The sequence below is a fragment of the Pleurodeles waltl genome, chromosome 3_1 (genome assembly GCF_031143425.1).
Source record: "Pleurodeles waltl isolate 20211129_DDA chromosome 3_1, aPleWal1.hap1.20221129, whole genome shotgun sequence".
In the NCBI taxonomy this organism is placed as follows: domain Eukaryota; kingdom Metazoa; phylum Chordata; class Amphibia; order Caudata; family Salamandridae; genus Pleurodeles; species Pleurodeles waltl.
In genome coordinates, this window is record NC_090440.1 from 1,267,040,340 (window position 1) to 1,267,328,697 (window position 288,358).

Here is a 288,358-nt window from a genome sequence, read left to right on the forward strand (position 1 = left end):
TGTGGCTTTGGTCCCCCCAACAGGAGTGAACAGGTATACAGAAACCGGAAGAGTTATCATTCTATGAATGTACAGATGGTATGTTTGGCAGACCGTTACATCTCCCATGTGAATGCCAAGTTCCCAGGCTCAGTGCATGACGCCTACATCCTGCGGAATAGCAGTATCCCTTATGTGATGGGTCAACTCCAGAGGCACTGTGTGTGGCTATTAGGTGAGCACCTGGAGGCAAGTCAGTGGGAATGGTTGTCTGGGTCTGGGGTTACCCTACATGTTAGTGTGTGTCTAACACTTGTCCCTCGCCATTTGCAGGTGACTCTGGTTACCCCAACTTGTCATGGCTACTGACCCCAGTGAGGAATCCCAGGACAAGGGCAGAGGCCCATGGGCGAACTAGGAGGGTGATCGAGCGGACCTTCCGCCTCCTGAAGGTCAGGTTCCGGTGCCTCCATATGACAGGTGGATCCCTATTCTACTCACAAAAGAAGGTGTGCCAGATCATCGTGGCCTGCTGTATGCTTCATAACTTGGCATTGCGACGACAGGTGGCTTTTCTGCAGGAGGATGGTCCAGATGGCGGTGTTTTTGGAGCTGTGGAGCCTGTGGATAGAGAAGACGAGGAAGCAGAGGAAGAAGACATGAACAACAGGGACTCAGTGATCCAGCAATATTTCCATTGAGACACAGGTAAGAGTACAGACCTGCCTACTACATGTACTTAAACACTACTACCTCTCTACTGTCTGTCGTTTTCACCCAGTGTATGGTCACTAAGTTGTCACTTTCCCTTACGATTTCACAGATGTGGGTCCCACTGTGTGACATCTGCTTTGATTCCTCATGGACTAGAGCTGTGTGACATAGGTATGTTGACATTACAATTGAAAGAGCATTTTGTCACTGTAATTGCTAATACACTATTTTGAAATCACAGACAGACTCCAGGTTGTTTTGTGCTTCAAGTGTGTTTATGTAAGTGCTCAATATTGGAGGGGGTAGTAAAATGGTGAGGGGTGATGGCGGAGGAATGTCCATGGCAGAGTCCAGTCTATTAGTCTCACAGGTGCATTGCTCAAATGGGCATAGGAACTGGAGCTCGGGCAGTTTAAGGATGGACAGGGTGACAAAGTTGGACAGTAGGATGACAATCAGGGTGGTCTCATTTCTTGGCGGGGGTCCTGGCATCGTGCTCTGTCTTTGTCCTGGATCTCAGGGACCGTTTGCGGGGTGGTTCTCCCTCTGCAGGGGGTGGGGTGCTGCTGTGGTGGTCCTGTGGCGGGGCGTCCTGTCCACTAGCGCCGACGGAGGTGGTGGGCAGTTCATTGTCCATGCTAGTGTCAGTGGCCCCTTGTAGTGCCACAGTGTCCCTCCTGATGTTGAGTAGTTCCTTCAGCACCCCTACGATGGTGCCCAGGGTGGAGCTGATGGTTCTGAGTTCCTCCCTGAAGCCCATACACTGTTCCTCCTGCAGGCGCTGGGTCTCCTGAATTTAGACAGTACTGTTGCCATCGTCTCCTGGGAGTGGTGGTAGGCTCCCATGATCGAGGAGAGGGCCTCGTGGAGAGTGGATTCCCTTGGCCTGTCCGCCCCCTGTTGCACAGCAGCTCTCCCAGTTCTCCTGTGTTCCTGGGCCTCCGTCCCCTGGACCGTGTGCCCACTACCACTGCCCCCAGGTCCCTGTTGTTGTTGGGGTGGTGGGTTATCCTGGGTTCCCTGTAGTGGTGGACACACTGCTGATTGATGTGTCCTGGGGACTGAGGTATGGGCCCTCTGGGTGGGTGCTGTGCTGGTGTTTCCAGAGGGGGGAAGGTCTGTGATGTCCTGTGCCAGTGTGAGGCGAACCGACTGTCCCGAGGTTCCCGATGGGCCGGGCTGGTCATCTAGATCCAGTTGGACAGAGGTGCTGTCATCACTGTGGGCCTCTTCTGTTGGTGGTGTGGACATGTGTGGAACCTCCTGTCCGGTGACGTTGGGTAGGGGTCCTGCAGGGGTATCAAAGGATGGTTATTACATCTGTATGTGTCATGGTGTGCAATGGGTGGGTGACCCTGTACCCCAGTGCTTGCATTCCTGTGTGGGACCTTGTGTGATGATGGTTTAGGGGGTTGTATGGGTATGTGCAGTGGGCATGCTTTAGTGATGGGTGTCCATGCTTTGTTGTTGCATGCAGGGCTTGGTGTTGGGATGGGTGGTTTGTGATGTTGGGACATATGTGAGGAGTTGGGGTGCTGGGGGTGAGGGTGGGGGTATGTGATAGCATGCAGGTAGGGTGAGGGATGTAATAATTAAGATTTGTCTTACTAGAGTCCATTCCTCCACCTACTCCTGCGCGGCCCTCAGGATGCAGAATCGCCAAGACCTGCTCCTCCCATGTTGTTAGTTGTGGGGGAGGAGGTGGGGGTCCGCCGCCAGTCTGCTGAACCGCTGGTGGTGTCTTGAGACCACGGAACGCACCTTCCCCCGTAGGTCGTTCCACCTCTTCCTGATGTCCTCCTGATTTCTTGGGTGCTGTCCCACTGCATTGACCCTGTCCACTATTCTTCGCCATGGCTCCATCTTCCTTGCAATTGAGGTGTGCTGCACCTGTGCTCCGAATAGCTGTGGCTCTACCCAGATGATTTCCTCCACCATGACCCTGAGCTCCTCCTCCGAGAACCTGGGGTGCCTTTGCTGTGCCATGGGGTGGTGTAGGTGATGTGTGGGGTGGATTGTGTGGTGATAAGTGTGCTGATATGTAGTGCTGTGTTGTGTGAGGTGCGTGGAAGTTGTGTGGGTGAAGGTGTTGTGTCCCTGTGGATGCTGTTGTTCTTGCTGATGCTGTCTCTCTCTGGCCTTCTTTTGGAATTGTTTGTCATGGGGGTTTGTGGGTGATGTGGGTGTGTGTTTTATATAGTATTGGGTGTGTGGGAGGGGTGTGTGTATGTGTATCAGGTGTGTGTATTTTGAATTGTCCAATGTGGTAGTGTTTTGTATGTGTGTGTGTATTTTGAGTGCAGCGGTGTGTACCGCCAATGGAATACCGCGGTTGAAAGACCGCCGCATGGATTCGTGTGTCGTGATAGTGTGGGCGTATTTCTGTTGGCGTGACGGTGGAGGTTTTGCTTTCGCCAGTTTATCATTAACCTTTGGTGTGGCGGACTTGTGTGGGTGTCTGAATTTTGGCGGATTCCGAAATGTGGGTCATAATAACTGTGGCGGAAATCCACGGCCGCAGCGGTGTGTTGGCGGTCTTCTGCACGGCGGTAAGCGTTTTTTACCGCCAATGTTGTAATGACCGCCAAAGTGTGGGTAATGGAGCCAGTAGAGCCTAGAGCTCTCCATGACCGCTGGTCTGGCCCATTTGAAGTGAAGGAGTGGAAAGGGGAGGCCACTTACCTAGTGGACCTCCAATCCCCTAGGAACCCCCTAAGGGTGCTCCATGTTCTCCGACTGAAGCCTCACTTTGAGAGAACCGTCGTCAACATGCTTCTGGTGACAGGGTATGGAGGAGGAGAGTGAACCTCTACCCGACTTCCTCTCTGCCAAGGAAGGTGATGTGTCAGTGGAGGGTGTCATTCTCTCTGACTCCCAGACCCTAGACCAGAGAGGGGGCTGCTACCAGTTCCTGGAACAGTACTCCTCCCTGTTTTTCCTCACCCCTGGACTCACACACTTGTGTGTCCATGATATTGACACGGGAGACAGTCCCCCTGTAAATAACAAAATTTGCAGATTGTCAGATAAAGTGAAGGCCAGCATCAGAGAAGAAGTCTCCAAGATGTTGGCTCTAGGGTTATTGACAAGTCTAGTAGTCCCTGGGCCAGCCATGTGGTGCTGGTACCCAAGGCTGCTGCACCTGGTGCCAAGCCAGAATTTCGGTTCTGCATGGACTACTGGGGTCTCAATTCAGTCACACGGACCGAGGCTTACGCCATCCCCTGAGCTGATGATCTCATAGACAGGCTACGCGCTGCCAAATTCCTCAGTACTTTTGATCTCACATCAGGGTACTGGCAGATCGCCATGACTGAGGGGGCTAAAGAGAGATCTGCATTTTACACACCTGAGGGCCATTACCAATTTCGGGTGATGCCCTTTGGGTTAAAAAATGCCCCTGCTACCTTCCAACGGTTGGTTAACAGGGCCCTAGCTGCCAAGGATGCCTTCCGCGCAGCCTACCTGGACGACATTGCCGTCTACAGTGACAGCTGGGAGGAACCTCCACCTCAAGGAGGTGCTTCAGGCATGCAGGGCTTGGTTGTTGGAGGGGTGGGTTGTGATGGTAGGGTGTGTGGGAGGTGGTGGAGTGATGGGAGTGAGGGTGAGGGTATGTGATGGCATGCAGGTAGGGGGGAGAAAGTAGTAAAGATTTGACTTACCAGAGTCCAGTCCTCCTGCTACTCCTGCCAGGCCCTCAGGATGCATGATTGCCAAGACTTGCTCCTCCCATGTTGTTAGTTGTGGGGGAGGAGGTGGGGGTCCACCGCAAGTCCTCTGTACTGCTATCTGGTGTCTTGCTACCACAGAACACACCTTCCCTGTCGGTCGTTCCACCTCTTCCTGATGTCATCCCTTGTTCTTGGGTGCTGTCCCACGGCGTTGACCCTGTCCACGATCCTCCGCCATTGCTCCATCTTCCTGGCAATGGATGTCTGCTGCACCTGTGATCCGAATAGCTGTGGCTCTACCCAGATGATTTCCTCCACCATGACCCATAGCTCCTCCTCTGAGAATCTCAGGTGTTGTTGTGGTCCCATGGGTGTAGTGTGAGTGGTGTGTGTGAGGGTGTGTGGGGTGATGTGTGTGCGTGGATGGTGTATGGGTGATGGTGTTATGTGGCTGTGGTTCTGTGGGTGCTCTTGGTGTCTCTCTCTCTCTCTCTCTCTCTGTTGGCAATTCTTTCTAGTTGTAAAGGGTTGTGTGTTTTATATTGGTGTGGGTGTGTGGGTGTGGTGTGTGTATGTGTGTCAGGTGTGTGTAGTTTGAATTGTCCAATGTAGTGTTGTTTTGTTAGGTTGTGTGTATTGTGAGCGCGGCGGTATGTACCGCCAATGGTTTACTGCGGTTGAATGTCTGCCACGGTGATTCGTGGGTCATAATATTGTAGGCGTAGTTCTGTTGGCATAACGGTGTGGGTTTTGCTACTGCCAGTTTATCATTGACCTTTGGGTTGGCGGACCTGTGTGTGTGTCTGTAAAGTGATGGATTGCTATGTGTGTGTCATAATATGGGTAGTGGTAAACCGCAGCGGGATGTTGGCAGCAGTCGGCACTGCGGTAAGCGGAACTTACCGCCAATGTCATAATGAGAGCCTAGGTCCTAACTATAACTAGTGCCAACTGCCACTAGTGTAAAAATATATAAAATACACACAGTGAAGCCATATTTCCCAAAGATCCTGACATTGACAATATAGCTCCTCGTTATGAGAACAATATTCATTATTTCCTGAGCCCTGGAAATACCATCACCATAGTTTTTGAGCCATAGCATTCAGGAATCAGTTTGCATTCAGATACTTGTACGCTTTACCCTGGGGTTTTACACAGAGATTTCATCTTCTTTCAGCAGCTGGAATCCCCATGCAAAACATGATACCTTACAAACCCAAGGGAGAAGATAGCTTTGGTTGTCTCGCCTATCAGGATTTGCAGGGAGTACTTGTAATTTTAGGGTCATATGTTTTGGTGGTTCGATATAAAGCGCTTAGGCCCTTCCTGTGTGTGGCCCGGTGTTTGGGATGATATTTCTCAGGCACAAAACAACATCTGACTTCATTGGGTCAGAATGTATTGAGTACGAGAAATGATTCCCAATTATGAGTTAGTCCCCGATAATTTCACATACAAATCTGAGTGAAGGGAGGTTGGGGAAATGGAAAATTTCACTTTGACAACAACAAAACTCCAGCCCTGACTTATAGGGATAGTTTGCTTAAATCATCTTAAATGGATAGGAAAATAAGTAAACACCTCTTGTTCTTTTACCTCTCTTTGATATTTCACCAGCAATGTAAACACATTGTTCACGACATTGTGAGGCAGTATGACACTTTTTACATTCTATACTCAAGTTCAAAAACTTTTCAGAACAAAGAAATTTGAGCAGCGCGATAATGTAATTGTTTTTTATCATGTTACTTCAGAATAAACTAATATCACCTTTATGTTTAGTTATAATAAAATCAGTTGATTCAGATGACTGAGCAGAAAATACTAAATGCAAAAGCAGCAACTTTCCGTCCCTGAGGAGACAGCGAGTGTATGAATTAGCTTTAAATATGAGAGAAAACGGGTTTTTGAATTACCAAGGGGCCTGCCTTGCAGAGACACACACTGACAAAAATAGACGTCATCCAAATTCTCATGTATCAAGAATGAATGGGGTTAAACAGACATTATTGCAGAGATTGCATCCTATTTTTGTACCGACCTATTTGCTTTGTTGTATGGGAAAACTCTCAGTTTCAGAAAGCGACATAATGAGGTCATTTCTAATCATGATGTTAAAAACTATGAAAGTAAATTAAAAAAAAAGGTAGCTAAAATTCTTTCTCGAGGACGCACTGGAGTGGAGGATTTCTGAAAGTTTTTGTGGTTGTCTTGAACCCTTTTCACACCAAACGTGACTTGTACCATAGTGTAAGGACACAGCTCTCTAAAAAGGTTTATTTAGAAAACAGAAATGCAGGGCTGTTGCAAGATGCTCGTTTCACCAACGAAAAAAAGCTAAAATGTGAGTGGTGTGCGATGCACGGGAAAAAGCAGCAGATCTCAGGGTGCATTTAACAGCTCGTCTTCACCTCATTTCCACAACTGTACTCTGGAATATCAAATATAAGAATATCACATTAAGGGCCGGCTTTAGGTGGTGCGACCGGAGTCAGGGGGCCACTGACCTCAGTGGGGGCGCTGGGTTTAGCAATGACTTACATTTAAAAAGCACCTACTGCAGGGTTGCTTGTGCTCAGCTTTTAGGCATCAATAACATTGTCAAGATAACTCTTGTGATTAATGTTATTGCTGGAGAGTGAGAGATCGGACTTTTGTCTAGTGGACGTTTTGACTCGCCATAAGGTGGTGCAGAGGGTTAATGTGCTTGCTGCAAAGAACAGATCTGTTTTTATGTGCATAAATGAGTGGATTAGTAAAGCCAACCTTTACCAGCCCTGTAAAGCAAATGAAATGTGTGTAAGAGAGGGGCTATGGAGAGATGAGGGGCACCGGGAGTGAAATAATCCGAGAAGGAGTTAAGGGGGAGGTGGGTGCTAAAAAAGATTGTTGCACTGGCCACTAGTGCTAAAGCCAGCCTTGTTCTCAACACACTAATAAGATAGACAAAATATTGAGGACCAGACAAAATATGGAGGACCAAAATATTGATGACCAAATTGAAAGGTAATTGCATACATAAAAATATAGAAATACTATTTTTAGCTCTGCATCTCCCTCTTCAAGATATATATTGTCAAGGTACATTTCTGTGGAGTTAGGCATTGAGAATCTACACATAGATATTGGCCCTCAATATTTTGTCGATGATATTAGTGTCTCACAATATTTTCTTTTTTTTCAATATTCAGAATCCACACCCATTTCCACATGCAGTACAGAGCTACCCTCCACCGTGGTAATTGTCCCTGATATAGGCCTGTCACAGTTTGGCCTGTTACAGTTCAGCACTACATTAATGACTGCACTAGTTTAGTGCCAAGTTGCTATAGATAATGTGGTACTAGACTCCTGAATATGTACAGCTCCTTCAAGGGTCCCATACTTATACTTTATGCAAGAGTGGGCACCTCAATGTGCTGATACTTATTTACAAAAAAAAAGATATGCCCACTTATAAAGATGCTACCCAGGCAGCCATAGTTAAAAAGTTATACTACAAGGAACAGTACATTAAAGCAGCCCTGCTCCATACCCACTGATCTTATTTGCACTGCTTGAGTGAGCAGTGGAAGACAAAAGATAAGTGAGCTCCAGCATTTACATTTTTATTCCACATATGCAGACAAGCTTTCACTCCCAGATGGGGTCTGAAATTACAGCATCAGAACTGCTATTTAAAATCTCCATTAGTGCAGAGGCAGGAAGGTCCGTTACTCAAAAGTAGAGTCTGATTCATAAAGGTAAATTTACACATAGCAATCTACTCATGTGTAGATAGATTGCTACACCTACAAGAAAATCTCAACTTTTTTGCTCTTCACAATTTCTGAGTGGGACTTTACATCTAAGTGCAGACTTATGTATCTCCACCCCTTTCAGCATGGGGGTGATGCATCCTACATATGTGTGTATGACCAGAACATTCCTACATTCATATTTTACATTAAATCTGAGGGGTGGACATGTTCCACCACTGGGGTGGAGACCTACTGCATGAAGAAGGAGACTACCAATGGAAGGGAATAGACAAATAATACACACATGACCGACTCACACCTACCAGACATCCATTTGCCTAAAAACACATACATCTGACATCCTAGGCTTTGTCCTCTTTCTCTTGACCCTGCAGCCAACAGTAACCACACCCAACGTGCAAACCACAACATTCAAGAGTAAGAGGAATTTTGCTGATTATGTGACAGTCCCTGTGGTTAAATCAAACACTAAAGCAGCTACATAGTCTCCCCCCCCATACTACACCAGTGTTTCACAGAGGTCAGCCTTGTGGCATGAGGTCAAAGAATATGTCAATGTAATAGGGGTAGAGGCACACACTGTGGGAGATATGAAAAATAAATGGTAGGATGAGAGGAGGTGGGTGAAGGAGGCGTTGTCCAGGAGTCAGGTGGGCAAATCTATTCCTGGAGTCGCACCTGGACCCTGTTTCTGCCTCATCCCCCTCAAGGATTCTGTTCTTGACACAGTGCATCCTCACATGCAATATGGCCTGCTTGTTGAAGATACACCTAACTTAAGGCCAGGTAAGGACAGAACCCCCTGCTGTCTTTAAAGGTTGCCTTTGCAGCTCTGTACTTCCACCACCCTACACTGTCATGCAGTCATATTCAGCTGTAAAACACACCCATACTCTTTAAATCTGATAATATGCATATTTAATTCCCTTCCTCTTCCATCCTCTCTCATATTGTCACCAGGACTTGTCATTTATTTGCTACCTGTAAGATAGAAGTACTTCCTAAAGTAGAAGGGTAACCCAAAGGGCCTGTCTCAAAACATTACCCTATAGAACACATCGGTATGGTACTATGCTATTATTGTCACAAACACATTGTGGGAATTTTTAAACCAGTGTTGCAGTGTAACAGTTTTAACTTAATGGTGTTTGATTTTGACAAATTACTTTCTTCAACTGTATCTTATATTATCATGTTTGTAATACTATTATACTCACACACGTTTTGTTTTATTCTGCTTCTAACCCCTTAATTGCTAAGACTTTTACATCTCCAGTACCGAGCCCCATTTGTGATATTTGGAGTATTTCACACTTACAACTTCATAGGTTTTTTGCATAGTTTCTCTGCACCAAATGTGTGTCCTTTTTCCAACATCCTGAAGATTCCAAAGGTAACCATGGTTTGAGGATTCTCCTGGAGGGCACTGAGAAAATGCACAACATGTATCTAAACATGTTTTGTTTTTTTAAATGGGAGAACATTCTTGTACAAGAAAGAATACCTTTTTCTTAAAAGAAAATAGCATCAACAAGAGATTCGCTGTGCTAGGATCACCATTTTCCCATTACCTGGAACAAGCAGTGTTGTATGAAAAAAATATTTGTACTACAGTTTTTCAATTTTTCTGATATGTTGTTGATTGTTCCTCATTTTGTTTGCTTTCAGTCTACTTGCTATTTGTGGCAGAAACAGACGTGAAACCCATGCGTGACCCCAGAAAGCCACACATTTCTGAATATAAGACACAAATCAGTATTAATCAATGATCATTTGTGTACATCCCTGAACTTTTTCTTAATTTAAATAATCATTGCAGTGAAGTGTTTCGTCAGTTTTCTGTGAGGAACAGTACTGAAATCTGCTGAGGTTCTCAAATTTCCTACCACACTGAAGTCCCACATGCTTCAAATAAAAAGGCTACCACTATTGTGGATGGGACAAGCACCCACAACAAAAAAAGGCCATAAAATGAAACATGGACAAATCCAGTTTTTCACTTACAACTGACCCTTTGCAATGTGAGTCGGTCTGGATTTTGGTCCTGGCCTCAGCTGCCTCCCAGCGAATCCTACCAAATCCAGACCTTTCTGAAAACTCAACACCCTGAGGATTGCTGGGTGATTTGACTCATGAGTATCTCAAGAGGTCTTTTTTTCACTGAGAAGTACTTGCAAACCTCAAACTTTATCTATGAATGAACACTTTCCTAAATTCTCTGTGAGGGAAAGTTCCAGTATCTGTGACGATTCACAAATATCCCTAACACCCAGCAGTCCCACAAATCTCCCAACACTACCTCACTTGTGAGGGTTGGCCCAGGGCCCCAACACAACAGGCCACAAAACACAATGTATAGCATCAACATGTGCTGTAAAAAATAATGTGATTTGGCAGTGGATAACTGCCATACTTGGTGCGGACTTGACCAACATCCATGGAAACCTATCAAACTGAGAAATCTTGAATACTAAACACTTGGGGAAGTCCAGGGTGGTGTGCAACATGTAGATCCCATGACGTTGTCTTATCCACAGTGCTATGAAAATTCTCAAACTTTGCTGACAATCACACATGTTCCTCATACTTCTGTAACAAAAACTTCTGCAAACCACAGGGATGCACAAAATTCTTACCATAAGTATTTCTACGCTTATCCAATTACAAACCCTACTTATTTTGTGAGAGTGTGTCTAGTGCTCATGGCAGGAATGGATCAAACCAGGTACTGTTATCCAAAGTGCATGGACTGAAATGCACAAGCAATACAGTCCACTGAATATCTGGCATGTTCAGACAGAATATGAAAGTGGCAAAAAAGTATGGCGTATGTGACTAGTAGTGGGGTCAGTGATCTTTATGTCACTTCTACCATGCCCATCTGCCTTCTACCTACACAGAATTACTACAAAAACAAAGCTTGGCTATGTTTTGACTACCTGTTCATAACTGTCTCACAAGAGTCCTAATAATGACATGCATCTTTAGTAATACCTACCTAAGGAAGCCTGCCTATGCTCAGTAACACTTTTCTTTCATGCATTTTCAGCACACCCACTGTGCCTAATCCAACCCCTTCCAGTGTGTGAAAATAAGCAGGTGGCATTTGAGGATGCACTTGTGGCAGATTTCTCTGAGCTTGTGAGCAAAGCTACCTTTGAGAACTGAGATAAACATGCTGGGCAGTGTCCCCAAAGCCCTCTAGAGAGCACTACTAGAAAGACTAGGGGCTTTTGGATTTGGTGGTCAGGTTACTCATATGGTGCATTTTCTGTCTGCCATTGTGTTCAGTCTATTGACTGAAATGCACTTGTAGTTCAGCAGGTACAGTATCTGTCATGTTTTGAAGGAGAAAGAGGATTGCAAACAGCCAAAGGCAAGACCAGCATGTGCCTCTTTACTGGAATCAGTAAACATATTGTAGCTCAAAACTAACTTAGACAGGAAAAGTCTTCAATTACAATGTTTCTTTCTAAATTAGATGGAAGAATGAAAAAGCTCCACAGCTACCTACTCAAGTATTAAGCCATGGAATGTATGTATCAATGAACAACCATATGGAGCAAATAGTAACTCAATCTGTGCACTCCTTCAATCAGTTTCCCTGAACTTCACTTCTGTGGTAAAAAGTGGAGCAAGTTGGAAAGCACAGACCAGTCTGAATTGGCACTATAGACAGTGATATCTGCTCCCCTGCTTCTTTCCTTGCTGACCACAAACACTGCATTGGCAATATCAGTAGCTTGTTTGCTCTGTTGTAAAAGTGCAGTCGGCAAAGTGCCAAGCCTGCAGCTTTGCAATTCCCCCACAACAGATAAAGTGGAAGCTACTGCTTCTACACCAGTAAGGCTTCCAATAACAACCAACTGCAAGCTTCATTTGATGGAGGACGAAGTCACTTGCTGGGGTCCACAACCTCACAGCCAGAATAAATTCAGTTACAAAATGAGTACTGATTCTAGATCAAATGCATCAATCCCCAAGGAAAACAAAAGGAGATGTAGACCAAGGTTTAAAATATGTGGCTTCTGGAAAGTAATTATAAATTCAGAGGCTACGAATGTTTCCTAAGGGATCTTGCTCAAGAAAGAAGAAAGTTAGACAACATAAGACTATTCAGTTAGGGACACCAGAGAACCAAATCATGTAGAATAGATTACCTTGATGAGCAGGCATCTCTTGTCTTTTAGCTGTCACATTTAGAGTAAACAGTTGCATCGCCATAAGCATTAGCATTAAGGCTAAAGCATGCTGGGAACTGTAGTTTCAGTTTCCACACAAGCAAATCTGGTCCACCTCATAGCATACTTCATGTGGCCTGAAGGAGACAGTCTTAGTGTCAGTGGTGCAACCCTGTCAATATATTTTCCATTTGTTCCTCACCTCCACCTTGTTCAGAAAAGACAGCAGCACTCCCTCTCAAAATGCCTGCACAAATACGGTAGCATGTTAGACACATATTAGGAGGACCTAATGAATAACCCTGCCATCCCTAAGTTTTTACTCAGATGTAACAGTGTTACAATCTGGATGCAGTAGATACGGGGTAGAAAAAATGGTAGGACACAAACACTGGACTGGAAAGCTCCCTCCAATGGAATAGTCGTAGGTATTAGTAAGTAACAAAACTTCAGGGACTATAGATTCCATTTAGGCTTGCATAAGTACAGACTTCAGGAACCACATGAGCAGCAATAAAACAGCAGTTACAGATAAACTGAATATTAATAATATAACATAATTGAAAATAAGAACAGTAGTCCGTGAGGTTGTACAAGGCTTATCAGTCTTAACAGCGGAATTTGGTATCAAGAGTATTCCACAAACCTGAACACCAGCTGGGGTTCCTCAGATGCCAAAAGATCAGTTGGACCAGAACTGAGAAGGCTAAAGGTAAGTGGGCACCAGAAGGTACGTTGATACAAAATCACAAAACATTGGAGGATATCCAAAATAATTCTTTTGAAACTGAACAATTCAGGTATTACTCATTATTATGTTTTCTTGCAATGCCTTTTCACTATGGCTTGTCATGATTTAAATATCACCAAAAGAAATTCAGTGTTCCACAATGGTCACATACATTGAACTGTAACACTGGTGTTTTGAGATCCAAAACATTTGCACCTGTCAATGCACTTGATTTCCAAGAGAAGGGTCCTAAATTACAGTCTGATCCAAATTGTTATAAGTGTTTGTGCATTTCACAGAAACATCAGATTCACAACATATCAGAAGGGAAGCTTGGAACTGGCTTGCAATCTACTGTCAGTGTCCTTCCAGCCTTCTAGGCTTCTCTTCTCTAGACCATGACTGTTGCACTCACTGAGCTAGAAGTTGCAGCTTCACAGGTTTTACTCCTCTAGATATGTGTAGATCTGCAATGGTTCGGGTTAATTAAGCACTATACTGAATGCAATAACTTCATCACAGTAAAATTCATGAATAAAGAGCTAGCAAGTGTTTTCTAACACTTAACATCTTATGAGTTAAGCAAACACACCTCTTTAAGCAGTGTTACTGAGTATGTCTGTTGAAAAGGAATTAAAAACACAATCACACCTTAAAATATTTTTAAAACGCTAGTGGTAGTTAATTTTTTATATTATGCCAAGAATCAACAACTGTTCTGCATTACCAGACCAAATGGCCAAACCTTTGATAGCCCTTACTCCAGCAAGCTGTCACAGGAGTATGTAAGCAACGGAGACAGAGTATACTCTGTCACTGACATAATTAAGATCCACCCGTCTATGACACAGACAGGAGAACCTTCTGTTTGGTTGAGAGGGTATACCATCACCTTTGCAACACAGTATCCTCTCCACCAATCTATAAATCAACCCCAGATACTCTATTGTGGCACACATTGGCAAAGCAAAGTTTTGTAAAACTTTATTAATAGGGGAACTAATGAGGCCATGTCTATATAAAAATGTTTAAAAGCTTACACATTTTTGGTCTCAAAAAGTACATATTACCTTAGTGGTCCCCAGCACTGAAGTGACATTTTTTGTGTGCAGGTGTGTTTACTGTGAAAGAGCAGAATGCCATCGCTCACAATGAAGTTAGCCAATCACTGAAAGCCCTATAAATAAATATATGTAGATTTATTAGTTGACAGGGAGTTATATAGAGATGAACTCCATAATCCGTGTCAACCCTATGTTAAAGCCACCAGTACAAAGGTACAGAAACCAAAGCGCAATTAGGAGAGCAACATAGAAACTTGGTAGGTGGCTTGTGTTATTGCATGTGTTATTTGTGTTGCTAACGATAATTGGCACATTTCAGTTTCTGGTAAATTTGAGCCAGAAACATAACTCACTTTTTAACTGTTTTTCCAGTGAGTATAATAAAAAAACCCTAGCTAATGTCAAACATGAAAATGCCAATTTTATTTTTGCTTGGGCTGCAAAGCAGCTGTACACCACTGTGATTACCTTGTTGCTGAATAATTCAGTACTGGCCCATTTCTTCAAAATCACCCAAGAAACTCTAGATATGTGACCATTGGCTAGTAGGTGTTGGGGGGTGGGGCAATTCATTTGCATGTGTCCCATGCTCTTGTGAAACTATAGTGAAGATGTGTATAATAGAAAATATGGATCATGCACAAGATGGATACCAGGACAGTGTTGTAATTAGTGTACACTGGAGAAAATAAAATATTGTGATGGAAAAGGCGCCTCATACAGGGTCACCCCCAAACATTTTGCCGCCCTCCTCCTCCTATTTTTGCTTGATATTTGCTCTTGTTGGCCTTGGGAATCTGTGCACTTTACTACTTCTAACCACTGCTGAAGTGTTTGTGCACTCTGCCTAAAAATGGTGTATTTGGTTTATACCTAATTGGCATATTTACTTTCCTTGTAAGTCCCTTGTAGAGTGGTTCACCATATACCCATGGACTGTAAGTTGAATGAGGTCAGTGGGCCTGGAGCACCTGTTGTGCCATCCTCTTAAGGAGCACTTTAAAACTTATCCCAGGCCCGCCATTGCAGCATGAATGCACTGACAAACTCCCATGTCAACTTGGCATTTAAAACCCCTTGCTAAGCCTTAAACTCCTCTTTTATTACATATAAGTCACCCTAAGGTAGACCTTATGGCAGGGTGCTGTGCAGTTAAAAGGTTGGGCATGTAATTTTAAGTTTTGCATGTCTTGGTAGTGAAAAACTCCAAAATGTGTTTTTCACTACTGTGAGCCTACCCCTCCCATTGGTTAACTTTGAAGATTCCTTATTACATTTAATAAGCTGTAATTCGTAAATGAGAGGAGGAAGATATGTCATGTTCGATACCTATGGAATTGCAATGAGGATCCATCTTTACAGGTAAAGTTGGATTATTATTACAATTTTGAAAATGCCACTTTTAGAAAGCTAGCATTTTACTGTCCTTAGATCTTTGTGCCGACAGCTTTTTTGGGTCACATTACGGAGTGTAACTGACAGTTTGACATCCTCACTTGCACCTGAATAGGCTGTGTGCTTTGTTCTCACAATATGCTGCATTGTTAGTACAACCAGCTTGAAGCCAGGGCATAGGAGGCAGGAAACCTCCAGAATTTCAAATAACTCTTTAGAACCTTCTCCTACTTTCTAGGAGCAGGGTACCAGGGTATAAAAACAGGACTTTCAGACTCACTCTTCAGTTCACTACTGGACCTGCTGAAGATTTCTCAGAGGTCTGCATGCTGCTGTGACCTGCTGTGCACTCTGCTAAACTGTTGTTGTACCTAGAAGTACAGCTTTGCTGCTTGGAGCCTGACTTGAACCCTCAGAGACCAGCCCTGCTCTTGAGCTCTGCATCTATACCTGCACCCTGGACTTTCAGAAGTATCTCCAGAGACCAGTTTGCTGGCTTCCTGTTAAGAGCCACAGTGACATAGCAGGCTCCCACCATTTGAACACACACCAGGACCCAGACTGAGTGAGTCTTAACCCCTGATGAGGTCTTCATACACACCTGGACCCTTGGTTGTTGTACTAAAGGTGACCAAATGACCTTGGCTTTTGCTTTTATCTTTTGAACCTTAAACTTAAAAAATGCATGACACAAAGGATTATTTGCTTAAGGTAAGCTGGGTATGTCTTAGGATAGTCATTTTCAATAGATTATGAGTTTGATTCACTTTCTGTACAATAAAGGCCTGATTATGCACCAGGCAGAGCTTCATCCTGCTGTTTTCAGACCACTTTGCCTGAGCACAAATGTCCCGTCTTTCATGTGCTGCGTTTTCTTGGGTGTTTTAATATGAACCATAAATTACAGCTGATAAAATATCATGAGTTTTGGAGTGCAACAGCAGCCAGTCTTGTTAACTAGACCTGGCCAAGGTTTCTCTTTTACAAGAGACCCAAACTATCCTTTTCCTCCCCTACCCTCCTATTCCCCTCCTTCATCCCAGAGGGAAGCTGCGGGAAATAGCTGCATGGAATCCCACTCAATTTGTAATGAAAGCCTGTAATGTACTTATTGAACATAGGTGATAATATACCTGTTGGGCACTGGACATAACAGCATACTTGATATTGCTGAAATAATGTGATCATTGGATACTGGAATGATGTGGATACTACATACTGGTGTAATGTGCATTCCCGGAGAATAGGCAATAATGTGCTTACTTAACAACTGGGATGAAGTGACAGTGAATGTAAAGTTATTACTCTATATTCATAATAATGTTCTTACTTAAGATTAGGGTAATTGTTATCTTCTTACGTATGAATGACTACTGGAGCTAAGACAGAGAACTTGACATCAAACGTAATGTTTTTAAAAGTCCAAAGGAAGGTGTAAACAGCCACAACAACTTTTAAATAACTCTGCCCCAGAATTGCAAGAGTTATGGAGGCATAACTCTGTATAGATGTAGAAGGCTGCATAGAAGACTGCCCACCTGTGGAAGAGGTTTGGGATGAAATAGAGAGAAGGGAAAGATGAAGAACGTAGGATGAAAGTAAAGAGGGTTGCTCTATTGTCTAGAGAGCTTTGCTCTGTACTCCATTGTATCTTGCCCTTGCCGCTTATGTTATTCTCTCATATACCATTTGAACTGTGGATGATCTCTACCTTTTCTTTGTTCCTTCTTCAAACATTGCCAGTCCATTAAGTACATTATCTAGGCGTTGCTTAATTTACATTCAAAATTAACTCCTTAGGAGAAGAACAGCAAAGGATGACTGCCACTGGTCATGGACTTCAAACTTGGTAAGCCATACAAAGTACACTACTAATGCTGGTGGTTCTACTGTTTACAATTGCATTATAGAAATATAAGATTAAAGCACGAGGATCATAAATGTTGTGTAGGTGATCTAAAATGTCCTGGGAGCTAACTGGCTGGGTTTTGCTGCCCATCAAATGCTAAGAGCTCCATTCCCTATTTGAAAGGGTTGTGAAAGATACATCAATCCAAGCATACAAAAACTATAAAGGATGGGAGTAGTTAAAGTAAGGAGCTTGAGGCTACATGTACATACGTTTTGTGACTCGCAAATTGGTTGCAGTGCTATTTGTGACCATGCAAAAATCAAAATGGTATGTTCCAATGCCATTTCGGAATCCCAAATAGTTATGCAACCAATTACCGAATCGCAAAAATGTGTGACTCGAGATTGCGACTCGCAATTAAGAAATCAAAATTTGCGAGTTGGAAACTGCATGTACAAGGCAGTCGCAAATTGCGAATAGTCGCAAAAAGCCCGTTGTGCACACCCAGATTAGCACTGATTCCAAACAGGTGGTAACCAGAACGAATGTATAAAAGCAGACCCCAAAGGCATCTCGGTTTCTCAAAATGGCTGCACTCTACGTGATTGCATGGAGGAGGAGAGTCCAGGCTGCCCTGCAGAGGAGGAGAAGGCAGAGAAAGGAGAGGATATACTGAACCAGGCAGACCATAGTTAAAAAAACTGAGGAGGAAATATATGACAAATACAGACTGAGCAGCACAGTTATCTTCAAGATAATTGAACTGCTGAAACCTCAGCTAGAACACCAGACTTTGTGCAGCTGCTCCCTCCCCACACATGTGCAAGTGCTCTGCTCACTGCACCTCTTGGCCTCGGGTAGCTACCAGGGGGTGATTTCAGTTCCGGTGGGGTGTCCCAAAGTGCCCTGTCACAATTAATTAGACGGTTCTTGGATGCCTTACTTACACAAATGTCCAGAAACATATACCTACCCAGGAATGAGGAGGAAATGCACAACACCAAATTGGACTTCTGCAGAATTGCAAACTTTCCCCATTAAATAGGGTGTGTGGACAGGACACATATACCCATTTGCCCACCTGCAAATCGGGAATATGTGTTCCGCAATAGGAAATGTAATTTCTCATTCAACATTCAGGTGGTATGTGATGCCCATAATGTCATAATTGATATAGTGGCAACATTTCAAGGAAGCACACATGATGTGTACATATTCAGGCACAGTGGGATATACCAACGCCTAGAACGTGGGGAGTTTGGTGAAGGATATTTATTAGGAACTGTGTAGTACACACCAATGTCATGAATACATGTCACTGCATAACCATGTGAAGCCATGCTCATATCTGCGGTTTTGTTCCACAGGTGACAGTGCATATGCTCTGAGGCCATGGATACTCACCCCATATCTAATACCTGCCAATCAGAATGAGAGGCCCTACAACATTGGACATCGGCAAACGAGAACGGTCATTGAGAGGACCTTTGAAATGTTAAAGTCACGTTTTCAGTGCCTGCACAAAAGTGGAGGGGCACTCCAGTATGCCCCAGAGACTGCATGCAAGATTGTGGAGTCATGTGCCGTCCTTCATAACATAGTAACCAGACGTGGGCTACATCTTACCCTGGATGACACAGATTCGTAGGATGAGGAGCAAGAGCCCTCACAACGACAGCCTGGAGATGGTAGCATTGCACTAGCGGGCAGACGGAGACGGGTCCACATTGCAACTGACTACTTTGGCAGGCACGTCGCAACTGTTACAGCACTCACAAAGGTAAGACACACATAGCCAGGTTGTGCAACAAAAAATATTCCTTTAATGTCAGGAGTGTAGTATTGAACTGTTGACGTTTAGCTACCAGAAAAAGAGTAAAATGTTACAACATCTGACACATTAACATCATGTGCCTCAGGCGAATCCCAGGTAAGCAACATCACACCATGGCCCTTTCCTGGTTGGTCCCCTGATGTCCCCGATGTCTGGCGGGCACTGCTACTCCACAGGATGCGTGCATCTCAGGCAGAAACGCTGCTCACGCTTGAGATGTCCTCACTGTCCTGAGGGGTCTCACTAATACCCCTTGCTGCCTGGGAGGTCTGTATGAGGTCCACTGCATGACTGATGCATCCTAGTCCCCTTGACACATCTCTGGCAAAATGGCAGAGTTCCACCTGTTGCGTAATAGTGCGCCTTGACAGGCAGGTAGTTGTAATTGCGAGGTGGGCAATGGACTGACTGAGCGGGTCTAATCGGGCAGCAGTGTTGCGCTCTCTGCACCTGCAATGGGCCCGATCTGCTACCATTTTCCTACACAGGTCATTGATGGCGGTGGTGAGATTTACCATATTGTTGTTCATGTTTGTAAATTGTGTGTCAACATTGGCAAATCCCTGTGTGAGGGTCTGTTGCAGTCTGTGCAGGTTCCGGTTCATCAACCGCATTTGTTTATTTTGCAGGCAGTGACTGCTCAGTAGGGATGCCTCTAGTCCAAGGAATTGTTCACCTGTGACATCCTCCTCACCTGCAGCCTGTGTTTGACGACGCCGTCTCCGCCCACACCCAGCTGTTCTAAGTTGCCGACTCACACCCATCGGTGGCCCCGGTGTCAGGTTTCCTGTCTCAGTGTCTACATCTGTCTCTTCGGTGGTCTCACGTGCATGGTGGACAATTGGTGTGGTCATGCACTCCCCTGCAGATATGCTGGCCGCCTCGTCTGCTGTGATGGTGGCATCTTCATCTTCCTGCACACTATGGTCATCGGTGGGTACTTGAGGGAGACCTGTGGGACACAGGAGATACACTGTCAGTGCCTCTCTGATGTGTGGTGTATCAAAATAAATATTCCTCAAATGTTGGACTACTGTATTACATTGCCTATAATGCGTTGTCCTTTAGGTTGCAATATAGGCAAGGAACAAATTTGAATGATGCATGCTTTTGTGTACTGTGGTTGTGTGCATGGTGCATTGAATGGTGAAAATAAGTGTGATTTGCTAATTACTTTTGGAGGTTCCCGGTGCTGAACTGTCCAGGTCCCCAATTCCAATGACAGCCTCTGACTCCAGTGTGGTCTCCACTATGCTCTCTATGGCTGTAGGAGGTGGTACTGTGATTGGTCCTCCACCTGTTCCGTGCTCCTACCTCATCCGGTCTGCCTCCCTTTCTTTGGTTCTGAACCTGAGGTCATACCACCTTTTGAGGACCTCATCGATGGTGCAATGGCTGATTCCAATCGCATTGATCTTGCTCTGAATATCCAGCCAGATCTTCTTTTTCTGTGTGTTAGGGACACTCATTGCTGCCTTGCCAAACAGGACCTCATGGTGCAGGCAGCACTCCTCAGTCAGGGCCTCAAGCTCCTTATCAGAGAATTTCAGTTTTCTCTTCCTACCTGCAGTGATTGTCTCATTGGTCTGAGTTGACATGGCTGCAGTTGCTCCTCTCAGCTGGGTGTGCCTCTGCTGTCTGTGCTGGGTAGACTCCTCCCAGTTCCATGGGGGTACTTCCTTGTTCTGATGTCATCAAACAGCACCAGGAAGTGTGTTTTCACAGGCCACACCCATGTGCAATTTAGGAAATCGCAATTTGCGAAATCAAAAATTGTGTTGCGACTCCACACCGAATCGCAAAATGGAATTGCGATTTATACTTACATCCCATTTTGCGACCCACAATTATTCTGCTTCATACATTTAGCCCTTGGTGCTTTATATGATGTAAGAGGGCCTGAATACTAAAAGGGTCACATGGACATAAATGCTTAAAATCTTTCTTGCTCATGTGGGTGCTGGTATTTGTGAATGGTTGATGACAATCATAGGGTAATTTTGGGGAGCAAACATATAGGGGGTCATTACAACATTGGCGGTAAAAGCCGCTTACCGCCGTGCAGAAGACCGCCAACACACCGCAGCGGGAGCGGAATTCCGCCAAGGTCATTATGACCCACAGCTCGGAATCTGACAAAATTGAGATACCCATACAAGTCCGCCACACCAAAGGTCAGTGATAAACTGGCGAAAACAAAACCTCCACCATCACGCCAACAGAAATACGCCCACACTATCACGACCCACGAATCCACGCGGCGGTCTTTCAACCGCCGTATTCCATTGGCGGTACACACCGCCGCGCTCAAAATACACACACTCTTACAAAACACTGCCACATTGGACAATTCAAAATACACACACCTGATACACATACACACACCACTCCCACACACCCAATACAATATAAAACACACACCCACATTACCCACAAACCCCTACGACCACAATTGCGACAGAAGGCCAGAGAGCGACACTACAATCTACAACCAAGCATCCACAGGCACACAACACCATCACCCACATAACATCCACGCACCTCCCACAACACACCACTAAATATCACCCCACATATCACAACACACACCACCCCACACATCACCCACACCACCCCATGACACGGCAAAGACACCCCAGGTTCTCTGAGGAGGAGCTCAGGGTCATGGTGGAGGAAATCATCCAGGTAGAGCCACAGCTATTCGGATCACAGGTTCAGCACACCTCCATAGCTAGGAAGATGGAGCTATGGCGAAGAATAGTGGACAGGGTCAACGCAGTGGGACTGCACCCAAGGAATAGGGATGACATCAGGAAGAGGTGGAACGACCTACAGGGGAAGGTGCGTTCTGTGGTCTCAAGACACCACCTTGCGGTTCAGAGGACTGGCGGCGGACCCCCACCTCCTCCCCCACAACTAACAACATGGGATGAGCAAGTCTTGGCTATTCTGCATCCTGAGGGCCTCGCAGGAGCAGCTGGAGGAATGGACTCTGGTAAGTCAAACCTTAACTACTATATCCCCCACCCTACCTGAATGCCAACACATACCCCCACCCTCACCCTCACCCCTATCACTCCTACTCCTCACAAATGTCACAATATCACAAACCACCCATCCCAACACCAAGCCCTGCATGCAACAACAAAGCATGGACACCCATCACCAATGCATGGCCACTGCACATACCCATACACCCCCTAAACCATCATCACACAAGGTCCCACACAGGAATGCAAGCACTGGGGTACACAGTCACCCACCCATTGCACACCATGGTACACCCAGATGCAATAATCATGCTTTTACACCCCTGCAGGACCCCTACCCAACGTCACCGCACAGGAGGGTCCACACATATCCACACCACCAACAGAAGAGGCCCACAGTGATGACAGCAGCTCTGTCCAACTGGATCTAGACGACCAGCCCGGCCCATCTGGGATCTTGGGACAGTCGGTTCCCCTCACACTGGCACAGACCACTACAGAGCTTGCCCCTCTGGAAACACCAGCACAGCACCCACCCAGCGGGCCCATACCTCTGTCCCCAGGACATGTCAATCAGCAGTGTGTCCACCACTACAGGGAACCCAGGCTAACCCACCACCCCAGCAACAATGGGGACCTGGGTACAGTGGCAGTGGGCACACGGTTCAGGGGACAGAGGCCCAGGAACACAGGGGAATTGGGAGGGCTGCTGTGCGACAGGGGGAGGACAGGCCCAGGGAACCCACTATCCACGAGGCCCTCTCCAACATCATGGGAGCATACCATCATCCCCAGGAGACGATGGCAACTGTACTGGCCAAGTTTCAGGAGACCCAGCGGCTGCAGGAGGAACAGTATTTGGCTTCAGGGAGGAACTCAGATCCATCAATTCCACCCTGGGCACCATCGGTGGGGTACTGAAGGAAGTCCTCAACACCGGGAGGGACACTGTGGCACAACAAGGGGCCCCTGAGACTAGCCTGGATGATGAACTGCCCACCACCTCTGCCGGCGCTAGTGGACAGGAGGCACCTCAACAGGACCACCACACCAGCACCCCACCCACTGCAGAGGGAGAACCACCCCGCAAATGGTCCCTGAGATCCAGGACAAAGACAGAGAACAATGCCAAGACCCCGCCAAGAAATGAGACCACCCTGATTGTCATCCTTTTGTCCCACCTTGTCACCATGTCCATCCTCAAACTGCCCCAGCTCCACTTCCTAGGCCCCTTTGGACAATGCACCTGTGAGACTAATAGACTGGACTCTGCCATGGACATTCCTCCACCATCACCCCTCTCCATTTTACAACCCCCTCCAATATTGAGCACTTAAATAAACACCCTTAAAGCACAAAACAATCTGGAGTCTGTCTGTGATTTTGAAATAGTGTATTAGCAATTACAGTGACAAAATGCTCTTTCAATTGTAATGTCAACATACCTATGTCACACAGCTCTAGTCCATGAGGAAACAAAGCAGATGTCACACAGTGGGACCCACATCTGTGAAATCGTAAGGGAAAGTGACAACTCAGTGACCATACACTGGGTGAAAAGGACAGACAGTAGAGAAGTAGTAGTGTTAAAGTACATGTAGTAGGAAGGTTTGTATTCTTACCTGTGTCTCACTGGAAATATTGCAGGATCACAGAGTTCCTGTTGTCGATGTCCTCTTCTTCTGCTTCCTCGTCTTCGCTGTCCACAGGCTCCACAGCTGCCACAAGACCTCCATCTGGACCATCCTCCTGCAGAAAATGCACCTGTCGTCGCAAAGCTAAGTTGTGAAGCATACAGCAGGCCACGATGATCTGACACACCTTCTTTGGTGAGTAGAATAGGGAACCACCTGTCATAAGCAGGCACTGGAACCTGGCCTTCAGGAGGCCGAAGGTCCGCCCTGTAATCCTCCTAGTTCACCCATGGGCCTCATTGTAGAGTTCCTCTGCCCTTGTACTGGGATTCCTCACTGGGGTCAGTAGCCATGACAGGTTGGGGTAGCCAGAGTCACCTGCAAATGGCGAGGGACAACTGTTAGACACACACTAACCTGTAGGGATATCCCAAGACCCAGACAACTATTCCCACTGATTTCGTTCCAGGTGCCCACCTAATAGCCACACACAGTGCGTCTGGAGTTTCCCCATCACATAAGGGATGCTGCTATTCCGCAGGATGTAAGCGTCATGCACTGAGCCAGGGAATTTGGCATTAACATGGGAGATGTACTGGTCGGCCAAACACTGCACATTCATTGAATGGTAACTTTTCTGGTTTCTGTACACCTGTTCACTCCTGTGGGGGGGGACAAGGCCACATGTGTCCCATCAATGGCACCTATGATTTGGGGATATGTCCTAGGGCATAGAAGTCACCTTTCACTGTAGGCAAATCCTCCACCTGAGGGAACACGATGAAGCTCCACATGTGTTTCAGCAGGGCAGACAACACTCTGGACAACACATTTGAAAACTTAGGCTGGAACATCCCTGATGCTATGGCCACTGTTGTTTGATAAGACCCACTAGCTAGGAAATGGAGTACTGACAGCACCTGCACTTGAGGGGGGATTCCTGTGGGATAGTGGATAGCTGACATCAGGTCTGGCTCCAACTGGGCACACAATTCCAGAATTGTGGCACGATCAAGCCTGTAGGTGATGATTACATGTCTTTCCTACATTGTCGACAGGTGCACCAGCGGTCTGTACACCGGAGGATGCAGCCATATCCTCACATGTCCCAGCGGACGGTGCCTATGAAGGACAACAGCGAGCACAGAGTCAACCAACTCAGAGGTACGTGAATACAGCTTACTCAGAAAACCATTCATAACCCGAATTTGGCCTGTATGAGTGTTGAGGCAAGGCCTAGGTATGTGTGACGCAGTTAAAAATAAAGCCATGTGGGCCCCTGAAATGGGGCCTGCCTGACATGTAAAGTGGGACAATGGGATGTGAAGTAACTGCGCTGGCGTTGTACACCGTCCTGGTAGGCGGTCGAAGATCGCGGCGCAATTCTGCATTGGTTAACATTGGACCCTATGGGTCCCAGGAGCCAATGACGATGTACGCCGGCGGTGACGGTACACACCGCCGCGGACGTGACCGCCATTTTCTATTTGTTCAATCACTCAATACCTGATCTTCGACAGGAAAGGACCTACACTGCAAGTGCTGCTGTGACCTCAGTCTGGAAGAGACAATGGCTCGTGCGTCTGGGGAAAGGGCCCCTGCCTTCACATCGGAGGAGTTGGAGAAACTCGTGGATGGAGTCCTCCCCCAGTACACACGCTACTCTACAGTCCTCCAGACAAACAGGTAAGTACACTGTGAGCATGCTGTATGGGCAATGCCTGTGTGAAGTGGTGTGGATGAAAGATAGGGGGGCGGAGAATGATGCATGCATGAAATGACGGTGAGTGCGTGTGCCACACGGCAAGGATAGGGATGCGGGCCAATGACTGTGATGGTGCAGTTTGTAATAACATCTCTTTTTCCCCTGTACAATTCATTTAGGTCAGTGCCCACCAGAAGAAGGATATTTGGAGTACCATCACCAAGGACGTCCGGACCCTGGGGGTCTATCACAGACGGAGCACCCACTGCCGGAAAAGATGGGAGGACATTCGCCGCTGGAGCAAGAAGACGGCGGAGGCCCAGCTGGGGATGGCCTCCCAACGTGGGAGGGGTGCCCGTCGCACCATGACCCTCTGATGTTCAGGATCCTGGCAGTGGCGTACCCGGAGTTGGATGGGCGCTTGAAGGCATCACAGCAGCAACAAGAGGGTGAGTACACTCTCATTCAGCTGTTTCAGCTCACAGTGGAGGTATCTGGCTGGGGGAGATGGGCTGTGGGTTTCCCTAGGCCAGGGCGAGTGTGCTAGTTAAGTTCCCTTTTTCAGGCAGACCCTGTGGCACCCCACCCCACCTGGGTACAGTGCCAACTACACCTAGTCAGGCTCCTGTGACATCCATGTGTGCAGATATCTGCCATAGCCTTGTAGTCCATGTCCCAGGGATTGAATAGTGGACTCCAAGTGTGCCGCGTAGTTCAGGGGGCTTCTGTGTCTGTCGTGTCTGCCAACTGTAGCGGTAATGCATGCACTCAACATGTCTTTCTTCTGTCTCCCCCCCCTTTTTGTGGTCTCCCTGTACATGTGTGCATTAGCAACATCAGGCAGAGGAGCAGTGGCACGGGAGCAGGAGGGAGCTGCATCCCACATGGCCCTGGAGGGCAACACAACAGAGTCTGAATTCACCAGTGGGGCGGAGGGCGAGGGGAGCTCCATGGGGGGGACAGGAGCTGACACCAGTGATACGGACTCGTCCTCTGATGGGAGCTCCCTTGTGGTGGCGGCCCCATCTGTGCCCCCCGCATCTACAGGTACAGCCGGCACCCCCCTCCAGCAATGCCCTCCCAGCAGCCCCTCAGCTTTTATCCTGTGCCCGCTCACCCAGGAGGGTGGGCATCTCCTTCGCCCCAGGCACCTCAGCCCCTGCCCCAGTCACCCCTGCTGCCCTCAGTGAGGAGGCCATTGACCTCCTCAGGTCCCTGGAAAAAATATTGAGATGGCCAATGTAAAAAATGATTCTTGGTTACCGCCAGGGCATAAAAGAAAGCATTGTGTAAGTATTCAAACCTGCCATCGCCAATATGCTCAGTTCTACCTGATCTATCCATTACCACTGTTGCGTCTTCCCCACCCAGAGTACCCACCAATAACTATGTTATGAACAGATCTGTGTATTACAATTTTTTTTTGTCTGCCTGTAACTGCAAACTCAGCATTCTAAACCTGCTTTCATTTCGCAACATTCTAACACTTACGTCACAGTTCTAAAGAGTCCTTTTAGGAGCTAAGAGGGTTCTGTCTTTCATAACTCAACAAAACATTAAGGCCCTCATTACGAGGCTGGCGGTCTCCTCGCCGTGGAGCTGGCAGAGCTGCATTATGAGACAGGTAGTTTGGCTGCAGCCAAACCACCACAACGCCGCCTGGCCCGCCGGTATTACGAGGCTGCAGACAGCCAAGCTTTTTGCGGCAGTCACCCCACCACGAAAAGTCTGTCAGTCACACACCTGGCGACTGGAATCAACATTCCTGTTTCTGGCATACACACACACACGTCCTCACACCCCCATGCACACTCATCCACACTCCCCCTTCATTCACACACATGCACACACACATGCCCTCCACGCACATAGACATGCACTCATGCACACCCGTTCAGGCACTCATGCACACACACACCACACAATGCACCCAACACCCCCCACCCTTTCGAATGATCAACCTACCTTTACCAGCAAGGTGGTCGTCCGGGAGGGGATGGGTCCTGGCATTTTCCACCACCAGCTCCGCCACGCCATGTTACGTATTGTGATATGGCAGGCCGAGTCTTCTTGGCGTGGCAGTGCAGGTGGTGGAACTGCTTCTTCAACGCCGTAGGCCAGGCCGACGGAGTGGAATTTCTACCCGTGGATGGGTGGAAGTCCTTTCAGGACTCCTAATATGTCAGTCATTGGACCGCCAGCAGTGGCAATCTGCTGGCTATAGCGGATTCTGCGGTCTTCAAAAAAGACTGCCGAAGTTGTAATGAATGCCCATATCCTCCCCCTCTGCTAAATAAAATGTTTTTATTTTTCACAAATTTATACAGAACCATAGCTTTTTGATGAGCCTTCATGGCACTTTGATTACTTGTCCTGATCGTGTTATCCGAAACTGGGAACCAGCAATATGAATGTCCATGATCTGTGTTGGCGATGCATGAGCAACATCAGTTTGGGGTTTTTCAATTGTCCTTTCTGGACCAGTTTCTATATTCACATTAGTATCTGACTAGTGGTGAGCCACATGTTTAAAATGCAAGGAATCTCATGAAATGGATTTCCCAGGATGTTGGACATTTAACATGTGTCCTTTGCTGGTTACAATATGAAACGGCTCAGCATCAAATGAAGCATCAGACTTACGTTTTCTTGGCTGACGGACAAGCACTAATTCTCCTGTTATGAAAACAATATATTTTGCATGCCACAGCTTGTCGGAATAGGACTTAATTTTCTTTTTACCCTACAAGTCTTTGGTACAGGTTTCTTCCTCAGGATTTAATGTTGTGTTGGTCCATTGAGTTAACTTGGTCATCATCACTCTCCCGCACATCAGCTTTGCGGGACTTTCACCTGTAGCTGAGTGAGGAGTTGAACAGCAATCGTGTAGGGTAGAATTCAAGAGAGTTTTAAAGTTAAGCTTTTCCAATATGGCAGGCTGAGCAGCTTTCTTTCATGTACTCATAAAACGTTCAACAAGGTCATTAACCTGTGGCCAAAGAAGTGTGATCTTTTGACGCTTCACGTTAAGATGACCGAGAAATCAGAATTTTTGACTGCTGAAAGATGAGTCATTGTCAGATTTTAAGATCGCGAGAACACCCCTTGTCACAAAGATGCAATCTAATCTCTTGATGACTCTCACTTGAGTCATAAATGAGAGATCTTCTACCAATGGAAAATGAGAGGATTCATCAACAATCACCATCATGTGATGTCCATTGTGAAGAGGAACAAAAAAATCAACAACAATTCTTTCCTTTGCATGTTTTGGCACACTGACATGCTTAAAGAGTGTTGAGTGGTTTACAATGACAGGCAGTTGCATAGACGACAAGCCTTCAACTTTCTTTCAACTCTTTCATCGAGATGAGGAAACCAAACTCAGACTCAGAGAGCTTGCTTTGTAACAGCTATTCAACAATGTCTCTCATGTGCACATTCAATTATCTGTGTCTCAGATTTTCTGGAATAACAGTTTTTGAACTTCTCAGGATAATGCCTTCTTGAGTCACAGGCATTTTGGGGGTCATTCTAACTCTGGCGGGCGGCGGAGGCCGCCCGCCAGAGTTCCCCCGACAGAACACCGCTCCGCGGTCTAAAGACCGCTGCGGTGATTCTGTGTTTCCCGCTGGGCTGGCGGGCGACCGCCAGAAGGCCGCCCGCCAGCCCAGCGGGAAACCCCTTCCCACGAGGAAGCCGGCTCCGAATGGAGCCGGCGGAGTGGGAAGGTGCGACGGGTGCAGTTGCACCCGTCGCGAATTTCAGTGTCTGCTAGGCAGACACTGAAATTCTTTGTGGGGCCCTCTTGCATCAAGCAGTAAACGGCACACTTGCTTGAGAGTTTTATCATGCTCCTTCTGTGTAACTCTGAAGACTAATATGCCATCACTATAGTTAAAACCATTCATGACAGGCTGTATGATATGTCAAATGAAATTTTGAAAAATCTCTGCAGCTGATGACACATCAAAACTTAGGGCCTGATTTAGATATTGACAGACGAGTTACTCCATCACAACTGTGACAGATATCTTGTCTGCCAAAATCTGAATCCAATTATATCCTGTGGGATATTGAAACAGAACTATATGTGTAGAAAAGGTTGTAATGTACCTGCAATTTTCCATGAGTTCCAACTGATAGCCTTTATTTAAAACAAGGTGAGAGAAGACTTTCGCACCATTCAATTGTGTTATCATGTCAGCAATGTGAGGATCTGGAGGTGCTTCTCTTTCATTTGCCTTGTTCGCTTGACACTTGTCCACATAGATGCGTACACCTCCTTCACTGTCCTTTTTGGGCAATACCACTATGGGAGAAACCCATGGCTTTGGACCAGCAGAAAGCTCAAAGGTTTAGGTAATGACATGAATTCCTTTTCAACCGCTTCTTGTAAATGAAATGCAATTCGTCTGTGTCTTTGTGCAACAGGATTGACATCCCCATTAATATGCAATCATACTTTCTTAGTCTTATGTTTTTATAACCCATGAAACAAAGAAGGGAACTGAGTTCATTTTTTGTGATATGCATTCATGTTTTAGTTCACTGAGATCAGTCCCAAACCAGCAGCTCAGCCGAAACTGAGTACACTTGACTGCGTACCTTAAAGCACACAAATGGGCTCTTGCACTTTGTCTTTTGTGTTTCATCATCACTATGAAGGAACCTTGATTTTTCAATGGTGTCAATGCAACCCATGTGTATACTTTAGTTTTTGATACCATCAGCCGTGGTAATGGAGATAGTTCATAATATTTCTCTTCATTCATAATGTTTATTGACACATCAGTGTTGATAATGAAAGGTATTACACAAATGTTTCAGACAATGTTTGAATGACTTTGGTGCTTTTACAAGTCAACCTTTTGTTTGACTGGTATTTATCTTCACATGCGGCCAGTTCCACATTCACATATTTTCTTTGAGGTAAGCATTGACATTGCACAATCATCTTCATGTTAATTTGATATTGATACTCAAGAACTTTTTCATGATGAGTAAGATTTGTCTCAAATTGTGTTGTTGCTTTGCCTTGTGGCCGTGCTTTGATTGCTGCTACTGGAATGTTCCTGTGGCCATTTTGTCTTCTTGCTGTGACACACTTACTTTTTCCTCCACATTGCAAACTGTTACAAAATGGTTCTCTTTCCCACAGCCTTTTCAAATCTGTCGAATTACTTCAACTTAATTTCAGTTCTTTCTCAAGTGGTGTCACTTGGCCTTGTAGGCGTGCATCGAACGTCGCTTCTGGAACTTTCGGGCTGCCATTTTGTCTTCTTGCTGTGACACGCTTACTTTTTCCTTCACTGTGCAAACCATTACAAAATGTTTTTCCTTCCCACAGCATTACAAATCGGTTCATTGGTGGGACATCTACCTTCATGTGGAAATAACAATCCACACTTGAAACACAACTCCTTTTTCAATGGAGACATCACCTTGTGTCCTTTAGCTTTGTGTTTCTGCTTGCTTTTCAGGTTCATGACTGACTCGCTTTCGTCACCTCTGGCCGTCACGTCAGCAGATTATCGAATGGCACACTCTTCAGCTCTGGCATCCATGGGATCTCACTCGAGACTAATAGTTTCCCTCAGCATTCTTCATCTGAATAAATCTGACAAGCATTCATCAATAACTCAGAGATGCATTGCTTCCTATCATGAAATTCATTAAACTTACAGTGTTTGATGAGTGCAGTCCATTCTCTCAACAACTTTGTCTATGGTTTCACCAACTCTCTTTCGTTCTTAACTGAAAATATACCATTTGTGATCTATTTTCAGTATTGGATTGAACCTGAGATTCTCAGCTTCTTTAATTCACAGTACGTAACTTCATCATCTTGCTGCATTTTCTTTATCATTTATTTTACACCTTCACTAGAAAGATGATTGAGGTATTTTATAATGACTGTATTATCTGTTTGTCCTAGTAAATCAATGACATCATCAAATGTCTCTCCCCAAGCAGTCCGCCTATCGCCAATATTCTGCTTTTGGTGGTATCAAATGGTGGTGGTGGTTTCAGGAAGGGATCAGCATTGTAATTATTTATTGGATTCACTGATATTGAAAAAGGAGCTATTTCAAGTACTGTTTGTGGTCCACAATTACCTGCTCTTTCTGTGCCATCCCTAATTCCCTGTTACATGCTGTTACATGCTGGCCACATCTTGGACAGCTTATGGAACAGTGAGCTCTTTCCTGGTCTGCATTGAAGTTCTTCACTTTTCTGGAGGCCTCTGAGCTGTTTTGAGCCACCACCCAGCAGCTTTGATGGTGTGTCACTTTGGGTATTAGACAGCTCAATAAGCACAACCCCTATTCTTCTTGAGACTCTGGTAAGTGTAGTGAGAGTTTGCTTTATTATCAATTGTTTTGTCAGCTAGTGCTTTTATGTATCTTACTCACATTTCACTATGGTAGTTTCAGCGTTTCTTTTCTGTATCTGTTTTTGGCCGCCTTTCACATTATCACTCAGTACTCTTTATAACTTTGTGTTGCGGAGTAGTGCGTTACCTCTCTTTACAGCCTTGTCAGCAAGTTTTTGCCACCGATGTGTAGGCTTCTCAGTGAAGCTTTCTTTATCTTCCAGTGCTTCAGACCAGCTGCGCTTTGACTCCACATATGCCAAATATGCCAAATGTCGACTCTGCACTTCGACGGAGACACACATGACATGCACAAGCAGTTTGCTTGGACCACAGAAAATTGGTTGATCTTTGGGTTACTTATCCCATATCTCATCACCAGTTGTAGCGTCTTCCCCATCCAGGGTACCTGCTGATAACTATGCCCCTCACAGAACTGTGTATTACACATCTTTATTCGTCTTTGTGTAAGGGTAAACTCAGCATTCTCAACCTGCATTCATTTCATCACAGTCTAACTCTTACATCACAGTTCTACGGAGTCCTTTAGGAGCCAAGGGGGTTCCACAATTCATAACTCACATAACACTACAATCATTACACCCATGCAAAATTTAAATTATGCCAGCTTAATTGTCATAGCTGACATACTGAAGTAGTGGTCCACCAAAAGTTTTTGCTTTTTTCTGGGAGGTTTTGATAATTCTCTTTGAGTGGCCTATGGGCCCTGGGTACTTTTCCACTGTAGGTACAGTGTGAAAGTGCACGTGTCCTTCCTACATTTACTAGGAAGTGACACTAGCCAATATGTTTGCTTTTTTCTGGGAGGTTTTGATAATTCTCTTTGAGTGGCCTATGGGCCCTGGGCACTTTCCCACTGTAAGTACAGGGTGAAAGAGCACGAGTCCTTCTTACATTTACTAGGAAGTGGCACTAACCAATATCTTCATACTTGCACAATGATGTTTTCATATATACCAAACCTGGCACAACTGGATAGGTAGGAGGGAGACGTTTAAAGATAAAGATGTGCATTCCATGGGAGAAAGGACTGAAATTTAGGGGAGACATCTGTGGTTCAAAGGGGAACCCTATGAACCAACCCCCACTTCAAAGGCACACTTCATTATAACTACGAGTACCACACTTCAGCAACTTAGGGATACACTAGAAGGGGCTTCTGACTGGTATCACTGGGCCATGTGGTGCAAACTGCCAGAGGAATCTGTTGTGCACAGGAGTATTTAGGCCCATATTTATACTTTTTGACGCTAAACTGCGCTAACGCAGTTTAGCGCCAAAATATTTAGCGCCGTCTAACGCCATTCTGAAGCGCCATGCGGGCGCCGTATTTATGGAATGGCGTTAGCCGGCGCTAGCAGACCGGCGCTGCCTGGTGTGTGTGGAAAAAACCCACGTACACCAGGCAGCGCCGGCGTAGGGGGAAAATGGCGTTAGGGCGTCTTAAAATGGGGCAAGTCAGTTTGAGGCAAAAAAATCGCCTCAACCCAATTTGCGCCATTATTTTCGACGCCCAGACGCAATTTAAATGACTCCTGTCTTAGTAAAGACAGGAGTCATGCCCCCTTGCCCAATGGCCATGCCCAGGGGACTTATGTCCCCTGGGCATGGTCATTGGGCATAGTGGCATGTAGGGGGGCACAAATAAGGCCCCCCTATGCCACCAAAAAAAATTAAAAAATATAAAAATTTATACTTACCTGAACTTACCTGAATGTCCCTGGGGTGGGTCCCTCCATCCTTGGGTGTCCTCCTGGGGTGGGCAGGGGTGGCAGGGGGGGTCCCTGGGGGCAGGGGAGGGCACCTGTGGGCTCATTTTAAGCCCACAGACCCCTTAACGCCTACCCTGACCCAGGCGTTAAAAAGTGGCGCAAATGCAGGGTTTTTTGACCCGCCAACTCCCGGGCGTGATTTTTGCCCGGGAGTATAAATACGACGCATTTGCGTCGCCGTCATTTTTTTAGACGGGAACGCCTTCCTTGCATCTCATTAACGCAAGGAAGGCGTTCACGCAAAAAAATTACGCTATTTGCCCATACTTTGGCGCTAGACGCGTCTAACGCCAAAGTATAAATATGGCGTTCGTTTTGCGCCGAATTTGCGTCGAAAAAAACGACGCTAATTCGGCGCAAACGGAGTATAAATACGGGCCTTACTGTCCTTGAAGGAGATCCACAAACCTTTCCTGCATAGTGGCTGACATGGGCAGACTGCCTGAAGCTGTATGGCACTCTGAAATGTGCTCTCCAAGGCCATGTTGGCTTGTCATCTGTTCTTTCGGGATGTCTCAGGGACATCAAAGATCTCCTGTGAGGGACCTACACCATCTACCTGTGTCATCTGGCGAGCGGTGCCCTCCTCCCCGTCTTCATTGGCTGTAGGACTCACCTAGTAGCAGTGGTGTGAGTGTGGAATAAGTATTGGACCTGGAGACCAGAAATTGCCAGGTGCAGAGCTTTCAAAGTGTTGTGTAGCCTTTTTAGCTATAGTTTTATACACGTTATTTTAGCCAAACTAGGCCTGCTACTGTGCACTTTAACCTAGATATGTTTATTCTAGCTTCATCATATTATTTTAACAATAGCTACATTTGCGGTCTTGTTTTATTTTCTCTATCTAGCTGTTCTTAGCCAAGGTCAGCACTGCATTCTTAAACAAGACATTTATTTAACTCTGTGCTTTTCTCAAGGCTGCAGCAAGATACAATGGTGGTACGCTTTGTCTACAATGTTCACAGAAACATAAACACTCTTACATGGGGATACTTTCTTGGAACATCAGCTGTTTTGTTATAAAAACACTACTTTGACCCATGCACGTTAGGAGATTCCAATCTGAGGACCACAACTGTATGCTGATTGCTGAGTGCTTCACTGCAGCTGCTTAGGTAGACCACAGGCCTCTTGCTCAGGTATGAGGGATGATGTCTTCCCAGAGGAACCTGAAGGGCAGAATTAGATCTTAACATGCTGTGCGCTAAAATAGTCTAGGTAGGAACTATTCTTAAAAAACATAGGGGCATATTTAAAATTATTGACGCACATTCAGCGCACATTCAGTGCAAACCATGACCCATAAATAAACTATGATGCCCGACCCCGCGGACGTAAAAAAACCTCTGTGTGCATCATTTTTTGGATGCGGGAAACCGCCTTGTGTTAATGACTTGCAAGGTAGGCGTTCCCGTCCAAAAAATTACTTTAAGGCCTGTGTGCCTTATTTATACTCCTGCGTCATTTTGACGCACAGGAGGGGGTGGGCCTTAAAAAATGGCGCACAGCCTGATGTGCGCCGTTTGTTAACGCCTGGGTGAGGGCAGGCGTTAAGGGACCTGTGGGCTCACTTACATGGTCTCAGACCATGGAAGCAGTCCAGAGGTGCCCTTCCCTGCCCCCAGGAACACCCCCTGCCACCCTCGCCCACCCCAGGAGGACACCCATGGATGGGGGGACCCATCCCAGGTAAGTAAAGGTAAGTTGAGGTAAGTTTTATTTTTTAATTTTTTTAAGTGGCATGGGGTGCCTAATTTGCCCCCCCCCCCCTACATGCCACTGTGCCCAATGGCCATGCCCAGGGGACAGAGGTCCCCTGGGCATGGCCATTGGGCAAGGGGGCATGACTCCTGTCTTTGCTAAGACAGGAGTCATTTCAATGGGGGTTGTGCGTCAATAAATGGCGCAAGTCCGGTTTGAGCCATGATTTATGACTCAATCCTGACTTAGCAAAAACAACAAGTGATGGACGGAATGTTGAACATTGTCGAACATTCACCCCCAGTACAGTGATCTGGGCCTAAATCCATCGTTTTTTTGCTGCCCATGCCATTCCAGTTTGGACCCAGCCATATGCAAATCAGTCTTGACCCTGTTCCCCATGGGAACAGTCCAGCCCGAACTGCTAGGCCAGGTCTTCCCTGGACTGGAAACAAGCATCCTGGGACTGGTTTCGGGGTTTCACCCCTCATCAGCCAGGCTAGCTTGAATCCAGTGGCATGGGAAGCACGGGACCCACGTCTGGGCATACCCTTCCCACTTAGGGCGACAAAGCAAAAACAACAAGTGATGGACGGAATGTTGAACATTGTCGAACATTCACCCCCAGTACAGTGATCTGGGCCTAAATCCATCATTTTTTTGCTGCCCATGCCATTCCAGTTTGGACCCAGCCATATGCAAATCAGTCTTGACCCTGTTCCCCATGGGAACAGTCCAGCCCGAACTGCTAGGCCGGGTCTTCCCTGGACTGGAAACAAGCATCCTGGGACCGGTTTCGGGGTTTCACCCCTCATCAGCCAGGCTAGCTTGAATCCAGTGGCATGGGAAGCACCATTTTTTGACGCCCAACACCCATTTTCCCCTACGCCGGCGCTGCCTGGTTTGAGTAATTTTTTTTATTCTGACCAGCCTGCAGCACGGGCTAACATCAATCCTTAATTAAGGCGCCCGCATGGCGCGTAGGAATGGCGTTAGCCGGCTGTACATTTTTTGACGCAAACCAGTTGCCCAATCATCCCTACTCTTGGGTGGAGATGAGGCACTGCTAGTTAGCTGGAGTGGAACCTGGATTAGGCTGACAGGTGTCACCTGGTGTGGGATCAGACTCAGTCCCCCGCAATACAAGTGATTCTGCCACCCGAATCCAGTAGTCTCATTAGGATAATGAGAACCTACACACAAAAAATACTGATCACACTTAAGGAAAGTGGCCCTTCGTCATGGTGTCACTGCACGCATAAGCCTCTTAATTGTTGTGAATGGATTCACAAGTCCTGGGATCCGGTATGGCCCATTTTTTGTCGAGCTCATCACATTTCTCCTGTGCAACACCAGGCATGCGGTGTCCAGTTCATAGGTTGCGACCCTCTAAGTTGGTCGGTGCATCTGGAACGGTGTCGCATTCTACCTTGTGTGGCACCGCTGAACTCGCCTTTTTAAATGTGACTAGATTGACTGGTGCGATTCAAGTCATTGCGCCCCAGATGTTGTGCCTATTTCCAGGGAGGTACTGGATTGGAGTTCTTCATGTGTGACGGGATTGTCTGGTGCGACAAGTCATTGTGCACTAGACATTGTGCCTCATTCCAGGGAGGTACAGGATTGGACTTCTTCGTGTGTGACAGGAATTTCTGGTGCAACCTCAAGTCATTGCGAACCAGACGTTGTGCCTCATTCCAGGGTGGTAGGGCAGTGGAGTTCTTTGTGCAATTGTCCAGTATTGTCTGGTGTGACTCAAGTCATCACACATCAGACTAGTGCCTCATTCTGGGAATGAACTGCATTGGAAACCTTTTTGTGTGTCATTGAATTGTCTGGGGCTATTCAAGCGATTGTGCCCCAGATGTTGTGCCTCATTCCAGAGAGGTACGGCATTGAGCACTTTGCATATGGGATTGGAATTGTCTGGTGCAAATCAAGTCATCACGAACCAGACTTTGTGCCTCCTTTACTGGAAGATATTGTAGTGGTAACTATTTGGTTATTGGAGTGCCTGGCTGGGCTTGGTACTGCTGTGACTAGCGTGTGGCCCCAGCCACCCCCTCCCACTGTTTTGCAGACCTCTGAGTGAACCTCCCAAGTGGTGCCCAAGCCTCCATGTCTTAACTGTTGCCTGATCAACTGTTATCTCTTTCTCTCCCCACATCTTGTCCCCAGGATCCTGAAAAATTTCCCTATGGCCGCAAGCGGCCCAGTATACGGTAAAAGGTTGCTTTTATCTCTAGCTTATGGAGGGCAGGGTAGCAGGAACTGGTTGGCAGGTGCAGGGCAGTTTGCAGCCCAAGGTGTCTGCAAACACAGTGCCGTTAAGCTACAGGTTATCAGTGCACCACATTAGTAGTGAGTGTGTGTGTATGAGCCGCCTAATACCCAAGGCACCATGTAGCAGAGCAAAGTGAATGTAAGGAAGTAAGTGTGGGTGATTGATGACCATTACATGGTGGTGTTGCCACACATATTATTTCTTGCCAGTGGCCTCTTACGGTTAACAATGAGTTTTAACTGTGTAGTCCAAGCCGCAAAGCCAATTAAAAGTGCTTCAAGTCTCTGTATATACATTTTGCTGCTAGTGTTGTGAACCAGGGTGCACTCTGCAATAGTGTGTTATTGAATTGGGGTAATCGCTAGGGTGGATCTTGTGCTGACAATGTTTGGCATCGCATAAGGGTGCTGGGAGGGATAGTATCATTTTTCTCACATGTACATACTGTTTATGGTGTTTAACACAGTTGGGCCTAGTACTGCAAGTATTATTTCTAAATGTGATTTATGCCCAGATTCACATGATGATCATGCTGTGTCAATAATGTGTGCATTAAATACAAATTTTAGTTACATACACCTCGTGTGAAATCTCTTTTCGTGATGCTCCGTGTAATTGTTGTGTGGAAATGCTCTGCTGTTGTGTAACCCATTGCCCCTGTGATAACTCTGACTGCTCTCTGCCAACCTACTCAAGGGTGAGCGCAGAATACAGAGTGAGTGTAATCACACACCCCTGATGGGAGTGGTAGATTCTGCCTGGCTAGGGCTTTACCTCAGCCAACCAGAAAGTGCCTCATTCAACAGTAATTCATATAGTTTTGCTTTTTACACCGTTTTGCAGCACTCTTTAATTGTGCTGCAGTTCTAGGCACAATTAGAGCACTGGAGATCAGGAACAACACAAACAACCAGTACACAAGCAGCTTTTGTTCAAAGCAGTTGTGTTTTTGTGCAACTGTTCAATGCAAAATGCATCCTTGCATCAAAAATTTACACCAGGATGCATTCATCACTAAAATATAGAGGTGAATGATGAATGTGCATTTCCCATCAGTATGTGTAATTTAGTGATATTTTCTTGACATTTCGTGTTATTACATGAAAGCAAATTGTATGAATTTTATACCTCCTTAATTATGACCTTTCTGAACGTACCCTGAAGCCCATCACAGCAAAAGATCACTTTACCCCTACCTTTCGTCTGGACCTAAATATAAATGTTGCACAGAGAACTAGCTGTTGTGCATTCTGAGCAAGTCACTCTGGATCAAATGTTTTTTCCGTGAATATCTCACATCAGCTCTATATAATAAAAGTGTTAATTGCCTAACAGGAGCGCTAATACCCCATCATGAGTTGTGTAGAAAGGTACCTGGTAAATCCTGGTCTGGAATTAATGTCTGCTACTAAAAAAATCCACTTTTAAAATATTTTTCTTTGTATTATGTGGTATTGTAAAATCCAGACACCACAGCGTAATTTGCAGAGTCCGGATTTTGAGAAGCTGGTAAACTATAGGGCCTGATTTAAGGAAAGTGGCTCTGCACCCAGTGCAGTGCCACTTTCTTTGTGCCCCTTAGCGTCCCCCCTAATGCCACGATGTGTGCGCCGTATCTAGGATACAGCTCACCATGGCAGTAGTTAGGGAACTAGCGACAACATTTTTGACACTGGTTTGGATCTTTGCAGGATTAGCGTCAACAATTTTCTCATAGATTTCTTTGCGTAATTTTTTCGCCCCCCCCCCTTAATGGGGGAATGCCCCCTTTGCATACATTGGGGCATATTTAGGAGCCACTAGTGCCACCAGAGTGTCACTTTTTGTGCCTCTTCCGTGGCACAATACCCTGCACTGTATTTACAAGTTGGCGTTAAGCCACTTTTTGTGGTTTAACGTCACCTTGTAAATAAGGCCCCTTAACACGCATTTTGCAGCACACATAGAAAGAGCAAATCATCATTTAAGATTGTTTTTGTGCACCACGGGGTTCTTTCCTGCACAAAACAATCTCCTCCTCAAAGCAGCCATCTTCGCACTATGGTGCAAGTGTTGCTGCATTGGCACACGGCAGCAAATTTAGCGACGGCGCAGTGGGAAACATAGGGGTGTGCTGTATTCTAGTAAATATGGCGCATCCCTGCATTTTGAAAATTACGGTGCATGACACTGCCAAATTTAGCACAGCACACCATCAAGAGTAGACTAGGGTGGGCAGGAAATTATAGTAACATGCAGAACAACTACTTTGTTACATGGTAGCACTTATACATGATTTGATAGATTTGTAGGTTAGGGAGTCATAATGGATAAATTTCAGCCTAAAATACTGAAAATAATGGTTTTTCAATTAGACTGTGTTTTCGTCATCCGTCTATAAAATCCATTGGATTACAAATCAATGGCCTCAGGATGGTAGGAAAATTTACATTTTCTGAGAGGGAACTTGAAGTTTCTTCTGTAAAAGTTATAACAGAGGAACCACGTTTATAAGGGCATTTGAGGACAAAACAAATTGAAAAGTACGTGTGACGCTCTGGAAAGCTTTGACACACAAAACAACCTATGTTTCCAGGTAATCAAGATCTATTGGTCAGTGTAAGGAATGATTAGTTACGTAGAAAGAGACGTTTGGAAAATATTTCCAAACGACAGAGAATGTCTAAGAACGGGTGGAAGCCCTTCTCCAAAGCTACACCTTGAACCATGGGAAGAGAAGGTTCAAAGCGTCATCAACCCGATTACCTCGGAGAGTTTGCCCGGAGGAGTTGAAGCAGAAGGAGAAACAAATCCTGGTCAGTTTCTTTGGTTTTCATTCATAAAACGTGCACTGTTCGCGTGTGTTTGTCATGCATGATCTGTGAATAAATATGTTCCGCTAGGATGCACAAGAATCTGGAGTGCAATACATTTTTTATTTTTGATATCGTTTTATGTTCATACACTGTGTTACATCAGTCTTACAAAGGCCTGAATATTATTACTAGTTAAAAGTGTGTGCTATATTTTACATAATTTCTAGAGTATGCATTATTTCAAATATATAGGCTAATCCGCCTACCTTTGTGTTTAGTTACAGTTAGTGCTCCAAAGCCATCCTTACCAATTTACTTCCCCAGTGGAGTATAATATCAGCTATCGTTCTGCTTCATCATTGTAATGCTGACGCAACTACATGCATTCAAAAATAAGCATTTACAACATCAAACATTTAAATTTTCTCATGATTTTCAGATTTGTATTTTTTTTATTTCAAAGTGATAAAATTGTCATATTATATTAGTATTTCCAGGTTTATTATGTGTGAAATATCATAACCCAAACGTTGTAGTATTGAGACCAACTATGATAATTATTGTAAACCTTATTATAGATGAAAAATCTTTATGAATGTGTGTATCTTTATGAAAAAAAAACATAATAGTACTGTATTTAGTGTTTTACAATTGTACGATCAAATGCAGATGCAGAAAAAGAAGAAGAGGCTTTCGCTAGTAGGACACTCCACCACATTCAAGGAGACATGATTGATGAGACGTGCAAAAATCACATGATCGGGATGTAAAACAATATTAGCTCACTCCTCAACTGAACTTTCAACTGAGCTTAAAACCATTACTGAAGGTATGGGTTATCAAATAAATGCCATAGCTAGCAAGATTATGGGCCTAATTATGAGTTTGGTGAACGGGAACACGCGTCTGCCAAACTCCAGACAGGGTGGCTGCCGCCATAGTGACGACCACCCCACCGGACCTATTGCAAGTTTCCGGCTACCACCCATCAGCCTAGCAGGGGGAAAACTGGTGGCAGCATTGTCTCTGGTTCGAAATCGAGCCGGCGGCAATGCTGTTCCTGCAGGGTGCATCAGCACCCTCACAATCTTTACTATCTGCCCAGCAGACAGTGAACATTGCGATGGTGCTGGGCAGAGGGACCACTGCACTGCCTATGCCAAGTGCCTGGGCATTGCAGGGGCCGCCCTGTGGCCTCCTTCACCTGTTCTCTGCCAGCCTTTTCATGGTGGTAAAACTGCCATGAAAAGGATGGCGGAGAATGAGGTTGTAATGAGCAGAGCGGTGCTGCATGCAGTGCTGCCCTGGATGATTGCGACCTCAACCCGCTGATAACCTTTCAGTATCACCAGTCCTGGTGGAGATGGCAGAACCCTGGTGGTCTGACCGCCAGGTCTTAATGCTGCAGCATGACCTCCACAGCAGCAGCGGTCCTGACCGCCACCACGAGGCTATTGGTCTCAAGACCACCAGCCTCGTAAAGAGGACCTAAGGGGCTACATATCGAAAAACACCTGTGTAAATACATGTTAATCTGGCTCAACATTGAAAACTAACATCTGGCCACCACTTATTGCCAATGACTTGTTTACTGTGCAGGCCCCACTTAAATGCCAAACATCTACATTAGAGAGTGTGATGGAGATGTCGCAAAAGGATAATGACAACTTTGAACACATTTCAGACTTAGGGTCTGATTGCGACCTTGGCGGAGAGGATTACTCAGTCACAAATGTGGCGGATATCCCACCTGCCGTTATACAAGTTCCAGTGGAACTTGTAATATGGGGGGCAGAATATCCAACAATGGCACTTGTAATACGGCAGGCAGGATACCCGTCACGTTTCTGATAGAGCAATCCCCGCCACTAAGGTCGTAATCAGGCTCATAGATCCCTCTGCAGAATCGGAAAGATGGAGTGCTGAAATAGTGGGTGAGTTTAAAAAAAAGAGAGGGTAGCCAAAAGAAACATTCTGCAAAACCAGCAGGTATTGTTGCTCATAAACTGTAAAGTGTTTGTTATGATTAAAATCTGTACAGGCAGGACGTCCTGTTTTCATGAGAAATTCAACAAGTAATGCTGCATAACTTTCAGCATTTAATTAAATAAGGTGCACAATACGGGACTTGATTGCAGTGCAATGAAGAACAAAGAGAGGCAACCTGGGTCCTTAGGCACCAGATTTAACAAAGGTGTGACACATGAACATCTAAGCTTGTGCTCAATTATCAAATGGTGACAGCAGAACTAATTGACATGCTTTAAGATGCATGATGTTGGCAATCGGAGAATCCAATATTAGTACAACCGTGTGTTGATGATGCTCGGGCTTATATTCTTGCTTCTGTTCTTCTGACAGACAATTTTAGGAGTCTCGGAGGGGTTCAAGGGGAGTTAAAATCAAAACTTCAAAAATGAGTTGAAACCTTATTGGTCACACAATAAATCTTGGAGGTGACGAATAAAGTGCAAAAATTTACTACAGATTAAGGGCCAAAATTATGTAAATGAATCTCCAAAAAATGCTACATAAGTACACGATCACCAAAGGTGAAGTAAAGCATTGTATGAGATTAAATCATACAAGCATACAAAAATCTCATTTGCAGCAATTCAAAAGATGAGGAACAAGATCTGGTGATCAGTATATGTAAGTTGCAGTCCTCTTGCCTAATAATTGGAGGAACTTAATTAATCTAAGTGTCCTAAAATAAGATACAAAAAATCCTAATTATCTCTCAGGAAATATAGGAAAGTGTCCGCATAGTAGAAACATCAGTAGAAGTTCTGATAGAGAGGTGTTGCATACCATTAAACCACACCAAGGAATAAAGCGTAGAGAGGTATGTACCCCTTTAAGTCTCAAGGAGAATCCGCTCTCATCAGAGGCTAAAGAGAATCTGCTCTTGTCTCACTAAGTGGCTACCAATTAAGCCTACAGAACCTTTGAGAAATCCACGTCATCAACACCAGTATTTTTCCATCTTTCTTGCACAGAAACTCCCATCAAGTTCTCATCAGGACGACCTTGAGTGTCTGTGGAGCATGGTACACAAAGGAGTCTTTCTTTTCAGTTTGTTAGCGTTCCTTTGTCCTTGCCAAAGTATCCTCCCATACTCCACTATCCCAGATACACAATATGGTTCTCATTAACTGTAGGTGCAGACAGATGCACCTGCAAATAAGGAAAATTGCAACAGTAACAAAACTCCATGTTGAAGGTGAGACACAAATTCAACATTTCAGGCCTTTGGCCACTCTCACTTAGGGTGTGGTTACGAGTTTATGAGTCTTGGTACCACCATCGGTGTGGCAATGGATACCTCGCTGCAGTGTTGGCAGTCTGACCGCCGTACTATGATGCATGCGGTTGCATTACCGATCAACCGCCGCGGTCCAGTCCTCACCACCAGCAAATCAAGATGGTAGTGACATAGGCAAATGCATCTGTTGGAGGGCGGACTGCCCGTGTTACTGCTGGACCTATTACGAAGTGGCTTCCCGCCCACGTGGCTGTGGTGGTCCAATCACCAAATCTGAGCTGGCGAAAAGGGAGGGAAATAATGCTGAAACTCACTTGTACTCAGTCTCACTCATCCTGTGCCTCCATGGAGCCAATCGTACACGTACTTCTGCTGCTTGTGCTGCTCTATGAGGCCCAAAACTGATACCATTGTGGACGCAACCAATGGCAAGTTAAACACTTACCCATTTCCATCAACTCCACAGCAAATAGATGTCCCGCCACGGACTGGCGAGGGGTTTGTGGCCCCTGGGTCAAACATATGTTTTGTGCCCCTGTTCGGAGTTGGTCTCAATGAATCACAGTTCTTTGATGCCCTCTTTGGCCAGGTCATTGACACTACACTGCAACACTCTAATCAGGGATGGTTATGTGTGTATTATATTGTGCCACACAAGAGCAACTCCATATCAATATCATACCCATTAATCTAAGTGACATCCTTACATTGCTTACATGCTATGGCCTGTTTTGATATGAAAGATACCTCTGTATGTATGTGTCATTGAACGGAAACACACCTATACTGCTAAATCTCTGTAATGGACATCCACATGTCACCCACATTTCAAGGTAACGGTAGGTAACAATGTAAAGAATCCCTGCAGGATAGGTATGCCTCTAAAAGGAGGACCCCGGTAGGCTGGTGGCCTGGGCCAAATTCCACTTTGCTCATGCCTCAAAACCACTATTTGCACAGGACCTGTGGCTTGAAGTATATGCGGGCCAACCAATAGTATAAACAAGTTCCATGCACATGTTGGAAATGTATAAGTGCAAGACATGAAAGAAAATACAGCAGTAACAGCATGGGTCTCACATTTAGAAAAAAGAGGGGTGTAAGGTACACATATGAAAATGGACATGCGTCCATTAAAATGTATACAAAGGTATCACAATTGGCACCTTTCATGTATGGATAAACAAATCTCCAGCTTGCACATATTAAACAAATGTCCAACCCACATCATAGGGAGAAATGTAACCCGCAGATGTTGATATTGGCCAATCCAAGATGAAATAGTTACCATATGAAGTACCACCCAATGTCAGTCCCAATTGGATTACCTCCCACACATCCATCCATTGAAGATTTCCCATTGCCCTGGGAGACTCCAGCACTGGTTCCAAGGTCAGATCATACCAACCACATGTAGTGCTTCTGTACTTATCTCGTTTTCAGCACTTACATAACATATCAAGAATGCACTTCTGAGTTCAAAGAAGACTTTTATTGTTGTTAATTCTTCCCCAACCGCAAGTTCGTGAGTGACGAATTAATAGATTTCAAGCACACGTTAATGAAAACAAAATATATCACAGTTTGCAATATACACAGCAGGTTATATTTATAAGATATTGAATGCAAAGCAAAACAAATACTTCACCGTGTGAGAAACTATTTACAGCTTCATCTTTCTAGGGTCTGCAAGTTGATGACTCCTGGTCAACTGCGAGAAAGAGATTTATCTACCCACACGGGATACTGGCAACTGGCGCCAAGTTCCAGTCTGAAGTCAGGCAGATTTGAATCTAATTCTCCGAAGCCCTGAGACATCTGTTACAAAGGTGTGCCCCCTCCTCTCAGACTCGGGAAAACTACGCAAGCCTTTGGAGACTGGCCAGATCTCCTAGACTGCTCCTCTTCCCAGGCCCGAGCAGAGAGAAAAACACCCAATGTACCCTCTCTTATCAGGTCTAGTCTACTGTGAGAAGAAAACAGCTTGGTTCATCTTGTGGCAAAAACACAGCTTGGAAAAATACAGCTTGGATTCTCAACTGCAATATCTAACTCCACGTTAAAGGCAATAGGCAGCTAACCTAAATATCAAATGCAATATCAAATGTCATGTCAAAGCCAATAGGCAACTGAACTGAATACAAAATGCAATGTCTAATATCATGTCAAAGCCAATAGGCAGCTGAGCTGAATACAGGATGTAATATCTAATAGCATGTCAAAGCCAATAGGCAGCTAAACTGAATTCATCATGTCAAAGCCAATAGGCAGAATACAGAATGTAATGGCTAATGCAATGTCAAAGCCAATAGGCGGCTAGACTGGATACAGCATGTCAAAGCCAATAGGCAGAATACAGATGCAATGTCAAAGCCAATAGGCGACTAAACTGAATACAGAAAATAATGGCTAATGCCATGTCAAAGCCAATAGGCGGCTAGGCTGAACAAAACATACAATGTGCTACTGGTGAACATTGAGCAACTAATATGCGCAGTGGTGAAACACAAAGTCATTGGTCAAACTTAATCAAATAGCAGGACACCACATCCAAGAGATCATCAATCAGGGTAAAACAAACATAACTGTAGTCATATAACCCAAAGTATCCATGAACAACATAATGATAGAAAAGTAATGGAAGGACTAATGTGTAAGAAAACTAGCAACTTCTTTTGAATTGCAAAAAGGAAACACATGTAGTAAAGGCCAATGGCTAGTAGAATAGTCCAATAAGTTGTCCAGCACACTGCTGTGTCACTAAACCTGCCTCTCAGAATACTGCCATGGGAACCTCCCCAGGAAGGGGCATCTAGTGGAGTAGAGGCACTACAATGATGTCATTTGGGAGGGGTGGGGTCGGTTTTGGTATGGGTGGGTTTGGTTTTTAGAGGGGTGGGCCTGAATTTGGGAGGGGTGTCCTTGTTTTTGTTTTCTTTGGGGTATGGCTGGGTTTAGTGGGGTGGGTCAGGTTTCACATGGGAAGACTTGGATGTGGAAGGGATGTGTTGGTGTGGACAGGGTCCCCTTGGCTTTGGGAGGGGTGGTTTTGACAAGGATAATGACAAGGGCAAATAATAAACTCTTCGTGAGAAAATGGGCAGGATGTCGATGATGGATTAGAGGTTGAGAATTTGAGGGAGTGGAAGTGTCAGGTATGAGTGTGGGTGTTTTTGGTGCTGTTTTCTGCGTGTCTGAGTATGATATTTGTGTTTTCTTGGTGTCTGTTGTGTGGGTGAGTGTGGGAGTTTGTGTTTTTGGTGGTGTTTGATGTGGATGTGCTGGGTATGCTGGGGTTGGTGGATGGGTATGTTGGTGTGGGTGTGGTGTCTGGGAATATGGTAGGGTGAAGGATGGGTCAGTGGGTGTAGTGTCTGGTGGTACGGTGGGGGTAGTAGATGGGTATGTGGGTGTGAGTGTGGTATCTGGGGGTATGGTGGGGTGGTGGATGGATCTGTGGGTGTAGGTGTGGTGTCTGGGGTTATGGTGGGGTGGTGGTGGTTTCATGCTTGTGTGTTTTGTGGTGTTTCTGTTTTCTTGTGCTGCTTGGGGCTGTTGAGGTGTGCGCATTCGTATCTGTGAGTGTGCTTGGGACAGGTATGGGAATACGAAAATTGGATGGGGAAGAGGTAGGAGGTGGGGTGAAGTTTGGGATGGGTAGAAGGCTGCTGTGAGGGAGATCTCTTTAGGGCAGACAAAGAACTGTGGATGCCTTCCAGGTAGGCTACAATCTGTTGCAGATGGCTGCCCTGCACCTGGGTGGCATTTAGTAGTGCTGTCTGACCCACAGAGATGTTTCTCAGGAGGTCAACAGCCTCCTCACTCAGGGCAGCAAGAAGAATAGGGGCAGGAGGTGAGGTGCCTGGAGTGAAGTGGATGGTTCCCATCATGGGTGAGATGTCCCGACCAGCTGAGTAGAGAGCAAATGGGAGGGTGGAGATGGTAGTGTGGGTGGCAGTCAAGGATAGTGCAGGAACTGGTCCTGTATGTCCTGCCACAACTATGGAGTGTCTACTGGAGCTTGACTTGGATGACAAAGATATTGAGTCTGTGTCCTCCATTGGGATTTCCCTTACCCTTTAGGCCACTGGGTCCCTCTTTGTCTGTAGTGTCATAACTGGAGATACCACGGCCAGCTGATTCCCCTGTCAGATGTCGGTCCTGTCTCCTCCACTTGCCTGGAATGATGCTAAAATGACAAATACAAAGAGGTTCATTGCATATGCCAGAATGCATGTGACCAACAGCTTTGATCACAGAACATTACTATCATGTACAGTATACGCCAGCTACAAGGTCCACTAAAGTGGCTCCAACATTAGCAGGGCCACATGCTTGCCTGCTACTTGACCTGTAAACAGTTGCCCACAGTAACATCAGAATCATAGACAGCTCCAGTTGCATGAATGAAGTTGTCCACTCACAATACCTATGTGTCAAGTAAGAGAAGTCGTCATCTTAAAATGTTTGGCTCTTGCAGCATATCTCAGTAATCCGATGTCATCAAATAGTGTGGATTGCCATATTTATTCCCACAGATTCCAGACAAGGACCTGCAATCAGCAAATGTTTATATTCTTAATATCACGTCATGATGAAATGATAGCCAACTAATATAGCCATGCTGCAGTGAGATGTACAGTAGCAGGAATAAGGTGACATGGAAAAATTCATGTCACACTGTTGAAATTCCCAATTGTAACTTCCTAATATGTCCATTGTCAGAATAGTCTCATGGAAGTTGTGCTAATGTAGCTTCGCTATGTAACATATGTCGCAAAGAAAAATAGACTAAAGACAATCCAAGCAAAATGTCTGGGAGAGTTGTCTACAAATATCTACAACATAATGAATCAGCCAGGCCTCAGGAAATCACCAGTCTCGATTGGTACTGGTGAGGACATCATTCTCACATGATATAAGTAAAATCCAGTAATCCATTGAAAATTGGTGAGGCTCAGGAAATCTCCACACGAAGAGGTGGTTAGATCTGTTTCCTAATGGAAAGGCACATTATTGTACCATGTTTCATGCAAACACAAATTCCATTGTGTTACTGAGTGTACACACTCACATATGATTCCCACATTTCTGCTTGTCACTCCCTGATGCATGTTGGCAGTCAGTTAATGAACCTTCACCAATAAACATGTGCAAATCACTCTGCTGAATAATTCCACATCAATGGCATGGAAATTCACATTATGAGAAATTACTGTAGGTCTACCTCTCATGTCCTTTATTGCTTTAGCTACTGGACATCACTAATGACATTGAGTAATGGCTTAGAGTATGTGTGACCCACCAATGAATGTTTACACACTCCTGTCTGTTGTAACACATGAACAGTATACCCATCAAATATAAGTATTTCAAATACAGATTGGCATTCACAGATATGTGATGGAATCAGATGTCATCCTATAAAGACAGTTTGATCATGTGTGAAACAGTAGTGTAAATGATACTAAAAAAGTGATGGGACATATGCCAACATATAGGCACGAGTACTGATGGCAACAGTGATGTTTGCTAACTCGTGTAACTCTATATTCCCCCCTACCAAAGGCAAGTATTACTCAGTGATTGCACCCAAAGTGCACTGTATGCTATGTCCACAAGTAAGAAGGCCACCACCACATGAGACACAGTAGTGCAGTAGCATCACTCTTGGAACACTGTAGACAAGTGGCCTTTTGGGTACAAATGTCATTCACAACATCAAACAACATGAGCTGATTGATCATTGTACTCAGCCATGTGTCTGCTCATGAGAGTATAGCAGTGGTGTACTTTACTCTGCAGTGTTACTGGCCATTAGGATAATAGGCAAAGCACATCAGCATGCACCTACTACCAGACCTACACAAACAATTCTTCTTCTTGTGCATCGCACATGGGTCATTCCCAGTATTGATGGGGAGATGCCAGCCTGTAACACAAAAAGTTGGCAGTGTAACATGTGATTCTGCCCCTTTAGCTGTTGTGATTCCCTCAACAGCCCATCAAGCTCCGGGTAGGCCACCACCAGTATGCAAGCCATGGGGGGGGTCAGGGTCCAGCGGGGGCCCCGTCCACTCTGAGAGAATAGCCCCAGCTAGACCTCCGTGATCTTCTGGGTCCAAGGTCCCAGGTCTTTCCACCTTTTCCATCAATGGATGCAGCGCCAGTGATAAACCCCCAGGGTCTACACCTTCCAGGTGATGACTCTACAAATGGTTTGCTTCTGATGGGCGTTGACCTGTATGGATGCAATAGATGAATAAAGAGATCATAATTGCATATTTTAGGATATCTGTTTGGTTAACACATATTTTGTATACATCTAGCACAAACATTTTTAAATTGGTAACACACTACATTTGTAAATCTCAAATGCTGATAAGTACAGGGACATAAATACACACTTTTGTAGTTATCTGCTGACTATACACAACCCTTGTCATGGCTTACACTGACTGAGCCAGCCCACTAACATCATGTAGCCCAGTGCCAACCTACATGTATTGTGATGTGTGCCGCTATTAAACACAACATATTTTTGTGACCTTCTTAGGGGTAAAATACTTGTACAAGACTGTGCAGACACCCTTACATCTAGACACATTGACTTGTTGCACACAGTCCATACAGGCTACTACCATAGTATAGACTATACCCTAATACTTAGGTGACAATGAAAGGGTTGGCATAGGTGTCACTGAGAGCTTCCTCTCTATAGATGTGTGGACATGTGGACTACCTAATGGAATCTCAGGCTACGGCTGATTGAATGTGTGTGGTATGTACTGGTATCACAGGACACACCTTTTAACATATGTGGCACTCTTACAGAGATGACATTCGACATATCAAGGCATGTTTTGTTTGATTGGTTTAATTTAACAAAGCTAGTGATTCACCCAAGGCACCTCAGGCCCTGCCCCAGTCAGCCCTGGTGCCCTCAGTGAGGAGGCTATTGACATCCTGAGATCCCTCACTGTTGGGCAATCTACCATTCTGAATTCCTCCCAGGGTGTCGAGAGGCATTTGCAACAAACAAATGCATACCTGGAGGGCATTCATTCTGGCCAGGCAGCCCAACAGAGCATTTCAGGCTCTGGCCTCAGCACTGATGGCAGCCATTGTCCCTGTGTCCAGCCTCCCCCCTCCAACTTCCTCCACCCAGACCCAATCCCCTGTACCTCAGCCTATCCCAAACACACCCTCAGACCAGCATGCACACACCTCAACACACAAGGGTGGCTCAGGCAAACACAAGCACCACACATCCCACAGGGACTCATACAAGCATCATACCCATGCAGATATACCAACATCCACTGCCTCCACTGTGTCCCCCTACTCCCCGTCCTCCTCCTCCCTCCCTGTCTCGTCTACACTCACACCTGCATGCACTACATCTTCAGCCACTGAAGGAGATGCCCACCCTGCTGGGTGAGCGGCCATGGGACACACGCTGAGGGGCTGCTGTGAGGGTGGTGCTGGTAGGGGGATGGCGGCTGTACCTGTTGATGCAGGGGGCACAGCGGGCCCGCCACTGCAAGGGAGCTCCCATCAGAGGAGGAGTCGGTGTCGCTGCTGTCACCTCCTATCCCCGCCGTGGAGCTCCCCTCGCCCTCTGTCTCACTGGTGGCTTCAGACTCTGTTGTCTCGCCCTCTAGGGCCAAGTGGGATACAGCTCCATCCTGCTCCAGTGCCACTGCTCCTCCGCCTGATGATGCTATGGCACTCAAGAACAGGGAGACCACAAAAAGTGGGGGGCAAGACAGAAGAAAGACATGTTCAGTCCATGCATTACCACTACCGTTGGCAGACACTACAGACACAGCAGCCCTCTGCACTACGCCATGGAAATATAGTTCCTAGATTATTCACAGGACCATGGGGTACAAGGCCTATGCCCGATTGCTGCACACATGGAAGTTACAGGAGCCTGACTAGGTGTGGATGGCTCTTACCACTGGTGGGGTTGGGATGCCACATAGCCTGCCTCACAAATGGACCTTGTCTACAAAGCTCACCCTGGTCTAGGGTAACCCACTGCCCACCTCCCCCACCCAGACACCTCGTAATGCGCGCAGAGTCAGATGGATGTGACTGTACTCACCCTCTTCTGGCTGCTGTGATGCCCTCAAGTGCCCATCCAACTCCGGATACGCCACCGTCTGGATCCGGAACATCAGGGGGGTCATGGTGCGATGGGCACCCCTCCCACATTGGGAGGCCATCCCCAGCTGGGCCTCTGCCGTCTTCTTGCTCCAGCGGCGAATGTCCTCCCATCTTTTCCGACAGTGGGTGCGCCGTCTGTGGTGGAACCCCAGGGTCCGGACGTCCTTGGCGATGGCATGCCAAATATCCTTCTTCCGATGGGCGCTGAGCTACGGGAATAGTACAGGGACAAGTAAAAACTTTACCCGTCCGGACCATCACATTCATTGGCCCACGTTCCCACCCTTGCCATGACGCACATACACTCACGGTCCGCTCATGCAGGGCTCAGTCCCCCCTCATGTATCTTCCATCCACACCACTCCAAACAGGCATTGCCGATGAAGCATGCTCACAGTGTACTCACCTGTTTGTCTGGAGGACCATGGAGTAGCGTTTACTGGGGGAGGACCCCATCCGCTAACTTCTCCAACCCCTCCGAAGTGAAGGCAGGGGCCCTTTCCCCAGAAACATGAGCCATTGTAGCTTCCAGACTGAGGTCACAGCATCACTTGCAGTGTAGGTCCTCTCCTGTTGAAGGTCAGGTATCAAGTGAGTGTACAGATAGAAAATGGCAGTGACGTACATCGTCATTTGCTCCTGGGACCCATAGGGTTCAATGTTAACCAATGCAGGATTGCGCAGCGGTCTTCGACCGCCTACTGCGATGGTGTAGAACGCCAGAGCAGTTACCTCATATCCCCTTGACCCAACTAACAGGTCAGGCAGCCGCCATTTCAGGGGGCCACATGGCATTAATTTTAACTGTGTCACACCAATGTAGGCCTTGCACACACACAGTAACAGGCACATTGGGGATTAATTAATGAGTGAAAATGACATTTTGTGATACCTCAGTGTTGGCTGACTCTCTGCTCGCTGTTCTCGTCCATAGGGCAAGTCCGCTGGGGCAAGTGATGAGATGGCGGCATCCTCCGGTGTACAGATCACTGGTGGACCTGTCGACAATGGAAGAGAGACACGTAATAGTCACCTACAGACTTGATCGTGCAACAATCCATGAACTGTGTGCCCAGTTGGAGCCAGACCTGATGTCACTTATCCGCCATCCCACAGGAATGCCCCCTATAGTGCAGGTCCTGTCAGTACTCCATTTCCTGGAAAGTGGGTCTTTTCAAACTACAGTGGCCATTGCATCAGGGATGTCCCAGCCAATGTTCTCTAACGTGTTGTCCAGAGTGTTGTCTGCCCTGCTGAAACACATGCGCAGCTACACCGTTTTCCCTCAGGTGGAGGATTTGCCTACAGTGAAAAGTGACTTCTATGCCCTGGGACATATACCCAACATCATAGGTGCCATTGATGGGACACATGTGGCCTTGGTACCCCCCGCAGGAGTGAACAGGTGTACAGAAACCTGAAGAGCTACCATTCGATGAATGTGCAGATGATGTGTTTGGCCGACCAGTACATCTCCCATATGAATGTCAAATTTCCTGGCTCAGTGCATGACACTTACATTCTGAGGAATAGAAGCATCCCTTATGTGATGGGGCAACTCCAGAGGCACCGTGTGTGGCTAATAGATGAGGACAAGGACTCTATACCCTGTGAATAGTTGTCTGGGTCTGGGGTTGTCCCTACGGGTTAGTGTGTGTCTAACACTTGTCCCTCGACATTTGCAGGTGATTCTGGGTACCCCAACCTGTCATGGCTATTGACCCCAGTGAGGAATCCCAGGACAAGGACAGAGGAATGCTACAATGAGGCACATGGGCGAACTACGAGGATTATAGAAAGAACCTTCGGCCCCCTGAGGGCCAGGTTCCAGCGCCTCCAAATGACAGGTGGTTCTCTCTACTACTCACCAAAGAAGATGTGCCAGATCATCGGGGCCTGCTGTATGCTGCACAACCTGGCTTTGCGACGACAGGTGCCTTTTCTGCAGGGGGAAGGTCCAGCTGGAGGTCTTGTGGCAGCTGTGGAGCCTGTGGACAGTGAAGAAGAGGAGGCAGAAGAAGATGATATCGACAACAGAAACAATGTTATCCAGCGATACTTCCAGTGAGACACAGGTAAGAAGATATCACTGCCTCACACATCTTATACAATTGTTTGACCTATCATAAGTCTGTCACTTTTACCCAGTGTATGGACCCTGACTTGTCACTTAGCCTTTCCATTTAACATCTGTGGGTCCCACTGTGTGACCTCTGCTTTATTGCCTCATGGACTAGAGCTGTGTTACATCGGTATGTTGACAAGAAAATTGACATTGCTATATTCCATAGTTATTGTAAACACATATTTGTGAAAGCACAGACTGACTCCAGATTGTTTTGTGATTCAAGGGTGTTTATTTCTGTGCAAATAAGTGGAGGGGGTTGTAAAATGGGCAGGGGTGATGGTGGAGGAATGTCCATGGCAGAGAACAGTCTATTTGTCTCACAGGTGCATTGTCCAAAGGGGCATAGGAAGTGGAGCTAGGGCAGTTGATGGATGGACAGGGTGACAAAGTGGGACAGAAGGATGACATTCAGGGGGGTCTAATTTCCGGGAGGGGCTCTTGGCATTGTTCTCTGTCTTGTTCCTGGATCTCAGGGACCGTTTGCGGGGTGGTTCTCCATCTGCAGTGGGTGGGGTGCTGGTCTCGTGGTCCTGTGGTGGTGCCTCCTTTCCACTAGCGACGGCGGAGGTGGTGGGCTGTTCATCATCCAGGCTAGTGTCAGGGGCCCCTTGTTGTGCCACAGTGTCCCTCCTGGTGTTGACAAGGTCCTTCAACACCCATACAATGGTGCCCAGGATGGTGTTGATGGACTTGAGTTCCTCCCTGATCCCCAGGTAGTGTTCCTCCTGCAGCCGCTGGGTCTTCGGAAAGTTGGCCAGTACCGTTGCCATCTCTCCTGGGAATGATGGTACGCTCCCATGATGTTGGAGAGGGCCTCGTGGAGAGTGGGTTCCCTGGGCCTGTCCTTCCCCTGTCGCACAGCTGTCCTCCCAGTTCCCCTGTTTTCCTGTGCCTCTGTCCCCTGAACCGTGTGGCCACTGCCACTGCCCCCAGGTCCCCAATTTTCTTGGGGTGGTGTGTTTGCCTGGGTTCCCTGTAGTGGTGGACACACTTCTGCTTGACGTGTTCTAGGGACAGAGGGATGGGCCCGCTGGGTGGGTGGGTGCTGTGCTGGTGTTTCCTGAGGGGGGAGGCTCTGTGGTGGCATGTGCCAGTGTCAGGGGAACCGACTGCCCCGAGGTCACAGATGGGCCGGGCTGGTCATCTTGATCCAGTTGGACAGAGCTGCTGTCATCACTGTGGGCCTCTTCTGTGGGGGGTGTGGACATGTCTGGAACCTCCTGTCCGGTGAAGTTGGGTAGGGGTCCTGCAGGGATGTAAAGGCATGATTATTGCATCCGTGTGTGCCATTGTGTGCAATGGGTGAGTGACCCTGTACTCCAGTGCTTGCATTCTTGTCTAGGACCTTGTGTGATAATTGGTTTGGGGTCTGTGTGGGTATCTGTTGTAGACATGCTTTGGTGATCGGTATCCATGCTTTGGTGTTGCATGCAGGGCTTGGTGTTGGGATGTGTGGGTTGTGATAGTGGGGCATTTGTGAGGTGTTGCAGTGATGGGGGTGAGGGTGAGGGTGGGGGTATGTGATAGCATGCAGGTAGGTTGGGGGATGTAATAGTTAAGAGTTGACTTACCAGAGTCCATTCCTCCTGCTACACCTGTGAGGCCCTCAGGATGCAGTATAGCCAAGACTTTCTCCTCCCATGTTGTTATTTGTGGGGGGAGATGTGGGGCTCCGCAGCCAGTCCTCTGTACTGCAATCTGGTGTCTTGAGACCACGGAACGCACCTTCCCCCGTAGGTCGTTCCACCTCTTCCTGATGTCATCCCGTGTTCTTGAATGCTGCCCCACTGCGTTGACCCTGTTGAGGATTCTGCGCCATAGCTCCATCTTCCTTGCAATGGAGGTGTGCTGCACCTGTGATCCGAATAGCTGTGGCTCTACCCGGACGATTTCCTCCACCATGACCCTCAGCTCCTCCTCAGAGAACCTGGGGTGTCCTTGAGGTGCCATGATGTGGTGTGGGTGATGTGTGAGGTGGTGTCGGTTGTGATGTGTGAGGTGGTGTCGGTTGTGATGTGTGAGGGGATGTGTTTGTGTGTGTTGTCTGAGGTGCGTGGAAGGTGTGTCAGTGATGGTGTTGTGTACCTGTGGATGCTAGTGTTGTTTCTGGTGGTGTCTCTCTATGACCTTCTTTCGGAATTTTTGGTAGTAAGGATTTGTGGGTGATGTGGGTGTGTGTTTATATTGGATTGGGTGTGTGGGAGTGGTGTGTGTATGTGTATCAGGTGTGTGTATTTCGATTTGTCCAATGTGGTTGTGTTTTGTAAATGTGTGTGTATTTTGAGAGCAGCAGTGTGTACTGCCATTGGAATACCGCGGTTGAAAGACCGCTGCGTCGATTCGTGGGTCGTAATAGTGTGGGCGTATTCCTGTTGGCGTGACGGTGGAGGTTTTGTTATCGCCAGTTTATCACTGACCTTTGGTGTGGCGGATTTGTGTGGGTGTCTGGATTTTAGCAGATTCCGAGCAGTGGGTCGTAATAGCTGTATCGGAATTCCACCGCACAGTGGTGTGTTGGCGGTCTTCTGCACGGTGGTAAGCGGGATTTACTGACAATGTTGTAATGAGGGCCTAAGTCTTTTTGGTCCTGAGACTTCAGGGAACAGGAGGCAAGGTCTATCCAAGCCCTTGGAGAGCACTTCTCACCACACCCAGAGAGCAGCAAGGCAGCAGGGCAACAGCAAGGCAGCAGTCCTTCACAGAAATCAGACAGGTGAGTTATTTGGGCAGCCAGGCAGGTCTTCTTGGCAGGATTCTGCTTCTGGTTCAGGTTCTCTTCTCCAGGAAGTGTCTGAGTTGGTAGGGGCAGAGGCCCTGTTTAAATACCCAAATGTGCCTTTGAAGTGGGGGAGACTTCAAAGAGTGGCTTAGAAGTGCACAAGGTCCCTTTTCAGTTCAATCCTGTCTCCCAGGGTCCCAGTAGGGGGTGTGGCAGTCCTTTGTGTGACAGAAGGCTACTGCCCTTTGACATGCAAGTATCAGTCCTCCACCCTCCCAGCCCAGGAAGACCCATTAAAAATGCAAGTGCAAGTGAGGCTGAGCATCCTGTGTTTGGGTGTGTCGGAGTGAATGCACAAGGGAGCTGTCAACTAAACCCAGCCAGACGTGGATTGTAAGGCACAGAAGGATTTAAGTGCAGAGAAATGCTCACTTTCTAAAAGTGGCATTTCTAAACTAGTAATATTAAATCCAACTTCACCAGTCAGCAGGATTTTGTATCACCATTCTGGCCATCCTAAATATGACCTTCCTACTCCTTTCAGATCAGCAGCTACCACTCAAACAATATATGAGGGCAGCCCCAATGTTAACCTATGAAGGGAGCAGGCCTCACAGCAGTGTAAAAATGAATTTAGGAGTTTTACACTACCAGGACATGTAAACTACACAGGTACATGTCCTTCCTTTTGCCTACACAGCACCCTGCCCTATGGGTTACCTAGGGCATACCTTAGGGGTGACTTATATGTAGAAAAAGGAAATTGTTAGGCTTGGCAAGTACCTTTGAATGCCAAGTCGAATTGGCAGTGAAACTGCACACTCAGGCCTTGCAATAGCAGGTCTGAGACAAGGTCAAGGAGCTACTTAACTGGGTGGCACAATCAGTGCTGCAGGCCCACTAGTAGCATTTCATCAACAGGCCCTGGGCACATATAGTGCACTTTACTAGGGAGTTATAAGTAAATTAAATAACCCAATTGGGTATGATCCAATGTTACCATGTTTAAAGGGAGAGAGCATATGCACTTTGGCACTAGTTAGCAGTGGTAAAGTATGCAGAGTCTCAAAACCAGAAACAACAGTATCTAAAAAGTGGAGGGAGGCAGGCAAAATGTTATGGGTGACCACCCTAAGGCTCTCAGGTCTAACACTAGGGTTTATCACACATCACACAACACAATGGTGATTTGAAATACACAAAGTACACGACTCCACAATCCATAATATTTTCATCATATATATGGACGACAAATGTAACTACAGTCATCATAAAACTCTCTGGGACTTAGAGGCATATTGTAGCCTGTGAGAAAGGTAAGGATAGTGTTGATAGAGTTAGATATGCATATGATACCTGTTCCTCTGGTGAGCCATAGAGCTGATCATACAGGGGAAGGACCTCTTCAACAGGTTTCTCCAGCTCATCTGGAGAGAAGGCAGGGGCTCTCTCACCTGTTTGACCTGTCATTGTTGCTTCCAGAGATGGCAGACAGCAGCTAAAGTGGAGAAGGTGTTGATGGCAGCAGTGTAAGGAGGCAAGTGAGTTATTTTGCAAACCACAGTGTACATGTACGCCGTGTACATGGTCATCAGTATATACAGGCACAGCCATTGGGCCGTGAACACCACAGTTAAAAACATTAGCCTATGGCTTTGTCCACTTTGAGTGAAACTGCCCACCGCACTGTCAAATTCCGCTTGTGGCGGCAGCTTCCAAATGTCCAATAGACGAGGTCAGGCATTTAGCGGTTGAAACTGCACTATTGGAAACTGGCAAATGCGTCACCATCACTACAGAAGTGTTTGCAGCATGTTTACATATGTACTATTCCATTGATCAGTTATTTTGTATACACAATCACCAGTGTAGTTCATTACGGGCCATTAACACCATATAACCGTGGTGCACTGTACACCGCTGGTAATGGTATTTTGGGAGAACAAAACATACTTTTCAATATCAAGGTGCACATGAGAAACATTTAGGTGTATAATTTGCACATTCATGTTGTAGATACATGCGCAGAACACAATGGAGATTGCAGCTGGATTTTGGGTAGTAGACAATTGTAATGTGAAATGTGTGTAATGGTGTTTCAACCAGTCATGTTTTGCCACATTACTTTTGCTTACTCATCATATATGTCACTCTGGACTCTGTGACTAATACTCCAATTTATTTGATACCACACATAGGTACCATGGAAAAGGAGGAGATGACAACCTCCAATGTACCATCCAGTTTCAGACTTCAGACAATGAAAGAAAGGGATAAAGAAGTTTTTTTTTCTGAATAGGCAAACAGTACAACATTTATGTCAACAGTTGGAGCCTGATCTCATGCCTCAAAAAACACTAATTCATCATGTATACCACCTACTGTGAGATTCATGGCAGTATATCACTTTCTGCCCACAGGATCCTTTCAGTATACTGTAGCTATATCTAGTGGTATGTCACAACCTATGTTCAGTGGTGTATTAAAAGACATGCTATCAGTAATGATGAAGCACATTGATAGCCATATCAGGTTCCCCAGACATGCATATTTAGCCAATGTGAAGGTTGGCTTCTAAGGATTTGTCACCTCCCACATGTGGGGGGAGCTTTTGATGGCACCCATATGGCATTAGTACCATCGCAAGCCAGTGAACAAAATTATTGAAAATGAAAGCACTTCCATTCTATCAACGTGCAAGTTGTCTGCTTGCCACATTTGTATATTTCATACATCTGTGCTTGGTTCCCAGGTTCAGCCCCTGATTTTTTGTAATGCAGAACAGCACCATACCCCTGATGTCACAACTACACAGGAGAGAGCCTGGCTTGTGGATGAGTAACATCTGTCCCAACTTTGTTTGTGCAATGCAGGTGCTATAATCAGGAAGTGGGTGACTCATTGTAGCACCTATGTCATATTATAAAACAGGAGACTCAGCATATCTCAACATGCCCAGGTTGTTAGCACTGCTGAGGAATCCAACTATGCCAGGAGAAGTACGCTTCAATGAGGCCCATGGAAAGACATGGCGGCCAGTGGAGCTGGCTTTTGGGCTCCTGAAGGCCAGATTTTTCAATCTGGGCAAGACTGGGGAAGCCCTCCTCTACTCACCCGGGAAGGTGTGTCAAATCATCGTGGCCTGATGCCTGCTCCATAACAATGCCCTGTGACGGAACATCCCTCACATCGCAGAGGAAGGAGAGCCCAAGGTGCCACTGGGTGAGACTCCTGAAATGTTAAATGATGAAGATAGTGGTGAAGAGGAAAGAACTAACTTGTGACAAGACCTCATCAACACCTTCTTCTCATGAGTGTAAGTATGTCATGAGATGTCATGACTTTGACTGTACAATTAAACCTTGTTCTGATGATATGAGGAACATGTTTGTTGAAAATATTAAGAAGCTAAAGCTCTGGAAAAATCTGGTAAAGGGTGTTTGGTGAGGAAGGTTTTGAGACATTCTCATGTTGTTATTGTTGCTTTGTTTAGGTCAGATTTTTGTCATGGACGGCATTCCCCAGAGGTTTGTTATGCGAATTGTGTCTTATGTATGGTTTCCTGCCTAAACACGATGGTGGTCATTACAACCCTGGCGGTCGGTGTTAAAGCGGCAGTGACAATACAATGGATATAGCAGTTTTCCACAGTTATTGCAAAGACACATTTTCAAAAGCACAGACTCCAGATAGTTTTGTGATTTAAGGGTGTTTATTTAAGTGCTAAATAGTGGAGGGGGTTGTAAAATGGTCAGGGGTGATGGTGGAGGAATGTCCATGGCAGAGTCCAGTCTATTAGTCTTACAGGTGCATTGTCCAAAGGGGCATAGGAAGTGGAGCTGGGGCAGTTTAAGGATGGACAGGGTGACAAAGTGGGACAGAAGGATGACAATCAGAGTGGTCTAAATTTTTGGCGGGGGTCTTGGCATCGTTCTCTGTCTTTGTCCTGGATCTCAGGGACCGTTTGCGGGGTGGTTCTCCATCTGCAGGGGTGGGGTGCTGGTGTTGTGGTCCTGTGGCGTGCCTCCTGTCCACTAACGCCAGCGGAGGTGGTGGGCAGTTCATCGTCCAGGCTAGTGTCAGGGGCCCCTTGTTGTGCCACAGTGTCCCTCCTGGTGTTGACGAGTTCCTTCAGCACCACTACAATGGTGCCCAGGGTGGTATTGATGGATTTGCGTTCCTCCCTGAACCCCAAATACTGTTCCTCCTGCAGCCTCTGGGTCTCCTGAAACTTGCCCAGTACCGTTACCATCATCTCCTGGGAATGGTGGTAGGCTCCCATGATGTTGGAGAGGGCCTTGTGGAGTGTGGGTGCTCTGGGCCTGTCCTCCCTCTCTCGCACAGAAGCCCTCCCAGTTCCCCTGTGTTCCTGTGCCTCTGTCCCCTGAGACGTGTGCCCACTGCCACTGCCCCCAGGTCCCTGCTGTTGTTGGGGTGGTGGGTTAGCCTGGGTTCCCTGTAGTGGTGGACACACTGCTGTTTGACGTGTCCTGGGGACAGAGGTATGGGCCCGCTGGGTGGGTGCTGTGCTGGTGTATCCAGAGGGGGGAGGCACTGGTGTGGCTTGTGCCAGTGTGAGGGGAACCGAATGTCCCGAGGTCCCATATGGTCCGGGCTGGTCATCTAGATCCAGTTGGACAGAGCTGCTGTCATCACTGTGGGCCTCTTCTGTGGGTGGAGTGGACATGTCTGGTATCTCCTGTCCGGTGACGTTGTGTAGGGGTCCTGCAGGGGTGTAAAGGCATGATTATTGCATCTGTGTGTGCCATGGTGTGCAATGGGTGGGTGACCCTGTACCCCAGTGCTTGCATTCTTGTGTAGGACCTTGTATGCTAAATGTTTAGGGGTGTGTGTGGGTATGAGAAGTGACCCTGCATTGGTGATGGGTGTCCATGTTCTGTTGTTGCATGCAGGCCTTGGTGTTGGGATGTGTTGTTTGTGATAGTGGGACATATGTGAGGAGTTGGAGTGATGGGGTGAGGGCGAGGGTGGGGGTATGTGATAGCATGCAGGTAGGGTGGGGGGTGAGGTAGTGAAAGCTTTGCCTTACCAGAGTCCATTCCTCCAGCTACTCCTGCGAGGCCCTCAGGATGCAGTATAGCCAAGACCTGCTCCTCCCATTTTGTTAGTTCTGGGGAGGAGGTGGGGGTTGCGCCGCCAGTCCTCTGAACTGCAATCTGGTGTCTTGAGACCACAGAACGTACCTTCCCCCGTAGGTCGTTCCACCTCTTCTTGATGTCATCCCATGTTCTTGGGTTCTGTCCCACTGCGTTGGCCCTGTCCACGATTCTGCACCATAGCTCCGTCTTCCTAGCTATGGTGGTGTGCTGCACCTGTGCTCCAAATAGCTGTGGCTCTACCCGGATGATTTCCTCCACCATGACTCTGAGCTCCTCCTCAGAAAACCTGGGGTGTCTTTGCTGTGCCATGGGGTGGTGTGGGTGATGTGTGGGGTGGTGTGTGTTGTGATGTGTAGGGTGATGTTTAGGGGTGTGTGGTGTTTTGTGCGTGGATGTTGTGTGAGTGATGGTGTTGAATGCCTGTGGATGCTAGTTTGTAGATGGTGGTGTCTCTCTCTGGCCTTCAGTCGCAATTGTGGTCGTAAGGGTGTGTGGGTAATGTGGGTGTGTGTTTCATATTGTATTAGGTGTGTGGGAGTGGTGTGTGTATGTGTATCAGGTGTGTGTATTTCGCTTTGTCCAATGTGGTAGTGTTTTGTAAATGTGTGTGTATCCTGAGCGCGGCGGTGTGTACCGCCAATGGAATACCGCGGTTGAAAGACCACTGCATGGATTCGTGGGTCGTGATAGTGTGGGCGTATTCCTGTTGGCGTGACAGTGGAGGTTTTGGTATCGCCAGTTTATCACTGTCCTTTGGTGTGGCGGACTTGTGTGGGTGTCTAGATTTTGGCGGATTCCGAGCTGTGGGTCGTAATAGCTGTGGCGGAATTCTGCAGCCGCGGTGGTGTATTGGCGGTCTTCTGCACGGCGGAAAGCGGCATTTACCGCCAATGTTGTAATGACCCTCTTTGTTTTTGTGTTTGTTTACGTACCTTCACCATGGCATCTTCATTTGGACATTTGAGAAGCGTGACATTAACAGGTAGATGATGCTGTTGGGACATATGAAGTCAACATGGATTATTCCTGTTAATGTATGCTACAGACTTTGGGAGAACAAAACCTGTGCCAAGACAGCTTGCACAGTGATAGGAAGGAAGTTACGGAGACTCCATTGGACTCATTTCTTTGTCATGTGATGGCCATAATGCATTATGTGTGCCATCATGTGCTCAGACAATAAGTAGTTGGATGCCAAGTAAATATTACTTTCCATTCACATTGGCTAAATACTAGTTTTGTACTGTGTGTAGCTATTGAAGTGTTCCATCTTTGTAGGCCAAAATGTCTGTGACACATCACTGATATTTGTTTGTGTCATACAACCAGATGCAGAATCACTAGATTGTAATGTCACTGTGATCAGAAACTGTTGTACTGAAATCTATCTAAGTCTTGCTTTATATGATATTGGATTCCTTTTGTGAGATAGGCGAAATGGCTCTAGCTTATGACATCAACCAATTTCATTTGTGCCTATTCTACATTACAATGTCTGAAATATCTGTTCCTTCCATGTTCTAGTGGTCTGTACCTGTAGATGTGATGACATACACAGTATAATTCAATCATGTATGATTTGCTATGTTTCTTGACATCTTGTCAGCCTTTGTTTGGAACAAGATGATAAATAAGTTATTAGACAAGACACTTGTATGTATGTGTTTGTATGTATGTGTTGGTGTGGCATGGTTGTGATCCTGAGCTAAACATTGTGTACATGCAACATATCCATGCTTACACATGTAGCTTATTTTGTCATTTTATAGTTTACATGTTATTACATATCTACACTTCTAAATGGAAATTTACTACAGCAGACAATAAGTTTGTGACTTGTGAACCAAAGTAAAGACATATTTGGTGAAAAAACAAACACAAAAGAAAAGTAAAGCAGTCAGTCATAGTGAATTAAACCATACATGTAGATGCCAAAGCATCTAAAAACCAAAGTACAGATTACTCCTTCATCAGAAATGGAGTGGGGTCCAGAATTAGTCCTCAGTGTGAATGCATCACACACAATGGAGTTAATTAAGGTTGAGGTTTCTTGGTAGCAGTGTTGGGTGTCTTGCCATCCTCACCTCCTGAATATTTACATGGTTATCCCCTCTTGTGAGAACTGGAGGTCAGCTGCTGTAGAGGCAGGGGTGTCTGAAGGTGTTTTTGTCTCTGGCAAGGCCTCCCTTTCCTATGGCTGTCGCATATGTAGGTGGGCTTGATGCAGTAGATGGTGGTGGAACAGCCCTGCTCATGGTTGTATGGATGTCCATCAGCACCCCTGTTAGAAAGCCTATTTTAGATTTAATGAGCCTCCATCTGTTGGTACATGTCCCTCTGCAGCTGCTTAATTTCCAGGAATTCGGCAACTGCCTGGCTCATCTTTCCTTGGGACTCCTGATAAACCTCCAAGACTTGGCTCATGGTGTCCTGGTCATGAGTAGCCCCAATGATCTCACTCTGCTGGCCACAATCTCCCTCCCTTGGACCCAACCCTCATGAGCCTATGACCTTGGCCCAGGGTGCCTTCTCCAACTGGGACCGGATGCCTGTCTGTCTGAGCTGGTGATTTGCACTTCAGGGTCCAGGACTGGGGGGCACAAGACGGTACTAACTGTGGTAGGAATATTGTTGGCTGAGATGTTGTTGCAACTGGGGTGGGCGATGTTGGTGTGAGCACAGTAAGACTCCCTGTTGCTGTCTGACCAGGCTGACCAGATATGTCAGGTCAATCATCCACATCCACATATCCAGGAGTGCTGTCATCCCTGAGGGCTTTATCCAGGGGTGGGATGGAAGTCTGTTCAGTGGCCCGAGTGCTGTGCCAGATCAATCTGTTGTGAAATAAAGTACATTGTTATAAGTGGAAATCTACATCCAAATGTTTTGTGTCACAGTAAGTAGAGACCTAGGAAAATGTTATTAGGTAGGGTTTCCTATTGTGATACATTTCCATGGTATTGAACTTGTTGACAAGACATTTGTAGAGGTTGCAAAAACTGTATTAGAATTGATCCGATCTTTAGATGTGCTGATAAGTTGCATTTTAGATGAAGGAATAACCATGACATCTAAAAAACAGTTTAGCCAACACAGTGGAATAGTAACAAGTATATTTGACCATTCCAAGGCATTGCTGTGTACGATACAAGTGAGCAAACAAATTGATTGTATATGTAGCAGTAGTCAATGGGTTACCAGCCACTTCCAATCGGCTGAAGTAGTAATTACTTATAAATAATTCTTGTACACACTTGGTGAGGTGTCATTCATGCCATCAATAATTTAATTTGAGGATTCCAATACAACATTAAGCTAGGTAGACAGACACATCTCTGAGTTAAGCGTGATATGTACATTGCTCAGTCCATGATGAGTGAACATCAGTTGTAACATGGCAAACATGTGAATATAGGTAACAGTACAATGGCCTCTTGTTTCGAGTTACAGAAACAGGGCTTCATGATCGTTGTAATCATGTTACTTTCTAACTCCCAACACTAGACAAATGGTAAACTCCATGATGAGTGAACATCATTTGTGACATGACAAACAAGTGAATAAAGGCAAGAACACAATGGTCACTTACTTTGAGTTACAGAAACAGGGCCTCATGGTAGTTATAGCCATGTCACTTTCTAACTCCCAACACTAGACAAATTGAAAACTTCATGATGAGTGAACATGAGTTGTGACATGGCAAACAAGTGAATATGGACAAGAGTACAATTACCTATTGTTTAGAGTCACTGAAGCAGAGCCTCTGGGTAGTTGTAGTCATGTCATTCTCTCTAGCTCCCAACATTTCACAACTGGTTAGTCTTACATACCTCTTGCCACACTGCAGTTAGGTTGGACCATATATTTACATATTGACACATACCATGGGTCCTGGGATGATATTTTGCTATTAAAACACTTACCAACCCAATTCAAATATATGGCATGTAATGGGGATTGATACAAGTGATGTTATGTACAACAATATCCACCATCAGCGAGCGGTCCCAGGGTGGCCAATATGGCAATCGTCTACTCGTAGGTAAGCCACCATACCAATCAGCACACAGACAACACACCAACCTTGTAGGACAAACAAGGCATACACCATACTGAACATACATGGGCAAGGGAACACAGATGTACGGGCAGGGGAACACAGATGTACAGACAACAACACATATGCTACATGCCACACTACACCGCAATCGTTGCACATCACATATACTCACATGTACATAAAACAGCCACAACCGGACTGGCACACCACGTGAGGACAGGTAGAGCAATGTCCTCTTTGCATACATAAGCTGAGCCTAAACCAGTACTAGTGTCCACTGGTTGACACCTAACTACAGATCCCACACACATTACACAAAACAATGAATAGCTCAGCTATGTGAATGGCATTGGCCATGTCAATGTAAAGAAGGTCACACATAGGCACAGCCCCACATTATTCATGGTGTACAGGCCTCTGGCAGCACCAATACCAAATGCCACCCAAGTGGTGCCATTACCAACTACATATCACCTACACATACCTGGCAAACCTGTAGTGTGCACATTCACCTGCCCGCTGCATTGCGTCACAGACATAGGAATACAACACTACCTGCCATGAAAGATCATGGGACAGAATATTGAGAAAAACTGCAGCACCTACTCCAATGCCACCACACATGCGGCCCTTAGCACCCTCTAACACCACCATGTATGTCCCGTATACAAAAAATGGTTCACCATGGAGCAGAGTTTGTGCAATACTGTAAAAATCATTGATGCAATAGTAGGACTCTGTAGGAGTATAGAGGACATACCTGATCTTTCATGCACCGTACATAGGGACCAATGTAAAAAAATGGAGTGCTCGCTCCCAATGTCAGCACTGTGTATGTGTTGAAAGTTTCTGTGAGAAATCATGTATAGGAACTGTGGAGATTCCACTGCACCAAATTTTTCCCATCCTCCAATTGTGGGATGCACACCCTAGTACACTTGATGGCTGGCACAGACATCATCTGCCACAAAGGGGCAATAAGTGTTGTTCTGCATTTGTATTGCCACATGGTAACATGGAAACCTGAGTCTAGCTTTGTAGAGCTACCATGCTGTATCTACATATGACACCACTGTGGTACAAAGAGGTGGTAGGTTCCATAAACAATAGGACAATGCCTCAAATACGGACAACACAACACATACTTGCAATGGTTGAACCATCAGTTTGAATTTAATTTGACAACCCCCAGGTCCCTGTGCCACAACCCAAGATTGTCAAGTCCATCAACACAGACATATTAAACCATTTCACAAAACATGAACATACACCATACCAGAAGCAAGTCAGAGTCATCATTCCACCTAAAACAACTGCCATGGTATATACCAAACCACTACCAAGCTTTGCCAACACATCTTCTCTAATTCCTTTGAAGCCGATCAAGGTTATGGCATACAGCCATGGGTCATGACCCCATTTGCTAATCACACAACAATGGAAGAGTGTGAATATAGTGAAGGGCACAGAAGAACATGCAATGTAGTGGAGAGGACATTTGTGCTTCTGAAGCAAAGGTTTACGTGCCTGGTCCTGACAGGAGGAAGCCTGTTGTATGCTTCACCACTGGAATGTAAGATCATACCGGTCTGTGCAATCCTGCATAATGTATGTATATGGACAAATGTTCCCTGGGATGAACAAGTAGATGTCCCCAGTGAGGAGGATGATGGCAATGGTGCAGCACATTTAGACGGGGAACTACATAGCACTGCCACAAGAGTTTCCAGAAGACTACAATTTGTACTGAACTTTTACACAGAGTGACTGTACAATCATCATCACTTTGTAAATAGCAGCAATAAAATACTTTGCACCTGAATTCCCTTGGTCTACTCATTCTCTACAACATATACCATTGGAATGTAACTCAACCCTTAGAGAGCAGGAAAGAAACACAACAGTTACAATTATGGTAGCAACATAGGGGTATATTTATACCCCATTTGCACTGAATTTGCGTCAATTTTTTATTTATGCAAATTCAGCACAAAACTAACTCCATATTTACATTTTGATGTAAAACCAGTCTAATGTCAAAATATTGGAGTTTACACCATTTTTCAGATGTGTAAAGCTACCTTGCGTCAATGAGATGCAAGGTAGCCGTTCCCATCTAAAAAACTGTGCTAACCCCATAGCCCCATATTTAGCCCCGTGCTAAAATGTCGCACGGGGGGAGAAGGGGCTAAATAATGGTGCAAAGCTTGCTTTGCACCATTATTTAACACATGGGTCAGAGCAGGCGTTAAAGGACCTGTGGGCCCATTTCCATGGTTAAATACCATGGAATGGGTCCACAGGTGCCCTCCTCAAGCCCCAGAAACACCCCCACCCACACCAGAGGGACACCGGAGGATGGGGGACCCCATCCCAAGTAAGCAGAGCAATTATAAGTAAGTGATTTTGTTTTAATTAAAGTGCCATTGGGGGCCCAACTTGGGGCCCCCTGCATGGCACAAGGTGCAATAGCCATGCCCAGGGGACACTGGTCCCCTGTGCTGGCCATTCGGGTGGTGGGCATGACTCCTATCTTTTCTAAAACAGGAGTCATGTGGTATAGATGGTTTTGCACCAAAAAATGACACTAAGCTGGTTAAAGTCACCTTTTTTTACTCTAATCAGCCTAACGTTATTTTTTGTGCAAAACCCCCTTCTCCCATTTCGCCAGTCCCACCCGGCTAATGTCTTTTTTTTTTACGCTAGCCCACCCTTTGCACCGGCCTGCGCCATTCCATAAATATGGATCCCGGTTGGTGCTCAGGAATGGCGCGAGCCGGTGCTAAACTTTTTTGTGCAAAACTGCGTTATTGCAATTTTGCAGGCAAAAAGTGTAAATGTGTCCTATAGTTTGTGATGTAAGAGGGTCCAGTGCCTCCATGTCACTTAGCAGTGACACATAACTCACGGGCATATGACTCCTGAAGGCCTACATCCATGCACCTCAACATATAACGTGCTGTCAAGTGGGTAATGTGCTAATACCTAGCTCTTTCCCCACATCATCTCCATGCATGCCAGAATGTATGCAAGGGGGGGGGGATACATACTGAACAGTGTCACATCTCAGGGGGTGTGCTGTTTTGCCTGCACTGTGCATGTGTGGGACATCATTGGTAGGTATGGACCTTCAGTAATTCTGCATGGTTTGTAACCAATGCTAGAGGCATACCCTGCACTATATATCCATGGGATTATCTCCTGGCACTGCCATTGGACAGAATCCATGACACATGGTGCGCTGTACCTCGCTTATGGCGCACATATGTTGGCTGTGGGGTCCGCTATGGGTTGACAGACAAATGAAACAGGAATGAGTGCTGAATCACTATCCAAACATAAGACCCATTGTCAGGATCTAAAAATAAAATGAGACAATGCACCACTAAATTATTGTCTGGTTGGAATGTAGGCGAGTGTGTTCCACTCCATATGTACATTGGACACACTTTTCACACAAATCTGCTGTCTTGGCACATGCCTACAGCAATTCCAGATATACATGTGAAGACTGATGTACAGATGAATGTCCTAGGTAGCACAGGGTTTGCAACTACCAACAATGGTTGACGTCTCAGCATGGTTACCTAGTATGCTCTGCATAACAACATCACACAGCACATAGCAATACACATCACTCTTTGTCACTCACATGCCAGATAAAGAGCAAGCGCCCAACAGCTACAAATGACCCCAAATAGGTTTTGATCTCCAACATGGCAATCAGGTGTGGGATGTGCAACTATGTCCGGCAATGTCCAAACATGTCAGAGACCCATTCAAAAAATGAATGGGAGTAGAAGTAGAAACATATGTTGCATCTGGCTAATGAAAAAGCAGCACTGAGATGATTTCACACATCAACATCATACGGTCATGGTAAGAGTTACATAGATAGTGGCATGCAGGAATAAATTCATACCCATGTTCAGTGGAGTTTGTGGATGGACAGTTGAGAAATACCCAGAGATACTTGGAAAAACGACATGGGAGGTCACTTGGAGACGACATAAGTGCTGTGGCAGATGAAATGTCATGTGGGTGTGACATTTATGAAATCTTGCAAATACCGGCAATGGGACAGTCACTATCATGTAGCCAGTAGTAGAAGATGTGTTCATCTACAATTTACACAAGTCACATGTTGCAGCCTGTCCATGTATGGTCAGACAATGTTGCTGCAGAAGATGTGTACAAAATGTAAGCAGCCTAAAAAAGCAGCAATGTAGGACACAAAATATTCCTTACAAGTAATGTGGTAAAAAGTGGAAAAGGAACACATAGAGCAATACTGACTGAGCAACACATCAATGTCTATATGTGATCACCCTACATTTGTGCCGAGAGGGTGGCTGGGTCAGTACATAACCCAGTCATGTTTGCCACTACTATAACCTGATAGTTGGCCAATGCATGCCAACATGACAGGAAGCAATGACAGATAACACCATCTGTCCCCTGACACATTCCCAAAATCAAAGTCACAACAGAGATACAACCCCTAACAAAGATGCTCATGGAAACTAGTAAGGACATTAATTGATGAAACATGTCCAACACATGCAAGTAGCCAGTCCTCAGTAAATGATAGCAGAAGGCTGACAACAAGTCCCCCAGAGGAAAATTGTATATCCCAGTCCATTTGATCACAATTGTACATGTGTCTGTCTGCAGGGGACTGTGCATTGATCTGTTGATTAGCAATCATGAAGAGGCTAGATCCCTGCTCAAAACATTCTAACACCACTGCTCTAACTATGTAAACGTTTAACATTGTCAAGGCGCTGATGCTTGTGCACAGCAGACTGAGTAATCTGGCGCTCAGTAAACCTGCCCCTTCACATAGAACCATGGGTTTGTGTCAGCATCAAAACTCCCAGAGTAGTGATGAAAAGTAGGCTGCCATATTTGCCAGACTGCAACACTGCTACACAGTGGTATGCCATTGTATGTGACAGTCATAACAAACATGTTGTGGACGAATGTGAGTGCCTAGTTGGTGGCATGCACACATCGACTAGATATCTCAGAACAGATGTACCAATTAAATGGCTCAGACATGGTAATGTATATTGGATTCCGAACAAAAGGCAATTTATCACAAATGTAATTGCATTTGTATCACAAAAACATTGACAGAAAAAAATTACCGTCACATGTGTTCCGTCATACGGAAACATAGATGGCACTGATATGACTACACATGCATGTGTCCATGCAGGAAGATAGATATGTGAGGTTTCATATCCCATGAACACACCACTATGGTAATATATTACTGAAATGACACTACACATATCTTTACAGACACACTGCATATAGCAGCCTTCACTGACACATGTGATTCTACCATCTCCTGCAACTAAGATGCATGGAGAAAAGTATGTCACACGTGTAGAAGAGCATCATGAAGGCTAAACCAACAACACACCACAGAGTGCACACACATGCACAGGTAAATTGTGAGGGGTAAAGTGATTTCAACCCAGCCATAGTCCACTGCATCCCTTGAGTACTAATTGTCATGGCTGTCACATGCCGTACTATGAATTGAACATAGGCCATCATATCTATTGTGTTGTTGGTATGTGTACATTTGTATATCAGACATAACAATGTGTTATACCCAAAAATAAGTGTTCTAACACATATGTACACTCATAGTACACATGTGATAACATGTATGTGGACACAGTGAAACTACACATGCACATCTGCACAAGGTATAAGTCATCACATGCATCGCACACATAAATAAACATATCAAGATATGAATGGATAGGCACACACATATAGCCATACCATTATGACAACATTATTGCATAGCCCATGTGACATGGTATGTGAATCTCGGTGCACTTTAGGCCCATATAGCAAAATTCAATGAATTTCCATCATGCGTCTAAAATTTATGATGCAAACAGCTCAATTCCATAATCTGCTGTGCTAGAAAAATTGACGTCTGGCCCGTGAGCGTGTAGTGCAAGCCCACAGGCCTTTTCACGCACAATTGGACAAAATCGAGGCATGACCGCCCTTGTCAAAACCTTAGATTCAAATGCCTAAACGTCATACTTTTTCATGCAGTAAAAAGACGCCTGGCCCTCGAGCATATATCGCATGTCCACAGGCCTTTTCACCCACAATGGGACTAATTCAACGCATGACTGTCATGCATCAAAAATGTAGAAGGAAACGCCTAAACCATACTTTTCTGTGCAGCAAAAAGACGCCTGACCCCTGAGCGTCTATCGCACGTCCACAGGCCTTTTCACGCGCAATGGTACAAAATAGACACATGACCATCATGCGTCAAAAAAATGACACATTACTGAAAACATGATGCAAACCCAGGAAATTATGAAACAGGATATTCTGCCTGCATACATGGTACAGTGAGTTCACTGTCACTTCACAGTCTTGCTGTCTGAGACTGTGTAAGGGTTTGTGGAGCTGGTGTTGGTGGATTGTTGTTTTTGGAGTGTTTTTGTGCTGTGTCCTGTAGCTGTTGCATCTGTTTTGTCTTTTAATCAGTCTTTTGGAGTGTTTTTGGGTAGTTGGGGTAGTTTCAAATGTTTCTTTTTTCCCTGCAACTGCATTTGCAATTGATATACACTGTATGATGTCAGGTAAAGGGAGGATGGGCAATGTGTTTGCAGATGATCTGGGGTCCTTCATTTGGCTTGTGATGCATGCATAACGCCACTCTATTTTGACCAGCACAACATGAGGCCTGCATCAGGCATCATGTATGGGAGGGGGGGCCCAACATCTGTTTGAGGGGCAAAATAACATGTCTCTGGGAAATAGGAGAAATTATGTAATGCCATATTTTCTGCACTTTCAACGGCAGCTGAGAGCTGGTGTTATAAAGGGGCATATAATTGTATATGATGGGCCCTCATGTACTTGTTGTGATGATCTGTTTTGTTGCTACTCCTGCTGAGTACATCATTTGCCTCCATATAAATCGATGTAGTTGGACCCTACCTGCACCATGCGTTGCCTTATTTTTCATTAGGCGCCCACCTGGCAGGGGGAAGGGGTGCACTAAGGACCACATGGACTGTGGTGAAGCACTGGCGGGGGAAAGGGCACACTAAGGACCACATGGACTGTAGTGATGCACTTGGTACATACTTTCCTTTAATTGGCCCCTTTGTGTCATTGGCCAAGGCCATCTAAGGGAGCATGACTATGCACTGGGTCCAGACTACAAGCACTTTCCTCTTCTTGTACATTGTGCATCACATACACCTCAAACTTTGTCTATTTCCCCACACACATGTGCTAATTTAGTACCACAGGCTTGCTACATGTTACTGACAGTATGGGGCTGCCCTGTATCTGCACCATCACTGGTACATTACTCAGAAACCTGCACCAACACATGCATTCTTGGACCACAGAGCAAGTGCGTCTGTGTTGAGGCATATGTCTATGCACATTTTCTTATCCCTTCCTGGGCAAAGTATGGTATACCGTGCCAACAATGGCTGGCCATACAGTATTGACAAGGCATCCATAATTTCAATCAGTTAATGTGCAGGTAGATACAACTGAATGAGCATAAGTAAACTCCAATGGCATTATTGCTCAAGTGTTTATGCCTGGTAATGGCACACATATATTAGTAACTACAAACAAGGATGTATCAAGGCATTCTTCAACACTTTGGAATACTCAGACAGCGCCTGGGCAGTTGTTTGTCAGTTAGCGGTGACAATGAGGTAGATGTCTTCAATATAGGTGTAACAATGGGATGGCCACTGCAAAAACCATTGCATGCCCCTATACAGTCCCATATGGTCATGAAGGTGTAAAGCTACAAAACATCTGCATTACAGTGCCATGTACACATGGTGCAGTGACAAGCACCACAGGAGTGTCCAGAAAAGTGATGGTTTATAGGTGAGAGGGTCACCATTATCTCAGACTATGTGTGATTGACTGATCATTGATGTTTGACAGTTGGTCTGATCTACCACCGGGTTGACATGCTCACTCAGCCTAACAAGTTGTTTTTAACTCTGCTGTCCATTTACAGAAATGTCCAAATTTCACAAATCTATGTTTTCCTTTCATGTATTGCAGGTGGACCTCCACCCTACACCGTTGGAGAGGTCACCAGATTTGAAGACCCCAATGCTGACAGTAAGTGTAATCTTGTATGTCATGTGTGGCAATCCAGGGTTTGTTATTAGTCAGTCTGATGTGTACAATGCAATGAATAACAATTTTGTGTGACTAATTCTATGATATCATTGGAGTTACGATGGTGACATCATGTCTGTTGCAATGTTGAGCATTGAGAATGGCTTGATTGTTGCACAAGTGGCAACGTGTGCTGGTATGGAATTGTGGGTGTTAGGAAATGGAATGCACGGCCACATATACATTGATGTCTATCCTGATAGGTGTCAGAGCAGCTGTTTATGTAATTAGCATGCCTGTTGACAACCACTTTGTCACAGCCCTTTTGACAGCACTGTGTGCCACACATAGCTTACACTTACTCAAAAAACAATACTGAAAAAAGAAAGGTATAGAGGTCTCTAGGGGGCCTATGTAGGAGACACTTGCACCACTGATGCCTCCGTACCCTTCATATATAAATTGAGGCTACAGCAGTGCAAGGAGCCATCTTGACAACAGTCAATAGAGTACACAATTAGTAGACAACTCAGCTCCAGATGGTTGTAGGAAATGTCTATGGAATGTCCCAAGTTAGATCTCCGCAGAACTACCAACATGATTCTGCCATCCTGATATTTGTGAGTGATCTTGGTCACATCACATGTGCATATGTTGTGAATGTTGAGTGTGTACCTGGTACTTTGATGATGTCTGACATGCATGTGCACAATATGTTAAATATATAAGAATATTGTAGAAGCACCAAGTGCAGTGCCAAACTAACTATGGCCCCAAGGGCACCCATACAGCCACCACGTGTGTGCGCCTTAACACATTTAGCACAAAATAGCAAAGGGTAGGGGGCATTAGTTATGTAATCTGTAGAGAACTTTGATGTGCTGGTCATGCTTGGCCAAACTTTATGAGGATATAGCATTATTTGTACATGTGGGCACATCATGAGCAATGGTGTACCTCCCCCCCCGTAACATATGCTCAGACCAGGTCTTAAATCAGGACAGATGAATGAAGCTTTACAAAACCTTAGAATAGTGAGAAGTTTCCAGCGCCCAATCTGATAATCTCCACCTTGCATCCATGATGCCTGGGCTAGCCTTGATATAGCACCAGGGGTGTCAAAGTGATTGATTGAATACAAGCCCCCATATTGACAAGGACACAGGTAATCTAGACTTTTTGGGCCAAGTGATCCTCACAAGTTTGTCCACACATAGGTTGAGCAAGGATGCATTAGTCCACTCACCTTTGTCCACACATAGGTTGAGCAAGGATGCATTAGTCCACTCACCTCTGGGGCCTGAGAGTCAACAATAGATAGCCATCATCCCAGTAACATGTACATGTTACCGTAGATGGCTGGTAGGAAATGCTCATAGATTAGGAGTAAGTCATGTTAAGGAATGTGTGGTGGACTGCATGTGTCATATGCGGATGCAGTCTACATTATGAACTTGGTGGTAAATACCGAATAACACCGTGCTGACTGCCTGCAGCATACCGCCGACGAGGCGGTCATCCATCTGCCCGATTATGACACATACATACAAAACTGACAGAAAACAGCCACAACCACAAATCCGCCAGCCCCACTGAACGTGATAAACTGTTGGTACTACCACCCATACCGTTACGCCACCAATACTATGCCCTCCAAACAATGACCTATGAATCACCACAACGGACATTCAATGACGGTAAACCATTGGCGGTGAATACTGCCACGGCAGATATGTCCACCCAGAATACAAAACAAGACAACATTGGCCAGAACCAAAAACCCACACCTGACACAAATATACACCCAGCACTGAAAAACGCACACCCACATCACCCTCAATCATTTGCTAACACGAGAAGACGGACACACTTTGCAACACTAATCCAAGGGAAAACTGCACACACATCACAACTACCAATTAACATCTGATATGCAACACACCACACAACCAACCACATCACAAATCACCCTCTGCACAACGTGCACACACCACACAATACCCATGTTCCCACAAAGGCACCCCTGTTTCACTTCTGAGGAATTGCGGGTCATGGTTGAGGAAATAGTCAGGGTAGAGTCACAGCTGTTTGGAGCACAATTCCAGCAGATATCCATTGCCAGGAAGATGGAGCTATGGTGAAGGATTGTGGACAGGGTGAATGCCGTGGGACTACATCCATGTACAAGGGACGACATAAGAAAGAGGTGGAACGACCTATGGGGGAAGGTGCGTTCCATTGCAGCAAGGCACCAGATCGCCATCGAGAGGACCGGCAGTGGACCCCCACCTCCTCCCCCACAGCTGACAGCGTGGGAGGAGCAAGTCTTGGCAATCCTGCATCCTGAGGGATTCACTGGAGTAGCCGGAGGACTGGACATTGGTGAGTCAATATTTACTACCTATCACCCCCAATACCTGCATGCCACCACGACCTCCCACCCTGACACCCATTATCCCACTCCATTCCACACAGTGCACCACCACAATTACCAAAATAAAATCTGAAGCCCTGCATGCCACACCCACTGCATGCACATCCCTTCCAGCCCTGCATATACCCCCACCACCAATGCATGCACAGCATGGAGAACTCACAATCACACAATCCATCACCATACACAAACAAAGTTGGCAGGGCAACAGCAATAATATATGGGAAGCTAGTCATGCCAAATATGTCACAGACATGTAGCATAATACACCACTTACTTCCCGACAGGTGCTCCAGCCAACATCAGCGGTGAGGAGGTGCCACGGCTACCCAGTCCCCCACCAGAAGATGTCACCAGTAATGACAGCAACTCTGGAGCTCTGGATGTGGATGAACTCCCTGGCCCATCAGGGACAACTGGTCAGTTGGCTACCCCAGCCCACACCCAGTCCACTACAGAGCCTCCCCCTCAGAATCCAACACCACAGCAGCCATCCTACATCACCAGCTCTCTGTCCCCTGGACACGTCAATCAGTAGTGTGCCACCTGTACAGGGACCCCAGTCCACACCTCACAGACAAGACAATGAGGGTCCTGGGGTCAGTGGGAGTGGGCACACCTTTCAGGGGACACAAGCACAGGGGGCCATGGACTGTCGGAGGACAGCTGTGCTCTGCGGGGGGTCAGGCCCAGGTAACCGACTGCCCAGAAGGCACTCACTAATGTCCTGGGGGCTCACCAACAGTTCTAGGACAAGATGGGTCAGGTAATAAACATCATGCAGGAGAACCAATGGCCACAGGGCGACCAGGAGATCAAGCAAGAATTGTATGCCCTGAACACCACCATTGTCACGGTTTCTGGCGGGTCTGATCAGGACTATGGTTGGGACACCCCTTGAGATCACTGAATATCCTAGAGAGGTAGTGTGCTGGGGCAGAAGAGCAGCTAAAGGCATACACGGAAAGGACAGCTATGGACAGGCACAGGAAACAGGAAAGTAAAAGCAGAGCAACCCTTGTGTGAACAAACAGGAAACAGATTACTAATGGACAAACACGCTGGGGTTGTACACAAAGTAAGGCTCAGAACCTCCCACAGTGACAGGGAATCTCAATGCCTCTGTGCAGTTTGCTCTTACAGATAGTCACCCTGCCAGCCCCATAGAAAGGAGGCAGCAGAAGTGATTCTGTCTCTGGACCCTAGAGCACAGACAAGGAAAGTACTTACATACACAAGACACGCTCTTGAGGGTCCAGCTGGAAACACAGTGGCGATTCCTGAGAAAACAGCAATAGCACACTGTCACTGTTAGGCACGATATACAACGTATAACACTGGACAAGGATGGGGGCTGGAATTGCCTCCTGGAAACCAGGAGCCAACCCCAGTACACAGGTGGACACGTATACACTGGTGAAGACTGATAGAACACTTACCAGACACAAAGAACCAAGAAGAAACAGAAACAGAAGGGAACAAACAAAGAGGCAGACGCAAGAACTAGGAACAGGCTCAGGCTGAAGCAAAGGCTGGACTAGGACTTGAAAACAGTGCGCAAACGTCTGGCTGGGACAAACAGAGACAGGACTGGGAAACTGAGAGCAGGCTCTGGCTGGAACAGGCAATGACAGGGCTGGAATACAGGGAGTAGGAAATGAGAAGTAAACAGGACTGGGAAACAGAGAGAAGGTTCAGGCTGAAACAAGGCAGGAGCAGGGCAGAGAAACAGGGAGCAGGCTTTGGAATAAACAGATACAAGGCTAAGAGATAGGGAGCAGACTCTGGCTGGAACAATCAGGAGCAGGGCAGAGAAACAGGAAACAGGATCAAGCTGGAACAGAACAGGAACAGGAACAAAACTGGAACACCATCCGACAAAGGGTCTGTAACACAAAGGAATCGAAGTCCGATGCACGACGGGGAGCTTGAGGAAATGGCTGCTTATAAGCAGTTCCAAGCTGGGCTGCACAGGAGAGGTCACAGGTGTGTGTAGTTTCGGACACTTGCAAGTCCTGGAGGAGAGGATCCAGTGAAAAGGAGCAACTGGACTTCTCCCATAGAAGACAATGGGAAATAGAATCCGGGTTTTCCTGACTACCATGCTGTGCATTATGGGATTTGCAGTCCAAAGAAGCAAATGTAGTACTATACAAGTGTACCATAGAGAAAAAAGAAACAAACAGGAGTCAGCAAGGGACTCTTGATAGGTGTTCAAGGTGATTCCCAGGCTTCTGACAGTCCCCTTAAAGCGCCCCCTGGAAATGGGACGACAGAGTCGTAACAGTATACCCCTTCCCACCAGTCTGCTCAAGAAGAGAAGGCAATCCTTTGGCTGAAAAAAGTTGAAGAGGAAAAGCCACAGCAAGAAAATCCAACTCCAACCTTGGTTGATAAGTTTACAGTCCTGCCACAAATGAATCTTCCAATGAGCAAAGCATGTACTAATACCCATATGGGCTCCGATGTCTTTCCTCTCTATTGTTCGATTGATATGGGAGGAGTGCATGGAGTTGGTTTCTGGTGAAGTGGATTCAGGAGCAAGGAGATCTGGAATGGCATTATGGACGGTATTCTTTAGGACATTAGTTTCCTGTTCAGTCCTGCCGTCTTTGGAGGAGATAATTGGCGTATTAGTAACTGTAAGGTCTGTAACATCTTCTGACAAGCAGGATTTGTCTGTTTCTCCAGCAGCATTTACATTGATTGTGGTCTGAGGCTTGCAAAGCATAGAGACTTGGGAAACATGGGTAACTGGTGTTCTCAAAGTAAACATGAAAAAGTCAGAATTTTCTTTCGTCTTGGATGACTTCGGAGTATCAAATTCAGGAGCAACAAGAGTTTTCAAGTCTTTAGAAACTGGATTAACATCTGAAAATCTAGAAGTTGCACAAGCTAATTCTTTAGGGTGATCTTCAGACAAGACTGAGATTTCATCATTGCAAGTGCTCTGTGGTGTATTCATGGTATCAGAAATGGGTTCTTTGCAAAGTGTTTCTACTACAGGCTGTTGATCTTCAACTCTGTTAACACTGAAAGGTTGTTCTTTGGAAAGAAACAGAACTGGAGTCTCTTCAGAAATCACCTTTACACTGTTACCTAAATTTTCAGCTCTAGCCTTTGAATTGATGATGGTTTCTTGCAATAAAACACTAAGAACAGTACTTATCATCAGATCTTCGAATACAAGATTCAAATTCAAGTCTTTAGTTTTAGTGGGACATATTATATCTTTCAGTACTTGAGCTTCGGTTTCAGATTGCTGGTTTTCAGGAGTCTTTAATTTCAGAGACACAGCAGGTGGCATTGGTGTGGCTGATTTTACATCAAAATCAGATACCGGTAGATCAGAGATCTGTTCTTCACTAACTGTTGAGTTGGAAACAGGCAACGCAGTGGCAGGGAACAGCAAGTCAGAATCAGTGGTTGAGGCTGCAACTGTGTCCTGTTCTAGGAGAAGGCTCTCATTTCTTATGACAGGCTGTTTAGTTTCAGATTGATGGCTTTCTTCCTTGTCTGAAATCTCCACGCTTTGCTTTGACACAGAAGAGATTTTTAAACTTTCTGAGAAGTCCATTACATTCTTAGTAATTGCGGGTATTTCTTCACGGTCAGAAAAATCCATTAGTTCACTTGAAACAGGAACTGTCTCTTCATTTTCTGAAAATTCTATGATATTGTTTGAAAGGGCAGGAGTATCCCCACAATCTGAACATTCTGGTGTGTGCGCCATTTGAACAGCACTATCTGCAGGTTTGTTCACGGCAAGGCAGGAACCACGGTCATCACTAGATTCAGACTCTTCAACAGTGTTGCACAACTTGCCATTAATCTCCAGAAAAGTCGTATCTTGGTTTCTTAAGGTGCAGCTATTGGAGTCTGTATCATGACTCTCTTCTTCCTTTGGCTTTATTTGTTCTGATAGAGGGGCTGAGACACTTCCTTCTGAAGACTCTGATCCATCCTTTGAATCAAGAGGTGTCAAATCTCTCAGAGATTCAGTCAATTGTACAGGGATATTCTCTGGAAAACTACTAGCTGAGAGAGATTCCGAAGAAGAGGCTGATATATTTATAACTGGAGCAGTCTTTTGACATTCATTCATAGCAGGGAAAATCTGCTCTATAGTAGTCTTTGGAGAGGCACATGAGGTAGCATACTGTTCTTTAAGCCAAAGCTGGTGATCATTTTCTTTTTTCAGGTTTTCAAATTGCCTTGCAGTAGTTTCCATCAGCTGCTCTGTTACTTCTTCTACCTTACAGATAAACAGAATGTCTGGTTCTGGCAACAGTGAAATATGCATTGATGAAAAGAGCCCACGTGCACGATTTCTTGTATATGTTACAACATATTCATCATAGAAGTCCACTATCTGCCTTTTAATTTGCCAAAACTGCTCTTTTAGTGTGTGTATGTCCATATTGTTATCAAACCCACTCAGAATAGAAAAGGGTTTAGCAGAGCTTTTAGGGATTGAGACTTGTGTATTATCATCCAGTTTGGGAAGAGCACAGGCCTTTTGAGTTGAACTAAGGAATCCCACAGTCTTTACTGATCCCTTTGATACAGGTTCTATCCTGCTGACTTGAAAGCACTGAGAGACTGGTAGATCCTTACACGAGTCAGCACAACACTTAGGAATTGAGACTGATGTACTGTCATCCAATTTGGGAGGAACACAAGCCATTTGAGTTGAACTAAGGAATCCCACAGTTTTTACTGATCCCTTAGATACAGGGTCTAGCCTGCTGACTTGAAAGCTCTGAGGGACTGATAGGTCTTTATAAGAGTCAGCACTGCATTTTGAATTCTGAGGAACTGGCCTAGAAGGGCTGAAGCACTCAACAGAAAACAAGGGAATCCCTAGTGTGGCTTCTTGAACAGTGTCAGGGTTCTTTGTTTTGACAGAGTCCTGGAAGTGAATTTGGGATGCACTAGCATGAGGCAAGGAATTAACTAGGGTTTCTTAAGAGTAAATGACTTGTGCAAAAGTAGCAAAAGCACTTTTACTGTTAGGAACATTCTCCCCTGTTTGAGGTAATAGAACCTCCAAAAACTCATTATTACTTTGTAATTCTTCTACAGACAGGGATTGGGGGTCATAATCACATATATTATAATAGTTGAACATTGATAAATCAGCAAGCCATGCAATGTAGTACTGCATTTGCAATCTTTGATTTTCTTTAACAAGTCTATCCTTTAAACTAAGGCCTTTTTTAGAGGTCTTCAGAGAAAGTCTAGGTTTAGAAAGGGGTGTCTTAACATGACAGGAAAGCATTTTAGGTCTGTGTGTGCCTTTGCTGCCTGGGGAGCTTGAAATGTTTGGGTCGTGCATTCTGTCACGGTTTCGGGCGGGTCTGATCAGGACTATGGTTGGGACACCCCTTGAGGTCACTGAATATCCTAGAGAGGTAGTGTGCTGGGGCAGAAGAGCAGCTAAAGGCATACACGGAAAGGACAGCTATGGACAGGCACAGGAAACAGGAAAGTAAAAGCAGAGCAACCCTTGTGTGAACAAACAGGAAACAGATTACTAATGGACAAACACGCTGGGGTTGTACACAGAGTAAGGCTCAGAACCTCCCACAGTGACAGGGAATCTCAATGCCTCTGTGCAGTTTGCTCTTACAGATAGTCACCCTGCCAGCCCCATAGAAAGGAGGCAGCAGAAGTGATTCTGTCTCTGGACCCTAGAGCACAGACAAGGAAAGTACTTACATACACAAGACACGCTCTTGAGGGTCCAGCTGGAAACACAGTGGCGATTCCTGAGAAAACAGCAATAGCACACTGTCACTGTTAGGCACGAAATACAACGTATAACACTGGACAAGGATGGGGGCTGGAATTGCCTCCTGGAAACCAGGAGCCAACCCTAGTACACAGGAGGACACGTATACACTGGTGAAGACTGATAGAACACTTACCAGACACAAAGAACCAAGAAGAAACAGAAACAGAAGGGAACAAACAAAGAGGCAGAGGCAAGAACTAGGAACAGGCTCAGGCTGAAGCAAAGGCGGGACTAGGACTTGAAAACAGGGCGCAAACTTCTGGCTGGGACAAACAGAGACAGGACTGGGAAACTGAGAGCAGGCTCTGGCTGGAACAGGCAATGACAGGGCTGGAATACAGGGATTAGGAAATGAGCAGTAAACAGGACTGGGAAACAGAGAGAAGGTTCAGGCTGAAACAAGGCAGGAGCAGGGCAGAGAAACAGGGAGCAGGCTTTGGAAGAAACAAACAGATACAAGGCTAAGAGATAGGGAGCAGACTCTGGCTGGAACAATCAGGAGCAGGGCAGAGAAACAGGAAACAGGATCAAGCTGGAACAGAACAGGAACAGGAACAAAACTGGAACACCATCCGACAAAGGGTCTGTAACACAAAGGAATCGAAGTCCGATGCACGACGGGGAGCTTGAGGAAATGGCTGCTTATAAGCAGTTCCAAGCTGAGCTGCACAGGAGAGGTCACAGGTGTGTGTAGTTTCGGACACTTGCAAGTCCTGGAGGAGAGGATCCAGTGAAAAGGAGCAACTGGACTTCTCCCATAGAAGACAATGGGAAACAGAATCCGGGTTTTCCTGACTACCAAGCTGTGCATTATGGGATTTGCAGTCCCAAGAAGCAAATGTAGTACTATTCAAGTGTACCATAGAGAAAAAAGAAACAAACAGGAGTCAGCAAGGGACTCTTGATAGGGGTTCAAGGTGATTCCCAGGCTTCTGACAGTCCCCTTACAGCGCCCCCTGGAAATGGGACGACAGAGTCATACCAACCATGGTCTCCATTGCAGGGATGCTGGGTGACATGGCCAACATCATGAGGGACTACCCAGCACACCAGCGGGCTGTTCTACTAGCCAGTGTACTGACCAGCCCTCCACATCTGCTGCAGCTAGTGGACAGGAGGCCCTGCCACAGGACCCATAGGCCGCCAGCGCCCCTCCCACTGCAGAAGGTGAGCCACCCTGCAAATGGTCCCTGCGACCTAGACAGACACCAGAGACATTTGCCAAGACTAGGAAAACTGCCAGGAAATTAGCCCCTCCTCAATGTCACCTTTGTGTTCCACTGTGTCACCTTGTCCACTTTGAACTGCCATTGCTCCCCTTCCTATGGCCCCTTGGGCACTGGACCTGTTCTACAAACAGACTGGCCCACTACATTGGACTATTCCCAAACATCACCCACTCTATTGCACTTTGCATTGTATACTAAGTTTTAATAAACACCCTTGGACACAACTTGAGTAATAAATCAGAAATACAATTGTTCAAAATATGCTCTCTCAGGATTAGATTATACAGGCTTTCATAGTCAGTCACCTTACTGCCATGTAACCAACCCTCCAAGGCCTTCACTGAACAGTCTACAAAGTCTGTCCAGTCTTGAGAGGACTCTTTTCTGGTGTCTCTGAACTTAATCCTGTATTGTTCAGTGTTTACACCAAATCCATCCAAGAGTGCATCCTTCAAAACTTTGTAATTGTTAGCATCACTTTTTCTGACAGTAAGGAGCCTATCCCTACCCTTACCAGTGAAAGATAGCCACAAGATATCAGCCCACTGCCTTTGAGGGACCAAGTGTACCATACAGGCCCTCTCAAGGGCAGCAAACCACTTGTTAATGTCATCCCCCTCCTTGTAAGGGGGGATTATCTTATGCAGGTTTCTGGAATCTTGCTCTATAACCTGATTACTATCAAAAACACTGCTGCCACCATGGGGAACTAACCCCAACCTCTGCATTTTCCTTTCCACATCCAGAGATTCCCTGTCTAAGGCCAGCTGCTGCTGTTTAAGCTTCAGCCTGGCCTCTTCCAACCTCAGCTTTCTGAGTTCCCTTTCCATTAAGTTATCCTCAGGGTGGGAGGCTTGGGAATTGTGACACAGAAGAAATGTGGGAATATGCAGAGAGAGACCTGTCCCTAACTGGCTGGACTCTAGTAACCTGTCCTTTAGGAGAGAAAGGTGCCCTACTAGTGTGTGACCCCCTCCCACTACCAGTGTACTGTTAGCTGACAGGTCCTTGGACGAACCCTCACCAACATCCTCAGGGGACTCCTCTGAGTCTTACTGGGTACTCCCCTCCTCTACCTCCTGATCCTGGGATGGCCCAGACTGGCTCTGGTCACTTTCTAGGAGAAGGCTAAGGAGAAGATCTTTGGTAGGATTATTACCAATTACTAAACCTCTTTCAATGCAGAGACCCCTCAAACTTTTAAAGTTTAAATCCCCATATGTTGCCTGGAAAAATGTGGGAGTAGGCTCTACTGCAGACATGACAGAAAGGGTTTAGGACAGAGAAAGAATAAAGATTTGAAACTTTTTAAAGAAAGGAAAACAAACTTTTTCAAACTTTTGAAAGTTTTCAGAAACTTTTTAGAGAAGGAAAGTTAAACTGTTTAGGTCACTGTGTATATTCTGAAGTATTTGGTATATGTTTTTCTTATGAAAAGCACCAATGACAAAGTGCTGAAGCAGTTACAAGTACTTATCCCACCGCTGCTCCATCAATGTAGGAGGCTGGCCTGGCTTATAGTGCGTACCTGATGGTACTTACACCTTTTGCCAGCTCCAGTTATCTCTTATTAGTAGATTAGTAGTGTTCTAGCAGCTTAGGCTGATAGAGGTAGCTATAGCAGAGCAGCTTAGGCTGAACTAGGAGACATGCAAAGCTCCTACTATACCGCTTATATCATATAGCACTATATCATAAGAAAACACAATACTCAGAGTTACAAAAAATAAAGGTACTTTATTTTAGTGACAATATGGCAAAAGTATCTCAGAGGATATACTCCCTTAGGAGGTAAGTAATATACACAAAATATACGCACAAACCAAAATCAGGTAAATAAAATACTTGGAAAAGTAGTGTAAACACTGTAGAACACAATAGAATGAAATAAGAGACAATAGGCCTATGGGCAACACAAACCATATACTCCAAAAGTGGAATGCGAACCACAAATGGACCCCAGGCCTAGTGTGGTGTGTAGAGGGTCGCTGGGAGTGTAAGAAAACACTAAGGGTGTCCAAGGTACCCCAACCCAAGACCCTGAAAAGTAGGAGTAAAGTTACCCTAGTACCCCAGAAAGTAGTAAAGTCAAGATAGGGGATTCTGCAAAGGCAACAACTGACTGCAAAGCACTGAAGATGGATTCCTTGGCCTGAGGACCTGCAAAGGAAGGGGACTAAGTCCAAGAGTCACACGAGTGTCCGGGGGGGCAGGAGCCCACTAAACCACAGATGAAGGTGCAAAAGAGCTGCCTCTGGGTGGAAGAAGCCAAAGATTCTGCAACAGCGGAAAGGGACAGGAACTCCTCCTTTGGTCAGAAGATGGACCACAGCGTGCTGGAGGATGCAGTGTTGTTTCCATGCAGAAAGACTGCAAACAAGCCTTGCTAGCTGCAAGAATGCGGTTAAAGATAATGGGTGCTGCCCGAGCCCAGGACGGACCAGGAGGTCACCCCTTGGAGGAGGAGACAGAGGGGGCAATCAGCAACAGAGAGAGCCTACGCAGAAGCAGGCAGCACCAGCAGAAGAACTTGAACAGGTGTTCAAGAAATCTGAGCATGGCGGTCATCTCAACACAATAAAAGAGGGTCCCACGAAGTCGGTGGTCAACTCAGCAAGTTGGGCAATGCAGGACGGAGTGCTGGGGATCTGGGCTGTGCTGTGCATGAAGGAATCTTTGCAAAAGTGCACAGAAGCCAAAACAGTTGCAGATCACGCAGTACAAAGGATTACTGTCTGGCGTGCGGAGGCAAGGACTTACCCCCACCAAATTTGGACAGAAGGACCACTGGGCTGTCGGGGTCACTTGGGTCCAGCTCCTGTGTTCCAGGGACCAGGCTCGTCAAGATGACAGGGGACCCAGAGGACCGGTGATGCAGAAGTTTGGTGCCTGCAGGGGGAAAATTCCATCGACCCACGGGAGATTTCTTTTTGGCTTCCATTGCAGGGTGAAGGCAGACAGCCCTCAGAGCATGCACCACCAGGAAACAGTCGAGAAAGCCGGCAGGATTAGGTGCTACAGTGTTGCTGGTAGTCATCTTGCTACTTTGATGCAGTTTTGCAGGCGTCCTGGAGCAGTCAGCGGTTGATCCTTGGCAGAAGTCGAAGAGAGGAGTGCAGAGGAATTCTGGTGAGCTCCTGCATTCGTTATCTGAAGAGAAACCCACAGGAGAGACCCTAAATAGCTCGAAGAGGAGGATTGGCTACCTAACCAGGTAAGAGCCTATCAGGAGGGGTCTCTGATGTCACCTGCTGGCACTGGCCACTCAGAGGTCTCCATTGTGCCCTCACACCTCTGCATTCAAGATGGCAGAGGTCTGGGACACACTGGAGGAGCTCTGGGCACCACCCCTGGGGTGGTGATGGACAGGGGAGTGGTCACTCCCCTTTCCTTTGTCCAGTTTTGCACCAGAGCAGGGGCTGGGGGCTCCCTGAACTAGTGAAGACTGGCTTATGCAAGGAGGGCACCATCTGTGCCCTTCAAAGCATTTCCAGAGGCTGGGGGAGGCTACTCCTCCCCAGCCCTTAACACTTATTTCCAAAGGGAGAGGGTGAAACACCCTCTTTCAGAGGAAATCCTTTGTTCTGCCTTCCTGGGACTGGGCTGCCCAGACCCAGGAGGGCAGAAACCTGTCTGAGGGTTGGCAGCAGCGGTAGCTACAGAGAAAACCCCAGAGAGCTAGTTTGGCAGTACCCGTTGTCCATGCTGGAGCCCTGGGGATGCATGGAATTGGCACCCCAATACCAGATTTGGCTTGGGGGGACAATTCCATGATCTTGGACATGTTACAAGGCCATATTCGGAGTTACCATTGTGAAGCTACATATAGGTATTGACCTATATGTAGTACACATGTGTAATGGTGCCCCCGTACTCACAAAGCCCTGGGAAATGGCCATGAACTATGGGTGGGGCACCTTTGCTCGTGCAAGGGTGCCCTCACACTTAGTAACTTAGGCCTCAGGAGGTGAATAAGACAAAAAACACAGGGGTACCATTGTTCCCGGGGAAGGCAAGGTCTTATCTCCTCCAAATTGCATCAGCAGGACCTCAGGACAGTCTATGTCGATGATATCCATGCTCTGTTTCCTTAGGAGCAAGCTTGTTGCCATGAGAGGAGTCCCAGGGTACCAGTTGTCTCCTTGGAAGGTGCCTGCTTGCAGCAGGGGAGTGACTCTTCCACTCCACTGGAGATTTTGTTGGTCCTTCTGGTGCATGATAAAGACAGGGAGTCCCCAGAGCATGCACACCATGGAAACTGTTGCAGTTGCTGACTTGGAGCTGAGGTTGCTGAAGAAAAATGGCTCTTGTAGACACTTTGTTGCAGTTACAGCATTTCTTGGAGCAAGCTGTGGTTGATACGAGGTCAGAGAATGCTGAAGTTGTTGCAGAGGATTCCTGAAGGAAACCTGCAAGCAGAATCTGAAGAGAACACACAGGAGAGACCCTAAATAGCCCTGAGAGGGGGATTGGCTACGTTATCAGATATGGACCTATCAGGAGGGGTCTCTGATGTCACCTGCTGGCACTGGCCACTCAGAGGCCTCCAGAGTGCCCCCACACCTTGCATAGCAAGATGGCTGAAGTCTGGGACACACTGGAGCAGCTCTGGGCACCACCCCTGGGGTGGTGATGGACAGGGGAGTGGTCACTCCCTTTCATTTGTCCAGTTTCCCACCAGAGTAGGGGAGAAGGGGTCCCTTAACCGGTGTAGACTGGTTTCTGAAAGGAGGGCACCATCTGTGCCCTTCAAAGCATTTCAAAGGGCTGGGGGAGACTACCCCTCCCCAGCCTGTAACACCTATTTTCAAAGGGAGAGGGTGTAACACCCTGCTCTCAGAGGAAATGCTTTGTTCTGCCTTCCTGGGACTGGGCTGCCCAGACCCCAGGAGGGCAGAAACCTGTCTGTGAGGTGGCAGCAGCTGTAGCTGCAGTACAAACCTCAGAGAGCTTGTTTGGCAGTACTGGGAATCACCAATACTAGATTTGGAATGGGGGGACAATTCCATGATATTAGACATGTTACATGACCATATTCGGAGTTACCATTGTGATGCTACATATAGGTATTGACCTGTATGTAGTGCACATGTGTAATGGTGTCCCAGCACTCACAAAGTGAGAAATGGCCCAGAACTTTGGGGGAGGCACCTTTGCTAGTGCAAGGGTGCCCTCACACTTAGTAACTTTGCACCTAACCTTCAGCAAGTGAAGGTTAGACATATGGGTGACTTATAAGTTACTTAAGTGCAGTGAAAATGGCTGTGAAATAATGTGCGTTATTTCACGCAGGCTGCAGGTTTGTCTGAGCTCCCTATCAGTGGCAAAAGAAATGCTGCAGCCGATATGGATCTCCTGGAACCCTAATGCCCTGGGTACGTAGGTACCATATACTAGGGACTTATAAAGGGGTCCAGTATGCCAATTGAAATTGGTAAATGTAGTCAATGACCTACAGTGACAAATTTAAAAGTAGAGAGAGCATAAGCACTGAGGTTCTGATTAGCAGAGCCTCAGTGACACAGTCAAGCACTACTGACAACACATACATTAGGCCACAAACTATGAGCACTGGGGTCCTGGCTAGCAGGGTCCCAGTGAGACAGGCAAAACATACTGACATATAGGTTTTTTATCTATGAGCACTGGGGTTCTGGCTAGCAGGATCCCAGTGACACAGTAAAAACACACTGACACACACTCACAAACAGGCCAAAAGTGGGGGTATCCATGCTCGAAAGAGGCTACTTTCCTGTACAACCACCCCCCCAAACGAAAGACAATAAGGCTAGCCTTGGCCAGTTGAGACTTTATTGTCTAAGTGGTGATAAGTGGAGAGTAGATCTGCATTAGAATGGTTACTCCCTTTATCATCCACTATATAGTTACTTCCCTGTAGGGATGCAAACCACCCTGTTTGGAGATTTTTACCTACCCAACAGTGTGAGTGTAAATTCTCAGAGTTCCTATTCGTATGTTTTAAAGTTTGGCATTGGGATTGGTCCACTGGGCCTATGTCAAATTGAGGAAATGCTATAGAGGGATGCTGCCTCAATAAAGCCATAGCTGGGCAAATAATTTGTCCACATGGCTGTAAGAGAGAACAGGGTTGCTGTTTCTCTTGAGATGGAGCAGGGCAGGGCTGCTGTCTTATACGCTCCACACCAGGACAGGGATGATGTGTTAAGTGTTTAGAGGTAGTGCAGGGTTGCTGCACTAAAGTTTCTCTGGGAGGGCTGGAGAGATGCTCCATATTTACTAAAATGGTGCAATTTTGCAAATCTGCTTTAGTGGTTCCACAGAGAGGTACTTTTACCTTTGGGAGTCCAGCTGTGGTAGCTGAGGGCTCCTTTGGCACAGGTTCCACCCCAGGAGAGGGTTCTCCAACCACAGGAATGGTATCCTTAGTGGCAGGGTGGGGAAGGGATACTTTGATTCCCTTCTTAACTGTTGGTGGAGAGGGATTCTGAGATTTCAAGCCTTTTTCTCTCCTTTGCTTTTTAATTTCACCAGAAATGAGAGGAAGCAATTCCTCAGGGATACCCAGCATGGACGCATGGGTACTAAACTCTATTTCAGCCCAACCTGAGGCTTCTAGATTATTCCCTAAGAGACAATCTACAGGTAAGCTAGGTGGTACCATCACCTGTTTAGGGCCAGTAACTTCACCCCAACTAAGTAGAACTACAGCTAAGGGGAGATACTGAGTGGAGATATTGACATCAGTAACTTGGTACTTCTGTCCAAGGAGGTGTTGTGCAGGTGACACTAGCTTTTCAGTCACTAGAGTGCTACTGGCACCTGTGTCCCTGTATGCCTGAGCCTCAACACAATTTATTAAGATTGAGATAGTAGATAGTAGAGATTGAGATAGGAGCTCCAAGTCAGCAACTGCAACAGTTTCCATGGTATGCATGCTCTGGGGACACCCTGTCTTCATCCTGCACCAGAAGGACCAAAGAAATCTCCCGTGGAGTGGCGGAATCACTCCCCTGCTCCAAGCAGGCACCTTCCAAGGTGACGACCGGTACACTGGGACTCCTCTCACAGCAACAAGCATGCTCTTAAGGACACAGAGGGTGGACATCGTCGACATAGACTGTCCTGAGGTCCAGCTGACGCAATTTGGAGGAGGTAAGACCTTGCCTTCCCTGAGAACGACAGTACCCTGTGTTTTGTGTCTTCTTCACCTCCTGAGGCCTTTGTGCACTCTTTGCAAAATTCCTTCAGGCACAGCCTGGCCCAGGTCCCCAGCACTCCACTCTGTGATCCTCAACTTGCTGAGTTGTTCTCCAGTGGCATGGAGCCTTCTTTTGTTGTGCTGTATTAACTGTATTTTGCACCTCCTTTGAACCCATATCCTGCGGCTTCTGGGGGTGCTGGCTGGCATCCTGATGGCTCTCTAAAATGCTGAGAGACCCCTCTTCTTCTTCACATAGAGTTGAGCCCCCCATCCAGTGATGAAAAACACCTTTTTGCCGTAGCCAACGCTTGTTGGCACCTTCCAACATGAAATCTCACCTGCAACAACCTTCACGCCGTGGGACATCTTTTGCATCATGCAGGAACCTGCTGGCATCTTCCTAGGGTGCATTTCTGCAGTCCTCAACTAACCAGGGACTCTTCTTTTGCACCCTCTTCTGGGTTGGCAGGGGCTACTGTCCTTCCTGGAACTTCTTTCTACTTCTGGACCTGGTCCCCTTCCTATGCAGGTCTTCAGGTCTAATAATCCAGCAGTTGTTCTTTGCAGACTTGGTTGGCTGCTGCAAAATCCCAAAAACGAAGTGTAGTGTATCCCAAGGAAACTTGCAGTACTTTACTCCTGCTTTTCTGGGCTCTGGGATGAGGTCAATTTATTTACCTTTAATGTATTCTTACTCTACCTGCGATTCTGCACACACTACACTTGTCTAGGGGGAAATTCGTGATTCACATTCCAGTTTTTTAGTATATGGTTTGTGTTGCCTCTAGACCTATTTTCTCCCATTGCATTCTATAGGATTTCCTACTGTTTGCATTGTTCTATGATTATTTACTTGTCTAATTTTGGTGTCTAGCATATATATTGTGTATAATACTTACCTCCAGAAGGAGTATTGTCTCTAATATATTTTTGGTACTGTCACCTAAATAAATACCTTTATTTTTTGGTAACACCGAGTATTGTCTTTACTTGTGTATAAGTACTGTGTAACTATAAGTGGTATTGCATGAGCTTTGCATGTCTCCTAGTTCAGCCTAAGCTGCTCCGCTATAGCTACCTCCATCAGTTGAAGCTGCTAGAACACTACTACATTCACTAACAAGGGATAACTGGACCTGGTGTAAGGTATAAGTACCCAAGGTACCCACTTCAAACCAGGCCAACCTCCTACAATAAGGATATCCTGGAATCCCAATGCCCTGGGTACCTAGGTACCATATACTAGGGACTTATAAGGGGTAGGGGGCAATGTGCCTATTAGAATTGGAATATGGAGTCACTAAACTATAGTGACAAATTTGGTAAGTAGAGAGAGCATAAGCACAGGAGTTCTGGTTAGCAGAACTTCAGTGACACAGTTAAGCATACAGGCAACACACACATAGGGCACAGACTATGAGCACTGGGGTCTTGGCTAGCAGGATACCAGTGAGACAGGCAAAACATACTGACAAACAGGTAGAATTTTGGGGTAACATGCCAAGAAAGATGGTACTTTCCTACAAGCACACAACAACAATCCTGCAGACCTTCTCAGGGGAGTAGCTTAGGGATCTATCTGTCAGATGGTGGCACCTGAAACTTGCCTTCAGGAGACCCAAGGTCCTTTCAGCAATCCTCCTGGTATGCCCATGAGCATCATTGTACCTAGTCTGCGCTCCTATTCTCTGATTCCTAACAGGGGTCTGGAGCCACTACCGTGTGGGTGGCTGGAATCACCTGCAAGAAGTGAGAGACACACATTAGCCCTGTACAATGGCATGGGGTATGACTCCTGAAGGCATACATTAACATACATTTGGTGGGGACTCAGGCACACCTATAAGCCACACTATGGGGCTCATTCTGACCCCGGCGGTCTCAGACCGCCGGGGCCAGGGTCGGCGGGAGCACCGCCGACAGACCCGCGGTGCCCCGCAGGGCATTCTGACTGCGGCGGTTCGGCCGCGGTCAGACAAGGAAAACCGGCGGTCTCCCGCCGGTTTTCCGCTGCCCTTGGAATCCCCCATGGCGGCGCAGCTTGCTGCGCCGCCATGAGGGATTCTGACACCCCCTACCGCCATCCTGTTCCTGGCGGTTCGCCCGCCAGGAACAGGATGGCGGTAGGGGGTGCCGCGGGGCCCCTGGGGGCCCCACTGTGTATTTCAGTGTGTGCAATGCAGACACTGAAATACGCGACGGGTGCAAACTGCACCCGTCGCACCCCTGCAACTACGCCGCCTCAATTCTGAGCCGGCGTCCTCGTTGCAGGGGCATTTCCTCTGGGCCGGCGGGCGCTCTTTTGGAGAGCGCCCGCCGGCCCAGAGGAAATGTCTGAATGGCCGCCGCGGTCTTTTGACCACGGTGCGGTCATTTGGCGGCTCCCTCCAGGCGGGCGGCTCCCGCCGCCCGCCGGGCTCAGAATGAGCCCCTATATGCCTCTGTAGTTGTGCCATCAGCTGTGGGACACTGCTATTCCTCAGGACAAAGGCACCATGCACCTACCCAGAATACTTAGCAGTGACGTAGGAGATGTACTGATCAGCAAGGCACACCACTTGGACATTGAGTGAGTGGAAACTCTTCCTTTTCCTGTACACTTGTTCATTGGCCCTGGTGGGGACTAAGGCAATATGGATCCCGTCAATGGCCCCAATAACATGTGATATATGTCCCATTGCATAGAATCCAGCCTTCACAGTGGGTCAATCATCGACCTGGGGAATGCGATGTAGCTGCACATGTGTTTGAGCCAGGCTGCCAAAACCCTTGCAAGTGCAATAGAAAACATTGGCTGTGACATTCCTGCAGCCAAGCCCACTGTCACCTGGAAAGAGCCAGTTGCCAGGCAATTGAGCACTGACAGTACCTGCACAAGAGGGGGTATTACTGTGGTGCAACGGACAGCAGGTAGGAGATCAGGCTCCAAATGTGCACACAGCTCTGTGATTGTGGTCCTGTCCAGAAGATAGATGAGTATGCCTGTCCTCCAGTGTAGCCAGGTCCACAAGGGGTCTGTACATGGGTGCTTACTTCCTCCTCCTATTCCTCCACTGTGGTTAGTTACTAAGGGACCCAAAAGTAAGAAGGGAGTGACAACAGGAACCGTGAACACACTACAGCAGTGTACACAGAACATGCTTGTATGTTGGTCACTGGAACTGTCTAGGTATGTACATTCGAGCTACAATGACACACTTATTCATCTGTACATGTATGCTAGCATTAGAAAATGGCAACCGCCTGTCCCGTATGCAGGGACAGGTGGAAGTGACCTCACTCTGCGGGCACTCGCATCATGGCGGGAGGCAGTCTGCACCGCCGTGCAATTCCTCATTGGCTAACTTGGCCCTCTATAGAGTATGAGAACCAATGATTATCAACGCCGGCGGTGACGGTGTTCACCGCCGTGGAAGTGACCACCATTTTATTTCTACCACTTCACTTGATTCCTGACTTTCCACAGGACGACATCTCCACTGCGTGTGCTGCTGTAAACTGTGTCTGGAAGTTGCCCTGGCACGTGCAACAGGGGAAAGGGCCCCAGCCTTCACATTGGAGGAGCTGTAGAGGCTTGTGGATAGGGTCCTACCCCTGTATGGGCAGTTGTATGGGCTCCAGAACAACAGGTGAGTACACCATGGGTACGTTGCATGCTACAAGGCTGCATGGAGATGTGTATATGCGCTGGCAGTGTGTCATTTTGGGGGGTATGGCTGGTTGCGGTGTTAATGCAGAGGTACCAGTCATGTGTGTACATGATGAAGGGCAAATGCAGTTTGTAGGCCATATGTGTGACAGGCTGGATTGTGTGTTTCATGGTGTCCCTCTGTTTATGTATTTCTCTGCAGGTCAGCGCCCATCTAGAGAAGGGGTTGTGGTGTGCCATTGCCAATGACATGTGGGCCCTGGGGGTCTAAAGCAGGCGGAACACCCTCTGAAGAAAATGGTGGGAGGACCTGAGACAATGGGCCCGGAAGACCGTGGAGGCCCAGCTGGGGACGGCCTCCCAACGAGGGATGGGTGCCCATCGGAACCTGATCCCCTTGATGGCTTGCATACTGGCGGTGGCCTACCCAGAGCTGGATGGATGCTTGAAGGCATCACAGCAGCCACAAGGGGGTGAGTACAGTGTGTTTGACATCCATCTCTGTTGCCTGGCATGGGATTTGGGTGCAGGGTACTAGTTAGTGGATGCCCCAATATGCCAGTTTAGACATTGCTGCGTGGTCCAGCTTAGCTTAATTGGGTGAATTGCATGTTTTTGATTGCTAGGTAGCTAGTTTTCCATGGCGGACAGGGCTTAGTTGGTCCCAGTTGGTGTGCAGATGGCAGTGTTTGGCTCCTACCTGCTGTGGTACTTAGCACAAGGTATGCCAGTGTGGTCCATACTGCCCATTCTCAGTCTCAGTGTGTGACAGTGATGTGTACGCCATCAGTGGTGTTGGTGCTGTGATTGAGCCTCCCCCTTTCTCCTTTTGTTATCCTGTCCATGTGTGCAGTAGCATCATCTGGCAAAGGAGCAGGGGCACTGGTGAGTGAGGGAGCTGCAGCCCATGGGACCCAGGAGGCAGAGTCCACCAACGCAGAGGGGACCAGTGGGACGGAAGGCAAGGGGAGCACCACGGCAGGAACTGGAGCTGAGACCACTTACTCTGATTCCTCCTCTGATGGGAGCTCCCTGGTTGTGGCGGACCCCTCTGGGACCACCCCACCTACAGGTTCTACCGCCACCCCTGTACCAGCACCGCCCTCCCAGTAGTCCCCCACTGGGTTGCCCGTGCCCGCTCAGCCAGGAGGGTGGGCATCTCCTTAGACCCAGGCACCTCAGGACCTGCCCCGGCCTGCCCTGCTGCCCTCAGTGAGGAGGCTATTGACCTCCTGAGATCCATCTCTGTAGGGCAGTCAACCATAGTGAATGCCATCCAGGGGCTGGCATCCCAGATGCAGCAAAGCAGTGCCTTCCTGGAGGACATTCAAGCTGGCTTGGCGGCCCTACAGAGATCATTTCAGGCTCTGGCCTCTTCACTGACAGCAACCAGTGTCCCTGTTTCTTCAATTTCCTTCCAACTACCACTTCCCAGTCGCAGTCTCCTCACCCCAAACTCATCCCACGCACACATTCAGACAAGTATGCACACAATACATCACACAAGACTCGCACAGACAAACACAGGCAGCACACTTCAGTCCACAAGCACTCACACAGCCAACACACAGATGCACACACATCATCCACTGCCTCCACTGTCCCCCTCCTCCTCCTCCCTCACAGTCACATCTGCACTCACACCTGCATGCACTGCATCAACAGTCCCTAAACCTGCCACCTGCACAGCCTTGCCCACAGTCACCACAACAGCAAACCTGCAGACATGCACCACACACACCACACGCTCAGTCACCACGACCACCATCACCACCTCATGCAGCACACCCACCTCACTTGCAGACACCACCACAACATCCATCCACACGTTCTGTTTGTCCTCCCTCACACTGTCTGCCCCCCAAAGACACACAAACGCTTACACTCAGATCCTAACAACCATCCACCTCACACACGCAACTGTCCATGCAACTGCACCCATGTCCAGAACACCTCCTTCTCCTACAACCACTCCCTCTACTTTCACTCCCATCCCTCCTTCCACATCCCTTTCCATTGGCCCTAAGACGCTTTTCTTTGCCCTCCTTGACCTCTTCCCTCCACCTCCCCATCCTGCCCATAAGAGGAAGATCCCACTCCCCAGCCCAGTACCTCAATAACCCAGTCTGACATTGTTCCACCCCCAAAGTCTACAGCTGCCACTAAGGGGCACATGAGTGCAACACCAGCCCCAACACCAAGGACACGCCTAGGCCCCCAAAACGGAGTGCTAAAGTGCAGTCCCCTCCCAAAACTGACGATCAAGACCATGGAACCACCTCCTAAAACTAAGGCCAAGGAGCCCCATCCCAAGACAAAGGCCAAGGAGACCCCTCCCAAAACTAAGGCCAAGGAGGCCCCTACAAAAACTAAGGCCAAGGAGCCCCATCCTGAACCAGTGGCCAAGAAGCCCCTCCGTCACCAGAGGTCATGGAGCCTCAGTGGGCAAGGAGCCCCCTCCAGAACCCAGTGGGCAAGGAGACCCCTCCAGAACCAGAGGGCAAGGAGCCCCCTCAATAACCAGAGGGTAAGGAGCCCCCTCAATAACCAGAGGGCAAGGAGCCTCAGTGGGCAAGAAGCCCCCTCCAGAACCAGTGGGCAAGGAGCCCCCTCAAGAACCAGAGGGCAAGGAGCCTCCTCCAGATGTGAAGATCCCCACCTACCCCACACTCCCTGTCCTCTGAGGTGCCTGCTCATTTCCAACATGATGTCTATGAACAGTAGAGTCCCGATATCGTCAGGAGTCAAGTTGGGGATTGGGCTTTGCCCTGTGGGCATTAGAGATTTTGAACTGGCCTTTGGGCCTACATGTAAATATGCAGTTGTGTATGCTTTCAGATTTGGGATTTTCATCCAACAGGATTACAGTGGTTGGAACAGAGGAATGTGTCCTGGCTTTCTTTGTTCCTGGGTCCTATTACTGTCGATTTACTCTGCAGCTGGTTCTGGGTGTGTGGTGTGTGTATGGTGTGTGTTGTGTGTGTGTCACTCTCTCCTCCCCTCCCTACCTACCTACCTTGTGTGCTAGGCAGCTCTACTCACCCGTCTTCATCTTCATCGGCGTTGGAGCTCCAGGACAGCCATGGTGTGGTACAGCATTGGAAGACTTACAATTCAGGTTCCATGGTGGCCGCTGAGTCCTCTGTGTCCCTGGAGGTGAGTGTCTCCTTTTATATGATGTGTTTCCGCCAGGCTTTTGGTGGTGTTGCTAACGCCCCGGAAATCCTGGTGGTCTGCTATGTCATTTTATGATGGGCGGATCCTTGTCTTCCGTCCACGGTTGGTGTGGTACATTGGCTGTCTATGGGAGGGATCACCGCCATGGTCATTATTTGGCAGTCATTACCACCGGCCTGGCGACGGTACTACCGCCATTGCCAACATGGCAGTCACCTGACCGCCAAGGTCATAATGACCACACATATGTCTGTTCTACCTCCACCCAAAGCTGTCTTTAATGCTTGATTCTCCTAATTTTTCATCTGCCAATATGACACCTGAGGAATGTCATGCTTTCCACAAAAGTTCAGGCATGTACCATCATATTTTGGATGTCGATGCTTGGTACCATAGGTTGGCAAGAAGGTTTGGGATGGAAAAGGCTATAGGGGCATGGTGTGCCTTCCTACATGGTGGACCTCCATAGCAGCCACCACAAAAGCTGGCAACATGGGGAAGATATCAAGGGTCCAGGGGGCCTCTGCAGCTCTGACCCCATCCACATCAGCTGTACCTGTCACAAGCCAGGCACCCGCTCAGCCACCTGCTGCAGTAATGAGCCTGAACTTTGAAAGTGACATGAGACAGGACATGGCCACAGTGATAGTCAGATTGGACAGGTTGAAGCAGGAGAGTGATAAAAATAGAAAATTGTTGAAGTACTGCAAAAAAAATTATGAAAAAAATGTGATGTAGCACAGGCACAACCTCCCAGTTCCTTCCCTCTCCCTTTTACTATTGTAAATAGTTTTAGATTGGGTTTTAGATGGGTAGTGTTTGGTGAGTGATTTAGTATAGGGTAGACATAGATTAGATTAAGTATAGTTGGAGGGTGGATTTTAGTACTTTATTATTTGGCGGAGTTGGGGGAGGGGGTCATTTTGGGGTATATGTGTAAAAATGTTTTTTTTAGAAAAATACCAAAAAAATACATATTTGTTTAGGCCTTAGGTTAAGTTAGTACATATGTAGTCATAGTTTTTCAAGACGCTCCGGTGGCGCAAAGCATTGCTCCATATTTACAAGGACGTGTAACGCCACTTTTTTGTGGGGTTACACGTCCTTGTAAATATGGGACCCTCCAGCGCAGTTTTCTGTGTCAGAGGTGCATGCAATTGGTGTTGTGGTGGGCATTCCACTGCAACACCCTTTGATTTTGATGCTGCCTCAGATTTACGAGTTGTCGTAAATCTGAGGCAGCGACAAAAACTAACGCCACCCAGGGGTGGCGTTAGCATGGCAAAACGAGGAAGAATGCTTTCAGCCCTCCTCGCTTTTTGCTTTTTCTATGAGTAGAAGATGTGACACTGTGGAATGTGTATCTTGGTTCCAGATGGACTATTATTAGAATGATGATACAGTTCCATTACAGGCTAGTGACATTGCACCGGTAGTGCCACATTGATGACACTTGTGCCAGTTATCATGCATGTTGAATGTGCCATTAAGCAGTAGGCCAACCTTTCACACAAGACATAATGGCCCTCATTACAAACCTGGCGGTCGGTGTTAAAGCGGCGGTAATACTGCCAACAGGCCGGCAGTTACAAAAATGGGATGAACGCCACGTTCCCACCCTCTGGATTACGACCCAGCCTACTGCCTTGGTTTTCATGGTTTTTGTACCGCCACGAAAACCGTGGTGGTAGGCAGTGAGACATGGAGGAAGGGAAGCATTTTGGCCAGTTATACCACCCTGACACCACCCCTGGTGTGGTATTGACTTCAGTCCTAGTATCTGATGTCTAAGTTGTGTAGGTACAGGGGCTTTGACAATATGCAATGTGTGTTGTCATGGCATATTACTTCACGTCCCTCACAGGCAATGTGCTGCATATTTACATGGTGGAATATAGCCATAGTGAGTGGCTTATGTCCATGTTGTGTATATACTGGAGTGCATTGCACAACCAAAGCATCAGTACATGTGTGGCTTGGGTGGGGATGGCACATCTTGATTCAGGGCCTATGTGTCCTGAAGCAACCCTTTAGCATGCATTGAGTGTGTCTTATGTGCCTCCCTCTTCTGCCATTTGTGAAATTCCAGATAGTACCCCCTGCAACTTACCCTCCATTTGTGGTAGTTCTTGTAGTCTGCGATGTCCAGTTGTGCGATTCCAGTGACCAGCTCCTCCGGGATGACTGCTTCAACAATCGCCTCCAGCTCATCAAGGTCCACCTGTGGTGCAGGACTTCTACCTCCAGTCTACTGTGCTGCCTTTCGGTGTCTTGATGGTTTCTCCTTAGTCCTGCGCATGCAATCGTGTCAGCACTTCTTGCACTCAGTGACAGTCCTCTTCACCTCTGCCACGCTGTTGACGTTGTCTACTATTGCCTGCCATATTGCATCTCTCCTACCGACTGGCAATTTGGAGGTGATAAAGAGCTGGTGTTTGTGCTCTGTCACCTCTCTGACCAGGATGTCATGCTCCTCCTCACTACAGTGACACTTGTACTTCCTTTTCTCCATCTCCTGGGACTTTTCTGGACCCTCCTGGTTGGTAGGTGTGTGATTGGGGTCTCCCTGCAGTCTCTCCTGGCCTGCAAACTCCATCTTGTCATTCAATTTAAATGTTTCTTGCTTGTGCATTTTATTTACACTAATGCGGTAAAAAGATGGCGCTAACCTGTTTTGTGTCATATATATGTGCCACAAATGGTCTAGCTCCACTTTTGCAGCATTAGCATAATTTTTTCTTATGGCTTGTCGCAAATGGTTATCATCATTTTTTTTATGCTAACCATTCTTTAGCGCCATAGGATGGCGCTAGGGAATGACGTTAGCTCGTGTTAACAATTTTGACGCACTACTGCACTAGTGCAGTTGTGCTTCTTTTTTTCACAAATATTGGCCTTTATTCTAAAATCAAAAAGTACTCTCTATGTTATTAAAAGTTTTTATGTGGGCCTGGATGTATGCCTCCTGTGCTTGTGTTGAAGATTCAACCAAAATGGTCATCAACCAAGGCAATAAAGAAAAGCGGGAAATTAACATGTTTGTCTTTTTTTTAATCTTTTAAGGTTTTTACAGACACAGACTCAAGAAACTACAGCTCCTGCACTGCAAAATGTTTGTTGTTTATACATTTTTAAAGGTATATACATAAAAGACATTTTCAATTTGGGGGTTTGGCCAAGATGGCGGCTGATACAGGAATGTAACACAGAGCTTCGACCGCGGCCCTTTTCTATCCTACAATATCCTGACCTGCTCACCTGGTTTTCCCTAGTTCCTGGCCCCATATCTTTCTGCTGCTTGCCCTGAGCCTTTCAGACTCAGAGAGGGGCTGGCAAATGCAGCCTGGACTTAATCAACTCCCCAGGGCTGGACTGCAGATCACTGCTGAGAGGAGAGGTGAACAGAGTGGTTCTGTAACTGACGGCATCCCCATCCTGAAGCTAGAGCTGGAGGTGGTAGACCCAAGTTGTGCACAGCGGTACACACAAAATGCCTGAGATGCGCTGGGCCGCCACTGGTGGCATTGAGACCACTGTTGAAGCCACCCATGCCATGGACATTCTGCTGTGCACAAGGCCGTGCAGTTTTTGCCGTGCTGTCAGAGGCCCTACACTGGACACAAGCCCCAGTGGTTCATCCCTGTTCCTGCGACACCAGATCCTTGGAGCACAATAGAGATAGGCCCTGGAACAGGAGCTGGCTGCATTATCAGCATTGTACTTTACACTCCCTAATCGGGCAACGCCTGCACCACCTGGACCATAGTGACTGAGGCCTCTGGAGTTACTACTAAAGTGTTGTCCTAACTGGGGTTTCAATGACCTGGATATTTTTGCGCATGTGATTATTTCACACAGATCCTCAGGAAGCAGTGCTATTAAGCTAAGCTATGTAATGTTGAGGCTATGTTGCCACAGATGAGAACTGAGGGTCACCCCTGAAGGACTAGAAAGCTGTTCTCCAGGCTGAATGCCTAATTTAATTGCACATGATGGTGAAGCTCAAATGGCCCAAGCCACCAATGATTCAGAACTAGGGCATCGTGGATTTCCTGGGGGCATAGTCACAAGGAAGAACCCCACTAACTACACTTGGAGACTATTGTGGTGAAGCATTGGGAGATGCTTGACAAAACTTTATTAGAAATTCAAGACACAAAAGGCCCAAATTTATGAAAAGTGGCGCTGCATTATATGCAGCACCACTATTCTTGCACCTCTTAGCACCCCCCTAATGCCACCATGTGTGTGCCGCATTGAACTTACGGCGCACATGGTGCAGGTTGGGGCCAATAGCGTCATAATATTTGATGCTATTTTAGTACATTGCAGGATTAGCTCCAAACATTTTGCCAATAATCCTGCAAGGTACATAGGGCCCCCTTAAGAATATTGGTGTGTCCCCTTTCAACGCCTGCTTTGTGCAGGCATTAAAAGTAGTCCCAAAAATGGGCCATTTTTCTGGTACAGCTAATTGGGGATAATGTGGCCCAAGGGATATGCATGCATTGCTACCATTTGTAAAATCTGGTGCTGCAAATTTGGCCTCATTGAGCCACATTAGGGACATAAAAAATGATGCTAATGTTTTACAAGGAGGCGCCAGGCCTTCCTAAATCTGGGCTTCAGACCTCTCCAGAGTCCAAGATTGACACAGTATATTTGAAGGTCTCCTTGCTGAGTGCAGATTGTAAAATGTTATCCAGCAAGGTTGATGATGCAGAGTCTCCTATAACCGTGATATGGCTCACCCTCAAAAAGGTACATTCCCAGATGTGCACAATGAAAATCAAAATAGAGCCCTTGTAAATGAAGGCTGAGTGCGCAGACGGGTGATTACAAGAGTGCTCATGGGATTCCCAGGGTATGCTGAGGGGCCAAACATGTAGCTGTTTCTGAAATGATGGATTCAGTGTTGCTTAGGAGGGTGCCAACATTCTTCTCTATTAAGAGAGCACATTGTGTCCCAGAATGGCCACCTCCGGCAGAGGTATGTCTAAGACCAATAATTGAATACTTACTGACCAATAGAGATCGTGATCTTATTTTGCAGCTCTTTAGAATGGAAGGGGTGTGGAACTATGAGGAATCCAACAATGCAGTTTGGTCTGAGTACACAGCGGGGGTCCACTGCCAGCGGAATTCATATGCTTCAGTTAAGCAACACCTGCATCATTTATGTTGAGCAGCCTCAAATGTGCCCTCCTCTTTCCTGCCATACTTTGGGTGATAAAAAGTGAGATAACACATATTAGACCTGACAGCCTTAAGGTGGTCACCTTCAACTTTTTGCCTGTCTCCCTCCACTTTTTTACATTGTTTTTGCTGGTTTTAGGACTCTGCGCACTTTACCACTCCTAACCAGTGCTAAAGTGCATATACTGTTTCCCTTAAAACATGGTGACATGGGCTCATATCCAATTGGCTTATTTAATTTACGTATAAGTCCCTAGTAAAAGAGTGCACTACATGTGCCCAGGGCCTGTAGATTAAATGCTACTGGTGGGCCTGCAGCACTGATTGTGGCACCCACATAAGTAGCCCCCTAACCATGTCTCAGGCCTTCCATTGCAGGGCCTGTGTGTGCAGTTTCACTGCCAATTCGACCTGGCATTTAAAAGTACTTGCCAAGCCTCAAACTCCCCTTTTTCTATATATAAGTCACCCACAAGGTTGTTCCTAGGTAACCCACAGGGCAGGGTGCTATGTAGGGAAAAGGCAGGACATGTATCTGTGTAGTTTATATGTCCTGGTAGTGTAAAACTCCTCAATTCGTTTTACACTGCTGTGAGGCCCGCTCCTTTCATAGGCTAACATTAGGGCTACCCTCATATACTGTTTGAGTGGTAGATTCTGATCTGAAAGAAGTAACAAGGTCATATTTAGTATGGCCAGAATGGTAATACAAAATCCTGCTGACTAGTGAAGTTGGATTTAATATTACCATTTTAGAAATGCCACTTTTAGAAAGAGAGCATTTCTCTGCACTTAAATCCTTCTGTGCCTTACAATCCACGTCTGGCTGGGGCAGCTGATAGCTTCCTTGTGCATTTCACTCAGACAACACCAAACACAGGATGCTCAGTCACACTTGCACACATCTGCATACTGAATGGGTCTTCGTGGGCTGGGAGGGTGGAGGGCCTGACACTTACATGTCAAAGGACAGTACCCTGCCCTCACACAATGGGCTGCCATGCCCCCTACTGGGACCCTGGAAGACAGGATGGAACTGAAAGGGGATCTTGTGCACTTCTAATCCACTCATTGAAGTCTACCCCACTTCAAAGGTGCATGTGGGTATTTAAACAGGACCCCTGACCCTACCAACTCCAGGGGCTTGGACTGAGCTTGCCTTCTGTTTTCTGAAGTCTCAGGGCCAAAATGACTTCATCTCTGCAAAGAACTCCTTGTGTGGCAAAAAAATGACACACAGCCTGCTGGAATTAGCACACAGCCTGCATCGTGGTGAGAAAACCACTGCATGCTGACTCGGAACGATGCAGCCCGGCTCCCTGAGTAGAGATCGACGCAGCGCCAGTGTTGCTACTGGAACTGCGAAGCACAGACCACTGGCTTGACGCATAGCCGAGCCGGAAGGACGCAGCCTGACTTCCTGTGAGAAGAATCGATGCATCGCCTGCCATGCAACAGAAATTTCCCCGCATTGCCCACAGGATTGATGCAGCCCCCTGTGACTTTGCCCTGCATGCCCAGGATTTCTCTGCATTGTCCCCAGGGCTTCCAAATACCCTGCAACCCGAAGAGGATCCAAGTCCACGCACCGGAAATCGACGCAAGGCCCTTGCTGCATTGAAAATACTGACTGTTCAGTGCTAAGTTACCGGATGGTTGGCACAGGATAATATGGATGTTGTGTGACTTACCCTGACTAGAGAGAGGGTCCTTGCTTGGACAGGAGGTAACAAGAATCTGAACCAAAGGCCCCATTTCTAACAACACACTTTTTTCAAACCCAAGAAGAGGCCTGGGCATGGCTTCAAGGGAGAGGTGAACTGCCCGTGACAACAACACCTCAAGAGAATACCTGAATGTTGAGGAGAGCGAGACAGTGGTGCAGCCAGAAGTGGGGTGGCAGCTCATCCTCTGAACAGTTTGCCAAGGAAAGGGCCCAGGTGGCAGTTGAAGTGCTATACAACATACCAAAAATCTGTTCACTGTTCTGTCTTTGGACCATGGTTTGGATTCTGAAACTGGCACTCAGTGGTCGCGCCCTTGGGGGATTGAGGGGACCAGGGCTGGTTCTCACTCCCCAATTGGTGAAAGATATTGTATGATTCAGGTGGTGCAATGAACACATGGAGACCATGGGGGAAGAGGAGGACACACTCGCTGGGCGCATTGGAAACATAGGAGACACCACACAATGTTAACCCCAGCATATAGTTGTTTTTTACCTGAGACATTCTGGGAATGACAACACCAAGGAAAAGGCATGCAGTGTACACATGTGGCAGATGCCACTACATTCATGTTGCCTGCCTACAGGAGACAAACTTAGTGGCCACTGAGCTGCAAAGGCTGCAGAAAGTTAGAGGGGTAGGTTTTTCGGCATGGTATATTCTGCTTATTAAAAGGGAGTACTGATTCAGGATTTCCCCAGGCATTCCCTGTCCCATAGTTTCTCATTACCCTAATTAAACTACTGGATTTGGGCGGCAGAATCACTTGCGCTGTGGGGGACTGCATCTGATTTCATTACAGATGACACCTGTCAGCCTAATCCGGGTCTTGTTCCGGCTAACTAGCAGTGCCTCATCTCCACCCAAAAGCAGGAATGATTGGGTAAACGAGCGCATGACACAAATGACTCCTCAGGAAAATCGTGGTCACTCAGATCTCATCTGTTTCTCTCAGTTACATTAGTCTCATATATGCAAGGACAATCAGAGGCATAATATAGTTCAATAAGGTTTTATTGAAGTAACTGCATCTTAGATAATAAAGCATGAAAACTAGGACGATGAAGCATGACAAGATTAACATTGTGACAAGGAGAGTGAAACATAAAAATAATGCTACCACTAAAAATCTTTAAGAATAGTTCCTACCTAAGCTATGTTAGAGCACAGCATGTTAAGCTCTAATTCTGCCCAATCAGGTTACCCTGGGGAACATCATCCCTCATAGCTGAACAAGTGTGCTGTAGTCTACAAAAGCAGCTGCAGCGAAGCACTCAGCAATCAGCATACAGTTGTGGTCATCTGGCTGGAATCTCCCTCTAACGTACATGGGTCAAAGAAGTGTTTTTATAAAAAAACAGCTGATGTTCTAAGAAAGGATTCCCATGTAAGAGTGTGTATGTTTCTGTGAACATTAGAGACAAAGCTTACCACTTTTGCCAGCAACCTATCTTACTGTAGCCTTGAGAAAAGCAAAGAGTGAAAGAAATGTTTTGTTTAAGATTGCAGTGCTGGCCTAGGAAAAGAACAGCTAGATAGAGAAAATAAAACAAGACCGCTAATGTGGCTACTGTTAAAATAATAAAACAAAGCTGAATAAAATATGTCTAGGTTGAAGTGCACAGTGGCAGGCCTCGTTTGCTAAAATAACATGTGTAAAACTACAGCTAAAATGGCTACACAACACCCTCCCCTTGCCGGTTCAAAGGTGGTTCAAAGCCTAATTATGTATAAAAGCTACTAAAATTCAACCTATGGCATATATATAAAAACGCCAATAATGACAAGTTAAAAGACTAATAATTGAAGCCAGGAAATCTTCCACTTCGGCAGGTGATAAAGTAGGAAGTTCATACCAAGGAAAAACAAGGAGCATTCGTGTTCCAAAGCCTGAGCTCCAGCCAAGGCAGCAGCATTCAGTGTTGTGCTCAACAATGAGTTTAGATCTGCATCATCCACAAAAGGCAACTGATAAGCAGCTTCACGTAGCAAACGCACCCTCAACGCGCATGTCTGGTAATGAGCCCTCAACGAGAACATCAACAGATCAGCATCCAATGAAAGCAAGCATTGCGTAGAAAGACAAACTTTCAGTGCATGTTCGAACGAGTACCTGAGACACCGAAACACGGGCTACACACAATGCAAACCCGGTCTGAATGACAGAGACCAGTCCCACTCCAATTGGTCTAGATGTGTTGCTCCAAAGCACTTCATCATGCGTTCACGACACAGCTGCGCTGGTGGAAGCGCTTTCAATCCTCCTTGTTGCAGTGGGACAGCCATTGCGCAAAAAAAGTAGCAATAGCAAAATGCCACCTATTATAGCCAAAGTTATCGGAAATCCACCAAAAATACGGGAGAATATTGAGTGGATGACTGAAGGCATTAAGTTGAATATAGAGGAGAAGGTGTGAACGAAACCAGAACCAACAGCCTTAAAGAAATTTGTGATTCCAGTAGAACTGGATGCATTAAGGCCCGTATTTATACTCCGTTTGCGCCGAATTTGCGTCGTTTTTTTCGACGCAAATTCGGCGCAAAACTAACGCCATATTTATACTTTGGCGTTAGACGCGTCTAGCGCCAAAGTATGGGCAAATAGCGTCATTTTTTGGCGTGAACGCCTTCCTTGCGTTAATGAGATGCAAGGAAGGCGTTCCCGTCTAAAAACAGACGCACATAGCGGTGCGTGGTATTTATGCTCCAGGGCAAAAATCACTCCCGCGCGGCAGGGGGCGCAAAAAAATGGCGCAAAGCATGAATAGCGTGAAATTTTAACACCTGGGTCAGGGCAGGCGTTAAAATGGGGCAAACACACCTGTACTTAATCAGAACACACAGAACAAACAACAGAGCAGCAGAGCAGCAACAGGGAGACATGGAGGTGCTTTTTCTTCAACGTGCACGTAGGCGCAGAGCCCTGCAGCAACAACAGCAGCCACAACAACAACAGCAGGGACCCCAAAGACAGCGCAGAAGGCAGGAGAGGATATTCCGCCCAAGAACAACCCTGCATGGCCTCAGGGAACGAGACATCATCCAGAGGTACCGGTTGAACTGGCAGGCCATTCAGCAGCTGCTGACAAATATTGAACAGCAATTGGCCCCCACTTTAGTGACTCCACGCACTATCCCAACAGAAACAAAGCTGCTTGCCGTACTTCACCTGCTGGCAAGTGGCTCCTTTCAGACAACTGGTGCCCTGGTTGGTGGAATCTCACAACCATCTTTCTCCGCATTCCTGCCTAAAGTACTGGATGCCATCATTGGACTGACACCCCGCCACATCTGCTTCCCTAACACACTTCAGAAGCAGCAGGAAACAAAACAGGGGTTCTACGCCATCAGTGGCTTTCCGCACGTCCTTGGTGCAATCGACTGCACACACGTACGCCTTGTGCCACCTGCTGCGAGTGAACACCTCTACCGCAACAGGAAGCACACACATTCCATCAACGTGCAGGCCATAGTCGATCACCAAGGACTGATCAGCAACATCGTGGCTAAATATCCTGGGAGTGTACATGATGCATTCATCTTCCGTCACTGCACCATCAACCAACACTTCCAGGATGGACGGTATGGCAATGGACTACTTGTTGGTAAGGACAAAAATCTACTTATATACTCACTGCACAGAAACCCTCTAGGATAAACAACACATACACCACAATAGCAACACCTAGACAGGAACACACTGAGGTACTCACATCACTAGGCATGTGTCACAAGTCACCATTGAACCTCTCACACATTTGAATTTACTCCACAGCTTAGTGTGAAGACATTCATGACTGTGGTTGCCTAAATGTCACCTTGCAAATTGGAAGTCTCACAATAACCTGTACACTAATACAATGCATAACTTTTAAGGGATGGCCTGGCTATGTTCATATGGACGTTTCTAATACCCTTTCATGTTTCAACTCTGCATGGAACTATCATCACACCCCCAGTGAGGACACACGGACACCTGTGTCACAAGTCACAATGCAAGGGAGGGCACACTGTACTTGAGAAACCAATACATCCTGCTGACAAACAGTTAGACAACAAACACTTGCTCAGCCAAGGAAAAAAAACAATGCCAAAGTTTCCACCAACAACCATAGGTTGTCACATTAGTACACAAAATAGTCACAGACAACACAACACAACTACTGCCATCAAAGATACGTACAACAGTGCCTCCTACATCTAATTGATACCATTCTGTGTTTCTCTTTCAGCTGATCAGGGGTATGGCATCCAGCCTTGGGTAATGACACCATATGGGAACCCAAATACTGCTGCTGAGCGGGCATACAATGACGCCCACAAGAGGACACGCAGCATTGTGGAGAGGACCTTTGGGATCCTAAAGTCAAGGTTCTGCTGCCTTGACATCACTGGCGGAAGCCTACTATACTCCCCAGAGATGGTATGCAAAATTATACTCACTTGTGCCATATTACACAATATTTGTGTACAAAGGAACATTCCCCTCCTTGAACCGGACCCAGACATGCCTGAGGATGATGATGAGGAGGATGCTGGCCTGCAACAGGAGGGGGAACAACCTAACACCGCAGCAGGAGTGCGTAGGCGCTAACAGCTTGTGAACAATTTTTTTACTTAAGTCATTATAATCACTTGTATTCCACACTTGTAAATAAACACAGATCACAAACACCACATCATGCTTTGGCCTATTCATTTCTGACCACCTTTAGTTTGAAATAGCTGAAGATGAATGTCGTCTCATTGATCAAGAATGCCATTAAAAATCATCACACCAAAAATAAACATCACAACTGTATGCACAGAGGGTAGGATGTGACATGTTACATTACCATACACAGAGCCCAACAAGAGTACAAATGTGACAATTAGACATGCCGGATCCAAACAACTGAAACAGTCTCTCATCCAGCCCAAAATTGGAGATCATTTGAAAGTCACATCACACGGGTTCAGAGACAGGGTGGGACCATCCATGTGTACGTGAACATGTCATCAATGGCTTCTCTCAAGTGTATGATGTGAGCAATACACAATTGCAACAACATCAGCTGCCACTAACTCAGGAGGAGACCTTGAAGTTACAGTGACAACATACACACAGACAGGTCATACTGGATCCACATTCCCACACACATGTACACATATGTCATACAACCAACCTAATATTTGAAAGTAGACCATCACAGTTGTGTCCCAGTTTGAACCTAGCAGGAAGATTGTAACATGACACTAAACCAGTTTATGCAGAAAGGGACACAGACAAGCAAAACAATCTTCGCATTATCACATCGTGAACGCTGAGAGTCTTGCAAACTTAGGGGGTCATTCTGACCCTGGCGGTAATTACCGCCCTGGCGGAGGTCGGCGGTAGCACCGCCAACAGGCTGGCGGTGCACCGATGGGCATTCTGACCGCAGCGGTTCAGCCGCGGCCAGAAACGGACTTCCCGCTGCCCTTGAGAATCCGCCATGGCGGCGGAGCGCGCTCCGCCGCCATGGGGATTCTGACACCCCCTACCGCCATCCTGTTCCTGGCGGGTCTTCCGCCAGGAACAGGATGGCGGTAGGGGGTGCCGCGGGGCCCCTGGGGGCCCCTGCAGTGCCCATGCCAATGGCATGGGCACTGCAGGGGCCCCCGTAAGAGGGACCCACAAAGAATTTCAGTGTCTGCTTTGCAGACACAGAAATTCGCAACGGGTGCAACTGCACCCGTCGCACCTTCCCACTCCGCCGGCTCCATTCTGAGCCGGCGTCCTCGTGGGAAGGGTGTTTCCCGCTGGGCTGGCGGGCGGACTTTTGGCGGTTGCCCGCCAGCCCAGTGGGAAAGCCAGAATGACCGCCGCGGTCTTTCGGCGGGAACCGCTTGGCGGGCGGCGACCGCCGCCCGCCGCGGTCAGAATGACCCCCTTAGTCATATGAAAATGGTATGCAACTTAGCTCCAAATCATCAATACTGCAAACGTCAAATGGGCTAATGAGATGAATGAATGGTCAACAGTCATTCATACCATATGGCCTTACATTCGCCCGCTGCTGCAGGTTTGCCAGGAAATGATCAAAATACTCCATGGATACAGTAGCTATTCTGGATGGTCAAATCCTAGGGTGCTGGGGGCCTAACTCCACCTCTACCACCCCCAAAACATACAGGAATCATGTACTTGTGAACTAAACACATGCATAAGGCACATATGTGGCCTCCATGTCACAAGTCCTACACAAATATGAAACACAAAATCATAATGGGACATGGTCAGCCCCCTAAAAACTGAAAGTGACTCTCCCACTCCCTGTTAGGACTACAGATAAAAGCATCCCCATCATAAAGGTGGGGACATTTTGGAGACGGAAGACATAATGGTATCAAAAACCTCATTTCAAAATAGCCATCAGCAATTACCCCAAATATGTTGTCAAATATGGTCAATACATTAGTTAACGTATCCCAAACATCACAGTGTGAAGGCCGTCTATACATAAAAGTACGGACATTTGTCAGATACAAACACAAATGTGTCTCACATCGCACCGTTTTACCATGACAAATCACCTTTCCAAAGCTAAACACATGAAGACATTTGGATCAATTTGCTCCATATTCTACGCATAGAGCATGGCCGTCATAATTTGTTCATGTACATGAGTGCACACAATGCAGAGTCAGATACAAATGTATCCAAAAGTGTCTTGATATTTCACCTTCAAATTATTATTTACATCCACAATATTTTTGACTCTGCATCATGTGCACTACTGTACGTGTAATAAAAACCACGCACATGATGTATGCATGGTCAAAATGACGCTATATGCACAATATATTGCTCATTTCATGTACAGTATTAATTATTAATATTCATAGCATTTTTTTTGACTCCGCATCATGTGCACCACTGTACGTGTAATAAAAACCACGCACATGATGTATGCGTGGTCAAAATGACGCTATATGCACAATATATTGCTCATTTCATGTACAGTATTAATTATTAATATTCATAGCATTTTTTTTGACTCTGCATCATGTGCACCACTGTACGTGTAATAAAAACCACGCACATGATGTATGCGTGGTCAAAATGACGCTACATGGACAATATGTTGGTCATCTCATGTACATTATCAATTATTAATATTCATATCATATTTTTTGACTCCGCATCATGTGCACCACTGTACGTGTAAAAAAAACGACGCCCATGATGTATGCGTGGTGAAATTGACGCTACATGCACAATATGTTGGTCATCTCATGTACAATTTGAAATATTAATATTCATAGCATATTTTTACACTCCGCATCATGTGCACTGTAATGCGTCAAAAAAATATGACGCACATCTGTGTATGCGTGAAAATATGACGCATTACGCGAAAATAAAAACGGCGGCCATTTTATGCAGGAAGTGATGTAATAGGATATCCTGTTTACCAAATCTGTACTGGGAGTTGACTTTCACTTTCACTTTGCAGTCTCAGAGTTATCTAGACTGTGTGGTTGTGTGAAAGGTGTGGTCCTGTGTTTTACTGCTTTAGTGTCCTGTGTGCCTTGTATTTTGTCTTTGTGTCAATCTTTTATTGTTGTCAAACATTGTCTCAGTCTGTTTAGTGTTGTTTTGTCTATACCTGTGATAGTTTGTATTGTCTGTGGGAGTCTGTTGTGGGTAGCATAGTTTGGGGTGTTAGTTGGGCTATTTTTCTCCTTCTTCTTTTTCTTTCACACCTCTACCTTTCCCCATTTCCCACTTTTTCTTTCATTTTTCTTTGGTACTTTTTTATACCTCGCATCATGTCAGGTAGGCCTCGCCTGTCCAGGATGGGTGAGGACGAATTGGGGGGCTTCATATGGCTCGTAAGCCATTTCCTCCCACTGATGCTGGAGGCTGGGGGCCGTGTGATACAGGGGTATCACACGGAGGCGAGGAAAATCCGTTGGGAGAAGGTGCGCCATCACCTGGTCCGGGTCTACGGGAGTCTGAGGAATGTCCATCAACTCAAGCACCGCTGGGCAGATCTGATCAGCAGGGAACAGGACCTGCTGGACCACCTGGGACTCCGGATTGGTGGCTCTGTTGGTGAGTAATAATCAATTACATGGGAATAATAGGAATGTGTGCGTGAACATGTGATGATTGGTAGCCAATCTGCAAAATAAGTAGCTGACTGCGTGTTATACTAGGGAAACCTAGGCCCATGGGCATACACATAAATCCCCATTTTTGCTACACATGTACACCCAATAACAGCAGTAAAATGCAACATCTATTTGTATTTTGCTAAGTAGCCCCCTCTCTGCGTCACAAAATGATGCAAATGCTGCGCTACAAAGGTATACATATGTGTCCAAATGTGTATTTGTTGCCGGGTGTGTATGAAGACCTATGCTACCAGGCCGATGCCTTATTTTTGCAACACATACCAGATGGCTGTAGCTGCATGGAATGTAGTGTTGCATTTGTGTCTGAAAAGCAACACGTGAACTGCTCTATTTGTACTCTAATGGTCATAATGGCCAGTGAGTACGTCATGTAGAAACAACATACCTACATATGTAGACGCCATAGCTAGACCGAAAATTGCAAACACATGATGATGCAACACCTGTGTGTTGCCTTCACGTCACATGAAGTTAGTCATGTTGTCCACACATATGTCACATGTGTGTCTGGTTGCTGTGTGTTGAACCTGTCCACATAGCCTGTTTGATTGTGAGTGGTCATGCAGTCCTCATGGAACCAGTTGTGGAATGTTTCTCTCTGGGATGCACATGCTGAGATGTATGGATCACATGATTGTTCGGGCCTACTAATGGAGGAGTAACTTGGACGACACATGACTGTCCTGGCCACTGCATGAGTGTAGTAGGGTGTGTCACTGGAGCAGGAGACTCATCCAATGATAATCTAGAATACAAAGTCAGCCAGGCAGGATGAGCATGTGTGAAAGTGTATCATTACCATGTAATATTCACACACTGTCATTGTAACAGAAATTATTTGTCTGTTCACCCAGTCTGAGTATAATCTTCCTTTCATGCTTTACAGATGGACCAGCCCCGTACACCGTTGGTGAGGTAGCCCATTTTGACGACCCCGATACCTACAATGAGTATTGCCTAAGTGCTATTTACATTGTTTGGAAATGAAGCATGATGGATTACTGTGTGTTCAGGACAATTCATGATATGATGTGCTGGCCGTTCATTGGCTTTGTTGTTTTGGTGTGATATCAAATTGGAATAATGTTTCGGTAAAGCAATCCCTAGTCATCTCTCAGATTGAGGGGCAGTAGGTCATTCAATTAGTGCGACTATTGGGAATAGCATGACTCATTTTGAATACACTGGTCAATGTTAGACTTGGTCAGGAACTTGCCATTAACTGAGTCAGCATATCAGACTGACAGTCTCCCAGATAGCTTAGGCACATGGCTTCGATGACAAGTGCTTCTTCCTAGTTGAGGATGGACTGTGTACACTGTAGGTCGGATCTTCCGGGGGCATGTACTTCCACAAGGTGACCTCGAAGTGTGTGTGACTTGAGTGCAATGGCCTAGGTGTTCTGTTGAATCATGTGAATGGGTGTTCTACCTCCTCTGTGTGTGTTGTAAAACATGCCTCACTAATAGTATGTTATGTTTGGCTAAGTCATATCATTTTGACATGTGTGGACCTGGGATGTGACAAGGTTGGGCTGACTCCAACGTGTTGCTAGCCCTTCATAGGTGTTGTGTGTGAAGGCACATGCTTGTTGAACTTTCTGTACACTCCTGGTTGTGCATTGATCATGGGATTGTTGTTTGTTCTTCCCACACCACCCACAAAGACTGGGATGTTACTGTGAAACAGGGTACCTAGGACTGTAGCAAACAGTATGTTACACGTACTTAACACCTTTTGTGACTTGAGTTTGTACCTAGGTCCAGATGTAGCAAAATGTCTCCACATTGCAAATAGCATAATTTGATGTTAGTGAGTTGCAAACGTCTGTTTCCTAATCCGAAATGATTTTGGTGGTCATGTACATATTCGCAAAATGCTTTTCTAAAGTAAAAAAATAAAGGAGTTTACCAGCCCTACTTGCAAATCACAGTGTTAGGCAATCCCATTTGCTAACGAGTACGTGGTTGCAAAGTGAGTAGCTGTTATCATCCACTTGAAGTGGCTGCTAACCAACTTGCTGACTGGAAGGGGTCCTCATTGTGAACCTTCACCTTTGTGAGTGGACCAAAATACTCCTGCACAAAACAGCCAGTGGTCTAGGGGAGCAATAATTATTGTGTAAATTACGAACAATCATTTTCCTTTCAGATAAAGGGCCTACACTTGGTGAAAAATAACTTGCTTCATTTAAAAGCAGTCACGTCTATGGAGTTCTGCTGTTCCCAGCAGGCCTCCATCCCCGTGAGTGCCCATAGTTGCTAAGGTGGTGCAAGTTGGAACCCACATCATTGATGTTCATGAGGTGGGATTTAGGGACCCCATAGTGACTCGCAGACGGTGTCAGAGACACCGTTCAGCTTTGCAATTTGCTAGTTGATTTCCCATCAATTCCTACATCTGGCCCATAGTGTCGACATATGATTCATGGCCAGGGGTTCAATCTTAGCACACAACTATTTCGAAATGCCATTGAGTGAGGAGTGTGATTCTTATCACATAGAATGACATATGTAGTGAAGTCAGTATGCGGACGAGCTGGTGCCATAATGTATAATGGCTTAGGTATGAATTGTAGGAGTAGTTTAGGGTGATGTCATCCATCATGTAGAGACATGGATATGCTATATGTGATATGCCCTTCAGTATGCATGATTCACATGTACTTCCTCTGAGCCTTCCCGTGAAATATGTTGTAACAATTGCTGCAACCAATACATTGCTAGTAATGGTCAAATTACCCATTGTGGTATTCAACCCACTGTAAATTCTATGCTCAATATTTGCCTTTTCCCTTCACAGCTGCAAACCTGAGTGCCGCAGCTCGCAACCAGTTTGAGCGCCGTGCAATGAGGTACAGGCACATCCTGCAGGTGCAGTGTGGGTATCGGAGGATGGCCCGCAGATACAATTCGGAACGGGCCTCCGGGGCGTGGTATGCCATACCACAGGCTCCACCAACGGTGCCACCTACAACCACCAGGTCTGCCCAAGGGGACCCAGCGACGGACCAGCCATCTTCCTCAAGACCTGGACCCAGCCGTGTGTTGGGAGCAGGGCTGTCTCGTGGCCACTCCACTCCAGTGACAATCTCCACCTCCACCGGCACGCAGACCAGCAGTGACCCTCCAATTGACCCTGCAGCCTTCCAGGCATTGTCTAGGAAACTGGACAGGTTAATTCAAAAGGTTGACAACCTGACGGAGGACATGGCGGAGGTTAAAAAGAAGGTGCGCTCCATCCGGCGCACACTTCAGAGGGCAAATCTTTAGTTATTTTGCCCTCCTGAACTTTTACCCCTCCCCTCTCCCCTCTTTCCTCTTTTCATACTGTTAGTTGGGTTTGGGGGGTTAGTTGTAGGATAAGTATAGGTAATTAGCTTAGTTAGTGTTAGGTAAGAGGGTGGGGGGTCCTTATACTTTCTATCTAATATTTTAGTGTGGGTGGGTGGGTGGGTGGCAATGTTGGGATTCCTGTTTGATAAAAAAAAAAAAAAAAAATTTTTTTTTAAAAAATACAAAAAAATATATGTTTGTTTAGGATAGTATAGTATGTGTGTAGGTTAGTAAGTGTTGTCCTGCATGTGTCTTGTCTCATAATGGTGGGTGGGGGGTTGATGTTTAGATCGTTTCGTTACATGTGTAGAGTAAGTTTAGCTTAGGTTAGTTAGGGACAGTTGTGGGTTAGTAGTAGTCAGGTTAGATTAGTGTAGGTTTATCTTTCCCTTAGTTGCCTCTTTTCTTACTTATTGGAAATAAAAAATGTGTTAACCCTTTACCAGATGCGTTAGGTGCTACCTTTTCATGGCCTTGACATCAGTGTAGCAGAAAGTTTTAGTATGACATTTGTGTCCTATGCTCGCTATCCCCAGGCTATTGAGGTTTAACATGCCAGCTACCCGTGTGCTAACTTGGTAAGTATCCACCGTGTGGGAGAGCCACCATTGGTAGTGTGCATAGATCATCAAGATTTGGGGTTGGTATGTATCCTACTTCACAAAGAGTGCTTCCAGAGTTGATTTTGTAGGTAAATAGATAGGTCGGACAGCATTGTGAAGTTCAGGGAGAGCTTTGTAGATGAGTATTTGTTCACACTCTTGTCTTGTTGCTGTCATTGCTGACCTACATCATGTGTGTACTGCTTGAGCATGACTTTCCTTCATGGTAGTATACGCTGTAAGAGTGATTGATGCAGTGTAATTTGGTTATCATTCCTTTCATTTTACAGCATAATGTATTGTGTTAGTATCGCAAGGTGCCTACATTTCTCATCCACCATTAGTTGCCTAGAATAGCTATGGATGGGGCCTCATTCTGTCCAACACAGCATGATTGTGTGTGCTTAGTCCCTACATCAGTTATTTTCCTCAGTCTAGTAAAGCTATGATGCAATCCTGGCCACTGCACAGATGTTTCAGTATACATGAAATCAGGACAGTAGTCTAGAGAATCAACATGGTTGCCACACAGCCACTTTGGAGTTATGTACTGCACAGTTGAAGTGTGAAATGACACAGAGACACAATAGGTGTGCAAGTGATATTTATTTTTAGGTGGAGTAGTGCAAAAAGTCCATTAACAATGTTAGGTGAGTCCGTTCTGGTGCATTCTTAAATGGTGATCCTATTTACAGGGTGTGGATGATGCTCCTGACATGCTGGGGTGATGTCACAGACGGTGCAGAGGAACAGGAATTGCCAAATGGTAGGAGAGAAACATTTACAGCCAATGTGGACAAGTTGAACAGTAGATTGCCGAACAGTCATTGAGGGTAGTTGGAGTGAGGCTGGCATGTGTCAAAACGTAGGACCTTGGTCAGAGTGGGGCATGGTGCAGGGACTAGGGCTTCCGGGTACTCTTGCGTGTGAATGTTATCTGTTCCATGTCTTCTTCTTCTGATGTGTGTGTTGCCTGGTGTGTCCTTGTTGTTGTTGGTTTTGAAGGGGCAACACACACCTCAGTGTCAGAAGACATGGAGGCAGACATCCCGGGGGCTGATCCCTGTCCAGTTATGAAGGGCAGTACTGTAGCAAGGAGAGCGTGCTGGTTTTTCAGAATGGCAGCCACATCCCGATGGTAGGCAGCCAGGTCTGCCCTGAGGGGTTCGATGTTGCATTCGTGCACACGCTGACTGGCTTGCTGTTGGAGTTGTTTGGTCAACTGGATGACAGCTGTGCAGATTGCCTTCTGTGTTACTAAAAGTTCCTCCAACAGCGATGTTCTGGCTTGCATTGCAGCTGCCTGATCAGCAGTTGACAGCATGCACGAACGCACCCCCTCAAGGCTGGCTGCCATAGTTTGCATCCCCACCCGCACCTCCTTGGCCAGCTCCCGCTGGACCCCAACGACTGTTCTTTCGAAGCTGGTGCCAGTGTCGTCAGAGTCCTCAGCTGTGTTGGAGCTGGCAGGTCTTACAATTGGGGTGGCGGGTGGTTCTACTGTGGTGGCTGCTTCATCTTGGCTCCTCCTTGTTACTGAAGGGGGGTTTGGAGGCTTTCGAGGACCATGTCAATGGTCTCTTGTGTGAGGTTGATGTTCTCGTCATCCATGTCATCAGGGAACTCATGGACAGGCATATCGGCAGGAGATCCGTGTTCCTCTGCAAAGAAACAGGGTACAATTAGTGTGTCTGTGTTGAGATCATTTGGCACTAAGATACAAGCCTTTGGATGCCTTTACTTTGTACTCTGATTTTGTCTTGGTATCTGCTGTCTGTCATAGGGCATTGTTGTAGGCCTATGGCCCACCTGTGTGTCACATATATGATATGGAGCTATCAGACATGCCTGCCAGGTCATCTCTAGGTGTTGATTTGTAATTATTTTGGAATATGCATTTTTTTGTCCTACTCCTCCCTCGGTGTTTCACTATTGTTATGGAGGGACATTTGTTTGGGTGGGCTCTCATTATCCTACATGTGATTCTTGGCTTTCTAGGCAGCAGGATAGCTAATGGTGTGGGGGACTAAGTTTGACCCACTTGTAAATAACTCTGTCACCCAGATATTGTATTTAGCTCAGACAGACTAGCAGTGCCTCTGGTCTCCCACAACAGAGGAATGTTTAGAAGTCCAAGCCCATGACATCTTTGGGACTTCTCAGGGAAGTGGTGGTCACTCAGGTCCTACACATTTCTATCTTTTCCGGTATGTTCCCATACACAAATGACACAGACAGTATTTGTTTGATATGAAGTTTCATTGAACAACTGACTTGTAGGAATTTAGGTGTGAGCCCCAATAACCAAAACAATACACACAGTTAGAACTAAAATAGTCCGCAGGAGAGTAATACATTGGTACACAGCTATCATGGTGCCTAACAGTTTCTACTCTCCCTCTGCTTGTTCTATATATAGCACTGCATGTTAAGTTTGGAGCTTGGCTGTCTGAATCACAGGGGAGACATCATCCCTCATATCAGAGGAATGGGCTGGGATCTGGTTGTGCATCAGCAGCAAGGCAGGCAGCATCTAGATGTGATTTTCTGTTTGTAAACTCCCCCATGCGTGTCTTGGGACGAGGAAGTGAATTTAAAAGACATATGTCATTGTGATGACAAAGTTTCCCTACACAGGAATGGCAAACCTTAACCCCTACCACATCTATCATCAACGAACCAGACGGTATCCTTGACTGGGCCACAGAGTGAATATGTTCTGGCAAACTCCAGTGCAGAAGTAGGCAAAACAGGGTGATTTGACTAATTGCCAACACCTTAGGACTGACTATTTGCTACATTAACTGATAGGAAGGGCAATGAGATTCATTTAGTGCAAAGTGCTCTGAGGCACTTAGATGTGAGCAAATGAGTATAAGTACATTCAGGGTAAGATGCACAAAGGCCTCCAGCCTGAGGCTATTGCGCAAAGTATACGTTTCACTTGCCACGCTACACTTTGACTGACTGTGGGTGTTGTGACTGCCCTGCCAGCACACTTGCCTCACAGGCCCTGCACCATACACTTTTTATTCACATTGCATGATCTGTACATGTTAGGTGGCATGACCTATGTATGTCAATGTTAGGATGTGGTATGGATGTAAACATTGTTGATGTTTGTATCTGATGGGGTCTCATGTGTGTCTTACTGGATTGGCCTGTTTATCGTATGAATGTCCTATTTTTTGGTTAGACTGTGCAGATGTGTTTCATTGACCAGTTGCCTGTGTCCCCTCGTCAATGTTGTTGTCTGAGCAGTATGACATTTGTGATGTAGCATTGTTAGGCAGGCACGTGAGGGACCCTGACGTATGCAGCATGTGTGTGTCGTTAGTGCTGTGTGGCTCCTATTGCTGTTTACTTAGGCTTATGTATGTGTCAGTTATGGACATTCGGCATTTAAGTGTACTGGTAGCTTTGTCTTATTTCTAGGAGTAGTTGCAGATGTCATCCTCACCCCCTAATTTAGGAATGTATGTTCCAGGGTGGTGTTCCTGCCATTTGGTACTATAGCTGCCCAGAGATGATAGGTGTTATTGTCAACTGTGGTGGCAGTTAAGTTGCAGTTGTTGTATTTTCTACTGCATTACAGGTAGGGACCTAGTTGATGGGGAATAGTTTGTGCAAAACAAGTGCCTGGATGTGGATTCAGGGTAGTGTCCTTCCCACCTGTCACTGGTTTCCCTTGGCTCTCTTGTTGTAATTACAGGATGTCCCCATGGGACTGTAGTGGTGGCAGTATTTTGTCGTGCCCCGGCTATGGTCAGTACTGGGCATTCCCCCCTGCCGTGCCCCTTTCCCCATGCCACTGCATATATGTGCTAAGTTACATGCATTGTGTAGTAGGTATCCCCCCCCCTGCTTACAGTCCCCATTATTGCATTGTAATTCCCCATGCGACTTACCCTGCATGTGCGTAGTGTCGTGGTAGTCTGCGCTGTCCAGTCCTTGTATCCCTGTGACGATCTCCTCTGGGATGACGGCTGCGACCATCTCCTCCATGTGGTCCAGAGCCTCCTGTTGTGCTGGACTCCCCCCTCCAGTCTGCATTGCTGCCTTCCTGTTCCTGGCCATTTTCTCTTTGGTCCTACGTTTACAGTCATGCCAGCGTTTCTTACACTCAGTGACTGTCCGGCGTTCTTCAGCCACACTGTTTATCTTGTCCACAATTTCTTTCCAGATGGCCTCTCTCCTACTGAGTGGCAATTTTGAGGATATGAAAAGTTGGTGCTGGTGTTCCGTCACCTCTTTCACCAGGATTTCCTGCTCCTCTGCACTGAAGCGACACTTTCTTTTTTTCTTTAACATGTCCTGGTTCCTGTATGCTTCCTCCTGGCTGGGTCCTGGTCTGCTCTCATCCTCCTGGGGTCTGTTGGGGCATCTGGGATCCATTTTGGGTCTCCTCTCCTGTAAGTGCAGTTTTCGTGCTAATATGTCACGCAATAGCGTGAAAAAAAATGGCGTATTCACGATTGCGCTGTCGTAAATCGACCCACAGTGATTTGCGTCACTTTTACGTCGGTTTCCCTTACGACAGACCGGCGCTGTTTGCGTCACGAAATAATGACTCCCACCTGTTGGTTGCGCCGCCGTACGTCAAAGTATAAATTTGACGCCCGAATGGCGCATCCAAATGGCGTTAGACGGCGCAAATTTTGCGTCAAAAAGTATAAATATGGGCCTAAATATTTATCCCAAGAGCTCACTAAAGTGTCTCGGAAAGTTAGTAATTAAAAGGGACTGTATCTCTGCTGATGACCTTGCAACTTGAAGCGCATAGGTCTCGCGTGCAGATGTGAGCGCCACATGTTTTTGAAACAATAAAGCCTTTAGTCTGCTCAACTTGTCAAAATTCACATTTGCAGTAACGATATGGGGCCAAATCTCAGCTACTTCCCTCTGTCGTGTAGGAGGAAAAAGTACGTTATCGCAGCATGTCTTAGAGACCGAAACCACATAAACTATTCCAGCTCACATCCCACAATAGTTCTCACTATTGAGGAGGGCACAGCTGCTATTCGAGAGCCCCTGGAATACGGGTCTAATCAAGGGGACTAGGACTCCCTTCAGATAACAAGGCAAGTTCTCTGCCGAAGCGTTGCACGCCCTGTGAAAGGACAGCTGTTTATAAACCATCGAATGGCTGACAGACTCCCTGTGGAGTTTATAAAATGTTTATGACACCCGTTAGTATCTATTGGCCACAATAACCACCCACCAGGACGTGAAAGTGAAACATTAAATGTGGCATTCTGGACCCATTCATCGAGATGATCTTCAGTTGCATTTTTATACTTTTCCCATTTATAAAATGTTGCAGAGGCAGGAATACTGGGCACACTCAAATCCTTAATCATTGCTAAGCCTGATCAACTTCTCTGTTGTACAGTTTCATTTAAAAATATCATTTGAACAGGTATCAGGCATGCTCTAAACAAAGCTTCCTTTCCCCTTATTTGCCATTTTTTTGTTCCCCACACACTTTTTAAGTCAATCGACTTCAACCAATATCCATAGCCTTCTACAGCCAACTGGGAAAAAAAGGAATCTGAATAAATTAATTTTGTATCTGTCAATAATATATGTACATTTTCCATCAAGGGCAATTTGAAATAATATGACTCAGAATTTTCAACATTGTGCCCAGAAAAATATGCAAATTTTTCAGAATATGTTCTGTATGTCATTGTGTGTAATTAAAAATAGTCTTTGGGGTACTTGCTATGTGAATGAAATGGTGTCCATAATAATTATAGCAAAACATATCACCATAATTCTCTTTGGATTGATAAACATTCTCACTTTCAAATACAATGAGATACTACAATTCAGTCATCATAGAATCAACTGTTTTCACATCCCAGTCATCAGGAACAACGTCGGGTATTATTACATCATTCATAGAAAGTTTAAACACATATGCTATTTGAATGACCTCCGTGGGGCCGTATTTATCAAATGTGAGTTTATCCCAAACAATCCCATCAGGAATTGGTATAGTGGAAATGTTCATGGAAGACAAGTCTCTGTGGACCTTGTGAGAAGAAAAATGGGGTTTTAGGACCTCATCCACCAGTTCAACTGTTGTTCTTTCAGGAAGGTATTCACCATGTATTAATAGAAAGAATGTAATGACAAAGCCAATCCAAAGGAGGAAAGCTAATATAGTCAGGAAAAGCCACAGATAGTTCCATGGGAAAATAAAGTAATTTGTTTTAAGCCAGTTGATCAGCTTCAGTGTTTTTGGCAGTTCAGATGTAGAAGAGGCGAATTAGTCCAAAAAGGTGTCATTAATGTCGGCAAAGTATCAATAAGCAGTTTGTGCAAAAACTGGAGCCGTATTTGAAGGAGGAGAACTGGTAGGTGTCTCTCGCGGTGGTTCACTGTAAATGATGCCATCCATCTGTGTAGAAGTCAAGTCAAATCTATCAGTGATTTCTGTGATATTTGTTGTAACAGATGTTAGTGGAACTAATGCAAGATCATTTTCCACTATCCCCAAGCTCGGAGGTGTCAGCATTGCTGCTCAAAACTTGTAGACAGACATCTTGACCAGTATTGAGAGGGATTCGGGAACTACTGGTTGCTCCTCTTGTTCTGCTGCACAGGATCGGCCACATGGTGTAACTTGATATTGTCGATAGATACAAAGCGATTTTCTTTAGCACCAGGCAATGGTGGTAGAATCAATAACACTATAGGACAGGAAACAACCAGTGCATCATACACCCCAACAGGGGTAATCACCAGTTATGAAAAAAACTGCCCTCACCCACAAATTGTGGCATGCTTCATCTTGGGGCTACTGTTAATACACTCCAACAAAATCCCAAGTTGGAGTGGAGCAGAAAGGGTAGTGGAACATAAAATTCCACACAACAAATACACAACATTAAGCACGGGGACCAAGGACGAACAAAAGACTTATAAAACTGTCTCATATCGGTCACTCTCAAGTCTTTATTATAGTGCCACCTGGGCAGGATTAAAAAATACCCCTGCTGGTGATCTCAGGAAATCAAGACACGTTCACCCCAGCTTCTGTTATATGTATCAACATGTTTTGGCTGTTTTTCACTGCCCCTTTGGGTCACTCGGCCTTCATTAGGACCTTCTTACCGCCCCGTTATGATTATCCCCTACCTGTCCTTTGATCAGGGTTTCACACCGTTCATACGTCAGGGAGCAGTTCTCCCTGTCTGTACACACACTGTCGGTTATCTGTAATACAGAGATAAAGAAACACAAATTCACACAGGCAAATATTTTCTGGAGAAGAGTATATTCACTTTTATCCATGCTCTTAGGTATTTGCTAATTTTCATTTGCGTGCAAATTTTTACCCTACATCCATAACTTATATTTAGTGTCCGTAACATCTCACGATTCCTCCATGACATCACCATCACCAAAGACTCAGGCACCCACACGTGGGTTCTATCAAAGCAAGCGAATGTCACTCACCGAGTTTTCATTGACACTTGTATTCAATCAGCGCCGGGAGGGGGCACAAGCCTGTAGTCACACACTACATGAGAAAAGCAAAGCATATAGTTTATATCCTCATCACAGGTTTACATCTTGAAATTATCTAAAGTAGCAAAGGATACATTCATGTATCCACCGACCCCCACTAATACTGATGATGTAATTGTGGCCCAGAACATTGTTTATTCTGTATGAGCTGCCTGCAAACAAAATCAAGATCAGGGACCCCAGCGGTCCCTCTCGTATTGTGACTGAGCGTCCTTACGCTCCTCATGACCTCCCCCTGTTCCTTACTTCATCAAGGGACCAGTGCTGCTTGCTCTCTGCCACCCGGCTCCGTGTATGAGATGCGGACCAGCGCGGCACCATCTTTCAAAGTGTTCCATGACGGTGTCACGCCCCACGTGACACCATTACTGTGTGCAGTCAACTAAACTGGTTATAGGCTCCATTACCACGGGCCACAATGGTGGCCATCTTGGAAGTATACGGCATAGCGTAAAATGGGGACCATATTAGGTGAGGAAAAAGATATTTTGAAAGGAAACGTATTCACAAACAGAGAACCAACAGGTGATTTGAGAAATTTTGAAAAACGGGGTCATAATGTGCATTCTGATTGGATGTTCGATCCACACTGATAGCATCCCAAATTGTTGATCAAGGATCAGCGCCCCAAAAAGAGGGCGACATAACCATTAAAGGAAGGTAGTTCTATACTCAGAAATATTGTGACAAATACATCTATGTACATCCACAAATATAGGCCCTCATTACGACCCTGGCGGTATAGAACCGCCAGGGCCGCGGCACGCGGGAGCACCGCCGACAGGCCGGCGGTGCCCCGTGGGGCATTCTGACCGCGGCGGCTTAGCCGCGGTCAGAGAAGGGAAACCGGCGGTCTCCCGCCGGTTTCCCGATGCACCCAAGGGGCTTGGGGATTCCGACTCCCCCTCCCGCCATCCAGTTCCTGGCAGTTCTCTCGCCGGGAACCGGATGGCGGGAGGGGGAGTCGCGGGGCCCCTGGGGGCCCCTGCAGTGCCCATGCCAATGCAGGGGCCCCCGTAAGAGGGCCCCAAAATGTATTTCACTGTCTGCCTTGCAGACAGTGAAATACGCGACGGGTGCAACAGCACCCGTCGCACCTTCCCACTCCGCCGGCTCGATTACGAGCCGGCATCCTCGTGGGAAGGGAGTTTTTCCCTGGGCTGGCGGGCGGTCTTTTGGAGCCTGCCCGCCAGCCCGGGGAAAAACTCATAATACCCTCCGCGGTCTTTTGACCGCGGAGCGGTATTATGGAGGGCTGAATTCTGGCGGGCGGCCTCCGCCGCCCGCCAGAATCAGAATGAGGGCCATAATTCCTAATCTATGTGTGTATGCCTAAATACATGCGTATACACACAATCATGCGTGTGGGAGCAAATAGTAGGGGTTGATCTACGGGGGTCCAGAAACCAGACAAAGGGGGGTTATTTTCTTGATAGAATTCTTAACATATACCAGGGCTAAAAGCTCCTTCTTAAAACATAGTAATAGTCACCACCTCTATTAAGGCTCTAATTACCACGGATTTGTACCCTCATTACTAAGTATTCTATCCCTTCCTGTGAGCAAATCAGGGGCGGTTCAATTGGAGCCAATGGATATCATCATTCAACCCCTGAATGTGACTCCGGATTCGATAGATTCATCGCTGTTCACAGCTGAATAAAAAATCACCAATGTCTGTGTTATGAGTTGGTGGAGTTGGTTTATCTAATACTGTCCAACTCTTCTCATCTACTCTGTGGCCCATCTCAACAAAGTGCGCTGTCATTTTGGTATTATTTTTTTGCATTTAATGTTGCTCCTGTGTTCCATGATACGGGTTTTCACTTTACGAGTTGTTATACCCACATAGGGAAGCTTGCAATGGCACCATATTAGGTATATCACGTTTTCCGAGTTGCAGTTGGTATGCTTCATCTGCACCCAAGGTGACGCTAAACCTATGTCAATTGTTTTGGTATTCTTTGTCAGGTGGCATACACTGCACCATCCACACTTCATGTGACCCCTCACTGGTGGTAGTTCCCCCCTCATAGGTCTCTTCATCAAAGTATGATTCTGTGGTCTAGGGTGAACCAAAAGATTGCGTAAGTTAGCGCTTTTTTAACAGAAAACATTCGTTTCTCTATCTTTAGGCAGTCATAATTGAGAATCCTCCATATTCTTATTAATAATACCCTTGATTTTATTAGAGGCTGTATTGAATGTCGTTACACAAATAGGACGGTTCATGGGGGGGTCTTATCTTTTCCTTTAAGAGGGTCTCCCTATCACAATGTTGAGCTCTTTTCTGGGCTCTTTGAATTATTCTCAATGGATAATCTTGTTCCAACAGCTTCTGGTCAAGGGCCTCAGATTCCTTTTTAAAGTCTTTCAGTTCTGAACAATTCCTCCTAATGTGGAGAAATTGTCCATAAGGTAAATTCTCTCTCAGGCTCCGGAAAGATAATAAACCATTTCTGTCTGTTGGTTTATGATAGACTTTAGTCGTCAAAATCCCCCGCTCTTAAAGCAGCTTGAGTAAAAAAGATCAATATAGCACCTGAAACAATCTCACCTCTAAGAAAGAGGAGAACCAGCTCAGTGCACTGCCTGTAACTTCAATCTCCCTCATTCTTAGAAGTAATACGTTGTGATCGACAGTGTCAAATGCGGCACTGATATCCAGAAGAATGCTCACTGACACAAATCCCTCATCGAGGCGCTTCCTGACCTCTTCAGTAACCCCAATCTAAGATGATTCAGTGCTGTGTAGAGGTCTAAAACCCATCTAGGAAGGATGAAGAATATTGTTGTCTTCAGGAAAATTAGAGAGTTGAACATTCACATGTTTTTCAAGTATCTTAGAGAAGGTTGGCAACATGGAGATGCGCCTGAAATTATTGAGCACGGATGCATCTAAATTGGGTTTCTTGAGCAGGGGTTTAACTATAGCATGTTTCCACTGGTGTGGGATGGTGCTGCTGGACAGCGATAAGTTCAAAATGTCAGTCAGAACTGGAACTATAACAGATGACCCTAGCGCTAAAATTGTAGTGGGGCAGGGTCAAGGGGGGAGCTGGATTTGAGGGTTGCAAGTGATTTAGAGACCAGTTCCAGAGAGAGAGTCGAGAGCTGTGAGAGCACCGCCGAGCCATTGAGACGTTCCTTTCTGAGAACTTGGGAGCAGCGAGTGCCCATTGGGAAGGCAGCGTAGATGTCTGAGATTTTTGGCTGAAAGAACAATGCCAGATTGTTGCTGTGTTTCTGAGAGGCTTCAACAGACTCACTATGAGAGTGAGCAATTTCTCTTAATAAATGAAAAATCTCTTTAGGAGAGTTGGAGCTGTGTTCTATTTTCGATGCATAGTAGGTACTTTGAGATGATTTAATTTCAGCATGAAACAGTCTAATAGCTTTCCTATAGTATTCTTTCAGGGAGGTATCATGGGTTTTTTCTCCATCTTCTTTCCAGGCGTCTGCAGCCCCTCTTTAATTGACGTAGATGGGCAGGAAACCAAGGAGCGCCTTTTTTCAAATGGCCTCTCGACTTTTGGCTTTTGATGATCCAGTCATTAAATATCTCTAAGGGACAGACCTTATTCCCCAATAAAGCAGGTTTTAGACTCTCCAAAGTACTGATCCATTCCCTAGCTTTAAGCTTCTGCAAGAGCCTACGGGGTTGAATTGTAATTGGGGAGGATCTGCCTACTACTGGGGTCGGCAGGTTAAGAGAGATTAAGAAGTGGTCATTCCAGGCCAGAGGAGTGGGAGGCAAGGGAGTTAGACCAACTGCATTACTAAAAACTAGATTGATGGTGTGGTCTTTATTATGTGTCGGGCCTCTGAAGAATTGTGTGAGTTCCAAGGCTTCCATATCAGTCAAAAGACTTTTAGTAGCTGCACAACCTTGGTTTCCGACCTGAATATTGAAATCCCCAAGGATTGTAAAGTTGGGTTTATCGCAAATTAGTTCAGTGACCTGCTCAGGAAATGATTGTAGAAAATTTTGCAAGGGACCAGGAGGGCGATACACCAGAACTCCTGAAAAAGTGCATTGGGTACTTAGTAAAATGTAGAAATACATACTCTCACAGTCAGGCTGCTGAAGGGGCTGGGATGTCACATTAACTGATTCCCTAAAGATAGTAGCAATTCCTCCCCTTTTTGCAATGGCACTATCTAACCTAATTATTGAGTAGTCTTCGGGCAAAGCTAGAGCTACATCGGGTGCCGGGTGCTCAGTGAGAAAGAGAACGGTGGGGGTCAGGTCACTAAGGAGAAGGTTGATATCAAGTATATGACCCGCCAATGATCAACAATTCCCCCAAAGGAGAGTACTATGTGGGGCATTCTGAGGCACGTTGTAGGAAAGTACCATCTTGCCTGGCATGTTACCCCCATTTTTCACTGTATATATGTTGTTTTAGTTGTATGTGTCACTGGGACCCTGCCAGCCAGGGCCCCAGTGCTCATAAGTGTGCCTGAATGTGTTACCTGTGTTATGACAAACTGTCTCACTGAGGCTCTGCTGATCAGAACCTCAGTGGTTATGCTCTCTCATTTCTTTCAAATTGTCACTAACAGGCTAGTGACTAATTTTACCAATTTACATTGGCATACTGGAACACCCTTATAATTCCCTAGTATATGGTACTGAGGTACCCAGGGTATTGGGGTTCCAGGAGATCCCTATGGGCTGCAGCATTTCTTTTGCCATCCATAGGGAGCTCTGACAATTCTTACACAGGCCTGCCACTGCAGCCTGAGTGAAATAACGTCCACGTTATTTCACAGCCATTTTACACTGCACTTAAGTAACTTATAAGTCACCTATATGTCTAACCTTTACCTGGTAAAGGTTAGGTGCAAAGTTACTTAGTGTGAGGGCACCCTGGCACTAGCCAAGGTACCCCCACATTGTTCAGGGCCAATTCCCCGGACTTTGTGAGTGCGGGGACACCATTACACGCGTGCACTACATATAGGTCACTACCTATATGTAGCTTCACAATGGTAACTCCGAATATGGCCATGTAACATGTCTATGATCATGGAATTGCCCCCTCTATGCCATCCTGGTATAGTTGGCACAATCCCATGATCCCAGTGGTCTGTAGCACAGACCCTGGTACTGCCAAACTGCCTTTCCCGGGGTTTCAGACAGGCTTCTGCCCTCCTGGGGTCCAGCCAGGCCTGGCCCAGGATGGCAGAACAAAGGACTTCCTCTGAGAGAGGGTGTTACACCCTCTCCCTTTGGAAAATGGTGTGAAGGCAGGGGAGGAGTAGCCTCCCCCAGCCTCTGGAAATGCTTTCATGGGCACACATGGTGCCCATTTCTGCATAAGCCAGTCTACACCGGTTCAGGGATCCCTTAGCCCTGCTCTGGCGCGAAACTGGACAAAGGAAAGGGGAGTGACCACTCCCCTGACCTGTACCTCCCCCGGGAGGTGCCCAGAGCTCCTCCAGTGTGCTCCAGACCTCTGCCATCTTGGAAACAGAGGTGCTGCTGGCACACTGGACTGCTCTGAGTGGCCAGTGCCATCAGGTGATGTCAGAGACTCCTTCTGATAGGCTCCTTCAGGTGTTGCTAGCCTATCTTCTCTCCTAAGTAGCCAAACCCCCTTTTCTGGCTATTTAGGGTCTCTGCTTTGGGGATTTCCTTAGATAACGAATGCAAGAGCTCATCCGAGTTCCTCTGCATCTCCCTCTTCACCTTCTGCCAAGGAATCGACTGCTGACCGCGCTGGAAGCCTGCAAAACTGCAACAAAGTAGCGAAGACGACTACTGCAACTCTGTAACGCTGATCCTGCCGCCTTCTCGACTGTTTTCCTGGTGGTGCATGCTGTGGGGGTAGTCTGCCTCCTCTCTGCACTAGAAGCTCCGAAGAAATCTCCCGTGGGTCGACGGAATCGTCCCCCTGCAACCGCAGGCACCAAAGAACTGCATCACAGGTACCCTGGGTCTCCTCTCAGCACGACGAGCGAGGTCCCTTGAATCCAGCAACTCTGTCCAAGTGACTCCCACAGTCCAGTGACTCTTCAGTCCAAGTTTGGTGGAGGTAAGTCCTTGCCTCCCCACGCCAGACTGCATTGCTGGGAATCGTGACTTTTGCAGCTACTCCAGCCTCCGTGCACTTCCGGTGGAAATCCTTTGTGCACAGTCCATCCTGGGTCCACGGCACTCTAACCTGCATTGCACGACCTCCTAAGTTGTCCTCCGGCGAAGTGGGACTCCTTTGTGCAACTTCGGGTGAGCACCATTTCTCTCCAATTTGTAGTGCCTGTTCTGGCACTTCTACGGTTGCTGCCTGCTTCTGAGAGGGCTCCTTGTCTTGCTCGACGCCCCCTCTGTCCCCAGACGCAATTGGCGACATCCTGATCCCTCCTGGGCCACAGCAGCATCCAAAAACCCTAACTGCACAATTTGCAGCTAGCAAGGCTTGTTGGCGGTCTTTCTTCAGGAAAACACTTTTGCACGACTCTCCATGGCGTGGGGGATCCATCCTCCAAAGGGGAAGTCTCTAGCCCTTGTTGTTCCTGCAGAACCTTCAGCTTCTACTGTCCAGTAGCAGCTTCTTTGCACCCACAGCTGGCATTTCCTGGGCATCTGCCCATCTTCGACTTGCTTGTGACTTTTGGACTTGGTCCCCTTGTTCCACAGGTACCCTCAACTGGAAATGCATTGTTGTTGCATTGCTGGTTTGTGTCTTTCCTGCAGAATTCCCCTATCACAACTTCTATGTCCTTTGGGGAACTTTAGTGCACTTTGCACTCACTTTTCAGGGTCTTGGGGTGGGCTATTTTTCTAACCCTTACTATTTTCTAATAGTCCCAGTGACGCTCTACAAGGTCACATAGGTTTGGGGTCCATTCGTGGTTCGCATTCCACTTTTGGAGTATATGGTTTGGGTTGCCCCTATCTCTATGTGTCCCCATTGCATCCTATTGTAACTATACATTGTTTGCACTGTTTTCTAATACTATTACTGCATATTTTTGTATTGTGTACATATATCTTGTGTATATTTGCTATCCTCATACTGAGGGTACACTCTGAGATACTTTGGCATATTGTCATAAAAATAAAGTACCTTTATTTTTAGTATATCTGTGTATTGTGTTTTCTTATGATATTGTGCATATGACACTAGTGGTACTGTAGGAGCTTCACTCGTCTCCTAGTTCAGCCTAAGCTGCTCTGCTAAGCTACCATTATCTATCAGCCTATGCTGCTAGACACCCTATACACTAATAAGGGATAACTGGGCCTGGTGCAAGGTGTAAGTACCCCTTGGTACTCACTACAAGCCAGTCCAGCCTCCTACACACGTGGCCAGTCATCTCTACAGGCTGCAAGTGCCAATGGCAAATAGATCAAAGCAAGGTGACATCAGTAGGGTCTAACCGGCAGTAACAACTTTCTGAAGGTCCTGGTCTAAGCAACTGGAGGAAATCGGAATTATAGAAGATCCTGTTCCTCCTAAAATGAGCAGGGGTACTGGCCCCTGGGCCCGGCTGGGTGTGGACGTGGGGTTCTGTTGTCAGTGGCATTCGTGTTGGTCCTTGTGTTCATAATGCTTACATGTCTTTTCCATCTGACATGTGTGTTATCTGGACTTAGGTACAGGTTATTACATTGCTGGAATGGTGTGAGTGATGGTGGTGTTATCATGTTGTGAAGTCCAACTAGTGAAAATGCATGTCTGGTAGACTAGTATGTGGGTCATGATGCTATATGTGTGATCCTGAAATTCATCAGTTGTGACACTGCACTCAGTGATTGTGTATGGATGTGTAATGTGTGCCATCTGGGCCACTGTAGATGCACTTAGTTGTAAGAATAGTAGTGGTATATATGTGTTTGGTGTCTGCAAATCTTCCTCTGTGATTGTGTCAAGCGTATCACATGCCTGTGCCCCTGACTTATATTCTGCACATCAGATGTTAACTGTATAGATGTCCAACTTTTGGTGGCTACATCAGTTATCAGTTCACTATTTTCTTTCTGTATAGATTGTTAGGTCAGCCATGTTATGTGACAGACAGGTGATGTGTGGTGTGTGAATGGAGTAGTCTTCACTATCATGGTACTTTACAAAGGACATGGACTGATCAGGTGTTATAACTGTACAGACCAGATGTGTTTTGTTCAGTCACCATGTTAGAAATGGGATCTTTGGTTGGCAGTCAGGTTACCACCTGTCCAAGCAAGGACCCTCACTCTAGTCAGGGTAAAGGAGAATCACACTCAGCTAACCCCGCTCACCCCCTTGTAGCTTGGTACAAGCAGGCAGGCTTAACTTCAGAAGAAATGTGTAAAGTATTTGTAGCAACACACACAGTAATTCAGCGAAAACACTACAAAATGACACAACACAGGTTTAGAAATATAGGGGGTATTTATCTAAACAAAACAATACCAAAACTACAAAAATCAAACATACGCAAGTCAAGTTATGAATTTTCAGAGAATAAGAGTCTTGATCTTTAGAAAACAGTGAGAATGCTGTTATTTCACAAAAGTACATGGGTAGCGCCAAAATAAAGCCGCACGGGTGAGTGTTCATCAAAAAAGGCCAGCGATGCGTTGATTTCTCACTTGCAACCAAGACCGTGCGTCGTTCCTCCTCCGGTCGGGTCGGCGTGCGTTTTTTCCCACAAGAGAGCGATGCGTCGATCCTGACAGGCACCTCGGGTCCGGGCAGGCTTTGCATTGTTTTTCCATGCCCAGCAATGTAGCGTTGAAAATCCACGTGCACAGTATCACAAAACCGCACTGCAAGGGGTTTGCGTCGTTATCAGTCTCTGTTAGCAGGTGTTGCATGTCGTTTTTCCAACCTCTTTGTGTCGATCTTCCAGTCACCATGCAGGTGCCGCGTTTTCGGCGGCGCGTCGTTTATCAGCCGAGTCACGGAAGGTGCATCAAAAATTCCCCCCCACGGCGATCTGTGCGTAAGTTTGCAGTCTTTGTCTGCCAGCTTCACCATTCAAGGGCCCAGGGACTGGATAGGGCACCACTTGGCAGGGTAGGATTCTCAGCAGAGAGTCCAAGTTCTGGCAGGGGAAGCCTTTGATGGCCCTGAGACTTCAACAACAGGAGGCAAGCTCAGTTCATGCCCTTGGAGATTCTTCACAAGCAAGAATGCACAACAAAGTCCAGTCATTGTCCCCTTTTACAGATCGAAGCAGCAACTGCAGGATAGCTCCACAAAGCACTGTCACAGGCAGGGCAGCAACTCTTCTTTACTCTTCAGCTCTTCTCCTTGGCAGAGGTTCCTCTCGATTCCAGAAGTGATCTGATTTTCAGGGGGTTTGGGTCCTCTTCTTATACTCCTTTCTGCCTTTAAAGTAGGCCTACTTCAAAGGAAAGTCTCTCTTGTTTGTAAGATCCTGCCTTGACCAGGCCAAGACCCAGGCACACACAAGGGGGTTGGAGACTGTACTCTGTGAGGACAGGCACAGCCCTTTCAGGTGTAAGTGACCACTCCTCCCCTCTCTCCCAGCACAGATGGCTCATCAGGATATGCAGGCTACACCCCAGCTCCCTTTGTGTCACTGTCTAGAGAGAGGTGCACACAGCCCTACTGTCAAACTGACCCAGACAGGGAATCCACAAACAGGTAGAGTCACAGAATGGTTTAAGCAAGAAAATGCCTACGTTCTAAAAGTGGCATTTTCCAACACACAATCTAATAACCAACTTCACTAAAAGATGTATTTTTAAATTGTGAGCTCAGAGACCTAAACTTCACATTTTTATCTGCTCCCTAAGGGAATCTGCACTTTAATATTATTTAAAGGCAGCTCCCTTGTTAACCTCTGAGAGAGAAAGGCCTTTCAACAGTGAAAACCGAATTTGACATTATTTCACCGTTAGGACATGTAAAACACATAGGTACGTGTCCCAAGTTTACCATACACTGCACCCTGCCCATGGGGCTACCTAGGGCCTTCTTTAGGGGTGTCTTACATGTATAAAAACTGAAGGTTTAGGCCTGGCAAGTGGGTACAAGTTGAATTGGTAGTTTAAACCTGTACACACAGATACTGCAGTGGCAGGTCTGAGCCATGTTTACAGGGCTACTAATGTGGGTGGTACAACCAGTGCTGCAGGCCCACTACTAGCATTTCATTTACATGGCCCGGGCACCTCTAGTGCACTGTACTAGGCACTTACTTGTAAATCAAATATGCCAATCATGGAAAGCCAATTACACCTACATTCTACATAGAAGCACTTGCACTTTAGCACTGGATAGCAGTGGTAAAGTGCCCAGAGTTATAAAAAAAACAGCAAAAACAGAGTACAGCACACATCAACAACCTGAGAAACAGAGGAAAACAGTTAGGGGAGACAACACCGAGGATGCCAAGTCGAACATGTGTCCCCCCAGCTGTAAGTGGGGAGCCACTACCCAACCTCATGGGAGTTCTCATCACTAAGGCAGAAGAATCTGGACAGACCATTAGCACTGGTGGGTTCTTTACCAGGGTGGCGTTCCACTGTAAAGTCCATCTCCTGTAGGGAAATGTACCACCTCAGCAGTTTTGGATTCTCACTCCTCATCTGCATTAACCATCTGAGGGGCCGATGGTCAGTCTGAACCCGGAAGTGAGTCCCAAACAAGTAGGGTCTTAGCTACTTCAGCGTCCAAACAACAGCAAAGGCTTCCCGTTCAGTTGCACTCCACCTATGTTCCCTGGGGAGTAACCTCCTGCTAATGAAGGCTACAAGTTGATCTAGGCCCTCTTCATTAAGGTGTGAGAGTATTGCTCCTATACCATGCTCTGAGGCATCTGTATTCCTTAGAATAGTCAGGTGCCTTCAGCAAAGGTGCGGTGCTCATGGCAGCCTTCAGGGCATCAAAAGCGGTCTGGCAAGTCTCTGTCCAGATCATCTTCTTTGGTTACTTCTTGAAAGTCAACTCATTCAAGGGAGCAACAATGGTGCCATATCCCTTGACAAACCTCCTGGAATAGCAGATGAGGCGGAAAACGGCTCTCTCCTAGGCTGGGTCTTTGGAGGCTCCCAAGCCAGAATGGTGCCAGTCTTTGGCTGTAGGGGTGCCACCTGGCCACTCCTTACCTGGTGTCCCAGATACACCACTGAACCCTGCCCTATTTGGCACTTGCTTGCCCTAGTGAGGCCTGCCTTTTGCAGGGTCTCCAACAGTCTGCAGAAGTGCTGCAAGTGTTCCTCCCAAGTGGAACCGAACACTTGCAGTGTCATCCAGGTATGCTGCGCTGAAGCCATCCAGCCCAGTCAACACCTGGTTTACCAACCTCTGGAATGTGTCGGGGGCATTTTTCATCCCAAAGGCATCACCTTAAACTGGAAGTGACCATCTGAGTAGAAAATGCTAACTTCTCCTTGGTCCCCTCAGTTGAGGGAATCTGCCAGTACCCAGACTTCAAATCAAACGTGCTAAGATATTTGGCAGCTGCCAACCAATCTATGAGCTCATCAGCTTGGGGGATGGATGCGCATCAGCTTTAGTGACCTCATTGAGACCCCGGTAGTCAGCACAGAACCAGAGTTCTGTGGTGGCACCAAGAGCAGCAGCCTTTGGGACCAAGACCACAAGGCTGGCCCAAGGACTGATAGAGAACTCAATCACCCCTAGGGCTAACATCTTAGACACCTCAACTTTGATACTGGCCCTGCCCTTATCAGTTACCCTGTAAACTTTCTGTTGAATGGGTGGACTGTCCCCAGTGTCCACATCATATGTACACAAGTGTGTGACCCCTGGGATCAGGGAGAACATGTAAGTGAACAGTTGCTCTGTTGTTCTGAGGTCAGGGAGGGGGAGAGGTTTACTCCCTCTAGAGACCCATCTTTCTCTCCAGCAGATAGGAGGTCAGGAAGAGGCTCACTCTCTTCCTTGGCCTCATCATCTCTTGGTAAGAGCATAGAAAATTCAGTTTGCTCAAAGGTTGGCTTGAGACGGTTCACATGCAGGACCCTTAAGGGGGTTCCTGGGAGTCCGCAAGTTCACCACGTAGGTGGCTTCGCTCCTGCGCTCCTGCGCTCCTCCACTCCTCCACCTCATATGGCCCAGTCTACTTGTTCTGGAGTGCCTCAGGGTCCACTGGTGCCATTACCCACACTTTTTGCCCAGGCTGAAACTTGACAAGAGTGGCATTCTGGTTAAACCATTGTTTTATGTCAACCTGGCTGGCTTCCAGATTCTCTTGTTCAAGAGCTCTGAAGTGGGCAGTCTGGTTTCTGAAGGCCAGCATGTATCTAAATACATACTTGGGAGGTTTACTGGGGGCTTTCTCCAAGCCCTCCTTCACCAGACTCAAAGCTCCCCTGACAGGGAGGCCACACAGTAACTGAAAAGGACTAAAATCAAGCCCTTTCTAACGCACCTTCCCGTAGGCGAACAGAAGGCATGGCAAGAGGATGTCCCACTATCGCCTCAAGGGCTCCGACAGGCCCATGATCATGCCTTTTAAAGTGCAGTTGTGAGAAGCTGGCCTGGTTTGTAGAGGGTACCAGAGGTACTTACACCTTATACCAGGTCCAGTGATCCACCTAAGTGAAATATAGCCAGTGTCTAGCACCTTTGGCTGTATGGAAGTAGCTGTAGCAGAGCAGCCAAGGCTGAACTAGGAGACATGCAAAGCTCTTGCAATACCACTATAGTCACACAGTACCTATACACAAGAAAGACAATACTCAGTGTTACCAAAAATAAAGGTACTTCATTTTAATGACACAAGGTCTAAAATATCTTAGAGGCTATACTCCCTCTGGAGGTAAGTATTATATATAATATATACACTAGTAACCAGATTTAGGTGAGTAAACAGTCATAAAATAGTGAAAAGAGTGAAAAACACAATAGGTTGCAATGGGCCTAGGGGCAACACAAACCATATACTAAAATAGTAGAATGCAAATGTCGGTTCCCCCCTAGGTAAGTGTAGTGTGTAGAGGGGCGCTGTGAGTGTAAGAAAACACCAAAGCTAAGTAAAGAACCCCACCCCAAAGCCCAGGAAAACTGGAGTAAAGTACAGCAAGTTTCCTCAGAACACACTAGAAGTCATGGTAAAGGATTATGCAAAAACCAAGCAAGACTTCAAGACACCAATGATGGATTCCTGGACCTGAAGACGTGCGAAGATAGGAGACCAAGTCCAGAAGTTGATGAAGGGTCCAGGAAGAACAGGAGACCCTGTTAACCTGGACAAATGTGCAAGAGTGGATCCTCTGGTTGGAAGAAGAAGTCAGAAATGCACCAAAGAAGACAGCTGCGGGCGTCTGCTTAGTGCAAGAGATGATTCCACGTCAAGTTGTTGGATGCAGGCTGGTTTTCGTCATTGGATTCCACCAACAAGCCTTGGCTCACGCAAATGTCACTGTTGGTGGGAAAATGCACTACCCACCCCCAGGAGGGACCTGGGTGTCTCAACTCGGACTAAGGAGACAGAGGGGGCTCTGAGCACTTTAGATAGCCCTCAGAATATCAGGCAGCACCCACAGGGGTCCACCAACATGGAGACAAAGGAGTTGAAAAATACGGTCATCGCAGCACTACACAAAGGGATCCCACTCTGCCAGAGAACAATTCAGAGAGCTGAGCGTCACAGGATAGAGTGCTGTGGACATGGGCTATGCTGTGCACAAACGATTTCTGGAAGAAGTACACAGAAGCCCTAGGAGTTACAGAACATGCAGTTCACAGGGGTACTGTCTGGCTCGGGGAAGCAAGCCTTTACCTCCACCAAATTTGGACAACTGGACCTTTGGACAGTCAGGATCACTTCAGTCCACCACCTGTGTTCCAGGGATCACGCTTGTCAACAGGAGAGGAGTCTCAGTGTACCAGTTGTCATTGCAGAAAGGTGCCTGCTGAAGCAGGAAAGTGACTCCATCACTCCACAGGAGATTCCTTTGGTCCTTGTGGTACAGAATGAGGACAGGTAGTCCTCAGAGCATGCACTACCTGGAAGCTGTTGCAGTTGCTGGCAGGAGCTGAAGATACAGAGTGCAGTAGCTTTCTTGGATACTTTGTTGATCCGACGGTCAGAAGCTGAAGCAGAGGATACAGAGGAGTCCTGGTGGAGTTTGCAAACTGAATCTGAGGAAACACCCAGAGGAGAGACCCTAAATAGCCCTGAGAGGTATGTGTAGGAAGGGGGCCTTTTTCTCTTTCTAGCCTTGTTACCCCCACTTTTGGCGTGTTTGTGAGTATATGTCAGGATGTTTTTACTGTCTCACTGGGATTCTGCTAGCCAGTGCCCCAGTGCTCATAGTGGAAACCCTATGTTGTCAGTGTGTTTGATATGTGTCACTGGGATCCTGCTAGCCAGGACTCCAGTGCTCATAAGTTTGTGGCCTATATGTGTTCCCTGTGTGGTGCCTAACTGTATCACTGAGGCTCTGATAACCAGAACCTCAGTGTTTATGCTCTCTCTGCTTTTAAAATTGTCACTGCAGGCTAGTGACTAAATTTACCAATTCTGATTGGCACACTGGAACACTCTTATAATTCCCTAGTATATGGTACCTAGGTACCCATGGTATTGGGGTTCCAGGAGATCCCTATGGGCTGCAGCATTTCTTTTGCCACCCATAGGGAGCTCAGACAATTCTTACATGTCACTGCCACTGCAGCATGAGTGAAATAACGTCCACGTTATTTCACAGCCATTTTACACTGCACTTAATTAACTTATATGTCACCTATATGACTAACCCTCACTTAGTGAAGGTTAGGTGCAAAGTTACTTAATGTGAGGGCACCCTGGCACTAGCCAAGGTACCCCCACATTGTTCAGGGCAAATTCCTCATACTTTGTGAGTGCGAGGACACCATTACGCGCGTGAACTACATATAGGTCAATACCTATGTGTAGCTTCACAAAGGTAACTCCGAACATAGCCATGTAACATGGCTAGGATCAGGGAATTGTCAATTCTGGTATTGGGGGGACAATTCCATGCATCCCCGGGGCTCCAGCATGGACCCTGGGTTCTGCCAAACCAGCTCTCTGGGGTTTTCTCTGCAGCTACCGCTGCTGCCAACCCTCAGACAGGTTTCCTCCCTCCTGGGGTCGGGGCAGCCCAGTCCCAGGAAGGCAGAACCAAGGATTTCCTCTGAGAGAGGATGTTACACCCTCTCCCTTTGGAAATAGGTGTTAAGGGCTGGTGAGGAGTAGCCTCCCCCAGCCTCTGGAAATGCTTTGGATGGAACAGATGGTACCGGCCTTGCATAAGCTAGTCTACACCAGTTCATGGCATGAAACTGGACAAAGGAAAGGGGATTGACCACTTCCCTGTCCATCACCACCCCAGGAGTGGTGCCCAGAGCTCCTCCAGTATGTCCCAGACCTCTGCCATCTTGAATGCAGAGGTGTGAGGGCAGAATGGAGTCCTCTGAGTGGCCAGTGCCAGCAGGTGATGTCAGAGACCCCTCCTGATAGGCTTTTACCTGGTTAGGTAGCCAATCCTCCTCTGAGGGCTATTTAGGGTCTATCCTGTGGATTTCTCACCAGATAGCAAATGCAAGAGCTCACCAGAGTTCCTCTGCACTTCTCTCTTCGACTTCTGCCAAGGATCGACCGCTGACTGCTCCAGGACACCTGCAAAACTGCAACAAAGTAGCAAGAAGACTGCCAGCAACATTGTAGCGCCTCATCCTGCCGGCTTTCTCGACTGTTTCCTGGTGGTGCATGCTCTGAGGGCTGTCTGCCTTCAACCCTGCACTGGAAGCCAAGAAGAAATCTCCTGTGGGTCGACGGAATCTTCCCCCTGTCAAAGCAGGCACCAAATTTCTGCATCACCGGTCCTCTGGGTCCCCTCTCATCTTGACGAGTGTGGTCCCTGGAATACAAGAGCTGGATGCAAGTGACCTTGACAGTCCAGTGGTCCTTCTGTCCAAATTTGGTGGAGGTAAGTCCTTGCCTCCCCATGCTAGACAGTAATCCTGTGTACTGTGTGAACTGCAGCTGCTAGGGCTTCGGTGCACTTTTGCAAGACTTCCTTTGTGCACAGCACAGCCCAGGTCCCCAGCACTCCGTCCTGCATTGCCCAGCTCGCTGAGTTGACCTCCGACTTCGTGGGACCCTCTTTTGTTGTGCTGAGATGACCGCCATGCTCAGATATTCTGAACGCCTGTTCAGGTGCTTCTGTGGGTGCTGCCTGCTTCTGTGTGGGCTCTCTCTGTTGCTAAGTGCCCCCTCAATCTCCTCCTCCAAGGGGCGACCTCCTGGTCCTTCCTGGACCCTGGCAGCACCCACAATCCTCAACTACAACTCTTACAGCTGGCAAGGCTTGCTTGCGGTCTTTCTGTGTGGAAACAACTCTGCATCCTCCAGCACGCCATGACACATCTGACCAAAGGAGATGTTTTTGGCACCTTCCGTTGTTGCAGAATCTTTGGCGTTTTCCACCCGGCGGCAGCCCTTTTGCACCTTCATCCGGGGTTTAGTGGGTTCCTGCCCCCCCTGGACACTTGCCTGACTCTTGGACTCGGTCCCCTTCCTTTGCAGGTCCTCAGGTCCAGGAATCCATCTTCAGTGCTTTTCAGTCAGTTGTTGCCTTTGCAGAATCCCCTATGTCGACTTTACTGTCTTTCTGGGATAGCAGGGTAACTTTACTCCTACTGTTCAGGGTCTTGGGGTGGGTTATCTTGGACACCCTTAGTGTTTTCTTACACTCCCAGCGATCCTCTACACACTACACTAGGAATGGGGTCCACTCGTGGTTCACATTCCACTTTTGGAGTACATGGTTTGTGTTGCCCCTAGGCCTATTGTCTCCTATTGCATTCTAGTGTGTTCTACAGTGTTGGCACTACTTTTCTAACTGTTTACTTACCTGTTTTTGGTTTGTGTGTATATTTTGTGTATATTACTTACCTCCTAAGGAAGTATATCTTCTGAGATACTTTTGGCATATTGTCACTAAAATAAAGTACCTTTATTTTTAGTAACTCTGAGTATTGTGTTTTCTTATGATATGGTGCTAAGTGATACAGGTGGTATATTAGGAGCTTTGCATGTCTCCTAGTTCAGCCTAAGATGCTCTGTTATAGCTACCTCTATCAGCCTAAACTGCTAGAACACTTCTAATCTACTAATAAGGCATAACTGGACCTGGCACAATGTGAAAGTACCTCCAGGTACCCACTATAAGACAGGCCAGCCTCCTACAGTAAGGACCTATCAGGAGGGGTCTCTGACGTCACCTGCTGGCACTGGCTACTCAAATGCTCCCAGAGGGTCCCCACACTTTTGAATCCAAGATGGCTAACGCCAGGGACACTCTGGAGGAGATATGGGCACCACGCGTGGGGTCACTCCCCTTTCCTTTGTCCTGTTTCTTGCCAGAGCAGGGACTGGCGGTCCCTGAACTGGTGCAGTCTGGATTATGCAAGGAGGGCACCGTTTGTGCCCTTCAAAGCATTTCCAGAGGCTCTGTGAGGATACCCCCCATGTCTTTAACACGTATTTCCAATGGGAATGGGTGTAACACCCCTCTCATAAAGGAAATGCATTGTTTTGCCTTCCTAGGATTGAGCTACTCAATCCCCAAGAGGGCAGAAACCTGTCTGGGAGGTGGCAGCAGCTGTGGCTGCAGTGGAAACCTCAGAGAGCTGGTTTGGCAGTTCTGGGGGTCTATGGTGAAGCCCCCAGGGTGAATGGAATTGCCCTCCAGTAGCAGAATCAGATTGGGGGTACAATTTCTCAATATTAGATACCTCACATGGCCATATTCTGAGTTACCATTGTGAAGCTACATATATGTATTGACATATATGTAGTGTACGCTTATAATGGTGACCTCGCACTCACGAAGTCTGGGAAATTGGTCCTGGACAACGTGGGGGCACCTTTGCTAGTGCAAGGGTGCCATCACACACCATAATTTTGCACCTAGCCACCAATAACTGAAGGTTAGACATATAGATGACTTCTAAGTTACCTGGTGCAGTGAAAATGGCTGTGAAATAGTATTTGCACTATTTTACTCAGGCTGCAATGGCAGTCCTGAAGGAGTGTTTGTGTGAGCTCCTTAAGGGTTTCCTGGAACCCCAATTCCCTGGGTACCTAGGTACCATATAATAGAGACTTATAAAGGGGGGCCAGTGTGCCAATCTGGATTGGAATATGGAGTAACTAGACTATAGTGACACATTTGGAATCAGAGAGAGCATCAGCACTGGAGTTCTAATTAGGATGACTCCAGTGACACAGTCAAGCATACTGACAACCATGACATGTAGGCCAAAAAATATGAGCACTGGGGTTCTGACGAGCAGGATCCCAGTGAGGCAACAAAAACACACTGACAAACAGGTAGAAATTGAGGGTAACATGCCAAGAAGGATGTTACTTTCCTACACAACCCCCCTCAAACGAAGAACAATAAGGCTAACTTTACACAGATGAGTCTTCATTTTCTAAGTGGAAATATCTGGAGAGTCCATCTGCATTGGAGTGGTTACTCCCAGGTCTATTTTCCACTGGTAAGTCCATTCCCTGTAGGAAAATGGAACACCTCAACAATTTAGGGTTTTCTCCTTTCATCTGTTTTAACCATAAGATAGGTTTGTGGTTTGTCTGAACTATGAAGTGAGTGCCAAATATGTATGGTCGCAACTTCTTCAGGGCCCAGACCACAGCAAAGGCCTCCCTCTCTATGCCTGACCAATGCTTTTCTATAGGGGGTCAACTTCCTACTGATAAAAGCAACAGGTTCATCCTGACACTCTCAGTTTAGTTGTGAAAGCACTGCCTCAACCTCCAGTTCAGAAGCATTTGTCTGGACAATGTATTTTGGGCTTTTTTAGGACAAGTGCAGTACACTTAGCCTGCTTAAGCTCCTCAAAAGCTCTTTGACAGCTGGCTGTCTATAATACCTTTTAGGGCACTTTTTTAGAGGTGAGGTCATTAAGAGGGCCAACAATGGAGCCACAGTTCTTAATAAACCTCCTGTAATACCCAGTGAGACCAAGAAAGGCTCTGACCTTGGTCTGAGTAGTAGGGCGAGCCTAGTCTAAAATTGTCTGGATCTTCCCCTCTAGTGGTTCAATCTGTTCTCCACCAGCTATGTGTCCCAGATAACCCACTTTCCCCTACCCTATATGGCATTTAGAAGCCTTGATAGTGAGGCCTGCCTTCTGCAGGGCCTCCAAAACTTTTCATAGGTGGACCACGAAGCTGGAGCTTACACAATAGCAATATACAGCAATATCGTCCAGACATGCTGCACTGAATGCTTCCAGACCTTGAAGGACTGTGTTCATTAGCCGTTTGAAAGTGGCAGGTGCATTTTCAGACCAAAGTGCATAACTGTGAATTGATAATGCTCTCCAATGGTTGAAATGCAGTTTTTGGTTTAGCATCCTTTGATAATTTGATCTGCCAATACCCTGCAGTCAAATTAAAGGTGCTTGGATACTTGGCAGATGCCAGTGTATCTATTAGCTTATCTGCCCTGGGTATAGGGTGAGCATCTATTCTTGAACTGTATTGAGCCCTCTGTAGTCTGCACAAAACCTCATTTCCCTTTTTCCACTTTGACTATGAGGTTTGGGGACAAGCACCACTGGGCTGGTCTGTCTGAGTTCTCAATAACTCCTCGGTCCAACATCTTCTGAACCTCAGACTTAATACATTCTCTGACATGGTCATGCTGCCTATATCTCTTACTTTTGACAGGTAAACTGTCTCAAGTATCAATAGTATTTTCACGCCAAATAGTCTGACCAGGCGTGAGTGAAAAGAGTTCAGAGAATTGTCCTAGAAGGTTCTTACAGTCCTCCTTTTGTTCTGCTGTAAGGCAGTCTGCAAGGACAATCCCCTCCACTGAGCCATCAACTGCAGAATTGGAAAAGAGGTCAGGAAGAGGGTTACTCTCTTCTTCCTGCCCCTAATCTGTGGCCATGAGTAGGGTCAAATCTGCCCTATGATAGTAGGGTTTAAGGCAGCTGACATGAAGTACCCTGAGGGGACTTCTGGGAGTGCCAAGGTCCACCAAATAGGTGACCTCACCCTTCTTTTCCACAAAAAGATGTGGTCCACTCCATTTGCCTTGGAGTGCTCTTGGTGCCACAAGCTGCAATACCCACACCTTCTGTCCTGGGTGGCACTCAGTCAGGACAGTCTTCTGGTCATGATATTGCTTTTGAAGCTCTTAGCTGGCCTGCAGGTTTTAGTGGCATTTTTCATGTACTCAGGCATTCTTGATCTTAGGTCAAGCACATAATCCACAATGTCTTGTTTAGGGGGCTTCAAGGGTTGCCCCCACCCCTCTTTGACATGTGCAAGTGGACCCCTAACAGGGTGACCAAAGAGGAGTTCAAAGGACTGTATCCCACTCCTTTCTTGTGTTCCTCTCTGTAGGCAAAAAGGAGGCATGGCAGGGGGACATCCCATCTCCTTCTGAGTTTTTCAGAGAGTCCCATGATCATGCCTTTGAGAGTTATATTAAATCTTTCAAGCACTCCATTTGTTTGTGAAAGATAGGGTGTGGTGAATGTATAGGTTGCACTACATTCCTTCCACAGTGCTTTTAAGTATGCAGACATAAAGTTACTACCCCTGTCTGATACTCCCTCTTTAGGAAAGCCCACCCTAGAAAATATTCCCAGGGGGGCCTTTGCCACTGCAGGAGCTGTAGTGGCCCTTAAGGAGATTGCTTATGGGTATCTTGTGGCATGGTCCACTACCACTAAGATGAATCTGTTTCCAGAAGCAGTTGGAGCATCAACGGGGCCAACAATATCAACCCCTACCCTTTCAAAGGGCACCCCAACCACAGGACGTGGGTTTAATGGGGCCTTTGGGGTGCTACCAGTTTTGCCACTGGCTTGGCAGGTGACACAAGAGCAACAAAACTCTTTTGTGTCCTATGACATGTGAAGCCAGTGAAAGTGAGGGACAAGTCTGTTCCAGGTCTTTCTTTGCCCCATATTTCCAGCCAGGGGAATATCATGTGCAAGAGTTAGGAGGAATTCCCTATACTGCAAGGGAATGACCAGTCATCTGGTAGCACCAGGCTTTAGGTCCCTTGCTTCAGTATAAAGGAGATTGTTCTCCCAATAAACTCTATGTGAGTCACTGATATCCCCAGTTTACTGCTTGACAGCTTGCTGTCTTAGACCCTCTAGAGTGGGACAGGTCGGCTGTGCTACACTCAGTTAATCCCTCGCAGCCCCCCCTACACCCAAGCGTTCAGCTGTGTCAGCCTGAAGCTCCTCTGGTGTAGGTTCTGCACAAGGAGTTGACTCCTCATTAAAAGGAGAATCTTCTGGAGAGGGAGGGATATTAGTCAAGGGGTTGCCCTTTCTACCCCTGGTTTTTGGGAGCACTTGGTCCATTGTTCCAGGATCCAAGTTTCCCTGTCCTCTTTGCTTCTTGGCCTGAGCCCTGGTAAGAACAAAGATGTGCCCTGGAATTCCACGCATGGCTGCATGGGCCTCCAGCTCCACTTCTGCCCAAGCTGAAGTTTCTAAATCATTGCCCAATCAACACTCTACAGGCAAATCAGTGGATACCACAACTTTCTTAGGACCAGTAACCCCCCCCCAGTTGAGATTCCCAACGGTCATGGGATGGCTAACAGTGTCGTTATGGGCCCCAGTAACTTGGTACTGATGACCAAGCAGGTGTTACTCTGGGGCAACGAGTTTCTCTATCACCATATTTACATTGGCACCTGTGTCCCTGTACGCCTCAACCTGAACACCATTTATTAGGGGTAGTTGCTTGCACTTATCCAAATTAAGGGACAAGAAACTAAAGTGGCAAGGTTAATGCCACCATCAAAGTCTAAAACAGCCACAGTGGTCTCCCTAACTACACCAACCTCCACTACATTACCAAATGTGAACCCAGATACACCCTTTGTTTGGCTATTTGTAGAGTTTTTCCCACCACCACTGCTATTACTAGGGGCACAAGTGGAAGTAGTGGGGGTTGTGGTGGTGGGAGGTTTGGTGTTTCTCTTGGGACAAGTGGGATCACTTGCCCATTGGCATTTCCCTTTACACAAATAACAACAAGGCTTTTTCTGATGGTTTGAAGAGGATTTGGGCCCACTACCCCAGAGGATTTTTGTGGGCCTGGTGAAGACTCTGACTTTTTCTCTTTGTCCTGTGACTTACCATCCTTCTTCCTGTTGTCCTTGTCACCCCCTGTATGAGCTTTTCTGCTCACCCTTGTTCTGACCCATTTGTCTACTTTCATTCCCAATTCTTGGGGAGAGGTCAGATCTGAGTCCACAAGATACTGGTGTAACAAATCAGACACACAATTGTTAAGAATATGCTCTCTCAAGATTAGATTATATAAGCTTTTATAATCAGACACCTTGCTGCCATGCAACCAACAATCTACAGCTTTCACTGAACAGTCCACAAAGTCTATCCAATCTTGTGAAAACTCTTTTCTGGTTTCTCTGAACCTAATCCTATATTGTTTAGTGGTTAAGGCAAATCTATCCAAGAGTGCAGTCTTCAGAACATTGTAATTATCTGAATCATCTTCTCTGACAGCAAGGAGCCTATATCTCCCCTTGCCAGAGAAGGACAACCACAGAATTTTACGGGCCTACTCAAGTGCAACAAACCACTTGTAGATGTCATCCCCCTCCTTGTAAGGGAGGACAATTTTATGCAGGTTTCGAGAATCAAATGTATGTTCTTTGACATTGTAACTTCTAAAACTGCTGTTGCTGCTGCCACCATGGGGAACTAACCCTAACCCCTGTCTTTCCCTTTTCACAACTAGGGATTCACTATCTAAGGCCAACTGTTGCTGCTGTATTCTCAGTCTGGCCTCCTTTAACCTCAGCTTTTTGAGTTCCCTATCTAGGGAATGGTCCTCAGGGTTGGATGTGTGGGATACTTTTGACATAGAAGTGACATTGGAGTGGGCAGAGGTTGAGCTTTCCCTAACTTAAGTAACCCTAGTGACCCTAGTGACATGGCCTCTAGGTGTGAAGGGTGCCCTACATGTGTGTGACCCCTTCCCACTACCAGCTGCACTGGGAGGTTTGTTAAGAGAAAGATCTGTGTAAGGACCCTTGCCTGCATCTTCAGGTACCTCTCCTGAATCTACATGGTCAGATTCCCCCTCTAGCTCCCCTCTTGGTTGTACGAGTATTAGATTGCTCCTGATCATCTTGCAAGAGGAGATATAAGAGGCAATCCTTATTAGGGTTCTTACCAATCCCTAAGCTTCTTTCTAGGCAGAGCCCCTTCAGACTTTTAAAGTTAAGGTTCTCATAGGTTGTCTTGATAACCCTGGGGGTAGCCTCAATAGAACACATAGTGATAGAAAAGTTTGGGAAAAGTGTAAGAAGTAAGCAAAACTATTTCACCTAACTTTTTAGAGAGAAAGAAAACATTTCTGGAAAACAATGTCTTTAGAGTGAAAATGAGACTGCTAGGTATAATTGTATATGCCTCTAAGTATTAGAGTACACTTTCTCGTGGAAAGCACCAGTGACAAAGTGATAAGTCAATTGCAAGTACTTATCCCATTGTTGCACCACCAATGTGAGAAGCTGGCCTTGTTCGTAGTGGGTACCAGAGGTACTTACACCTCATACCAGGTCCAGTGATCCACCTTAGTGAAATGTAGGCAGAGTCTAGCAGCTTAGCCTGTCTAGAGGTAGCTGTAGCAGAGCAGCCAAGGCTTCTAGGAAAGTAGCCTCTTTCTAGCATGGTTACCGCCACTTTTGGCCTGTTCGTGAGTGTGTGTCAGTGTGTTTTTAAAGTGTCACTGGGATCCTGCTAGCCAGGAACCCATTGCTCATAGATAAAAACGTATATGTCAGTGTGTTTTGCCTGTCTCACTGGGATCCTGCTAACCAGGACCCCAGGGTTCATAGTTTGTGGCCTAAGGTGAATGTCTGTGTAGTGCTTGACTGTGTCACTGAAGCTCTGCTAATCAGATCCTCAGTGCTTATGCTCTTTCTGCTTTTAAATTTGTCACTGTAGGCCAGTGACTACATTTACCAATTTCAGTTGGCACACTGGACACCCCTTATAAGTCCCTAGTATATGGTACCTAGGTACCCAGGGCACTGGGGTTCCAGGAGATCCATATGGGCTGCAGCATTTTTTTTGCCACTCAGAGGGAGCTCAGAAAAACCCTTACACAGGACTGCCATTGCAGCCTGCGTAAAATAACGCACACGTTATTTCACAGCCATTTTCAGTGCACGTAAGTAACTTATAAGTCACCTATGTGTCTAACCTTCACTTGCTGAAGGTTAGGTGCAAAGTTACTAAGTGTGAGGGCACCCCTGCACTAGCAAAGGTGCCCCCACATAGTTCAGGGTCATTTTCCCAGACTTTATGAGTGCGGGGACGCCATTACATGCGTGCACTACATATAGGTCAATACCTATAAGTAGCTTCACAATGGTAACTCTGAATATGGCCATGCAACATGTCTAAGATCATGGAATTGTCCCACAATTCCAAATCTGGTATTGGGGAGTCAATTCCATGCATCCTGGGGGCTCCACCATGGAGCCCCAGTACTGACAAACCAGCTCTCTGAGGCTTGCACTGCAGCTACAGCTGCAGCCACCTCACAGACAGAGTTCTGCCCTCCTAGGGCCTAGGCAGTCCAGTCCCAGGAAGGCAGAACAAAGCATTTCCTCTGAGTGCAGGGTGTTACGCCCTCGCCCTTTAGAAATAGGTGTTGAAGGCTGGGGAGGGGTGACCACTCCCCTGCCCATCACCACCCCAGGGGTGGTGCCCAGAGCTCCTCCAGTGTGTCCCAGACTTCGGCCATCTTGCTTTGCAAGGTATGGGGGCACTCTGGAGGGCTCTGAGTGGCCAGTGCCAGCAGGTGACATCAGAGACCCCTCGTGATAGGTCCATATCTGATAACGTAGCCAATCCCCCTCTCAGGGCTATTTATGGTCTCTCCTGTGGGTTCTCTTCAGATTCTGCTTGCAAGTTTCCTTCAGGAATCTTCTGCAACAACTTCAGACTCTTCTGACCTCAGATCAACCACAGCCTGCTCCAATAAACACTATAACTGCAACAAAGTGTCTACAAGAGACACTTTTCTTAGGCAACCTCAGTTCCAACTCAGCAACTGCAACAGTTTCCATGGTGTACACGCTATGGGGACTCCCTGGCTTCATCCTGCATTAGAAGAACCAAAGAAATCTCCTGTGAAGTGATGGAATCACTCCCCTGTTCCAATCAGTCACCTTCCAAGGTGATGACTGGTACCCTGGGACTCCTGTCATGTCAACGAGCATGCTCCTAAGGACACAGAGGGTGGACATCATCGACATGGACTGTGCTGAGGTCCTGCTGACAAAATTTGGAGGAGGTAAGACCTTGCCTTCCCTGAGAATGACAGTACCCCCGTGTATTGTGTCTTCTTTGTCTCTTGAGGCCTCTGTGCACTCTTTGCAAAATTAATTCATGCACAGCCTGGCCCAGGTCCCCAGCATTCTACCCTGAAATGCTCAACTTGCTGAGTTGTTCTCCAGCAGCGTGGGACCTTCTTTTGTTGTGTTGCATCAACCATGTTTTTCACCTCCTTTGAACCCTGATGCTGTGGCTTCTGGGGGTGCTGGCTGACACAGTGAGGGCTCTCTTAAGTGCTGAGAGCCCCCTCTTGGTCCTCACACAGAGTTGAGGCCCCCAGGTCCCTCCTGGGTCCATTCAGTGCCTTTTTGATGAAAAAACGTACCTTTGTTGTAGCCAAGGCTTGCTGGTGCCTTCCAACATGAAATCTCATCTTCAACAATCTTCACAGCATGGAACATCTTTTGCATCATGCAGGAACCCTAGGGTGCATTTCCGCAGTCTTCTACTAACCAGGGACTCTTCTTTTGCACCCTCTTCTGGATTGGCAGGGGCTCCGGTCATATCTGGGACTTCTTTTGACATCTGGACTTGGTCACCTTCCTTTTCAGCTCTTCAGGTCCAATAATCCAGCAGTTGTTCTTTGCAGACTTGGTTGGCTGCTGCAAAATCCCCAAAACGAGGTGTAGTGTGTCCTAAGGAAACTTGCAGTACTTTACTCCTGTTTTTCAGGGCTTTGGGGTGGGGTAATTTACTGACATTTACAGTATTTTTACTCTCCCAGAGATTCTGCACAGACTACACTTGTCTAGGGGGAAATTCGTGATTCACATTCCAGTTTTTTAGTATATGGTTTGTGTTGCCCCTAGACCTATTTTCTCCCATTGCATTCTATAGGATTTTCTACTGTTTGCATTGTTCTATGACAATTTACTTGTCTAATTTTGGTGTCTGGTGTATATGTTGTTTATAATACTTACCTCCAGAAGGAGTATTGTCTCTAAGATATTTTTGGTACTGTGTCACCCAAATAAATACCTTTATTTTTGGTAACACTGTTTATTGTCTTTACTTGTGTATAAGTACTGTGTAACTATAAGTGGTATTACATGAGCTTTGCACTTCTCCTAGTTCAGCCTAAGCTGCTCTACTATAGCTACCTCTATCAGCCTAAGCTGCTAGAACTCTACTACTTCACTGATAAGGGATAACGGGACCTGGTATAAGGTGTAAGTACCCAAGGTACCCACTACAAACCAGGCCAGCCTCCTACATTGGTGTTGCAGCGGTGGGATACGTCCTTGCAATTGCTTTACCACTATGTTACCTGTGCTTTTCACAAGAAAAGCTTGCTCCAATACTTAGAGCATATATAATATATACCTAGAAACTATTTTCTAACTTTCCTAATAGTTCTGTTTAACTTTGCAAATGTTTTTCAAAGTTCTGAAATGTTTTTTTCTTTTCTCTAAAAAGTTAGCTCTGTTATTCTACTGACTTTTTACTCACTTTCCCAAAACTTTTTGTTCTTTCAATATGTCTTCTGTAGATGCTACCCCCAGAGTTGTGAAAACAACATATGAGAATCTAAACTTTAAAAGTTTGAGGGGTTTCTGTATTGAAAGAAGTTTAGGGATTGGGAAGAACCCGAATAAGGAGTTCCTCTTAAATCTTCTCCTCTAAGATGACCAGGGACTCAGCACTGGTCCAGATCAGGCAGGGGAAGAGGTAGATGATAACTCCAACCAGGTAGGCTCAGAAGAGCATGATGACAATCCTGGGGAGGGTCCTTCCACAGACCTATCTGCCAACAAGCCCCCTAGTATAACTGGTAGTGGGAAGGGTTCACCCACAAGTAGGGATCCATTCACCCCTAGAGGCCAGGTCACTAGAGTGGCCCCTGTTAGAGATAGGTCTGCCTCTGCACACTCTCATGTTACCTCTGTTCCATAGGCTTAACATAATTCTAACCATGAGGACCAGTCCCTAGAAAGGGAACTCAGAAAGCTGAGGTTAGAGGAGGCCAGACTGAGGCTAATGCAGCAACAGTTGGCCTTAGACAGGGAATCCCTGGCTGTGGAGAAAGAGAGGCAGGGTTTGGGGTTAGTTCCACATGGTTAGCAGCAGTTTTAGAAATACAAATGTTAGAGAACCTTCATTTGATTCTAGGAATCTGCACATAGTTGGCCCTCCTTACAAGGATGGTGATGACATCAATTAGTGGTTTGCTGCATTTGAGATGCCCTGTAAAGATCAGAGGGTCCCTCATGTACAGTGGGTTGCTATCCTTTGGTTATCCTTCTCTGGCAAGGGTAGAGACAGACTTCTTATTGTCAGAGAGGATGATAAGAAAAAGCCTTGGTGCTATGTGTAGAAATAAAGGCCATTGGTCAGGGGATAAGTCCTGCACAGGTAAAGCCTCTGAGCCTACCACCACTAAAACATCAGACTCTAGTCACCCTAGCAATAGTGGCAATAGTGGTGGAACTACTAGCAATAGTCAAACTAAAGGTGCAGTTGGGTTCACTTTTGGGACCATAATAGAAACCGAGGTAGACAGTCTAAAGACAGGTTCTGTCACACCTGGTGGCATTGGACTTGCCACATTGGCTGCTTGTCCCCTTAACATGGATAAGTACAGGCAGTCAATCTTAATGAATGGTGTTGAGGCCCAGGACTACAGGGATACAGGTGCCAGTATCACTTTGGTGACTGAAAACCTAGTGTCACCTGCACAGTACCTCCTTGGACAAAAGTACCAAGTTACTGATGTCACTAACTCCACTCAGTCTCTCTCTTTAGCTGTAGTTCAACTTGAGTTACTGGCCCTAAGCAGGTGGTAGTATCACCTAGCTTACCTGTAGTTTGTCTCTTAGGGAATGACCTAGAGGCCTCCGGGTGGGCTGAGGTAGAGTTTAGTACCCATGCATCATTGCTGGGTATCCCTGGGGAATTGCTTCCTCTCATTTATGGTGAAATGAAAAAGCAAAGGAGAGAAAAAGGCCTGAAATCTCAGGATTCCTCTCAACCAACAGGTAAGAAGGGTATGAAAGTATCCCTTCCCCACCCTGCCACTAAGGATACCATTTCTGTGGTTGGAGAAACCTCTCCTGGGGTGGAACCTGTACCAAAGGAGCCATCAGCTACCACAGCTGGTCTCCAGAGGTGAAAGTACCTCTCTGTGGAATAACTAATCCAGATGTATACAATTGCACCATTTTAGTAAATATGGAGCATTCCTCCAGCCTGCCCAAAGACACTTTTAATGCAGCAGCCCTGAACTACCTCTAAACACTTAGGACAGCAGCTTTGTCCTGGTGTGGGGCTTATATGACAGCAGCCCTGCCCTGCTCCAACTCAAGAGAAACAGCAACCCTGTTCTCTCTTACAACCATATGGACAAAGTTTTTGGCCAGCTATAGCTTTATTGAGACAACATCCCTATCTAGTATTTCCTGCATTGGACATAGGCACAGTGGACCAATCCCACTGCCCAACTTTAAAACATACTCATAGGAACTCTGAGAATTTACACTCATTTAGGTAAAAATCTCCAAACAGGGTGGTTACATCCCCACAGGGAAGTAACCATATAGTGGATGATAAAGGGAGATAAAGGGAGTAAACACTCTATTGCAGTTCCTCTCTCCACTTATCACCACTTAGACAAATAAGTCTCAACTGACCAAGGTAACCCTTATTGTCCTTCATTTGGGGGTTGTGTAAGAAAGTAGCCTCTTTCTAGCATGGTTACCCCCACCTTTGGCCTGTTTGTGACTGTGTGTCAGTGAGTTTTTACTGTATTACTAGGATCCTGCTAGCCAGGAACCCAGTGCTCGTAGATAAAAACCTATGTGTCATTGTGTTTTGCCTTTCTCACTCGGATCCTGCTAGCCAGGACCCCAGTGCTCATAGTTTGTGTCCTAATGTGTATGTCTGTGTAGTGCCTAACTGTGTCACCGAGGCTCTGATAATCAGAACCTCAGTGCTTATGCTCTCTCTGCTTTTAAATTTGTCACTGTAGGCCAGTGACTACCTTTACCAATTTCAATTGGCACACTGGACCCCCCCTTATAAGTCTCTAGTATATGGTACCTAGGTACCCAGGGCACTGGGGTTCCAGGAGATCCATATTGGCTGCAGCATTTCTTTTGCCACCCATAGGGAGCTCAGAAAAACCCTTACACAGGACTGCCATTGCAGCCTGCGTGAAATAACGCACACGTTATTTCACAGCCATTTTCACTGCACTTAAGTAACTTATAAGTCACCTATATGTTGAACCTTCACTTGCTGAAGGTTAGGTGCAAAGTTACTAAGTGTGAGGGCACCCTTGCACTAGCAAAGGTGCCCCCACATAGTTCAGGGCCATTTCCCCAGACTTTGTGAGTGTGGCTATGCCATTACAGGCGTGCACTACATATAGGTCAATACCTATATGTAACTTCACAATGGTAACTCCGAATATTGCCATGTAACATTTCTAAGATCATGGAATTGTCCCCCCATGCCAAATCTGGTATTGGGGTTTCAATCCCATGCATCCCCGGGCTTCCAAGTGGCGACCTCCTGGTCCTTCCTTTTTCTTTAACCGCAACTTTTGCAGCTAGCGAGGCTTGTTTGTGGTCTTTTTGCATGGAAACAACTCTGCATCCTCCAGCATGCCATGGGACATCTTCTGTACAAAGGAGAAGTTCCTGGCATCTTCCGTTGCTGCACAATCTTCAGCTTCTTCCACCCAGAGGCAGCCATTTTGCACCTTCATCCGTGGTTTAGTGGGCTCCTGCCCCCCGGACAACTTTTGTGACTCTTGGACTTGGACCCCTTCCTTTACAGGTCCTCAGGTCCAGGAATCCGTCTTCAGTGCTTTGCAGTCACTTGTGGTCTTTGCAGAATCTCCTATCATGACTTTAGTGTGTTTCTGGGGAAGTAGGGTAATTTATTCCTACTTTTGAGGGTCTAGGGGTGGGGTATCTTGGACACTCTTAGTGTTTTCTTACACTCCCAGTGGCCCCCTGCACACTACACTAGGCCTGGGTTGTTCGCATTCCACTTTTGGAGTATATGGTTTGTGTTGCCCCTAGTCTTATTGCATCCTATTGTAATCTACAGTGTTTGCACTACTTTTCTAACTGTTTACTTACCTGATTTTGGTTTGTGTGTATATTTTGTGTATTTTACTTACTTCCTAAGGGAGTATATCCTTGAGATATTTCTGACACATTGTCACTAAAATAAAGTGCCTTTATTTTTAGTAACTCTGAGAATTGTGATTCTTATAATATAGTGCTAGATGATATAAGTGCTATAGTAGGAGCTTTGCATGGCTCCTAGTTCAGCCTAAGCTGCTCTGCCAGAGCTACCTCTATCAGCCTAAGCTGCTAGAACACTACTAATCTACTAATAATGGATAACTGGACCTGGCAAAAAGTGTAAATACCATCATGTACCCACAATAAGCCAAGCCAGCCTCCTACATTGATGGTGCAGTGGTGGGATAAGTACTTGTAACTGCTTCACCACTTTGTCAGTGGTACTTTTCGTAAGAAAAACATATGCCAAATACTTCAGAATATACACAGTAACCTAAACAGTTTAACTTGGCACAAGGTGTAAGTACCATTTGGTACCTATAAGTCAGGCCAGCCTCCTACAGACGGTACATATATGTATTGACACATATGTAGTGCACACTTATAATGGTGTCCCCGCACTCACGAAGTCTGCCAAATTGGTCTTTGACAACGTGGGGGCACCTTTGCTAAGATGTAGCTGTGCATGTGTTTAATCAGGGCAGACAACACTCTGGTCAGCATTATTGAGAACATTGGCTAAGACATTCCCGCTGCCAAGCCCACTGTCACTTGGAAGGAGCCACTTGCCAAGAAATGGAGCACTGATAGTACTTGCCCAAGAGGGGGGATCCCAGTGGGCTGACGGATAACAGAGATTAGATCAGGCTCCAATTGGGCGCACATCTCTGTGATTGTGGCCCTGTCCTAACTATAGGTGAGGATAATGTGCCTGTCCTCCATTGTTTCCAAGTCCACCAGTGGTTTGCACACGGGGGTATGTCTCCATCTCCTATTCATCCGCAATCTATGGGGCAAAATGATGAGAAGCTGGTCAGTATGTATTATTTCCAACCACTACACTTCCATACATGTTGTGATTGTAACAGTATTTTGTTTGAGAGGTTCAAATGGTGCATATGTGTACTGTGCCGCAGTTAGGAGCCATGGCCTGCCCCCCCCTGAAATGGCGTCTGCCTGTCCTGTTTGGAGGGACAGGTGGAAATGAGGTAATTCCACTACTTTGTGCGCAGTTGCTGGAGGTGGTCAAAAACTGCTGTGCAACTCCTCATTGGTTAACACTGGGCCCTATTGGGTACAGTAGCCAAGGGTGATGTACGCCGGCAGTGAGAGTGTGCACCGCCGCAGACGTCACCGCCATTTTCTATCTGTTCCCTCACTTGCAACCTGACCTTGAACAGGAGAGGACCTACACTGCATGTGCTGCTGTGACCTGTGTATGGAACTGACCATGGCTCGTGTCACTAGGGAAAGGGTCCCTGCCTTCACCTCGGCGTAGTTGTAGAGACTGGTGGAGGGGGTTCTACCCCAGTACCAAATGCTGAATGGGCCTCCAGACAACAGGTGAGTGCTCCGTGAGTACTGTGCATGGAGTGTGAATGCATGGAGTGCTGTGTGTGAAGGCCTCATGTAGGGGGTGTGTGGTGGATGGGCCATGGGCAGAGTGCTGCATGTATGGTGGGCGTTGTCTGTGCTAATGTGGATGGGAAGGGGCATGGTGGGCCATGAGTGCAACAGGCAGGACGGTCGGACTAATATCTTTCCCTCTGTCCATTTCCCTGCAGGTCAGCGCCCATCCGAAAAAGGGTTTATGGCCTACCATCGCCAAGGACGTGCGGACCCTGGGGGTCTATGGCAGGCGGAACACCCACTGTCGATAAACGGTGGAAGGACCTTAGATGCTGGGCATGAAGACGGCGGAGGCTCAGCTGGGGATGGCCTCCCAATGAAGAAGGGGTGCCTGTCAAGCCTGACCGTCCCTGATGGCCTGCATACTGGCGGTGGCCTATCTGGAGCTGGATGGGCACTTGGGGCATCACAGCAGCCACAAGGGAATGGGTACAGTGCCCCAATATACAACTTGTGCGTGGTGGGGTGGTATCCGAGTGGGGGGGGGGGCCTATGGGTGCCCCTAGGCAAGGCCTGAAATTGAATAGTAGGTACCACGTTGGGCAGGGTTCAGATGTAAAAAACCTCCATCAAAGCTAGTAGGCATCCACTACTGGGCAGGGGTCTGTGGGTTTCAATTATGCTGCAATTGGTGTTAGGTGTCCCTATCCATGGCCTGGTGACTAGCATTGTTACTGGTAGTGCATTGCCTAGTGCGTAGGGCTGTTCCCTGAGTGTTTGTGTCATGGACATCAACGGTGGTGTTGTTGCCGCCATTTACCAAGTGTATCCTTTGTCTCTTCACCCCTTTTTGTTTTGTCACCCTGTCCTTATGTGCATTAGCTTCATCTGGCGGAGGAGCAGAGGCACCGGCGACAGAGGGAGCTGCATCTCACAGGACCCAGGATGCCAAATCCACTGACTTTGAGGGCACCAGTTGGACGGAGGGCGAGGGGAGCACCACGGCCGAGACAGGAGGGGACAGTTCGGACACGGATTCCTCCTCCGATGGAAGCTCCCTGTTGGTTGCAGACACCTCTGTGCCCACCCCAGCTAGTTACAGCTGCCACCCCCATACCAGCTCCTCCCTCCCAGCATCCCTTCAGCGAGTTTCCCGTGCCTGCTCACCCAGGAGGGTGGGCATCTCCCTTGCCCCAGGCACCTCAGGCCCTGCCCCAGTGAGCCCTGCTGCCCTTAGTGAGGAGGCTATTGACCTCCTGCTATCCATCTCTGTTGGGTAGTCAACCATTGTGAATGCCATCCAGGGACTGGCACCCCAAATGCAACAGACAAATGCATTCCTTAAGGGCATTCATACTGGCATGGTGACCCAACATAGATCAATCCAGGCTCTGGCCTCCTCTCTGATGGCAGCCATTGTCCCTGTTTCTAGCCTCCCACCTCCAACTTACTCTACCCAATCCCATTCCCCTAAATCCCAACCTATCCCAAGCACACAGGCAGACGAGCATGCACCCAGGACAACACACAAGAGTGGTCATGGCATACATAAGCACCACACTTCATCCACAGGCACTCATACAAACACAATCCAGATGCAGACATACCAACATCCACTGCCTCCAATGTGGCCCCCTCCTCCTCATCTTCCACCTCCCTCCCAGTTGCGTCTACACTCACACCGGCATGCACCATATCCTCGTCCACTACCACCATCACCAGCACACATAACAGAACACGCCTCTCACTGGCAGTCACCACCCCCACTTCCATGCACTTGTCCCCTGTGTCCTCTCCCACTTTGTCTGTGCCCCCTCCTCCCAAAGTACACAAACGCAAGCACTCAGACACCCAACAGCCATCCACCTCACAACAGAATCCAGCCCATGCACCTGCACCCAAACACAGCAGACTGACACCTCCTACAACCACTCCCTCTTCCTCCACTCCCAAACCATCTCCCTTTTCCAGCCCCAATGTCCCTAAGAAGCTTTTCCTCACAAACATTAACCTCTTCCTTACCCCTACCCCCATCCCTCACGTCAGGCCAGGGTGGTCAAAACCCAGGCAAGCACCTCAGCCACCCAGTCCAGAGGCACAGTAGTGTCCACAGCTACTGCAGGTGGCAGAGGATCGCGGGCACCAGGCAGCCACACTGATAGGGAAGGGCAAGGAGGCACCCCCAGCTACAAAAAGGAAGGGAAAGGAGGACCCTCAGCTGGCAAAAGGAAGGGCAAGGAGCAATCCCCAGCTGCTGAGAGGAAGGGCAAGGAGCAGTCCCCAGCTGCTGCAAAAAGGAGCAAGGAGCCACCCCCAACTGCTGGCACGAAGGGCAAGGGGCCTGAACCAGCAGGCAAAAAAGGCAATAGGCCTGGTGCTGGGACTCAGTTGGAGCCCCCATCACCAACCATGGTGGTTCAGCCATCTGAGGCTGCAGGGGATGGGCTGCGGCCACCCCCACCACTGCTAGCACTGCCACCAGCAGCGCCACCAACACCACTGCCAGCAGCAGCAGCCCCAGTGGGCAGCCGTCCGAGGATGCAGGGGAAGGGCTGGAGCCTCCCCCCACCACTGCCACAACGCCATCAGCACCACCACTGCCACCACTGAGCAGCCGTCACCGCCAGCAGACAGTGTGTAGTCCTGCATCCATGGGCTGTTGTGCAGCCTGGCCCCAGCAAATCCTGTGCGTCTGACACCCTGGTGAGAGACTGTGACCTTTCACTCCCCAAGATCTGCATCACAGGGCATGTTGCCCCCTCCAGATCCAATGGAGATGCCATCCACTCACCCCATCATTCCCAGGATGAAGCTCACTGGGTACCATGCCCCCTCCAGAACCAGTGGAGAAGCCATCCACTCACCCCATCCTTCCCAGGATGAAGCTCACTGGGCACAATGCCCCCTCCAGAAAAGTGGGCAAATCACCCACTTGTGAGCCTGTGACCTTGCACTACCCAGGACCAAGCAGTGGGCAAATCACCCACTGGAAAGTCTGTGGCCTTGCACTCCCCAGGACCAAGCAGTGGGCAAATCACCCACTTGAGAGACAGTCGCCTTGCACTCCCCAGGACAGAGCGGAGGGCATGTTGCCCCCTCCAGAACCAATGGTGTTGTACCATCTTACGGCTGAAGTGCCCCCTCCATTCCCTGTCCCCCTGAGGTGCCTGTCTATATTTTCGATCTGATGTCCCTGCAGTGTTCTCTCCGTGTTGTTGCAGGAGTGAGGTTGGGCCTTGGACTTTGTGATGTTGCCCTGTGTCCCACGGACATTGAGGACTGGGCAGTGTTCCTTGCATTGTAAATATGTATATACCTTTTGATTTGGATGCACAAATGTCACTTATATTTATCTTATTACAGCCTTTTTACACTATAGTAGTTGTCCTTGCAGTATTCCTGAGGGGGTACGGGGTGTATATTTTATGTTACTGTATCTGGTTGTGTGTGTGGTGTTGGGGGTGGGGGTGTTGCGTGTGTTCCCTTGGGGAATGCCATGTGGGTAGAAAACTCCATCAATGCACAAACCACCACAGGGGAAGTGATTGACCTCCGAGGAATGGCTTCTGGGTACCGGGTGGCATGGTCCACCAAGACCAGGATTAACCTGTTGCCCATGGCTGACTTGGGATCCAGAGGCTCCACAATGTAAAGGGGGGTACTAACCACTGGAAAAGGTTAGAGGGGAGCCTTACACTTCCCACCACTCTTGCCACTTGCCTGACGAGTCTGGCAAGACATACAATAAGCATTAGGGGACAGTAAAAGTGGGTGACAAGCCGTTCAAAGGTCTTGTCCTGCCCCAAATGTGCAGCTAAAGGCACATCATGAGCCAAACACAGTAGGAAGGATCGGAGCACTTGGGTATCACCAGCACACAGGCTGACCTAGGCTCAGCAACCTCAGGCCTAATATACAGGAGGCCATCCTACCAATAGATCATGTGAGATCTTAGCTTCTTGCCAGCTGTCTGGTCTGCAGCCTGCTGCCGCAAACCCACTAGAGGAGGGCATGTTCTCTGTGCCTCACAGAATGCCTCCCTGATGGGTCCCCCTTCCTCCTGCCACTGTGACAGCTCAGGGACCTCTCCCAGTTCAGCCACTTGTTCCCCTGTAGGCTCTGGGGCTTCACCCTCATGCTCCACCTCCTCCCTGCCATGGGAACTTCTGGGCCGGTTTCCTGTGCTCCTTGCCCTTCCTCTTTTTGGAGGTCCCCGTGGCCAGTGTTTCAGGCTCCAGGGGCTCTTGACCGCCCTGATGGGCTGCCATTGACCTGTTGGATATGCCTACCCACCCAGGCAGACCAAACATCTCCAAGTGTGACCTGTTTTCCACCTCCTTCCAAGGGGAATCTTCCAGGTCATTGCCAATCAAACAATTTACAGGCATGGTTGGACTAACAGCTACCTTCAAGGAACCTGAGACCTCCCCCTATTCAAAGGGAACCTGCGCCACTCTGCATAGGTGCTCTGAGTGGTCCACTGCAACTACTTGATGAAGCACATGGGGATCTATCTGCTCTTCAGACACTAGGTGACTCCTCATTGTAGTCACACTGGTCCTATGTCTCTCAGAGCCTCCACCCTCTTTCCATTAAAGGTCACCCACTGCCTGTACTTTTTAGTGTTCTTAAGCATGAGGGTTCTCTGGACCATCTCACTGTCCCCTAGCGAGACAAGGGTAATCTCAACTGGCTCCCACCCACCTGGAACCACCTCCTTCCCAAGCACTACATCAGCCACACCCTGGTACTGTGCACCAGTGGGTGCTGGTGTACTCTTGAGGCATTTGAGGTCCTCCCTCACATGACACAGCTGGTCACATGTATAACACTTATGCGGGGGACCTCCTTCCACGGGTCTCCCTTTTCAGAACCATGGCTTCTTTTCATTGGGGGTCTGAGAATCCTGACCCTGGGAACTATGTTGGGGCCCCTTTGAGATCTCCCCCTGTTTACCCTTACCCTCCCTTTCTTCTGAGAGAGACCCTACCCACCCTTGGTGTGGTCTCTCCCATACCTCTTCTGGACCCTATGCTGTCTCAGTGGTCAGCTTCCTGCGTAAGCTTCCTGGGGTCAGTCAGCTTGCTGTCAATCAGGTGCTGGAGCAGCTCTGGAAAACATAAACTGTACAAGTGCTCCCAAGCAATTAAATTGTAAAGCTCCTCATGCGTTGTCACCTTACTGCCCTTCACCCAACCATCCAGTGGCCTGCAAAATGAATCCACACACGCCAACCGGGTTTGAGACTCTTTCTTTCTGTAGGACCTAAAGCTGTCCTTATACTGCTACGGGGTCAGACCATATCTTATGAGTAGGGCGTCCTTCATTTTGGTGTAGGTGAGTCCCTGAGAATCCCCTAAGGATGTCAAGGTGTCCTTCCCCTCTACCTCAAAGTTCTTCCACAGACCAGCCACCCAATGAGCTTCAGGGACCTGATCCATATGGAAAGCAGACTCATACCCCTTGAACCACAAGAATATGTGATCCTCCCTTTTGTAGTCTTTTACTAGGTCTTTTGGAATGTGCACTCTTCTCTCAGGCTGCACTGTGCTGTTGCTGCCACCATCCCTCCTAGACTGGCTCCTCTGATCCACCTCCCTCAAGCTGAGCTCATGACCCAACAATAAAGTTTTCTCTTCTATGGCCATCTTCATTTTGTCCAACTCCAACTGGTGAGCCCTCTCTGTCTGTCTGTCCTGCAACTCTTCAGGAGTCAGAAGCTTGGTGAAACACTGCTTCCTGTCCTGGAGACACTCTTCCTGGACATAACAGGCCCACCCACTATATCATTGTGGATGTATTGGTCTTCCTCCTCCTTCTCCTCTGTGTGCCCCTCAGCTTCCTTGGCTGTTACCCAGGCGCTCAGTGCCTTCTGCAGCTCCTCCTTCCTGGTGGAGCCCTCAATGGGACAAGCAAGGTTTTCGCAGAACTGCCTCAACTGGGCAACTGTGTAGCTCTCCAGTTTCCCTAAATCAAAAGCAGCTCCATCTAATGCATCGTTCTTTTTTTCCTGACCCTACAACATCTGATGAGCCAGCCAGGAGCTATCTTCTTTTCCCCAGACCGCAAATGAAGGAGGCACCGCCTGCACTGCTTGAATAGAACACTGCACGCAACAAAAACAGGTGAGCTTACACCTGCCTATTCAAACAGGCAGTCGGGAATTCCAGATGTTGCTGTCCTAAAGGGTGGAGAGAGGTTGGGCTTCATACCTTATTATTTTTAATTGCATGATTCTTTTTGGCAACTATAATATGACAAAATGCATGCATGATTTATGTTGGGTTTAAATGCAATTTTATGTTGTTATGCTAAAAATGAACTGTGATTTCCCGGTCAGACTGGAAGACTAGTTAGGGGGTTCAATGAAATGTTTTGATGGTATGGTATAAATGAATTGTGATTTCCCGGTTAGACCGGAAGACTAGCTAGTGCGACAGGCAGCAGTGCATTACCCAGGGGGCAGCCCCTAGAAGAGACATTCATTTGGAAATGTCTACCAGGTATCCCGGTTAGACCCAGAGGATCAGAGTAGAAATAGTGAGGTGGACCGAGTAACAAGTGTGAAGTCTGACATGGTAAGAGACGGTTGCTTTACCAGCGCCAGCAAACTTTGCCCTGAGTGAGTCAGATGCCCGGTTCACCAAATTCCCAGATTTAGTAACATCTGGAAGATGTCTTCGAGAGATAGCGACCAAGGCTGAGATATCAATGGGAGTCTGAGCACCGGCAGACTCTTGGTTGCAAACCTAAAAAGCCCGACAGTGACAAGTGGATGTATTTCATGAGTAATGAGTAAAAAAGAGGACAAAAATAGTACAGTGTTTTACAATCATAATGGTCAGGTTATAGAGAAAAGGCAGGTGTCCCCACCAGTTGTCACGCAGTCGAATATAAGTAAGCAGGAGAGGGTGCAAGATATCTGCCAAATTTTTGACATTCCTATAGACACCCTTAAAGCATCCCGTAAGTGTGAAATAAGTAGTGTAAATAAAAACACAGGGGCCTGAATAAACAATCCCAAAGTAAGTAAAGGTTGATCATAAATCCCTATGAGTGAGGTGAATGATTCTCTGTGGCAGGAGACAGATACCATTGAGTTAAAATTAGTATTTAAATGGGCTCACGGGCAACACCCATGCCCACGCAACACCCCATGGTTTGAAATAATAACACAATAACCCCTTATATTAGAGGCTCTTCTTGATGCATTTCTCACAGATATTCATAATTTCACAACCTTAAACATTGAATGGCTCAACACATCCCGAGCACAAGTAGTTATCTGCATACATGACAATGTTATAACAAGCATTGCGTCAGGTACTAATACACTCAGACCCCCCATAAATTCTCCCGCCCCAGACATCACCATGGAAGAGGTGTTACACAGATGGCGATAAGTATGGCTGATGTTCATCAATACGGTCTCACAACCATATATGTAGAGTCAGGTAATAATGAGTAGGGCTGTCCCTATACAACACTGCTATAGGTCAGTAAGAGTGGTAAAGCTAAATACACACAAAGGCGAGAGACAAGAAGCTGAAAAGAGATACATACGCATGGGAAACACCCGTCCTGTGCGGATCATGGATACCCCTCTGGACCATATGATAAAAACGTTCCCTTCAGATAAGAAAAGAATACTAAAATATTGTAAGCAGTGGCATAAAGGAACCGAGGGTCACGCTCAACAATGGCCAAAAAAAGGGACATTTGATAATGACATAGCTGAACACACTTTGAATTACATTCGCTCAACACATAAGAAAAAGAAAAGACAGAAGAGGGAAGGTTTCTGTCACTATGGCGAGTATTCTGAAAAACAAAGGAAAAGTCAACTGCGCCCAAAGAGGTAATAGCACAAACACAAACAGAATACCAGCGAGAGTCACTACGGGAGCCCCCACCTTATGGTCTTTACTCTATCCTGCCAGCTGCAGGGTCCCAAGATTCTGTTCGGGTTGAGCCTAAAGAGGAGAGGTTAGGGGCACAGGGAGCTGAGGCAACACCGCTCCAGTCTCATCAGCTTCTCGAGCTGACCCAGAACAGAGCGAGAGAGACAGGCTAGTAAGTGAGTTGCAACACACGGTGAGACAGGCAGAGCAATCTAGGAGCCTTGCCCCCCTCCGGGAACAAGGACTACAGGGCACGTCATTCTTAGGCTTGGAGACACATCTGCAGACACACTGAGAGAGGCAGCAGAGGAATGGATAGAAGAGGAAGAAGAATGGGAGGGAGGTGTAGAGACGCCACAATACGAGGAACCCATGGATGGCTCACAGGTTGTAACAGGGGCAGAAGATGATGAGGACTGGGACAATGGATTTAATAGGAGTGCGCATAAACAAGCGGTTAACAGAAGGTTATACAATTTTCGCCTGCGCCCTACACGAGAACTGGTAATGACAGCAAGAGATGGCACAGATACAAAAAGACGGTCAATCCTAAAAACAAGGTAAGAATTGACATCTATAGAGTTAATAGAGCAAGAGGAGGGTAGCTATTATTGTCACCCTTTCTCAGATGAATTGGCAAGGTGGACTAAAAGAAAAGGAAGGAAGCCATGGCCCCAACAAGGGTCTTTTCAACCCTTTGATTTAGCGACTGCAGAAGATTGCTTATGGCAGGGACAGGGTGACCAAGATTGGAATTACCTTTACATGCAAGAATGCCTTGCAGTTTGGGAAAAGTATGACATAGACAAACCAACTAAAGTGAGATGCAGTACTAGACCAGATCCGAGGTTAAATGTCAGGTCAGGAAGACCTCGACCAATAACTCAGTTGCCCCTTATTTTTAAGGGAGGGCAAGCACCAACATATGTACCATGGCCACAAATGGACAAAGATAATTTGAAAAGAGCATTATTCCCGCTGTCTGAAGGTGCAGGAAAATGGATAGGATGTTTTGAAAAACACACTGCCGGGGTCAACCTTGCCTTAGGTGATGTCAAAAGCCTGCTCAGCTCATTAGTGGGAGACAAAGTAAACACAATTTTTGTTAGTACAGGGTTCCCTCAAGTAACATTGATAAATACACAGTTTGACGGGTCCTCTTTTAACAATGTCTGCCAACAAGTTTGGGATGCGCTCCGACGGACGTTTCCAGATAGACCAGACATTGGAGCCCTTATGGGAGAAAGTATAAAGCCAACTGAGGATATTGCAGAATTCATTACTAGAATGAAAGAATAATGGGTGAAGGAGGTAGGATGTAACTGGGAAAATACGTGAGGAAATGCAATTTTGTTTTATCATGTATTAAAGTGAGGCCTTTCCACTGATATACAAGCAAATTTAGATGGAGTGGTGGGAATAGAGGCTAAACCATGGCCCGAAATACAGGCCCACATAATACATTATTTTAAGCAGAAACAAGAAAAAGACAAGGAGAGGACAGATCAGGCAGAAAGGGCCGTAACGAAGTTGGTGCAACAAATACTTAAGAAGCCGAGTACAGAAGGGGCACCACCAATGTCTGTCACAATGCCAGTACAAGTACAGTACAAGTACAGGCACCAGGAGGACAACCAGCAAGTGATACAAGGAAGGGACAAGGGAGTTTTACAGGAAAGCAAATGGTCAACACAAGGGAAACGACAAGGAAACTATAGGGCAGGACAACAATGTTATTATGTGGTAAGATGGGCCATTTTACAAGAGAATGCAGAGCCAGGAAAAACGTTGAGAGAGTGCAAGTTTGGAATTCCCGTCAGGGGCAGATGAGGCCTCAACAAATGCAATGGGACCCCCAGCAGCAAGCAATGCAGGGACCCCCACAGGGGCCTCAAGCCCAGTGGGTTGCATCCCAAGGGCCAATGTCGCAAGGCAGGCCCCAAGGCATCAACAACCCTTTGGGAGAACAGGCACAGGTCCAGGTAGGAGGGGTAACAGTGCAAGGAGGCAACCCCTTCCATGCCTCACCCCAAATGTTCAGGGGAACACCAACTCAAAACTATACCCAATGACAGAGCCCGAAGACGGCCACTGTGTGTCCAATACTATCGGTAACCCGCCGGTCAGATGAGGAACCCATTGTGACAGTAGTCATAGAAGGTCGCCCCTACAGGTTTTTAATCGACACTGGGGCCACCAAATTGTATAGAAAGGAAGGAACACTACCACTTTCTTGCAATACAATGGACACACAAGGGTTTTCTGGGGCTGTGAGCAGGGTTCCATTCACCAAATCAGTAAACATGATTGTGGGAGATAAACAATTTGAAGGACCACTACTGTACTGCCCAGAGTCACCAGTCAATCTTCTTGGCAGAGATTTAATTAGTAAACTGAACATGACCATCTCCTTCCTGGAGGATGGGTCAATGGTATGCTACACACCAGGTGTCACACCAAGCAAGATATTGTCCCTCATAGCTCATGAGGAGCTAGGACAACAGGTCAGAGCAGTTCCTGTCGATACAGAGGCTTTTTTGCACGGTGTATATATCTTGATAGCACACACACCAGCACTACTAGGTAAAACAATGCAGTTACCAAAGGAACTGCTGTTCAGGCCTTACAAGCTTGTGGATCATATTAAAGAACCTGAAATGATATTGGAAATAACGCCCTTGAAATAAGATCAACATATGCCGTGTTGCTGGCAACTGACAGAAGACAGGAGATGTGGGCATCAATAATATTCACAGATCCTGGGGTTAAATTAAGAGATATATCAGATGAAGAAATATTTGATGATTGCCCACTAATTGAAACAGTTGTGCTTGAGATGGACATTGTCTTTAGAGTGCATCTACAATACAGAACAGTGTCCAGACATGCACAAGACCAAACAATAATCAAGAGAGATTTGGCAAAAGTCCCAGAGGTATTGTGGACAAAGGGACCATATGATGTGGGACTGATCAAAGGGGCTGAGCCTGTGAAAATTACCTTGAAACCTGGAGCAATTCTGCCCAGGATACAGCAGTACCCCTTGTCCAAAGAGGCAGAAGAGGGCATTCTTCCCGCAATACAAGCATTACTTGAGATGGGAGTAATATATGAGAGGTCGACACCGTGCAACACTCCGATTTTCCCGATACAAAGGGAAAGGGGGGTACTTGGAGAATGATTCAGGATTTCCGCTCCCTTAACGATGTAGTGATACCAGAATTTCCAGTGGTACCTGACCCATCAGTCATACTAATAAACATACCTAAAGAGGCCACTTATTTCTCAGTGGTCGATCTCAAGAATGCATTCTTCAGCATTCCACTGCATTCTGACAGCCAATATTTGACTGGATTCACGTTTAGACAGGTCCAATACTGCTATAGGCGTCTTCCTCAAGGCTTCTGTGAGTCCCCAAGCATTTTTAACAGGACAGTGAAGAAGGATTTAGCAAACATAAACTGCAAGAGTACTATGTTACAATACATCCAATGCCAGTGAAGACATATGTAGAGATGACACCATTGGTCTCCTCAGCATGCTTGCAGAAAAAGGTTACAAAGTGGACAAAAATAAATTGCAGTACGTGCCGACAGAGGTCCACTACTTGGGACAGATAATATCCAAAGATGGGAGGAGGGTGACACCGGGCAGAGTAGAGAGTATTAGAAATATGTCTAAGCCCACAAACCACAAAACAAATGCAGAAGTTTTTAGGACTCTGCAATTATGTGAGGCAGTGGGTATTTGACGACGCCACTCTGACCGCACCACTTCTAACTGCTTCAAAAGAGTCCCACACAAACGCAAACAAAATAGACAGGACCAAGAAAGGGAGACAGCCTTTATGGAGCTAAAGAGAGCAATAACAAATGCTTCAGTGTTAGGTACACCTGATTATAATAAAACATTCTACCTCTTCTGTCATTGTAATAGAATGACGATGACAGCAGTACTAACTCAAAAGACATCTATGGGACACAAACTAATTGCCTACTACGGTGGGCTGCTAGATCTCGTCATGAAAGGGCATTATCCATGTGAGCAAGCTCTGGCTACAGCAGCTTTTGCAGTTCAAAAGAGCACCACCATAGTGATGGGATCACCTTTAACACTCTATGTAGAGCATGCGGTATTGGCTATATTGCAAAAGAGCAAGAGCACCCTTACAACTCAGAGGGTATCTGGATATGAAGTAATACTGTCATTACCATCCTTGCAAGTGGTACGTTGTCACACAGTTAATCCAGCAACATTCTTTGCACATCCAGTTTCTGACGATGAACAAGTACATGACTGTGCCAATTACACCCCAGAGAAAAAGTGTGGGATAGGAGAAGACCCCATCCCTGGGAGCATGCTGCTTTATGTCGATGGGTCCTCTTTCATAGATCAGGAGACTGGGATCAGGCACTCAGGAGCAGCCGTTGTAAAAGCTGAACAGCAGGGATCCTCTGACACCTTAAAGATAGTGAGTCAAATACCACTTCCATCCCATTTCTCAGCACAAGCTGCAGAATTAGTAACTATTATTGAAGTGCTGCAACACGCCGAAGGACTAGTGGTTACCATTTATTTAGATTCAGCAAATGTCACCACCACAGTGCATTCTAGCATTCACCGGTGGGAAAGGAGGGGATTTCTTAAATCTGATGGATTCCCTGTAATGCATAAAGATCTATTGGCACAATTGATAAAGGCTTTAACTCTGCCATCTAAGGTAGCAGTTATAAAATGTGCAACACACACCAATCAGCAAGACCTTGTCTCCAGGGGAAACGCTTTGGCAGACTGGGCAGCAAAAGAAGCAGCTGAAACATCTCCAAATTATAGTGAACAGGATGAACACACGTGAGGGATGATGACAAGCAGGCAACAGAATGCTATTGAGTTACCACCCCCATACACTGAGACAGCACGATTACATTTACGCAAATTGCAAGAACAAGCACTACCTCATGAAAGGGAGCTGTGGGAACAGCGAGGGTGTATACAGTCACCAACAGATTTTATATATAGGCAAAAAAGCACAGGTAAGCCAGTGATGCCACAAGCCCTGTTGTATACAGCCCTAGAGCAACTACACCTCCCTGCACACACTGCCAAGGAATATCTTCTTGCTACGCTACAGACAGATTGGTTCATTCCACAATTATCTGAAATGATTACTATGTACATTGCAGAATGTGCAGTATGCCAACAATACAGCCCTAGACCCACACTAAAAGTAATTACTTCAACAATACCACGTCCGACAGGCCCATTAAAAAATTTACATATAGATTTGGTTGATATGATTGAGAGATGTAACAATTACAGATACCTCATCGTGGTGGTCTGCCCCTTTTGAAGGTGGATCGAGGCAGGACCATGTGTACATAATGATGCGAAAGCAGCAGCCAACTTTTTGATAAGAGAAGTGATACCTAAGTGGGGAATCGCAGAAGCGATCCGCTCAGATAAAGGCATGCACTTTGGTAATGCAATGTTTCAGCACATCTGCACCTCTCTAGGAATAAAGCATGAATTATCATCTGTTCATCATCCCCAAAGTAATGGTATGTTGGAACGCCTTAACGACCTGTTAAAGAACAAAATTACTAAATTATGTGCCACACTGCAGAAGAACTGGCTGTATTGCCTTCCCCTAACCTTATATGCCCTTAGGAACCAACCAGGAAGTGATCATCACTTGACCCCTCACCAGATAGGGACAGGGCGTCCCATGCCAACTCCTTTAACAAAAGCTCGACAGAGGACAGATGCTCAAAAGACAGCTGAGGTTTTAGGACAGGAGATGAGTAGTTATTTATCTCAGTTATTGAAGTCTGTCAAGTTCTTCTCTAAACAGGTGGCAAGACAGGAGAAGAGCACCACCGTAGCCCAGCAGACTAGTCCAATTTCCGTGGGCCAGCAAGTGTACATCCGCAATTTTGTACGACGATGGAGAAACAGCAAGTTCGAGGGCCCCTACTTAGTTACCCAGAGCACCCCCACAGCAGTGAAGGTGGAGGGCAGGAAAAATGAATACATCCGTCAGATGTTCGATTGGCCCCTGCTTCATGTCACACATCACCATCTTCACAGGAACTTTTAGAGGAGGGCAAAGAAAAAGACGAAGGGCATCGTCCTTCCTAAAGAGGCCAGCGGATCTTCTATTCGACACTGCTGGTGGACAGCAATTACATTTCAATGGTATTTTAGCCCACGCATGGCAATGTGTCAGTATACTAAGTGCTTGTAGAGAGAAGTGTATAAGTATGAAAATGTATGCCATAATATTCATGTTAGTTTACTAGACAACATATGGTATCAGCACATGACAGAGATAGGCATGCAGACTACTAATGAATAATGTTTTGTTTGTTCCCTGATTCCACATGCTAGTGACACAGACAGGCTCGTCAAAAGAGGTATCTCCGAATGTTAATCAAAGTTTATTACATTTGTATGAGAGCACGGATGCAACCATTACAGACAAGACAGGGAGCATTCCTAGTAAACACCACACAATATGAGGAGGAGGTAGCTGATATAACAAATGTCCTGACAGACTGCAAGGAGTTAATAGAAAAGTTAGAGAAAATGGCTGAGACAGGGGTAATGAGATACAAGAGTAAAAAATAGAAAAATAGAATATTAGAGCAGGGATTCCTGGGAATATCACGACATACACTTTTCTGTAAAAACTATTCAGCCACACCTATGCCCCAAGATTGTCAGGAGAGGCCATATTTTTGAGTAAATGGATCATTATACGTCCATGGTCAGTGGTACCATGGTGCAACATTTGTATGTAGAGCTCTCTCTTTATGGATGGGAAATCAGAGTGACATTAGTGCACAGCAGAATTTTCAGGCTATATGGGACGAAAACATATCTAGATTAACTTGGGTAGAAACGCCATCCACTCTTCGAGCAGGTAGAACACCAATTGTGTTATTTTTATGTTTCAGAGGGAATGGAACAGTCCTGGTAGGGAGGAGCATCAATTGCATCACCACAAAGTAAAATGCTGACATGCAATGGGGCACCTCCAGTCTGATGGACTACTATTGGCAATGCAGAGAATGGCTGTACTCGAGACTTCCTTCCGGATGGAGAGGTCTTTGTTCCTTAGCTACTGTGCACACCCCCTCTTTGGTGATTCCAGGAGTGGACATTTCAAAGTTACATGACCACCCCATGAGCCATCCAACCACCTTGCTACACCATCAGAAGAAGAGATATGAAAATTATATGGATACTACAAACTTGGAAGACGTTCCACGAGAGCACAGGTTGTGCAATGATGCCAAATTGTTCTTCTGAAGCATCTTCCCATTTGTCCAAGCAAAGGCAACTGCCCGCTGGCTGCAAATAACCGGATGGGAACTGATGAAGACCCTTAACGCGACTGAAGATGGGTTCAATGCAGTCAAGGGAGAAATGCGGGCTGTGAGGGTGATGCTTATGCAACATTGGAATGTGCTAGACTTAATGACGGCCATGGAGGGTGGGGATTTTGCCAAAATCGGAACTGCCTGTTGCACATACATGCCAGCTAATGATGCAGACAACGGAACAGTAACGGATGCCATACAGACTCTACATAACCTACTGAAGAAGATGGCTGACGAAGGGAGTGCCCCCGACAAATGGTTTTCAGGGTGGTTTGTATGGATGCCATCCTGGTTGTCAAGACTGGTTGAGGGGTTATTCCCAATACTTGTGGTGATCTTATTGATGTTTTGTATCTTCCAAATAGTGGTAGGATTCTGCAAGAGATTTAGCCAGAAGTTGGGTGGGATGTTCACTAATAGGGTGTAGGAAAGTACCATCTTGCCTGGCATGTTACCCCCATATTTCAATGTATATATGTTGTTTTAGTGTATGTGTCACTGGGACCCTGCCAGCCAGGGCCCCAGTGCTCATAAGCGTGCCCTGTATGTGTTCCCTGTGTGATGACTAACTGTCTCACTGAGGCTCTGCTAACCAGAACCTCAGTGGTTATGCTCTCTCTTTACTTTCTAAATTGTGACTAACAGGCAAGTGACCAATTTCACCAATTCACATTGGCATACTGGAACACCCTTATAATTCCCTAGTATATGGTACTGAGGTACCCAGGGTATTGGGGTTCCAGGAGATCCCTATGGGCTGCAGCATTTCTTTTGCCACACATAGGGAGCTCTGACAATTCTTACACAGGCCTGCCACTACAGCCTGAGTGAAATAACGTCCACGTTATTTCACAGCCAATTACCACTGCACTTAAGTAACTTATAAGTCACCTATATGTCTAACCTCTACCTGGTAAAGGTTGGGTGCTAAGTTACTTAGTGTGTGGGCACCCTGGCACTAGCCAAGGTGCCCCCACATTGTTCAGGGCAAATTCCCCGGACTTTTTTGAGTGCGGGGACACCATTACGCGCGTGCACTATACATGGGTCACTATCTATGTATAGCGTCACAATGGTAACTCCGAACATGGCCATGTAACATGTCTAAGATCATGGAATTGTCACCCAATGGCATCCTGGCATTGGGGAGACAATTCCATGATCCCCGAGTCTCTAGCACAGACCCGGGTACTGCCAAACTGCCTTTCCAGGGGTTTCACTGCAGCTGCTGCTGCTGCCAACCCCAGGAAGGCAGAACAAAGGACTTCCTCAGAGAGAGGGTGTTACACCCTCTCCCTTTGGAAAAGGTGTCAGGGCTGGGGAGGAGTAGCCTCCCCCAGCCTCTGGAAATGCTTTGAGGGGCACAGATGGTGCCCATCTCTGCATAAGCCAGTCTACACCGGTTCAGGGATCCCACAGCCCTGCTCTGGCGCAAAACTGGACAAAGGAAAGGGGAGTGACCACTCCCCTGACCTGCACCTCCCAGGGGGGGTGCCCAGAGCTCCTCCAGTGTGCTCCAGACCTCTGCCATCTTGGAAACAGAGGTGCTGCTGGCACACTGGACTGCTCTGAGTGCCCAGTACCAGCAGGTGACGTCAGAGACTCCTTCTGATAGGCTCTTACCTGTGTTGCTAGCCTATCCTCCTTCCTAGGTAGCCAAACCTCCTTTTCTGGCTATTTAGGGTCTCTACTTTGGGGAATTCTTTAGATAACGAATGCAAGAGCTCATCAGAGTTCCTCTGCATCTCTCTCTTCACCTTCTGCCAAAGGATCGACCGCTGACTGCTCAGGATGCCTGCAAAACCGCAACAAAGCAGCAAAGATGACTACTGCAACCTTGTATCGCTGATCCTGCTGCCTTCTCGACTGTTTTCCCGGTGGTGCATGCTCTGGGGGTAGCCTGCCTCTTCTCTGCACTAGGAGCTCTGAAGAAATCTCCTGTGGGTCGACGGAATCTTCCCCCTGCAACCGCAGGCAACAAAAGACTGCATCACCGGTCCTCTGGGTCCCCTCTCAGCACGACGAACGTGGTCCCTGGAACTCAGTAACTCTGTCCAAGTGACTCCCACAGTCCAGTGACTCTTCAGTCCAAGTTTGGTGGAGATAAGTCCTTGCCTCCCCACGCTAGACTGCATTGCTGTGTACAGTGTGATTTGCAGCTGCTCCGGCTCCTGTGCACTCTTCCAGGATTTCCTTCATGCACAGCCAAGCCTGGGTCCCCGACACTCTAACCTGCAGTGCACAACCTCCTGAGTTGTCCTCCAGCATCGTGGGACTCCCTTTTGTGTCTTCGGGTGGACTCCGGTTCACTCCTCTTCTAAGTGCCTGTTCCAGTACTTCTACGGGCACTGCCTGCTTCTGTGAGGGCTCCCTGACTTGCTGGGCGCCCCCTGTGTCTCCTCATCCAAGTTGCAACATCCTGGTCCCTCCTGTGCCACAGCAGCATCAAAAAACCCTAAACGCGACCCTTGCAGCTAGCAAGGCTTGTTTGTGGCCTTTCTGCATGGGAACACCTCTGCAAGCTTCTTCACGACGTGGGACATCCATCCTCCAAAGGGGAAATTTCTAGCCCTCTTCGTTCTTGCAGAATCCACAGCTTCTACCATCTGGTGGCAGCTTCTTTGCACCCTCAGCTGGCATTTCCTGGGCATCTGCCCAATCTCGACTTTGTCGCGACTCTTGGACTTGGTCCCCTTGTTCCACAGGTACTCTCGTCTGGTAATCCACTTTGGTTGCATTGCTGGTGTTGGTCTTCCTTGCAGAATTCCCCTATCACGACTTCTGTGCTCCATGGGGAATATAGGTGCACTTTGCACCTACTTTTCAGGGTCTTGGGGTGGGCTATTTTTCTAACCCTCACTGATTTCTTACAGTCCCAGTGACTCTCTACAAGCTCACATAGGTTTGGGGTCCATTCGTGGTTCGCATTCCACTTTTGGAGTATATGGTTTGTGTTGCCCCTATACATATGTGCTCCTATTGCAATCTACTGTAACTTTACATTGCTTGCATTACTTTCTTTTGCTATTACTGCATATTTTTGGTATTGTGTACATATATCTTGTGTATATTTGGCATCCTCATACTGAGGGTACTCACTGAGATACGTTTGGCATATTGTCATAAAAATAAAGTACCTTTATTTTTAGTATATCTGTGTATTGTGTTTTCTTATGCTGTTGTGCATATGTCACCAGTGGTATAGTAGGAGCTTTGCATGTCTCCTAGGTCAGCCTAAGCTGCTCTGCTATAGCTACCTTCTATCAGCCTAAGCTGCTAGAAACACCTCTTCCACACTAATAAGGGATAACTGGACCTGGTACAGAGTGTAAGTACCCCTTCGTACCCACTACAAGCCAGGCCAGCCTCCTACATAGGGTAACCAGGAAAGTGCAGGAGGACGAGGACACCATATACACGCTAATGAATGTACGTAGCAGGGAAGGTGAAGAAGTAGTTGAATGTTCAACTAAAGGGGGGAATGTTACTGAAAATATAGAAAAAGGAGAAGACCCACTTTTGCTAATGCATGAGGTAGGAGGAAGATGTGCAGAGTTGTACATGATCAGAGAAGAATACAGGCCCAGAATGCTCATGGCACCCAAATAGAGAGCTCAGGACAGCAAGCATGGAGGCAAGACAAGGAAAAGCAGAAACATTTATTAATAATGCAGCTGCAAGTAGAAGGCCATAGAAAGTTTGAGTCATAATTTGATAACATACACACGGGGAGGGCGGACATTCCGATCCACGTTCACAAGGGAAGGACACACCACAGTGGTTTTAGAAAGGGAACACGATAAGCTTTGATGCTTGAATACCAGCAGCTGTGCAAGGGAGGCCAGACAGACTTGGTTCCAAGTTTGGAGTTAGTCAAAGGAGGAAGCACCAATAGGCTTCAGAACATGAGATAAAAGACATTGCGGTTTATTAACAAATGTGCTCATGACAGATGTGTAACCTTTGTTTTCTGTAAATGCATAATTAGATGCTTTCTCAAGGAGAAATGTGACTTTATGCTAATGTAGGTAGAGATACAATGTACCAAGCAGGTGCTGAAATCAAAATGCATGACAAGTGATAAGACACATTCAAGGTGTCATGAACATATAAAAAGGGCTGTTTGAACTGACAAAGTTGAGTGCGGTATCAGTTTCAGAGCTGTGCTGCCCTCCCGGCCGTTATTCATAAATGCTCATATTATTTGCCAAACAGAGTCATGTTGTTCTTTTATTCCTGACCCTACAACAAACTCCAGATTGAGACAAGAATGAAGAGTTACAAGTGCAAAGTTCCAAAGGCAGAAAAACAAGTTCCGAAATGGAGTTTAAAAGTCAATAAAAGATTACCACCAACTGGAAGTAGGGAAAAATCTAAAAAAATGCAAAAATCACAAAGACAAGTAGTATGTGGTCACTTAATGGTCTGCACTGAAAACAGTAGTGTAGACTTAATGACAGTTTTTTCATACGCGACTATATTCAGCAGGAAGCGGTAATGGGGGAGCGTACACTATCGAATGATTTTTTCTTTTTCTTGTGTGGCTCTAGCGGTGAATGTGATTGCACTACAGGTGATAGTATTTACGTTAATTAAACACTGGTTCTCTTTGTTGGTCTCATCAGACGTGTACCTTCAACTTTTTCATCTCTAAGCCCAGAACTAGAACCTCTCTTTTTTCTTCTCTCTGTTTGTCATGCGCACTCCATGTGTGTAGCACTTGGTACTCCGAACTCATGAACTGATGCAGAATGGCAGCGTCGGTGTCTGTCCTCTGCGTGCACACACCTTGTGTCCTTTGATAGTATAACTGGAGTTTTAGATATCCCATATGGGGTGTGTGCTACACAGGACCCAATCCATGGCATTACCATATCTTTTATTTTCAAACTACCTCGTATGGGCGTTTCTATTTATCTATATATGTCACGTTTGTTTTCTTCTCTCTTCATGACATTCAGTTCCTCTGTCTCTGCTCTATTCCACAGACTGGGTCTACTTAGACCCCAGACAAAGGGTGTTTTCCTGAACTACGGGTACACAACATACAGGGCAGCCCGTCTGCCCCGGAGATAACGAATGGTCCCTGTTATAACAAGGGACCCTCCCCTACCTGGAGACTCAATACTCAATTTTTCTGGTAGGTCATTGCTTTTACCCCTTTCTCCTTTAGCATCAGCGTAGTGCCTGTAGATCCATTTTTCTTAATGCAAATGCGCTTTTCTTCCCCTTTTCTTTCTGGATTCCCTTCATAGATATGGCCGTGCTGAATTACTGCACACAGGAATACTAAGCTATCCTGAATACATTTATTCTTGAAGGTATTTTAAGATATGCACGGGTTCATTTCCTCCCCTTTTTTTATTTCTTTTTTTATTTCTTCACAAATGTACAATTTAAACACGCGTGCAGTCACACTATACACCTTTGCTGGATTTACACAAGCACCCATGTTTAATTTATTTTCTCGTGGTGGCTGGACACTCTCCCACTTACTACTATTAACTAATTTTTCTCTCTCACTTTCTTCATGTATACTGGTGCACGTCCTTTACAAGGATTCCATTATGGCTTACACATTTTTTTGAACCTGATGAGTATCTCTTATTCTGGCAATCGTTGCAAATTGTTTTATTGTATTTTAATTATAAAATTTAAATCTAAGATGATGTGCTAATGCACACCTTGGATATACATCTACCGACAAATGGTATAGAATTTTTTTTTTTTTGTAAAGAGTTCCAATCTGTCTTCGTTCACAGCCTTGAAGAAGTCCGCGAGGACGAAACACGTGTTGGCTGTCACCGATCTCACGTATATTCAACTGTTTATATGGACTTGTACTTTCCTACTATGTCTGATTATTTCTTGTAACACTAAGGATTAAATTACTGACACTTACTGTGGAGTGCCCTGGTTGCTCTTTCTGAATTTTGCACTTAATCACTGTATGTCAAGTACAAATACAAGTCCAATTTCAACCGCTGATCACCAATGTTAGAAATGGAGTCTTTGGATGGCAGTCAGGTTACCCCTTGTCTGAGCAAGGACCCTCACTCTAGCCATGGTAAAGGAGAATCACACTCAGTTAACCCCCGCGCACCCCCTTGGTAACTTGGTATGAGCTGGCAGACTTAAGTTCAGAAGCAATGTGTAAAGTATTTGTAGCAACACACACAGTAATTCAGTGAAAATACTAGAAAATGACACTGCACAGGTTTAGAAAATAGGGACTATTTATCTAATCAAAACAAGACCAAAACGAAAAAAATCCAACATACACGTCAAGTTATGAATTTTCAGAGAATAAGAGTCTTAGGCCCTCATTACAACCCTGGCGGTAAATCCCGCTCACCGCCGTGCAGAAGACACACAGAAGCCAACACACCGCAGCGGTGGCAGAATTCCGCTACAGCTATTACAACGCACAGCTCGGAATCCGCCATAATCCAGACACCTACACAAGTCAGCCACAGCAAAGGTCAGTGATAAACTGGTGATAACAAAACCGACACCGTCACGCCAGCAAGAATACGCCCACACTATCACGACCCACGAATCCATGCTGCGGTCTTTCAGCCACGGTATTCCATTGGCAGTACACACCGCCGCGCTCAAAATACACACACATCTACAAAATACAACCCCATTGGACAATTCGAAATACACACACCTGGCACACATACACACACCACACCCAATCCAATATAAAGCACAAACCCACATCACCCACAAACGTTTACAACCAAAATTCTGAAAGAATGCCAGAGAGAGATTACCTAACACAACACCAGCATCCACATCACAACACATACCACCTCACACATCACCCACACCACATCATGGCACCTCAACGACACCCCAGGTTCTCTGAGGAGTAGCTCAGGGGCATGGTGGAGGAATTTGTCCGGGTAGAGCCACAGCTAATCGGATCACAGGTGCAGCACACCTCCATTGCTAGGAAGATGGAGCTATGGCGCAGAATGGTTGACAGGGTCGACGCAGTGGGACAGCATCCAAGAACTAGGAATGGCATCTGGAAGAGGTGGAACGACCTACGGGGGAAGGTGCGTTCTGTGGTCTCCAGACACCAGATTGCTGTTCAGAGGACTGGCGGTGGACCCCCACCTCCTCCCCCACAACTAACAACGTGGGAGGAGCAAGTCTTGGCAATACTGCATCCTGAGTGCCTCGCAGGAGTAGGAGGAGGATTGGACTCTGGTAAGGCAAATCTTTACTATCTTATACACCCACCCCACATGCATGCCATCACATACTCCCACCCTTACCCTCACACCCATCACCCCAACAACCCACAGATACTCCACCAACACAACCCACACATCCCAAAACCAAGCCCTGCATGTAACACTAATGCATGGACACCTATCACCGAAGCATGTCCACTACAGATACCCACACAGACCCCAAATCAATTATCACACAAGGACCTAGACAAGAATGCAAGCACTGGAGTACAGGGTCACTCACCCATTGCACACAATGGCGCACACAGATGCAATAATCTTGCCTTTACACCCCTGCAGGACCCCTACCCAACGTCACCGGACAGGAGGTACCAGACATATCAAGTCCCCCCACAGAAGAGACCCACAGTGATGACAGCAGCTCTGCACAACTGGATCAAGATGACCAGCCCGGCCCATCAGGGACCTCAGGACAGTCGGTTCCCCTGACACTGGCACAAGCCACCACATAGCCTCCCCCCTCAGGAAACACCAGCACAGCACCCACACAGCGGGCCCATCCTTCTGTCCCCAGGACACGTCAATCAGCAGTGTGTCCACCACTACAGGGAACCCAGGCAAACCCACCAACCCAAGACAATCAGGGACCTGGGGGCAGTGGGCACACAGTTCAGGGGACAGAAGAACAGGAAAACAGGGGAACTGGGAGGACTGCTGTGCGACAGGGGGAGGACAGGCCCAGGGAACCCACTCTCCCTGAGGCCCTCTCCAACATCATGGGAGCGTACCATTATTCCCAGGACACGATGGCAACGGTACTGACCAGGTTTCAGGAGACCCAGCGGCTGCAGGAGGAACACTATCTGGGGATCAGGGAGGAACTAAAGTTCATTAACACCACCCTGGTCACCATTGCAGGGGTGCTGCAAGACCTTGTTAACACCAGGAGAGACACTGTGGCCCAACAAGGGGCCCCTGATGCTAGCCTGGTTGATGAACAGCCCTCCACCTCTGCCGGCGCTAGTGGACAGGAGGCACCGCCACAGGACCACGACACCAGCACCCCAACCCCTGCAGATGGAGAGCCACCCTGCAAACGGTCTCTGAGATCCAGGAACAAGACAGAGAACATTGCCAAGACTCCCGCCAGGAAATGAGACCCCCCTGAATGTCACCCTTCTGTCCCACTTTGTCAACTTGTCCATCCATCAACTGCCCTTGCTCCCCTTACTATGCCCCTTTGGACAATGCATCTGTGAAACAAATAGACTGAACTCTGCCATGGACATTCCTCCACCATCACCCCTGCCCATTTTACAACCCCCTCCACTTGTATGGATAGAAATAAACACACTTCAATCACAAAACAATCTGGAGTCAGTCTGTACTTTCACAAATGTTGAATTGCAATAACTATGGAATATACCAATGTCAATTTAATTGTTCACATACCGATGAAACACAGCTGTAGGGCTGGAGGAAATATAGCAGAGGGCACAAAGTGGGACCCACATCTGTTAAATGGAAAGGCAAAGTGACAAGTCAGGGTCCATACAAAAAAAATGAAAATGATAGACTTATGCTAGCTCTAACAATAGTATGAGATTTGTGAGGCAGTGACATCTTCTTACCTGTCTCTCACTGGAAGTATTGCTGGATAATGTTGTTTCTGTTGTCAATATCCTCTTCTTCTGCCTCCTCTTCTTCACTGTTCACAGGCTCCACAGATGCCACAAGACCACCAGCTGGACAATCCTCCTGCAGAAAAGGCACCTGCCGTCACAAAGCCAGGTTGTGCAGCATACAGCAGGCCATGATGATCTGGCACACCTTCTTTGGTGAGTAGTAGAGAGCACCACTTGTCATATGGAGGCACCGGAACCTGGCCTTCAGGAGGCTGAAGGTTCATTCAATCACCCTCCTAGTTCGTCCATGTGCCTCATTGTAGCGTCGCTCTGCCCTGGGATTTCTCACTGAGGTCAGTAGCCATGACAGGTTGGGGTAACCAGAGTCACCTGCAAATGTAGAGGGACAATTGTTAGACACACACTAACCTGTAGGGACAACCCCAGACCCAGTCAACTATTCACACTGTATAGGGTCCTTGTCCTCACCTATTAGCCACACATGGTGCCTCTGGAGTTGCCTCATCATATAAGGTATGCTGCTCTTCCTCAGAATGTAAGCGTCATGCACCGAGCCAGGAAATTTGGCATTCACATGGGGGATGTACTGGTCGGCCAAACACACCATCTGCACATTCATCGAATGGTAGCTCTTCTGGTTTCTGTACACCTGTTCAGTCCTGTGGGGGTAGAAAGGCCACATGTGTCGCATCAATGGCACCTATGATGTTGGGGATATGTCCCAGGGCATAGAAGTCACCTTTCACTGTGGGCAAATCCTCCATCTGAGGGAACACGATGTAGCTGCGCATGTGTTTCAGCAGGGCAGACAACACTCTGGACAACACGTTAGAGAACATTGGCTGGGACATCCCTGATGCAATGGCCACTGTTGTTTGAAAGGAACCACTTGCCAAGAAATGGAGTACTGACAGGACCTGCACTAGAGGGGGGATCACTGTGGGATGGCGGATAGCTGACATCAGGTCTCGCTCTAACTGGCCACACAGTTTATGGATTGTTGCATAATCAAGTCTGTAGGTGACCATTATGTATCTCTCTTCCATTGTCGACAGGTCCACCAGCGGTCTGTACACTGGAGGATGCCGCCATTTCATCACCTGCCCCAGCGGACGTGCCCTATGGATGAGGACAGCAAGCAGAGAGTCAGCCAACACTGAGGTATCACAAAATGTCATTTGCACACATTAATTAATCCGCAATGTGCCTGTGACAGTGTGTATGCAAGGCCTACATTGGTGTGACGCAGTTAAAATTAATGCCATGTGGCCCCCTGAAATGGCGGCTGCCTGATCTGTAAGGTGGGACAAGGGGATATGAGGTAACTGCGCTGGCGTTCTACACCGTCGCGGTAGGCGGTAGAAGACCGTGGCGCAATCCTGCATTGGTTAACATTGGACCCTATGGGTCCCAGGAGCCAATGACGATGTACGCCGGTGGTGATGGTACGCACCGCCGCAGATGTGACTGCCATTTTCGGTCTGTTCCCTCACTTGATACCCGACCGTCAACAGGAGAGGACCTATACTGCAAGTGCTGCTGTGACCTCAACCTGGAAACGACGATGGCTCATGTGTCTGGGGAAAGGGCCCCTGCCTTCACTTCAGAGGAGTTGTAGAAACTAGTGGATGGGGTCCTCCCCCAGTACACACAACTGTACCGTCTTCCAGACAAACAGGTGAGTACACTGTGAGAATGCTGCATGGGCAATGCCTGTTTGGAGTGGTGTGGATGGAAAATAAATGGGGTGGGACTGAGGCCTGCATGTGCGGACGGTGAGTGTATGTGCATCAGGGCAAGGGTGGGAATGTGGGCCAAAGAGGATGACGGTCCGGATGGGTAAAGATTTTCCTTTTCCCCTGTACTATTCCTCTAGGTCAGCGCCCACCAGAAAAAGGATATTTGGCGTGCCGTCGTCAAGGATGTCCGGACCCTGGAGCACCCACTACCGGAAAAGATGGGAGGACCTTCGCCGCTAGAGCAAGAAGACAGCGGGGGACCAGCTGGGGATGGCCTCCCAACGTGGGAGGGGTGCCCGTCGCACCATGACCGCCCTGATGTTCCAGATCCTGGCGGTGGCGTATCCGGAGTTGGATGGACGCTTGAGGGCATCACAGCAGCCACAAGGGGGTGAGTACACTATCATTCTACTGACTTTGCGCGCATTACAAGGTGTCTGGGTGGGGGAGGAGGGCAGTGGGTTCCCCTAGGCCAGGGCGAGCTTTGTAGGCAAGGTCCCTTGTGAGGCAGGCTCTGTGGCACCCCAACCCCATTAGTGGTTAGTGCCATCTACACATAGTCAGGCTCCTGTGGCTTCGAGGTGTGCAGCAATCCGGCTTAGGCCTTGTACTCCATGGGCATGTGATAAATCTAGGAACTATAGGTGAATGGCGTAGTGCAGAGGGTTGCTGTGTCTGTTGTGTCCGCCAGCAGTAGTGGTGAACATGTCCTTCTTCTGTCTTTCCCCCCACTTTTTGTGGTCTCCCTGTTCTTGTGTACAATAGCATCATCAGGCGGAGGAGCAGTGGCACCGGAGCAGGAGGGAGCTGCATCCCACTTGGCCCTGGAGGGCGAAACAACGGAGTCTGAAGCCACCAGTGGGACTGAGGGCGAGGGGAGCTCCACGGCGGGGACAGGAACAGACAGCAGTGACAGCGACTCCTCCTCTGATGGGAGCTCCCTTGCGGTGGCAGGCCCCTCTGTGCCCCCGCATCAACAGGTACAGCTGCCACCCCCCCCTATCAGCACCGCCCTGCCACCACCCCCTCAGCGCGTGTCCCGTGCCCCTTCACCCAGGAGGGTGGGCATCTCCTTCGCCCCAGGCACCTCAGGCCCTGCCCCAGTCAGCCCTGCTGCCCTAAGTGAGTAGGGTATTGACCTCCTGAGATCCCTCACTGTTGGGAAGTCTACCATTCTGAATGCCATCAGGGTGTTGAGAGGCATTTGCAACAAACAAATGCATACCTGGAGGGTATTCATTCAGGCCAGGCAGCCCAACACAGAGCATTTCAGGCTCTGGCCTCAGCACTGATGGCAGCCATTGTCCCTATGTCCAGCCTACCCCTCCAACTTCCTCCACCCAGACCCAATCCCCTGTACCTCAGCCTATCCCAAGCACACCATCAGACCAGGCTTGCACACACCTGAACACACAAGGGTGGCTCAGGCAAACATAAGCACCCCACATCCCACAGGCACACACACAAGCATCACACCCATGCACACATACCAACATTCCACTGCATCCACTGTGTCCCCCTCCTCCTCGTCTCCCTCCTCCCTCCCATTCTCGTCTCCACTCACACCTGCATGCACTACATCCTCAGCCACTACCTCCATCACCAGCACGCCCATCACCACACACCACTCACGTGCACTCACCACCCCAGTACCATTCACACATCCCCAGTGTCCTCTCCCAGTGTGTCTGTGAGCCCTCCTCCCAAAGTACACAAACGCAGGCACACACCCACCCAACAGCCATCCACCTCACAACAGCCTCCAGCCCATGCACCTTCACCCAAATTCAGCAGACGTGCACCTCCTACAACCACTACCTCTACCTCCACTCCCAAACCCCCTCAATCTACCCGTCCCAGTGTGTCTAAAAAAGTTTTCCTGGCTAATATTGACCTCTTCCCTACACCTCCCCCCCGTCCTTCCCCTAGGGCCAGGCTTTCCAGGTCCCAGCCCAGCACCTCAGCCACCACATCCCCAGCAACAGTGGTGCTAGCATCTGCGGGGTAATGGAGTGCGCAACCATCAGGGCTGCCAGTGTGCCACGGAGTGAGGGCAAGGTCATTCCGCCACCTGCCAAGGTGAAAAAGGTGCCCACATCCCGGAGGGAGAAGCTGAAAACACCTGTCACCAAGGGGCCAGGGAAAATGAAAGGGGATAGTGGCAAGACAGCTGCGCCACCATCAAAGGTGGGGAAGAGCCAGAAACTGAAGGGCAGGTCAGGACTGGGCATGGTGGCACTGACTGAGGGACCAGTGTCACACCTTCTGTCCACGTCGATGCCAACTTGTACAGCGGAAAAGACCCCTACCTGCACCGCCACCTGCACCACCACCTGCACCGCCACCTGCACCGCCACCTGCACCGCCACCTGCACCGCCACAGAGCCTGCCGCCAGCACCGCTGCCAGAGAGCGCACCGCCAGCACCGCTGCCACAGAGCCTGCCGCAAGCACCGCTGCGAACTGACACCGCCACAAGCACTGCCAGCGGCCCCGCGACATCCTGAGCCAGTGGAACCACCACGGACATGGCTGCCATTCACAGTGGTCAGTCGACCGAGGCTGGTGGTGAGTTCCAGGAGCCTGGGCAGCTTCCATGAAGCATCACTGTCATCACAGTTGTCACCTGCATATGGAATGCGAAGCCGCAGCTGTATGGGGTATGTCTCTGCCTCCACGGCGTATCAACCTACCTGTACCTTGGCAATCTCGTGGCGCACACACACCCAGGCGAGAGTATTGTTGCGGCCAGAATGCACGTGTAGCACTCTGGGCACAAAGCCCCCTCCAGAACCAGTGGAGTATCACATCCACTACCTCAGTCCTTGGCAGGATGAAGCACTCTGGGCACAAAGCCCCCTCCAGAACCAGTGGAATATCACATCCATTACCTCAATCCTTGGCAGGATGAAGCACTCTGGGCACAAAGCCCCCTCCAGAACCAGTGGAGACTGTTATCCACTTGATAGACTGTGGCTTTGCACTCCCCAGGATAAAGCAGTGGGCAAACCACCCACTGGAGAGACTTGATAGACTGTGGCTTTGCACTCCCCAGGATAAAGCAGTGGGGAAACCACCCACTGGAGAGATTTGAGAGACTGTGGCTTTGCACTCCCCAGGATAGAGTAGTGGGCAAACCACCCACTGGAGAGACTTGAGAGACTGTAGCTTTGCACTCCCCAGGATACATCAATGGGCATGGAGCTCCCTCGTGGAGCAGTAGTGTTGTGCGTTCATCTGGCTGAGGTGCCCCCCTCCCCCCCCTGAGGTGCCTGTTTATTTTCGATCTGATGCCCCAGCAGTGTTCTCTCCGTTTCTAGTCAGGTATTTAGTGTGGGCCTCGCCCATGCATTTCGGGCCCAGTGGTCCACGGACAATGATTGGTGCACTATCCGGACTTGTGTAGTTGGTGTACATAATTGTATATACTGGATTTTGAGTTTTGACTGATGGATTTTTTTTATTACAATCGTTACAATCATTTCCTTTTGTCCTTGCGTTATTCAAGGGGGGTGGAGGGGTGTATGTGTCATGTTGCAGCATGTGTTTGTGTGTATGGTGTTGTGGGTGAGGGTGGGGGGCTGCGTGCTCTGTGTGTGTGTCACTCTCTTTTCCCTTCCCCCTCCCCTGTGTTGTACTTGCAGTACTCACCGTGGTCGTCGCCGCCGTCATTGGAGCTCCTGATAGAGGAGCAGGAAGACCATCGCCGGCAGGATCTGCAGTTCGGGTTTAATGGCGTCCTGGTTCCTCGTGGGGTGTGGAGAGGTGAGTGTTTTCCCTTCGGTGTACTTTTGCCACCGTGTTTTTATTCGCATTGGTTCCACCCCGGAAAAGGTGGCAGATAGCCGTGTTGTGATAGAGTGGGCGTTACATTGTGTTTCGCCTGCCTGTTGGCGGTGTCCGTCGCACTGTTCGTTTCTACCGCTGTGGCGGTTGGAGTGTTAAAGTGGCTGTCTATGTTGGCGGTTTCCGCCATGGTCGTAATCCCATTTTTTTTTCCACCGGCCTGTTGGCGGTATAACTGCCGCTTTAACACTGACCGCCAGGGTTGTAATGAGGGCCTTAATCTTTAGAAAACAGCGAGAATGCTGTTATTCCACAAAAGTACATGGGTAGCATCAAAATAAAGCCGCAAGGGCGAATGTGCATCGACAAAGGCTAGCGGTGCATCGATTTCTCACTCGCAAGCGAGATCGTGCATCATTCCTCCTCCGGTCGAGTCGGCGTGCATCATTTCTTCTCTCCCGCAAGAGAGCGATGAATTGATCCGGACAGGCACCTTGGGTTCGGGCAGGCTTTGTGTTCTTTTTCTGCCCACAGTGATGTTGCGTTGAAATGTGTTGAAAATCCAGTCGCACAGTATCACAAACCCCCACTGCAAGGGGTTTGAGGCATTATCAGCGTCCGTTAGCAGGTGTTGCACGTCATTTCTCCAGCTGCGTTGCATCAATATTCCACCCGCCATGTAGGTGGAGCATTAATTTCAGGCCGCAAAGCTGGCGGCGCATTGTTTCTCAGAGGCATCACAGAATGTGCGTCAAAAATGTACCCGCATGGCGGTCTAAGCGTGCATTTTCAGTCATTGCCTGCAGCTTCACCTTTCAAGGGCACAGGGCCTGGATAGGGCACCACTTGGCAGGACAGGAGTCTCAGCAGAGAGTCCAGGTGCTGTCAGGGGAAGTTCTTGATGGCCCTGAGACTTCAACACCAGGAGGCAAGCTCAGTTCAAGCCCTTGGAGATTCTTCACAAGAAGGAATGCACAACAAAGTCCAGTCTTTCTCCCCTTTCACAGGCAGAAGCAGCAACTGCAGGATAGCTCTACAAAGTATAGTCACAGACAGGGCAGCATTTCTCCTTAGCTCAACTCTTCTCCTTTGCAGAGGTTCCTCTTGATTCCAGAAGTGATCTGACTTTCAGGGGTTTTGGGTCCTCTTCTTATTCTCCTTTCTACCTTTGAAGTAGGCCTACTTCAAAGGAAAGTCTCTCTTGTTTGTAAGGTCCTGCCTTGCCCAGGCCAGACCCCAGGCACACACCAGGGGGTTGGAGACTGCGTTGTGTGAGGGCAGGCACAGCCCTTTCAGGTGTAAGTGACCACTCCTCCCCTCCCTCCCAGCACAGATGGCTCATCAAGATATGCAGGCTATGCCCCAGCTCCCCTTGTGTCACTGTCTAGAGAGAGGTGCAAATAGCCCAACTTTCAAACTGACCCAGACAGGGAATCCACAAACAGGCAGAGTCACAGAATGGTTTAAGCAAGAAAGTGCCTACTTTCTAAAAGTGGCATTTGCCAACACGCAATCTGAAAAACAACTTCACTAAAATATATATTTTTAAATTGTGAGCTCAGAGACCCTAAACTCCATATTTCTATCTGGTCCCTAAGGGAATTTGCACTTTAATATTATTTAAAGGCAGCCCCCATGTTAACATGTGAGAGAGATAGGCCTTGCAACAGTGAAAAACGAATTTGGCAGTTTTTCACTGCTAGGAGATGTAAAACACATAAGTACATGTCCCACCTTTAACATACACTGCACCCTGCCTGTGGGTCTACCTAGGGCCTACCTTAGGGGTGTCATACATGTATAAAAAGGGAAGGTTTAGGCCTGGCAAGAGGGTACACTTGCCAAGTCGAATTGTCAGTTTAAAACTTCACACTCAAATACTACAGTGGCAGGTCTGAACCATGTTTACAGGGCTACTAATGTGGGTGGCACAACCAGTGCTGCAGATCCAGTAGTAGCATTTGATTTACATTCCCTGGACACCTCTAGTGCACCGTACTAGGGACTTACTAGTAAATCAAATATGCAGATCATGGAAAGTCAATCACACATACATTTTACATAGGAAAACTTGCACTTTAGCACTGGATAGCAGTGGTAAAGTGCCCAGAGTAACAGAACCCAAAAAAAAACGAGTCCACCACACATCAACAACCTGGGAAACAGAGGCAAAAAGTTAGGGAGACCACACCAAGGATGCCAAGTCTAATACACCACCACTTCCAATAGGTAATAGAAGTATGGAGAGGTATGAAGAGGACTCTGGTAGTCATTTGTACTTTAGGTGGACATGATGTGCATGCAAGCATAGCTTTGGTGATGATCATGTGGATGATTTCAGTCATGCTGCCTTACTTAGAGTTAGATGTGGGTGTGAGGCTTCCCATACAGGGGTGGGTAGTAGTGACATGTTGTGACATGATGTAGGATGTGTATTGGCACTAGAGATAGCCTAACCAGGAGATGTATTCCTACAGATGTGCTTGTGTAAATGTGTGCATGTGATGTAAATGTTAACCTTCTCTCTCACTCTATCTCCCTCCCTCCCTCTCTCTCTCTCTGTTTGTGTGCATCAGCATCGACAGGTAAAGGAGATGGGGCACAGGTGAGTGGGGATGTTGCATGACACAGGACCCGGAAGTGCCTCTACCAGTGACAGCGAGGGACCCAGTAGCATGAAGGGCGAGGGGAGAGATCGGATTTTCACCATCATCTTCGGAATCCTCTTCCAGTGGACAATCCCTGGCAGTGTTGGAACCTTCTGGGATCACGCCAGCACCATCTTTATCTGCCACCGCCCCTACTACCACTACCCCCTGTAGCTCCCCTCCCAGTTGTCTGTGCCCACTCACCCAAGAGGGTGGGCATTTCCTTTGCCGCAGGCCCCTCTGCCCCTGTCCCAGTCAGCCCTGCTGCCATCAGTGAGGAGGCAATTGAACTCCTGAGGTCCATCTTTGAGGGTCAGTCCTCCATCATGAATTCCATCCAGGGACTGGCAGCTCAAGTTCAGTAGAGCAATGTGTTCCTGGAGGGAATTCATGGTGCACTGGCTGGCCTACAGTGATCCTTTTGGGCTCTGGACTCCACACTGATGGTAGCCAGTCACCCTTTGTCTTCCATCCCCCCTCCACCTACCTCTTCCCAATCCCAAACACCTCTTCCCAAACCCAGCCAAAGCACACACACAGACAAGCATGCACCCACCTCAACATCCAAGGATACGGCTGAGAAACACAAGCACCACAAGACCCACCACCGGCATGCATACAAAAACACCCACCTGCAGACACACCAACATCCACTACCTGCACTGACTTCCCCTCCACCCCCACCTTCATAGACACTACTCCGCACACACCTGCAGACACCACACCAACATTCACTGATCCAGCCACAACTCTTATGCTACCCACAATCAGCACAAATAGCAGACCCGAAGCATGTGTGGGTGTGGCCCTGGCATCTGTCCCGCTGTGATGGCAGTGTATTATGTCTAGGAAATGCTTGTGTTTGGAACTTGCATGTATGTTGATATTTTGTGTATTGTTTGTGTTGACATGTGCAATGTTGGAGTTGTGTGCCTTTGTGTGGTTGCAGTGTGTGTGTGTGTGTGTGTGTGTGGTGATGGGTATATGAGAAGCGTTGTGTGGTGTGTTAGCATGGTAAGACGTAGGCTTCATTGTATGGCTGTGGGATTGTGTGCATTGGTTGTCAGATGTTGTTACGTGTTGTTATATGTATAGAGTGTCAGGTGGAGGTGTGTATCGTATTTGCTTGTCGAGGCCTTTGTGTTGTTGCGGTTGTGGTGTAGTTGTATGAATCAGTGGTGTGTATTGTTGTGTTAGACTGTGCCGGTGCTGTGTGCCTGCGGGTTGGTGTGTGTATTGTACGTGTGTGTTGGCCATGGTGTGCGTAGTATGGGCATGTACAGCCCACGCGGTGAACACTGGTTCGGTCCTCATAGCATGGGTAAACATTGTCAGTTGCAGACAAACACTGTCCTTGTGACGACCGGTGCATTAGGAGGACTGGTCCCCGTAGTGTGTTCAGGCAGTTTTGAGTGAATACATCAAAAAAGTAAAAGTGCAGTTATATTTCCCTCAGTCCACTTTATAACCTTCCCTACCATCAAAACACGAGTGGAATTAGGATAGTAAATACACTTTTCATTACGGTCAATGGCCAGTCCTCATATTTATAGGTATGTCATGTTGTGTGTGTGTACGTGTGTGTATGTGGCTGGGAGTGAATGTGCGTATCAGGGTGAGATAATGAGTGTGTGTCACCCTCGCCACCCATCCTGGATGTGTATGTTGTGTGTGCGTGGGTACTTTGGCTTTTCCCTACAGTGAAAGGTAGGTGTGTGTACTCACGGTTGTTGTTCATCACTGGTTCCTTAGTTGTTGTGCAAGCAGGAGCAGTGGGAGGACGTGAAGGTCAGGTTCCATGCTGGCTCCGGACAGGTATGTCTTCCAGAAGGTGAGTGTCTCCTTTTATAGGGTTGGTTTGCGCCATGTTTTTTTTTCATGGTGGTGCGACTGTAGCAGAAACCTTGGCGGTGTGCAGCCTTGTACTCTGTCCAGGGGAAACATGGTGTCCACTGGCCTTCAGGTGGCTACCGCCATTAATGGCAGCCTGACTGCACTGGCGGTGCCTACAGTGGATTGGCTGTATTGTGTTGGAAAGACCACCATGGTTATAAGTTGTCAGTCTTCTCTGCCAGCCTGTTGGTTACAAACTGGATTATCCTGGCCTCTTGGTATGATAAAATACTTAGGAGTGTAGATCTACCACTCCAAAGCAGATATAATTGCTGGCAATGTGCACCAGGCTGTGGTTTCAATCAAACGATTCCTCCCATTCCGGACGTCACCTATCGCTGTCAGCAATGGGGATGTAGCAGTAGTCAAAATGTTAATATTGCTGCACTTTTTATACTTATTTTCTGCCTTACCATGATTCCTCCCTAATCAGTTTTTCACCGAGCTTCAAAGGATCCTATCGGATCTCATTTGGGGGTCTGCCAGTAAAAAGGCTGTACTTGTCATCACATAACCTGCACTACAGGAAAAGGGACTAGGAGCCCACAAGTATGAGCTTTATTTTGCAGCAGCACAACTACAGTGGCGTATGCAATGGCTATGGACGGCAAAGAGGGCAGGGTAAAGGAAGGTCCAATGCTCACCAGGTTGAGAGCATATCCTCACATGGTTCATGCAGGATGTCCCGATTCACTCCTCCGGGATTCCATTGTTTAAAACTTCTAAGTGATGTTGGGACAGGTATGTTCGCATGGAAAAAGGCTTGCTCTCTCTATGCTCCCCAGCTGCCTATCTGGTCTCTGTCCTCTATACTGGATAATCCTTCCAAGAAGCCTAGATATAGACGGAAGCTGGAGAGAGTTGTACTGCCGACATGTATGCGAGGGTATCATGCAAACCTTTCAGGCCTTGCGAGATGAGAATAGGATACTACCGAGCAAATTCTTGTCCTATAGAAAACACCCTGCAACATGACATGTTCACACAGTGGGGACAGACCTTTCCTCTCACAGAGGAATGCAGTACAGCTCACAAGCAGGAATAGGTGGGCAGCAGCATTACACACGGAAATAACTGACAAACAATGGGCAGGGGTGAAGCAACAGGTGAAGGAAATCTCTAGGACCTCCCGGTCTTGATACACCCAATTTAACTACTTACACAAGACCAACCTGACACCACATCACATTCGCTGCATGCTACAGGGGGCATTCTCGTCTGCCCCCGATATTGCGTGATGGATGCCAGCTTCACGTGCATGGTGTGGAATAGTGGGCTGTTGCAATAGGCCTGACTAGGGGTTACAACACCCGAAAAAGTAGGTCACGCAGTTCCACTCACGCCAGAGTTCTGCCTGTAAGGCATACTCTCAAGGATTAAGGGGGACAAGCTCACACATAGGTTCATTGATCTAGCACTGATGCTTTACAAACAACAGTTAGCGATGTTGTGGAGGGCCTCGGCACAACCTGTTATGAAGCGCTGGCTGGGAGATTTTTTTTAAACAGGCAAGGCAGACCCACATGTCATCCTGTGCGTCTGACTGCACAGCAAGAGGGTCCGAGTGCTCACTAAGTGCGATGCATTTGTCCTGAACCTGGAAGCAAAGGACGACGAGAGCCTGACCTGAGGGGAGGGCCAATCAAATATGTCATAGGATCTGTAAACTTTATTAAATTGATCGTGTTTCACTGTAACCTACACGAGGTGCAGACTACACAAAAAGCGATGGTCATGCGTACGAATTTGTTTTCGTTATATTTTCCCTTTCAATGTTGTCACCCTGCTGCTTAAGTTTAGGATGATAGTCATGGTGCATGAAAGCCCACAACTTCAACACGATTGTTTGTTCGCAGGAATTTACTAAATCTTGTTGTTTTCAACGGATTGAATGACAATATATTAATTGAAAAAACACAGTCAGTTAATTTTCAAATGTTTTTAACATTTTATTGTCAGTAATAAAACACTCCCCCAAGAACCATGGCCCATGTGTGTGATAGCTCTCCTTGGTGTATGGAGTTCGGATATTTCTTACAGTCATTTGAGCATGGATAATGTACACTACAATATGTGATTAGCAAGCCTGCATCACATATGAGTTCGCATTGATAGTGTGCTTCGAGTTGCTATTAGAGAGGTGTTCAGTGACACGTGGTGCCAATCAGGGCCGGCTTTAGCTTTTGCCCCCTCTGAACCAAAATCATTTTAAACATCCACAAAAACATAAGCAAAACAAATAGGCCAATGACTCAACCAAACCATTTAACAAATTGTCGGCTTACTTTCCCCTCCACTAGAGTACCGTCACCCATATTTTCTTAGAGGTATTTTCCCTTCCGTTAACTGTAATTCCAAGAGTACATGAACCACACCAGTCAGTGATCATCGATTCGTGCCACGTTTGCTAATATATAGATAGCATGAGGGATCCTGCCTATCATATTGTGAGTCGTTCCCATCCAAGTATCATTACCAAGTAGACTCTTGAACTTTTTACCCCTTGCAGCACTTCTTTATTATATAAATATATTTATACCAACTGTTGACAGTGGCTTCTGTCTTGTAGACTTCTATAACGTTTGCCAAGTAGGCCTCTTTCCCTTACATGAGCCTCCAACAGTTGGGTGCGCACCATCCTCTCCAGCATTAGTTATTCCAAAAACCACCTCCTATTCAGCATCAAGTGTACGCTTTTCCTCTGACCACTTCAATCATAGAACAGCCGCAAGGGTGGCTCCATCGATATGGTGTACCTTCAGCAAGCAAGTGATCTGTTCTGCTGTGAGTAATATTTCCTTTTGGAAAGGATACTGACAAGTTGTGAAGCAGATCTAATGAGGGGTCATCAAAGCAACTGAAGTGATTCAGTTAAGTACTAGTCATTGATTTCTTCTATTTTTTTAAAAAAAGTACACTAGTCAAGTCATCGGGTTGGCTTTATGCATTTGTTGGTGCACCTGGAGTTGTTTTCAAGTCTTACTGCTTGGCCAACAGCTTCTTGTTCTTCTCTTGAAAAGATAGCACTCACCCCTCAATGCAGCATGTTTGTTCAGCTATTTTTCCAGGTTTTCTATTCGATTTCTCAGGTCTCAGATGTCTTTCTTGAGAACATCTAGGCACATTTTGAAATCCCTTTTGACAGAGCTAACTTAGGAACTAATTTATTTCAATAAGCGTTGAAGACAGTCCTGTGAAATGGTTAGTGATGGATCTTGATCAGAATTTCTATCGTTGCACTGCTATGAAGAACTAGGATGATTTACCACCTTGCCACTTTTCTGCCTTTTGTGACAACATATCCTTCATAAAAGCTTCCTTTTTGCTCCTGGCTTTCACCATGAGAAACAGTTATGTACAGGCTATACAGGCTGAAACAGGTGCCAGAGGAGGCTTATGTAGAAGCCACTCATTGACTACTGCAACACAAAGAGAAATCACCAATGTGTTTGGTTACCTCTCCTCCCTTACAACTAGAGGTGCTGTGTAGAGCTTATAATACCTGTTAAAAGTAGGAAGGTGGAGGCAACTCGCTGTCTGACAAAGAGCCTCTGCCAGTGCAGGTAGGAGGCAAATATTGATAAGTATGTGCCACCCCCAATCCAGATCTCTCTCTTCTTGAGCAGAATAGTCCTCAATCACTGCTTATTCAAATCAAATCCACACATAAAGAACACAATCATAGAGCAAAGCGTCATGCAAAAGTCATAGATCCTGTAGTTTGTGAAAGCCAGAATTTTCCATCGACCTACAACCAGCTCCATCAATAAAACTGAGGTTCAGGCCACAGTAGATCACATATTGGTGTCCCTATGAAAGAACATGTAATCAAGGGGCATTCTAGCTTGCCAGGTTCACTTCGCATTACCTACTTGGGTCAGTGGACCAGCCAGTGCAGAATGTTCAGATATGTCTTCAGCAGATAGGAATACTTGTTTCTGAATCTTCAGTGTTTAGAAGAGCACCGCTCAAGGCACAATGTTTAAGGCTAGCTAATGCTCTCATAGGCAACAGAAGGACTATGTCTAACATACTCAAAGCCTGGACCCCCAAATGAAGGCACAGTTTGGTAGGACATCTTTCCTCCAGTAAAGAAATCTCCACAGGTCTGGTAATCTAGAAACATAATCATCAGATATTATGGCCAATAAAATAGCTTTATGACTCACTTTCCTGCACGCGTCCAATCCTCAGACATGGCAGAGACATGCTCCCTGTCAAAACTTTACTCTCACCTGCCCATCCCACCATCCTCTTTCTTCCTTCTGCCTTGCAACAGCCTTCCCACTCACATTTACCATTTACTCACAACAGTTGTTCAAAGTGAGTGAAAATCCCCATGGAAAAGAGACTACCATGCAGAGTTCTGCCCAGAAATATCCAGTCAACACATAAATTCAAAGATGCACAGTACTGATGTTGTTTTACCACATGGTACCAGTTTTCAAAAGCTGACATTTACCACCTTGCCAATATCATGCAACTGGGAATGAGAGCCATTGTGCAGAAAAATGAACATTTTTTTCCATAATTTTTTCTAAGTTTCTTTGAGAAGGGTGATTTCCTAAAACCCATGGGAAAGTCAGGTTTTCATACCTGGAAACTTTGCTCTATAATGCACACACTGGCCTGAGTTTTTCAAACCACTGATGGAATAGGGAAACCCCTGCCCTCTAATCCTTCTTGACGTAATAAGCACTCTCATGTTATGCAATTAACATTTACACCCCACCATTTTCAGATTTCACCATAAGCTTAATGCAACACCTACAGTTCCAACACTTCGAGAGTCCCCATGGATCATATGGCAATGTTTGGCCAAGATATTGATTTTTAAATATAGTGAGATTAAACTAGGATAACAAGGCTGTGGTACTAAAGACAATTTTGTTGACAGGACTATTGCAGGCATGAACATACTTTCGTAGCATTGTTTTTAGTATCAGTGTTACAAATATTATACTTAAATATGTTGTAAGTAAAATCTTTATTGCTAAATGTTTGTAACATCGCAAGTGTAATTAATTTTTAAATGGTTATATTAAAATGTTAAATATTAGTTGAAATCTAGTTTTTATTTTTTTATAGTTTCTGTGTATTATTTTTAAGAATTTTAAAAATGAAAATAGAATTTGAGAATTTTCTGGTAAAACAATGTTGATTTTGAAATGCTGATTTCATTTTTAATGAAGATTTTATTAGCAGCTGGAGGTGGGTAGAATGGTGAGGAAACTGAAAACAATAAATGTATAAATAATTGTAATTTTTTTTTTTAAGTGTATTTTTAAAATCTAATACCGCATTTTAGGCATGCCACAACTGTATTTATTGTATCTATTTATGAATGAAATGGTATTGTTTGAATGTATATTATTATTTTTATGATATGTAGTTTAAAAAAAAGAATAATCTAATTTAAATTGCACTAATTATGTATAATTGTGAATTAATTTTCACAACTATTGGTAATTTTTAAAAACAGTTCTTGCAAATTATTAGTTTATTTTTATTTTTGTATGAAAAATATGAATTCTAAAAATTAAGGAATTTTATTATATTTAGGGAAATTAGGCTAATTTTATTTAAAATGAACAACATTATTATTTTTAAATAGAAACATTAAATGTATAACATATGTTTGATTAATGTTAATGTCCAACAGCTTCCCTGACATTGCTTATTTTGGAGTAAGAATGGTGTCACTGCTTCAATGTCCAACATCTTCCATCGTGTATTTTACTTTGGAGTGGAAATACTAAATCTTTTTTTTTCATTTTGTGGGTAGGAAATGTTTGCAATTGTTAAAGTGATTGTTTTCAAAATGTTTTAAAACTAAGGGCCTCATTACAAGTTTGGCGGTTCATGCACCGCCATGGCAGCAGTGGCAGTCCGACCGTCATTGGCGGTCAGACCACTGTATTATGAGACGCGGGCGTAAGGAGCAAAGACCGCTGCGGTCCCGCCAGCACCACCAGGCAGAGCAGGCTGACGCAGCCACGAGGCAGCACAAACAGGCTGCGGAGCCTGTGTTTCCGCCAGACACATTATGAGATTGCACATCACCAATCTGACTGTGGAGGTCCAACTACCACGTCCCAGAACGTGGATGTGGTGGTTGCACTAGAGGTACCCAGGGCCTGTAAATCAAATGCTACTAGTGTGCCTGCAGCACTGGTTGTGCCACCCACATTAGTAGCCCTGTAAACATGGCTCAGACCTACCACTGCAGTGTCTGTGTGTGCATTTTTTAAATTGACAATCCTGCCCTGGTGCCCTATCCAGTCCCTGGGCCTTTGAAAGGTGAAGTTGGTAGAACAAGGACTGAAATCCATGCACAGGAAGCCGTGCGGGGAAAATTTCAATGCACCACCTGCAACTTAGCTGTAAAAACAATGTGCCACCCACCTCGCAGCTGAAATCGACACACCACCTGTATCACGTCTAGGAAATCGATTCATCACCTGCATCGCGGCTGGAGAAATGACATAACACATGCTTGCGGCTGCTGAAAACGTCGAAAACCCCACCCAGCGTGGTATTCCATAACTGTGCGGCCTGATTTCTCACGCATCATCACTGGGCATTAAAATCATTATGAACCTGTGTGCATCTGAGGTGCCCAATCCGTAAATCAATGCATTGCTCTCTTGCGGGAGAGAAAAGCAACACATTGCGTACCTGACAGGAAAAGAAACGACGCATGGCCTCACTTGTGAGTGAGAAAACAAAGCATCACTTACTTTTTTGAAGTATGCTCTCCCCGACTGCTTTATTTTTTTAGACAAACCAGGCCCTTTGTGTAACAAGAACGTTTCCATTGTTTTCAATGGAGTAAAAATCTAATATTTTGAAAATTCATAACTTTACTTGTGTATGTTGGATTTTCGTTGTTTTGGTCTTGCTTGATTTTGATAAATAATGCCTATTTTTCTAGACTAGCGTGGTGTCTACTTTGTAGTGTTTTAACTGTACTACTGTGTGTGTTGGTAGAAATACTTTACACATTGGCCTGACTAATTTGTCAAGCTACCAAGGGGGTGATCAGGTGTTATCTAAGTGTGATCTCCATTGCCCTAACTAGAGCGAGGGTCCCTGCTTGAACAGAGTGCAAACTGACTGCTAACCAGAGACCCCATTTCTAACAGCAGGTCACTCACGCTGCACCACAACACTGCACAAAAACACACATCTGCACATCTTAGACACATGGACAATGAAGTGTACACAACATTGTGTTACTCAACACCAACAACTCAGCAGCATCACATCTACCAATCCAATACCCTCAAATTCCTAACATGCCATGGACTGTCGTCAGATTCAACACACTTATATACGGATGTGTCATGGAACACAAACAGCACTCCCATTACACAGCCGTGCAATGAAATCACATATCACCCACATTGCAACACAATGGAAGGACAATGGGACACACACTATTCAGAGGGACAAATATATACAGCTCACTATTGTAGGAAAGTACCAATCTCCTTGGCATGTTACCCCCATTTTTACCTGTATGTCAGTATGTTTTTGCCTGTCTCACTGGGATCCTGCTGGTCAGGACCCCAGTGCTCATAGTTTATGGCCTAATGTGTGTGTCTGTGTAGTGCTTGACTGTGTCACTGAGGCTCTGCTAATGAGACCCTCAGTGCTTATGCTCTCTCTGCTTTTAAATGTGTCACTATAGGCTAGTGCCTTCATTTACCAATTTCAATTGGCACACTGAACCCCCCTTAAAAGTCCCTAGTATATGGTACCTGGGTACCCAGGGCATTGGGGTTCCAGGAGATCCATATGGGCTGCAGTATTTCTTTTGCCACCCATAGGGAGCTCAGACAAACCCTTGCACAGGCCTGCCACTGCAGACTGCTTGAAATAACGCACATGTTATTTCACAGCCATTCTCTCTGCACTTAAGTAACTTATAATTCATCAATATGTCAAAACCTCACTTGCTGAAGGTTAGGTGCAAAGTAACTAAGTGTGAGGGCACCCTTGCACTAGCAAAGGTGTCCCCACATAGTTCAGGGCCCTTTCCCGGGACCTTGTGAGTGTGGGTACGCCATTACACGCGTGCACTACATATAGGTCAATATCTATATGTGGCTTCACAATGGTAACTCTGAATATGGCCATGTAACATGTCTAAGATCATGGAATTGTCCCCCCATTCCAGATATGGTATTGGGGAGCCAATTCCATGCAATCTGGGGGCTCCACCATGGACCCCCAGTACTGCCAAACCAGTTCTCTGAGGCTTGTACTACAGCTGCTGCCACCTCACAGACAGGGTTCTGCCCTCCTGGGGTCTGAGCAGCTCAGTCCCAGGAAGGCAGAACAAAGCATTTCCTTGAGAGCAGGGTGTTACACCCTCTCCCATTGGAAATAGGTGTTACAGGCTGGGGAGGGGATAGCCTCCCCCAGCCTCTGGAAATGCTTTGAAGGGCACAGATGGTGCCCTCCTTGCATAAACCAGTCTACACTGGTTTAGGGACCCCTTATCCCCTGCTCTTGCATGAAACTGGACAAAGGAAAGGCGAGTGACTACTCACCTGTCCATCACCACCCTAGTAGTGGTACCCAGAGCTCCTCCAGTGTGTTCCAGACTTCATCCATCTTCCTTTGCAAGGTGTGGGGGCACTCTGGAGGGCTCTGAGTGGCCAGTGCCAGCAGGTGACGTCAGAGACCCCTCCTGATAGGTCCATACCTGATAAGGTAGCCAATCTCCCTCTCAGAGCTATTTAGGGTCTCTCCTGTGGGTTCTCTTCAGATTCTGCTTGCAAGTTTCCTTCAGGAATCCTCTGCAACTACTACTTCATCCTCTGACCTCGGATCAACCGCAGCCTGCTCCAGGAACCGCTGTAACTGCAACAAAGTATCCACAAGGGATACTTTTCCTCTACAACTTCAGCTCCAGCCAGCAACTGCAACAGTTTCCACGGTGTGCACGCTCTGAGGACTTGTTGTGATGTGGCTTAGAATTCAGGCGTGTCATGTGGAATCCCCTGACCCCGCTGGATGATGTCTGGACATTCCACATGACACTTACGGATTGAGGCTCGCGTTTCTCCTTCCTCTGTGCCCCTTTTTACTTCATTTACTTAAAATTGTATTTTACGACAATAAACCATCCTCCTGCCGTAACCACTTTCGTCGGAGTCTTCACTTCATGTTTGGCGACGAGGATGAAGCGGAGTCCGTGACCGGCAGTAGCTGATCCTGTTCGTAACCGGCAGTAGCTGATCCTGCTCCTTTGTATGTTTTTTTTCTTTTCTCTTTTTTCTCGTTGCCGATTGCTTAGCAGCCTTCGGCGATTTTCTTTATTTCATTTTTCTTTTTCTTTTGAAGCTTGAATTTTGGGGCACAGAATGATTTTTTCAATATACCGTTAACTTCAACGGTATCTCCAGCACTAGCACAACGCGCTAGCAGCGTTCTGTTTGGCGCGTGTGTATCTGGCTGCTCCGGCTCGCGTGTGCTTCATTGCGCGCACACGCGTCAATGCTCAAAGGCTTAACCTCCTGCCTGGAGCGCGTTTGTGTACACATGCTTTAGCGCTCCCAGGTTACATATTTTGCTTTCAACGCGCTTTTGTATCGAGCGCTGGATTCTCCTGGACCCCCAGTTTTCTGAGGCTTGGCACTTGCAGGAAGGACCAGAAGGAGAACAAAATAGAAGAAGGACACTATTCTAGACTTTCCGGTCATCAAAATAGAAGTTGGACTTCTGGGAAGAATTGCTGAAAGGAAAACCTTCTTGCTGGAAGGCCATCTTTCTGTGGACTTTTGTGGACACACAACCATAGTTTTTTTTTCTCTCTTTCTTGTTTTTTTTTCTTTCCTTTTGTTTTTGCTTATTGTTTTTTTTGCAAAGAAATGCAAAACGTGCTGCCACCATCACCTTTTTTACAGGACCCTGGTGATCCTCCTTTGGAATGGAGATTATGGTTGCGCTCATTCAAAGCCTATTTAGGAGCTATAGACGGCCACAAGTTTAGGCCTGAGAGAAAAAAAAGTTTAATGTACTATTATTTGGGTGTGGAAGGACAGAATTACTTTGACCATCTACCAGTTTATGAATTACGTGAAGAAGAGGAGTTAGATGAGTTTGAGATGGCTGTTGCGCAGCTGGACAAGCATTTCACTAAAACTAAGAATGTTGTAGTACATAGATACAAATTCTTTACTAGGGCGCAAAATCCTAATGAAAGTGTGGATTCATTCATTACAGCTTTAAAAGTGTTAGCTGGCAAGTGTGAATTTGAAAATTTTACTTCACAGCTGATACGAGAACAACTTGTGGCAAGATGCTACTCTGAAAGAATCCAAGAAAAATTGTTAACATGCAAGGATCCGTCTTTGGACAAAGCCATAGATATAGTGAAGAACATTGAGTGTTCTTTAGAGGATGCTAAACAGCTAGAATTGTCTTTATCTAATGTTTCCATTTCAGGCGCAGTGGTGAATTCACAGAACAATGATCATAAGAAACAGTTTCGTCCTGAGAAAAAACTAGATTTTATTCCACCTTTGAAAAACGCCTTTTCTTCCAGAGTAAACCAAAAGACTATGTGCTACAGATGTGGTTCTTTGAACCATGTTTCTTCTTTTAGGAATTGTCCTGCGGTCAACCAACAGCGCAGGAACTGCAATAAACTGGGACATTTCTCACGCGTTTGTAGAGGTGGGAAGAGGGGCAGTGTTCGTTGTGTTCTTGATGTGGATAAAGAAAATGTGCAACAGGATGTGCAACTGGAGCACGAATTACAATTGTTTCATTAGAGAAATTCAATGAGTTTTGGAGTGAAAAAATTATTTTTCCTCCTGACGTTACTACATTGGCTTTTGAGAGGAGTAAAATTGACTTGGTTGGGTATTTTTGGACTACATTGTCCATTTCTGGCGAGACCATTCATGGCAAAGTGTATGTGGCAAGAAAAGGTATTAACGTTTTGGGCTTAATTCATCAAGCTGATTTTAAATTAATCATTAAGCCAGGAAGGAATAGACCTGTGTCTATTGATAGGAACAATACCAACTGTATTAAAACATCTTCTGAGGTGGCTTGTCCTTGGCAACGGAGATTTAAGGGATTGTTCCAGGACAAGTTAGGTAAAATAACTAATGTCATACACACAATCAAATTAAAACAGGGAGTAGTCCCCGTAAAGCATAAACTGAGAAATGTTCCATTTAGTGTAAGGGCAGAATTGTCTAGGTTGTTGAGGGATATGTGTGAACAGGGCATAATAGAAAAGGTGGAGGCCACTCTTTGGTTATCTCCTATTGTTCTAGCGAAGAAAAGCTCTGGAGACCTGAGGATGTGTGTGGACTTAAGAAGTGTGAATGAAGCAATTTGGGTTGATAGGTTTCCGTTGCCTAGGATTGATGATTTAATTGCAAAAGCGGGTTCTGCTAGTTGGTTTACGAAGTTGGATCTTAGATCGGCATACCACCAAGCAGAGCTTGATGTTAATTCTCGTTATCTCACAGCCTTTGTAACACCAGATGGGACTTTCCAGTTTTGCAGATTACCCTTTGGTTTGGCATCTGCAGCTGCTGCTTTTCAGAGATTAATGACTGACATGTTCCCCAACAATCCCAACGTAGTCATGTTTCAGGATGATATCCTGATTTTCGCTGACACTGAGGTGGATCATGATAGAGTTTTAGAGGAGGTTTTGAAAACTCTAGAAGAAAGAGGTGTCACTTTAAGAAGAGACAAATGTCTCTTTAAAACTCGGGAAATTGAATACTTTGGACATGTTTTATCTGAGCAGGATGTCAAACCCAGACCCAAATTGGTGAAGAGCATCCTCGATGCTCCTGCACCTCAAACTAAAGAACAGTTGCTTTCTTTTTTGGGGTTAGGCGAATTTTATGCAAAGTTTTTAAAGGATTTTGCTAAGACTTCTGAGTGTTTTAAGGCAATGCTTAAAAGGAAGCAATTGTCCCATTGGTCTAAAGAGTGTAACAAGGCTTTTGAGCAGATTAAACAACAGATTGTTAACTCTCCAGTTTTACAACCTTTTTCAGATAGTAAGAAGACCATAGTAACGGTGGATGCATGTGAATATGGGTTGGGTGCAGTGTTGACACAGGTTTCTAATGAAGACAAGGAAAGCACCATTGGGTTTGCTTCAAGGACATTGCGGGTGGTTGAGCGGAAGTATTCCGTAATTGAAAAAGAACTCCTGGCTTGTGTATGGAGTGCGGAAAAATTCAAACAGAACCTCTGGGGTAGACATTTTATTTTAAAAACTGATCACGGTCCCCTGGTGGAAATTTTATCAGGAAAAAAAATTAAACGCTCAACTGCTCGCATAGCCCGGTTATCTGCCAAATTGTTAGAGTTCAATTTTTCGATTGAGTATATTCCAGGGGGAAAGAAGAGTAGGGCTGATTGCTTATCCCTTTTACCTATATTAGGTGAAGAAGAACAACACGAATGGGAGACTGAGGTAGAAGAGTGTTTTATAGCATGCATTGCTGAGACATTGGATGAAGATGTTTAGATTAAGTCATTACATAATGACAAATTGTTGTGCAATGTGATTCATTATGTTAAGACTGGGTGGCCGAGAGAGAAAACTCTCTCACCTGATTTACAACCTTTTTGGAAAATTTCTGAGGAATTATCTGTTGAAGGTGACAAACTCATTAGAGGTGACAAACTTATTCCACCAGAATGTCTCAGGAGAGATTTGATTCTCAAAGAACATGTTGGACATCTAGGTTCTACTATTACCAAAAGGAAGCTAAGATCAGACTTCTGGTGGCCAAGGATGGATAAGGAAATTGAAGAGCTGGTGAAGAGTTGACCTAGGTGTTGCGTAAGTGACAAAGTTCTGGTTACTCAAGGAAGTTGTGATTCCATTGTTCCATCACCAGCTATAGCATGGCAGAAAATTGGTTTAGATTTTCTTGGTCCTTATCATGTACTACCACCAGACATGAGGTATTTTATGGTAATAGTAGATCATCTCTCTAGATGGGTTGAGGTCTTTCCTATAAGACTTCCCACCACACAAAGTGTTATTAAATGTCTAAAAGATGTATTCAGCCGGGAAGGATTACCTGAACATATAATGACTGACAATGGAGTACAATTTGTATCTACAGAGATGTGCCATTTCCTGAGCAGGTGTGGTATCAAACACATAAGGACTCCTCTTTATCATCCTCAAAGTAATGGTATTGTCGAACGCTTAAATCGTGTACTTGTTGAGTGTATCCAAGCAGCTATTAAAAGTAACATATCTGTGAGGCAAGCCATTAAAGAAATGATTTAGTCCCCCATCGCACAACACCACACGTTGCCACTGGCAAGACTCCTTTTGAATTGATGAGGGGAAGGAATGCGACCACAGAATTATCTCCTGTTTGGATGATTGAGCTATTTCATGAAGGGAGTAATCTTAGGGAGGTTTGGCAGTCAGCAAAGATTAATTCTGATGGAATGGGAAGGAATAGGTTGAAAGTGACACCGAAGAAAAATGATCTCCAGGTTGGTGATTGGGCCAGAGTTATAGATCCTTTACTAGTCAGAAAAGGCTTATCGAAGTTTAAGGAGCCCCAACAAGTTCTGGAGGTACGCAAAAATGCAGCCAGATTGTCTGATGGATGCTGGTGGGGTGTCACACGTTTGGCTTTAGATCCCAGTGTTCGAACAAGGGGTGAGCAAGAAGGTAATCAAACCAGTAGCAGTGAAATTGAAATTCACAACTCTTCTAATTGTGCAAAGAAGGATTCTCGCAGTATAAGGGAGAGTAAGAGTAAGCGGGAATCCCGCAGGGAGTCCAGAAGACCCGCTAATTTCGGTGATTATGTAATGTCGTGAAAACAACTTCAATGGGCAACATTCATTTAGAAGGTTGTTATTTTGTATATTGTTTTATAAACACATTGGTTTTGTTTGTTCAGGTTAATGTTATTGTTTCCATTGTTTTTATTTGTTAAATGAAAATTGTTTATTTATTGAAAGAGGGGGGATGTTCTGATGTGGCTTAGAATTCATGCGTGTCATGTGGAATCCCCTGACGCAGCTGGATGATGTCTGGACATTCCATATGACACTTACGGATTGAGGCTTGCGTTTCTCCTTCCTCTGTGCCCCTTTTTACTTCATTTACTTAAAATTGTATTTTACGACAATAAACCATCCTCCTACCGTAACCACTTTCGTCGGAGTCTTCACTTCAGGACTCCTTGTCTTCATCCTGCACCAGAAGGACTGAAGAAATCTCCCGTGGGGTGACAAAGTCACTCCCTTGATCACACAGGCACCTTTGAAGACGATGACTGGTACCCTTGGACTCCTCTCACAGTGACGAGCTTGCTCCTAAGGACACAGAGGGTGGATCATTTTGACATAGACTGTCCTGAGGTCCTGCTGACACAATTTGGAGGAGATAAGACCTTGCCTTCCCTGAGAACGACAGTAACCCTGTGCACTGCATCTTCTTCACCTCCTGAGGCCCCTGTGCACTATTTGCAAAATTCCTTCGTGCACAGCCTGGCCCAGTTCCCCAGCACTCCATCCTGTGACCCTCAACCTGCTGAGTTGTTCTCCAGTTTCGTGGGATCTTCCTTTGTTGTGCTGCACCAAACGCATTTTGCACCTCCTTTGTCCCCATGTCCTGGGACTCCTATGGGTGCTGTCTGGCATCCTGAGGGCTCTCTAAAGTGCTGAGAGCCCCCTCTTCCTCCTCACACAGAGTTGAGGCCCCCAGGACCCTCCTGAGTCCAGCCAGCGCCATTTTGATGCTAAATGCACATTTGTCGTAACCAAGGCATGTTGGCGATTTCCAACACAAAATCATATCTGCATCCATCTTCACATCGTGGGACATCCTTTGCATCATGCAGGAACCCGCTGGCATCTTCTTAGGGTGCATTTCTGCAGTCTTCGTCCAACCGGGGACTCTTCTTCTGCACCCTCTTCTGGGATGGCAGGGGTTCCTGCCCTTCCTGGAACTTCTTTTGACTTCTGGACTTTGTCCCCTTCTTTTGCAGGTCTTCAGGTCCAGGAATCCAGCAGTTGTTGTTCACAGACTTAGTTGGTTACTGCAAAATCCCAATCACAAGGTGTAGTGTGTCCTATGGAAACTTGCAGTACTTTACTCCTGCTTTTCTGGGCTCTGGGTGGGGTAATTTACTTACCTTTACTGTATTCTTACTCTCCCAGCGATTCTGCACACACTACACTTGTCTAGAGGGGAATTTTTGATTCGCATTCCACTTTCTTAGTGTATGGTTTGTATTGCCCCTAGACCTATTTTTTCCCTTTGCATTCTATAGCATTTCCTATTGTTTGCACTATCCTATGTCTAATTACTTATTTTGGTGTCAAGTTGTTATATTGTGTAAAATACAGAGTATTGTCTTTACTCGTGTATAAGTACTGTGTAATTATAAGTGGTATTGCATGAGCTTTGCATGTCTCCTAGTTCAGCCTAAGCTGCTTTGCTATAGCTACCTCTATCAGCCTAAGCTGCTAGAACACTACTACTTCTCTAATAAGGGATAACTGGACCTGGTACAAGGTGTAAGTACCCAAGGTACCCACTACAAACCAGGCAAGCCTCCTAAAACTATGCCAACAATACCTGCATAATAGGGATGAGGCATCAGAAGCACTCAGGGAAGGATGCTGCACTGGGACACATATCACTTTGGACACACACCCCTAAAACAACATTTGCACAGGAACTGGTCCTTCACGTATCTCAGGAACAAACGTTACTAGAGCCAAGTGACATGCCTATCTGCACAATGTGGAAGTGCAGGTCAAGAAAGCACATACAACAGCAACAACCTGGGACATACATCTAGGTGAGGTAGCTGTAAAGTATACACAGCAAAATAGGCACATGCACAGTCCAATGCAAAGGAAGCTATCACAATTGAACACCCTCCATGTCTAAACTAACAAAACCCTAGCTCCCACACATGAGACAAATATACTATACATATCAGGGGGACATGTTTAACACCATAAAGCTGTTATTGGACCACACAAGATGAAATACCTAGCATACCAAACATAACACAATGTAATGACACCACAATTGCATTAACACCCACATATCCATACAATCAACATCTACCCTTGTCTTGGGGGACAGCAGCACTGCTCAAAAAGACAGATATTTCAAATAACAGCAAATGGATCAGCAAGCAGGCTGAAACACACACAACTGCAGACATATAATGGAAATTACTCAGAGACAGCATAAAGGTAAAAAGGGAATTGCATGACAAATGGGCACCCAAATAAACAAATGTTTGGGTTTATTTGAAACAAAAACTACAAAATATCAAAGGCCATTGGCCAGTCCAGCAGATTGTCAATGCACAGTACGGTGCCCACATTTGACTCCTCTTATTGCTAGGGAGCCTCCACATGAAGGGACAACAAGTGAGGAGCAGGTACCTCCGGGATCATCCTTGGGCTGAGGGGTCAGATTTAAAATGGCTGGATTTGGGCTTGGGAGGGGTGGACTGTTTCTTAGGAGAGGTGGGCTTCTTCTTGGGGGAGGGGTGTGGGTGCTTGCAGGGGGACAGGTATGACAAGGGAGGACTTGGATGTGGAAAGAGTGGGTTGGGATGGGTCAGGGCCTCTTGGGTTTGGGACGGGGGTGGAGAGAACAGGGGAAAGGGCAAGTTCAAAAAGGAAACTTTCCTTTGGAACACAGGGATGGAAATCTGAAGGGAGTGGGGATTTGGAGGTTGAGGGGGTGGTTGTCTGGTGTGTCGGTGTTGATATCTTGGATGTGTGCTTGTGTAAGGTATGCTTATGTTTGGGTTGTGTCTGTTGCATGTGTGAGTGTGGGCATTTGCATGTCTTGGGGGGCTGGGAGATGGAGGGGTTTGCTGATGTGGGAGTGGGAAATGTGGGTGTGTCTGTTGGGGTGGTGTCTGCAGGTCTGTTTGTAGAGGTAGATGTTTGTGTGTCTGTTGGGATGTGTCTGCAGGTATGGTAGATGTAGTGGATATCTGTGTGTCTGTTGGGGTTGTGACTGTGAGTATGGTAGGTGTGGTGGGAGTGTCAATGGCTGTTGTGGTGGTGCCTGTGGGTATGCTTGATGTGGTGTGTGGGCCGGTGGGAGTAGTGGGGATGTCTGGGGAAGTGGTGGCTGATGTTGTGTGTGTGGGTGTATGTTGAGTACTTGTATGCCAGTGTGTCTTGTGGTGTTTGTGTTTATATGAGCTGCTTATGTGTGATGGGGTGGGTGCATGTGAATGTGTCTGTGTGCATGGCACAGGTAGAGGAATGAAAGATTTGGATTGGGAAAACGGAAGTGGAGGGGGACGGAAAGAGGGGGGTGTCTGGCTGTCATCAGTGAGGGGGCTAGAGTCTGAAAAGATTTCTGTAGGCCAGACATGGCACCATGAATGCCTTCCAGGAAAACATTAGTTTGCTGAAGTTGAGTGGCTAAACCCTGGATGGCATTCACAATGGCAATCTGACCCAGCGAGATACTCCTCAGAAGGTCAATAGCCTCCTAACTCAGGGCAGCAGGGGTAACAGGGGCTGCGGGTGAGGAGCAGGTATCAAAGGAGTCGCCCACCCTCTTGGGTCAGTGGGTACGGCCAACTGGGTGGGGAGCAACAGGTAGGGTGGCATTAGAACTGTGGGAGGTGGTCAAGCATGGTACAGGAGTATGTTCCAATGGGGCCACCTCCACTAGGGAATGGCTGCTGGAGGTAAAACCCATTGATGATGATGTAGACCCAGTCTCCTCTGTGGCACTCCTCACACCCTCCGTGTCACTGGGTTCCTCTGTGTCAGTGATGTCTTGACTGGCGGTACTGTGGCCAGATGCTTCCCCGCTTGGCTGTGCCCTGTTGCCTTTGCTTGCCTGGATTGATGCTGCAAATATAAAGAAAAATAGAGTCACTACATGTCCATGATCACACTAGAACAACAGCTCTCATTAGCACAAATTACCATTATGTCAAGTGAGCCCCAGCAACAAACTCCAACAAAGTGGCCCCTACATTTACCACACCATATGCATGCATGTCATCTGAACTGTCAAAAGCTGTCCACAGGAAACTCAGGATCTAAGACAACTACAATTGCATGGCTGAAATTGTGCAAACACAGTAACCATTGAACAAGTAGGAGACCACTTCACCTTCAATGCCTTGTCTTATGGAGCATACCTCAGTTACCTGTTGTCATACAATAGTAGCCCAATGCCAACTGCATTCCCGCAAATCCCACACAAAGTCATGCAGACATTTATTTGTCTCATACACAATAACACAACAGTAACAAAGAATGCTCCCAGAACATGTCATGTTGCTGACAACAGTACAGTAGTCTAGAGAAGGTGACATGAAAATACTCATGTTACACTACAAACATATCCACAATGCACACTTCACCAAGTGAAATTTGTCCCAGTGGAGTCATGGAGGTAGTACCAATGTTGCTTTGACAGGCCACACATTTGACATGGTAATGTACACTATAGACACTATGTGCAAATTATCAGGGAGATATGTCCCTAAAACCCAGAACACAATGAATCATCAAGCCCCAGGAAAATCACGACTTATGTCTAGCACCCCTTGCAATTACTTACTCTGATTATATCTGTAGAAGCTATTAGTCCTTTTTATGTTGGAGTGACACAGAGATTCGTCAGTATCTGTAGAAGGCCCTTAATATGTTGCCCTGTGGAAAGCTACATCACTGTCTCCATTTTGGTCCTGCAAACCTAGATGTCTGTGGATGAATGGTTGTACCCAATCATATGTGATTTCAACATAATTGCAAGTTATTCCATGATGCATGTGTGATGCTTTTAATTGTGTTCGACCAATGACTTTGTGTTTCATCACTGCACATATTAGTTGCTCAATGTTCACCAGTAGCACATTACATGTTGTGTTCAGTTTAGCTGCCTATTGGCTTTAACATGGAGTTAGCCATTACATTCTGTATTCAGTTTATCTGCCTATTGGCTTTGACATGGCATTAGACATTACATTCTGTATTCAGTTTAGCTGCCTATTGGCTTTGACATGGCATTAGACATTACATTTGGTATTTAGGTTAGCTGCCTATTGGCTTTAAAGTGGAGTTAGACATTGCAGTTGAGGCATTGCACATGAACTGTGTTTTTCCAAGCTGTGTTTTTCCACATGATAGACAAAGCTGTGTTTTTCACACCAAAGTCTAGCTGATAAGAGAGAGTACATTTGGTGTTTTCCTTTCTGCTCAACCTTGGGAAGAGGAGGGGTCTAGGAGATCTGGCCAGTCTCCAAAGGTTTGCTTAGTTTTCCCGAGTCTGAGAGGAGGGGGCACGTTTTTGGAACTATGGCTCTGAGCAACAGCAGAATTAGAAACTATCTTGACTTCAGACAGGAATGGACGTCTGTTGTCTGTCCCCGTTTGGGTAGAAAATCTCTTTCTCGCAGTTGAACTGAAGTCATCAACTTGAAGCCCCAGAAAGATGAAGCTGAGTTATAGGCCCTACAGCCCTGCCCTACGGTGATGCAATTTGACTTTTATGCTTTGCTTTGAAGTTATGCTATAATATAATCACATGTATTTGCTGTGTACATTGCAACTGAGAAGTACTTTGATATATTTTGCTTTCATTGCTGCGACTACTTTTGAACGTGTGCTTCCAACCTACTAATTTCGTCTTTCGGGAACCTCGTGGTGAAATAATAATAACAATAAGGTGGTCATTCTGACCCTGGCGGTCTTTGACCGCCAGGGCGGAGGACCGCGGGAGCACCGCCGACAGGCCGGCGGTGCTCCAATGGGGATTCCGACCGCGGCGGTAAAGCCGCGGTCGGACCGGCACCACTGGCGGGGTCCCGCCAGTGTACCGCGGCCCCATTGAATCCTCCGCGGCGGCGCAGCTTGCTGCACCGCCGCGGGGATTCCGACCCCCCCCTACCGCCATCCAGATCCCGGCGGTCAGACTGCCGAGATCCGGATGGCGGTAGGGGGGGTCGCGGGGCCCCTGGGGGCCCCTGCAGTGCCCATGCCACTGGCATGGGCATTGCAGGGGCCCCCGTAAGAGGGCCCCTACATGTATTTCACTGTCTGCTGCGCAGACAGTGAAATACGCGACGGGTGCAACTGCACCCGTCGCACAGCTTCCACTCCGCCGGCTCGATTCCGAGCCGGCTTCATCGTGGAAGCCTCTTTCCCGCTGGGCTGGCTGGCGGTCTGAAGGCGACCGCCCGCCAGCCCAGCGGGAAAGTCAGAATTACCGCCGCGGTCTTTCGACCGCGGAACGGTAACCTGACGGCGGGACTTTGGCGGGCGGCCTCCGCCGCCCGCCAAGGTCAGAATGAGGGCCTAAATGTCTTCTTTAAACACAGAAGTGCATTCCAGAGAGGTTTTGTAAGCTCGGTCATGAGATAAGGGAAGGAAAGCAGGACAGCATGCCAACAGTCAGGTCAACATTTTTCCCTTTTACACATGTGCAGTGCACTTTGTTATAGGATGCCACATCAATGGCCTCGAAACACGCATTGTGGCTAAAATTTCTAGTGATACATGTCTTATTCCTCATTGCTACTGCAGTTGTACATGCCAAATTGCATGCAATGTCGGCTGAGGGTATGAATGAGTCAAGAATCAATGGTGACACACTCTTGTGTCTCATTTGACCTGTAACACTGAGAAGTAGTCGTCTGATGCACAGACTTTACACCCACTACAACAAACAGTACTTGATTGATCAATGAACACAGCCATATGTTGTCTCTTGAGAGCAAATTGTTTGTGGATTGTACACAGTTGTGTCCTTGGTCCCTGGGCCAATAGGCAAGGCACATCAGTGTGCACCACATTCCAGATCTACACAGATAGTCACTAATCTACTGTATCACACATGGCACATCCCTAATCGTCAGGGTGAGATGTCAGAACATAACACATTAACATGGCAAAGTGACAGGCAGGAATATGCTCTGCACTCACCCCCATGTGCTCCATTCAAATACCCATCAAGGTCTGGGTATGCCATTGCCAGGATGCAGACATTAGGGGAGTCATGGTCCAACGTGTGCCCGGCCCACGTTATAAGGACAGCCCCAGCTAGGCCACCGCAATCTTCCCGGCCCAATGTCTGAGGGTCTCCCACCTCTTGCAACAGTGAGCGCTATGCCAGCTGTGGACCCCCAGGATCCATACCTTCTGGGCGATGGCTCTCTATATCTCCTTCTAATGGGTGTTTACCTGTAACGATGCAAAAGACAAATCAAGAGATTACAATCCCAAGTTTTGGCACAAATTGTTGAGTCACAAACCTCAGGAATAACAAGCTAAAAAGTGTAAGTGGGTTTACATACCACAAGTGTAAAGAACACAAGCCCATAAGTAGAGGGACATGACTACAGACATATATATCCATCTGCAGATTAACCCGCCACTGTGCTCAGGGCCTACAATGACTAAGCAGGCCTATTGACATCAGGTAGCCCATGCTCCAGCAACATGTACTTTGATGTAAGCCACAATGAAACACTACACACATATGTGGCTCCTGAAGAGTAAACTTCTGATGCCTGAGTGGACCAACACATTCACACTCTGTGAGATTGCCTTCACTATTGAGTGACAATGAAGGGGCTGGCAAACTGTATTCCTTATGCATGTATGGTCTTGTGGCCTACCAAATGCAGACTTATGCCACTTCAGGGTGTAGGTTCTGTGGTATGTACCTGTGCAACAGAACACTCCTTTGGACATTCGTGTCTATCCTACCGAGACTGCATCCAACATACAAAGGTATGCATCATACAATTTCTGCTATGTGACCACGCTACTGAGTCACATATCATGGCCTCTCCGGAATCAAAACACTTTTTCCACTGTGGGACTGTCATCAATGCAATAAGGCTGTACAAGACAAATATGACTTCTGTGAAAGTGATATCAATTCTGTGGGAGTAAGAGATCTGTCCCGAGTCAAAGACGCACATTGACAATGATGCCAAATGCACATATGGACTACTTCTTGGGATTACCTCCGTGACCATTCCTAATCTAGTCACTGGACTGAGGCATTTTGCCACAAGAGCCCATTTTGGCTACATGACAGAATCTGCTGTTGTACAGAGAGTGGACACTGTTCCACAGTTGCATAGTCACAGTGACTCTCCCACAGCCTGGACTATGTCCCATACTGGGAGATACATTCGAGCAGGCCCTGGTCCATGCATGACAATACATCATGTGGCCATCGGCAATTTGGCATGTGGTGTGTGTGGCAACCTGAAGGGCAGAATGAGTCAGGATATGCCTTCCAGACCACAGTTTGAAAAGGTCAGATGTGGGGTGAAAGATATGTGGCACAATACACATTGCATACAAGATCCTCAAATGACTCATACAAACTGCTTACACAGCTCATGCTACCATGGACATGCATGTTGTCTAAAACTTACAAACATTGTAAAGAAAAAGACGTCACTGGATGGCAGTAAAGTCTCCTTACCTAGTTATGTGGATCCAACCCAAGGAGGATCTAGGACCCGCAAACCCTCACACAACACAATGTGAATGAACTTAACATATTGTACTGGCTACCAATACCTGCACCATGTACATCCCATTGATGCCATGCAGACTGCAACAACAGGCACACAAGAGGTCTAACTGGCACACAGGGCATATTGAAGCCTGGGAGGAGGGAAAGGATGGTGTTGAACAGCATAAATTGTGCCTATGAGATTCTTACCTGCTCCTCTGCTGAGCAATAAAGCTGTTCATAAAGGGGTAGGACTCATCCACAAGCCTCTCCAGCTCCTCTGGAAAAAAGACAGGGGCCCTATCACCTACTGGACATGGCATGATTGCTCCCAGAGGCAGCACATAGCAGCTCAGGTCATGGAAATGTTGCAGGCAGCAGTGTCTGGAGTCAAGTGAGTGAATGTGCACAACATTGCGGTCACGTCTGCCACATACACGGTCATCACTACCGGCTGACACTACAATTGGGTCACGACGGTCACAGGTAAACACGTTAGCCTATGGCTGTGCCCATCATGGTTGCAACTGCCTATTACCCTCACAACTTCCGCTGGCAGTTGAGAGTGGTTTCTAATGTCCAGTGGAGTAGCCCAGACATCTGCCATTTTGGCGGTCTGAAAGCTGTATTAGGCTGTATAAACTACAATATATGTTTTGTTGCATCACAACATCCTTGTCTTGTCATGTACATTCTTCTACTCAACTACCATTATAGTCTGTTGCAGGGCACAGATGGCATTTAAAAGGGGTGCAAGGGCCACCACTGCCAAAATAAATTTGGGCAGTCAGAATATACAGTCATATTTTGAGGGGCAATTGTGTAGCACATCTTTGATTTTCATCCAAATCCATGTTTTGACTCATGTTGAGAACCTTGGGAGTCACATGTGACCCTTGTTTAGTTGTCATCTGTGATGTGTACTGGGTGTCATGTCCATCCAGTCAGAAATGCTTTGTGACATGATATTGTTGGCATGCATCATGTATGTTGCTGTGGACACACTAACCAATGTTACAAATCATGTCTTGTCACACATAGGACCCCTGGGAGAGGGAGGATGCAACAACCTCCTGTCTACCGTTCACTGCCAGACCTTCAGACCATGGAAGAACACCATGTCACCAGCTACACCATCTGAATGGGCAAACAATAGTGGACTTATGCCATCAGTTGGAGCCAGATCTGATGCAAGCTATTACTTATCCAACCAGCATACCACCCATTGGAAAAAGGCATGTCAGTTTTGTACTCCCTAGCCACATGGTCCTTCCACCATCAGTGGTTTTGTTTGCTTGTATTTCCCAACCTATGTTCAGTCTGTTGTTGAAGGATTTCCTCTCAGCAGTGTTGAAACACTATGACAGCTATATCAGGTTCCCCCGATATGAGGATTTAGCCAATGTGAAGTCTGACTTTTATCGTTTTAGCTGCCTCCCACATGTGATGGCAGCTATTCATGGCACACATGTTGGCTTGGTGCCACCGTAGGCCACTGAACAAGTCTATCACAACAGAAATAACTTCCATTCCATCAACGTACAAGTTGTCTGTTTGGCATATCGCTATTTATCACATGTCTGTGCCTGTTATCCTGGTTCAGCCCATGGTTCCTTCAGAATGCGGAACAGCACCATCTCCTAGCTGGTGTCACAACTGCACCCAGAGAGGTCCTGGCTGGTTGGTAAGTCATGTCTGTCCTGATTGTGTGTGTACAGTCATGTGCTACAATCATGAGGTGAGTTACTCATTGTTGCAGTTAAGTCCCATTCCATAACAGGAGACTCAGCATATCAAAACCGTACTTGGTTGTTGACGACGCTGAGGAATCCAACTACCCCAGGGAAAGTGGATTTCAGTAAGGCCCATGGAAGAACATGTGGCTGGTGGAAGGGGCTTTTGAGCTCATAAAGGCCATATTTCACTGTCTTGACTGGACTGGTGGAGCCCTCCTCTACTCACCCGAGAAAGTGTGTCAGATCACTATGGCATGTTGCATGGTCTGCAACATTGCCCCCTGTGGAGAAATATCCCATACATCCCAGAGGAAGGGAGCCTGCAGTGCCACCAGGTAAGACCCTTGAAATGATTAGTGAGTATGACAGTGGTGAACAGGAAGGAGCTGACTTGCGGGAAGATCCCATCAACTGCTACTTTCCATGAGTGTAAGTATGTCATGTGATGTCATGAATGTGACTGTATGATGAACTGTAGTTGTGAGAATGTATGGACTTAAGTGTTTTAGAAACAGTTAGGGAGCTGGTACTCTGCAATGTTTATCCAAAAGCTGCTTGATGAGATAGCTGTTGACACATCCCCACCTTGGTGGTGTTGCTTGATTTGAATCAGTTCCCCTGCAATGCACTTTGTTTTCCACTTGCTTGCTATGTGACCTGTGTCATATGCATGGTTTCAAGCCCATAATCCTTGATTTGTTCTTTGCACAGGTACCTTCACCTTGACATCTTCATGTGAGCATTTCAGAATTGTGACATTGGCAGGTATCTGATGCTGTTCTGACATCCAAAGTGGGCATGGACTGTTCCAGGTAGTGCAGGTCACAGAATCTGGATGTCTGATACCTGTACCAAGACAGTTTGCACAGTGTTTGGGTGGACATACAGAAGTGGACATTTAACTTGTTTGGTGTGTTGTGGTGGGCCTGATGCATCACTTGTGTCATCCTGTGGTTTGAACATATGTACTCCTAGCTTCTGACCAAGTGATGTTTCCTTCACATTGGCAAAACACTCTTTTTGCATGATCTGTAAATAACTGTAGATTTATTTCATAATTGCAGGCCACAGTGCCTGTGCCACAACATTGGCATATGTTTGTGTCATATCACCAGATGCATGGGCATTGGATTATGATGGGCCTGTGATCTGGGGGACTATTGTACTGCCATCTGCCTGTATCTTGGATTATGAGATGTTGGATTACTTTGTTCTGGTATGTGATGAGGCTCAAGCTGCTGACATCAACCACTGTAATGTATGCCTATTTTACAGGACAATGTCTGACAAATCCCTTCCTTCCTTCCTTCCGTGATCCAGGGGTCTGTACCTTAAATATGTACTTTGACTCAGTCTGAGTCACACAGTTGTGCTTCTAAGAGTCCAGACCTATTGGCAGCCAATGTGCTGTACACTGGAATAACACTTTTGGTTTGACCAGACACTTGTACTAATGTGTTGGTGAATAATGGTTGTAATCCTGAGCTGGACACTGTGTAGCTGTAACATATTCCTGCTTGCACAAGCAGCTGGTGTCTTCATCGTATGGTTCACATTGTCTTACATCTATACATAGTGAAATGTGAAAATTAAGCATGTGGACAACGAGTATGAGATGGGTGAATTTATTACAATGCTAATGCAGGAAATACATTTTGAACAGAAAGAAACAAAAGGTGGAATTTGAAGGAGTCAGTCATGGTGAATGAAATCATTGGATTAGATGCCACACCATTGGTAGTTCAAAGTCCAGAGTACTCCTCACATTGCAACTGGTAGATGGTTAAAGATCAATTCATACATTGAATGTGTGGCACACAAAGGTGTTCCTTTAAGAAGAGGTCACTTGCAGGCAGTGGTGGGTGTCTTGTCATATGCACCTCCTGGATTCTTTGCTGGATGTCCCCACTTGCGAGGGGGTCTGCTGCTACAGAGGCATGGGTGTCTAGGTCTGGTTCTTCCTCTGGCAGGGCCTCCCTTCCTGTGGCTGGCACCGATATTCAAATGCCTGGTGTTGATGAGCAAATGGAAGGGGTAGACTGTTGTTGGAAAGCCCTGCTCAGGGTGGTGTGAATGTCCCTCAGCACCCCTGTTAGGGAGGCAATTTTGATGTTGAGGGCCTCCATCTGTTCTCGCATGTCTCTGTGCATGTCCCTCTGTAGCTGCTTGTTTTCCTGGAGTTTACACCTGGGCCATCACGCCTTGGGACTCCTGAAAGACCCTCAAGACATGGCTGAGGATGTCATGGTTGACTGCACCCCCAGTGGCCTCACCCTGCTGGCCCACAGCATCCCCCCCATTCACCTTACCCCGACAGGCCGCAGCCCTTGCCACAGTGTCCCCTCTCCAACATGTTCCTGGACCCTCATTGTCAGAAGTGTTGCACTGCAACTCAGGAGTCGGGCCTGGGGGGCACAAGATGGTAGATACTCTGCTAATTACACAGGTAGGGGGCGAATGGTTGCCTGTGATGTTGAGGCATCTGTTGCCATCTCACCAGGCTGCCCAAATGGGCCAGAACTGTCCTTCACGTCCAGACCTCCCGAAATGTCTTCTTCACTGAGGACTCCATCCAAGGGGTTAGTGGCAGTTTCTTCTGTGGCCTCTGTGTGCCCCATGGCAGCTTGACCTTTTGATATAAAACTTACAATGTTACTGGTTGTATGGTGACATCTAACTCTAACGGTTTAGTGTTACAGTAAAAAGAGGCCCTGTACAAAGTTAAGTTGCAGTTAATCCAATTGTGCCAAGTAACCATGGTACTGGGTGTATAGACATGATATTGTGAAGCATGCTAATTCATTTTGACTCAAGCTTCTGATGAAATGTGCATATCATGAGCACTTGGGAGGATGTCCTGAAAATGACATGTTGCCACCAGTGCAGGCAAAACATCGGCAAAGCAAGATATGGCTTTACCAATTAGGAGGCCTAGTTGAGTTTGAGGCAGGCAGATCCAGATCTTTGTTGTTTATGTGGCTGGAGTCATCATGTGCCTTTTGCAGTGTGAACAAATCTGCTGCTAATAGCAATCTGGTGATGCATGTTGAGGCCTTATGAATACTTGTTGTGCACACTGGGTAAGGCGTCATTCCTGTCCTCCAATATTTCATCTTGGGCTAGTAAGTCAAGATGGAGCTATTTTTACAGATATTTCTATGATTTGGGCATAATCTCTGCTTGGTCAGTCCCAGCTAAATATACTTAATTTAAGAGATGGCAAACAAGGGTTTTGCACAAGTGGCCATTGTGCTGGTGGTTGGAGCTGGAGAAACACACACACCAGGGGGTTGGAGACTACATTGGGTGAGGGCAGACACAGCCTTTTCAGGTGTAAGTGACCACGCCTCCCCTCCCCTCAGCCCAGATGGCCCATCAGGAGATTCAGGCTACACCCCAGCTTCCTTTGGGTCACTGTCTAGAGGCGAGGTGCAAACAGCCCAACTGTCAAACTGACCTAGACAGGGAATCCACAAACAAGCAGAGTCACAGAATGGTTTAAGCAAGAAAATGCTTACTTTTTAAAAGTGGCATTTTCAAACACACAATCTAAACCTCAACTTCACTAAAAGATGTATTTTAAAGTTGTGAGTTCAGAGACCCCAAATTCCAAATGTCTATCTGCTCCCAAAGGGAATCTGTGCTTTAATAATATTTAAATGCAGCCCCATGTTAACTTATGACAGAGATAGGCCTTGCAACAGTGAAAACTGAATTTGGCAGTATTTCACTGTCAGGACACGTAAAACACATAAGTACATGTCCCTCCTTTAACATACACTGCACCCTGCCGAAGAGACCACCTAGGGCCTACTTTAGGGGTGCCTTACTTGTATAAAAGGGAAGGTCTAGGCCTGCGAAGTGGGCACACTTGCCAAGTTGAATTGACAGATTAAAACTGTACTCATAGTCCCTGGACCGGCAGGTCTGAGCCATGTTTACAGGGCTACTAATGTGGGTGGCACAACCAGCGCTGCAGGCACACTAGTAGCATTTGATTTACAGGCCCTGGGCACCTCTAATGCATTTTACTATTGCATGGATAGTCAACCATGGATAAGCCAATGTACACCTACACTATTTACAGGGAACACTTACACTTTAGCACTGGTCAGCAGTGGTAAAGTGTCCAGAGCAAACAAAACAGCAAAAACAGAGTGCAGCACACAGAAGCAACCTGGGAAGTAGATGCAAAAAGTTAGGGGAGACCATACCAATGATGCCAAGTTTAACAGTAAGTTAGACTGATCACTAGAAATACTTTAAATAATATTTATAAATTAATAAATCTTTATATGTTGTTTCCAGATAAAGCCTAGAGTGAACTGGATTAGTAGATAGTTTATGGCATTGTTTTTGTTTACGCATAGGTCGTTTTTTGTTATTAACTCCTACGGTGCCTTGGACGAGGTGATCTCGTCCAAGGCACCGGTTCCCGGGGATCACCTCGTTCTGCACCCAGGAATTGGGGGGAGCGCTAGCGCTCCCCCCATGGGCTCCCCACCCACACCACCCGGTCGTGGATGGAAGGGGAAGCCCTTCCACCCGACCCCTCCCTCAGCAATCCGATGACGTCAGCATGCTTACAGCGCGCCGACGTCATCAAATATTGCCGAGGGACGTGCTGGAAGCCATTTGCTTCCAGCGCGTTGAGGAAACAGGACTTTGTGGTGAGTCCTTCCCTCTTTGGGGGGTGGGGGTGGGGGAAAACAGACACGGGGAAAGGAAAGGGTTTTTCCTTTCCCCCGGTGCCTGTTTTCAGTGTGGGGCCTGCGACCCTGGAGCAGGAATCCGCACTAGGCACCAGGGATTTCCTTTTAAGGTTAGTTTTTGGGGGCAACCCCGTGGGTAAGGGTTGCTCCCATTGGGGGACATTATTTTCCTTTTTCGGCCCCCCCTGGGGAAAATTCGGCTGATTTTTCTGCCGATCTGCCCCCAGGGGGGGCCGAAAAACCACTGGACACCCGGGATAGTAATATTTTGCATATTTTTGGGGAGCGACCCCTTGGGCAAGGGTTGCTCCCATTGGTGGGCATTATTTTCCTTTTCCGGCCCCCCCGGGGGCAGATCGGCTGATTTTCCGGCGAAAAACCACTGGACACCACGGATATAATTTTTTGCATATATTTTGGGAGCGACCCCTTGGGCAAGGGTCGCTCCCATTGGGGGCTATTTATTTTTTCTTATTTTGGCCCCCTTGGGGCAGATAGGCCAATTTTTGGGCCAATCTGCCCCCAGGGAGGCGAAAACCACTAGACACCAGGGAAATTATTTTCTTTGTTTTAGGGTAGCGACCCCTTAGGCAAGGGTCGCTGCCCCGAGGGCAATAATCTTTTTATATGTTTCGGCCCCACCTGGGGCTAGATAGGCCATGTTTTTGGCCGATATGGACCCGGGGGGGGTCAATACCCACTAGGCGCCAGGGATTGTGAGGTGTGTTTGTGTTTTGTGTGTTTGGGGGCACCCCTTGGGCAAGGGGGATAATTTTGTATTGGCTATCTCTGCCCCCCTTGGGGGTAGAGGGGCCTAAGGGGGCAAACAGGGGGCACCCCCAGCACTAAACCAAAAAAAAGGGTAACCCAAAAAAAAATCCCTGCTTTTGGGTTACCCTTTTTTTTGGTTTAGTGCTGGGGGTACCCCCTGTTTGCCCCCTTAGGCAAGGGTCGCCCCCTAAAGTGGGCACAGAGCTGTTGGCCATTTCTGCCCTCCTTGGGGGCAGATCAGCCAATTTGTTTATGCCCATCTGCCCCCAAGGGGGGCAGAATCCACTTAGGCACCAGGGATCCTGTGTGTGTGTGTGAGTGTTTTGTGTGGGGGGCGGCAGCACCTTTGGCAAGGGTCGCCCTCCCAAAGGGGGCACATTAGTGATGGCCATTTCTGCCCACCTTGGATGCAGATCAGCCTATTTCTTTTTTTTAGGCCCATCTGCCTCCTAGTGGGGCAGAAGCCACTTAGGCACCAGGGACAATTTCTAAGTTCTTGGTGGTGGGGTGTTTGTCAACTGGCGAAGTATTTGTATTTGTGATTATAACAGTTTATTTCTTCTTTTTGTTCTAGTTCAAAGCTTTTGCTTCCTTTGCTGTGGATCCTTGTAGTTTTGGCAGTAGTTGTCCTGCGGTTTGCATAGTTGCATGTTTTAGGTAAGTGAAAGCAATTTACTCCAAAGGAGTATTGTTGACATGCATGAATGACATGTTTGTAGGTGGTGTACTAAATGCAGCATTGTGTGTGAAATTGTCCTTAGATTTGAGCACAATGATATTTGTGTTGTCATATGTCTAAATTTCTTTTTTTTTTTTTTTTTTTTTGTGGGATATCATTGGTGATTGCTGTGTCTGTGCAGAGTAGTTGCTGGTGAGTAGCTTTTTCAGGCAAGTGAGTGGTATAGTTTTTTAGTACGTAACTCTTTGTGATAAAGCTACACTTTGTTTATTACTTATTTTTGTGCTAGTTGTTGTTGCCAATCCATTTGTTGTTAGTGAGGATCATGGCTAGCCGCAGAGTGACCGCTCAGCAGGTTGTTGGCATGCTCTTTGAGTCATCTTCAGACCATGATTACGAGACTGACTCTGCATCTGGGGCAGAGAAGGAAGTGAGAGATTCTGGCAGTGAGTTTTCTGTCCGAGAGTATTCTTCTGATGAGGAAGCTAATCTCAGTGCAGATGAAGGGCTTGTTGTAGAGGAGGACATTGATGTGTCAAGAGTGCAGCAGCCTGGGGCTGAAGGGTTTCCCATTAGAAGACCTGACACCTGGATTGCCGCAAACATGGAGCAGCCACAGTTACCTGCATTTACTGGTCTCCCAGGGTGTAGAGTCAATACGGAAAACTTTTTGCCTGTCCATTTCTTTCACTTGTTTATGGACGATGTATTTTTGGAAGAGATTGTGGAGCAGAATAATTTGTATGCAGAGCAATATTGCGGGACAACGCTGCCAGACTTAAGCCTCAGTCTAGAGCTACTCAGTGGGTTCCCACATATCTGGAAGAGATGAAAACGTTTTTAGGTTTGACTTTTTTGATGGGGTTGGTCAGGAAGCCGTCACTGGCTTCTTATTGGTCTACTAGTCCCTTGATGGCAACGGCTATATTTCCTGCAACTATGACACGTAATCGCTATTTGCTTCTTCTTCGTATGCTGCATTTTGTAGACAGTGCTTTAGCCTCGCCACGAGATCACCCTGATTGTGACTGTCTTTTTAAGATTAGGCCTGTCCTTGATAATTTTGTAGATCGGTTTTCAGAGGTCTATGTTCCAGGCAAAGAGATAAGTGTGGACGAGTCTTTGGTCCTTTTCAAGGGGAGTTTAGTTTTTAAGCTGTACATTCCTAGTGAGAGGGCACGGTATGGGATTAAATTGTATATGCTGTCAGAAAGCAGTACAGGATATGTGTATAATTTCTGGGTCTACACTGGAAGGGATTTCAGTATTGACCATCCTGGTTGTCCGGCCACTTTTGGAGTTAGCAAAAAAATTGTGTGGGAACTTGGTAGACGACTGTTTAACAAAGGTCACTATTTTACGTAGATAATTTCTACACTGGAGTGCAGCTGTTCAAGGAGTTGTTTAGAGTGGACCCTTTGCTTGTGGGACAATCCGTTGTGACCGGAAAGGCTATCCAAGGGAGCTTGTCTGCAAAAACCTTGAGAGGGGACAGTGCAGTGCCTTGCGGAATAATGAGCTGCTAGCTCTGAAATTTTCAGACAGGAGGGATGTGTACATGCTATCTACCATCCATGATGAGAGTACTTCCCTTGTGACTGTTTGGGGTCAGGTTGCGGAAGTGCGCAAACCCGCATGCATTTTGGACTACCATAGGCTAATGGGTATTGTTGATAGAGTAGATCAGAGGCTGGAACCTTACACTGCTCTTCGTAAGTCTTACGTGTGGTATAAAAAGTTGGCCCTACATTTATTTCATTTGGCAACTTTTAATGCTTTTATTGTGTTCAAGGATTGTTCACCTGAGTCAAGGATGACATTTGTTAAATTTCAGGAGTCAGTGATAGAAAGCCTAATTGTGGTGGAACAGGCAAGAGTTCCTAGAGTAGAAGTGGTGGAGGATGTGGCTAGATTGAAAGATCAGCACTTTCCAAATCACATTCCTCCCATTCCCAAAAAAGACTTGCCCACAAAGAAATGTAGAGTATGTGCCCGGAGATCAATCCGGAGGGAGAGCTGGATGTACTGCCCTGAATGCCCTTCAAAGCCTGGGCTGTGTGTGCCCGGCTGTTTTAGAAGTTACCACACAAGGAAAAACTTTTGGGAAATACCGTGAGCGTAAACTGCCTATTTTATATTTTCATATGTTCAGTTTCACGGTTGGCATTACTGGCATGTATTTAGTTAGAGCTTTTGTGTTTGTAGTTTTGTACTTATTTTATCATTAGTTAGTGGTTTCTTTGTTGTTTATAAACAAAAAAAAAGTGATGGCGGTGTGCGTGGGGTGGCGCTTGGCTGGCGGTGTGCGTGGGGTGGCACTTGGCTGGCGGCATGGGTGGGGTGGTGCATGGCTGGCGGTGTACTTGGGGTGGCACTTGGCTGGCGGTGTGCTTGGGGTGGCACTTGGCTGGTGGTATAAGTGGGGTGGTGCTTGGCTGCCAGTATAAGTGGGGTGGCGCTTGGCTGGCGGTGTGCTTGGGGTGGCGCTTGGCTGGCGGTATGGGTGGGGTGGCGCTTGGCTGGCGGTGTGCGTGGGGTGGCGCATGGCTGGCGGTGTACTTGGGGTGGCACTTGGCTGGCGGTGTGCTTGGGGTGGCACTTGGCAGGCGGTATGCGTGGGGTGGTGCTTGGCTGCCAGTATAAGTGGGGTGGCGCTTGGCTGGCGGTGTGCTTGGGGTGGCGCTTGGCTGGCGGTATGGGTGGGGTGGCGCTTGGCTGGCGGTGTGCGTGGGGTGGCACTTGGCTGGCGGTATGGGTGGGGTGGTGCTTGGCTGGCGGTGTGCTTGGGTTGGCGCTTGGCTGGCGGTATGGGTGGGGTGGCGCTTGGCTAGCGCTGCCAGCAAAACGCCAGTCCACACACTCATCAGCTGGTGTGATTGCTGTATCAGGCATGTGGGCGTATGAAAGTGATGGGGCCTTGACTTGCGCTGTCTGTCGATGTGAGTGTTGTAGTGTGCTGGGCCTGTGGCTGGCAGCGTGAATGGTCTTGTGCATGTCATGTATGAAAGGTGTGTGAATGGACTGTAAAAAGGTTGGTGCCTTGCCGTCGCTTTACAGCTCACGAGCTGTGAGTCATTGGTTCAGTTTTTTGGCCTTTCAGTTATTACAGTGCATTTCACTTTTGTGAAATCTCTTGTTAATAAAATTTGATCTACTGAACCATCACTCACCCTCGTGACAAATCCAACTAGTATGTGTGGTACAAATGACAAAACCTGCTCCGCTGTAATCAGGCATCGCAGCACACTTGAGACACGCTAGGTGTCTCAGTTGGGACCCTGATGATGAAGCATGCCACCAACTTGGTTGGTGGGTGAGGGGTCTTTTTCACATAACCTAAGTGCGTTTCTTTTCACAATTTTAGTGTTTGGCACATCACAGACGTATGTGGACACATCAAAATGATATATTGCAAAACTACCTGGGGCACCTATGTTTTTGGTCCTGGGTGCAGACTTCATCTAGGGAAACTTACCAAACCCAGACATTTTTTAAAACTAGAGTCCCCAAGGAGTCCAGGGAGGTGTGGCTTGCGTGGATCCCCCAACATTTTCTTACCAAAACTCCTCTGCAAACCTCAAAATTTGCTTTAAAAAGCATATTTTCCTGACTTTCGTTTGTACGATCACCGCTCCAGCACATAATTCCTACTCCCCAGCATTCCCCTCCGTCTCCCAGGTCAAATGACACCTCACTTGTGTGGACCCCCAAACCAGAGTCAGCCTAAAGATGTACAAAAGAAGAATATGTCCCTATCAACTCGCTGTGCTATCCTCTCTATGTCTACAAGTTTTTGGCCTTATTCTGTTGCAGGCACCTGGCCCACCCACACAAGTGAGGTATCATTTTTATCGGGAGACTTGGGGGGACGCTGGGTGGAAGGAAATTTGTGGCTCCTCTCAGATTCCAGAAGTTTCTGTCACCGAAATTTGAGGAAAATGTGTCTTTTTAGCCACATTTTGAGGTTTGAAAAGGATTCTGGGTAACAGAACCTGGTAAGAGCCCCACAAGTCATTCAATCTTGGATTCCCCTAGGTCTCTAGTTTTAAAAAATGCACAGGTTTGGTAGGTTTCCCTAGGTGCCGGCTGAGCTAGAGGTCAAAATCTACAGGTAGGCACTTTGCAAAAAACACCTCTTTTTTCTGTCAAAAAATGGGATGTGTCCACGTTGTGTTTTGGGGCATTTCCTGTTGCGGGCGCTAGGCCTACCCACACAAATGAGGTATCATTTTTATCGGGAGACTTGGGGGAACGCTGGGTAGAAGGACATTTGTGGCTCCTCTCACATTCCAGAACTTTCTGTCACCGAAATGTAAGGAAAAGGTGTTTTTTTAGCCACATTTTGAGGTTTGCAAAGGATTCTGGGTAACAGAACCTGGGCAGAACCCCACAAGTCACCACATCTTGGATTCCCCTAGGTCTCTAGTTTTAAAAAATGCACAGGTTTGTTAGGTTTCCCTCGGTGCCGGCTGAGCTAGAGGCCAAAATATACAGGTAGGCACTTTGCAAAAAACACCTCTGTTTTCTGTCAAAAAATGGGATGTGTCCACGTTGTGTTTTGGGGCATTTCCTGTTGTGGGCGCTAGGCCTACCCACACAAGTGAGGTATAATTTTTATTGGAAGACTTGGGGGAACGCTGGGTAGAAGGAAATTTGTGGCTCTTCTCACATTCCAGAACTTTCTGTCACCGAAATGTAAGGAAAATGTGTTTTTTTAGCCACGTTTTGAGGTTTGCAAAGGATTCTGGGTAACAGAACCTGGTCAGAGCCCCACAAGTCACCACATCTTGGATTCCCCTAGGTCTCTAGTTTTTAAAAATGCACAGGTTTGGTAGGTTTCCCTAGGTGCCGCCGGAGCTAGAGGCCAAAATATACAGGTAGGCACTTTGCAAAAAACACCTGTTTTCTGTCAAAAAATGGGATGTGTCCACGTTGTGTTTTGGGGGCACTTCCTGTGGCGGGCGCTAGGCCTACCCACACAAGTGAGGTATCATTTTGATCGGGAGACTTGGGGGAACGCTGGGTGGAAGGAAATTTGTGGCTCGTCTCACATTCCAGAACTGTCTGTCACCGAAATGTAAGGAAAAGGTGTTTTTTTAAACAAATTTTGAGGTTTGCAAAGGATTCTGGGTAACAGAACCTGGTCAGAGCCCCACAAGTCACCCCATCTTGGATTTCCCTAGGTCACTAGTTTTAAAAAATGCACAGGTTTATTAGGTTTCCCTAGGTGCCGGCTGAGCTAGAGGCCAAAATCTACAGGTAGGCACTTTGCAAAAAACACCTCTGTTTTCTGTCAAAAAATGGGATATGTCCACGTTGTGTTTTGGGGCATTTCCTGTCGCGGACGCTAGGCCTACGCACACAAGTATGGTATCATTTTTATCGGGAGACTTGGGTGGAATGCTGGGTGGAAGGAAATTTGTGGCTCCTCTCAGATTCCAGAACTTTCTGTCACCAAAATGTAAGGAAAAGGTGTTTTTTTAGCCAAACTTTGAGGTTTGCAAAGGATTCGCGGTAACAGAACCTGGTCAGAGCCCCACAAGTCACCCCATCTTGGATTCCCCTAGGTCTCTAGTTTTCAAAAATGCATGCATTTGGTAGGGTTCCCTAGGTTCCGGCTGAGCTAGAGGCCAATATCTACAGGTAGGCACTTTGCAAAAACACCTCTGTTTTCTGTCAAAAAATTGGATTTGTCCACGTTGTGTTTTGGGGCATTTCCTGTCGCATGCGCTAGGCCTACCCACACAAGTGAGGTATCATTTTTATCGGGAGACTTGGGGGAACATAGAATATTAAAACAAGTGTTATTGCCCCTTGTCTTTCTCTACATTTTTTCTTCCAAACATAAGAGAGTGTGTAAAAAAGACGTCTATTTGGGAAATGCCCTGTAATTCACATGCTAGTATGGGCACCCCGGAATTCAGAGATGTGCAAATAACCACTGCTCCTCAACACCTTATCTTGTGCCCATTTTGGAAATACAAAGGTTTTCTTGATAGCTATTTTTCGATCTTTATGTTTCAGCAAATGAATTGCTGTATACCCGGTATAGAATGAAAACCCACTGCAGGGTGCAGCTCATTTATTGGCTCTGGGTACCGAGGGTTCTTGATGAACCTACAAGCCTTATATATCGCCGCAACCAGAAGAGTCCAGCAGACGTAACGGTATATTGCTTTCAAAAATCTGATCTTGCAGGAAAAAGTTACAGAGTAAAACGTAGAGAAAAATTGTTTTTTTACCTCAATTTCAATATTATTTTTTTCCAGTTGTTATTTTCTGTAGGAAACCCTTGTAGGATCTTCCCTGAAAGCTGGGAAGCTGGTTATTTTAGCACTGTAAACCCTTTGTTGATGCCATTTTCAGGGGGAAAAAAACAAGCCTTCTTCTGCAGCCCCTTTTTCCCATTTAAAAAAATAATAATAATTCACTGTATTTTGGCTAATTTCTTGGTCTCCTTCAGGGGAACCCACAAAGTCTGGGTACCTCTAGAATCCCTAGGATGTTGGGAAAAAAGGACACAAATTTGGCTTGGATAGCTTACGTGGACAAAAAGTTATGAGGGCCTAAGCGCGAACTTCCCCAAATAGCCAAAAAAAGGCCTGGCACAGGAGGGGGAAAAGGCATGGCAGCGAAGGGGTTAATAAAGTGTTTTACTTTGTACATTTCTTTGCTTTTTTGGATATTTGAGATTTAATTTTGGTTACTGATTGTTCTAAGTATTGGGTAGCTTTGTTCTTTTTATAGTTTTTCTGGGAATTGGTGGAGGGATGGCTAGCTTCGGCCTGATGTGGCTTAGATGGCATTGTGGCATCTTCCAAATGTGTTGCTGGTTTTGGATTGCTGAGCCATTGTTCTGTCATACATTTCGCCATTGTATTTGAAATTTTATTGGCATCTAATGCCAGATCAGTACAGTCAGACCCAAATGTCATTAAAATAGTCCATTTAGAGGGTCTAATCCATGGACCAATATAGAGTTTGGCGAATAGGGCTTTAGTCCATCAGAGGATGAAGTAAAGTATTTCATCGCCCTGATGGAGTCATGATCTGCCAAATTTTTAGATGTTTCAGCAGACATCTCTAGCATTGGTAGGGACCACTGTCATGGTGGTTCCTGTCAATGCATTGTAAGTTTGACGGACAACCCTCATCAACATGACAGAGTTGCATGACAAGCTAGCAATGGTTATTTTCCAAAACAAGAACTGAAAGTTGAACTTTGTTTTAGAAAATACAAAAATGTCCCTGTTATCATTAACCCATGACAAGGGGGGCATTTTGCCATTTCCACTTCCTTTTACCACCAGTTTTTATCTGATGATGACAGACAGTGAAAACTGGGCATATATATGCTCACTCTAAATGGTATGGGTAGATATATTGCCAAACTTCTAATGACCCTTACTAATTTGGGCCTTTGGTGATTTATATCAGCAGCGGAGATGCAGTAGTCTCTGCCATTGACATAATGGAGGGCCGCCCATCTGCAAATCAGGCAGGGAGATCTTCAGGTTGTTGGAAAAGGTACCCTTTCCTCTTTCATCTAAACCAGGCCTTTTGTGTTTGTTTCTGTGTTTGGGAATAGGTGTATTCAATGAGGCAGTTATAGTGTTTAGCTACTACCTATGACTAGTACATACGCTAGAGCTATTATTTCTTATTTCAAAAGTGGATTGGGTTTTTGTTGCATATTCTATACTTTGTATAGCATTTTGGAAACGTATCTTACTGCTCTGGTTAAAACAGTAATAGAAATCTTGTATAGCTGTGTGTGGGTAGATTTTCAAAATTATATCATTGATTGTTCACTGTCAAAAAGGTTTTTTGAAAGGTAGTTAGTTTTTATTTTTTTTATTTGACTAAGTAGCTTATGATATGTAGTACTTTTTTATTAGGAGGCATTTTGTATACTATGAGTGTATTACTGTTGTTCACAATGTAAGATGTATCTGTAAGATTGGTGGAAGGCACAATTTAAAAGTGCCATCTGTTAGCCATGTTTTGCTAAGGAGGTTATTTTCTGTTGCATAGATTAATAATATTTTATTATCATTATTATTATATTATAATTTGTACTTACATGGTTGCTGTCCTTCTAATGTGCTGCTTTTGTATTTCGGTTTTCCTGGGTTGAATCAAGATGTGGGTCAATGGTGCACTTCCCACTGTTGGATATGGAATGCTTTTTTTTATTCAATGTTTGAAAAAACAATATGTTCAGTTTAGGGGGTTTTGATGTAATATTTATTTAAATTTTTTAGAAGTCTGTAGTCCTTTTATATTGACTCACATGCATTCACTTTTAAACATTTGTGAAGATTGTTGTTTTGGAAGTTGCCATTTTTGTTGAGCAGGACAGCATTCTCATTTCAAATTTTCTAATGAAAGCTAAATATTTGAGATATATGAAGAAGAAATATTGTTTTGGTTTAATTTTATCATTTTGCTGCTAGGCTTTTCTCCCTATAATGTTAAGCCCTTTTTGCCTATTTGTGACAGTCCATGCTTAAGCCTCCACAACCTTTTTTCCATTTAAGGTATCCAGGCCAATTTTGAGTCTTTTTTTCCCAACATCCTGAGGATTCTGAAGGTACCCAGGGTTTGTTAGGAAAAAAGGGCTTTGCAAAAAAGCATCTGAATATTCCCTAATAATGGCACCAACTAAAGGTTTGCTGGGCTAAAAGTACAATCTTCCCAGCTTTCAAAAACATGCAGAGCTGAATAAAAAAATATATTTTTACCACAATTTTGGTATCTTTCAACTAGGTAGGCCATTTTTCCTAATTTATATGCTAATCAACTTCCACTTTGTGGTGGGAACTGCTGGATAATGCATGCGTGGTCCCCGAAAACTATGGATTTCTGAAAAGTGGACAACATTTTGAATTCAACAAGGGGTAATTTGTGTAGATCCAAGAGATCTCATCCTGAGATCTGATTGGCTGCCACAACTTCAACCACAAAGTGTTGGCAGCCATTTTGGGACTTGGACTCAGCCGAGCCAATAATTGAAAAGAGCAGAAGGGGGTGGGGTAGGAATAACTTGACCTCTTAGGCCTGATGCTACTCCAGTGTAGGGAAGTCCTCCCTTTCATCCTGGTTACCCTCCAAACATTTTGGGCAAATACTGGTGGTTACTGACTCTTGGCTGTGCCCTGTGTACTGCTTACCAGTCCCTGGGCCAGTGCTTTGTGTAAAGTGCATATATAAATTAGGCTAATTATAATTGGCAGTATCTACCTACCTATAAGGCCCTAGTATATGGTAAGGCCTGTAGGATGATTAGGGACCCCAGCATAGGTAGTGCACCCATAGGTGCGCTGCTGTGGTGCCCAGTGTCATTTTAAAGGCAGGTGTGTCTTTCTGGCTGCTTTTAAACTAAAGTTATATGCAAATTCAACTTTGGAATTAAAAGTACTTCCAATTACTTAAACTACTTTATTGTTACATATAGGTCAACCCCTAAGGTGTGCCCTAAGTGCCCCTAGTGTTGGGTGCCATGTAACTAAAAGCAGGGACCTTATAAACATTGTTTTATAAGCCCTGGTGAGGCAAAATAGCCAAATGTATTTTTCCCTCATTGTAGTGAATGGCTTCCATAGGCTAAAATAGGGAGACTTTATTTTAATTAACTAAGTCCCCAGAAGAGACATATACCTTGAGTTTGGTATCAAATTAATTATTATACTAAATCCCACAACTTGCCATTGTTGGATCTAATATAACTAGTTCAGATAAGAGTTTTAAAACTCTACCTGAAAGTTGCCAATTCAGCTCTGTAGTGACCTTCTCTGATTGTCCAGCCTCTGGCAGGCTGCCTTGATGAGGTATAAAGTGGCCGGGGCTGAACACAAAGGATGCGCAAGGGGAGGAGATCTGCCTCATCAAATGGTGAAACAGGATGGGGGTAGAGCAGCCTAACTGGTCCTCAAAGGCAGGGAAGGATATTTGGAGAAGCTCAGGACCTCCCCCATTTCCTGCAACCCAATACCATTAGGTGCCCTCTTGATTAGATTAGGAGAAGAGGGGTGGGTTTAGGATTTTTAGTCACACCAGTGGGTGGGCTCAACCAGATCTAACCTCTAAAAATCAGTTTCAGCCATGTTGGATTTTTGAAGAATGTGGTTCCCTGGGATTGATTTTTGCCACACTTCCCAGGAAGTGGTCATCCAAGGGGCAAGTGGCTTGTCTGTAATTGAACAGTCGGGCCCCCTGCTTTTCACCCCAGGAGCAAGGATAAATATGGCTGAGCTGCACCCACACCTCAGATCCCTACAAGGAAGAACATCAGAAGAAGAAGGACTGCCCTGCTGGACCAGTGACCTTCACCTGGACACTGCACTCTGAAGGACTGCACCAGCTGCACACTTGGCCTTCATCACAAAAAGGACTTTTCCTGGTTTCAACTGGTTCAAGAAGGGACTCCCTGTTTGCTACAGGTGAAAAATAGCTAACCAGAGTCCCCTGCATCAAATCCTGAAGAACAGCTGCATTCTGGGAGTTGGAGTCCTAACCCTCAAGGAGCAATTCAGAGCTTCTGGAACCTTGGGATGAGCTGTCTACTCCTTAAGGACCTTTAAAGACCTTCTGAAAGAAGATCCACAAGCTTGGAGAAGTTTGGAGAAATTTTGGAAAAAAACTCCATTAAGGGACCGACCCGCCGTTGAGAGTAAAGCCGGCTTACGTCAACTGCAACCTGGCGTGACTTGCAGGTTCGTCCAGCTGAAAAGCTCCGGAGCCCCAGGCTTCAAGGATTTCACAAGGGGCTCCTGAAACGGCAATCCAACAACGTGGACTTGAAATCGGCTTGCTGTATGGGGTCGTCCGATGTCAGAGAGAAAAAGTGACTACGTCTGAAGGTAAAAACGTTGACCGGGACTTCTCGCACAGCGTATCCAAAGAGGGCTCCAGGGATGTTGGATCAAGATTCAGCTTTGGCCTAGATGAAGATTTTCGTCCTAAAAAATGGTCTAAGTCTGAACATAGAAATCTTCACCGAAGTCTCCTACGATGCATATCTGAAGAAGGCTCCAGGGAGTTTGGATCGGATTGTTGACTTCGTCCCGCTGAAGAAAATCTTCAAGAAAATGACTAAGTACGAAGATAAACTTTTGACCAAGGCCTCCGGCTTACTGTAGCCGAGCAGTGCTTCATCACGAATGGCCTGAAAATTTGACTTTGCACCGGTCGAGTTGTGACCAGATGACCAGATTGGCTCTTTTAGGTTCTATGCACTAGAAAACATTAATTCTTCAAAAATTTACATCTCCGGTTCCCTTTATCTGATTTCATTTTTTTTGGTATCAAATGAAAGATAAAAATATTTCCTATTTTACATAACTTGGCTTTTGATTTTTAACCTGTTTCCTGTTTTTTTATTTTATTTCTATTTTGTGATACTTGAATGCTTTACACACTATGATCCTCATTATGACATTGGCGGTAAATGGCGCTTACCGCAGCGGTGATGGCCGCCAACATACCGCTGTGGTGGCGAATTTTTGTTTGACACAGGTAGGTGTGTGTTCTTACCATCAGTTGCGTCCGCCCCGGCACAGATTTTGGCCTCCATTGATAAACAGCAGCAGTGGCACGACTTGCGATGGGCTCAAAGGCAGCACAGGACATGTAATGCTGCCTGCAGGTGAGTTCCTTCCTTTATCCTCTCTGTTTCTGCCTCCGGGGACATAGTGGTGTGAACACCATGGTCATGTTGGCAGTAGGCAACATCATAAATTGTCCGGATGAAACACTGGCTCCATCAGGCTGATTGGCCTGTCTTGACACAGCGGCAGTCTGCGCTGCCTGCCCGTGCTAGAGAGACCACGGTGGTCTTTCACCTATGGGACAGCATGCATAGTAATACAGTGGTCCGACCGCCAAGCCGTAAGCCGTCGGACTGCTGCCTCCGCCATGACGGCCCACGAACCGCCAAACCCATAATCAGGCCCTTAATTTTTACCTATATCACGTTACAAGGCTGGATGATAAAAATGAAACAATTTGAAAGAATAAAACAAAATTAACAATAAAAGGTGTCACTTGTGCAAGTCACTACAATCAATCTATCTCCACCCTGGAAATATGCTACATTAAGGAGAGCACAGGCAAGTGCCTTATGGGAACATGAGAACAGGACATCAGATTGAAAGAAAATTAATTAATAATGACATTGTTACTAGGAATGGGATAGATGCACACAAAAGACAATCTGTAATTTGCCTGGGGCTTCATAAACCCTTACACTTGTGCTGCTTCCAGCCCATGGAAGCAAACTAAACTGGCAAGTTATTACAAGTGCTTCCTTATATATGCAGCAAACAAATTATTTAAACGCAAGTGTGAAGCATTTCCAAATCAGCGTTTTTCTCACAGCAACAAAGAACATTAAAAGAAATATACCATCATGAGCAGTAGTAAGGAGAGCGTACACCTCACATCAATGTGCAAGTAGAGAGCATAGTGATTAGAATGTGCCCCGAGGAGCAGAAACTTTAGTACTTCTTTTTTTTAAAGTTTTTGCAGTATAAATTTACATCTCTTAATCATAAAGTACATTCATGTGCTGTGTTTCTTTTTGTATAAATTGACTTGATTACAATAGGATCAACAATACCAATAAAGACATTTGAAGAAATATCAAGACAAAAACGTTAAGATTTTAAGAGACAGAAAACCGAGCAGAGCTGAACTGGCAGATCTGAATGGGAATACAATTGTAATGCCCTGAGCTTGCCTTGATTAAAAGAACAAATTGAAGTATGGAAGCATTCCACAACTTAATATACTAATTCCAGTCTACATGGGCAAATTAATGAGAGTATGAGGACTCACAAAGTCTAGTGAAAGAATCTGTTAGTGACAGGAAGGAACTGAAGTGAAGGCTTGCAAACAAAAGTGTATTATTCATGAGGAGATGCAAAGGCAGGCACAAAGGTTTTCTAGAAGTCTGAAGGCATTGATTTTGTGATGCCAGTGTTTGTATACAAATGGGCAAGGAACCCTAATGTGTTCAGCATAGCCAAAACTGGTTACTGTATGCTGTGGTATGGGGTGTGAAATTTAATACATTAACACCCGGGCGATCACTATTGATAAGCTTTACAAGTTGGATGCTTGTGCACCTCACAGAGAATAGACACTAAGGAGCCTATTCAGGAAAGTAAATGTACACACGATTAAATCTACATGTGAAATGCACTCCTACACTGGTAGTAAATTTACTACTTTTGGCTATGGTAAAGTATAAGGGAAAGTAAAAATGTTTGCTAAACTTAAAAATAATTTAAATAGTTTGTGTTAACCAATAATATAATTTAATTTATTTCATTTATGTTGAACATGGAGCAAAATTATGCAAATGCTGCAGCACAATTAACTTAATTTTGAATTAAATATTTAATTATTTAAATGTATTAATTTAAAGGAAAATTATTTTTAGAGATTAGTTACAAAAAAAGTCACCTAAAGTAAAATGTTTATATTGACTTTTTTCTTGAAAATAATTACTAAGAGCTAAGTATAAAATACATCTAAATTGGTTTATTCGTTTTTAAAAGTAGTTACACCATTGTTTTTTTCTATTTAATATTGTTAACAAATATATATTTTTATTTATATATAATGTCTTAATCATGTAATGTAATTTACATATCTGTAAAAAATTATAATAAATTCATTTATTTTAATATCATTCATTACGGAGTGTTACTTTTGGCCCATGTCTTCACTATATTTTGATGGAGAATGTTGCAGTACCAGTGGTTGGCCATGCGTTGTTTAAAACTTATTAGCTTCAGGTCCTAACTGGTGTATATTTTCTACTGTTTTGGGCCGTTTTTAGCAACAGCAACTACAGATGTGCACTTTGTGACTGGCAATGAGCTTACTCTATAGTGGGGTGTGTTTGTTCCTTCATACACCACACTCTAACTCTCCCTTCACTTCTCTGTAACCCTCTTTAAACCCTTCACATTTTGTAATAGGTGTTCCTCTTTTTTCCAGTCACTCCACCCTCTCCCTCCATATCTACTACTAAAGCATGGGCAGAGGTGTGTGGAGATCTCCTCACATAAAAAGATAGAAAAGGCAGTGCTTGAGAGGTTTGTGAATAGGATGGTGTGGTATGTGAGTAGAAGTATTGTAGTACTACTTGACATACTGCAAAATGCAGTTTGAGAATCAGCCCCAAAAAGCCTGATTCTTAAAGCTCTTGACAAAAGTAGAATCCACTTACTCGCACAAACTTCTTCTCTCAAAAGTTAATATACAAGTTTCATGTTCAGAAAACATGAGTTTGCATTCATGAATGGACTTAAATGAATAATAATAATTCAGAAATGTGTAATAATATTTCTGTGTAAAATTCTACTATAGTGATGGGAAGCTGGTGTTCAGGGGCAGGGATGCCCTGGACAGTATCACAACACCAACTAACCCTTGGTATACAAAAGCGTGTTTCTGAGTCAGTCTTATTCTGGGAATTTTCAGCAATTTCATTCTTCCTGGGGCAGTTGCCAGGAAGTGATGTATAATGACTAACTGCAAGCAGTGCTTCAGAAATTGCACACAGAGTTTTTGTAACCAGTCTTAATTTTGCGGTGCAACCTTGGAAATAATAGGTCACATTGCAAAATTTGGTTTCATAATGACCAACAAGATTAATTTTAATTAGGCAAGTTGTCATTTTAAAGCCCTTGTGATTATCTGCAAAGAACACTAGGCGCACCATCACTGTTTGTATTGCCAAACTGGAAACATTTTTTTTTTTAACCAGCCCTTGTGCTACTTTAAAAAAAATAACAACTTGTAGCACTTCATCTTCGGCAGTTGGTTACCATTTTCTTTTGAGAATCAGTATCTTTTCATTGGTTAGTGACTGCAATTACCATCACAAACCATTGATACATATGACACTGACTTGCAGCTAGGATGAGAATATTTTTTTCATGCCTAATTTACACTGAAGTATGAAAGAAAGTGTTTTAAGAAATCATGATACTGGCTTTTGGAAATGACCTTTTTTGCAGGGTTATCCCCAAACATTTTTCCATTTTCATCCAGATCTGTTTTTGTTGGCTTTAGGACTCTTGGGGCCATATGTACAAACACTTTTTCCTATAGACACAGAATGGGTAAAAACCTTTGCTACATCTGGCCCTTGGTTCTTGACCACTGTTGACCAGTGCTAAAGTGCAAGTGTTCCCTGTCTAACTTGTATTGTTGATTGGTCCATTCATGATTAGCATATTATATTTACTAGTGAGTCCCTAGTATAGTGCACCAGGGTGCCCTGGGCCTGTAAATCAAATGCTACTAGTGAGTCTGCAGCGCTGATTGTGCTAGCCACATGTCTCAGGCTTCCCATTGCAGTTTTTGTGTGCAGTTTTAAACTGCCATTTAGACCTGGCAAGTGCACACACTTGCCAAGCCCAACCCTTCCATTTTATTACCTGTATGTTACCCCAAAGGTAGGCCCAAGGTAGCTCCAGGGGCAGGGTACAGGGTATTGAAAAAGTAGGACATGTACTGCTGTGTTTTACATGTCCTGATGGTGAAATACTGCTAATTTTAGTTTTCACTATTGTAAGGCCTTACTCTCCCATAGAGTAACATAGAGATTGCCTTGAAATATCTTTTAAGTGTAATTTCCCATTGGGAGCAGATAGAGATTGGCAGTTTGGGGTATCTGAACTCACAATTTGAAAAAACATTTTTGGTGAAGTTGGTTTTTGAATTGGTAGGTTGAGAATACAATTTTTAGAAAGCGGGCATTTTTCTGCTTAACCATTCTGTGCCTCTGCCTATCTATTGAATACATGTCTAGGTCAGGATGACAGTTGGGCTGTTTGTGCATTCACACTAGACAGTCACACAAAGGGAACTAAGGTGTGCCCCTCATTTCATGATGGGTATTCCTGAACTGGAGTGGTGAGAGGAGCTGATACTTGCACCTGAATAGGGCTGTGCCTGTCCTCACACAAAGCAGTCTCCAACCCCCTTGAGTGTGTCTGTGGACAATGCAGAGAAAGGCAGGGCTTGGCGGACTACAAAGGCTTCTCTTTGAAGTTTGCCTACTTCTAAGACAGAAATGGTTATAATCACTGGACCTCTGACACAGATAGTTAGAATCCTTCTTGACTGGCAAACTTCTGCTAGGAAGAAGAGATGGATGCTGTAGGAGCGACCGACACTCTCCCTATTGCTTTGTTGTGCTGGCCTGCTGCTTGCTGCTTCACTACAGGACTGGTCTTGGCTTTCTACATTCTGCTTCCGAAGGTTCTCCAAAGGCTTGAAGTGAGCTTGCCTCCTGTTAAGAAGTCTCAGGCACATCAAAGACTTCAACTGCCAGTGCATGGACTCTCTTGTTGAGAGTCCTGACTTGTCAAGTGGTGTAAAATAAATTTCCTGAGTCCTTGGGAGTGTGTTCTGATGCAACAAAGAAGAAACTGGTACATCAACTTCCAGAACGACTTCGGAACCGGCGCCGTTCTCTGACCCTGCACTACTTCCTGCACTTGAGCCACGGTCCCCGCTGAGTGCAAAGACTGTGACCTACAATGCAGGCCTGAAGCTGCTGCAGCACCTTCGAAGTTCCACCACAGCGTGAGTCCAGAGTGCTGTGTCACCAACATCTCTGGCACCTACTCTGACTCCGTCACAGCACCTTTGACCCTGTGGTGTGACCGCGACACTGCAAATTTGACGCCTCATGTCTTGACCTTTTGGATTCATTGACCCTGCCTTGTCGTAAGGAACCGCCGCCTCGCCATTAATGCTGCATTACCTACTCCGCAACTGTAAGGAACCGACACCTCACCTACCATATATAGCAGTTAACAACCAACACCTCACCTCCCCGATGGCAGTAAGGAACCAACGCCGCATCGCCCTCAGTGATTCCTCACTTCCCCGACTCTATGCAACATCTTTATTTCCTCATCAATTTCCAAGGTACTGTAACTGGGGTTTACAAGACTCGGAAACCGCCCTGTGCTCCCTCGCTGGTGTCGCCAGACTGTTAGAAGCAACTCTGTCAAGCCTTTGCATTACCTCAAGTTGGAGCTATTGTGTTTTCTAAGCGCTATACTGCATTTAATCTTTGCCAATTCATATCTTTACTTGTGTATGGTAAATATTTGTTGTTTTGGTCTTGTTTACTCAGATAGATATTGGCTCTTTTTCTAAACTTGTTTGGAGTACTTTTGTGGTGATTTCACTGTGTTACTGTGTTACTGTGTGTGTTCAAATACTTCACACATTACCTCTGAGCTAAGCCTAACTGCTTGAGCAAAGCTACCAAGGGGGTGAGCAGGGGTTATCTTAGCTCTGTGATTCCCTTGCCCTGATTACAGTGAAGGTCCCTACTTAGACAGGGTGCAACCCACTGCCAACTAGAGACCCCATTTCTAATACTGGCCATGTTTTTTTGCATCTGATGTAAGTTATATCATTTATAAAGAACACTGATATCTAAACTTACTGGTAATACTGAATCTTATCTCCTCAAAAATATCGAGTGAAGAATGCTAATGGTAACATCTTGTATACTGTTTTTATATAAACTGTGAAACTTCAGTTCAAAGATGATTTGGGAGAGTGTTGCAAGCTCACATGGAAATCCTATCCTACATACAAACTCTAATTGTAGCTGAAAAATTCATGATAGAAATGTTGGTCTATCGTAAGAGACTGGTTCAAGTCATTGAAAACGAGAAGTGAAAAAATTATGGGGCACGTGACTAGATTTTCAAGTAAACCATCATTAGAGATTTTTTGAGGACTCTCTAATGGCGAGATGGCTAACAATTAACTACGAGTAAGTGAAATATGATCCAGTTATTCCCTGTAACACATAACCTTGCTCTGCTTTTTGTTAAAAGTCAAGGTAGTTAAAGATTTTCTCTGTGAATCCCAGACAGAAACTGTTGCCGGAATCTATCCTAGATTGCTCAAGGAGAAGTCACCATTGAGATGTGAATTTATCAGGCAATGATGGAGAAAATGTGATAAAGAATTCACAACTGATGACGCACAAGATACTTACAGCTGTCATTTTGGGTTTTAAACTAAGCTTCTCATGACTAAAATGTCTAGATTGCAACTTACTAAACTGCTATAGAGCACAGATGGAGAACCCATAGAGAAGGGACATTCTATAAAGTTGATTCAAAGGAGAGGGCTGAGCTTCTGTCTGAGCCAGTTTGGCTTTAAAGGAGTTTACTGACATCTAGCGGGAAATGGCTGACAAGTCGCTAATTGCTGTGAAGGATAAGAAAAGCAATCTGAATTATGTGGAACCAAACTAAACAATCATTGTATGTCATCTGCATGTGTAAAAAATGTAGTGCAGGAGTACGTGCCTGACACACAATGGGTTATATATCAATGTCGATTAATAATAGTCCTAGGATTGCTTCTTGAGGAACATTTCATTTCAATCTACCTCCATGCATATATCAGCTAATGCAGAAAACATAGTTATGAATTTCTGCCCTATCTTATTGAGTATAGGATATGTGCTATGAAATTCTGCAGGTGAGGAGCTACTATTTTTTATGGGGAATTGGATAAGAAAATCGGCCAACACCATCCAATACAGATTTGTATTTTAGGTGTCTATCAACTACATTTTTCAGTCCAACGGGCCTGTGCTACCTCCCATTGAACATATGTAAAGTTTGGAAAGTGAAGTTGCAATGGCTGCCCTTCAGAAAGTATCAGTTAAAAATGGGGTCTCTGGGTGGCAGTCAGTTTGCACTCTGTCCAAGCAGGGGCCCTCACTCTAGTCAGGGCGATGGAGATACACACTTGGATAATCCCTGCTCACCCTCCTTGGAAGCTTTGCACAAGCAGTCAGGCTTATCTCAAAGGCAATGTGTAAAATATATGTACCAATACATACTGTAATACAGTGAAAACACTACAAAATGGACACCATACTAATTTAGAACAATAGATATTCATCAAATTCAAACAAGACCAAAATGACAACAATCTAATGTACACAAGTCAAGATATGAATTATCAAAAGAATAAGAAACCTACTCCATTGAAAACAATGGAAGCCTTGACTTTACACAAAGTACCTAGTTTACGTCAAAATTAAAGCTGCACGGTCAAGTGCGAATTGGAAAAGTCAGCGGGGCATCCATTCCTTACTCGCAAGTTAGTCCGTGCATCGTTTCTTCTCCGGTCGGGTCGGAGATGCATTGTTTTCTCTTCTGCAAGAGAGCAATGCGTAGATTTCTAGACAGGCACCTCAGATCCACGCAGGCTTGGTTGGTTTTTGACACCCAGCAACGATGAGTGAGAAATCCGGATGCACAATGTTAGAAAACCAAGCTACATGGAGGTTTGCGTCATTATTAGCAACCTCAAAGGGCGTTGTGTTGTTTCTCCAGCCCCAATGCGTCAATCTCCCAGCTGAGATGCAAGTGGAGCGTTGATTCTTGCTGTGAAGTGACTAGTGCTTAGTTTTCAGCCACGTTGCAGGCAGTGCATTGAAAATTTCCCCGCACGGTGTTCTGTGCGTGGATTCCAGTCCTTGTTCTGCCAACTTCACCTTTCAAGGGCCCAGGGACTGGATGGGGCATCACTTGACAGGACCGGAATCTTAGCAGAGAGTCCAGGTGCTGCCAGAGTAAGTCTTTGATGGCCCTGAGACTTCACAACAGGAAACAAGCTCAGTTCAAGCCCTTGGAGATTCTTCTAAAGCAGGAATACACAACAAAGTCCAGTCTTTGTCCCTTTTTACAGATAGAAGCAGCAACTGCAGGTTAGCCCAAGAAAGCACAGTCACAGGCAGGGGCAGCACCTCTCTTCAGCTCTTCTCCTTCACAGGGGTTCCTCTTGAATCCAGAAGTGATCTAAAAGAAAGTCTAAAAGTTTTGGGTCCACTACTTATACCCCTTTCTGTCTTTGAAGTAGGCAAACTTCAAAGGAAAATCTCTGTTGTTCACAAGATCCTCCCTTTCCCAGGTCAGGTCCCAAATTCACACTAGGGGGTTGCAGACTGCATTGTGTGAGGGCAAGCACAGCCCATTCAGGTGTAAGTGGCCACTTCTCCCTCCAATCTAGCTCAGATGACCAATCAGGATATTCAGGCTACAACCCAGCTCCCTTTGTTGTCACTGTCTAGAGGGGATTCACAAACAGCCCAACTGTCAGTCTGACCCAGACAGGGAATACACAAGCAGGCAGTCACAGAGTGGCTTGAGCAAGGAAATGCCCACTTTCTAAAAGTGGCATTTTTAACCTGACAATTCTAAAACTAACTTTAGCAAAAAAAAGATTTTTAAATTGTGAGTTCACAGACACCAAACTCCAAATTTCAATCTTCTCCCAAAGGGAAACTGCACTTACAAGATATTTAAAGTCAGCACCCATGTTAACCTATGAGAGAGATAGGCCTTGCAACAGTGTAAAACACATTTGGCAGTATTCCACTGTTAGGACACGTAAAACACATCAATACATGTCCCACCTTTAACATACACTCCACCCTGCCCATGAGGCTATCGAGGGCCTACCTTAAGGGTGCCTGACATGTACAAAAAGTAAAGGTTTGGGCCTGGAAAGGGCATACACTTGCCATGTCAAATTGGCAGTTTAAAACTACACACACAGACACTGCAGTGGCAGATCTGAGACATGGTTACAGGGCTAGTCATGTGGGTGGCATAACCAGTGCTGCAGGCCCATTAGTAGCATGTGATATACAGGTCCTTGGCACCTCTAGAGCACTTTATTAGGGACTTACTAATAAATCAATGTGCCAATCATGGAAAGCCAAATACACATACAATTCAGAAAGGGGGCACTTGTACTTAGCACTGGTCAACAGTGGTAAATTGCCAAGAGTACCAAAAAAAGCAAATAAAGAGTCCAGCACACAGTTAAAACATGGAAAGCAGAGGAAAAAAAGATAGGGGAGACCACACCAAGGGTGCCAGGTACAACAGGTGTCTCCCCCAGCTGAAAGTTGGGAGAACTACCCAACCTCTTGGGTGTTCTCATCACTAAGGCAGAAGAATCTGGACAGAACATCAGCATTGGCGTGTTCTGTTCTAGGGGGGTGATCCACCGTAAAGTCCATCCCCTGTAGGGAAATGGACCACCTCAACAGTTTCGGATTCTCACCCCTCATCTGCATTAACCAGCTGAGGGGCCTGTGGTCAGTCTGAACCTGGCAGTGGGTCCCAAGCAAGTAGGGTCTTCGCTTCTTCAGCTGCCAGACCACAGTAAAAGCCTTACGTTCAATTGTACTTCACCTACGTTCCCTGGGAATTAACCTCCTACCAATGAAGACTACAGGTTGATCTAGGCCCTCTTTATTTAGCTGTGATAACACTGCTCCTACACTATGCTCTGAAGCATCACTCTGCATGACAAATTCTTTAGAGAAGTCACGTACCTTCAGCACGGATGTCGTGCACATGGCTGCATTCAGGGCATCAAAAACTGTCTGGAAAGCCTTTGTCCAGATCACCTTCTTTGGCTGCTTCTTTGACGTTAACTCCGTCAAGGGAGCAACAATAGTGCCATACCCCTTAACAAACCTCCTATAGCAGGCTGTGAGGGCTAAAAAGGCCCTCACCTCAGTCTGGGTCTTGGGGGGCTCCCAAACCAGAATAGTGTCAATCTTTGGTTATGGGGGGGGGGGGCACTTGGCCACTCCTCACCTGGTGTTCCAAGTACACCACAGAACCCTGTCCCATTTGGCACTTGCTTGCCTTAATAGTGAGGCCTGCCTTCTGCAGGCCTCCAACACTTTGCAGTTCTTCCCATGTGGAGCTGAACATAGCAGTGTCATCCAGGTAGGCTGCACTGAATCATCCAGTCCTGCCAACATCTTGTTAACCAGCCTCTGAAAGGTGGCAGGGGTATTCTTCATCTCAAAGGGCATCACCCTAAGCAGGTAGTGTCTATCTGGGGTGGAAAATACAGACCTCTCCTTAGCCCCCTCTGTCAGAGCAATCTGCTAACATCCCGAAGTTAAGTCAAACTTGCTGAGATATTTGGCAGCCCCTAACCGATCAATGAGTTCATCAGCTCGAGGCATGGGGTGTGCATCAGTCTTAGTGAGCGCATCGAGTCCCTGGTAATCCACACAAAACCTGAGTTCTGGAGTAGCACCAGGAGCAGCAGCTTTTGGGACCAAGACACAGGGATGGCCCAAGGGCTACTGGAAAACTAAACTCAATAACCCCTAATGCTAACATCTTGAATGACTCATCCTTGATGTTAGCCATAACCTTGTCAGTCACTCTGTAAACTTTATGTTTTACAGGAGGACTGTCCAGTGTCCACATCATGGGTACACAGATGAGTGACCCCTGGGATCAAGGAAAATAGAGAAGCAAGCTGTTCCAACACTTGGCGACAGTCCCTCTGTTGCTCTGGGGTCAGTGTGGGGGAGAGGTTCACACTCTTCACAGACCCATCCTTCTCCTTAGCAAACTGGAGGTCAGGAAGAGGCTCACTCTCTTTCTCCACCCCATCATCTGTTGCGAGGAACATTGTCACCTCTGTCCTCTCAAAATGAGGCTTGAGGTGGTTCACATGCAGGACCCTCAAATGGTTCTGGGGACGCGCTGGATTTGACCAGCTGACATCTGTGATCCGGAGGAGGAGGAGGGGCTGCAACAGGGCAGGGAAGCCCTTTAAAAACATTCTCAGCGCTCCCGCTCGCTCGCGGGACACGCTGGATTTGACCAGCTGACATCTGTGATCCGGAGGAGGAGGAGGGGCTGCAACAGGGCGGGGAAGCCCTTTAAAAACACTCTCAGCGCTCCCGCTCACTCGCGGGACGCGCTGGATTTGACAAGCTGACATCTGTGATCCGGAGGAGGAGGAGGGGCTGCAACAGGGAGGGGAAGCCCTTTAAAAACACTCTCAGCGCTCCCGCTCGCGGGACGCGTGCGGGACGCGCCCGGGCCAAGGGCGGGCCTGTCCTTGCCCGTCATTGCCAGGAAGAGGCAGGGCAGGGCCTCCCCCCTGACATCCCCCTAAAAACTCCAGGATAGGCAGCACATGGGAGTGTGGCTGCCTGGAGGTACTGTTTGGCATTTTTTTCCTTCTTTTTTAGTGAATGGATTCAATTTCATGTTGAGATTCCAACTTACCAGCTCCTAATTATTGATATCAGGTCAGGCTAAATTTCATAAACTGCCATAGTGATCGCACCTTTCCTCTCTTCCCCGCATATTTTGGGGACATCGAACTTGGGAAAACTCTTAATTCTAACTAGGATGGGGAAGAGGAAAGCTAGTGGCAATCCCACTGAGCAGGGAGGGGCAAAGAAAGTACCTTGCCACTCTGCTGAGAACTGTACACTGTCTCAAATTGACGATCTTTTAGAGGAAGTGGAAAGCTTGTTAGCTACCAAGCCTTCAAAATCTCATAAAAAAGGTGTTAACGATACTACTAAGGATATAAAATCTTTCTTTGCCCCTGTGGGTAGAGTACCACAGGCACCTAATTCACAGGGACCTAATCCAGAACACAATAGGTCAGGAAATCTCAACCATTTAACTAAGAGTTCTAATCCGTGTTCGCCTGCCCAGTTGGGTGCAGTATCCCCTCTATTAAATTGTACTAACCGCTTTTCACCTCTTGCTTTATTGGCGCCATGTGACCCGGAGAGGAGTATCCTAAGGGAGAAAGAGGAGACGCTAACATCCGCACCTACCCAGAGGGGATATTTAGCGGAACAACAACTAGTACAAATAAGAGCTGAAATATTGAGTCTCAGAGAATATCTTACATCCTTTAGCCATATGATATATGAGAAGTTGGATGGCATCTCTGCTATAGTTGGGGATATAAGGAAATCAATACCCAAATCTGCCTCTAACTTCCCAGCAAAGAAAACTCATCTAGCCGAACCATCCATGACAGAAATGCGAAGGGGGAAAAGGACCGAAGTAGTAACTCAGAATCCTCATGGGGGCCCAAGCACTCCTTCTGGTGTGGATACTTCCAACAATTGGGAGATAACCTGAATAGAGGTGCCAACCGTGAGACACATAGATTTCGACTTTTGTATAAAAGGTCATCAGACCCTTGGAGTGATGCTCCCCCAACTCAGATTAGACATAGTGGACATGATATATACATGAAAAATGTTCCTAAGCTAAGCAACGGTTATAATGAGCCAGGGGATTCCCTTATAAACAAAGTAATCCATTGGATAAGGGGGACAAAGAAATGTAGATCTATCATAAGGGATGATATAGTCATTGCATAAAGATATTCAAGAGCAGGATCGTCAACAGATCTCATAGGGCTTAAATTGAGGAGCCAGACCTTAGTTAAGGGCCTTCTGTCATTAGATTTAAGAATGAGACCGGGCGCTTCATCACAAGTGTCACTTACCCAAAAAATCCCTCAATCATTGGAAAATCAGTTCCCTGTAGAGAGACATAATATCCCAACAACTCTGCATACAGACACTTCCAGAAAGATCCAAAGGAATTCAAAGTGTAGTTCAACCTCGGATATAGATTGACGTGAAGCCCTTATGATAAAGGGTGGGAGAGAGGGTAGATCCAGCCCAGACTTTACTACAGCAAACAACCAGATATTGTACACTTGGAGAGTGGAGCCAAAAGCATACTGTAGTGCTCCAGCAGAGGGGATCGCGCATGGCCCCACGCCTCGCTTAAATAATAACGGAGAGAAACAAATAGATAAGGGGGACAAACTCGACCCACCGATTAGGCTCTTATCCTGGAATGTGGCAGGGCTGCTCCAGAAAACAATTATCCCTGACTGGTGTAGTTTTATAGATCAACACCATATTATTTTACTTCAGGAAACATGGGCTTCATCTGTGACCAGCAGAGAAGGTTACTGGACCTTCCAGAAGACCGCACTTCCTTCATTATCTGGCAGGGCAGCGGGGGGCTTGATAATCTGGTTAAACATGATTTGTTTCCTAAAGTTAGGGAGCTAGTAACCCCTTCAAGGGATTTGCTAGCTGTTGAGGTTGAACTTAGTACTTCTAGAGGGTCCTTTAGCATAGTCATTGTAAACATATATATCAGGCCTGGCATTCATAGGACTAAGACAGTAGTGATTAATATACTAACAGACTTTCTTAACTCTCTACCGGGTGGGCAGGGCCTAATCGTTGCAGGAGATTTTAATATGCATCTGAATTGTATTGATGATATCCAGCAAAAAGGAATTCAGTGTGCTGAAACATGGGATAAATCTGGCCCGGTCAAGGTTACAAATAAGAAAGAAGGGGGTGCGTTAGACTTATTAGAAGACCTAATAGCAATAAAGGGGCTAAGAATAGTAAATGGGAACACCAGGTCAGATACCCCGGCGTTGCCCACATATAGGAGAGGATCATACTCTAGTCACCTTGATTATGTATTGGTAGATGATATTCTTTGGAAATCGCTTATAGATATGGTCGCTCTCCCTCGCAGTGACAGTGACCATTATGCTCTGAGTACCACCTTTTTTACTACTCTATTCACCTGTAAAACTATGACAGCATGGGCCGAAGGTTATGTCCTAGATAAGACAAATGATTTTAAAAATGTGAAATGGGAATGGGTGGAGGGTGATGTTAATTTTCAACTATTAATTTACCAAATAGTTGTAAAAACTCTGGCCCACATTTATACTTTTTTAGCGCCGCATTTGCGTCGTTTTTTTACGCAAAATCGGCGCAAACTTTCCAAATTCAATGGTATTTTGTAAGTATGCGCCGATTTTGCATCAAAAAACGTCGCAAATGCGGCACTAAAAAAGTATAAATATGGGCCTCTGTCCCCACTGAAGTATGCAAACATTATATTGGTGGACTTGATCAACTTGCACGACTCCCTGACCAACCGGTTAAAATCGCAGTTTCAGGTAGTAAGGAGGCGGACACAGAATGGGACAAGATCGATAAGCTGGTTTTCCAACTCCTGCCGTCAGGCCAAATCACACCTATTGGGAGCACTGAAGGCAGGGAAGCCCAGAGAATACTGGAATAGGTTGGTAGAGGCACTTCATGGGAAGGACTCCAAATTATTCTGGAAATTAGTGGCAGATAAAGGTAACTCGCAAGGTATGGAGAATCACCCTGGAATTCAGCCCGAAATTTGGGTGACACATTTTAAAAACGTATATAGGAAACCTCATACCAGTAGTGCAACTATCTCTCTATCAAAACCTAACGATTCTTGCCCTAATTCATTAAATTCATCAATTTCTGGGGGACTTCCATCACCTAAATTTGCCCTGGACCTTTTCACCCTGAAAGAAACTACTCTGGCTCTCCAATCGGTCCGCAAAGGGAAGGCCCGTGGGTTGGATGGCATCCCTGCTGATCTATTTCTGTCCCGACCTACAACTTGGTCCCTGTATCTAAATGCGCTCAGCAACGAGATATTGAGGGGGGGAGGACTTCCTCCCTCGTGGCAAGGAGCAATAATAGTCCCCATCTATAAGAAAGGGCCAAGGGAAGAACCTACTAATTATAGGCCTATCAGCCTGCTTGATGTTAGTCAAAAAATATTTAGCAAGCAGGTATTGAACAGATTACAGGTATGGATAGAGGAATCCCATATTCTTTCCGACTTTCAGGCAGGCTTTTGAAAAGGAATGAGTACAATAGACTAGGTATTCAGATTCAATCTCCTTTGTTGGAAATACTTGTCACTAAAGAAATGTCATCTGTACGTAGCCTTCATCGACTTAAAAGCTGCTTTTAATATGGTCCCAAGGGACCTATTGTGGAATGTGTTGGAGAGCTATCAACTCGATGGAGAACTATTAAGTTTGATAAGGTGACACATGAGGGGACGTATGCTAAAGTACGCTGGTCCCAAAGTGGTGACTTAACACAAGTTATACCTGTTAATAGGGGGGTGAGACAAGGGTGCATTTTGGCCCCAACATTGTTTAACCTCTACATTAACGGAGCGGTGGACCAACTACTAAACTGTAACCATGATGCCCCAAAGCTAGCTGGATCCTCTGTTCCCATTTTAATGTTCGCTGACAACACTTTATTAATCTCGAGAACACCTATGGGCTTGCAAAATGTATTGGATGATTTTTACCAATTCTGTTTTAAAAGAGGACTTGAAATAAACCCAACCAAATCAAAGTTCATGGTTTTTAATCTGCACAAATCTTTTAGGGGAAAAATGACTATAGCAGGCAAATTAGTGGAGAGAGTCAGTCAATTTGATTATTTCGGGATTAGGCTAAGTGAATATCAAGGATGGTCGGTGCAGATTGGAAAGAGTTTGACGGCCCTTAGGCAGAGGTCAACAGTGATAGGGAGGAAAATTGCCAATATTTCAGAAGGGGAGATATCACCTGCTATTACTGTTTATAAAGCAGCAGCAGTTGCAGCTTCAATCTATGGTGCTGAGCTTTGGGGACACACTAATTCTAGGTGTTTGACTACAGTAGAAAATCGCTTCTTAAGAAACTTCTTACGACTGCCAATGAGCACCCCTCTCATCCCCCTTAGATTTGATTTAGCTCTAAACGAGATACATAACGTAATTGCATTAAGACCACTCAAGTATTGGGTTCGGCTTTGGACTTCTGAGCATTTGTCCACTCTCCAGATAGCATTAGAAGAGTTTTTAGTAGATGATTGTGCATTAAAGATCCCTTGGTTGAGACACATTAGAGATATGTGTGCACTTCTTAATATGGAAGAGGTGTGGAGTGCTCCTCAGAATCTGACCAAGGAAGTAAAAGAGCGCATAAATAGGTGCTATTGGGAGAATATTTTGGTCCAAACATGGTATAATAATAAAGGTAGTCGGACCCTGCAGTTTCTAGACCATAAATGTAGTCCCAAATTTGAGGCATATATGGACAATGTTAATCCTCCCTATGCTAAAGTGCTTTATATTAAGTTCAGGTTAGGGATCCTCCCACTCAAGTCATTCACTGTGAGATGGAGAGCGGAGGACCGGAATTTAATATTTTGTAATTTTTGTAAAAAAAACACAGAGTCACTTGCGCACTTTATGTTCTTTTGCCCTAGATATGTGGCCCCGAGGAAGAAGTGGATTGCCCCGTTATGCAGATTATTGGGGATAAGGGAATGGAATATAGCATTGCACTTAATGATAACTGATACAAACGATAAAATAGTTTTTTCATTTGCAAGATATCTGCAAAGTGCATGGGCTAGAATAACTAGAGAATTGTTATAATTGTATGTTTTAAAATATTGGTCTTAGTTATTTATTATAATAACTTACTATTCGATTTGACTGGAATAAGATAATGAGTCATTGACCTTTTATATTTAAAATGATAGGATTTTAAGATTGAAAGAATAATAATGTTTGTATTGTATTGTCTTAAAATTATGTGATTTTAAAATTCATTTAGGGTTTTTTAATGTATAATGTGGTATTTTGTTTATTCTTCTTTTCTGCAAATTGATATGTTGTTTAACTATGTCATGGTGTTTAATTGTTCACTTTTATGGCTTTTCAGCTGAAATAAAGTAAATGATGGGTTCCTGGTAGTCCGCAAATTCACCAAATAGGTGACATCACTCTTGTGCTCCACTACCTCAAATGGCCCAGTCCACTTATCCTAGAGAGCCCTAGGCTTCACTTGGGACATTACCCCCACTTTCTGGCCAGGCTGAAACACAACCAGAGTGGCATTCTTGTCATACCAGTGCTTCATATCTTCCTAGCTTGCTTCTAGGTTCTCTTGGGCAAGCTTCCTGAAGTGGGCTGTCTGGTTCCTAAAGGCCAGCATGTAACTGAATACATCCTGGGGTGGTTTACTGAAGGCTTTCTTCAAGCCTTCCTTAACCAGGCTCAACAGTCCCCTGACAGGGTGGCTATACAGTAACTCAGAAGGGCTAAATCCAAGACCCTTCTGAGACACCTCCCGTAGGGGAAAGGAAGGCATGGCAAGAGGACGTCCCACTTATGCCTAAAGGGCTCTGACAAGCCCATGATCATGCTCTTTAAAGTGTGGTTCAATCTCTCAACCAGACCGTTAATTTGGGTTTGAAAAGGAGTGAGAACTTATATATCACCCTACACTCCTCCCACAGAGACTTCATATAAGTTGGTATAAAATTGGTACCCCTATCAGATACCACCTCCTTGGGGAACCCCATGCAGGTAAAATCCCCCATCATTGCACGTCCTACCACAGGGGAGGTGATTGACCTCAAATGAATGGCTTCTGGGTACCAGGTGGCATGGTCTACCAAGACCAGGATGAACCTGTTGCCCATGGCTGTCTTGGGATCCAGAGGCCCCACAATGTCAAAACCAACCCTTTCAAAAGAAAAGGTTGGAGCAAAGCCTTACATTTCCCCCCACTCTTACCACTTGCATAACAAGTTTGGCAAGGCCAACAGTGTGCATCTGAATGCCTGAGCATTTGGGGCCAGTAAAAGTGGGTGACAAACCGTTCAAAGGTATTGTCCTCCCAAATGACCAGCTAAAGACAATAATGAGTCAAACCAGTAGTAAGGCTCTGAAGCACTGTGGTACCATCAGCACACAGGCTGACTCATGGTCAGCAACCTTAGGCTCACTATATAAGAGGCTGTCCTCCCAGTAGATCAAGTGTGATACAGGCTCCTTGACAGACGCCTGGTTTGCAGCCTGCTGCCGCAAACCCTTCAGAGTTGGGCATGTCTTCAGTGCCTCACAGAATGTTTCCCCATGGGTCCCTCTTCCTGCTGCCACTCAGTCTGCTCAGGAAACTCCCCCAGTTCAGCCACCTGTTCCCCTGTTGGCTCCGGGGTGAAGTACAGGGGGATCTATCTGTTCTTCAGATACCAGGTGACTTCTCGCAATAGTCACACTGGCCCCTGTGTCTCTCAGAGTCTCCACCCTCTGTCCATTAATGGTCACCCACAGTCTGTACTTTTTAGTGTTTTCAGGCACAAGAGTTCTCTGGAGCATCTCACTGTTCCCCAGTACGACAAGGGTCACCTCAGCTGGCTCCCACCCACTTGGAACCAACTCCTCTCCAAGCATTACACTGGCCAAACCCTGTGACTGAGCACCAGTAGGTGCTGGTGTCCACTTGGGACCCCCCCTCACATGACCCACATGGTCACATGTATAACACTGGCGAGGACTGGAGAAAGTAGCCTCTTTCTAGCATGGTTGCCCCCATTTTTGGCCTGTTTGTCAGTGTGTTTTTTACTGTCTCACTGGGATCCTGCTAACCAGGACCCCAGTGCTCATAGTTTAAACCCTATTTGTCAGTATGTTTTTACTGTCTCACTGGGATCCTGCTAGCCAGGAACCCAGTGCTCATAGTTTGTAGCCTATGTGTGTTGTCAGTATGCTTGACTGAGTCACTGGAGTTCTGCTAACCAGAACTCCAGTCCTTATGCTCTCTCTCTGTACCAAATCTGTCACTATAGTTTAGTGACTCCATATTCCAATTCTGATTGTCACACTGGACCCCCTTTATAAGTGCTTAGTATATGGTAACTAGGTACCCGGAGCATTGGGATTCCCGGAGATTCTTACGGGCTGCAGCATTTCTTTTGCCACCCATAATGAGCTCATCCAAACCTTTCACAGGACTGCCAATGCAGCCTGAGTGAAATAGTGCACACACTATTTCACAGCCATTTTCACTGCACCAGGTAACTTATAAGAAACCTATATGTCTAACCTTCATTTATTGAAAACTAGGTGCAAAGTCACTGTATATGAGGGCACCCTTGTACTAGCAAAGGTGCCCCCACATTGTCCAGGGCCAATTCCCCTGACTTCGTGAGTGCGAGGACACCATTATAAGCGTGCACTACATATATGTCGATACATAAATGTAGCTTCACAACTGTAACTCTGAATATGGCCATGTGAGGTGTGTAAGATTGTGTAATTGAACCCCCAATCCAAATCTGGTATTGGGGGCCAATTCCATGCACCCTGGGGTCTCCACCATGGACCCCCAGTACTGCCATACCAGCTCTCTGAGGTTCCCACTGCAGCCCCAGCTGCTGCCACCTCACAGACAGGTTTCTGTCCTCTTGGGGATTGAGCAGCTCAACCCCAGGAAGGCAGAGCAATGCATTTCCTTTAGGAGAGGGATGTTGCACCCTCTTCCACTGGAAATAGGTGTTACAGGCATAGGAGGGGTATCCTCCCAGAGCCTCTGGAAATGCTTTCAATGGCACAAACAGTGTGCTCCTTGCATAATCCAGTCTACACTGGTTCAGGGACCCCAAGTCCCTGCTCTGGCGCAAAACAGGACAAAGGAAAAGGGAGTGACTACTCCCCTGTCCATCACCACCCCAGGGGTGCTGCCCAGAGCTCCTCCAGAGTATCCCTGGCATTAGCCATCTTGGATTTCAAGGTGTGGGGACCCTCTGCTTACCTCTGAGTGGCCAGTGCCAGCAGGTCACACCAGAGACCCCTCCTGATAGGTGCATACCTGGGTAGGTAGCCAATCCCCCTCTCAGGGCTATTTAGGGTCTCATATCTGGATGTTTCCTCAGATTCGAGTTGCAAGATTTCTCCTGGAGTCCTGTGCATCCCCTGCTTCTGCTTAGACTGTCGGATCAACCGCAGACTGCTCCAGGAACCACTGTAACTGCCACAAAGTATCCAGGAAGACTCTTGTGACCTGCAACTTTAGCTCCAGCCAGCAATTGCAACAATATCCAAGGTGTGCACACCCTGAGGACTGCCTGTCTTCACCCTGCACCAGAAAAACTGAAGGAATCTCCTGTGGAGTGACAGAGTCACCTCCCTGCTTCAGCAGGCACCTCTCTGTGACGACAATCGGTACGCTGGGACTCCTCTCCTGTCACAGAGTGTGATCCTTGGAACACAGATGGTGGACCGAAGTGACCCAGACTGTTCAAAGGTCCAGCTGTCCAAATTTGGTGGAGGTAAGAGCTTGCCTCCCCGTGCAGCGACAGAAGCCCTGTGCACCACGTCTTCTGCAGCTTCTTGGGCCTCTGTGCACTTCTTCCAAATGTTCTTCATGCACAGCATAGCCCATGTCTTCAGCACTCCATTCTGCGATGCACAACTCTTGGAGTTCTTCTCTGGTGGCGTGGGATCCTCCAGTGTAGTGCTGTGATGACTGCACTTTGCAACTCCTTTGTTCCTGTGTTCTGGGTCTCCCGTGGGTGCTGCCTGGTCTCCCGAGTGCTCTCTGAATTGCTAAAAGCCCCCTCTGTCTCCTCAGTCTGAGTTGAGACCCCCAGGTCCCTATTGGGTTCAGGCAGCTCCTCTTTGGCGCAAACCACGTACTTGCGTGAACCAAGACTTGTTGGCAGAAACAGCAACGCAAAGAGCCTGCATCCAACAACTTGACGTGTGACATCTCTTGCACCAAGCAGGATCCCACAGCTCTCTTCTTTGGTGCATTTCTGTACTTTTCTTCCAATCGGAGAATCCACTTTTGCACCTTCTTCCAGGTGGGCAGGGGCTCCTGTTCTTCCTGGACTCTTCATTGACTTCTGGACTTTGTCTCCTCTCTCCACAGCTCTTCAGGTCCAGGAATCCACCGTTTGTTGCTTGCAGTCTTGCTTAGTTCTTGCATAATTCTTCGTCACGACTTGTAGTGTGTTCTGAGAAAATGTGCTATACATTACTCCTGCTTTCCTGGGCTCTGGGGTGGGGTACATTACTTACCTTTGGTATTTTCCTACACTCCCAACACCCCTCTACACACTACACTTGCCTAGGGGGGAATTTGACATTTCCATTCCACTATTTTAGTATATGGTTTGTGTTGCCCCTAGGCCTATTGCAATATATTATATTTTCTACTGTTTGCACTATTCTATTCCTGTTTGCTTACCTGATTTTGGTCACTAGTGTATATATTGTGTATAATAATACTTACCTCCAGAAAAAGTATTGCCTCATATATATTTTTGGACTGATGTCACTAAAATAAAGTACCTTTTTTATTTGTAACACTGAGTAGTAGTATTGTCATTTATTGTGTATAAGTACTGTGTGACTACAGTGGTACTGCAGGAGCTTTGCACGTCTCCTAGTTCAGCCTTGGCTGCTCTGCTGCAGCTATTCCTAGACTACCTAAGCTGCTAGACACTGCCTACATTTCACTAATATGGGATAACTGGACCTGGTATAAGGTGTAAGTACCTTAGGTACCCACCACAAACCAGGCCAGCCTCCTACAAGTACACCCCTCTGCAGGTTTCCCTTTAGAAGACCAAGGCTTCTTTTCAACTGGGGGCTGGGATTCCTTAACCTGGGATCTAGGTTGGGGTCCTTTTGAAAACTCCCCCTGTTTATCCTTACCCCCCTTATTCTTCTGAGATGGACCCTGCCCACCCTTGGTGTGGTCTCCCCCATAACTCCTTTTGGATCCTGCTGCTCTCCCAACAGTCTGTTTAATGCGCAAGCTTCCTGGGGTCAGTCACCTTACTGTCAATTAGGTGCTGGCACAGCTCTAGGAAATAAAGACTGTACAAGTGCTCCCAAGCAGTCAGTTGCAAAGCCCCTCATAAGTTGTTACCTTACTGCCCTTCACCCAACCATCCAGTGACCTGCAAAAAGAGTCAACACACTCCAACCATGTTTGGGATTTTTTCTTTTTGTAGAACCTAAACTTGTCCTTATACTGCTCAGGGGTGGGACCATACCTTGTGAGTAGAGCGCCCTTCATGATAGAGTAAGTGAGCCCCTGAGGATCCCCTGAGGATGTCAGAGTATCCCTCCCCTTTACTTCCAAGTGCTTTCACAGACATGCCACCCAATGTGCTTCAGGGACCATGTTCATGTGGAGAGCAGACTCATACCCCTTAAACCACAAGTATATGTCCTACATTTTATAATCCTCCACAAGGTCTTTAGGAATGTGCAAGCTCCTCTCAGACTGCACTGTGGTATTGCTACCAACATCTCTGATAGACTGGCTCCTCTGATCTAGTTCCTTCAAACTAAGCTCATGAGCCAGGAGCATCTTCTTCTCTTCCATGGCCAGCCTCCTCTACCCCATTTCTCTCTCCATTTTCATTCTAAGCTTCTCTAACCCCAAATGGTGAGCCTTCGCTGCCTGTCTGTCCTGCAACTCTTCAAGAGTTAGACCCTTGGATGACACACTCCTGTTCTGGAGACCCTCCCCCCAGACAGAACAGGTACATCCATACTCTGCACCTCCTCACCCTCCTGCTCCTCTGTGTGCCCCCCAGACTCCTTGGCTGCCACCCAAGCCCTCAATGCCTTTTGCAGCTCTTCCTTCCTGGCAGAGCTCCAGATTGGGCAGGCAAGATCCTTACAAAACTGTTTCAGTTGATCAACTGTATAACTCTCCAGCTTCTCCAACTCAAAAACAGCTACAACTGGTGCATCATCAGATTAAGACATGTTGGTAAGGTTCACTCAAAAATGCAAAGTTCCAAAAAAAACAGAAAGTTCCCAAGAGAAGTTCAAAAATCAAAAACCACAAAAATATGGAAACAGGAGAAAGTCCAAAAAGAGAAAAAGCAAACAACACAAAGACACGTAGTATGTGCTCACATAACGGTCTGCACTGAAAACAGTAGTGTACACTTAATCACTCTGTGTCAAATACAAATAAAAGTCCAATCCTCATTGCTGATCACCAATGTTAGAAATGGGGTCTCTGGTTGGCAGTCAGTTTGTATTCTGTCCAAGCTGGGACCCAAACTCTAGTCAGTGCAATGGAGATAGACACTTAGATAAATGCTGTTCACCCCCTTGGTAGCTTGGCACAAGCAGTCAGGCTTATTTCAAAGGCAATGTGTAAAGTATCTGTACCAACACACACAGTAATACAGTGAAAACACTACAAAATTGGACACCACATCAGTTTAGAAAAATAGGTAATAATTATCTAAATCAAACAAGGCTAAAACGACAAAAATCCAACATACACAACTCAAGGTATATATTTTCAAAAGAATAAGGACCAGATTCATGGAAAAATGGTGCAGTGCCAAAATTGGCAGTGCTGTGCTGCGTCACTTTAGAAATGCAGGGTTGCGCCGTATTTAAGTGAATACGGCGCACCCCTGTGTTGTCCCCTGCGCTGGCACTAAATTTAGCTGCCAGCGCCAACAGAGGCATCCTTGTACCATTGTGCAAGGGGTTTGATTGTTTATGTGTGGGAAGGTGTCCCTTCCTGCACATAAACAATCACTAATGGCACTTTGACACTTCTGTGTGTGCTGCACAATGCAGCACACACAGAAGTGTCAAAGCATAATTTTCAAATGTTTGTTTATGTGCAGGAAGGGGCACCTTCCTGCACATAAACAATCCTTTCTGGCATTTTGCTTTTTCTATGTGTGCTGCAAAATGCACCCTGCTAACGCCACCCCTTGGAGTGGTGTTAGATTTTGGAGCTGCCTCATGTTTACGAAATTTCATAAATCTGAGGCAGCCTCAAAATACAATGGGTGTTTGTAGGAAAGTTCCATCTTCCTTGGCACGTTACCCCCATTTTTACCTTTATGTCAGTATGTTTTTGCCTGTCTCACTGCGATCCTGCTGGTCAGGACCCCAGTGCTCATAGTTTATGGCCTAATGTGTGTGTCTGTATAGTGCTTGACTGTATCACTGAGGCTCTGCTGATCAGAACCTCAGTGCTTATGCTCTCTCTGCTTTTAAGTTTGTCACTGTAGGTTAGTGACTTCATTTAACAATTTCAATTGGCGCAAAGGACATCCCTTATAAGTCCCTAGTATATGGCACCTAGGTACCCAGGACATTGGTGTTCCAGGAGATCCTTACGGGCTGCAGCATTTCTTTTGCCACCCATAAGGAGCTCAGACAAACCCTTCCATAGGCCTGCCATTGCAGCCTACGAGAAATAGTGAACACACTATTTCACAGCCATTTTCACTGCACCTAAGTAACTTATAAGTCACTTATATGTCTAACCTTCACTTGATGAAGGTTACTTGCAAAGCTACTAAGTGTGAGGACACCCTTGCACTAGCAAAGGTGCCCCCACATTGTCCAGGGCCATTTCCCGGGACTTTGTGAGTGTAGGGACGCCATTACACACGTGCACTACGTATAGGTCAATACCTATATGTAGCTTCACAACGGTAACTGCAAATATGGCCATTTAAGGTGTCTACTATCATGGAACTGTCCCACCATTCCAAATCTGGTATTGGGGAGCCAATTCTATGCATTCTGGGGCCTCCACTATGGACCCCCAGTACTGCCAAACCAGCTCTCTGAGGCTTGCACTGCAGCTACAGCTGCTGCCACCTCACAGAGAGGGTTCTGCCCTCTTGGGGTCTGAGCAGCTCAGTCCCAGAAAGACAAGACAAAGCATTTTCTTTGGGAGCAGTGTGTTACACCCTCTCCCTTTGGAAATAGGTGTTACAGGCTGGGGAGGGGTAGCCTACCCCAGCTTCAGGAAATGCTTTGAAGGGCACAGATGGTGCCCTCCTTGCATAAGCCAGTCTACACCGGTTCAGGGACCCTTTGTCCCTGCTCTGGCACGTAACTGGACAAAGGAAAGGAGAGTGACCACTTCCCTGCCCATCACTACCTTGGCACCAACGAGGTATAGTGTGTCCTAAGGAAACTAGCAGTACTTTACTCTTGATTTTCTGGTCTCTGAGGAGGGGTTATTTACTTGCTTTACTGAATTCTTACTCTCCCACTGATTCTGCACACACTACACTTGTCTAGGGAGGGATTTGTGATTCACATTCCACTTTTTTAGTATATGGTTTGTGTTGCCCCTAGACCTATTTTCTCCTATTGCATTCTATATGATTTCCTACTGTTTACATTGTTCTATGACTATTTACTTGTCTAATTTTGGTGTCTAGTGTATATATTGTGTATAATACTTACCTCCAGAAGGAGTATTGTCTATAAGATATTTTGGTACTATGTCACCCAAATAAATACCTTTATTTTTGGTAACATTGAGTATTGTTTTTACTTGTGCATAAGTACTGTGTAACTATACGTGGTATTGAATGAGCTTTGCATGTCTCCTAGTTCAGCCTAAGCTGCTCTGCTATAGCTACCTCTATCAGCCTAAGCTGCTAGAACACTACTACATTCACTAACAAGGGATAACTGGACCTAGGGTAAGGTGTAAGTACCCAAAGTACCCACAACAAACTATGCCAGCCTCCTACATAGGTGGTGCAGTAGTGGGATAAGTACTTGCAATTGCTTCACCACTTTGTTACCTGTGCTTTTCACAAGAAAAGCTTGCTCCATTACTTAGAGCATACATAATATATACCTAGAAACAATTTACTTACTTTCTTAAAAGTTCTGTTTAATTTTGCAAAAGTTTTTCAAAGTTCTGAAAAGATTTCTTCTTTTCTCTAAAACGTTAGCTCTGTTATTCTATTACCTTTTTACTCACTTTCCCAAGACGTTTTTCTTTCAATATATCTTCTGTAGATGCTACCCCTAGAGTTGTGAAAACAACATATGAGAATCTAAACTTTAAAAGTTTGAGGGGACTATATATTGAAAGAATTTTAGGGATTGGGAAGAACCCCAATAAGGATTACCTCTTAAATCTTCTCCCCCAAGATGACCAGGGACTCAGCACTGGTCTAGGATAGACAGGGGAAGCAGAAGCGGCTAACTCCAACCAGGAAGGCTCAGTGGAGCATGATGACAATCCTGGGGAGGGTCCTTCCACAGACCTATCTCTCAACAAGCCTCCTAGTATAACTGGTAGTGGGAAGGGTTTACACACAAGTAGGGCTCCCTTCACCTCTAGAGGCCAGGTCACTAGAGTGGCCCCTGTTGGAGATAGGTCTGCCTCTGCACACTCTCATGTTACCTCTGTTTCAGAGGCTTCACATAATTCTAACCCTGAGGACCAGTCCCTAGAAAGGGAACTCAGAAAGCTGAGGTTAGAGGAGGCCAGACAGAGGCTCATGCAGTAACAGTTGGCCTTAGGCAGGGAAACCTGGCTGTGGAAAAGGAAAGGCAGGGTTTGGGGTTAGTTCCCCATGGTGGCAGCAGCAGTTTTAGAAATTGAAATGTTAGGGAACCTTCATTTGACTCTAGAAATCTGCACAAATGTGTCCCTCCTTACAGGATGGTGATGACATCTACAAGAGGTTTGCTGCAGACTTCTTATTGTCAGAGAGGATGATGCAGATAACTATCAAATTCTTAAAAATGCACTCTTGGATGGTCTGGGCTTAACCACTGAACAGTATATACTGACGTTCAGAGAGACCAGAAAGGAGTCAGCACAGGACTGGACAGACTTTGTAGACTGTTCTGTGAAGGCCCTAGAAGGCTGATTCAATGGCAGTAAGGTGAATGACTATTAAACCTTAATTCTGAGAGAGCATATTTTGAATAATTGTGTGTCTGACTTGTTACATCAGTATCTTGTGGACTCAGATCTGACCTCTCCCCAAGAATTGGGAAAGAAGGCAGACAAATGGGTCAGAACAAGGGTGAGCAGAAAAGCTCATTCAGGGGGTGACAAGGATGGCAAGAAGAAGGATGGTAAGTCACATGACAAGGGTGGGGACAAAGATAAAAAATCCTCAGAGTCTTCATCAGGTCCACCAAAATCCTCTTGGGGTGGTGGCTCCAAATCCTCTTCTCACAAAGAATAGAAACCTTGGTGTTATTTGTGTAGAGCCAAAGACCATTGGGCAACTGACAGTCATTGTCCAAAAAAGAAACACCAAACCTCCCACCACCACAACCCTAACTGCAACAGCTAGTGCCCCTAGTAATAGCAGTGGTAGTGGGAAAAACACTACTAATAGCCAATCAAAGGATGTAGCTGGGCTCACCATTGGTAATGTAGTTGGGGTTGGTCTAATTAGGGAGATCTCTGAGGCTGTTTTAGTCTCCAATGGTGGCATTGACCTGGCCACTTTAGTTGCTTGTCCCCTTAATATGGATAAGTACAAGAGGCTACCCCTGATTAATGGTGTTCAGGTTGGGGCCTACAGGGACACAGGTGCTATTGTCACCATGGTGATGGACAAACTGGTTGCCCCTGAGCAGCACCTACTTGGTCACCAGTACCAAGTGACAGACTCCCACAGCAACACTGAAAGCCACCCCATGGCTGTTGTAAATCTCAATTGGTGGGGGGGGTCACTGGTCCAAAGAAAGTTGTGGTAGCCACTGATTTACCTGAAGAATGTCTGCTAGCCAATGATTTGGAGACTTCAGCTTGGGCTGAAGTGGAGTTGGAGGCCCATGCAGCAATGCTGGGCGTTCCTGTGCATATCTTTTCTCTTACCAGGGCTCAGGCCACGAATCAAACAGGACAGGGAAACTTGGATCCTGGAATAATGGACCAAGTGCTCCTAAAAGCTCGGGGTAAGAAGGGCAAACCCCTATCAATTATCCTTCCCCCCACAGATTATTCCCCTTTTGAGGAAGATGATTTTTGTCTTTCCTATGCAGAACCTACTCCAGAGGAGCTAGAAGCTGATACAGCTGAGCTTTTGGGTGCATGGGGGCCTGCCAGGGAAGAGCTGAGTGTGGCACAGCAAACCTATCCCACATTGGAGGGCCTAAGACAGCAAGCTGTCAAGCAGCAAAATTGTGATGTCACTGACACACACAGAGTTTAAATGGGAGAATAACTCCTTTATACTGAAGCAAGAGATCCTAAACCTGGTGCCACCAGGATATTGGTCATACCCCTTCAGTACAGGGAATTCCTCCTAACTCTGGCTCATGACATCCCTTTAGCTGGGCATTCAGGCCAGAGTAAAACATGGGACAGACTTGTTCCACATTTTCACTGGACTCATATGTCAGAAGAAACAAAGGAGTTTTGTTGCCCCTGTGTCACCTGCCAAGCCAGTGGCAAGACTGGTGGCACCCCAAAGCCCCCCTTGATCCCACTGCCAGTGGTTGGGGTGCCCTTTGAAAGGGTAGATGTTGATAGTGTTGCCCCCCTGACCCTCCAACAGCTTCTGGCAATAGATTCATTTATGTGGTGGTGGACCAACCATGCCACAAGATATCCAGAAGCTATCCCCTTAAGGACCACTACAGATCCTCCAGTGGCAAAGGCCCTCCTGGGAATATTTTCCAGGGTGGGTTTCCCTGAGGAAGTGGTGTCAGACAGAGGTAGTATCTTCATGTCTGCATACGTAAAAGCAATGTGGAAGGAGTATGGTGTTACCTATAAGTTCACCACCCCTTATCATCCACAAACTAATGGATTGGTTGAGAGGTTTAATAAAACTCTCAAAGGCATGTTTATGGGACTCTCTGAAAAACTCAGAAGGAGATGGGATGTCCTACTACCATGCCTTATTTTCACCTACAGGGAGGTACCCCAAAAAGGAGTGGGCTACAACCCCTTTGAACTCCTATTTGGTCACCCTGTTAGGGGTCCCCTTTGTCTTGTTAAGAAGGGTTGGGAATAACCTTTAAAAGCTCCAAAACAAGACATTGTGGACTATGTACTTGTCCTGAGAAGAAGAAAGGCTGAGTACATGAAAAAGGCCACTAAAAACCTTCAGGCCAGCCAAGAGCTCAAAAAGCAATGGCTTGACCAGAAGGCTGTCCTGACAGGGTACCACCCAGGACAGAAGGTGTGGGTATTGGAACCTGTAGCCCCAAGAGAACTCCAGGATAAATGGAGTGGACCCCATCTATTTGTAGAAAAGAAAGGTGAGGTCACCTACCTTGTGGACCTAGGCACTGCCAGAAGCCCCCTTAGGGTGCTTCATTTCAATCGCCTAAAGCCTTACTATGACAGGGCTGACTTAACCTTGCTCATGGCTACAGATGAGGGACAGGAAGAAGAGAGTGACCTTCTCCATGATCTCTTCTCCAACACTGAAGCTGATTGCTTAGTGGAAGGAGTGGTTCTGGCAGACTGCCTTACTGCTGACCAGAAGGAAGACTGTAAAAATCTCCTTGATCAATTTTCTGAACTCTTCTCACTCACACCTGGTACAACTACTTGGTGTGAACATACAATTTACACTGGAGACAGTTAAACTGTCAAGAGTAAAATTTACAGGCAACATGACCATGTCAGAAATTGCCTAAAAGCTGAAGTTCAGAAAATGTTAGACCTTGGAGTTATTGACCCTTCTGTGGTGGTTGTCCCCAAACTGCATAGCTAAGAAGGAAAGAGAGAAATGCGGTTTTGTGTGGACTATAGGGGTCTTAATACAGTAACCAAAACAGATGCTCATCCTATATCCAGGGCAGATAATCTAATAGATACACTGAAATCTGGCAAGTATCTAAGCACTTTGATTTGACTGCAGGGTATCAAATGTCAGAAGATGCTAAACCAAAAACTGCATTTTCTCCCATTGGAGAGCATTATCAATTCACAGTTAAGCCCTTTGGTTTAAAAAATGTACCTGATACTTTTCAGAGGCTGTTGAATACAGTACTCCAAGTTTAGAAGCTTTTAGTGCAGTATATTTGGATGATATAGCTGTATTTACCTCCACCTGGGAGGATCACCTGGTCCACCTTTGGAAAGTTCTGGAGGCCATGCAAAAGGCAGGCCTAACTATCAAGGCTTCAAAGTGCCAGATAGGGCAGGGGAAAGTCGTTTATCTGGACCATCTGGTAGGTGGAGAACAGATTGCACCACTATAGGGGAAGATTCAGACTAATATGGGCTGGACCCCCCCTACTACTCAGACCCAGGTCAAAGCCTTCTTAGGTCTCACTGGGTATTACAGGAGGTTTATTAAGAACTATGGCTCCATTGCAGCACCTCTTAATGACTTCTCCAGCAAGAAAATGCCTAAAAAGGTATTGTGGACAGCTAGCTGTAAGAAAGATTTTGTGGAGCTAAAGCAAGCAATGTGCTCCGTACCTGTCTTGAAGAGCCCAAACTAATCCAAAAAATGAATTGCTCAAACAGATGCTTCTGAATTAGGTGTAGGGCTGTACTATCACAACTGAACTCAGAGGGCCCGGATCAACCTGCTGCTTTCATTAGCAGGAGGTTGACCCCTAGAGAAAAGCGTTGGTCTGCCATAGAGAGGGAGGCCTTTGCTGTGGTCTGGGCACTGAAGAAGCTGAAACCCTACTTGTTTGGAACTCATTTCATTGTTCAGACAGACCATAAACTTCTATTACGGCTTATAAATGAAAGATGAAAACCCTAAATTGCTGACTTGGTCCATTTCCCTACAGGGGATGGATTATTCAGTGGAACATAGACCTGGGAGTACCCACTCCAATGCAGATGGACTCTCCAGATATTTCCACTTAGACAATGAAGACTCATCTGGGCAAGGTTAGCCTTATTGTCCCTCGTTTGGGAGGGTTGTGTAGGAAAGTACCATCTTCCTTGGCATGTTAACCTCATTTTTACCTGTATGTCAGTATGTTTTTGCCTGTCTCACTGGGATCCTGTTGGTCAGGACCCCAGTGCTCATAGTTTATGGCCTCATATGCATGTCTGTATAGTGCTTGACTGTGTCAGTGAGGCTCTGCTGATCAGAACCTCAGTGCTTATGCTCTCACTGCTTTTAAATGTGTCACTGTAGGCTAGTGACTTCATTTAACAATTTCAATTGGCACACTGGACCCTCCTTATAAGTCCCTAGTATATGGTACCTAGGTACTCAGGGCATTGGGGTTCCAGGAGATCCTTATGGACTGCAGCATTTCTTTTGCCACCCATAAGGAGCTCAGACAAACCCTTCCACAGGCCTGCCATTGCAGCCTGCATGAAATAGTGCACACACTATTTCACAGCCATTTTCACTGCACTTAACTAACTTATAAGTCACCTATATCTCCAACCTTCACTTGCTGAAGGTTACCTGCAAAGTTACTAAGTGTGAGGACACCCCAGCAACGGTGCCCCCACATTGTCCAGGGCCATTTCCCGGGACTTTGTGAGTGTGGTGATGCCATTACACGCGTGCACTACGTATAGCTCTATACCTATATGTAGCTTCACAATGGTAACTCCGAATATGGCCATGTAAGGTGTCTAAGGTCATGGAATTGCCCCCCCCATTCCAAATATGGTATTGGGGAGCAAATTCCATGCATTCTGGGAGCTCCACCATGGACCCCCAGTACTATCAAACCAGCTCTCTGAGGCTTACACTGCAGCTATATCTGCTGCCAACTCACAGACAGGGTTATGCCCTCTTGGGGTCTGAGCAGCTCAGTCCCAGGAAGGCAGAAGAAAGCATTTCCTTTGGGAGCAGGGTGTTACACCCTCTCCCTTTGCAAATAGGTGTTACAGGTGGGGGAGGGGTAGCCTCCCCCTGCCTCTGGAAATGCTTTGAAGGGCACAGATGGTGCCCTCCTTGCATAAGCAAGTCTACACCGGTTCAGGGACCATTTGTCATGGCTCTGGCATGAAACTAGACAAAGGAAAGGGGAGTGACCACTCCCCTGTCCATCACCACCCAAGGGGTGGTGCCGAGAGCTCCTCCAGTGTGTCCCAGACTTCAGCCATCTTGCTTTGCAAGGTGTGGGGGCACTTTGGAGACCTCTGAGTGGCCAGTGCCAGCAGGTGACGTGAGAGACCCCTCCTGATAGGTCCTTACCTAATAAGGTAGCCAATCCCCATCTCAGGGCTATTTAGGGTGTCTCCTGTGGTTTCTCTTCAGATTCCACTTGCAAGTTTTCAGAAGGAATCCTCTGCAACTACTACTTCATCCTCTGATGTTGGATCAACCGCAGCCTGCTCTAGGAACCGCTGTAAGAGCAATAAGGTATCCACAAGGGATACTTTTCTTCTGCAACTTCAGCTCCAGCCTGCAACTGTAGTAATTTCCATGGTGTGCACGCTCTGAGTACTCCCTGTCTTCATCCTGCACCAGAAGGAACAAAGAAATATCCTGTGGGGTGACAGAGTCACTCCCCTGCTCATGGAGGCACCTTCCAAGTCGAAGACCGATACTTCTGGACTCCTCTAACAGCGACGAGTTTGCTCCTGGACAGACAGAGGGTGGACCCCATCAACATGGACTGTCCTGAGGTCCTGCTGATGCAATTTGGAGGAGGTAAGACCTTGCCTTCCCTGAGAGCGACAGTACCCCTGTGACCACATCTTCTTCAGCTTCTGAGACCTCTGTGCACTATTTGAAAAATCCCTTCATGCACAGCCTGGCCCAGATCCCCAGCACTCTATCCTGTGATGCTCAACTCGCTGAGTTGACCTCCAGTGGCGTGGGACCCTTCTATGTAGGCCTGAACCAACCGCATTTTGCACCTCCTTTGTCCCCATGTCCTGAGACTCCCGTGGGTGCTGTCTGGCATCCTGAGGGCTCTCTAAAGTGCTTAGAGTCCCCTCTTCCTCCTCACACAGAGTTGAGGCCCCCAGGTGCCTCCGGGGTCCAGCCTGTGCCATTTTGACACATAAAGCACATTTGTCGTAACCAAGGCTTGTTGGTTACTTCCAACACGAAATCACATCTGCCTTCATCTTCACGTCATGGGACATCCTTTGCATCATGCAGGAACCTGCTGGCATCTTCCTAGGTTGCATTCCTGCAGTCTTTGTTCAATAGGGGACTCTTCTGTTGCACCCGCTTCTGGGTTGGCAGGGGCTCCTGTCCTTCCTGGAACTTCTTTCGACTTCTGGACTTGGTCCCCTTCTTTTGCAGGTCTTCAGGTCCAGGAATCCTGCAGTTGTTATTTGCAGACTTGATTGATTACTGCAAAATCCCAATCACGTGGTGTAGTGTGCCCTAAGGAAACTTGCAGTACTTTACTCCTGCTTTTCTGGGCTCTTGGGTGGGGTAATTTACTAACCTTTACTGTATTTTTACTCTCCCAGCGATTCTGCACACACTGCACTTGTCTCAGGGGGAATTTGTGATTTGCACTCCACTTTCTTAGTATATGGTTTGTGTTGCCCCTAAACCTATTCTCTCCCATTGCATTCTACAGATTGTCCTATTGTTTGCACTACCCTATGTCTAATTTCTTACCTTATTTTGGTGTCTAGTGTATGTCTTGTATATAATAATTACCTCCAGAAGGAGTATTGCCTCTAAGATATTTTTGGTACAGTGTCACCCAAATAAACTACCTTTATTTTTGGTAACACTGAGTATTGGCTATACTTGTGTATAAGTACTGTGTAACTATAATTGGTATTGCATGAGCTTTGCATGTCTCCTAGTTTAGCCTAAGCTGCTCTGCTATAGCTACCTCTATCAGCCTAAGCTGCTAGAACACTACTACTTCACTAATAAGGGATAACTGGACCTGGTATAAGGTGTAAGTACCCAAGGTACCCACTACAAACCAGGCCAGTCTCCTACAGTTTTGCTGCGGCACGCCCACAGCAACACCCATTGCACACCCCTTCCACGCACAGTGCTGCGTGAGAAGGGACCATATTTACCAGGTGACGTTAAGCCACACAAAGTCGGAAAAGTCGGCGAGATGTTGATTCCTTACTCGCAAGTGAGGCTGTGCATCATTTCTTCTCTGGTCAGGTCAGCAATGCATCGTTTTTCTCTCCTGCAAGAGTGCAATGCATTCATTACCAGACGGGCCCCTCAGATCCACGCAGGCTTTCATTGGTTTTTAACACCCAGTGACGATGCATGAGAAATCCAGGTCACAGTGTTAGAAAACTGCTCTACGTGGGGTTTGCGTCATTATCAGCATCGGCAAGCAGGTGTTGCATTGCTTCTCCAGCCGTGATGCGTCGATCTCCCACCCGCAATGCAAGTGGAGCATCAATTCTCGCCACAAAGCAGTTGGTGCTTTGTTTTCAGCCACGTTGCAGGTGGGCCGTTGAATTTCCCCACACGGTCTTCTGTGCGTGGATTTCAGTCCTGGATCTTCCAACTTCACATTTCAAAGGCCCAGGGAATGGATGGGGCACCACTTGACAGGGCAGGAGTCTCAGCAGAGAGTCCAGGTGCTGGCAGAGGAAGTTTTTGATGGCCTCGAGACATCAAAACTGGAGGCAAGCTCCCTTCAAGCCTTTGTAGATTCTTCTCAAGCAGGAATGCACAACAAAGTCCAGTCTTCGTCCCCTTTCACAGGCATACTCAGCAACTGCATGATTGCCGAACAAAGCACAGTCACTGGCAGGGACAGCACTTCTCCTCAGCTTTTCAGCTCTTCTCCTTGGCAGTGGTTCCTCTTGAATCCCGAAGTGATCTAAAAATCTGGGGTTTTGGGTCCACTACTTATACCCCTTTCTGCTTTTGAAGTAGGCAAACTTCAAAGGAAAGTCTCTGTTGTTCACAAGATTCAGCCTTGCTTAGACCAGGCCTAGGCTCACAGCAGGGGGTTGGAGATTGCATTGTGTGAGGGCAGGCACAGCCCATTCTACTGTAAGTGACCACTCCTCCCTCCACTCTAGCTCAGATGGCCCATCAGGATATGCAGGCTACACCCCAGCTCCCTTTCTGTCACAGTCTAGAGGGGATTCACAAACAGCCCATCTGGCAGTCTGACCCAGACAGGGAATACACAAGTAGGCAGAGTCAATGAATGGTTTAAGCAAAAAAAGCCCACTTTCTAAAAGTGGCATTTTCCAACTGACAATTTAAAAACTAACTTTAGCAAAAAATTTATTTTTAAATTGTGAGTTCAGAGACACCAAACTCCAAATTTCTATCTGCTCCCAAAGTGAAACTAAACTTAAAAGATGTTTGAAGGCAGCCCCCATGTTAACCTATGAGAGAGAGAGGCCTTGCAACAGTGAAAACCACATTTGGCAGTAATTCACTGTTAGGACATGTAAAACATATCAGTACATGTCCCACCTTTCACATACACTGCACCCTGCCAATGGGGCTACCTATGGCCTACCATAGGGGTGCCTGATATGTACCAGAAGGGAAGGTTTGGGCCTGGCAAAGAGGTACACTTCCTAGGTCGAATTAGCAGTTTAAAACTGCACTCACGTACAGTGGCAGGTCTGAACAATGTTTACAGGGCTACTCTTGCGGATGGCACAACCAGTGCTGCAGGCCCACTAGTAGAGTTTGATTTACAAGTTCTGGGCACCTCGAATGCACTTTACTAGGGACTTACTAGTAAATCAAATGTGCCAATCAGGGAAAGCCAATTGCACATACAATTTACACCACAGGGAGCACTTGCACTTTAGCACTGGTCACCAGTGGTAAAGTGCTCAGAGTACCAAAAACAGTAAAAACAGAGTCCAGCACACATTCATAACATGGGAAGCGGAGGCAAAATAGACAGGAGAGACCACGCCAAGGATGTCAGGTCTAACAGTATCTCATTGATCCGAAGTGGAACTAGAATAATGAGAGGACTTCAGTAACTGTATAACCCCCAGTGATGACATAGGCTCAAATATGCCCAATAGAGGCAGGAGCTCTAATGCTAACATTAATTAATATTTATGAGTTTTTACGCAGTGCAATCCAGCAAGCCATCATTATACAGGGCATTCCTGTCCTTTCCTAGTGCTGGTGCATTTTGGTTTCCTAGCACCAACTCGGCCATCCTTACGTCATGTTTCAAGGGTGCCTGTGTTATAAGCAGGTTTGTTATTTTGCAGATAGAGAAACCTTCCTGCACAAAAACAACCCTCAGAGACATTTTCCTCTTTCTATGTGCCTGCAGAATTTCTGCTTTATATGTTCACCTATTTAAGAAGCTTAATGACCTTCAGAATAGATTTGAGAAGTCTATTGTAATATGCTCATTGCTACAGAGCTGTGATCAATACTATGTTAAAGTGTCTCTGGAATCATAGGTGGATGTTTTCGCTAAGGATTTTTGCAATTCGCACTGTAATTGATTATACAAGTTGAGAATCGGTCACGTTTCTAATACCTAACCTAAAATTGAAAACTCAATATGTAGGTGACCGGACAAATAACTGGATATGAGATTTGTATTTTGAAAATCATTGTATGCAAAAAATAGTGCCCTAAAGTTAGCTAGCATTGTGTGTGACAGTGCAATCAGGGCCTGCTTTGGGGGGTGCAAGCGGTGAGGCCGCACTGGGTGCTGACCAGGGTCGGGGGGAGCTGTGTTTAGTAATGACTCACAAAACGTACGATTTAAAAGCACCTGCTGAAACTTTCCTTGTGCGTCCATCCTGCAGGAAACAATTAAAATGTCAAACTACCTCTTGTGATAAACGCTCCTGCTAGGGAGAGCGATGGGAGTTTTCTCTAGCTGCAGCTTTGACTCGCCATAAAGTAGAGTAGATGGTTAATGTGCCTGCTGCAAAGAACAAAAATATATTTTATGTGTATAGCTGAGTGTATTAGTAAAGCCAGTCTTTACAAGCCCTTTAAAACAAATAAATGCACTTTTCACTGACTTGTCTGCTACCAAGCTAAAAGTGCAGTTTGCTCATCTGACTCATGGGCATACCAAACACACTGACTGCATGATTGTGTATTCTAAATGGCTTAGCACTAATCGAGTATGCAAAATTGTGAAGTTGAATAAAAAAAAATTGAAGAATTGAAATGAAAGCACGCGTTTTTCACAATTTTAGGCACGTTTGTTAAATATATATAAGAGAAAAAGTCCGCAATGTGTCAGAACAAACCTACAAATTGATTTTTGCTGATTTTGTTTCCCCGAAAATAAGTAAAACATACTTACTGGTTGCGTTACTTTATTTTGACTTTCGCCGGAGGCTAATTGAAAAAACAACATCATAACTTCACAATCCATAAATGTGATTCTTATCCTATTACATGCAAGCAAAGTCATAATTTCGACAGCCCTATTTAGATCATGTTTTGGGATTCTATTGAGTGATTCAGGATAAAACAGCTTTTGGAAAACTTATATTGTTTAAATAACCCATAACATGCATTATTTTTTATTGCAAATGAAGTATACACAAAAACATGATTTTATTATCTTTTACTGTTAAAACGTGTGTGTTTAAAATTCAGTTTTGTCTTGAAAGACTTGCTGTTCTGCTTAGGCAGCTTGCATAATTAATGTTGCTGCTGGGCTTGTTAAAAATGTAATAGCTCTGTAACTGTTGACATAATTGAGCAAAGTAGGAATCATACGCCGCACGTTGTTGAAAGAAATGCGCAGGGCACACGACCCCACGTAAAAAGTCACACATTCGTTACAGCGTTTAATGAACTTACCACACGGCAATTAAAGACGGCGTAGTGTTTCAACTCTGAACCGCCAACATTCAGTATCATTCATAGAGCAATTTTACAGACAATTGATAGAAAGCAGCAGCAGCCAAAAAGGCTGCGCTGTGTCGCCTGACAGGGAGTGAGCAAGACTGCGCCATATCTATAAAAGTATGGCATTCTCCTCCCTTCTCCCTAACGCCGGCGCTGATTACAGTTGCCATGCACCATGCACACACCTTTGTAACATAGTGCAAGGGTGTGTGCATACGTCTAGCATAGGTTCCAGTACAAAATACTATGCTTAGACACACTTTTAAACTTTTCCTACGCAGCACGCATGCAAAGTCAGAAAAGATAGGAGAAATAAAAATATTTCTCCTTTTAAGGCCTGCTTTCAAATGGTGTTAACGTTTGATGCAAAACCCTGTCTACTATAGTTTATGGATACATTTTTGCCTCAAATGGCATGAGTGCTTCACACTGCTTTGCATTACTTTTAGGGTACTTTCCAGTGCAAAAATAAATGAGGGAAAAAAATATTTTGCACTGGTTAGCATCACTTTTGTGATGCTAACCCAACGCAAAATGTTTGTAAATCTTCCCTGGGAGTCTTACAGTGGAGCAGGCTACAGGCCTCATTCAGTAGGCTTGGGATGCAGGGTGGCGCAGCAAGTGCCTTGCTGCACTGCCCTGTGCCACTGGGAAAGGGCAGAAATATGCCATATCTACGAGATTTGGCACATTTCTGTCTTCTTTCCGTGCACTGACACACAAATTGCTGCCATGCACCAACTCAGGCACCCTTGCACCATGAGAGAACAAACATTTTAAGATCTATGTCTTCTCCTAAGTAGTTTAATTGCACTTTTCCTGTTCCATTTGATCAGGTGGATCTTAAGCTTCAATAAACTCTCATTGTAATAGTGGCACCAAGTTAAAATCAAATCAAAATCATTTACAACATCTTCAGGGCCAGACTGGCCATTTATCCTATCAGGCATGTCCTCATAGAAGTGGAGCCATTGGATGTAAACATTTGAAGGTTGAGGACCGGATTTGTCCCCAGAGAGAGTGAGAGAAAGAAGATATAAGTCCATATTTACAAGAAAATGACGCAGTGTAGTGTTGCAAGCCAGCTTGCTGTGCCACACCATTAGGAAAATGCAGGGATGCGTTGTATCTAGAGCAATACAATGCATCCCTGTACTTTCCGCTGCACTGACGCACAATCGGCTGCCTAGCACAAATACAGGAACCCTTGCACTATGGTGCAAGGGTGCCTGCATATCAGGGATAATCTTCCTGCACATAAACAATAATTGATGGTGTTTTTCTTCTAACACATTTAGGGACATATTTATACTTGTTTTGCACCAAATTTGCATCATTGTTTGAAGCGTAAATTTGGTGCTAAACAAACTACATATTTATACTTTGGCCCTAGACCCATCTAGAGCCAAATTTATGGAGTTAAAGTCATTTTTTGGATGTGGAAACCTACTTTGCGTCAATGAGATGCAAAGTAGGTATTCCCATGCAAAAAATGACTCTTTGGCCCTAGCGCCATTTTTATCCCACAGTGCTAAAATCACGCAGAGGACGGAGGGGTCAAAAAATGGTGCTAAGCTTGCTTTGCACCATTTGTTAACACCTGGGTCAGGGCAGGGGTTAGGGAACCTGTAGGCCTATTTCCATTGTGGAACACCATGGAATAAGCCCACAGGTGGCCTCCCTAAGACCCATGGACACACACACCATAGGGACAGCGGAGGATGAGGGACCCCGCCCCAGGTAAGTATAGGTAAGTACAGGTAAGTATTTTATTTACTTTTTTAAAGTGCCATTGGGGGCCCTGAAATGGACCCCCCCTACATGGCCCTGGGTGTATTTTTTTCACTCTAACCTGCCTAACGTCATTTTTTGGTGCAAAACCCCTTCTTCCATAGCGCCAGCTCCACCCAACTAGCGTCATTTTTTTCTTTACGCTAGCCTATCCTTTGTACTGGATTGCACCATTCCATAAATGTGGTGCTCGGCTGGTGCACAGAAATGGTGCAAGCCGGTGCTAAAATATTTGGTGCAAAACTGCGCTAGTGCAGTTTTGCACCAAAAAGTATAAATTAGGGCCTTATTTCTCCCTGTTGTACCACTTTTACGAAACCTCTGGGGTGGCATAGGAATCTGACACATTCCCAGGTTTACAAAACCATGTAAATCTTGGAATGCGTTTAAATAACCTGTAAAATGCATCATGTTTGATTGCAAATGAAGTATACACAAAAAAAGAGACAGGATTTTATTTTCTCTTAATGTTAAAATGTGTGTATTTAAAATTCAGTTTTGTCTTGAAAGACCCACAGCAACACCAATAGAATGCCTCTTTCATGCAGAGTTCAGCTTCAAAGGTGGGGTCATATTTACAAGGCCATTGAAAGCTGAGCAAGTTGGCTTTACGTGGCCTTGTAAATATGTGCGGGTGTTATTGTACCACAGGGCATTGTAAATATGTCCCATAGAGCAAGAGGGTGAAAGGGAACAAAAGAAAGAAGCAGAACCGGGTAGTTTGATTATTTTTGCCAGAGCTGTTTTTGATCCCATTCTAGCCTTACTTACCATCCTATGACATAAAAGTGGGAGTGTGCAGATTTCACACAGGTATTCATTGTTTTTTTTTAAGGCACCCTATTTTCCGTTTCTTCTGATTTTTACAAATAAATACAGACAGAAAACGATTTTTCCTGTCTGTATTTAGTTTTAAATGTGGATAAAAACAAATATCAGGATTTTTTCTTAGCAATTCTAATTACTATCAGTCTTGACTGCCAGGCCAATAGTTGTAGGGATTGACAAGTGAACAGGTTAAAAAGTAAGGACGTAATCATAATAATGCTTAAAGAGCAGTATAAATACATAAAATTGCTACTAAAATGTTCATATTTCTTAAAAGTGTATTGATTTATCATTTACATGTCTTAATAAGTTTAAAAACTAGTAGATATTCAAAAAGGAATGTACATTTTTCGGTTAAATAAATATGGAGACATCTCAGTTTCAGCTTCACTTTTCCACAAAACCTAATATAAATACGGATAAAAACAGATAAAATTAGCAAAAAATGCTTATGGATAAATATAGACAAAAATGTAAAAACAAAATACCATAAAACCAGGTGACCTAGTTACTTATGAACACTATTGTAGTGTAGAGATTATCTTTTACAAAGTCAAGTAGGACAAAACAAAATTGACTGCACTTTTGGTTTCACCATTTTTACCAACTAAATTGTGTTCTGTTTTTTAAAGATTTTTCTCCAAATTGAAAGATTACTTCCAAAGCAGTACTGTCTGTTCAGTGCCATGCCTGTGGCACCATTGTCTAAAGACTTCCGCACCTATTGGAAGCTAAATGACATGAATATCTAAAGCAAAGTTGTGACGCCTAAGTGAAACTGTGGTGCCTCAGGGGAATCCTTATAAGTAGAGAGAGAGAGGGAAAGCAGAAGAATCCTAGTAAGATTGTTGCATTTCATTCTAGGTCCTCTACCTGAAACATACTATGTATAATTTCTAGAGAAATCCAGTATATTGCGCTGCCCTTCAGTAGGCCAGCCTTACAAAAGAATCATAACAATCTATGATTAAAAATTAGAGCAACTTGCCAATTCCAGTCAAAGACAGAGCATCAGTTATATATTCTCTGCAATATTCTTTTTTGCACTTCTCTCAGCACCTATGGATGATCTGTCCAGCTGCCATGTTTTTATAAGAAACGTCATTGTTGCTTCTGCTACCCAATTTTAAAGGTTTCAGTGGAATTAACACCTAAAAGTCTCTCATGCAGTCATCTGGTCACGCTAGACTGTGTGAAAGTCACAAGTTCAGTCTAACAGTGATGGAGTGCAGATCGGATACAGGGACCAGATTAGTCCTGCTTCCAAAGTTACCTTCTAAATCCGGCTCAAAGAGTTTCATTCACAGTGGAGGAGGCTACAAGGAGGAGGCTGACAACTGAGGACGGTCATTGCTGTAAACCGAAGAGCATGTCTGGCATCATGAATGGTCATTGCTGTTGCACAAAGAGCTGCTCAAATGTCATGGTCTGTCATTGCAATAGCTTCTCTTTAGTGACAATTGCAGGTTGTCGTTGCTGTATTTCGAAGTGCAGGGATTGTGTTGCCTGTTGACCCTGTCAGTGCAAAATATGGGTCTCACTGGAACCTTGCATTGGTGGATGTCATGGGCAGCAAGGTCTTGTGCAAACAGGCACATTTGCGTTTATTAGGGGCAGGCCCAGTTGCAGGTCCTGACAATTTAATTTGCAGCAGGTCAGCTGGGCAGCTACAGGGAGGCTTTTGAACCTTGCTGTGTCCCTATAGATTACATAGGAGATCAGCTAACTGACCCTTCGAGTCACTCTGAGTAGGCTGGTATGAAAGAAAGCATGCTGAATCTTCCTTCTCAGAAAGCAAGGCAGTCCTTCAAGCAGCAGGGCAGTATTCTGGCAGCAGAGCAGTCCTTTTTTTGGGACCTTCCACAGGTCCAGGAGTGTTCCGGTGAGTGGCTCTGGAGATCAAATATTTGTACCTGAGCACAGCCTTTTTGTGGGGTGACTGATTGTTCTAACCCCACACCTGGTTCTGAAATGTTTTCCGTTCCCCTGTCAAGACTCCAAACGTTTTGGAGGTGTCAAAATGCAGGGACGGTGGGGTGTCAGGTTTCTTTGTGCAAAGTTCTTTGATGTGTAAGTGGGGCTGAGTACAGCCCTTCCTCATTCATCTTACCAGAAGGGCCCATCCTGTCCACACCTGATCCCACTTTGTGCTTTGTGTTAATGTCTGGAAACAATGCACACATCTCAACAGCAGAGCCATTCACAGTCATGTGACTCAGGGCACTGCTAGAAAGCATAAGTGCCCGGGACAAGAAAACACCAGCTTTCCATACGTAGTATTTTCAGAGTTGTAAGAGAGTTTAATAATACAATTAATTTGAGCGTAAACACCATATCTCTACCTGCTCCCAATCTAAAGTTTGCAATTATTAAATGCAATAGGGCGAACCCAACGTTAGTCAATGGAAAAGATAAACATTACAACATGTTAGGTGTTTTTCGCTGACAGGACATGTAAAACCTAAGTACACGTGTCTTACAGTTCAAATATAATGCACCCTACACTATGAGCCTTTAAGGCCTGGTTTAAGGGTCCCTTACAAGTTCTAAAAAGGAAGGTTTTTGGCTGGCAAAAGGTATATTTTGTCAGGTCAAAAAGGCAGTTTAAAACTGCACTACAGGCAACTGTGGTAGGACTGAGAAATATTTTTAAAGTGATACTTTAGTGGATGGGAAAATGAGTGTTGCAGGCCTACGAGTAGCATTAGGTTTAAAGGCCCTGGGTACATGCAGTACCATTTACTACGGCCTTACAAATAAAACAAATGTGCTAATTAGGTGGAGGCCAATTTTACCATGTTTGAAGGAGGGTGCACTATCTCTTTAGCACTAGTTAGCAGTGGAAAAGTGCATAAAGCCTTAAAGTTAACAAGAGCAAATTCAGGAAACAGGAGCTTTGAAGGCAAACATTTTGCAGAAACACTATGCCAAGGATCTCAGGTCTAACAGTCATCACAAGCAGAAACCTGTCAGACTTTTCGATTATGAACAGTGGCAGGGAACAGAAATACACAATTATGGATCCTGAGCTAAAGGTCCCAACCAAGGAGATGGTAAGACACCATAACAGTACAATATGCCATGTCATGATAAAGATGCTACCAAAAACATACATGTCCCTGGAAGAAAATAATGGCCAAAATCAACACTGAATTAACATAAAAACATGATTTTGAGGACGTTTAAGCAGGTTCCAAAGCTTGAAATTCTAAGGTATCTACTAATTCAAGAAAGGGGCCCCTCTTGGAACCATTAATGCCCCTGGGGACTGCCTCCCCAGGCCCGGCTCCTGCTATCTTCCAAGGTGCCCACTCTCAGGAGGTTAACTGCTTTTGCTTGGCGGGAGCTGTGTTCCCCGGGGCTGAATATGTATAGGGGAGGAAGGGCTGTGCACCACTTCCCCTTAATTAAACAATGCGGCCTCGGCTCCCATTTTGGGGTTGTTTCTCTAATTTGTTTTGTATTTTGACCCTGGAGCAGTCCAGCGGGGTCCCCTCATGGGGTCCTGCCCACTTCTGTTATTTTTTTAAGTTCAGGAGGGGAGTCCCCAAGTCCTGTAATGGCTGCCAGCAACTTTTTTCTCATGTTGCTGGCAGCCAATGAAAGTGCTTGCTCCTGCAGGAAGTCTGATTTCCTTGGTAGGGAGATGGCCCAAGGGAAATATAGCACCCTTGGCCAATCAGAACACTCTAATTTTAAATTGGTGTTCCTACACAACTCTCTCGAGCCTCTCATGGACCCAATTGTCCACATATAGAATTATTTTTTTAACCTTAATTTCTCAAAAACTACTCAACGGATGTTCACTGAATCACAAAGACGACAATTTGTGGACCAAGATGTAGCTTCCTGCCAAATTTGATGTAAGTGTATGGAAAATGCATGGGGATATTGCATTTTGGGACTCCTCCTCTTTTGGCCCCCACTTGATAGATCACCCCAAAAATTTTCATGCACAAACTAGTCAAAAGATTTTTTTTTATAGAAAGTTTTTTCGAGATTCATGATACCATGAAAAAGTTATTAGCAGCAAAAAAATACCTTTTCCAGTCTAAAAGCTGACCTAACTACAATTTTGTATAGAAAACACAGATCATTTTTTTAATTACAGATAGGATACACTACAATCATAAATAAATACATTTATAGCATGTTTTATTTGAAGTACAGATTGCGATCAGACAAAATAAGCATTTTGGAATTTTGAAAGAACTGTGACAGACAGGAAGAAAGAGGAAGTGGAAGAAAGAAGCAATTAAAAGAAAAGGAGTTACAAAAGCATAGTGAAAATCTTACAGAAAATTAATGAAACTACCTATGTATAATAAAGAAAAAATCAGCTCAAAGAAGACTGTGTGGTATTCTTTTGCACTATCACGTTATAAAAATTCTTGCCTTGAATGAATGCAGTTTTTTCAAGGAGGATCAGAAATGACTGTAATATCCCTGTCAGAATATTTTGATAGTAAGAAGGACAAGGCCATTGCCAACATATTCCTTTTAATAATCATTTGTGAGGATCGTAGATTTGATGTGTAGAGTTTGTGGCAGATAATATTCCATAATTTGGCATAGGTAGTAGTAGTAGTATTTTAGTTATTTCTTTTAAACAACCATAAAAGTATACATAAATACATTCATAAAATTGAGTATATAGAATCTCCTAGTGCATTTAGATCTTAAAAAAAAGATTAAAATATGTATTATTTAGACATTTAAAAGAATTAAAACACATATGCATTGTGTAAGTGCAAGGTACAAATTTAACTTGAAGTACATGTGCGGCATATGGGAAACAGGTTTAAGTTGGAGATGGAATAATCAAATGTAAGTTCAAAAGTATCTGTCCGATAGCTAAACAACCTTGGCGCTTTGTCAGTCCAAGAATACCCATTAGGACATGGCTCTCCGTCTTATGCACCATGCTTGGTCCAGGTATTTGGTTAAAGCAATGACGATCACCGCCTTTGAGTCATATTTAAGGATTCTCAGGGCCTCCCAGTAGTGTCTGGCACCCAAGAGCTTACAAACGGGGATTATCCATCTCCTGCGATGCTATGAATATTGCTGGCAGAAAAAGAGTAAGTGTTCTTCAGTTTCCTTTAGCTGAGGACAGAAATGACAAGACACAGCGGAGGTACGCTTCTTCCATTTAGCCGTTAAATGTCATAGTGGTAAGGACTCGTACCTAAGCTGTAGGTACAGGCGCTTGGCAAAGGAGGGATGGATTTCATCCAGGACATTTTTGTAGGATGGGGAGCATTTAGGCCTTCATTACAACCCTGGCGGTCAGTGATAAAGTGGCAGTAATGCCGCCAACAGACCGGCGTCAATTACTGCCAAATTATGACCATGATGGAAAGATCTCTGAAAGACAGCCAATGGACCACACTGACCGCAAGGGTGGAAACAACAGCCACTACGGCGGTAGCCACCTACAGCCAGGCAGAAGTCAATGTTCTGCCCACCATATTAAGACCCTGCAAACCGCCACCTTTTCCGGGGCGGTACCAACAACATCAAAAGCCTGGCGGAAACAGAGCTCAGAAATGAAAGGACTCACCATTGGAGACACAGGGAAGAAGCACGCCGCCATGGAACCAGAACTGCATGTATTTCCGATGATATTCTACCTTTCGTTCCACGACGAACACCAACGCCGGTGAAGACGACGACGGTGAGTACAGCCACCTAGCACACAATGGGGAGGAGGAAAAAGAGAGTGACGCACACACGTACCACACACACCCCATACACACAACCAGATGCACAAGAAAGCAACTTACTCCCTATAAATCAGCTGACTAATGCAAGGAAAAAAAGAATTCACTAAAGTGAGTGTGATAATATCAAAGCAAAAACAACAAGTGATGGACGGAATGCTGAACATTGTCAAACATTCACCCCAGTACAGTGATCTGGGCCTAAATCCACTGTTTTTTTGCTGCCCATGCCATTCCAGTTTGGACCCAGCCATATGCAAATCAGTCTTGACCCTGTTCCCCATGGGAACAGTCCAGCCTGAACTGCTAGACCAGGTCTTCCCTGGACTGGAAACAAGCATCCTGGGACCGGTTTCGGGGTTTCACCCCTCATCAGCCAGGCTAGCTTGAATTAAACCCAGATCTGTGACTGGGGGTGAGTGTTTGCATTGTCAGCACTCCGTCCATCATCCTTTTGTGTTGCTAAAGTTGCCCCAAGTGGGAAGGGTATGCCCAGACCTGGGTCCCTTGCTCACTGTGCCACTGGAATCAAGCTAGCCTGGCTGAAGAAGGGTGATACCCTGAAACCGGTCCCAGGATGCTTGTTTCCGGTCCAGGGAGGACCTGGCCTGGCAGTTCGGGCTGGACTGTTCCCATGAGGAACAGGGTCAAGACTGATTTGCATATGGCTGGGTCCAAACTGGGGTGGAATGGTGAGCAAAAGAACGATGGATTAAACCCAGATCTGTGACTGGGGGTGAGTGTTTGCATTGTCAGCACTCCGTCCATCATCCTTTTGTGTGATAATATCAACACAGTATAAAAGATAACTTAGCCAATGTTACAGATGTCTACAAATGTACAGAAAAAGGGACACTGCCCAGTCCTCATTTTGTGTGGGCCACATGGCCACAGGGCAAACTCCAAGGCCCCACTTATCACCTGCATCAATACGGAGAGAACACTGCAGGGGCATCAGTTGACAAATAGGCAGGTACCTCAAGGGGAGGGTGCAGCACCTCAGCCAGATGCGGAAACAAGACCACTGGTTCTGGAGGGGGCAACATGCCCTGTGCTTTGTCCGGGGAAGTGATGAACCACAGTCTCGCAAGTGGGTGTCTCCCACACTGGTTCTGGAGGGGGCAATATACCCTGTGGTTGGTCCTGGGGAGTGCAAGGCCACAGTCTCTTGAGTGGGTGTCTTCCACACTGGTTCTGTAGGGGGCAACATGCCCTGTGCTTTGTCCTGGGGAGTGATGGGCCACAGTCTCTCAAGTGGGTGTCTCTCACACTGGTTCTGGAGGGGGCAGCCTGCACAGCAGCCCATGGAGGCAGCATCACATTGTGTCCACCGATGGTGATGGCGCACTGTGGTGGTGCTGGTGGTGGTGGTGGGAGGCTCCTGCACATCCCCTGCACACTTGGATGGATGCATTGTGGTGGTACTGGTGGTGGTGGTGGGAGGCTCCGGCACATCCTCTGCACTCTTGGATGGATGCACAACTATGCATGGTGGTGAGGGCTCCATGACAGCTGTGGTGTATGCCCCTGGTCCTTCTTGCTTGCTGGTGCATGCTCCTGGTCCTTCTTGCCTGCTGGTGCAGGCTCCTTGCCCTTCTTGCCTGCTGGTGGAGGCTCCTTGCCTTCTTGCCTGCTGGTGCAGGCTCCTTGCCTTTCTTGCCTGCTGCTACAGGCTCCTTGCTCTTCTTGCCTGCCAGTGCAGGCTCCTTGCCCTTCTTGCCTGCTGGTGCATGCTCCTTGCCCTTCTTGCCTGCTGGTGCAGGCTCCTTCCCCTTCAGTATATGTGGACTGGAATCCTTTCCACCACAAGTAGGTGCGGATGGAACTGGGTCCGTGAACTGTGTGGCTGAGGTGCTTGGCTGGGTTCATGATAGCCTGGCCATACGTGCAGGATGGGGGGGAGGGGGTAGGGAAGAGATCATTGGTGGATAGGAAACGTTTCTTAGGGACATCTGGGTGGGAAGATGAAGAAACAAATGGGAGTGGAGGATGAGAGTGTGGTTGTTGGAGGTGTCTGTCTGCTGGATTTGGGTGCAGGTGCATGGGTTGTATGCTGTTGTGAGGTGGATGGCTGCTGGGTGTCTGAGTGCTTGCATTTGTGTACATTAGGAATGGGGGACAAACACAGTGGGAGAGGACACAGGGGACATGTACATGGATGTTGCGGAGGTGTCTGCAAGTGAGGTGTGTGCTCTGCTTGGTGTGGTGATGATGCTGGCAGTGGATGATGATGTAGTGCATGCAGGTGTGAGTGTGGACATGACTGGGAGGGAGGTGGTTGAGGGGGAGTAGGGGGAGACAGTGGAGGCAGTGGATGTTGTTATGTCTGCAACTGTATGTTGTTTGCGTGAGTGCTTGTGGGATGAAGTGTGGTGCTTGTGTTTGCCTGTGAGCATGCTCATCTGGCTGTGTGCTTGGGATGGGTTGGGGTAGAGGAAAATGGTACTGGGAAGAGGAAGTTGGAGGGGGGACGGTAGAAACAGGGAAAATGGCTGCCATCAGAGAGGAGGTTAGAGACTGGATTGATCTCTGTTGGGCAGCCAATCCAGTCTGAATGCCCTCCAGGAATGCATTAGATTGTTGCCAGCCCCTGGATGGAATTCACAATGGTTGACTGCCCTACAGAGATGGATCTCAGGAAGTCAATAGCCTCCTCACTCAGGGCAGCAGGGCTAACTGGGGCAGGGCATGAGGTGCCTGGGGCAAAGGAGATGCCCACCCACCAGGGTGAGCGGGCATGGGCAACTTGAAGAGGGGCTTCTGGGAGGGCAGTGATGGTACGGGGGTGGTGGCTCTACCTGTAGCTGGGGTGGTCAGAGAAGTGTCTGCCACCACCAGGGAGCTTCCATCAGAGGAGGTATCTGTGTCTGGATTGTCCCCTCCAGTCTCTGCTGTGGTGCTCCCCTCGCCCTCCGTCCCACTGGTGTCTTCAGTGTCGGTGAACTCTGCCTCCTGGGTCCTGTGGGATGCAGCTCCCTCCGTCGCCGGTGCCTCTGCTCCTCCACCAGAAGATGCTAATGCACATAAGGACAGGATGACAAAACAAGAAAGGGGAGAGAGAGACAAAGGATACACTGGGTCAATGGCTGCACCAACACCACCGTTGGCGTACACTGCACCCTCAAACACAGGGAACAGGCCTATGCACTATGCAATGCACCACCACTGATATTGCTAGCCACCAAGGCATGAGGAGGGTCACTCACCGCCAAATGTAGCACACCTGGGACCCATGCAGCCCTGACCAGTAGTGGATGCTTACAAGCCAGGTAGGCGGGATTATCCCTTCAGAACCCTAGCCACCATAGGACCGATGCTGCTATGTCATGCCTGGCCTAGGGGCTCCCACTGACACACATCCACTACCCGGATACCACCCCACCAGCTGTAAGTTGTAATGATAGTCACTGTACTCATCCCCTTGTGGCTGCTGCAATGCCCTCAAGGGCCCATCCAACTCTGGATAGGCCACCGCCAGTATGTGGGCCATCAGTGGGGTCTGGGTTCGACGGGCACCCCTTCCTCATTGGGAGGCCATCCCCGGCTGGGCCTCTGCATTTTCTGTGCCCAGCGTCTCAGGTCCACCCACCATTTCTGACAGTGGGTGCTCTGCCTGCCATAGGCCCTCAGGGTCTGCACCTCCTTGGCGATAGTACACCATATACCATTCTTTTGATGGGCGCTGACCTGCAGAGGCAATGCACACTGGAAAACACTATTAGACAAACAGTCCAGCCTGTTACACATATGGCCCACCATGCCCTTTTCCATCACCATTAGCACACACATAGCCCAGAACACAATGTGTATACCAGAAAGAAAACATCCACCCCCTGGATGCCACATGCATCGTGCCCACAATGTACTCACCTGTTGGTCTGGAGGCCCATACAGCAGTCAGTACTGTGGTCGGACCCCATCCATCAGTCATTCCAACTCCTCTGAAGTTAAGGCTGGGGCCCTATCCCCGGTCACACGGGCCATGGTAAGTTACAGACACAGGTCATAGCAGCAGATGCAGTGTGGGTCCTCTCTTATGAAAGGTCAGGTAGCAAGTGAGGAATATGATAGAAAATGGCAGTCACATCCATGGCGGTGCATGCCGTCACCACCGGCGTAGATCACCATTGGCCACTGTACCCCATAGGGGCCAATATTAGCCAATGAGGAGTTGCACGGTGGTTCCAGACTGCCTCCCGTGACAGCACACAATGTCAGCGGAATTACCTCACTTCCACTTGTCCCTTCACACAGGACAGGCGGACACCATTTCAGAGAAGGAGCAGCCCTATGGATTCATGCTGTGTCACAGGACAAATGGGCTCATACTGGACAATTCCCACTGACCCATTACAAGTGTACAGATTGAAAACTACTGTTGTGGCTCAAATGTTCAGTTTGTGACAGCCTCCTCACTCTTGCTTCCCTTAGATACCTACCACTGCTGATGAATAGGAGATGGAGACATACCCCTGTGTACAGACCCCTGGTGGACTTGGCAACACTGAAGGACAGGCACATTATCCTCACCTATAGACTTAACAGGGCCACAATTACAGAGCTATGTGCCCCATTGGAGCATGACCTGATATCTGATATCCGTCACCCCACTGGTAACCCCCTCTTGTGCAAGTGCTATCTGTACTACATTTCCTGGCAACTGGTTCTTTCCAAGTGACAGTGGGCTTGACAGCAGGAATGTCACAGCCAATGTTTTCAATAGTGCTGACAAGAGTGCTGTCTGCCCTGATAAAACACATGTGCAGCTACATTGTTTTCCACCATGTTGAGGATTTGGCTGCAGTGAAGGACGAGTTTTATGCAATGGGACATTTCCCCAACATAATTGGGGCGATTGATGGTACACATATTGTATTTGTCCCCCCTGGCAGAATGAACAGGTGTTAAGGAATAGTAAGAGTTTCCATTTCATGAATGTTCAGATGGTGTGCTTGGCCGACCAGTACATCTCCCAAGTCAATGCTAAGTATCCTGGGTCGGTGCATAATGCCTTTGTCTTAAGGGATAGCAGCATTCCAAATGTGATGGGCCAACTAAAGAGGCACAGGGTGTGGCTAATAGGTGAACCCTAGTTCCCACCCAGTAGATGTTGGTGTATGGTGTGGGCAATATAGGATAATGTGTGGCTGAATGTTGTCCCTCAATATTTGCAGGTGTCTCTGGTTACCTAAACCTATCATGGCTGCTGACCGCTGTGAAGAATGCCAGGACAAGGGCAGAAGAACGTTTTAATGAGGCACATGGGCGAACCAGTAGGATCATTGAAAGGACCTTTGGCCTCCTGAAGGCCAGGTTCTGGTGCCTCCATCTAACAGGTGGATCCCTGTGCTACTCACCCAAGAAGGTCTGCCAGACAGTAGTGGCATGCTGCATGTTGCACAACCTGGCCCTCAGACGCCATGTGCCTTTTGTGCAGGAGGAGGAGACTGGAGATGCCCGTGTGGCAGCAGTAGACCCTGTGGACAGTGAGGGTGATGAGGCAGAGGATGAGGATGAGGACAACAGCACACCAGTTATACAACAATACATCCAATGACACACAGGTAGGACAGAGTAACTTTACATTTCAATTACTTTGGTTGTAATCTGTGTGGCAATGGCATGCTATTATATCCAACTTCTATGCCCACTCACTGTTCCCTCTGGCAATTCGTTTTGCAGATGTTGGTGACTTGACATATACTCCTGGTGTGACCACAACAACCAGCTACAGGCCATTCATCTATGCTCTTTCTATGGACAGTTAATTTGCAATGTTTGTTCCTGTTTCACATAATACATATTTGATATACATGACATACTTCAAATTGATTTTTTTCAAAGGGTGTTTATTGAAGTGCTAACATATAGGGGGCAAGTGCAATGGGATGGGGTGATGATGGAGGAAAGTCCATGGTATTGTTCCAGTCTGTTTGTAGCGTAGGTGCATTGTCCAAGGGGACATAGGAAGGGGAACAATGGCAGTTCAAGATGGACAGGGTGACTGAGTGGGACACAAGGGTGACAATCAGAAGCGCCTCTTTTCCTGGTGGGGGTCTTGGCAAGTGTCTCTGGCTTCTGTCTGGATCGCAGGGAACGTTTGCGGGATGGTTCACCTTCTGCAGGGGGACGGGTGCTGGTGGCCTGTGAGTCCTGTAGTAGGGCCTCCTGGCCACCAGCGACAGCGGAAGTGGAAGGCTGTTCAGATGTCTGGATAGTGGCAGGGGCCTGCTGGTGTGAGACTGCCGCCCTCATAATGTTGGCCATGTCAGACAGCACCCCTGCTATGGAGGTCAGGGTGTTGTTAATGGCCTGCAATTCCTCCCTGATCCCCTGGTACTGTCCCTTCTGCAGCCGCCTGTTCTCCTGCACGTTGTCCAGGATCTTTCCCATCGTCTCATGGGAATGTTGATAGGCTCTCAGGATCTCGGAAAGTGACTCCTGTAGAGTTGGTTCCCTGGACCCGGCCTCCCCCTGGCGCACAGCACTCCTCCCAGTTCCCCTGTTGGCCTGTGCCTCTGTCCCCTGAACCGTGTGCCCACTGCCAATGACCCCAGGTCTCTGGATGTCTTGTGTGTGAGGTGTGGCCTGGGGTTCCTGTAGAGGTGGGCACACTGCTGATTGACGTGTCCTGGGGACAGAGGTGTGGGTAAGCTGGGTGGGTGCTGTGGTGTTGGATCCTGATGGTAGAGACTCTGTGGTGGTTTGTGACTGGGGTTGGGTAACCGGCTGTCCAGTGGTCCCTGATGGGCCAGGTAGGTCATCCAGATCCTGAAGACCAGAGTTACTGTCATCACTGTGAGCGTCTTCTGTTGGGGGACTGGATATTGCTGGCACCTCCTCTCCAGTGACATTGGCTGGGGTACCTGTGGGGATGTAAATGATGTGTTATGGTTGATGTGTCTGAAATATTGTACATCCGTGGCTTTCCCTCTATGGTTGGATTTGCCCTGCCAGCTTTTACTTATGTATGTTGCTATATGGTGGGATTGTTAGTTCTCTATGGTGTGCATGCTTCAGTAATGAGTGTCCATGCAGGGCTGTGAGGGGTGTCCATGCATTGGTACAGCATGCAGGGCTTGGCATTGGGATGAGTGAGATGTAGTGGAGTGATGGGAGTTAGAGGGTGAGATGGCATGCAGGTATAGGGTGATAATAGTAAAGAGTTGACTTACCAGAATCCAGTCCTCCTCTAACTCTGGCCAGGCTCTCAGGATGCAATATTGCCAAGACTTTCTCCTCCAATGCTGTGAGTTGTGAGGGAGGAGGTGGGGGACCACCACCAGTCCTCTGGATAGCAAGCTGGTGTCTTGCTGCTATGGAACGTACCTTCCCCTGTAGGTCATTCCACCTCTTCCTGATGTCATCCCTAGTTCTTGGGTGCTGTCCCACGGTGTTGACCCTGTCCACGATTCTCCGCCATAGCTCCATCTTCCTAGCTGTAGATATCTGTTGCACCTGTGTTCCAAATAGCTGTGGCTCTACCCTGACAATTTCCTCCACCATGACCCTTAGCTCCTCCTCTGTGAAATGGGGGTGTCTATGTGTAGTGCGTGAGTGGTGTATAGGTGTGAGTAGTGTGTGGCTCTAGTTGTGTCAGTGGTCTTGGTGTTCGTCTGTTGCCAATGAATTGTATTCATCAAGAGTTGTGGGTAATGTGGGTGTGTGTTTTATAGTGGTGTGGGTTTGATGTGTGTATGGGTGTCAGCTGTGTGTTGTTTGAATTGTCCAATGTGGTCTTGTTTTGTATGTGGGTGTCCATTGTGAGTGCGGCGGTATGTACCGCCAATTGTTTACCACCACTTAATGTCCGCCGTAGTGATTCGTGGGTCATAATGTGTTGGGTGTAGTTTTGTTGGCGTAACGGTGTGGGTTTTGATACCGCCAGTTTATCACTGACCTTTGGTCTGCCAGATTTGTGTGTGTGGCTGAGTTGTGTTGGATTGGTGTGTATGTGTCATACTATGGTGAACAGATATCCACCATCAGCGTGGCGGTAAGTGGGATTTGCCGCCGATGTCATAATGAGGGCCTTAATGTTTAAAAATCGCCCAGCCAGGTTCTCATGACCATTGTTCAACCATGTCTGTTCCAAGACATAGTTCCAGTAAGCTATTTTTAATGTCAGGGATACGTCCTTGGCAACCACTGTGGGAGACTTCCAAAGGTCAATCATTTTCAGTTTCTCACACTGGAACTTAATGTAGTTCAGCCAAGGCGTAATTACCTGTGAGTCGCTAGAAATTAGGTCAATCAAGGAGTCCCTATATAGTGTTGGTTCCCTGTATTTTCACAGCCTCACCCAATACAACAAGGGTTTTAAAGCTACCACCACATTTATAGGGTTTAGTGCTAAGTCCATCCTCAGTGGCACCAGTGACATGCCCTTTGGTAACTTGAGCATGTTCCTAAGGAAATTGTTCTCAGCTGTTAGAAGGAGTGTAGTATCCGTGAAACCCCTAATCTCTCCCTCATAAGTGGCTGCCATGAGTGCAGTAGCTTTTATATATCTGGAGAACTGGTGACACTGCACCACCCCCGTTTCCTTCTGTTTCCTGCTGATTAGGTAAGCCTTCTTGATGAGAAGATTTTTGCTCTTCACCAACTGATGGCCCCAAGACATTGAATCAGAGTGTCGGACCCCTAAGTAGTCAAAGTGTTTGACTTGTTCGGTTGTGGCGCCATTGATGAACATTCTCCCTCTAAATGTCTTCTGGGTGTTTATCCCCATAAATTTAGTTTTTGTTGGGTTAATTTCCAGACCCCTTGCCTTATAAAAGGCCACAAAGAAGTCAAGTTCTGCCTGAAGGCCCATTGGAGTTCTAGAGATGAGCAGGGTATCATTGGTGAACATTAATATTGGAAGCAGGGTTCCAACAAGCTTAGAGACACACGCTAACTTTGTGAAAACCATTTAACTGCCCCATTAATGTAGAGACTGAAAAGTGTTGGGACCAGTACGCAACCTTGCTTTACCCCTCGACGAGTTGGAATCGGGTATGTTAAATTCCCCCGTGGTTCATCTGATTTTGGCATAGGTGCTTATGTGGAGTGCTCTCAAGATACGTATTAGGTCAGGCAGCACCCCATATCCTGCAAGTATTTCCCAAAAGTTATCCCTAGGGATCAAGTCGAAGGCTGCCCTAAGATCTATAAAAGCAACATACAGGTGGTCCCTCTTTAGGGTGACATACTTCCAACATAACATCTTCAAACGAAAGACCTGATCAACAGTGCTGATCTTGCTCCTGAACCCTGCCTGGGCATCCTCAAGGATATGATTGTCCATTACCCATGCTTGTAGTTTAGTCAGAATCTGTCTGCAAAAGATTTTTTGAGAATTGTCCAACAGGCTTATGGGTCTGTAGTTAGAGGGAACATCCCTACTTCCTTTTTTTAGTATGGGTACAATAACAGCTCCTAGCCAGGTCGGTGGAAAGGTCATGCCCTTCAGCATGGCGTTTTTCAATGCATTCAAGTAATGGATCCAGACATCTGGGTGTGAGAGGAAAAGTTCGCCAGGAATACCATCCGGGCCAGGGGCCTTCTTCTTCATTTGCATTAGAGCTACCCTGGTTTCATCCTGGGAGAAATATGGGCACTCGGTCTCTACGTTAGCCTCCATCTCAGGAGGGTCAGAAAAAGCCTCCAGGCCTACCAAGCAATCCCTCTCAATTAGTTCCTTCCTAATGCTTTCATCGTGTTCCACCCCCCCTCAATGTACAGGGATCTGAAGTGCTCAGCCCAAGCTCCCGGTTGCGCTACTGCTTCAAGGTGGTTATCTATTAATTTCAAGCTGGATGCCACCAGTGACCAAAACGTCTTCTGATTCATACTCTTAAATGCATTGGTAAGCTCTTTCCATTGGGCCATCTCCCAGTTCTGTTTAGCCTTTTTTAGGATAGCCTTGTAGTTATTATTAGCAATGGTTATTTTTGGCTTGATTCGCTACTTCAAAGTGTCTAGGAGACCGAGCTTGGCCAACCATCAGTCCTTAGTGAACCATCCTGGGGCAACTTTGTTGGAAGCCCCTCTTTCCTAATTTTAGTAAACAGTGGCCTAAGCTGTTCCCTGAGCTGACAATGAACAAGAACCATATTGGGCTCATACCTCCTCAATGGTGTTACTTCAACTAGGTTATCCACAAAAAGTTTGCATATTGTAGTTTGAATTTCCGCATTATCCATGACTTCTGACTTCTAGGAGTCCCTATATAGTGTTGGTTCCCTGTATTTTCACAGCCTCACCCAATACAACAAGGGTTTTAAAGCTACCACCACATTTATAGGGTTTAGTGCT